This window comes from Mytilus edulis, chromosome 6, assembly GCF_963676685.1.
Source record: "Mytilus edulis chromosome 6, xbMytEdul2.2, whole genome shotgun sequence".
Taxonomy (NCBI): Eukaryota; Metazoa; Mollusca; class Bivalvia; order Mytilida; family Mytilidae; genus Mytilus; species Mytilus edulis.
In genome coordinates this window covers 34,207,295-34,411,251 of record NC_092349.1, presented here as the reverse complement: position 1 = coordinate 34,411,251, position 203,957 = coordinate 34,207,295, and the positions used below count along the sequence as shown (strand labels likewise).

Here is a 203,957-nt window from a genome sequence, read left to right as displayed (position 1 = left end):
TACACTGTGTCAATGTCTGTGATAATATTTGATTCAGCATGAAACCCATTTATCCCAAATGGGAGTGCTCCGATATAAATAGAAAACAGAAGAAAATACCTGTACAGAACAAAACATTGGTTTCCTCCCCCCTTACTTAGATTCCCTATCAAAATATGTTCGTTGTTAGAAATAAACTTCAAAGAATTTCGGAAAGAAATGCCTTCAACTGCAATATGCTGGCGATACAAAACTATCCATACCCCCTGCATGTTTATGCACCTGTCCTGATTGATTCAGGGGCCTGTCGTTCATCAGCAGTTAGATATCGTTCGTTGATGTTCATAAATATTATTTGGTATTTTCCCGTTTGTATATATATATAAATTAGATCGTTGGTTTTCCTGTTCGAATTGTGTACACTTATAATTTTGGGGTCCCTTATAGCTTGCTGTTTGGTCTTGGTCAAAGCTCTGTCGTACGTACTATGACCTGTATTTGCTATTATCCCTCAGAAGGGCACATATGGGGTCATTTTACTGTTTTTAAAAAAGAAACTTGAAGAAATACCAAGGATTTGCATAGTGTTACTATACAAATCCTTTGAAGAACTTAAAAAAATTAACTAAAAGAGAGGAGAAATACATCATATTTAAATAATTTTAAACAACGTTACATTACTATATTCTTAAAGAGAATTATTTATGATATTATTTTTTTGAATAATATTAAAGTAAATGTGTTTTAAACATGGCCTAAGTCCAGGAATATTACAAAATTCTTGGGCATGTTTTGACCATTTAATACCAGATAGATATATAGTTCTTTGGGAAAATAAGAGCTCTTTTAAACTAAAAAGTTTTATTTACAAAAAAATATATTGTAACTTATATTGACCCCTCATAAAAAGGATATTTATAAAATTGAGGGGTTGTTCCCAACCTGATTATGACTTGGATGGGGAATTGTCTCATTAATTGGCACACATACATATACCAAATCTAATTATTCAATTATTTATTGGTGAACAGGGAAAAATACTTCATAAATTAAAGAAATGTCAAAGTACAAGTGATAAATCAAGTTTTAATATTGTCAAAACCTACTATTTTATGTTTACAAAAAAAAAATATAATCGCTCGCCTTTACTTTTCAAGCTTCGCCTCAAAAATTTGCAAAATGAATATTTTTTTATTAAAATTTTCAAATCGCTCGCTCGCCCCAATTTTTGGAGTCCAAAAATCCGTAGAACAAGAAATTAAATTGGTGTGGCCTAAATAATCAATGTAAATTAATATATTTTCTTTCTATTACTGGTGTTGTGAGGAAGGAAATTAAAAAAAAGTAACAAAAATATTGGGATTTATGTAATTCATAAATTTCAAGATCACAGAGTCAAATGTGTTGTTTCTTTGCAAAGCAAGGGCTGTGCAAATTTTGCCTGCTGTTAAAATATTGCAACAGTTAAAGTGTAATGTAGGTACATTAGCAGAAAGCTTAATTCCTGTGTTAAATTTTGAGTTATTGAACTTGCATGCTAAATATCCACTTTTTGTTTGATATGGACGTGCTCTGACGTCCCACAGTCTCAGCTTGTCTGGCAAAACAGCCGTTGGATGTCAGAGCAATCTCGGACAAGAGACACGATTGAGTCCTTCTGTTCTTTCCAACATAGGTTAACGTGTAGGATGAAGTTTCTTATCAATGAAAGAATAATGCTATCAAAATGAAATTTTACATTCATATGCATCGCGGTTTGAACAATTAAAAAAAAAGTCTGAAATTAGACCCCGTACACTAAATTTATCGTTTAAGATCACATAAAAAGAGATTGTTATACAAGGCTCTACGATGGAACACTTCATCTTTTGGACATATATATTCTTAATTAACACTGGAAGTATGCACTGTAAATTTCCTTTAACACAGTTTGTTTTCCCAGTCAAAATTGTTGACGTTGTGATGATGAGGGAAAAAATGGGCTTGGGAATGAATTTATAATGAATTTTTGGGATATTTCAAAATAGTTTTAGGGATATGGGATATTTGTAAAAAATATTTATTGGGATATTAGGGGTAAACATTATAGGGATACGGGATATTGGGATAAAAACTTAATGGGATATGGGATATTGATACCCCCCCCCCCCCCCCTAAACAAGCCTCTTTGATGTTATCTCTTCATAGACAGAAAAAAAATATTACAGTCATTCCTTAAATGCATTCAAAACCTATTAATGTAAAGCACTCTTATATGTAAAAAACTATAAAGATCGATTAAAAACATCCCCCCCCCCTTTCCCGCCTAATCGTTTGAATATTACGCACGTGCATGTCAATTAAACCACAGACGGATCGTTTCCTTTCCTCTACATTGAGGTCTCCTACTGATCTAGACATTTCTGAATGAAGGATTTTTATTAGATTTATAATATTCCTAGTTTATAGGTAATAATTTTACAATGGTTATCCAATATACGTCAGGGGGGTTTACGATGGTTTTTTTTTTTTCTTATATGAGAAGGAAAGCAATATTTTTTTCCATAATGATTAATGTGGAACAGAAATACATTTTATTTTTACAAAACCATAAAATTAACATAAAATTCATTTTAATTATTTAATTGATGTAAAATGTAAAGTGCATGGGTCTCTCTATATCCTGCAGTGGCGGATCCAGAAATTTTCATAAGTGGGGGCCCACTGACTGACCTAAGAGGGGGCCCGCTCCAGTCACGCTTCAGTGATTCCCTATATAAGCAACCAAATTTTTTCCCAAAAAGGGGGGGGCCCGGGCCCCCTGGCCCCCCCCCCCCCCCTAAATCCGCCTCTGTCCTGGTATTGGCTGTTGTCTGTTGTTTTTTTTTAGCCCACTTCCTATATTTAATATTATGATATTCTCAGAGTCAGTCATACAGATACCACAGTCCTTGAATTTTAATACTGCAATTTAATACTACATATGTAATGGCAAGTAGCTCCAAATTATAAACATCCACCGTTTCAAACTATGATAATTGACGAGGGTGGTAAAAAGGGGGGGGGGGTTGCTTGTGTAGGATTTAATGATGTCCTCCATGAAAAAATGTCCACCAGACACATTTTGACAATATTTACTTATTTAAATTTGTCCTGTACACAATTTCCTATGAAAACGTCCTAAGGTATGAAAAAGTGTCCATGAACATTGACATTATTCACTACCATAATATTGTCCAGGTGGACATTTTTTTCGCAGGACATTTTGTCCGCCAGGGCATTTTTTGATATGATTAAAGTATTAAATGATATCCATTGCCTTGTTATTACTTGACACATTTTAACTTTAATTACGAACTTGAATTAATTGTTACTTTGACATACAAATTGTCTCATTGGCACTCATACCATCCTTATCTTCATATCTATATTTTTTAATATAATTATATACATGTTAGATGCTGTTCCATTTTATTTTCCTTTGACATGTTTGAGGACACAATTTAATAACATTTACTACGAAAATTTGTTCTGCAGATGAACCATATTTCAAAACTGTTGCTGTTATAAAATGCTGTCCACTTAGGAGACAATATTTCATGGCAATGGACATTATTTATTTTCTATTGCCTTCTTATCTGACATAATAAATATTATAAAGTTCTTCATATTTGATTTTACACTTCCTTCTTATTGTTATTCTTTCATTGTCATTACCATTTGCTGGGAATTTCTTAGAACTTAAATTTCTCTATATTCACTTCCATCCATTATTTATTTGTTTACATATATTGATCAATTTCTCATTAATCCTTCATATTTTAATTAAAATTCAAGTATAATAAATCTTTGTAATGACCTTTGTATTACTTCCCTTGGAGGACACAATTTAATAGCAACTACTATGAAAATTTGTCCTGTGAGTGGACACTATTTCATATTGTTAGCAGTAAAAATCTGTCCTTTTGAGGGACACCATTCAATGGCAATGGATATTATTAAATACCAAATTTCAATGAAAAAGTGTCCATGTGGACACTTTTTCATAGGACACTATTATGTCTTACACTTGCACGGAAAAAACGTGAAATAAAACATAATTTTACGTTGAAAGTGAAATAATTTCTGTCATGAATGTTGCACGAAAAATAAAGACTTTGATGTGAACCTTTTGTGACTGAGTCACTGTCTTGTATATATAAACTCTCCGTTTTACCTGATATTCCCAGTGGCGGATCCAGAGGGGGCGTAAACTCTTTGCTTGGACTTTTTTTTTTTTTTAGTAAAATGATTAATCAGACTTGACCTCTTGAACTTTGCCATTTACCGTGTATTTAATGCAACAATTCTTTACTTTTCGCTGGTATTCACTGATTGTCAAAGTCATGTGATTCGCTATAGTGGAGTTGACCAGTGCGTCGAAACAACTTCACTCAGCCATTCTGAAATTCAAATTACAGTAAACACATATTGCTTTGGCTGAGGATGAAAATCTATGACACCTTCAAAGCGACACAGGAACGTAAGGACTAATATTTCACTATCTGACAGTATCTGGATTGAAAACAATAATCTTGTCCACTTTTATGCTACAATGTTTTAGGAAAGAAATTTTCCAACAAAACTATTTAGCTTCAAATGAACATGATGAATAAAAACAGGTGATTTTTTGTGGCTGGGGTTTGCATGTCTGACCTGAATGTCTGTTTTGCCGAACTGATATATTAATATATATATATATAGAACACTCTTTTCAAGACCAGACTGCAACCTGCCTGCTGGGTGTGGCCTTTATGTCTCCATTTGTCGACCGTCATTCATAAATTCGTTTTCATTTCAGACTCATTCGTAGCCTTTGGTTGATTTGGAACCAGAGGTGGATTAAGAGGGGTTTCAGGGGGCTCGCACCCCCCTTTTGTGAGAAAAATTTGGTTGCTTATATAGGGAATCACGGAAGCATGACTGGAGTGGGCCCCCTCTAATGCAGTCAGTGTGCCCACTCTTCTGAAAATTTGTGGATCCGCCACTGGGAACTCCTCACTTCCCTTAATTTTGATGAGTGTAACATATATATCAACTATACATTTGGATAAACATTGCTTGTTTGTCTTTTTTAACTCGTGTCGGTCGTATAGTAAATTTCATTTAATAGCCTGGATCTTGTTTACAACAAGAAATCTGTGAGGTTATGATAGACAATTAAAAGGGAGAATACAGCATCAAAAAAGTCCAACCCTTACACTTTACAGCAACTATAAAATATACATTCCCCACGCCAGGAACCGTTTAAAAAGTGCATATTACACTTATTTTATGTTTTTTAGGCCAAAAAAAGTCTCCTAAAAAATTTTTGCCTCGTTTCGTTCACCATTCTCTAAAAACTTCACAATAATACAACAGTACTGCTTGTGTTCACTCACTCATTATCTTTGGGAATCTACTTGGTTTGTTGTCTCCCTTTTCCCGTATAGGTTAAGTTTTATTGTCATGTATTGTAACTTCAAATAATTTAATATTGGATATAACGTGTCTTCTGATTGGCTGGAGTTGTTTTGTTTATCAGCTCATAGACATAATTTTTATACGACAGCAAAAATTGATAATTTTTTGGTCGTTTATTGGTATTACATTGGCGTCATCGTCGTCCGCTGCTTTGTCGGCGTCTAAAGACTTTTGGTTTTGGCACTATAACTTTAGTATAAGTGAATAGAAATCACAAGGTTTATGACAATCAGATTGGTCCACATTGAGGTCTAAAGGGTCCAAAATTGAACTTTATTTGATTTCATCAAAATTGAATTCTTGGGGTTAGACTTCGATGTGCTGAATCTAACCATGTATTTAGATTTTGGATATTGGGACCATAATAGGTAACGTCCAATTTAGAATTTAAAGTTTTTAAGTTTAAGTCTTAGACCACATTCTTTATGTGTCAGAAACCTGTGTTGTGTCAACTATTTAATCACAATCCAAATTCAGAGCTGTATCAAGCTTGAATGTTGTGTCCATACTTGCCCCAATGTTCAGGGTTCGAACTTTGCGGTCATATAAAGCTGCATCCTGCAGAGCATCTGGTTTCATTTGACCGTGACTTGATCAATGTTTTTTCAAGGTTTACTCCTGTTTAAAATGGAATTTAGAATTAAATTATAAGAAATGACAGTAATATTTTCTTCTGTCTATTCGAAATAACATAAAAAATGCAGTCCACACTTTAACATAACCTGCTACACAGGTTATTCAATGTGCACCACATTTTTGAGGTTATTTCTTCAAAGACAGAAAAAATATTAAAGTCATTCCTTAAATAGTTCAATAAAAAAAATCGTTACAATTATTTGTACACTTTAGGGAATGGTCATTATTTATCAGCTGAGGGGGTCGGTTCAAATTTTTAATGTAAAATTTTATGTTGGGAACACCCCCCCCCCCATTATTTTATAAAACCACACTATGACCCCCCCTAAGAACATAATTTCAAAAGTTTGACCCCCCCCCAAAAAAAAAAAAAAGATCCCCAGTTGTGTTAAGGTAATGATTACCAGCTACATAGTAACAGGCTTTGAGAAACTCTGAGTATAACAAACAGCTTTTCTTCTTGTTTCTTGTTTCTCAAAAAGGAATATTGGACACGTGCATGTAGAAAAATAGAAAAAAATATACAGAAAATTGTATGTTCCAATTTATTAACTTATTTTGCTGCAACCTACAACATGTACAAAATGTATAATTCTACAAATTTTATCAGTATATCGCATGTATTGGTAGATAAACTTTCAATACTGACTGTTATTTTAATCCCAATCACAGGCCCTTGTATCTTATTTTTTTTAACCTTTGTGCCTTAAAATATCTAGTTATGAATGGGGGCGGGGAGTTAGGATTCCAATGTACAAATGATTTAGGAAGTGCAAATAAAATAACCTGATTATATGGTTCTTGTCCTTTCTTGATTAAATATGTACATGATTTATTTGAGATAAAGAAATATAAAAACAAGCCAGGAACCTCTGGCCTTTCTTTGTTTTGTACAGATGTATTTTTAAAGAGTTAAGTGTGTTATCAATTTTCTCTGAACAAGTACACGTTTTTGTTTAGGGGCCCAAGCTGAATATATTTGTTCTTTTTTCCAAATCATATAGTGTTTTGTTTAGTGTGTGTGAATGCCATGGTGCCCATCAAGTATTTTTTTTAGTAAGGTCTGAAATTTGGATAGGAAAGAATATTGGAAAATGGGTAAAATTTACAGAAAAATGGACCAACTGGTGTTCAAATATAAAGAAAAGGAGAAAAGAGCAAAGAATAGAGAAATATTACCTTAAAAATTAAAGAATACAGAAGGGAAATACCATATATCAAGATCATCTTTTATTATTATTCAATATCTTTGTAATAATTTCATAAAATAAGTATACCTATTTTTGTAACCACATGACAGACATATAACTAACACCCATTTCATCTCAAGAATCACATCAAAATGATTTAAATACTATCATGATTATAGAAAGTTAATTGTGCATGTCCAGAAACCTTGAAGTTTATAACTCACTATTTCCTGTGGTCAAAACTAGGAAGAAATGTTTCATAGAGTTGTAAATCTATTGATTGTAAATTTACACAACTGTGGTAAGGAGTGATCAGATACACTGCCCTTTAGAAATTAGGCATATCCTGCTGGTGCTTTACAGTTTACACTATCAAAGATTTAATAAACAGACATTATTTCACAGATCACACACTCATTTCAATTTTGTCAACAATTTATATACTAGTCAGACATAAAAACCTTTATTGTGTGACCCCCCCTAGTTAAAATATTTTTTGATGGTAACCCCCCCCCCCCCCCCCCAGTGGTATGACATTTTTGGCAATGACCCCCCGTAAAATGCACTGACCCCCTCAGCTGATAAAAAATGACTGTTCCCTTAATATAAACTGTAAATTTACTGCTCCTCATCAATGCATTATACAAAAATGTTGTTACATTTGTATGCTGGCCTGTAATTATTTTAAATGAGAAATTGAATACCTGGAGACGATTTTCTTGAACATGCTTGAAATATTTGCCACTGCATTTTAAGCAATAATCAATAAATCTTTGTTTAATCATACTGTTACCTTGCACATGTTGCAGTACAATTAATTTGTATAAACAATTTAAGTACTTCAAGTTCAAAGAAAATATATAGTGATAGGGAAAAGCAACTTGTAGACATTTTCTTAGATATGTCTGTGCAATTTTGTACCTGAAAAATCATTTGACATTTAGTAGCCCTTTCTTATTGGTATAAATGAACATGATGACAGTGAAAAACTCATAAATTATTTGTTTGTCAAAATTTATAGAAATTGACAACCACTGAACAGAACTACTGTAATTGCTTTATAAAAATAAGGAGATGTGGTAAGATTGCCATTGAGACAACTACAAAAAATGTAACCACCAAAGTTTAAATGATGTGATTGTAAGAATTTTTCTAACCTTATGGCCATTTCAACAATGAGAAAAACCCATTCGTATAGTCTGCTATAAACATGTTAATAGGCTCCAACATGAAAGATATGAAATGGTTAAATTGAGAAAATTAACGGCATAATTCATTACAAAACAATTTACTATAAACCAATATGACAAACATGAACCCTGACAACCACTGAACTACGGGCACTTAAAGAGTGTGACACCAACATGGTTAAACATATTTGTGAGCACTCAACCCTCCTCTAACCTGAGACAGTGGTGTAACAGCAAAACATAAAAGAAACTGTAAAATCAGTTTGAAAAGGTTTAATTTGATACAATAGTCCAGTCAGTCTAGCATAAATTTGTCCCTAACCTGAAAGTAATTGCAACAGAAGATTTTTAAGTTTTAATCTTTAGCATTATACCCCGAGTATACACAGAAAAAAGTCCCATAAAATCTTATTTGAGGAAGACCAAAAAAAATCACTATTTAAAATTCCTATGGAGATTTGCATTGAAAAGGAAGATATATAACTCTTGCAAAAAAGGCAGAAATTTCAATAAAAATTGATACAAAATTATAACTTTACCACTTCTATTCGTCAGAATGTATTGATTCTTGATCTTTTAGCGGTCTTTAGGATATAACAAACAACTCTTAAGGTGTTTTCATATCTTTTATCAAGCTATAATCTAGATTTCGTAATTCATTAGTTGACCATTTATTGAATTTTTCAACATGTCAAGGTAAAGAATCTCAAATTTAATAAATAATTGAGCATGTATTATTCTTTTTGTGGTTTAAAGTTTCTTTAGACAAGTTAGATGCTGAAAAAATATAATATATAGCTATAAACAATACCAAATTTTCACAATATTTTTTCAAAATGGTCACAAAGCTTCAAATTTGCAATTTATTTAATGAAAAATGCACAAAAAAAAATAAAACTACCCATAACACTTCGGTTGTGTACATTTCATGAGCAGAAGATTATATAATTTTGTCAAATATCAACTTATAACCCCATCAAAGTATCATACTTTACATTTAAATTTCAAGAAAATCAACCAAAAACTGACCAGAAAAGACTCATTTTGGCAGAGTTATCTCCCCTTCCAAAAAAATGCTGATATTGAGTTTTCCTCAAGTTAGATTTTATGGGACTTTTTTCTGTGTATATTAAGGGCATAATGCTATAGATTAGAACTCAAACATTTTTTGTTGCAATTCGTTTGAGGTTAAATCTTAGTTTGACCGGACTACAAAGCAATAAAACATTATGAAATAACATCAAACAAAAACACAGACCAGAAGTGGCAGCATGTCAGATTATGTATCCATCGCTCATTTCTAACAACATGTATACTTCAGCCTCCCGGCCTTAAATTACAATTCTTACCAAAGGTTGTGGTTCTCTCAGGGCATTCTGGCTGCCTCCACCAATAAAATCTTACTACCACAAATAGCACATTAGTGTTGAAAGTGGTTTTAAACACAAATCTATCAATCAAATCACAAAATTGTGCAAGCTGGGTCCTTTCTAACTGTTATTTTTTTATTTTTTTTTTTAAAAATTCTACATTTATATTTTTCAGATATGGCAACTGGAGGACACTTGTTATGTGATATTTGTAATCAACAAGATATAACCACTGATGCTGTGGAATATTGCCCAGAATGTGAGGAAAATCTTTGCCAGAAATGCACAGGTCATCACAAAGTTGCCAAACTAAGTCGAAAACATGAGACTGTAGCACTTGAAAATGTAGCAAAGTTGCCAAAGTTTGTGAATGCAATCTCAAGCAATTGCAACGACCATTACGAAAAAATTGAATATTTCTGTAATACACATAGCACATGTTGCTGTGTAGAATGTCTTCAAGATACACATAAAAAATGTCATAATTTAACACCAATTCAAAAAGTTATCAAAGATGTTAAATCATCACCGATGTTTTGTGACCAAGAGACCATTTTGTCAGACTTGCTACAGAATATAGACGAAATTTTAGAAGATAGGCATAAAAATATTGGAGCGCTACAAGAACAAGAGGCCCAGTTTAAAATAGCTATACAATGTGTAAGAGAGGCTGCAAATGAATATTTAGATAATCTAGAAACTGCCTTGAGGAACACAATGCAACAATCTTTCAACCAGAAGAAAACTGAGATTGAAAATTTAGTAAAGGATTTGAGGAAACGAAAAAAGAAAATAACTGAAATGAAAGAAAATGTTGACTTGATTAAAAGTATTGCATCAGATTTTCAATCTTTTATTGCCATTCGACAAACAGCTGAAGAAGTTCATAAGGAAGAAGTGGAATTAATGCACTTAGTCAAGGATGATAAACTTAAATCGGTAGAGATTAGAATGATTCCAACAGAGTTTGATTTGTTAACAGATCATTTTGATTCAATCGGGAAAGTTCAGATAATATCAAGTCCTTGCAAGATCTCGATGAAGAATAGTAAAATTCAAGAAGCACAGCTTAGTCATGTTAGTGGAGCGTCCCTTGTTCCAATAAATGTTGAAAAAATAAAACTTATAAAGAATGCAGAATTCTCCTTGTATGAAGTCATAAAGGACTTCCATGCCATTAATTTATCTCCACAATCCAGCGATATTCATGCTCTTATAAAACATAGGCGCAGACCATTTTTGGTGACAGATTGCATTTCAGTAAACGGAAATATGCTTATTTTAGATTGCGAAATTCGCATGGTTTTCTGTCTTACAAATGATCCCATCCGTGTTAAACTAGTTAATTTCAGTTATTTAAGTTTTGTCCCTGGAGGAATCATTAGCTTGAGTCCTTCCCTTGCTATTCTATCGGAACAGAAGGGGAAACGCTTTCATTTCATAACCATAAAAAATGCTGAGATTTGGAAGACGGTGGAATGTGAAACGGTTATGTTGTCAGTATATTACAAATCTCCAAATTTGCTTGTTCAGAATGGTTCTGGTGGCTTTTCTCTAGTTAACAAGAAAGGCAAAGTGTTAAAGGAGACTAAAATGCTGTTCATAGATGAAGAAATGCACCAATCAGCATGTTTTCAAGATAGTTTTTGCTTTATTTCATATGATGCTATTCATTGTTGTGAAATGGCGGGAAATCCGATGTGGCAATTTAGGCATGGAAACCTGCTACCCAATGCACTTACAACAGATGGTGAAAGCATAATATTTGCTGTGTCATGTATCGGAAGTATATATGCTATTTCAGTTAATGGCAAATCGTTCAGCATATTGGTTGAGAGTAACAAGAACTTACTTCAAGCCTCTGCAGTTCATTATGACAAAGATGGGAAGAAACTCCTGGTTTCAACTGAGAAGGGGACAGTTTTTCTTTATGATGTTCATTTTAAATAAATTTTAAATTTATAGTAGTCTATTATTTAAAAACTTAATGACCCTTGTATAAGGTGAATTCATTATTCATGCACAGGAGGGAATATGATTTATGTCAAGGAATTTATGATATATCCTTTGTTTTATGTATATATATATAAGAAATGAATCAAGGTTTTTAAAAATATTACCCAGAAGACATTAGATTCTAAAACAGTTATTCATCATGTTGTTAAATGGTAGCAAATGAATATACAATATGGAAAGTGCCAATATCAATGAATAAAAACAGTTGTTGGGTTTACTTCAATAAGACAGCAACCAAACAGAGAAATTCTTCTAATCGAACAGATGTCTCACAAGCTCAAAACAATTATAAAAAAAAGTAAAATCACAAAAATACTGAACTTCAAGTAAATTCAAAAAGGAAAGTCCCTAATCAAATGACAAAATCAAAAGATAAAACACATCAAACGAATTGTCAACAACTGTCATATTCCTGACTTGGAACAGGCATTTTTTTATTTAAAAAGTGGTGTATTGAACATGGTTTTATAACGCTAAACCTCTCACAGTCGCATCAAATACCATAAATATTTGTATGAAGCTTTATATTTCAGAAGATAGAAGACCTAGACCCTTCATACCATCAGCAAATACCTTATGTTATAAAGTTAATGTCTGTCATATGTCCATTGTCCTTGACCCCATTTTCATCGTTAGCAACAGCTTGAACATGTTGAAAAAAATTAGATAGTAATTTGGTCATGTTAGTTTCTCACCCATTATGAGTGATACAGGATAACTATATTTGGTGTATGTGTTCCTTGCAAAATTTACATGTCCATCGGACATGGTTCTTTTGACATCTTTCTCATTTCATAGATCAGTGATCAACATTAAAGTTATTTAGTGAATGGCTATTATCTATTTTGAATTTATTGAAACATAAAACTAATTTTTGACTCTTCACATTGAATAATACGCGAAGCGGATTATGTAAAATGTGAAGAGTCAAAAATTAGTTTTATGGTTCAATAAAATCAAAATAAATTATTGCCATTCATTATAAATAAATTTCTATCAAAACTAAGGCTCAAAGAACTTTTTATATTATTTATATTTACAATAACAACGTACACACATGTTAGCGTATGAATACACAATGTCAAAGTGGGCGTGTCGCCATCAAAATTGACAACATTGAAAATAAAACTAATAATTTTAACCAATCAGAAGACAGTAAGAACACAAAATTTATTTATATTATCATGATAATTAGGTCTGTTTCTCAGATACTAAAAGCAATCTAGGTCAACAATATGTGCTGTATGGAATGTTGTAAGGGGTACATGTCAGTTTGGCAGGTCATACATGTACCTGACCTTGACCTCCTTTTCAGGCAATTGGTTCATTGGTTTATGTTTAGTTTTTGTGTTTTGGTCTGTTAAAGTTCTTAAATATAGCAATAGGTCAGCAATATTTTATGTATGGAATGATTGTTAGGTTACAGGTCTGTTTAACGGGTATCATATGACCTTGTCATCATTTTCATGGTTTACTGGTTGTTTTTTATACAACCGCAAAATTTTTTGGGATCGCCTAATGATATCATGTCGTCGTCGTCTGAAGACACATTGGTTTCCGGACTATAACTTTAGTTTAAGTGAATGGATTTCTATGAAATTTTTTAAGAAGGTTCAATACCACAAAAGGAAAGTTGGGATTAATTTAGGAGATGATGGTCTCAACAGTTTAGGAATTGGAGGTCCAAAAGGGGTCCAAAACAAACTTTTTTTTGTTTCAGGATAATAATTGTGTGTTAGTGTATGGATCTCTCTGACATTGTACCACAAGGTTCCATATAACAAAAGGGAAGGTTGGGATTGAGTTTGGGGTTAATTGCCCCAAACATGTAGGAATTAAGGGCCAAAAACATTTTTCTAGTTTCATGACAATAAAGTGTGTTTAAGTGTATGGATCTTTCTGAAATTGTACTACAAAGGAAAGGCTGGGATTAAGTTTCAGGGTTATTGGTCCAAGGGGGTTTAAGGAATTCATATTTTGTTTTCAAATTTTTGAAAACTTTCAAGAAAAAATCGTCATTTGCACAGAATGGCGCAATTGATTTGAAAGATCTTTGACCACATTTATTTTGTGAAACCTATATTATGTCAAAAATTTGATCACAATCCAAATTCAGACCGTATCAAGCTTGAATATTGTGTCCAAATTTTCCCCAACTGTTCAGGGTTCACCCTCTGCGGTCGTATCAGGCTGCACATTTTATTGTGTGTTTTTTTCTTTTTATCAATTAGGGAAGAGGTCAACTATATTTGATGCATGGAATGATTCACCTAACAAGCTTAATGTCATTTTGGTCTCTGGTAGAGAAGTGACTCATTGGCAGTCATACTAAGCTTCTTTTAAAAGAACCCAAGTTCACAGCAAGATTCTCAATTCTGTAAACCCAATTCAGACCCTCATACCAATGAACACTACAACATGAGGGTAGCAGCATCACAAAGCTTAAGTTAATCAATATGACGCTAAACAAAGGAAAACAATAGTCTCTTTATGCATATTGCATAGTCTTTATATGCATATTGCACAGTCTTTATATGCATATTGCAGTCTTTTTATGCATATTGCATAGTCAATATTTGTTATATTAGATATATAAAGTATGGCTTTGCTCATTGTTGAAGGTTGCACAGTGAACTATAATGGTCAATTTCTATGACATTTGGTTTCTTGTAGGGAGTTGTCTCATTGGCAATCATACCAGAGCTTCTTATTTCTATATCATCACAGATTCCAGGATTTTAATTGTGTACCATAGACATACATTTCATCTTAAAAGAGTCATCAGTGATACTCAAATAAAAATAAGTCACAGCAGCCAAAAAGGAAAGAAAACTGACAGAACTTTCAGCATATCTGAAGTAAATCAGCAAATGAGAAAGATGCAAATGAAACAGTCCTAGTATTAATAAAGCTGACAATAACAATTTATATCTTTTATTATCACAGATCAGATTATCATTATTTCACATTCTTCAAGCACCAACAATGATATATGATGAAACCTGTCTACAGAAAACACTTGCGATAATTGCATGTCCACACTACTAGACAAATGCCTAGTTTACACAGGTAACATTACAAATATTAAAACAGTCTTTGTATGTCAACATACAAGAGATCAGATATACTGAGGATTCACTATTATTCATTGGATACCAATCTTCATGGGTACAGGTTTATAATGATCAACACTAAATATTAAAAATAACGACAAAAAGTTCAGACAGGTTTCACATACAATGCAAAGTATCAAAAATAAATAAATAACGCATCATAATAAACTAATCATATCAATTTCATATAACTAACTTAAAAAGCATACACACTTACTCATGAATATTCTAATAAAAATTCTACCCTTAATGCAAAACTATCACCAATTCTACATTCCACTATATAGTTAACTGTTCCCTCAATTTATTATGACATTGCATATTTAGAAAATTCATATAACCATAAATATTAAATATTGCACCAATCTTTATTTACATTTGATTCAATATTTGTACATATAAAATAACAATTGCAATAAAAATGTAATCCCTCCCCTAAATTCTACTACAGATAAAAATAAATTCTTGAACGTATTGATAACTTCTATTTGAGAATTTTCCAGGTGTATAATATCATCTTTCAAAACACAAAAATCAGACAATACAAAAATGACACCCCAAAAAATCATAAGTTGATTAAAGGAAGAAAATAACATGGTCAAAAAGAAAAATGATGAAATCCTAAATGACAAACAAGCCTTCAAAGCACTACACAGTAAACTACACTGGCTATTTCTTTTAACAATGTTTAATTCCAAGTCGAAATAATGTATCATTTAAAATTGAAATATCAATGCCTAATATAGTTTCTCAATACATGAATAAGAATCTGTTTTATCTTAGGTCTACCCTTATATTAATACATATATAAATAGAATACTTCAGATTATTACTGTAAAGTTGACTAGAATGAACAAACAAAAAAGAAATAAATTATCCATGTGAGTACATGTATGTTAGTTTGCAGTAAATATAGCTGATGTGTTGTTTCAGCTAATTAAGGAGGTAGACCTAGGTTAAGGGAAATAACTCTTAAAATCATCAGTACGTTTGAGTCAGCCATTTTCATAAATATGTTCTAAGCTTCTAGGATACAAAGATTATTTTGAATCTGTTTCAGGTAAATGCTTAAAATTCATTGACAATACTTGACTGTTACAAACGCATAACTGATTTAAAGAGTTATCTCCCTGAACCAAGGTCTACCCCCTTAAATCATTAAGAATAAGTGTTTGTTAAAATATTGAAAAATAAATACTTTTAACTGCTCAAAGTCAGATTGAATATAACTTTTAGAAAACATGAAACAGTTTCCATGCTAAATCACCCTCAAGAAAATGCTACTTTGAAAGGTTTTTAATAGTTAGAACCTCTAAAGACAACATAAATGTCCATAAATTTTGTTTTGATAACAGTCGTGAACCAATTTAATTATTTTCTCTAATTTTAATGCTATTTTCATATTTCCTGACGGGTGTGAGAAAAATATTTCTAATCTCTAGTGAAAAATTTGTTCTCAGCAAATGATTGGTCGAAATTTTATTGTGACGTTAAATTTTCTTTGTTTCTTCTGAATTTTTATATTGTGACGTCATGAAAAAAGGCGACCATGTCTGATGACGTCACATAAAAAGTACACAACTTTCTTCAAATCTTGGGAAAAAGAGGGATAAAAATCATAAGAGAAACAGATTCCACCACTATAACTCGTGTATTATGATATTCCTCCTCTCTCAACAGTTAAATTTTAACTATTTAAAAAGCTCGGCAAAGCCTCACGCTTTAAATATTAAAATTTAACTGTCTCGAGTGGAGAAACATTGTAACACACTTGTTGCAGTTGTGGAATCTATATATCTCCCATTAGAGAAAAATATTTTTTGATAACAGTTGTGAAATTTCAAATTCATATATTATTTCCCATTTATACAGTGTGATATCTAACTTTATACATTATCTCCTCTTAGTGATATTTCACTTCATAAATTATCTCCCCTTAGTGAGATTTCATGGTAATAAATGAGTATTATTTTAACTCGTAAAAGCAAGTTTCACAGAGAATAATGAGTAGATATTGACCTAGCTATAGTAAAAATGTAAACAATCTAATGATATATTTGTCTAAAATGTAAATGTAAAGAAGCATTTTATAATCTCATGTGTACAGCATATATTTGTTCTATTTGCTAACAGTTGCATTATTTTTCCTGTGATTTTCCAAAAAGAGATTTCTTTCTTGGTTTATCTTGCCCTGCCTGAAAAAAAGAAATTAAAAAAGATGAAATATCTACATGTTTAAAATTTCTTTTTAAAACTTCCAAGCATAGCAGCACATTGTATTGCCTGGATACTTGATTTCTTTGTTTTACTCAAGGGTGTGTTTGGATGTACACCTGAGGCGGCCTATGGTTACCCATAGGCCGCCTCAGGCGTATATCCAAACACACCCAAGACTAGAAAATTAGTAATTCATTAAAAATTTAATTTGTGGTTCCCCTGAACTCACTGAATCCACAAAAAATTGATGTTCCAAGATAATACTGAATCCACAGTAGTGTGTTTGACTCTGTTTAGAAGCTCATGGCTTATATTCAAAGTTAAAAAATGAAATAAAAATTGAAAAAAAAGTTCAGTTTAATGATACTAAATAATGAACAATGTCATAAAACTTGAACCTGTAAATATATAACACTTTGCCTCACAAATCAATTGAGCTGTGCTGTAATTTTTTTATATGTCAAATATTCCATATAAATGGAACAAGAGTGCACACACTGAAATGTCTCGCCTTCTTTACTAATCATTGATATTATGTTGATAGTCCTAAGTATAAAGCTTTATTACAACGGTCACATAAACTTAACATTAACCAAGATAGCTAAACAAAGACCAATGAACCATGAAAATGAGGTCAAGTTCAGATGAACCATGCCAGGCAGACATGTACAGCTTACAAAGCTTCCATACAACAAATATAGTTGACCTATTACTTATAGTTTAAGAAAAATAGACCAAAACACAAAAACTTAACACTGTGCAATGAACCGTGTAATTGAGGTCATGGTCAAATAAAACCTGCGGGACTGACATATAGATCATAATATATTTCCATACACCAAATATAGTTGACCTTTGGCATATAATATTAGATAAAAAGACCAAAACTTAAAAACTTAACTTTGACCACTGAACCATGAAAATGAGGTCAAGGTCAGATGACATCTGCCCGCTAGACATGTACACCTTACAATCATTCCATAAAACAAATATAGTAGACCTATTGCATAAAGTATGAGAAAAACAGACCAAAACACAAAAACTTAACTATAACCACTGAACCATGCAAATGAGGTCAAGGTCAGATGACACCTGCCAGTTGGACATGTACACCTTCCAGTCCTCCCATACACCAAATATACTAGCCTTATTGCTTATAGTATCTGAGATATGGACTTGACCACCAAAACTTAACCTTGTTCACTGATCCATGAAATGAGGTCGAGGTCAAGTGAAAACTGTCTGACGGGCATGAGGACCTTGCAAGGTACGCACATACCAAATATAGTTATCCTATTACTTATAATAAGAGAGAATTCAACATTACAAATTTCTGAACTTTTTTTTCAAGTGGTCACTGAACCATGAAAATGAGGTCAAGGACATTGGACATGTGACTGACGGAAACTTTGTAACATGAGGCATCTATATACAAAGTATGAAGCATCCAGGTCTTTCACCTTCTAAAATATAAACCTTTTAAGAAGTTAGCTAACGCCGCCGCCGCCGGATCACTATCCCTATGTCGAGCTTTCTGCAACAAAAGTTGCAGGCTCGACAAAAATATACTGTACTTTATTAAAAATCATCTGTTATATAAACCTACATATGTCAATGTAATAGATGTGCCTTGGTGTGCCTAGGTTAATTCCCCTTAATTTGAACGGATTAATTATTTAGTATTTAAATGTTTATTTAAAGTTAAATTTTCTTCAGTACCTTTTCTGTTAAAGTTTCCCTGTTTAATGACAAGTTTAGGATATCATTTGATATTTAGTCGGAGTCGGCCTTGCACAGACCTCCAAATACTTGCCGGAACTAAAATTAGTACCACTCGAGTTTAGAGTTAGCCACCACTTCGGTGCAGTTCGCCAGAGTTAGTCACCCCTTTTTGGTGCAATTTTACTACTTTAAAACACAACGCGAAGCAAATTTACTTTAGTTTTAAGACTAACTCTGGGAACACTCTATTTTTCATTTTACATTTGAAATTACTTTATTTTTGAACTCCATTTAAGAAAGTTTTCTGACTCCTGTTTTATCCGACTTTGTTTAATGCAATTATTGTACATTTGTGAATAAAATATAGTTTCGTTTGATTCATTGTCTGTTGTTCAGCCATAATCTGATATCAGGTATCCTGAAGGTCGAATAGGGACAAAGTACTGTGGTGCACACTGTTAAATAACCCGCTATACGGGTTATTCAGTGTGCACCTCTTTTATGTTATTTCCTCATTGACAGAAATAATATTACAGTCATTCCTTAATTAATTGTGTCTTACCAACAGTTTTGCCCCTAATAACATTTTCATTTTATCTTCTTCCTGTTGTACATCTGTTAGAGGAGTTTCGTCCCCTACTCTGGACCTCATGTGCAGTTTCTGTTTTATTGCCTATGAAAATATAAAATAAATATAAAGCCTGATTTTTCCTTCAAAGAAACAAGATAGCCATCTTGATTGTTGGTGCTCAATATCCAGTGCAAATATTTCATGCATATTCAGGACAGAAAGTTGTTAACATTTCTGTAATAATTCATTCTGCACAAAAGAAAAACAATAAAGATGTATTAAAACTCAAATAGTTAATAGAATAAGCCAATTGACCTTGGGAACCATGTATTTTGTTAGTTTATTTCAATTATAAAATCCCCTTGAAGAGGATTGATGCTATTGAGCATGTTGAGAGAACATCCCAATGACACAAATAACCAGGGGTCGAAATTTGCGCTGGTCCCGTGGTCCGAGACCAGTAGAATTTGGGACGGACTAGTAGACATTGTCAGGTGGTGGTCCGGTGGACCAGTGGAAAATTGTCGATTTAAATTACTGATTGCACCGCAATCTCAATCTATTTATCAAAAAAAAAAAAATTACACGGTACTGGGGGGTTATTATTTATATATATATCATTTTGTCGAATGAACATAATTTTTTTAGGACCAGTAGATATGGAGCCGGACCAGTAGATTTTTTGTCCACTGGTACGGCTGGCCAGTACAAAATAAAGCTTAAATTTGACCCCTGCAAATAACCAAGACATCTAGATGTCAACTTGCAATCTTTATCAATAGACAGGTTAGGTTCAATACAACAATCAATAAAATGGGCGTAATGCTAAAAGTTGGTCTGGTTTTCTTTCCTGTTTAGGTTTTTACAGATAAACGAACCAGTAATTGACCAGCAAAAAATACTTGACCTAAAAACAAATCATTCGATAAATTACAGATTGTTTACTTACCTGAGATAATATAAGCCTTTTACTGTCATTCTTCAGTGCCATCAGAATATCAAACCATGTCCATATACGATTGTGATACTCAAATGTTGGCAATATGATACTAAAGTCATGGATGTCTTCTATGTTTTTCTCTTTCTCTCCCTAAAACATTGTAATATTAAAATAAAAGGTGCATTCAATGTAAAATGATCTGTGTGGAATAATTGAATCATATCATTTCAATTGTTCCTGACACCTGTTCAACTTTATCAGACATGATGGTGATAAAAAGTTTGGAAAGCCAAATACAAAACTTTCAGGAGCATATATATTGAAGCAGACATTATCAAAAGTCAGAAGACTAAACAGTCTCGGGTCAACTTGGCTTCAGAGTTCTGCAACCTTAGTTTTATGTACAATTTCATTTGGTCCAAGGACACAGTTACTGTCCTTTAGTTTTCGTTGTCTACGAATATAGTCCCTAGTGTGAACAGTGTATAACTTGCATTTTTTATTTGATACACTTTCCCAATTTATTCCTTGATATTTAATGAATGAAATATTAAGTAGGGGGATCTTTATGTTAAGTAGTGATTTGGTCCTGTTAAAAAAGGTCAAATTTTATTGCGACTGGAGCTGTCAAACTGAATTTTAGACCCCCTTAACACAGAATTGTCAATATTTTGAGTTAGAGCTGGTAGAAGTTTCTATAAATTTGATATTATTTGTCCCACTAGTAGTACACTACACTGTAAAAATCTTTTTGAGATAGAGCAGGTGCAATTTTTATAATTTGAATTTAATGTCTAAAAGAAATGCACTCCAAAATAACTTTGTTCTCGGGCAAAATCCAAACTAAGTCATTTTTGGGGCCCTTTATAGATCACTGTTCAATGTGAGGCAAGCTCTGTGTTAAAGACCTTACTTTAACCTATAATAGTTTACTTTTACAAATTGTGACTTGGATGGAGAGTAGTCTCATTGACACTCATACCACATCTTCTGATATCTGTACACAAGCAAAAGTTCCATGTAAGTATTTCATTCCAAATTTAACTTTTTCATTACCAACAAGTACACTAACCTTGTAACTGACACGCATTGAAACCTCTGGTATTTTGACATACACAAAGGTATTATTGTTTGCAGCCCTCTCCTAAAATACAAAAGACAGTATAAAGTTTAATAAATATTCTATTGTGAAACACACATGTAGTGACTGAGCATTCACATCAAGATGATCTGTTTCAGCTTATATGAGATTGATGGTTTGAAAAGATTTCATTTACCAGAAAAATAAATAAAAAAATCACCCAAAAAAGTTCAAATAGCAGTCTGACACAGTTTAGAGTTGTTTAAGGAGAGTCTGAAATGTTTATTTTTGTTTCCAAATGCAACTTAAAATATGGGAGAAAAATATCATTGATTCATTCTATTTCAATTAAAAGGAAAAAAATGTTTTAACATGTATGTTTTATGTTGTTGTTTAGCTTACTCTCATTTTATCAATATCTTCACTATCAACATCAATATAAAATGAAGATTTGGATTTCTTTGCTTCTTTCTTCTTTTTGTCTTTTTCTTTTTTATCCTTCTTTTTATTTTCCACATCATCATCTGTGAAACAAGAGACAAGCATTATATAAATATTGTTTTTATTTCTGGATGATTTTCATATTCAACAAGTCTGACAAATTCCATCATATACCAATATCTTAATTCATAATTTGTTTAACTGTAAATGATGCACAAAGTGGGAGCACTCTATGTTATCCCAAGATTTGTATTTCCTAAATTTCATTTTTGTGTAGCTGTTTTGTAGATGGTTGTTTGTTTGGCCCATTATTTCTTTTGATCATGGTGCTGCCTGTTTTCTCTTTAAGTTTCATGTCATTTTTTTTATCCCCCCTCCCTTAGTATCTTACTTCCCATTTTTAAGAGATAAAACTGTGAATTCAGAAATTATTGTGAGCTTTTTTGATTATGGTGCAGTCCAGTGTATCCTCACACCTAAGACTTATGACTTTACTTCATTCAACTGATAAAACCAATAATTGGATAATATTGTGTGAACACATTCATAACATACTTTTATTTCATAAAATCTTGTTTGTATGGTTTCACTCTCAAGATTTTGTGTAATATGTGTCCAAAATTAGGGAAACCCTGTTCTGAGAGTTCCTCCAATGTCCGGTGATTTCGAGCATGCCTGCCAAAAATAGCTTATTTTGAATAAAGGAAAGAATTTCTACTCCGAAATATAGCTAAATTTGAACCAAACACACTGCCAAGGATGCAGAGCAAAAATTATTTCAATCTGATATAAGTTTGACTTAAATAAAACAAATTTTATCTGATGATGTAATTTTTTTAATGGAAATTGGCCAAATATTGTAGATCACGGGATTGCAGTTATTATCTAACTCTTGAACTTATAAGTTTTATTCTTTTTTATCCCTTCGGAAGGCTGAAACAATAACAAGAACGATTTTATTTGTGTTACTTTGTTTATATGACGAAATCAGCTAATGCGTGGTATCACCGGCCACGCGGACACCAGGGACTCCACTGTAATGTGAATAATGTGAATGGGTGAGTATCCCAATAATAAAAAGTTACATCCTGAAATTTAACACATATGGTCCGAGACCACAATTATTTCGTAGTGCATTTCTTTTAGAAGATAATGAAAATTAAAAAAATCCCACCTGCGCTTTCTGAATGAAATTTTTACAGTGTGCTGTACTACTTTTGGGACAAATTATATCAAAATTATAGAAAACTTCATTGGCTCTAACTCAAAATATGGACAATTTTATGTTTAGGGCGTCTTGAAATCTTTTGACAGCTTCCGAAGTGCTAATTTTCAACCTTTTTCAGCTGGACCAAATCACTACTTTCCTTTAAAATTCTGAACCCAAATTTTTTTACAGTGTAATTTCACCCCCCTTCTTGCAATTTCAGGCATTAAACATGGAGAAATAAATTTGGAAGAGGTATACAAATTAATGGCAAGTAACCCACTGTCAACACTAGGGACTATATTTGTGAACAACAAAAATCAAGGGACGACAATTGTGGTCTCGAACCATATGCATCTGTATGCAGTTTTACTGGAAATCATAATAATTAATCTCACATCTTTTTGTCCATTCTGCAAAAATCATAATAATGCACAAATAATTTATGAATTTACACTTACTGATTTTCAGATCATATAATTATAATGATAATTACAAACTCAATAGTTTTAAAATGATATGGTGAAGATTTTTTTGGGGAGTGCAAAAACAATAATTAATCCCCCCCCCCCTTTTTTATATAATTAAAATCGTCATCATCTCTTTAACAATAATATTTTAATCTAAAATCTTTTGCATTAATACTATCATAAAGAATTTCAAACAATGAAATGAATAAAAAAATTATTTACTACGATTTAATTTTGATTCGTTAAAATTCAACTATATAAGTAGTTCAATATTTTTAAATTCTATTTAATAACATAATTTTATTAGAGAGATATTATTGTAAAACCTGTATTAGTAAATTATTTTGTTAAAAACCATTGAATGCATAATTTCTCCAATGTTAGACTTGCTAGTTGTATTATTGTCCAATTGTTTTAAAATGATAAATATATATATTTTTTAATTATCTCCCTTTAATAACAGAAAATGCTATTTTTGTGGAAAACTAAGTTGTCTAAAGTAAATTTTCAACAGCATAAATTTCTAGAAATAGCAAAATGTGTTCTATGGTATATTTTTCTACTTCTGAACTCAATTAACAAACTCAATTATGAATGGATGTAAATTCTGTTATCCAAATATTTAAATATATGGAACTCAAGAATCGTAACCTTAAAGTTTTATTACCTATATATACCTCAAAATCATGTATTATTCTGGTGTGGTGGTAATGCTTGCTTTAGGGGTAACATACAAGGCACATGTTGCCAGTATTATCCTTGGGAAGGTCTGAGACATAGGTATACAACCCTCTAGAAGGGGGTGCTCCTAATGGAGGAGTGGGTCAACAGAAACCAGGCTAAGCTGGGAGTTACAGCATGTGATGTCTATAGACTGATGCAAAGCTTCCAGTTCTAGTTGAAAGAGACCCATTACCAGCAAAAGTAGTACAATTTGCAAGATGGCCCAAGGGCCATAACTCAATTCAGACTACTCTATCACCATACCCTTCTTTTTTTGTTGAAAAATTTCAGATTGTTTTTTAAAAAGACTGTGCATTCACCACCTAGATATCTCTAAGGCATTTTAAAATACAATCTTTTGGTCTACAGGTTTGCAGTAATATGGATCATAGCAATTGTCATTAAATCAATTTTTCTATCATGCCTTACTCTAATAAGTCTAAACTGGATGGCACAGGTAAAGGAGGGGGGAATTTTAAAATTATTTAATGATTACTGACCCAGTAATCATTAAATAATTTTAAAATGTTTTTTAAATGTAAAATCGTAACTTTTGTTCTTTTCAAAAACAGAAATCATATCTTTGTAACCAAATACTCAATGATCATTTTGAAGCAACGCTATCACTTGCACATAACTGAAGATTGTCATATAATCAAAACCCCAACCCACCCCACTGGATTTATTCAAGATATTTAAAGTGCAATAATGAATGGAATTGTTAAGCAACTCTATCTTGCCCAACCTTTCATGCTTGATATTCTTTGGTTAGTTTTGACATGCTAGCTTATATACTCAATATTATTGAATATTTTGTACATAGGATTCTATCAGTCTCTCCCATGGAAAATAAATTCCCAGACATGTGTTTCATTCTTTATAATACCTTCATCTGTTTCTCCAGGGAAGAAGAATGCTAGCAGTATTTTGTAGAAATGGTATGTGATCTGTATCTGGAGAGGTATTACAACTACTTCAAAGTGTTCCTTCACTGCTATACCACCAACTGAAATAAAGGATAAATATATACTGTGAATTCACTTATTTTTGTGGGTACCAATTTCGTGGATTAAGGAAAACTTAAATCTACGTGCATATTTAATTTCGTCATTTTGTCGAATTTTGCATACATGCCTATAGGAAATTCGTCATTCGTTGAACATAATTTGTGTGGTGCACCTTTACCGTGGGTCTCATTGGGGTCTAAGCGTGACGCGGGATTGCCGATTTTTTGTAAGCGTGACACGTAAAAGTCAAATTATTGTGTCGTGAAAACGGGAAATGAGGTCTATCGAGACACAGGAAATGACAAAAAAATGAGAATTGCTTACATACATAGTGTAAGCGGGATACAGGAATCTGACAAAACAGTAAGCAGGATCCGGGATCGGAACCCCAATGAGACCCCCTTTACCCACGAAATCCATAAAAATTGGTATTCAACGATAAATAATGAACCCACTGTAGAAGTGATTATTGATGAGAAACAGAAAATCATCCATACCTTTATTTCAGTTTAATAATCAATAATATCAAATTTTTATATTGTGAATTAAGATTATAATCAGAAAATATCAGGAAATTCATTTAAATGTTAACTTTTTATATGTATTAGTTTAATATATTCTATAAGTGTACTGCACCTGGTGACCTTTCACTACATAATATTCTCAAGGCCATCTGTCTGTCACTCTCCTTTCCTAATGGATCTCGCGGTACTAATACATCCTGCAAAGTAATTACAAAATAATCAAAATGAAGAAAGGGAAGTTCATTTGTGAATAAAAACAAACAAGTCAGGAGCTTCTAGCCTTTCTTAGTCTTGCATGTTTATTTTTTTTCAGTTTATTTATATATTTTGGAGTTTCCAGGTGACCAAGTACACATTTTTGTGAAAGGGCCAGCTGAATATTGCCTCAGGGTCAGTATTTAATCGCTTTATTGAAGACCCAATTGGCTGCCTTGGGCTGTTATGTACTCTTTTGTTGGGTTGTTGTCTCTTTGACATAAGCCCCATTTCCATTCTCAATTCTAAGTTGTTAACTTCTACACCATTTGATCTTTCTGGAGAGTTGTTTAATTGGCAAACCTACCACATCTTGTTATTTTTATATAATCAATTCAACTGACATTTCTATTTTCCTTTTTTTTTTAACTTCAGAACAGGTTTTCAGTAATAACATCTAGTGAAATGCGTTGACTGTAGCACATTTTTTTGTATGGGGAGCTTATAATTGAGGCATAATAATTTTTGTTAACTAAACTAAAACAGTACCAGTACACATATACTTTGAGATTAGTTTTTTATTAAGGTCTATTCCAGAAAAAAAATGTAAGGGGTTGGGGGTTGGGGGGGTTGGAAGGCAGTTTTTGTCAGCACCCGCCACCTAGACAATTGTAATTGAGAATTATAGTGCATTATAGTGTGAAAAGTTGCTCATCACCCAAGTATTATCAATATAACTAGAACACACCCGCGAAATCGCGGGCATTCAGAGCGTAGTTTAAAGTATGTAAAGTGTTGTTGGAAGAATTTTGTGAAATATTGAATGACTGGAGAATTTCAGCAAAATTATCATAAATCATAGGTTATTGGGGACAGGAAAATGTTTTTTTTAATCCCTCCTCCTTTATTTCCAAAATTCCCAATGTGTGGTTTTCTATCAATTTCAATATGAATATACATTTAGTATGTTATGAACATTTAAGTAAGGAGCCTGTACTTCAGTGGTTGTCGTTTGTTTATGCGTTACATATTTGTTTTTTGTTCATTTTTTGTACATAAATAAGGCCGCTAGTTTTCCCATTTGAATTGTTTTACATTTTTATTTCGGTGCCTTTTAGAGTATGCGGTATGGTCTTTGCTCGTTGTTGAAGGCCGTACGATGACATATAGTTGTTAATTTCTGTGTCATTTTGGTCTCTTGTGGAGAGTTGTCAACATGGCAATCATACCACATCTTCTTTTTTTTGTAATCAATGAATTTTGTAAAAGATTTAATGACTGGAGAATTTCAGAAAAGGTATCAAAAGTGCACATGAATAATTTTAGCGCTTATCTGTATATTATAAACATTCACTATTATATAAATAAAGTGTATTTACTTTCAATTCTAAGTTTTCTAATCGATCCATGGTGGTCATTGATATAGTATACAGACCCTCTCTATTTAATAAACTCTGTGACCACCGTGGATAGTAAACTTGAAAATGATAGCAGATAGAATTCTGAAAATACACTTTATTCGTAGTATATCTATGTTCAAAGTATACAAAAAAACGCAAACCGGAAGTATAATCTGACTTAAAATTTTGTCCAATGACGGGACAATATCCGGATGCCCTTTTTCTCGATTTTCTCCCAAAATAACTCAATCTGAATAATCATATGAATGGATGACAAATGCGACTATGCACTGTACCTATAGGACACAGAGGCGTGTTGATTAATTTATTGTGGAAAGAAGAGAAGCGACACCCAAAATGAGGTCTTCTCGTTTAATAGTATAGATAGATGTGCCTTCCAACCCCCCATACATTTTTTTTCTGGAATAGCCCTAATGAGGAGTAGGAGTTTTTTCTTATTTTAGCTTACAATAGCTTAACTTAACATACCTTGTACATCGTATTTGGTTGTAGATTGGTAACTTTAACCCAGCCAAGTTCTAACTGATGAGTCCAAGTCTCATTGTCTCTGTTTACTTTACTGTACCTGCAAAGGCAATTTATTTGTTAATGAAGGTTCACCACTGGTAGTCAATAGCCTTCTTATCTTAACACTATAAATCAAAGGCCTTTTAATTATCTTTTTTTATTTTTTACCAATTTCAAGAGTTTTTCTTATTATTGTGTAAACTTAGATAGATTATCAAAACATCTACAACTTTCCAATACTACACTTAAAACATTCAATTTATGCTATACGGAAGTTATTGCTCTTAAAAAGATGATTTTCACCAATTTCAGCATCTTAATACTATTAATAATAAAACAGAAACTGCAAAAAGGAAAAAATATAAGCAATACATAATCTACTGTAATACAAATATTACTGAAACCGTTTAAACTTACACAAAGTTCCTCAACACCAGATCAGCTATACCTAACTGTCCATCTTTTTCAGTTAACCTCCAATGGGCAAACTTAAAACACACTTCATTAACCTTCTCAACTTGTGCTTGTTTCTCTGAAGCAAAAGACAGAATTCTATTAAGAATTTGTTTTTTTTTATATGCAGAATGAACACAAATATTACAAACATCTTATTCATAAGAACATTAAAATGTTATGTGAAATGAATATACAGTCTGTTTTACTGACTAGCTGTGTCAGATCTTTAGGTTGCAAGTTCATGATCACAAGGTAACAGTAAAATTCTGAATAAAGTAATGTAGGTTATATTGCTGGTGTTGATGACTGGAATTTCAAGGTGCACCTACATCAATGAAATCCTTTTAAAAAGTGAGTACCGGTACCTACCTCTTGAATAATGGAGAAAAAATATGGTTTTGACTTTTTCAAACTATTTGTTTCATAAAAAAAATGCCTGACAATTTTTATCCATTCTTTTGATGTGTTTGAGCTTTTGAATTTGCCATTTGATACAGGTCTTTCTGTTTTGATTTATCCTTGGAATTCCAATTTTTAAAATATATTTTTTTACTTATTCATGATCCATGTATTTGAATGGTCTATTCTCCTAAGTATTTTACCTTTGGCTGTTTTCATCTGTGCTTTGATTTTTATCAATTGACTTTCTTGGAAACAGCTGTAAATATACAAAGAAATAAAAGGTCAGTTTGTTCATTTTGGTAAAAATACTATTACAATACTAAAGTGGGTCTCATTGGGGTCTAAGCGTGACGCCGAATTGCCGATTTTTTGTAAGCGTGACACGTGAAAGACGAATTATTGTGTCGTGAAAACGGGAAATGAGGTCTAGCGGGACCCGGAAAATGACAAAAAAATGAGAATTGCTTACGTACATAGTGTAAGCGGGATACGGGAATCTGACAAAACAGTAAGGGGATCCGGGATTGGAACCTCCCAATGAGACCCCCACTAAAGTATAAATGATGCTAAAAATTATGCCAGTTCACATTCTCAATACTCATGTATTCACAATAAAATGAGATAGGATGTTCCCATATCCAGTATAACTGGTCATTAAGTTAAAAGCAGATCAAACCTGACTATGCAGTATTGGCTTTGCTCATTGTTGAAGGCTGTACAGTGACCTATAGTTGGTAATTTCTGTGCTTTTTGGTCTCTTGTGACAAGTTGTCTCATTGGTAATCATACCATCTTCTCTGTTAAACAAACATAATATTTTTCTATCAATTAACATTTATCTACCAAGTTGATCTAGATTTGCTTGTTTAATGCATTATCCTATGAATAAAAAATTCCCCTTTAATGTTTTATCATATAAGTTCTACCCAACACATCCTTTACCTAATTCTTATAGATAACTCTTCATTAAGTGTATTGATTTGCTCTTTACATTCATACAAAAGCTTCTCCAGGTGGTCTGCGTTGTTTGTAAGGCTTTCTTCCCTGAAAAACAAAAGAAATATCGATTTGAAAATCATTTATTTTAGTTTCATAATCTAGAAGTCCTTATGTAATGTCATATAAATTTGTGTATATTATATAAAGCATATAGCCGAGCGGGTGATAGAGCAAATTGACTAAAAGTTCTTATTCAATAGACAACTTTCGAGTTCGATGCATTTCTGTCAAAAACTCTGGTTTTAGTGAACGTCATTTGAGCGTTTAGGGGCGTTGTCACTTCCATTCCAATGTTGAGCTAGTGGTTGGAAAACTATAATTCTAAATTGTACGAATTATTCGGCAAATTGAATTCTCAAAAGTGACAATCAACACTGCTGTCATTAGGGAATTGTCAGTAAGTACCTACAGAGCAACCATTATTTCTAGTTTATCCTGCACAATGATGATCTCTAAGACGCTTGATGAACGTAAATAGTGCAGGGATACAGTCGACCCCCTCTATCTGGTAAATGACGTTTTTGCCAGTGACGGATGAACTCGAAAGTGGTCTATTAATGCCATATAAATGTGTCATATGTCATATAAATAATGAATGAATGATAGAGAAAATTGTTACCATGAAAAAAAAAAGGTCAACTGACGTAAAGCTACTGTTGAGCCAAAAAATTTGAGGTGTAACAATCTGCTCTATCATCCTCTCAAATATCTGTTATCAAATTTATTATGCTGAATGTCCTATCATTATTGCTTTTTACTGTCGAATTTTACGTCAAAGGATTTTAATAAGACATCATGTACATTACAACATTACAGATATTAGAAAAATTAACAAAAGTATAGCAAAACTTTTTTTTCTTGTTTTGACTGTCTATGAAAACGTTCTGAGCCAAAACATAGAACTTGATCACTGTCTTAAACTATTTGATGTAATTTCAATTTATAGTCCTTTTTATTGGTCTGCACCAGAGGGTGACATTAAAAAAATTGTCTCCAGCTCAGTCATAGAATAAAGTAAATTGTCTCCCTGCTATTAGCCAATCAAAATCTTGCATTTTAATGTGAAGTATAATAAATCAATTTATAAACTGTCATATCAATACAATAAGAGTTCTGCAACTTTCCAATTTTTCTCAAAAAACATGTTTCATAAATGTCTAAGATATTTAAAACCATTAAGATATTAGTAAGAGCCACCAAATTATTTTTTCCAAAAACTTGAAATTGACATCTGGGTAACAGGAGTCAAGATTCAACGTTTAATTTGAAGTCAATACTGGGGAATCATTATTATTCTTGAATATTAGTTTTCGTAGGTACAGGTTAACCATGAATTCAAATGTTCAAGGAATTATAAATTTCTATCAGGTTGTATACAGAATTTATCAACACAACGAAATCATATATCCATAAAAAAGCAATTTTTTTCACATTCCATGAAAATTGGTCCCTAAGAAAATAATTGTATCCACAATATTCTATAAACAACATGAACACAACCTCTAGTGATCTTTTCAAATCTACTAAATAATAAAATTAATTCACAAATACGAAGTCATAAAAACAACACAATTCTAAAAACACAGTGCATGGTAAGATGCCATAGCTGACATATAAATGTTAACCCTTTCCTCCATAATGACGCCTATTGACGCCTGTGTAGTACCTCAGTTGAAACACTTTGACTACAAAGTGTCTGCAGTTGACTTAATAAAATTTGTATCCAATATGAAAAGGAATATCATAGCAATATCCGACTTAAATTTATTTGATATAACAGTTGTTTTTCGCAATACCTTAACACTTTAAAGCATATGTTCAGTATTTTATTAAAAAAATCCTATGCGAATCAAGTATGCAAAAAAAACCAATTCTATGGAGGAAAGCATAGTACATTGTACTGAGGATTCGTATATTTTTGTAGATACCAATTTTCATGGACTGGAAAGGGGGGGGCTTGAGATGATTTGTATTTTTCTGGATATTTAATTTCATGGTTTTGCCAGTTCGCATATAGAAAATTTGTACTTTGTTGAAAATTTGAATTTGTAGTTTATTTCCACTCATGAACCACGAAATCCTCAAAAATTGGTATCCCATGATAAATAATAAATCCACAGTATGCAATATATCTTAAAACATAGCATTAGTTAGAACACAGCAAATAATAGCAACTAAAAAAGCTAAACAAATCAAATCGTCACAGGAAAATAAACAACATATGCATACACTTTACTGGCATAAGCTGTTATTGGGATCCAATGTCTGTACCATTTTTTTTAATTAGTCAAAAGATGTTTCAATTCGACAATGGTTAGTTAGGCAGCTCATTCCAGATTTGTGCAGCATTATTTAAGCCAAACAATCTTATACCATACCTGGTAGTTCTGACTCTCAGGAGTACTGTTGGGTCATGTGATCTTAAATTATACTTCTGAATTTTGATATCCATAAAATCATGAAGATAGTTTGGACTTATTTTGTGAATTATTTGAGCCAATTCCTTCTTTAATTTTAGGAAACTTAAAATGCCTTGATAATTTTAGATTTATGTTTACAATAATGTTGTCTTATAAAAAACAAATAACTAATATTTGGAGTAGTAGTACTATTTTAGTGTTAGTCAATACCTTCACAATCCTTTGAAATGTAAATGCAATTCGTTTGTAATGACAGTTTTCATTGGACGTTGACAAATATTTGAATGGTTAGATTCCACATTCTACCAGCCGTTACTAAGAAAGCCCCCAATTTGAATTCCTATTTTTAGGAGTATGTAATTTCTCAAATTTGCTACAGTAAAATCTATGTTTTAAGAAGGCCAAGCTTAAAATACAATACAGTTATCTCCAAAATTAAAAAAGCTGTTGCACATAAATTAAATAAAAAATAAACCTACTCATCTGGGTCAGGTTCTATATCTTCATCATTTAATATTTTATGGATCAAATAAATATCTTTCTCTAATCTTCTTTGCTTCTGCACTTCCTCTCTGTAAAATATATGAGTAATTCAAGAGATTTAAGGATGTACTTAGGTGAGGTTATGGAATTTGTGTCAAATGTTCGGACTCCTTAGTAGCTCATGAAAGGTCATTTACCAAAATTTTTGAAGATTCTTGATTTTCTTTCTGTTGTTTTGAGACCCAAGTAATAACAATGCAAATATAAGGTAAAAGTCCAAGACATTCTTTTCCCACCATATTTTAAATCTCAAATATCTCGAAAAGAAGGTCCATGACCTATCAATATCTTTAGCTTATTTTTATTCTTAACGAATGCTCTACCGGCTTAAAGTATAAATTTTTAATTCTTAATTTATCAATGTTCACCTAACCTCACCTAAGTACATCCTTAATTGTTGTAAATGTTTGTTACATATGACACATGAGCGTCGCTGATGCATCTTATGTAGACAAAACATGTGTTTGGCTTATCAAATCATAAGCCTTATACCTTTGATGACTATTTGTATCTTTCAAAAATCTATCCTAAGCCTCTTCAACCATTATCTATTTATACTGGTGATTTACAGCGATGCTATCATAGTACATTAACTTCACTTTAATAAACAAAAGTTACCTAAAAAGTAATTGCATAAATATTTTTGCTTAAAAGACCTGTTCAATATTTTAATTACCTGCAGTAATTATATTGGAGTTTTTCTAATTTCCATCATCATAAAAATGCCTAAAATATTTGCCCCTGGACATATGCAATCATCAGTGAATCAATCATTCAAGTCATATTTATTATAACAATGATTGACAGTCCTTAGTGAACACTCTCCTGTATGTATTATTGTCTGATCTTTTGGTGATGGTAAATTATTGGATAAACATCTTGCCATAACACTGATCTAATTATTCTGTGAACCAATATTTAAGAATTCAATTGCCTTGTTCGTCTTATTTTTTATGGTATTTTTGGCCTACAAAGGATAAATTATATTTAAACCTCTACTTGAGCTGATGTGGTGGTGACTGTATAGGTGTTTTCTGGTCTTCCACTTACCTGACCCTCTCCTGCAGTAACTGTATTAGTGTTTTCTGGTCTTCCACTTTTCTTACCCTCTCCAGCAGTAACTGTATGGGTGTTTTCTGGTCTTCCACTTACCCAACCCTCTCCTGCAGTAACTGTATGGGTGTTTTCTGGTCTTCCACTTACCTAACCCTCTCCTGCAGTAACTGTATGGGTGTTTTCTGGTCTTCCACGTACCTAACCCTCTCCTGCAGTAACTGTATGGGTGTTTTCTGGTCTTCCACTTACCTAACCCTCTCCTGCAGTAACTGTATGGGTGTTTTCTGGTCTTCCACTTACCTGACCCTCTCCTGCAGTTACTGTATGGGTGTTGTCTGGTCTTCCACTTACCTAACCCTCTCCTGAAGTAACTGTATGGGTGTTTTCTGGTCTTCCACTTACCTAACCCTCTCCTGCAGTAACTGTATGGGTGTTTTCTGGTCTTCCACTTACCTGATCCTCTCCTGCAGCAACTGTATGGGTGTTTTCTGGTCTTCCACTTACCTAACCCTCTCCTGCAGTAACTGTATGGGTGTTTTCTGGTCTTCCACTTACCTAACCCTCTCCTGCAGTAACTGTATGGGTGTTTTCTGGCCTTCCACTTACCTGATCCTCTCCTGCAGTAACTGTATGGGTGTTTTCTGGTCTTCCACTTATCTAACCCTCTCCTGCAGTAACTGTATGGGTGTTTTCTGGTCTTCCACTTTCCTGACCCTCTCCTGCAGTAACTGTATGGGTGTTGTCTGGTCTTCTACTTACCTAACCCTCTCCTGCAGTAACTGTATGGGTGTTGTCTGGTCTTCCACTTACCTGACCCTCTCCTGCAGTAACTGTATGGGTGTTTTCTGGTCTTCCACTTACCTAACCCTCTCTGCAGGAACTGTATGGGTGTTTTCTGGTCTTCCACTTACCTAACCCTCTCTGCAGTAACTGTATGGGTGTTTTCTGGTCTTCCACTTTCCTGACCCTCTCCTGCAGTAACTGTATGGGTGTTTTCTGGTCTTCCACTTACCTGACCCTCTCCTGCAGTAACTGTATGAGTGTTTTCTGGTCTTCCACTTACCTAACCCTCTCTGCAGTAACTGTATGGGTGTTTTCTGGTTTTCCACTTACTTAGCCTCTCCTGCAGTAACTGTATGAGTGTTTTCTGGTCTTCCACTTACCTAACCCTCTCTGCAGTAACTGTATGGGTGTTTTCTGGTCTTCCACTTACTTAGCCTCTCCTGCAGTAACTGTATGGGTGTTTTCTGGTCTTCCACTTACCTAACCCTCTCCTGCAGTAACTGTATTAGTGTTTTCTGGTCTTCCACTTACCTGACCCTCTCCTGCAGTAACTTTATGGGTGTTTTCTTGTCTTCCACTTTCCTGACCCTCTCCTGCAGTAACTGTATGGGTGTTTTGTGGTCTTCCACTTACCTAACCCTCTCCTGCAGTAACTGTATGGGTGTTTTCTGGTCTTCCACTTACCTAACCCTCTCCTGCAGTAACTGTATGGGTGTTTTCTGGTCTTCCACTTACCTAACCCTCTCCTGCAGTAGCTGTATGGGTGTTTTCTGGTCTTCCACTTACCTAACCCTCTCCTGCAGTAACTGTATTGGTGTTTTCTGGTCTTCCACTTACCTGACCCTCTCCTGCAGCAACTGTATGGGTGTTTTCTGGTCTTCCACTTACTTACCCTCTCCTGCAGTAACTGTATGAGTGTTTTCTGGTCTTCCACTTACCTAACCCTCTCTGCAGTAACTGTATGGGTGTTTTCTGGTCTTCCACTTTCCTGACCCTCTCCTGCAGTAACTGTATGGGTGTTGTCTGGTCTTCCACTTTCCTGATCCTCTCCTGCAGTAACTGTATGGGTGTTTTCTGGTCTTCCACTTACCTAACCCTCTCCTGCAGTAACTGTATGGGTGTTTTCTGGCCTTCCACTTACCTGACCCTCTCCTGCAGTAACTTTATGGGTGTTTTCTTGTCTTCCACTTTCCTGACCCTCTCCTGCAGTAACTGTATGGGTGTTTTGTGGTCTTCCACTTACCTAACCCTCTCCTGCAGTAACTGTATGGGTGTTTTCTGGTCTTCCACTTACCTAACCCTCTCCTGCAGTAACTGTATGGGTGTTTTCTGGTCTTCCACTTACCTAACCCTCTCCTGCAGTAGCTGTATGGGTGTTTTCTGGTCTTCCACTTACCTAACCCTCTCCTGCAGTAACTGTATTGGTGTTTTCTGGTCTTCCACTTACCTGACTCTCTCCTGCAGCAACTGTATGGGTGTTTTCTGGTCTTCCACTTACTTACCCTCTCCTGCAGTAACTGTATGAGTGTTTTCTGGTCTTCCACTTACCTAACCCTCTCTGCAGTAACTGTATGGGTGTTTTCTGGTCTTCCACTTTCCTGACCCTCTCCTGCAGTAACTGTATGGGTGTTTTCTGGTCTTCCACTTACCTAACCCTCTCCTGCAGTAACTGTATTGGTGTTTTCTGGTCTTCCACTTACCTAACCCTCTCCTGCAGTAACTGTATGGGTGTTTTCTGGCCTTCCACTTACCTTACCCTCTCCTGCAGTAACTGTATTGGTGTTGTCTGGTCTTCCACTTACCTGACCCTCTCCTGCAGTAACTGTATGGGTGTTGTCTGGTCTTCCACTTACCTAACCCTCTCCTGAAGTAACTGTATGGGTGTTTTCTGGTCTTCCACTTACCTTACCCTCTCCTGCAGTAACTGTATGGGTGTTGTCTGGTCTTTCACTTACCTAACCCTTTCCTGCAGTAACTGTATGGGTTTTTGTCTGGTCTTCCACTTACCTAACCCTCTCCTGCAGTAACTGTATGGGTGTTTTCTGGTCTTCAATTGGAGATAACTGTAGTTGGAATCTCATACTCTGTAATTTCTCTGTTGTCTCCTATTAGTATAAACAAACTCAGTGTCATATATTTTTATTTATAGCTATACAGGACTTCTGACATGTCATTATAGCTTATATTCTTTCTTATTTTGTGTGAATAACAAATGATTGAAATTGAATATTGACAGAATACCATTTCATAATTGTTCAAAATTTGCTGCCAATTTTTTCTAAAATCCTCTCTTTTATTCAGACAAAATTTTCCTGCTCTTAATGTAATTTTTGATCACATCGTTTCCCAATTTTTTTTATACATTGCATTTATGCACTTTTATTATTTTCATAATTGTTTTATCTTGACATCACAAAATTGTTATATGTAATGAGCAACACAAGCTGTATCTAACTGAAGCAGATACTACATTCCTTCAAAGGAACCTGAATTGTTTTTTATGGATCATATATCTCAATCTTTAGTTTTCTGTTCTGTACTATTTTTTTTTTTTTTTTTTTCCTTTCGGCCAAAGTGTCATCTGTTTCACGGCAAATTATGGTTTTCAGGGAGATAAATTTATAAAAATCTTTTTTTAACTGGTTTCCAAACCCCATATTTAACTTATTTGTATATTTTTTTCTATTTCGTTATCTCTCTTTAATAATAAATATTGTTAAAACAAACACTTGGTTATTGTTGCCTTCATATCTTCTCATACTTCTTTTAAATTTAAGTAATTTGGTGGTTCTGTTATTCTTGTGTTATATTTTATAAAAATAAGGACATGTGGTATGATTTCCAATGAGACAACTCTGCACCAAAGTTCAAATGAAGTGGATATAAGCAATTATAGGCAATAGTACAGCCTTCAATAATGTTTTTATCTTTTCCTCTTTTCAGAGAGAATGGATGAGATCTTACCTTTTTACTTTGTTCTGTATGTAACAACAAATTATTGACTATATCCAAAATCATTAAATACTGGGACTGCAAATGAAAATAAAACAAAAATTGATGAGACTGTCATACAAGTGAGAGGTTTAGCTAGTTATTACAGTGAGATGCTTGTAGGTGTTACTGTAAAATTTTACCTATAGCTCAACCTGTTTTTAAAATTGTCAACACAATAGGGACATTTAAATTGACCAGTTGGTATTGTTAGATTTAAAATATACCTTGATTCTACCTGTACAGATTTTTATTCACCTAACCCAAAGTTTCAGCATGCTTTTTTCCTGAAGATTTTCTTACCTAGGATTATTCTATTAAAAATTGATAGGGAAGAAAATAATTTGGTTTTCATTGTTTTAAATCCCTGATATATTTGATTTATCTATTTTTTACCTAAAATTCTAAATCAGTAAATGATTAAAATAAATATGTATTACTATGTTTGAAAATTTAAACTGTTTTTACACCAAAATGCTTCTTTAAAATTCGAACCCTTATACATAGTATTGTCCAGCTGCCAGTGAAACAAGAAATAGCTGTTCAGGGTGTTTACAGTTTAAATTTTCAGAGGGATATGTTGTTTTTTTCTTCACATGACCCTTCAAGATTCTCATTTTGGATTATTATTTGCAATGTTTTAAATCTTTTGGTGTCATTGTGCATACAATATTGGATTTATTTTATTTGAATTCACTACTCAGACTTTTTATAGCAATTTTGCTTCTTAAAATGTGATGTGTTTCTTTCAAGATTTTATTGTCATGAAGGACATCAAGGAGGAAATAATTCATTCAAACCATTTTGTGGGGCTTACATATGATGTTGTACATATAAAATTCGAAATAATTTTGGAGTATACCTTGCTGTGTTTTTTCTTTGAAATCTATTATAATATTAGTGGGAGTTTTGTGCATAAAATGCTGTGTTCACTAAAGGAATTCAATTTTTCATACGATGGGATTTAGTTATGTCAAAGATTTAAAAATTTCAAAACTGGAATTCAAGTAGGAGATATAGTGTGAGTTCATCCAACATGTTTCTGTGGCTTTAAATGTGATTTTTGAAATATTCATTATTAATTTTGGGATCTATTACAAATTTAAGATGATTCCCTATTTAAATGGGATCTTGGAAATGAAATAAAATGTTGAAGTAATGCAGTGGATATAGTCTAATCTAGTGATAAAGTGAAAAATGAAAGTAAAATATTCTAAAATATTCCTAACATGAGGAAATGTTTTAAGTGAATGTGAAATTGGAAATAGTCATTATAAAATTCTGAATCAAATATTGTTTGATTTGGAAATTTATTATAGGAAATGAAATAAAATGTTTACTGTGGATATATATTAAAATCAGGTGATATATAGTAAAAATATAAATAAAATATTACAAAATATAAGTGAGGATAACTATTTGGAATATAGTAATGGAAATGATTCTGAATTATGTATAGATTCTGCACCTGTTAAATTAGGATGTATATAATTGGAAGTTAATCAGAATTTATACTATGGATTTAGAAAAAAATCTAGTGAAGTAGTGAAAAATGAATAAAATTGGGAATTAATTAAAATCATTGGAATTCTGGATGAGATGTCAAATATTAGTGTAAATAAATTAATGAAATTGTTTATTCAAATATGATTTTGAGGTTTCATTAAAGTGAGTGAAATATTACGACTGGATTATTTAGGGTATTAAACACTGCTAGTAGTGGCTATGCAAACATTTAGATGAAATGTAGTGCATTTTAGGTCATGCCATTTTAAATTACATGTAACTGCAAGAAAATAAAATATATGATATAGTCATTCTTGTTTGGCTTGATCACTCATAAGATTTTGAATGACAGTAAAATAAAAATCTCTCAATAGAATAATCCTAGGTAACAAAAAGTTCAGGAAAAAAGCATGCTGAAACTTTTGGTTAGGTGAATAAAATTTTTTACAGGTAGCATCAAGGTAGATTTAAATCTAACAATACCAACTGGTCAATTTAAATGTCCCTATTGTGTTGACAATTTTAAAAACAGGTTGAGCTATAGGTAAAATTTTACAGTAACACCTACAAGCATCTCACTGTAAACCAGGTTCAATCCACCATTTTCTTACATAAGAAAATGCCTGTACCAAGTCAGGAATATGACAGTTGTTATCCACTCCTTTGATGTGTTAAAGCTGTTGTTGATTGTCACAACCTTAATGCAAGTGAGCCATTGGCTAATAAATATTATTTATCTTTTTTAGTTTCAAATTTTAAAAAGCACCTAATATATAAAAGATTTCAATGTACACCAATACTCTTACATGAAGGGTGCCACATTAGGAGCATGATCTGCTTGCCCTTCAGAAGAACTCAAGATCACCCCTAATTTTTGATGGGGTTTATATTGCTCAGGGTTTAGTTTTCTATCTATCTTGTGTCTTTACCTGTCAACTTTTCAAAATGCCCATGGGGGTTTTTGCGTGCGAGATGGCTGTCATAGTCCTAAAAAACCTTTAAGGGGCCTTCAAATACATTTTAATGTTGTTTTTTGACTTCTTCATACTTATATAAGCCTAAAGTCATTGTAAAATTAATTGTTTTGTGGACACAATTGCTCTTTCAAAATTTCAATTTGGGAGCCTCCATGGGGGAAATCCCCTGCAAATAGATACAATTGGCAGGTATGCACTGTGTCTTGTGTACTATTGTTTGTCTGTTGGTCTTTTTCTTTCTTAGTTATGGCATTGTCAGTTTAGTTTTTTATTTATGTGTTAGAATGTCCATTTTGTATCTCCCGCCTATCTTTTACATATTTTTAAATATTTCTAAAAAGTATTATTTACAAGAAACTTTGATTTGTTTTACAATATTTCTTACAATGTTTATGTTTACTTGAAAATTATTCTATGGCCTTAAACATATGGACCAATTCCTAAAAAAATGTCTTCTTGAAATATAATCATTTTTTTCCAAAATGACAATATGGTATACAATTCAACATTAAGAAACTATTTTTATTAATACTTACAGAATTTGTACAAATATTGAGATCATGATGTAATAATGTAAAACTATCCGCCCCCTGTTCTCTAGACATCATATCAGAGTCGTCTGAAGGCTGAAAGATAAATTATTATAAAATTTTAATACTATTTTTTCTTTGAAATCTATTTCATGACAAAGCAACACTCTCTCATATTAATTGGAGCTAAAATAATATTCCATGTTGATCAAAAGTTTAAATACCTTGCATTCAAACTTTGTTTGGTTGTTTGCTCAACCATTGTAATAGAGATTTTTTTCAACAATGAACATGGAATATCATAATATTTGTAATGGTTGCAAATTAAATAAGCACTATGGTCTTTATCATGGTAAACTTCAGGGGTCACTAGCTGTCAAATTCTGATATTTGACTAATAACATTCATATATCCAAATAAAAAAGTCTTAATTAATTAATTTATGATGCGTCAGCATTTAATGAGTATTTTATAGATATAGGAAGATTTTAGTCTAGATGCCATCTCATTAACCATAGAGGTGGCCTTCTGAAGACAGCTGAAGGTTACATAACTTGATCTAAACAGAAACATAGATATAAATAGAGAGCCAACTCATGCAATTAAATTTCCCGAGGTCTGTTTGATTTCTTATAATAGGTTAAAACAATGTGTTAATACTTGTTTTTACCTTTTAAGCATGAGTTTTGGTAGATCAAATCAGTCAACCTAATTGTTAACCCTTGTTTTACTTTCAATGTTGACATTCATTTCCTTCAACCTGCCTGCCGAACACACCTAGGTCGTTTGTAACCCATCTCTAGTTCAGAGGTTTAACATGAATACAGATTTAATGAGGTTGAATTCTTCACTTGCAAGTGAATAATTCATAAGTGATGTTTCTTTGCTTGTTTTGACAAAACTAAACTAAGCTGCTAACAAAATTCATATTTCATTTTTTTATATCTTGAAGCTACTTTAAGTTGCATCTGAGTTTTTTTTTATTTAACACTCAGTAAGTCTCCATGATTAAGCTTGCTTGATTTCTTGTTATAAGCATAAACTTACAGGAGGTGGCACTTCTGGCAGTATACTGAGATCCCATTCTCCATAGGAGGCATAAAATATTAACAATAACTTACAGGAGGTGGCACTTCTGGTAGTAAACTGAGATCACATTCTCCATAGGAGGCATAAAATATTAACAATAACTTACAGGAGGTGGCACTTCTGGCAGCAAACTGAGATAAACTGAGATCACATTCTCCATAGGAGGCATAAAATATTAACAATAACTTACAGGAGGTGGCACTTCTGGCAGTAAACTGAGATCACATTCTCCATAGGAGGCATAAAATATTAACAATAACTTACAGGAGGTGGCACTTCTGGTAGTAAACTGAGATCACATTCTCCATAGGAGGCATAAAATATTAACAATAACTTACAGGAGGTGGCACTTCTGGCAGTAAACTGAGATCACATTCTCCATAGGAGGCATAAAATATTTGACATTTACATCGTGATATAATTCTTTGGAGTTGTATACAATCCTTCATCTTCGATTTCTGAAAAAGAAATTGATAAAAGAAAATGTATTTACACTTTTGCAAAAGGAAATGGTAAATGAGTAATAAAAATCGCTACAAGTTTTGAAAATTTTATTGAAAGTCTTAAAATACATGGAAGAACTGTATGATGCTAAAAATAAAATCTGGATTTTTATCAAAAGTTTCTTCAGCTACTTGTATTTTTTAGCATAATCCACAGAAAATACATCCAGTCAGTTCTGGGAAATTTGAACCAACATAATCTTCTATGAACAAGTTCTCGTATAATGAATTTAAATCAAATCAGATTTAACATGAGGAATACTACAAAATGACTTAATTTAAAATTTTTGATTTCATAAGGTGGTACCTAACACTACAGGGAGATAACTCTGTAAAGCCAGCTAAACGTTTTAATTACATTGTGTTGTAGAAAGAATATTAAGCTTCTCAATGATCAAAATTGGTGTTTGTCAAATTGCTTTATAACCAGTGTAATTTTTCTGACAAAATGGTTGGTTCAAGAATTTTTAAATTTTAATATTTTTATTAAAGTCTCAAAGTAAATACTTTGATAAAATTTTATGAAAATTGAACGAGCCAAATTAATTTTAGTGAAAGTGTTGGGTACCACCTTAATTATCAATATTTTCTATAATCATATGGATAGGAAATGATCAGAATACTATTTTGTTTCAATACCTTATTGGAATGTGGAAAGTAACTATAGACAACACCACCCACACTGTGACCACTGGAAACCATTTCTGTCAAACCAGATAAATCTGGTTCAGACCGGTCTTCCACATTTTCAGGAGAAAGCCATGCCATTTTATCATCATCAGACTCTGGTTGAGAATCAACTGTTGCATAATACTAAAAATAATAATAGTGAAATTTAGAGCATAATGGCCTCTCTTTCACATTTACAGGTTCAGTTTACAGACCTGTCAAATGTGGATAAACTTTCTTTGAAAAGTTAACATCATAATAAAGATATGAACTATTAAACAGGGACGAACACATGCAGGCATGTACCATCTCAGGAGCCTTTAATTCAGTGATTGTTGTTTGTTATTGTACATCATATTTGTTATTCGTTCATTGCTTTGTACATTAATCAGGCCGTTAGTTTATTCTTTTGAATTATTTTATATTTGTTTTTCTAGCCTTTTATAGCTGACTATTTGCTCATTGTTAAAAGAAGTTCGATGATCTACAGTTGAAACTTCTATGTCATTTAGTCTCTGATGAGGAGTTGTCTCATTGGCAGTCATACCACATCTTCTTATTTTTATATGTACAAACTGAAAATATAATGTACCTCGTCTATCATAGAAAGAGCGAGCATAAAATAAAAGGGACATAAATATAACATTCTATATATTTTAGAGAAACTCTGGTATACTTTACCTGCATACACTCCACTGAGCAAACCCATGTTGTTTTACTGCGTAGTTGATTATCTTTCCAGACTGGCACATGATTACATGATAACACCTGTGCATGTGCAGCACTGACAATCACATGACCTGGCGTCTCACAACCTTTCACTATCACCTGACTGTTGTGTAACTCAACTGTAATAGAAAATGACATCACATGATTATAGCAAGATTATATAAAAACTATTTGCAAAAGGAATGAATGGAAACTTTTTGTAGACCTTGATGTCAGTCGATTAAAACTGACTGTTGGAACTTAAGTAAAAGTGGATCAGACTATAAGTCAGGTGCCCTGTTAAGCTTCAAAATCAAAGGATTCAGTCTTGACTATTGTATAAGTCGGTCAAATTTGAGTATTTTTTTCAGCAGACAGATACTGACTGCTGCCGGTAAAATCAATGCAAAATCCAGGAATTATATTCATTTTGTGATCCCTTCATGAATGAATGTTTGTTTTGTTTGAATCTTATTACCTACTAGCCTATTACTTGGAAGTCTGGGAGTAAAACTCATAATCCAGAAAGGGGTTTCCTGAGAAATTACGTATCTTTCATGATGACAAAACTAAAGTTCTCAATTTTTTTTTGTAAAATTTGACCTAGTGAGCTACTTTCTTGTTGTATATTGAAACTTACTAAGCCAGTTTTTCTGAGTGACATCGTCTGTCTGACATGCTGCAACACCTTGTAACTGGTCCATGTTGACACTTGATGGCTGAAATAAGTGTTAGATTATGTATTAATTTACAGCACAAATCATATCAATGTTTACAAAATTTTCCTGCAAGTAGTCATTTATTTCAATGATTTTTTTTATAATTCACAGAATCAACTTAATACAATGTATCAAATATATGTATCATAGTTATCCTATAAATATGAATACAATCACGTTTTTTTAAGACACATTCTAATCAAAGTAAGAACATATTTTCATTAAAAGACCGTCAGAAATAGTGATGTTGGATATATAAGCATACCAAAGATTAGAATTGTGTAGGGCACCATTAATAATTTTTTTTGTGCTCCAAGTGGTCTAAGTAGTTAAACACTGGGGTTGTACATTCAACCCCCAAGTGGTATGTGTATTTGACTCCAATCTTAATTTGAAAGAAGGATTGAGGTTTCCTGCAGAAAATTGGTGGTTCACTAAGGACATTCTGGCTTTCTCTACTGATAAAATCTGGCTGCATCCAAACAGCCAATTGTGCGGAATGTGGTACATTGTGTATTTATCACCAACAATAAAATTTCTTTGACTTGAATGTAAGAAAATGATTTTACCTCCTCAGTAAATACAATAGATTTACTATCAGACTCAGCCACAAGTTTCATTAACATAGAGTAAGCTTTCCCACGCTGAGATTTGGCAAATGGATCAGATTTTTCTGCTGTAGGTGAACTAGCTCTATCCTGGAATGAGGACGTCCTGTTTTTCTACAAAAAATAAATTTTATAGCAATTGCATTATATTTTGGTTGTCGAACAAAAACCGCTCATAGCAGCCTATGACCAGGTTAGGGATTATATTACTAGCAGGTCTTATTATATGCAAATTAGCTAAGTTTATGGACCAATATTAATCCTGCATGAACCTCCAACTTTTAAGATATGCAAATTAGGTCAAGTATAGGGAATTCGACCTGTCTATGAGAATCTAAAATAAACTAAATGCATCATTCTTATCAATGGAAATTTGAATGAATTTTGGACCAATATTAATGCTGCATAAACATCCTTCTTTCATTGCTTTTGTTTAAATGGAAGATGATCAAATTCATTCCGAAAATCCTCATATAGGGGAAATTAGCAAAATTCATCTTTAACAATAAATACATATTCATTCTTTTGGAAGCTTCCATAAATAAACTGACATTTAATTTTTGACAAAAGTCACCTCATGATACTTACATATGTATTGCGCCCTTCATCGACCTTGACAACCTTTAATGCATCTGATGACAGGTTTCTACGTAGAGACTGAGCTTTCTGATAGCTGTCATACAGACCAATCAGTACAATATTATTACTCTTGTTCCAGGCTCCTTTCATATCATATACATGAACACAATGGGTAGGTTTGGCCTATAAAAAGACATTTGGAATCTAATGCTTTAACTGAAACTTATGAATTCATTTTTAATTTCTAACACTGTAATAAATGGAGTAATGGATTTTGAGAAGAAAATTTGAATAAAATGTTATACACATGAACACAAATGTATTAAATCAAACTGTGTTTTATTTTTATTTTTAATTTCCAATAGCTACAGTAACTCCAAAATAGTTTAATCTGTCCCACATTTAAAAATATTATGTTGATATGTTCTAATATCTATAAACATTGTGAGTATGATTGAACATGGCAATTCTTTGTTAACTTTTGAAACTCAAAAACTGTTAATAAAGAATGTTTTTGATGTTTTTATTATTTACAAAAATTGACAAAGGAAAGGTTTCTCGGTAATAAATACTTGCATTTCCAGGTTTGATTGGATTATTATATAGAGCACGTTTATTTCACATAAGAAATTTTTGGTTTTTATTTCACTGGGAAATCAATGTAATTCATTGCAACCAATAATAATAGCAATTAATTCAACTTTTTTCTCTCTTTCGGTCGAAAATCTTATTATAAAAAATGTTTGAATTTACAGAATGATCAAATATTTTTTGAATTAAGTTTTGCTGAATAAAGTTTAATAATATTTTTAGAATCAGTCTTACATCTACAATCATCTTATCATTTTAACTTACACCATTTTTAACATCCTCCTCTTCATCAGAAGAATCTGATTCCACAACCTCTCCTCTCAGATAGGTTACCCTGAAACACAAGAAAAGTCAAACGTCAGAAACTTTAATAGTACAAAAAGGTAAGTTTTCCTTATTTTTAATTGTTTGCATCCACATCATTTGAACTTTGGTGGATATTTGTCTCATTGGCTTTAATACCACATCTCCTTATTTCCATAAGGATGACCATTTAGTTGCCAATTATAGGTTACTGCATGACCTTCATCAATAAGCAAAACTTGCATGTTTTTTTTTTATTCGGGTACTATTTTAAAGGTGTAATACATGCAATAACATTATTTATGAGCAAATAAAGTAAGCCTTGCAAAATTTCAGTTTGTGATTTACATTATATGTGTGTTTTGATTCATATCTTTTCTACCCAAGTGTTGTAAATACTGTAGAAACATTAATTTTCGTGGGTTAAAATTTTGTGGTTTTGTTGTCTCTTTATAAGATTTCATTGGGAATTAATTTAGTGTTTTCCAGCAAATTGAAGTGATATTATGTAAAGAATAAATTTTTAGAGGAGATTTTAATTTTGTGGATATATTATCTCCACGAAAATTTCTGCTTTTACAGTAGTCATACCTGCCAATTTTTCAAAACCATGGGGGTTTTGCATGCAAGATGGCTGTCAGAGTCCTAAAAAACCTTCTAGGGGGCCTGCAAATACCTTTTAATGTTGTTTTTTTGGCTTCTTCATACTTTTATAAGCCTTAAGTCATTATAAAATTAATTGTTTTGTTTAAATTGTGGACAAAATTGCTCTTTCAAAATTTCAATTTGGGAGCCTCCATGAGGGAAATCCCCCGCAAATAGTGACAGTTGGCAGGTATGAGTAGTTAACTTTCAATGAGAAATGCACATTTCAACTAGAAGACACACTTAGAGATCTATACCCCAAGACAATATGTGAAGGTAAACCTTTTTATACACACTTCAGATAATACAGGTAATGTATGCAAGATTTTTATGTTAAATTTGTTTCATCCTTATTAATAAAGTAGTCAGTAATACATTTACCTGCTAACACTTATGAAGAAACTTTTATCCACTGGAAATCTAAGGGAATGATTAAGCTGAAAAATAGATATTTTAAAATAATTATTAATTAAGAAAATATCTTGTTTTAATATGCACAAATATAATTTTGAAGTTCTGTAGCATTTATCATTTTCAATTCGTCTTATCAATAGTCCATTTGCCAATTACCGATTTGATTCTGTTATTACACACTTTTTAAACAAATTACTTCCCTTTGTCAATTGTAGACTGGTTCCATACCGGACAAAATTGGCTTTTGCCAATGCAAAGCATGATGAATTGAAAGTGATGTATCGGCGGTTTAACTAATTTTTCATAAAAAAATAATTTCTGATGTCAAAAGTATTTAGATTAACAACAAATTAATGTAATTAAAAGTTTTGAAAACCTTAAAGGTTACTCACATTACGCACAGGTAAATTTGCTCGTTCTTCTAGCTCTCCATTATAAATGAAAATACATGTTCCCTATAAGGGAGACAACTGAAAGAGGGATCTCTAATTACAGGGTCAAATACGGGAATTGGCAAATAGCCTATTGAGCTTCTTGAAACAATATATATAATGTTATTTTTGTTTTTCATTTAATTTTGTGTCCATATATTATTACAAACTTTAAGAGAATACGATTTTTTTTTTTTAAATTACTGTCAATTTATTTATTTTTAGTGGGTACCAATTTTTCGTGGATAGAAGAAAAACTTGCATATTTAGGGATATTTAATTCCGTGGTTTTGCAAAAGTCTGCATATAAGTCAAAACAAATTTGTCATTTGTTACACATTTAGTGTCATGGTTCACCTGTACCAAAGAAATCCACGAAAATTGGTATCCAACGAATAATAATGAATCCACAGTAGTCGTTTATATCACTTTTGATATTCTCACACTCATCTATTTCATGTAAGGCCTTAAATCAGATGTGGAGCTCATCATATATCATTTGCAAGTAAAATAAATATAAAATGACCATTTTTACATAAAATAAACTGTTGAAACTGAAAAATGTCTTACCGGTACATAATTTGGATAGTAAAATGCTGATATTTAAACCTGTAAACTATGCAAAATTAAGGTGAAACAAAAAAAATATTGAAGGTAATAATTACTTGTTCATCTTCTGATTCTTTATGAGCACTACACAACCATGTTTTAGCTCCTAATAATTCACAACTTAAATATCTCACACTCCAGTTTGCAGCTGGACGATGGAACAAGCCATCCTCTATCGGAACTAGAGATAAATCATTACACACATTGAGTACGAATGACTCAGCTAAAAGTTCAGAGCCATGTTGTTTTGAGAAAGACATCCAATAACATATGTTAAATCTGTGAAGGTTTACTGCCATCTTTATACTCCTACAACACAATGTAGATCATGTTAACTTAAGTTTAGAAACAAGGGTAAAGGAAATGTTTGCAGGGTCATTTTCTTACAGTAACGTTCATAGCACAAGTCAACCATTATCAACAGTTTTCCTTGTCAGTGCATGTTATAAAGTATTCTTAATTATATCAAAGGACATTATGTTTTTGTAAAGAGCTACTTTCTTATTGTAAACTTAGAAATTTTCAAGGTTTTTTTATCCATGTGAATGATACGACTGGTTGAGCATTGCAACAATAAGAACTCATATTCTGATATCAGTCACATACATCTGAAATTCTGAATGTAGTTTTTCCTGAAATCACCCTAAATAATCTAACATTTCCATTCTTCTAAAAATGCAATAATTAATGAACCCAGTAATATCTGAATTGTTCGTAGCTCTTATATGAAGACTTCCCAACCACTATCAAAATGAAAAATATTTAGAAAACACTGTCCCTTTGATAGATTAAATTTTTTTATCAAAAATAATCTATTTAAATATCATTATTAACAATAGAAACAAGCATCTATGTGCAACAAACCATAACTTGTTAGTACAAAAAAATGTTCATACTTGTAGTGTCTTGTTAATTGTGGTTTTCTTGATTTAGTGCTGGAAAACAGTGCACCTCTTCTTGTAGGTCTAGTAACACCAGCTAAACATAGCTAAAATAATAAAATTCAAAAATATAATAGACCAATTCTAAAATATTTAGGATCAGAAAAGAATATAAAAAGCATGTAAAGCTGAAGCCAGTAACAGATGTTATTTGAAATAACTTCTATCTTCCTTATTGATATTAAACAGCCTAAAAGCTTTGCTCATTGTTGAAGCCCGTAAGGTGACTTAAAGTTGGTAGTTTCTGTGTCATATGATCTCTTGTGGAGAGTTGTCTCATTGGCAATCATACCACATCTTCTTTTTATAAGTAGGATATTTTGGCTTTGTAACCTTTCCACTTAATTAAGCAACAATTTCAGATAAAAAAAATATCCTCTAAATTGCGATTGGTTCATTTGATTTCTATAATTGCAAGATGAAGGTCACCTTAAAAATATTTGAGGACAAGCAAATTCTATTTATCATTCAATACTTCCAATATGTCTCTTACTTTTGGTTGGTGCCTCCAATTATTGAAAGATACAATTATTTTCCTCTCCTCCCAAGATTAACTTCTGTATTTAATCAAATCTTAAAATTTCTGATAAAATCTGCCTATGGTAACATATGGTCAACTTTCAATTTCTTTTCAATCATATATCATGATGCTGATGATGATATTACAAATGTTATATGCTACAAACCTTAATCTTATCAAGAAATCTCAATGTACTAGCATAAAATATACATTTAGGTACATTCAGTGTGTTGTCATGTTTAGGTTTGGTGTCGAGTGACATAGTCACACTCAAATTCTGTGATCTAAAGGCTCTAAAAGAATCATGGTCCTATAAATAGAAAAATAAATCAGATTAAAATTGGTTTTCTATTTATCAAACTTAAAGGGTTTCAGACCATGTACACAATTTATTATTTAATGTAGGAACGTGAATATATTGTAAACCAACTTATTTTTGCCAGCATTTTGTTTTCACGACTTTTACTAACAGAAATATAATAGAAATATAATTTTTTGCAACATGCACAACTTCAGTTTTTCATTTTCTAAATACTTTCAAGTAAACTTGAGAACATCGAAATGAAATGGCAGTAAAGCTATTAAAAATACATTATATTAAAATTGCTGCAAAAAAAAAAGGTCATAGTTATTAACAACTTAAAACACTCGAAGAGAATTTCAAATAAATAATTGGTGGGTGGTTCTATTCACACAAATTATTTATAATTTCAAATTTTGCTATTAATGATGTCTTACAATCATAACATCACTCTTCGCACAGCATGAATAAACAAAACTGCTTAGATGTTTCATATAACAATTCTATATTCCTATGAAGTATTCACCTCTAAAGAATATTCTGGTACTTTGTCAGGAGCACAGGGCATAACAGCATGGTGGTCATTAGGGTCTCCACGACTTATCCAGTCTAAATGTATACTGAAATAATACAATAAAATGTATGTAATGCAATCAACAAACAGAGTTAGTAAATAAATGGTTAGTTCTTTTGGTACACATTACAGTTTTGTTTATCCAGATATAAAAAAGGCAAAAGAAAACAGGTGTATAATAATATTTAAATAATTAAAAAAAATATATGAATAGCTGCAGAGAAAGATGGAAACATACAAATATTTCTAACATTATGTATGCTGATAGATCAGTAAATAAAGCACTTTTAACATTGCCATGACAGGTAGCAAATCAAGGTACAATATTAAGACAGGAAATACATGATGTTACATAAAAGTTCTAAATATACTTAAATTACATTATACCAATGTTAATACACAAGTATAACATTGTTGTTCTTTAACTCTGTAAAAGAGTTACTATACTGTAAACCCACTTATTTGAAATATAATGAGAATATAAATTGTTGATAATATGTCAAACCTGGATCTTTCTTATCTAACTATAAATAAATTCTAAAATTGTGAAATTAAATCACTGTGAAGTCAGCTTGAAAGGACTAAACGCGAAATTAAATTGGTTTACAGTATATGATTCTGGTGTTTACTTACTTTAAACGTAGGTTAGGCAAATGTAGAAGTTTACAATCATCATATTTGGAAGCTGTGTTTACTGATATGTCAAAATCTCCTTTTAGTAGAAAATTAGCTTAAAAAAAAATCATAAAGTTGTAAATCTTACCTAGCTTATAATTATACAGACTGATAAAATGTAATCTACTATTTGATTTGTCAACCACACGACATACTCCTTTGCCCACAAAACATGAAATTCTAATTACAAGGATCAATGATGAAATTAAGTCATGCAAAATTACCATTCAATCATATATATTTATATATTGAGGATCTTGAACCTACAAATTAATTATTCATAATTCTTGCTTTGATAATTCTATGACAATAACACCGGATTAATGATCAAATTGAGATAAAAAAAAATATTTGCAAAAATACTCTAAACAACAAAAATCAAGAAACTTTATAAAAAAAAAAAAAAAAAAAAAAAAAAAAAAAACCTTCTTCCACTTGTATTTGTACCCATTAATCCTAAAAATGATATTATAATTACCATTTGTCCATTCCATTAATAAATTAGTCCACGTCCAATCCATGAATTCTGTCGTGTTATAGGGATCAAATGAAGCATGGTACAACCAGGTCATTTCCTGTATGGATATGGTCAATCGACCATGAAGGAGTAGTCTAATTTTATCCCAGACTGGCATAGATACACTTGGGTCTATAGAGGGTTTGTTAACATTGTCAAAGCATACGTTATACTGAGCTACACAAGGTTCCCAATTAGCTCCATAGGCTTGGGTCCAGGATACCACATCTGGAAAAGTTCATAACAATACATTATTTAAGATATATAAAGCAAAACTATATCTGTCTTGGGTTTTTAGACCAACCCGAAGTCAGTGCTTTTACCTTTAATTTTTTTTCTCAAGAATTCTTCAACATAAACTGTTTTCCAATATAACAGTTGTTTTAAACATCTACTAACCCTTCCATAATAAATATGACACAGAATTGCACTACCAATAAACAATATTATTTGTGTTCATTGGCAGATTACAAATAGTGGCGTTTCTGTACAAAATGTATAATACTGGAACTTGACTTCTTAAAGACACAATATGTTCTGTTCTAGCTGGTGACAAAATAATCTAACATATCTAGTATCATCGTCTTACAAACATACCCTTTTTGGCCGTACCTATTTTATGACAAATGCATGTTCAAATTTTAGTTACCTTAACCTTTACATCTCTATTAATTGTTACAATTTTTTAATTCCCACCCCTTACTTTCTCATGTATTCATATCCAAAATTGTTTTTTTTATTTTAGTTTACTAAAATTCTATGAAAAAAAATAGGTATAATATAAATGTTTTAAGATACATACCACAGCTAAAATCATGATAAAACTTGAGTGCCGGTAAATTTCTCTCTACTTCCATATTGGTCCATGGAGATGCTACTTCAACTGTACAACTTCTCTTAGCTTCAAATACAACATGTACAATAAAAAAAATACATGAAATACAAGTGAAAATTCTATCTATTTCCAAATTATTTCATTTTTTCTACTTTGGTCTTTCTTGGATTGCTTGGTTTACAATGCATTCAATTTTGCAAAAATTAAAATCACAAAATTACTGAACTATCAGGAAAATTCAAAATGGAAATTCCCTAATCAAATTGCAAAATCAAAAGCTCTTACACATCAAACGAATAGATATTAACTGTCATATTCCTGACTTGGTACAATTGATGTGGCCTTTTTTCGGATAATTTGATCACCTCTGATGAGTCTTATGTAGAAGAAACAAGAATCTGACATATGAAATTAAATTTTGATGACTTTTTTAGAAATAAAAGAAGGGCTGTTTCTGCTCAGCACTGACCTCTTTTAGTTCCATCTTGTTCAGCACCAACCAGTCTTCCCCAAAGATACAGATTTTTAACATCAAACATTGGCTGAGGATAGTCTCGTAACATCACAGTCCAATGATTTATATTAACTGTTACGTAACGACACCATAACGTCAAAAAATCTAGACCTTCTTCTGGATATGGACTGAAAGACAGAAAGTACTGTTAAATATGTTGAGATCAAGTAATACAACTGTGTAAATTCTATTTTAATGAATTAGGTATGTGTTTAATCATATGTTCAGTTTTGTTCATTTTGTTAATCTACTGATAAAAATATAATATGAGGAGGGTTGAGATCTAAAAAGATTAGTGTAAAAAAAATCTACACTATGATGTGCCTGTCCAAAGCCAGGACCCTTGCAAGTAGTAGAAGTATGTCATGATGCTGAGGAACACCTCCCAGTGTGGGATTTTCTTGCTGCGTTGAAGACCCATTGGTGGCCTTCGGCAGTTTTTTGTACTTTAGTTGGGTCGTTGTCTCTTTGACAAATACCCCATTTCCATTCTCAGTTCTATGTTATTTGATTTTGCAATTAGAAATGTATCATTCAGTTCACGGTGCAAAGAATTAAATAGCCTTATATTCACCAACTTCTGGAAAAAACTATAATTTCCTTTGAAAAATAAACAGTTTTCAAATTAATATCCTTCTGTAACCTTACCTATCAGAATCTATTTCCCTCATATGTTTTACAGCATTGTCTTTCCCATGAAATGATAAATCAGCCATGGCTCTGATTTCTAACTCTTTCATTGTCCATGTAAATAACTTTGTTCTCATTGGAGTATTAGCATAAAGTAGTCTGGAACGTTTTACATATATATCACTACTCTTTTTAGTCAACGATGCATATAGTTCCTCAATTGTGTCAGCTGAAAATTTAAATGATTGAATATAGTTAATATGAAAGGCAGACCATGTTTTAGCAGTTTTGCATTCACTTTGTTTTGCAATTCAGTGCAGTTTTGTTTTGGATATTAAGTTTTATTTCAATTAATTATTTTTTATGGAGGTATTGTGCAAAATCTACATATATTTGATTTATATCACAAGAGGTCTTAGAAAAAGTGAAATTTACTGTTCCCTTTGAACTGAAATAAAAACTCAAATTTCCTTCAGGTAAAAAGGAAAATTTATATGGGCATGAATGGAAAACAACAATTAATATATCTTTCTAAAAACTAGTCTTTTGAATGTTGTTATTTGTAACCTTTAATAAAACATAAAACACATGATGAGCATATCTTATTTACTAATTACTATAAAACTGTACTTTATTATTTTAAGGTGGTACCCAACACTTTCACTAAAATTAATTTGGCTCGTTTAATTTTCATAAAATTTGGACAATGTATTTACTTTGACCCTCTAACAAAAATATAAAAATTTCAAAAAATTTGAACCAACCGTTTTGTCAGAAAAATTACACTGGTTATATAGCAGTTTGACAAACACCAATTTTGATCATTGAGAAGCTTAACATTCCCTTTACAACACAATGTAATTAAAACGTTTAGCTGACTTTACATAGTTACCTCCCTGTTGTGTTAGGTACCACCTTAATGACTTGGGGAATGCTTCAAACGCATTACTGTTATTTCTATTCTAATGAAACACTCATAAAATGTTAAAAATAAAGTATGTGTACAATAATATCAAGACAATGTTATCCTCAATCACGAAACCTTGTTATGAATGACTCAAACCATCAACTGAGTAACTGATGGCAGACTTCATTCCACTAAAAGTGGTACAAGCTGTCATGACCTGATTTCTGATATTTTATTATAATTGACAGTTTTAATCTCTTAGATGGGATACTGTGGATTCATTATTATTCATTGGATACCAATTTTGTGGCTTTTGTAGGAAGAGGTCAACCACAAATTTAATGTTCAACGCAGTACAAATTATATGTTCATATTTGAAAAATCACAAAATCAAATATCATAGAAAATTGGTACCCAGGAAAATAAATGAATTCACAGTATAAGTTATATTTAACAAGATTACTTACAAGGGATATAACCATGTTGTTTTCTGAGAGTGTTAATCTTTTGATCCATCACATTTTTCCTGATAATATTCTCCTGGCATTCATCCTTCAGTAATTCATAATTATCACCCAACTTGATTTCAAATGGATCATCCCCAAGTTGTACCATAAACACCTGCAAAAGGAAGTTTGCTAATAACATGTAAGTAAAGAGAACAAACAAGAATGTGTCCAAAGTACAAGGATGCCCCACTCGCACTATCATTTTCCATGTTCAATGGACCGTGAAATTGGGTAAAAAATATAATTAGGCATTAAAATTAGAAAGATAATATCATAGGGAACATGTGTACTAAGTTTCAAGTTGATTGGGCTTCAACTTCATCAAAAACTACCTTGACCAAAAACTTTAACCTGAAACTCGCACTTTCATTTTCTATGTTCAGTGAACCGTGAAATTGGGGTCAAAAGTTTAATTTGGCTTAAAAATTAGAAAGATCATATCATAAGGAACATGTGTACTAAGTTTCAAGTTGATTGGACTTCAACTTCATCAAAAACTACCTTGACCAAAAACTTAAACCTGAAGCGGGACAGACGGACGAACGAACGGACGAACGAATGGACGAACGAACGGACGAACGAACGAACGGACGAACGAACCAACGGACAGACGAACCAACGGACAGACGAACGAACGGACAGACGGACGAACGGACCCACAGACCATAAAACATAATGCCCCTCTACTATCGTAGGTGGGGCATAAAAAAATTATAGAATTATTTCAATTTTCCATTTAAATTATAAATGAATGTTTTTTTGTGTTAGTCCATTATTTTATCTAGGAGTGATTAAATTGAAGCCTATAATATTGGTTAGGCACCTGTCTACTGAAGAGAACTACATTAGAAGCTTTTGTACTTTAAAATTGATAACATTATAAGTAAGGAGTTTGGATTTTTACCTAGTCCAATAATTTAAAGATTCGCTCATTTATTTTTCTTCCCTTGGAATTAAATATATAGATTTAGGCTAAACATACTCACAAAGAAAAACTTATATATTTTCAATAACTTACCTTTGCTTTTATCTGTAGATCTGGTGGTAATTTACTCTCCAGTGTGAACGGTTTACTCTTGTAATTATGAACTAACTTCCACCATTTAAATAAATTGACAAACTATAACAAAAATTTAAAACTACAGTTTGATTAGCAATTAAATATAAAACATATTGACATTTGAGAATGCAATGAACTAAATATTTCATTATTAAAAAGATAAATAACCAGAAAACTGATAATGGTCAATATTTTTAACACTCAATTTTAACATAAATATAAGACTTATTGTTGCAGTATGATTTCCACTTGTAGAAACTTAAGATCAAACATTGTGTAGCAAAGGCTATATTCTTTTTTTTTAATTTTGGCTGTACTATGCAATTGCCTTCCAAACTAAACTTTTAGTAAGGGTTATAATGTTATGAGTGCTACATACCTCTTCAAAACATAAGGCAAAATTATATCCATAGGGGAAGACTATCATAAAACTATCAAAGGAAAAGTTCCTGAAAAAAACAAAAAATCTATGTCAATAGCAGCAAATTTGTGACTAAACTTTGCATACAATTCGCCGTTTCAGAATCTAATGCATCCTGGGTAATATTTTCAAAAGTGTACCCCAAACGTCGTGATTGGTTAGAAATGTCATAAACAATGGAAATTTAACCAACGACGTGACGTTATTTTTATTTTGGGGTACGAACAATGAAATTACCCATAGTCCTTTAGATTCTGAAACGGCCAATCATGGATCATTGTGGATTCATTCAATTTTTTGTGTATACCAGTTTCAGTGGATTAAGGAATAGTTCAGTATTGTGAAAACTTGATTTTGTGATTTTGTCAAAATTCGCAAAGCTACCTGTAGTAAATGTTTACTTCATTGAATATTTTAATTTGTAATTTCTTTACAACAAATAATAATAAATCCACAGTACTGCATAGATGTCATTAGCAGTAAACAAGAATGTGTCCCCAGTACACGGATGCCCCACTCGCACTATCATTTTCTATGTTCAGTGGACCTTGAAATTGGGGTAAGAACTCTAATTTGACATTAAAATTAGAAAGATCATATCATAAGGAACATATATATTAAGTTTCAGGTTGATTGGACTTCAACTTCATCAAAAACTACCTTGACCCAAAACTTTAACCTGAAACTGGACAGACGAACGAACTAACAGACGGACAAATGAAGGGACGCACAGACCAGAAAACATAATGCCCCTCTACTATCGTAGGTGGGGCATAAAAAGTGATTATACTCTTTTCACAATTACTAGAGATATTCTAGAAATGGCTTAAGAATACCACTGACTTATCAAACTTATCTATTAAGGGGATTGAACCTATCCATCCATCAACTATTGTTTTAAATTAAAAATAAATGCAATAAATTTGAGTTTTTCTGTCTTCAGAGCAAAAACAATGTACAAAATTAATTGCAGGATAACGACAATACCGGGGTAACTCTTTGGTGTCTTTAAATATCAGCTGTATTTGTACTTGGCTAGAAACAGGAGTAATAGGTCATTGAAGCTGGCATTACACCTGTTTCTTAGTCTTGTACACAATATTTTACACAGCTGATATCTAAAGACACTTACAGCTGATTGCATACACCTTATCGCTATTTGTCAGCCATTGCTTGAAATCACACAGGTTCCCGTAAAATTTTGATGTCATAAAACAAAATATCTGACGCCACAATGGAAAAGTGATTGTTGTATGCGTCAAAAGTTCAAGCGGCCGGGTCAGCTGGGATTAGCGATAAGGTGTATTGTACATGTAGGCAAAGGTTATATCTATGGTTACCTTGCTTGCTAGCTGAACCATGAAGTCATTATATTAGGTTAGGAAAACTACCCCTGACTAATAACAAATCTATCTGTCTGTAGGACTAGAATACTTCAAAAGGAGGGTACCGTACCTAATCATGAACTTGACGGTTCAGCTAGCAAGAAAGCTAACCAAAGAAATTACCTTTACCTCAATGAAATCGGCTGTAACAGTTATTGTCAATTTACCAACCATAATCTGTTTGTTGGGAGTTCTAGACAACCAGCATCTTCTCTCTCCTGTAGTAAAGTGCATTCTCTTGAGCTTCCATACAGTAATCCCTGCAAGACAAAAAATAAAACACATTAATGGTTAGGAAAAGGGTGGTTGAATTTTGCCTCTTAATATCTCCTTTAGCATTCAAAGAAATTGTTATGTGCTCTTCCTGAATAAATGCATTGGGTCAAATTTTAAGACCCTGACCACTTTAAATAGATATTTCAATTTACTTGTTATTTTTTATATAAATTGGAAGGGCATGAATATTTAATTAATTTGAACGATTCAGGATGAATTTTAAACGGAAAAAAATTTTCTGTGGTGTAACTTCTGTAAATCATGGTAGTACATCTTGTGTACTTATATTGTGGCATTGTTATACACTACATCTGTATTAGTCTAGGATTTTTTTTCTTTCTTACAGAGCAACTGTCCATTCATTATTAGCAAATCCAACACAAATATATCACTAAAATATCTCCATATGAAGTAGCGAAGTCACTCTCCTTCCGATTTAAAAGTTTTGTTACCTCAATGGTGATAATATCATGACCTTCACATCGTATGATAAACTTGTCCATTTGTAGCAGAATTTCTTCAGCAGATATTGTCATAACAACTTTGTTTTCCTTCGTCAAAGATACCCTGCAATAAAACAAAAGTTTTAGTCTTTTGATAATTTAATTTTTTTGTTGCAACAATCCTTATCTTCTTTTCATGTAATTTGGATCCCTAAATGTGTCTTATTACTGCTGCATTTTTGTTTACCATATGTATTTTGATATTTACTTTCTTATCAATACTGTATATTCAAATATAAATGAGTGCAATTATCATTTCAAATCAATGATCACGTGGTAAAATGTGTGATCTAATGGTTGCAATTGCAAAACTCTTGTGAGGGGAAATCATTTCTTATTTAAAATACAATGAACAATTCTTTTTTAAATTCAGGAGATTCAATCATCTTTAAATGGAAGGCAATGGAGCAGACACACTTTTTAAGGTTAATTGGGATAAGTGAATAATATGTTTATACCAGCCCCCAAAAAATCAATGCTTATATGTTCTAGCTACTAAAAATGTCTTAAAAACATTTTACTGAACCAATTTACTGTCATTGTCCTAAGAGGTCTTCTATCTATGTTGTCTGCTCTATTGTCGGGTTGTTGTTGCTTTGACACATTCCCCATTTCCATTCTCAATTTTAACAAAATGTATTTGAGAGGGTAAGAAGGGAAGTTGAATTATTGAATGTGGGTTGTGGGTCTTTTTCAGTATGCATCTATTACCATTATGCAAAATTGTCTTACCAATGGTTCTTGGTTGTAGGGATATTTTGAAAGTCCCTTTCTACCCTCCCACATACATTTTAATGGAATAGCCCTAATATAAAATAGATATGACTAATTCACCTTACCATCTTTGTTTTGAGAGCCTGAGTGTAAGTATGACGTCAGCAGCTACTATAACGCTGTATGTTACTTCCATTCTTTTTGGTGGTGCATTGCTTCTTTTAGGTTTCACTGAAATAAAACAAAGCATTGAAACTGATATAAACAGCATACGAAAACATGAATGTTTGGGATACTTTTTTTACTGTCATAATAGCTTCAAATTTTCTGCACATGACCTGTAATCAGATATATACAAAATATACACAAGATTTCACTTTTGATTTATGGATGACACTCCTGTTGCCTTATGGTCATTTGGGGGAAACAGCTTCATAGGATATTAATTTTATGACACCAAATTTTTACTTGAAAAAGCACCAATTATAAGAATGTGTTTTGCTAATGACGACAAAAAATAATTATTCACAATGAAATATTGATCTTATATAAATGTCTGACCTCTAACGAAAGGAACATTTTGTTTTATTTATCACATATATACAATAATTACACATTTACTGTTTAGAACTTCATGGGCAGTCAAGGTCATCTTACACCCCTGAAGTAGTAGACTTACATAAATACAAAAAAGTTTCATAACTGGCTATTATTTATTACAAATCCCAAAATAAATTTCCCATAGGTACATTTTGCAGATTTTTATAAAGCTAAGGAAAAGTTGAAATTCAAAGGGTTTCTTATTTTAAAACTATAATTTATGGCAATAATTAAAATAATCAAACCTGCTAAAGAGATGACATGTATTAAGCATGTATTAAGCAAAACCTGTGTCATAAGACCATTTATTATAGATCCCTCTGTAGTACATTTCATATAAATTGAATCTGTATTGAAAGACCACCTGTCTTAAGAGACCACTTTTTTGCTCTCCCTTAAGTGATCTCTTAAAACAGGTTTCAGGAGCCTGCAATTCAGTGGTTGTCGTTTGTTTATATGTTACATATTTGTTTTTCGTTCATTTTTTTTTTACATAAATAAGGCCGTTAGTTTTCTCGTTTGAATTGTTTTGCATTGTCTTATCGGAGCCTATTATAGCTGACTATGTGGTATGGGCTTTGTTCATTGTTGAAGGCCGTACAGTGACCTATAGTTGTTAATGTCTGTGTCATTTTGGTCTTTTGTGGATAGTTGTCTCATTGGCAATCATACCACATCTTCTTTTTTATATTCACTGTATTTGTTTGATATTATAAGAACTATGCTAGTCAATACATAAGATTGTATCGCAAACCTGCAATTCTGTTTCAATCAATATCAAATTCTAATGATATTCATTTGTAACAACAATTTTCATTGGTTAATTTCATATACATGTATTTTGAGAGGCTAGATTCTGCAGCAGACTACAACTTACAATTAATTCTGCTGGTCAGTTCAGTGAAATCCTCGATGGCCTGTATGATACACATGTGATGATGCGTACTCCAGTCACATGACACCTCTTTTAATACATGGATCGCCATATTCTGTACAAGATATAATGATGTTTGATAATTTTGTACTTGTATTCAAGTTTTTTTCGCTTTAAAAACAGACCATGTCAACTCTTGTAGGTAATGAATGTGATAAAATTAATGTCAAATAAAGTGTCAAATATAAAGAATGTTAAATTGTTGTAACAATTGATTTGCAAAACCATATTTTTATTCATATATTAACAAATATAGGGATCAATAGGCAATACAAAAATATTAATAGTAAGCAAGGCTTCCAAAACGGTCATATATTCCAGACATTTGTATTATGTCCAGTAAAAGTCCGGCTGGGCAAAGCATGAAACAGTCATCTACTTTTTAGTTTTCAAGGCTTTCTTAAAAGTCTGTCATTTTAACATAATTTACGATCTTTTTGACCTAACCTTTTGCATTCAAACAGCCATACATTTCCAGTCATAAAAGTAACATGATGATTAATTACTATCAAAACAACCCCTCCTTCAATACTTTCTAATTTTAATCTAGGCTAATTAGTTGTTGGACAGCTGAAATCTACCTGTTCCGGTGACAGGTGAACTATTTTCATTACCGGACATCGAATAAATTGATCGATCTATTCAAAGTTATTTTCTTACATTTCAGCGGTTTGTATCTAATTAATTTAGTCCAAAAGATGAAAATTATAATAAATACATTTATAAACATGATGTGATGAAAAATCTAAAAACGTTTTAAATGAAAAATCATTAGAAACATGTCAATCAATAAATTTCTGCAGCAGTCCCTAAAGTGTTGTTGTTATAAGATTCGCTACATTTTATGTTTTTTATCATAACGACCCTGCATACCCTCGGGGTTCCACTTTATGGACTCTACCGTACTACAGACTCACCAGGCGTTGGTTCACTTTCGTTTGTAATTGATTTGAACTACATTGTACTAACTAGAACACGTGTGCGCATGTGCACAGGTGGAAAATTTAATTATGCATCATGCAGTTCTTCAAAAACGCTAAAATTATTATTGATACCTGTATCAAAGGTTTATTTCAAGTATTTTGTTGAAGAAATAACGTGGCAAGAGTTTCTTCACTAAGTCTTGCTTTAAAAACATACACGGATTTTATGTATCCGTTTCTGGTCCATGTTTTACCATTGTCAAGTCAACATCCAGTATAGAAAAATGTGATTTAAAAACGAAAGTAAAAGTCTTTTACAATGTCATTTTGCACAAATAAAGAGTCTTCGGCAGATATGAGCACGCTGATGTGCTACCAATTTAACAGTTTACATCAGAACATCAAATTAATATCAAAGTAAAGTTTAATATCATTTTTTTTTTAATCTAATGTCAATCATTGGGATGGAAGCCCTGATATTAGTAAGGTGATAAAATATTCATGAAACATTGAAACATACCCGCCAACTGTCACTATTTGCGGGGGATTTCCCCCAGTGAAAATTTTGTAAGAGCAATTTTGTCCACTATTTTAAAGAAAACAATTAATTTTACAATGGCTATGAGCTTGTTAAAGCACAAAGAAACCAAAAAAACCACATTAGAATATATTTGAAGGCCCCCTTGAAGGTTTTTGTAGAACTATAAGAACCATCTTTCACGTAAAACCCCCATGGGCATTTTGAAAAGTTGGCAGGTATGTTGAAAAGGTCGTATGGTGACCTATAGTTGTTTATTTCTGTGTCATTTGGTGTCTTGTGGAGAGTTGGATCATTGACAATCATACCACATCTTCCTTTTTATATTTGAAAATATTTTTTTTGGTAGTGATTGAATTTTTTTTTCTTGCCTAAAAGAATTAGGAATAATTCAAACTGCCTAGATTACCTACCTTTTCTGTATGTTTGTACACACATTTAACTTCTTGTATATGGATAATTGGATTCTTTAAGTTTACACCTACCTTTTCTGTATGTTTGTACACACATTTGACTTCTTGTATATGGATAATTGGATCTTTTAAGTTCACAGATTTCACAAGCTTCATCATCTGAAATCATACGTTTTGAAAAATAAACATAGATATCATAGATTTAAACGATGGGAACATTTTTCTTAATATGATCATCTCTGAAACAGTAGGAACGATGACTGTCATAATCTCTTTGCTTGTTGATGAAAGTGGTGCATTGAATTAAGTTCTATGATATTCAAACCCCAACACAAAAAGTCCTCTGCAGTACTATAAAAACTATTTCTTTCTTACTAACAACCAGTTGAAAATTAATTGAACCAACTACTTATAAATGCTCCACCTGTATGATATTAGAAGAGCATTATGTTTTTCTGTCTGTTCGTCTATCTGTCCAGCTTCAGGTTAAGTTTTTGGTCAAGGTAGTTTTTGATAAAGTCCAATTAACTTGAAACTTAGTACATATGATCCCTATAATATAATCTTTCCAATTTAAAGCCAAATTCAGAGTTTTGACCCAAATGTCATGGTCCACTGAACATAAAAAAATGTAGTGTGAGTGGGGCATCAGTATACCTTGAACACATTCTTGCTTAAAATATTAAAATATTTGTGGATAACATAGCAAAATCGAGAGAAATAGCTACAAAACTACTCACCTTATTTTTCTGTTTTTGCTGTTGTATATAAATAACTTTAGTTCCCTCCACAACAAAATAACTCTTTGGTTTTCTGTGGTCCAATATCACAGAATCCACTCTCAACATTAAGGCAACTACAAAATAAAGTCATAATCTGTCTAAAAATTCTTCTTTTTTAATCTTCATTACATAATAGACACAGTCATATCCTAAAATAACTATTTGCTTATATTAAATTTTATAAATTTGTCTTTTTATTTGAAAAGAATAGACCCACAAATTTTATTAAAATAGGAAGGGAACTTTTTGACTGGTCTTTCCTCCCTTCTTTGATAGTTTTACACTTCAGGAAAGTAGGCTGGATAACGTCTCCTTACACATTGTGACATAGTTGATAATTCCTGCTCACACCTCAACGCATGCAGAACGACTGAGCAGAATGATATAGGCTAAAGGAAGAACGATTAAAAATAAAGTCAAAGCTTTGTTCTATTTACAGTGGATTCATTTATTTCCGTGGGTAATAATTTTCATGGATTGATGTGAAAACTTTTTTTGTTGATATTTGATTTCGTGGTTTTACCCATCTCTGCATGCAAAACCTATAGAAAATTTGTAATTTTCTGGACATTGGAATTCCTGGTTCAACTGTACCTACGAAACCCACAAGAATTGGTATTCAACGAACAAAAATGAAGCCACAGTATATTACCACCAATACTGGGAGAAATTTCATTGTCATAACAAAAAAAGCAAGAAGATACCAAGAAGTATTATTGCATAGCAATATAATATTTCCCACAGAAAGTAACCAAAAGTTAGCGTGCAATAAATTCCAATATTGCACTAGTGCAATAAATCTTCAAAATTCGTGACGTCATCAACGACAAAATCTTTAATAAAAACCAATTTTTACTTTCACATATTATATACAATAAAAGGGTTATTACATGAATATTGGGGAACATTGTCCCTCGTAGAACATATATTGCACTCGCAAGCTCGTGCAATAAAAAATTCTACTCGGGACAATATTCCCCAATAAATTATTCATGAATTAACCCTTTAATATACAAGAGTGCACACACTGAAATGTCTCGCCTTCTTTACTAATCATTGATATAATGTTGATACTTCTAAATATAAAGCTTTATTGACTGTCACATAAACTTAACATTAACCAAGAAAACTAAACATTGATCAATGAACCATAAAAATGAGGTGAAGGTCAGATGAACCATATGCCAGGCAGACATGTACAGCTAACAATGCTTTCATACAACAACTATAGTTGACCTATTGCTTATAGTTTAAGAAAATAGACCAAACACAAAAACCTAACACTGAGCAATGAACCGTAAAAACCAGGTCAAGTTCAAATAAAACCTGCACGACTGACATATAGATCATAAAATATTTGCATACACCAAATATAGTTGACCTATGACACATAGTATTAGATAAAAAGACCAAAACTCAAAAACTTAACTTTGACCACTGAACCATGAAAACGAGGTCAAGGTCAGATGACATCTGCCCGCTAGACATGTACACCTTACAATCATTCCATACAACAAATATAGTAAACCTATTGCATAAAGGTATGAGAAAAACAGACCAAAACACAAAAACTTAACTATAACCACTGAACCATGAAAATGAGGTCAAGGTCAGAAGACACCTGCCAGTTTGACATGTACACCTTACAGTCCTTCCATACACCGAATATACTAGACCTATTGCTTATAGTATCTGAGATATGGACTTGACCACCAAAACTTAACCTTGTTCACTGATCCATGAAATGAGGTCGAGGTCAAGTGAAAACTGTCTGACGGGCATGAGGACCTTGCAAGGTACGCACATACTAAATATAGTTATCCTATTACTTATAAAAGAGAGAATTTAACATTACAAAAAAATCAGAAATTTTTTTTCAAGTGGGCACTGAACCATGAAAATGAGGTCAAGGACAATGGACATGTGACTGACGGAAACTTCGTAACACGAGGCATCTATATACAAAATATGAAGCATCCAGGTCTTCCACCTTCTAAAATATATAGGTTTTAAGAAGTGAGCTAACACCGCCGCCGCCGCTGGATCACTATCCCTATGTCGAGCTTTCTGCAACAAAAGTTGCAGGCTCGACAAAAATTATAATAAAAATAAATCAAATCTGTCAATAAAACTTACCATTATTATTATTTCCTATGAATACATTAATATATGACACATCAAGTTTTACATCAATGATAAAATTCTGTAAGATGGAAGGACGAGGGGTAGTCTTTATGCTAGGTTGCTTTTCAGACATCCTCCTTATTCTTGTTATAGCACCAAAGAAATGTAAAAGTGTATTTATTGTATTTGTGGACCACTCTATATGTATATAAGTTGTCATGACATCCAGACTTAAGATTTTATCTTGCTGATTAACCTGGAAAATATAATTAAATATAATCAACATCAATTACATAACTGTTGTAAATATGGTAAACTGACTAATTTCTATGAGTGATTTAATTTTGTGAGTAGAAAAATAATGAGAATATATAAACCTTTGCAAAACTAGGATCTGCAATTTGATGAACTTTCAAATTCATGATTTCATGTACCCAGGAAATTCACAATTAGTATCCCACTCATAATAATGAATCACCTACACACTATGGGGATTTCAAGTTGAACTAAAGGCAATACTATAACTTTAAAAAACACACAACAGCATCCTTATCTTATCTTTCCTTATCATAAAATGAGGTTCATATGAGGGTCTGGATAGGGGGTCTGTTATTCTGTAAACATTTAAGTATCATCCCTTTTTTCTCTAATCTTCAAAAAATTAACCCCTTTTTTCTCTAATCTTCATTTTTTTTGCCCGTTATTCTCTAATCTTCATTTTTTAAGGGCATTATTCTTTAATCATTTAACCCCATCCAAACCCTCTCATATGGGTATGAAAACAGGTAAACAAGACAATACAATACATCACAATGGTTGGAATGTTGAAGTTAAAATGATAGTAATAGTAAAAGTTAATATTAACTGTCAATATTTTTTCTCAAAATGGGCAACACCTCACTGGACATTACGTACCATTTCCACTGGCTTCACTTAAATAAGGATCTGCTTCAAATTGCATCAGGAATTATTTTGGAATGTATGGTAGTTGCACATGTAGGACAATATGGAAATTGCGGTAAATCTGTATATTTACAGTTATGGTACATTTTCAATGTTTCAAGATCAATTTGAAAATAAAACTGTGTGGTTCTGTCAATCAATCCATTTTGCAGAAATTTTCATTAGACCTTGAGTGTGGTAGTTAACTGTTTTCTTTTTAGAATAAATCAGCAATTTTGGAAAGATTGTTCACATAATGTATAAAGTCACAACAGTTATATACCTTTCCCCTGAAGAGCTCCAGATACAGGACATGATTCCAGAAATGTTTACTGCCCTTCAGCTCGTCAGGTGATACATGAGAATTATAATGATGACACCAGACAGTTTGTACTTCAAGGTCACAGGAAATGTTATGTGCAAGATACGGAATGCCAACAGCTGCAAAAAAAAATATTGTAGTAATTCAATCTCACGCTTAACCACTGGCCCAGCAGCACAGGCTTGTAAAATGGCATTTGGGGCTGTAAAAATCATTCCAACAGAATCTAACTAAAATTATCCAAAAATTGAGTTTGGGGCCTATAGATTTAAAAGTTTATCTTCAAGCATTAATATACCCTAAATCAAAACAAGCCTCTGACATATTCATCATTTCATTTTTCTATACTGGCTAATTGACTACTATAAGGGCTATTCCAGAAAAAAATGAATGGGGGGGTTGGAAGGCACATTATATTTATAATACATGGGTGATGGGTATCAGAGCAACTTTTCACACTATAATGCACTATAATTCTCAATTACAATTGTCCTGGTGGCGGGTGCTGACAAAAACTGCCTGCCAACCACCCTCCCCCCCCCCCCCCATACATTTTTTTCTGGAATAGCCCTAAATGTTTTAACTCCAAATACACAAACACACACTTGAGGTACCTCTTCAAAGTTTGTAGCTTATACTCCAGTGGCTCTTATATTCAACATCTACTATTGCAATTGCATAGTGAAAATTTGTTTTAGGGAAGGTTTATTTTTTATGATTTTGAGATTAAGATGAAATCATGAGATACCCTCCCCCTCCCCATTCTTTCAATAAATTCAATCTTTAAAGCAGATCCTCTGCTTAGTCAAGAAAACTTCGACCACATAATAGGTTGGCACTGAAAATTGTGAAATAAAACTCCACAAATAAACAACTTTGCAGTCTCTCTACCTGTATCAGTTGGTTTTAAACTAGTGAAGAATCTAGCAGTCTGAAGTCCCATCAACAAACCACTATTAGACACTGATGATATGGCAGCTGACACTTCTACAACATCTATCTCAGCACTTATCTCCTTTGTCTTAAGGTACTGCACAACCATAGGACTGTTATATATAGAATGTAAATAAATTATCATGGTGATGGACAAAAAATATTCATAGGTGTGAATTTTTCAGTGTGACAAAAATAAAGATTTCTAAATTTTTACCATTTATTTACATCGAAGTAGGTGCAAACAAATTGTTGTTAAATCTTTTAAAACTATTCAAACACTACACAACTTCCTATTGCATGTGTTTTTACTTTCTAAAAATTGGTATTGACATGAGATTTTCTGCTGACAATTATTCACTTCTTTTCTTTACATGGGTAATTTTGATCAATGCAAATGCTTGTCTTTCACTGAAGACCATATGACTTCTGCTACATGTCTGATGTTTTTGTTAACTTCTGCTGTCTAATTTATTTCTCTTCTTTTTTAATCATTTTAAAAATTAAAAAAAAAAATTTACAAACTCATTTAGTGCCAAGCAGTACAAAACAGTTTTGAATATTTGCAGCCAATAACATGAAAAATATTATTAATTTCTTAGAATTGTAAAAAATTTTGCTTACACTGAACAAAGAACTGACACATTAAAACATACCTTGTACCATGGGAGGGCATTCTAAATGGGATAACCATTTAAGAATTTTTTACTAACTAATTTTCACGGTACAATCAATATTTGATAGCACCCAATAGTTGAGATTTTATTGTGCTTTACCTAAATCCCACGTATCAATGGAACATCCCTTACCTGATATTTTTGGACTGTTCTATATTTTCAGGTTCTGCTTTACCTAAATCCCATGTATCAATGGAACATCCCTTACCTGATATGTTTGGACTGTTCTATATTTTCAGGTTCTGCTTTACCTAAATCCCATGTATCAATGGAACATCCCTTACCTGATATGTTTGGACTGTTCTATATTTTCAGGTTCTAGTGATGATTTGTTTTCAGAAGCAGACAACTTTGTAATGACCGATGACCAATACTGTACTTCTTCATGGTGGTAGTTAAAGAATCCTCCATGGATGTTAGAATTAGCTTCTAATGATGTATCACTTATCTGCAATTTAATAATCTTGAAATTAAAAGGCTTTGTTTCCTATTATCAATTTCAAACTTTAAAAGGGATTTCACATGAACTTAACAAAATATATTTAACTATTATAAAGTTCAAGGTCCATGCCATAAAATTGAGATTGGAAATGGGGAATGTGTCAAAGTGACAACAACCTGACCAAAGAACAGACAACAGCCAAAGGCCACCAATGGGCCTTCAATGCATCGAGAAACTCCTGCACCCGGAGGCGTCCTTCAGCTGGCCCCTAAACAAATATGTATTCTAGTTCAGTGATAATGGACGTCATACTAAACTCCGAATTATCAAGCATAGCTAACCATATACAGATTTAGTTGTTTGATTTTAGCCATTTTCAATTTTTATACCCTTAATTTCTTCATGAGAATTTGACTTTTCTGCTTCAATTAAACCTAAAGAAATTTGTAAGTGGAAAAGGGTGTCAAATACATTGATCTTAATGTCCTATGGTTCTCATGAGAGGCAAACATCAATATTTTTTATCTTAAGTAAATTTAACTCTTAAAGTACCCCTCTAAGGAAATAAATTCATACCAATTATTTTAAAGTCACAATGATCTTATTCTTTATCTTACGTAAACATTATTTACCATACTTTAAGAGTCACAATGACCTTATTCTTTATCTTATGTAAACATTATTTACCATACTTTTAGAGTCACAGTGACCTTTAATAATTCTTTAGCATATACATACAGTGACCCTCAATTTAAAACAAATAATTCTTGGGGGGGGGGGGGTAGGAGGTGTCCTGATCCCGAAATCCCGGGGTTAAAAACATGAAATCCCGAAATATTGAAATCCTGAGGTCCCGAAATTCGAAAAAAGAATTCCCGGACCCCGAAAGGATCAATCCCGAAATCCTGAGCTTAAAAACACCCAATCCCGGAGTCCTGATAAAGGTCCTATCCCCCCTCATTCTTACCAATACTTTTAAACTTAGTTTCAGTAATTCTGCAAATTTAACTTGTGGTGATTCTGTATGGAAATCTGTAAAATAAAAATATAAAATTATGCATTAACAAAAACTGGCAACTTTATGACATTGAACTAATACAACAGAATCTTAATGGTTCATGAATTTCTTAAAACAATTTCAGGGAACTTTCATAAAAAAAGTAAATTCATCATTTCTTAATCACATGTTCATTTAGCTATACAAACCTTCTAACAGTAACCCACAGAAACTTTTCTCTTCATCCTGGCAGGCACTATCCTGGTGATACTCTGTATGGAATGTCTTCAATCCAACTGATAGGGTTCTGGAATAAATTGATAAGGGATACTAAGTTAATGTATACAAGATTGATAATCCCACAAAAACTAATAACATTACACTTCACATCATAAAAACAGAACTTTCATTTCTCTTTTTTTTTACTCTGGAAAAGCAACCAGTTTCATATTAAATGATAATCTTAAGGATAAACACCTTACAGAAATGTAAAATTGTGAACCAGTTTGTTTATGTGGCTAAATTTCTAATAACAGAGATATTCGTGTTCACAAGCAAATAACCATTTTTTTTCTCTCAATTCCATGTTTTTAAATATTTTCCTGTCTGAGCGTATGAGTGTTATAAAGTGTTAAATGAATCTTATAACCAAAACTTTTTCTTCTGAATGTTATATCAAGAATAACCGTAATTTCCTTTTCCTACATATAAAATGGTAAAATTATCTAAATGTCTACAAACCTTTGTTTAGTTTCTCTTACAATCTTCACGTCTAATTCTGTCACGTCTATTCCTATTTCCTAAAATAACAAACAAGAATTACAGTTCAAACATAAATATCTATTGTTGTGTTATCCAATCTATTGTCCTCATTCAGAACTATTGTGCTATTACATGACGGTAGCTTTTTATAGGTGGAGGAAGGCAGAGTGGAGGCTTCCGCAGGGTCAAAAACTACCTGCAACCTCTGGGCTTTTTAGAGGTGACTTCTGACCTGAGGGCCTTCTAAAAACGACCTACGACCTGTAAAATTTGGAAAAAAACGACCTCCGACCGACTTCTGTCCTCTGTGTTGGGGAAAAAAGACCTGCGACCTGTACATTTCCCTTAAAAACGACCTCTCAACGAATTTAAAAGCAACCTTGCGACCTGAGGTAGGTACCCTGTGGGAGCCTCAGAGTGCCCAAAGAGAACCACCAACCTTCAGGAGGAAAAGTGACAATCATAACAGAAGAGATGCTTTAAAAAGATAGTTATTCTAAAAGAAGATGGTTCATTATGTTGACTTGAATAACACCAGTATCACTCAGATTACAATTCTACCTTGACAGGTAAGTTTGTATTTAGCCTATAAAATACTTATTTAGCCTTGAGAATTGAAAGGTCAGTTGCCCATTCATACAATAGAAGTTTACCTATAAGGGTCAGAATGGGGTTTACAGAATAGAGAACACGTGTAATAGCAACAAAAAATAGAGAATAGAGAAAATGAACAACAAAATAAAGAATAGAGAATAATGCAGTGCAAAAGTATAAAGAATAAATGGGCAAAATAAAAAGAAAACTTATGTAACTGTAATGCAATACCGATAATATAATGATCAATGTGCATAATTGATAAATAATCTTGTAACAGAAAGACTATATAGTAAAATCATTTTCATGAGAATTTGCTTTACAGAATGAGAATTATTTTTAAGGCTATTAAAAGAAAAATGCCCTAAAAATTTAAAGAATTCAGATATCAAAAAATCCATGCAGGTCCTCATGTCATTTACATTGTCAAAATATAGGACACATCTAGTCAAACTGGTTTTAAACTAGACATCTAGTCAAACTGGTTTGGTATAACTGACTGTTTCTTGCCCTAGATGTCTATTTCACAGTGACCTTATGTGTTTGTGCTAAGAGTACATTGTACTGTCAAATTCATTGATTTTCTGTTGGGACATGACCTACATTGTAAACATGCAAAATAGTGGCTTGAGATTTCAACTGATATTAGTATAATAAATTAAAATTTGGAATATTATATCCTGGTTGATGATGTTTTTTTTTGGGACCAAGATGTTTTCTTCATTCTTGTTCACATTATGATTATTTCAACCTTCAACATTGTTCAATGCACATTTAAAGATGGAAAAAATTTCAGCTCTCATTTAAAGTATTTTGCAACTTAATAATAATCTGTCAGATTTGGTGTAAACAAAAAACAAGACCCTGCAAGCATAGTCTATTTCTATAACAGTCAAGCAGATAGTTTTTTTTATATCTGAAAAAAAATTACCATGTAAAGATATATGCAATTAAAAGGCCTAAAATAACCCCTAAAATTCAACATTAACAGATTTTTAACAATTAAATCAAGATGCACAAAGTTTTAAGTATTGGTCAGAATATAGGGTTCTTTTGTACTTTAACAATATCACAATAACAATAAAGTGACCTTAATTTTGGACAAGGTAAATGGCATGAAGCCAAATTTATCAACTTCTATTGTATGAATGGGATAAACTGACCTTTCAATTCTCAAGGCTAAATAAGTATTTTATAGGCTAAATACAAACTTACCTGTCAAGGTAGAATTGTAATCTGAGTGATACCGGTGTTATTCAAGTCACCATAAAGTACTACTGCAGCTGATGTTTGAATATTTTTCCAAAAGAAAATTATTACCTAAGGTCTATTCAATTAAGATGAATGTATGAGTGTAGAAAAAGAAGGTTTTTTTTTTAAGATAGGTAAGTGGTAATTTATTGCTTCATGTTCATTTTGAATTTTAAGATTTCAGGGCATTTATCTCATATATTTTGGTTGTTCATTTCATGTCTAGAAATATATGAAGTAGACATACCTGGGGTATTAATTTCCAATTAAATGATTTGGCTACACTTTCTTTTGGCACATCTGCAAAATAACATAAGAATCTTGTGAATACATGAAATTCTCTCCAAAATCAATCATTATGTAGGGTTTTTTTTTAAATTTATTAAACATAAAGATTTAAAAAGTTACATAAATATTTACATACATGAATTAAAAATGTTTAATGAGAGGGATTTTTTTTAAAATCTAAAATTCATATTTTAACCAAATAAGGACAAGGTTTTTTTTAGCAATAGGTCATTCTAAATTGTGACTAGTAGACATTAGCTTGATAGACATAATTGCAAACAATTTTAGAACTATAACAAGAATGTGTCCAAAGTACACGGATGCTCCACTTGCACTATCATTTTTCATGTTCAATTGACCGTGAAATCAGGTAAAAATCTAATTTGGCATTAAAATTAGAAGGATTATACTATAGTCAACATGTGTACCAAGTTTCAAGTTGATTGGACTTCAGCTTCATCAAAAACTACCTTGACCAAAAACTTTAACCTGAAACTCCCACTTTCATTTTCTATATTCAGTGGACTGTGAAATTGGGGTCAAAAGTCTAATTTGGCTTTAAAATCAGAAAGATCATATCATAAGCAACAAGTGTACTAAGTTTCAAGTTGATTAGACTTCAGCTTCATCAAAAACTTTGACGAACGAACGAATGGATGAACGAACGGAGCCAAAGACCAGAAAACATAATGCCCCTCTACTATCGTAGGTGGGGCATAAAAATTAGTAGGGTGGATTGGAAGATAACTGTTTAGACAACAAGCAGGCATACTGTTAACCATGTGAAATACAATGTAAACATTGAACACACTTTGTAATATAAGAACGAATTTCCATGTGATGTAATAAAAGGTATCAATTTGCAGGAAGATAACGTTCCCCTCAAGGCATATTTTTCAGATTCATACTCAACCAGTACAATCTTAAGGTGGGGAAGAAACAAATACCAGTTTTTAAGGAGGATTTTGAAGGGGGGGGAAAGAAAAATTGAACACATATTTTACAGAAAACAAATATCATTATAATTTATATTCACAATTCATAAATCTGAATAACAATAACAAAAGTCCACTTGGAATTTGCAGTCATTAGTCGGACCCAGCCTGTGATCAAGCTAACAACTTCCTATTTGTCTGCCATTACTGGACACCACAAAGGTTCATGTAAAATTTTGATATCATAATAAAAAATATCTGACGCCATAGCGGAAAAGTGTGACTTTAATATTTAAAGAGGCGCAGATTCTCAGGTCAACCAGTGATTACCCAAATAGTGATGAGGTGAATTAAATCCTTGTTTACCTTTATCACTAAGAGACTCAGGAAGTTTATTCTTTTTCACTAACTGCAAACTTGATAAAAATCCTGAAAAAACAAATATATAGACAATAATAGTGCATTGACTTGACATATCAACGATATAAGGATGAGGCTTAGAAACGGGGAAATGCGAGGCTCTGCCGAGCTTTTTCCCCATTTCGGGCCGAATCATTATATGGTTGATATGTCAAGTCAATGCACTATTATTTTCTTTAAACTGCAATCTAAAATAGTACGTTTTCAATTGTTGTTTAGTGTGTATGTAATTATTTGATTTAAATATTGGGAAACTTATTCAATGCTTTGTGTTTAATGCCACTTTTAGCACTATTCTGCAGTTTCATGGCAGTCAGTTTTTATTGAAGGAAGCAGAGGTGCCAGGAGAGAACCAGGACCTTTTGAAAAATGGACAATCCTAGTCAATTCAGGTTTGATTCAAGCATATCTGCCATGTGCAGGATTGAAACTCACAATCTCACAGTCTCTGTGATGACTTAAGGTCATTTTGTTTTTGGGATGTATAAGTACCAAGTCATGTCCACATGTTTTTGTTATAAGTATTTTCATTTTGTATCCATCTGATGAGTTAAGCCTTTCTTTTTCAACTGATTTTTATAGTTCGTTCTTATTTTGAACTGTTACACCACTGTCCCAGGTTAGGGTAGGGTTGGGATCCTGCTAACATGTTTAACCCCACCAGATTTGTATATATGTGCATGTCCCAAGTCAGGAGCCTGTAACTCAATGGTTGTCGTTTGTTGCTGTGTTACATATTTGTTTTTCTTTAATTTTTTGTACATTAATTAGGCTGATAGTTTTCTTGTTTGAATTGTTTTACATTTGTGATTTCAGGGCCTTTTATAGCTAACTATGCGGTATGGGCTTCGCTCAATGTTGAAGGGTGTACAGTATTTATAGCTGTTAATTTGTGGGTCATTTGGTCTCTTATGTAGAGTTGTCTCATTGGCAATCATACTACATCTCCTTTTTTGTAGTGATACAACAGTTGAAATGAGGAGGTCCTCAGTGGTTGAGTGCTCTAAGTATTTTTGAATAACCAGCCGTTCAACACTGAGGCCGTCGGTTCTGATCCCTCACAGTGTGGAGGGGAGATAGGACCTTTATCGGGACTCCGGGATCGGGTGTTTTTAAGCTCGGGATTTCGGAATTAACCCTTTCGGGATCTGAGAATTCTTTTTTCGAATTTCGGGACCTCAGGATTTTGTGTTTATAAGCCCGGGATTTCGGGATCTGGTGTTTTTAAGCCTGCGATTTCGGGATCAGGACCCCTTCTACCCCCTCTCAGTGAGGCCCCCAGTTAAAAAAAATAGTTGATCATACAATGAACAAAGAATGAAAATCGATAGTTAAGAAAAGAATCAAATTGAAACCAGGACTTCTTTCTGGTTCACTGGAAGAGGATTTTCAGGGGGGACAATCCACATGGAATCCTGTTTGTAATTAACAGTACTTACCTTCTGTCATATTTGCATGAGGTTTGTCTATAAGTAATCTCAAAGACTGAAAAATATGAATCATAAGTTCTGTAAAAGATTTGAAGAAATCATCAGTCAACAGAAATAAAAAAAAAGGGGGCTTTGGTGAATGTGTAAAAATCTCATACAACAATAGTTTTTTTCTTTTAAATCTGTTTACATTGCACAATCATTATACCGGTATATATATTTAAGTACAATCATTGCAACAAAAACAAAAGTATACAATAACCATAACAGGAAAACACATTTCTTTTTTTTTTTTTTTCAACCATTTTCCCCCATACATGTGAACCTCCTGAGGGGAGTACAATAATCTCCTCCCGTCCTCCCGTTTAGGAGAAAAAAATCCTTTGTATAAAATATTTCATGAATGAAAATTTTCAGCCACCATATCAGGGATGATTCCAGGTGTTTTCAAATGGGTCCCTTGAACATCAAATTGGGAATTTTAATCCCAATTGGGAATCTTTTATGCATAAAATCTAAGACAAAATCATATCATTTTCTTGTAAAAACGGAAAATGTATATTAAGTTTAACCTCTTAGACTACACTGATTTAAGAAGTTGTAACATTTTGAATAATTATGGATGGGCTACTGATTATGATATATATGATTCTGACCTCATAGATATGATCACCAGATTACTTGAAAGTTATTGGATTGGGACCAGGGAAGTGGTATTACATGAATATCACTGCACATGATGCACTAGTCCAAATGATTATTACGTCTTGAAAGGCTATTACATTTTTTTTCTTCAACGCCTTACTTCGAAGTAACCTAAGCATATTACATATACATAAACATAATATACCAGCTAACATAAATCTATGGCAAGCTGTTTTACTATTTAATCAAATGTCAAGATATCTCGTGTAATATATAAGATATCCCATTTAATATATAAGATATCTTCTATAGTTTCATTTACATAAGATGTCTTATATATCATATGAGATATCTTAAATATTATATAAAATATCTCATGTTTATTAGAGATCTCTGAAAGTATATGAAATATCTTATAAATATCTAATTTACAAGATATCTTTTATAATTTACAAGATATCTTATATACATGTATATAGTTGAAAAGACATCTCATATAGTTTCTAAGATATCTTATATAGTTTATTGGATATCTTATAAAGAAAATTATATAAGATATCTTATAAACTTAAATTTTATAAGATATATCATTTACTTTTAAAGATATCTCCTAAAGTTATTAAGATATCTTTCATATAAGATATCTTATAAACAATACATATAGTTTATAAAATATCTTATATGGTTAATAAGATATCTTTCATATAAGATATATCTTAAAAACAATACATATAGTTTATAAAATATCTTATATTATAGTTAATAAGATATCTCATATAGTTTATAAGATATCTTATATAATCTATAAGATATGTTATATCAACTATTAGATATCTCTTATATTTTAAAAATTTCAAATTTTATAAACTTTATAAGATATCTTATTTAATCTGTAAGATATTTCATATAATATATAAACTATACAAGATATCTTGAAATTAAATGAAATAGCAAAATGGCTTGCTATATATAAACCAATGAAAAAATCATCCATTTGGTATTTTTTTTCAACAGGTCATCTTTATAAGTTTACCTTGATTAAAATGGATTTAAAATTTAACTGGTCCATTGTCGTATTCAGTGAGACATGTGAGACAAAGTGCTAAACTTTTTCGAAAATACCGATTTTTATTTTATTTTCATAAATTGGGAATTTATATTCACAAATATTTTTTTGGGGCCGCTAGCCGATTTCAGGGCCGCCAAGCGGCCCTAAACTATATAGTGGAATCATCCCTGCATATTTGATAATTTCTTACTACCATATGGGTGTAATTGATACCTGTATTAAATTTTACCTGTAAATCAAAGAAGATGTATAATAATATGGCTTCGTTTAACAGCTTGGGTGTCAAACATACTGGTAATCAACAATGTTTACCTCTGGCTAACTGCCGTTGTGTAATAAAAACTGTGTGTATTAAATTAATTTTTTGTTACTTTCCTTTGATTTATCATGTTTTAAGTTATTTTGCTTTTAAAAATGTAAATTGTAAAAAGAATATAAATGAATAATATTTTAATCAAATTATCATATAAAGATGGTAATCAAATGAACTTAAATGTTTTTGGACAAATGAAAAAATTTAAATTTATAAATTATTTAGGAATCTAGACTTCTTTTCAAGGATTAAATTGAAATTTATATAATAAATCTGACCTTCAAAATTTCAATTGTAATATACAGTGAAACCTGTCCAATCCGAACACCTACGGGACTTTGCATTTTGTTCGGTTTTCACACGTGTTTGGATTGAAGAGGTAAACGGAAGTCAACACCAAAATTAATTTTGGCACTTACTGACAAGGCACGATAGGTGACACAACAGACGACCATTTATTTTCATGATGATTTAGATGTAGATGAAGATAGACGTATTTTTCCTTTTTTGATATAAATCAAACGCTGCTCCGTCAATCACAATCCTCGTTGTGTAAAGGTATAAATCGTTCAATAATGTCCGACGTGGAGCGAATGTGCTTTTCATAATTATTTTCTAATCTGTTAATTCAGTGAACAATTCAGATTCTCAGCCACTGCCAAAAGACGATTCCGTTGTTGAATCGATATCGTCATTTTCAATAATCTGAACACACGAGTTCTTGGACTAAACTGGTCACCCCCTGATCGATACTTTGCCACAAGATAAGAGCGAAACAACAGCAGGGGTCCAGTTTATTCTCGGACTTTATCGTTGACAAATAGATAACGGAGGAGGAGCATGAATTATATAAATAGGGCCTCAAAAGGGAATCCGGCATCCTGTAAATATAATTCGAAAGTCTTGCACGACTTCTTAATCCAGCGATATTCTTTCATCCTGTGTTTGTTTAATTAAATCATGCAAATAATTAAAAATACTTTATTGTTTTGATTGATATCGATCGATTTTGACAGGTAATTTTTAGATACATACTTACTAACGAGCCTTCAAAAAGCGTTCGGAATTCGGTGTTGACAGGGTTTCGGTTTTTCCAGGTTAGATTAACGTTAATTGATAGGGAAATTTTGTGGTTTAAACTGAAATTCGGTTTTATCAGGGTTCGGTTTACCCAGGTTTCACTGTACAATGTTCTACATTTTAAACTGAAAAAAACCTTGTCAGTGTTACTTCTAACATGTCCTACAGAAATATAGATAGCCGTTGGTTATCTCAACAAGATTGGCTTTCTCACTTGAGCAGGTTACAGCGAAAGGGAGAAAAGCAATCGAGTTGAGATGACCAATGATAATCTGTTAATTGCTATTTTACCTATGACGAGGTTGTCAATTTTATTAGCAACGCCATGTGGTTCCTTAGTTTCTAGCAATAATTTTCCATCTAAAGCGAGTAGCATGATATGAAAATTATCACAAATATAGATCAAAGGAAAAATGCACAAAATAGCGATAATAGATATTATCAGTATCATAGATATTCAATCATTCAGCTAAAAATAGCAAAACATTTTACACTGTTTGAGTGTGAAGTTTTCTAGAAATATGACTTTCATGTTTAAAGAGGCACTTAAGCTGCCAAATTCATGTTCACCGATTTGACATTAATTCTCATAATGTAAAACATTTTCCCAAACTATCAAAAGTATAAAATAAACAATTTACCGGACATGGTCTCAAAAAGATGTAGCTTCGTTTCATGCGAATTTTAGCCAAGACGCCATCTAATTAACTATTGAGTTGACCTTCTATGACCATATAAGCGATGTAAACATAAACATAGATAAACAATAGATTAAGCAACACGTGCAATTGAATTTTTATAAGTCTGTTAAATTTTGTATTATAGATTCAAAATAAATGTTTACCGTCGTTTTTACCTTTATAAGAAAGATTTTTTGTGGATCGAATCAGTTAATCAAATTATTTACCTTTGTTTCACTTTCAATACTGACATTCTTTTCCTTTAAATAACCGTACACGGACAATGCATGCATTATTCTTTCTCTTTCTACAGGGTTTAATTGGAGTTCACATGAATACGGATTTAATAAGGTTGAATTATTCACTTGCAAGTGAATAATTCATTATCAATGTTTATTAGCTCAATTTGACAAAATTGAACCATTTTAGCTGATAAAAGCAAATTATTATTTCACTATTTCACCTTCATTATTGATTGAACAAAAAAAATCATATTTTTGATTTTTTATATATCTCGTAGCTAGTGCCCTTTAAAGACTGTTATTGTTTGTTATTTTTTTAATTAATTTATCATGTTATAAACATACATGTATAGCATATTTCTTTCTTATTTGTCTATACAGTTACCAATGATAAGGAGATGGAAACATGAATACAAATCTATACCCAAAGAAAAGGTCATAATGATTTATTTGCAAGCAGTGAACATAATCAATTATCAAAAACAAAACAAGAAACAGACTCTTCTCAATATTTTTCCTTCAAATAGAAAGGCAACAAGGTTACTATAAACATATTACATTTTGATGGAAATTTGATGAAAAAAACTCTTTAAAACATACCTGCCAACTTTCACGATTTAGGCGTGTACTACACGATTTTGATCCTCTTTCCCGATTACACAATCGTGATCTTGAAAATAGCCAAAAAACACGATTTTAGTAAAATTTACACGAAAAATAATTTTGTTCCCAATTTGGAACTTTTGAAAGTTTTCCAAAGGGAGACAAATCGTGTCTGACAAATTTCATCCAATCAAAATTTAGTGATCATGCATTCACCAGTTGATTAATGTTGGCATAGTAAACAGTCAAAGAATCGAAGATTGTTAGGTATTTTGAGTTGTTTTTTTTAGCTTGGGTGTTAAATTTATAAAAATTGAAATCATGATGGGCGATTTATCACTTGCAAAATGGTTCTGTCACCGCCTAAGAAGAAAAAGCGTGTTGCTTCGTGCAAATACTTAGAGAATTCAAATGGGAGAATGATGTCAAGTACAGGGGCTTGTTGTCTAAATCAACGTTAGGATTGTCACATGCCTTTTGTAGAGTTTGCAACAGAGACTTTAAAGTTGACTGCGGTGGCCTTAATGATGTATCCAAACATTCTAGTACTGCTCTTCACCAGAAGTCATTCAACGCACAGAACATCACTAAGCCTGTCACAAACTTTTTCGTTGTTTTTTTGTTATTAAATTATTAAAATTATAACTTTTATTTCTTGACAATGTATCAGACAAACATAAAGTCATCTTACTGGTGTTTATCTCAACAAAAAGAATACAACAATCAAACAATTTAAAAAAAGATGGGTTATAACAGCATCTTCAACTATCCCCTCCCCCCCTCCCCCCCCAAAAAAAAGAAGTATGTCAGCCACTTTTAGGAGCCAAATTATCACACGAAAAAATGCCGCGAAAAATTCTACCCTCAAAAATGGTGCCGGGCACAAAAACTCCCATGGCCATTTTCAAAAGTTGGCAGGTATGTTAAAAGGCAATTTCTACATCATACGGTTAAATTTACGACAAAATTTATGTCGATAAAAAACCTCCTGATCTGAGTCCTAATCTCCTGACCAAAATTCCCAAATCTCCTGATCTGAGTTTCACAGTCCATCACATGTTTGTTTCTCTATTCTTTATATTTCAGCAATGGACATTGTTAGTGATGTTATTACCAAGGGAAGGATTAAATATATACCTTCAGATGTTTAATATTATCTTGTCTTGCTTGTAGATGTATGAATGTGCTCCAAGACATTTCAGCTAAACAGGGTTGTGACAACTGGTCCTAAAATAGAATTTCATTGAAAAAAATCATGTCAAATTATGTTCCACAAGCAAGTAGTCTTCAATAATACACAATTTTCAGATACAAATTGGCATTCATCCAAACTATTAGGATTAACAAAAATGCAACCATCTTAATAAGGTATTTTCATATTTCTGACCAATCATATCAATGTTGTCTATCGAAAAATAACCAACGTCAAGATCAACTACTGGAAGTCCTCTCGACCAATCATATCAACGTATTCCCTAATATGCAAATCATATAAGAATTATTCTTATTTAACCTCTATAAACAATTCCTCAACATTAATAACAAAATTCATATTTCATAAATTTACTTTAGGAACTAAGGCCAACTAAAATAAATTAGTAGATTTTCATCCAAATTTTTGAAAAAAATGCGGCGGGTGGGAGGATTTAATTTTTTAATTTTTATTTCTTATAAACCCTCTTGTGACGTGTTCTTCAAATATGCAAGAGTAATAATAAGTTTATATTATGTATATACATATAAGGGATGGTACATAATATTTCAAATCTTAACATGAATAAAAATCTCTAATTGGCAACCACTGTTCTACATATAATAGCTGCTTTAGAAGCCTAAACAGCAAAAACATAAAAGAAGAATGCTCCCCTCAGTTAGACTATCTTCACCAAATTTAGTGTCTTTTTAAGCGACCATTTTTTTGTCTCCATAAAATGAAACAAATATGCAACTAAAGAATTACGAGTTCAGAATAAAATGAAACTGTTTTGAAAACGAAAGGGTTGGTGCTTTTATGATTCTTCTTATAGATGCAAATATAATTAATATGTAAAACATGAACTTAACCAAAAAAGAGAAGATGTTTAATGGCTCTTTTAAGGGTATTGGGACAGAAGGTGTTTGTGCTGTTTGTCATTAAAAAAGCCATGGGTAAATCTAAGTGTATGTTTGCCGACTTTTTGAACTCAATTGTACTGTCATAAATCTAACAAGTTCGTGCTTGCATCATTTTATTTATACAGTTATGATTTGTACGAATGTGTTCCACGATTCGAGCTCTTTGGGTATAATTCACAGTCCACAATTCCTGCCACAAAGTCATTTTATCAATAAAAATATCCACGGTATTCTTAATCACAGAAATTTGTGTCATACCGCGATGTGCCATCTTGGACACAGTGTATAACTTGTAACCCGATTATTTCATGCCCTTCTTGAAATCAATCTCTATTCTCGGTAGACGATTTTGTCATCGTAGAGCTGCAGAATCTTTTTTAATTACTCGAAGTAATACGAAACCCGAAATTTGAAACAGGAAGTCTGAAAGGAAACAAAATTTTTGACGGTTACCGGAAACGGAGATGAACAAATCCGGAAATCGTAAATTTTTCAAAATAAAAAAAATCGGGGCGGGACGATTTCAGAGGGGCAGGCGGGGATGAAAATCTATCAATTAATTTTAATTGGCCTAACTGTGCACCTTTTAGAACATTTTTGATTCAGTAAATGAATATTTCTTATAACTTACATCATTAACACTTCTTAATGCTTTACAATTCACACCAACAACATCTAATATCACAGAATAGCTGAAATAGAAACAGAAAAATTATTCAACAATCCACATATGTTTCCTAAATATATTTACAGGATTTTTTAGTAGGGTTAATTCTGTATAAATACAACAAGACTTATTACCTAGGATAATCAGATTAATTTACGCCTTGGAATTTACATCAAATTTTACTTTCTGCTTTAAATAATGACAGCATGAACTTTATCAATAAAAAGAGAATCTGTCCATTAGACACAAATGATACCCCCAATGGCATATACAAAACAAGAGGCTCTCAAGAGCATGAATCGCTCACCTTAATTCTTTTGGTTAAATCTCTCATCAATGATTATTTTGGCTTTTCAATTTATTTAAATGTTTTTTGGATCGTCCTATTTTCTTCAAAAGCCAAAAAAAATAATCATTTTCTCCTATGTTCTATTTTAGCCATAGGAGCTATGTTTCTTGACATACAAGGAAATAAAATATAAAATTTATACTAGATACTCTGAAACTCATTTAGTCTAAGTTTGGCTAAAATTGATACAGCAGTTTCAAAGGAGAAGATTTTTTTAAAGTAAGTCAACATGATGAACAAATTGTGAAAAAAGTCTTTAAAGGGCAATAACTCCTTAAGGGGTCAATTGACAATTTTGGTCAAATTGACTTAATTTAAGATCTTACTTTGCTGAACATTATTGCTGTTTACAGTTTATTTCTATCTATAATTATATTCAAGATAATAAACAAAAACAGCAAAATTTCCTTAAAATTATCAATTCAGGGGCAGCAACCCAACAACAGGTTGTCTGATTCATCTGAAAATTTCAGGGCAGATAGATCTTGACCTGATAAACAATATTACCCAACGTCAGATTTGCTCTAAATGCTTTGGTTTTTGAGTTATAAGCCAAAAACTGCATTTGACCCCTATGTTCTATTTTTAGCAATGGCGACCATGTTTGTTGATAGATCATAACTTCGAATACAATTTACAAACTAGATACCCTAAGGAACATTCAGTTAAAGTTTGGAAGTATTTGGCCCAGTACTGAGTAGTTTCAGAGGAGAAGATTTTTGTAAAAGATTACTAAGATTTACGAAAAATGGTTAAAAATTGACTATAAAGGGCAATAACTCCTAAAGGGGTCAACTGACCATTTCCGTCATGTTGACTTATTTGTAAATCTTACTTTGCTGAACATTATTCCTGTTTACAGTTTATCTCTATCTATAATAATATTCAAGATAATAACCAAAAACAGCAAAATTTCCTTAAAATTACCAATTCAGGGGCAGCAACCCAACAACAGGTTGTCTGATTCATCTGAAAATTTCAGGGCAGATAGATCTTGACCTGATAAACAATATTACCCACGTCAGATTTGCTCTAAATGCTTTGGTTTTTGAGTTATAAGCCAAAAACTGCATTTGACCCCTATGTTTTATTTTTAGCAATGGCGACCATGTTTGTTGATAGATCATAAATTTCGGATACAATTTACAAACTAGATACCCTAAGGAACATTCAATTAAAGTTTGGAAGTATTTGGCCCAGTAGTTTCAGAGGAGAAGATTTTTGTAAAAGATTACTAAGATTTACGAAAAATGGTTAAAAATTGACTATAAAGGGCAATAACTCCTAAAGGGGTCAACTGACCATTTCCGTCATGTTGACTTATTTCTAAATCTTACTTTGCTGAACATTATTCCTGTTTACAGTTTATCTCTATCTATAATAATATTCAAGATAATAACCAAAAACAGCAAAATTTCCTTAAAATTACCAATTCAGGGGCAGCAACCCAACAACAGGTTGTCTGATTCATCTGAAAATTTCAGGGCAGATAGATCTTAACCTGATAAACAATATTACCCCCATGTCAGATTTGCTCTAAATGCTTTGGTTTTTGAGTTATAAGCCAAAAACTGCATTTGACCCCTATGTTCTATTTTTAGCAATGGCGACCATGTTTGTTGATAGATCAAAACTTCGGATACAATTTATAAATTAGATACCCTAAGGAACATTCAGTTAAAGTTTGAAAGTATTTGGCCCAGTAGTTTCAGAGGAGAAGATTCTTGAAATAGTTTACGACGACAGACGCGACGGACGACAGACGACGGACCACGACGGACGCCAAGTAATGGCATAAGCTCACTTGTCCCTTCGGGACAGGTGAGCTAAATATGTACCTTTAAAAGGGAACAACTTAATGGTGAAAGTGATACAATCCGAATTTGAAATAGGTTTGTGTTTTATGGTAATAAGCATTATTTTAAGTTTCATAAAAGTTGGTTGAGGTAAACTTAAATCATCATACAACCTTCAACATAAGTCAAGTGTTAAATATTTCAAGCTTTAAAAGTTTATGGTTAAACATCACTTTTTCACATTAAGAATTTTTTTCATTCTGGTTTTCCAAACTTACCATTTATCTACAATGGCAATGTCTAAGTTTATACTCTGTCCATCTAAGTGTACCAGACAATCAGGAATCATTGTATTAAGTAACATCACAGTCAGATTATTTATCTTCAGTCCTATATACTGTAACAAAAAAATACAATATATATTATGAATCTACAACTAGCACAGTGCAAGATTATTCAAGGTGAACCCTGAATTTGTATGGCAATATATACAAACAAAAGATAAAAAAAACCAACAATGTGTCCCTAGTACACGGATGCCCCATCCACAATATCATTTTCTATGTTCAGTAGACTAAGAAAATGGGGTAAAAACTCTAATTTGTCATTAAAATTAGAAAGATCATATCATGGGGAACATGTGTACTAAGTTTTAAGTTGATTGGACTTCAACTTCATCAAAATCTACCTTGACCAAAAACTTTCACCTGAAGTGGGACAGACAGACGAACGAACAAACGGCAAACCAACGGACGGATGAACAGACCCACAGACCAGTCATCCTAATGCCCATAAATGGGGCATAAAAATAGTATGATGTTTGTCTTCCCTGAGTCAGAAGTTTTTAAAACAATTAGATGTTGTCAGATATTTGGTAACCTCCAGTAGAGGGGTTAAACATTTTGCCATGGACAGGCAATGTCTATTTTATTTTTTGTTTGAATGGTTTTACGTCCTTCTACAAATACAGCGTTCAAATAATAAAACAATTATTACAAAGTTTACAGCTGTTGTTTGGTTGCTATTTCATTGATAAATATCCCTTCATTCATAACTTCATGTTACGTTTGTTTCTGTCAATTTTTTTAAAAAGGTTACAGTTTAATAAAGGTGTGATGGCAACATGATGACAGACGGACATCCCTATTTGTCCCACACTGACACCGAACACTCAATTTCCAGTCAACTTGATGACAAATGACAACACTATAATTTTACAAATACAATGGCGCCAGATCAAATGGACAAGAAACTTGTAATCCTGATATTGGCCTACTATTTTGGTTTTGAACAATTGGATATGAAATACATGTATAAACATCCTCCCTTTACCTACTTTTTTGTTCAACCTTTGAACCCAACTCGATAAATTATTTCATTCTGATTCAACTTTCAATATTTGATTGTTTCGTTACCCCACATATAAAACTATAAATTTCCTGAGTTTTTTTTAAATTGGCTAATAAAGCTTCAGAAAATTTGATTTGATTTATTTTCATCAAAAAGATTTGAACACTCTTAATCATGTTAATACTCAGTTTGAGGTTATGAGTATATATTTTTTAGACAATTACTTTGGCAAGAATAGCAAATTTTGGCAGGGTCACATTCTCTTCAGTCGTTCTTCTTTCTGAAGGCTGATTTGGTCTATTGTTGTCTTGGTGAACATTGGCTTGTATTCTAATATCTGATATGCAAACAACAACTGGCTTCCTGTAAAAAATATGATATGAAATATTATTCAATGCTTCTTAATCAAATCAAAGCAAGCGAAATTTATAATTTATATCTTTATTGCAAAATTATACCCATGAGGGTCAAGCAATACAATGAAACAATAATTTTATACTATACAATGCAATACAATGAAATACAATGTAATACAATGAAATACAATGTAATACAATGAAATACAAAATAATACAATACAATATATGGAATAATAGAACATTAGAGTTCAATTATAAATGTAATTGAACATGATGAATATGAATAAAAGGAGTTGCTTGGTAATGAGGCAGCAATGCTACAAACAAACAAACAAACAAACAAACAAAACAGGATGATGATGACAGTGATGATGGATGTTTAATGTCCAGAGGTTCATAAAAAAGAAATATTTTATAATCAACAAATACAATAATTTCAGTTACTGTCAGCTTTTTAAACTGCATTTATATAAAAGATTTCGGCTGTCGTCTGCTCTTTGGTGGGCACATGTTATCTCTTTGATACATTCCCCATTTCTCCATTCTCAATTGTATTGTTCATTTTAAATCAATTCTGACTGATCCATTAATGAACATAGAAAGCAAAACAGAAGATTGAGATGATGAATAGCTGTATCCTTCTGGGGTAGATTTGAAAAAATAAAAAGGGAATGGGTTCCTCTATTACAGGGTGGTAAGTAAGTATCAAGACTCCATTCAAAATTACTACAAATCTATGATTTTCATTGGGATATGAAAAGTGTCAAAATATCTAGACTTTGCTATTTGTTCTTTGACCAATTTTTGGGTGCATGACTCAAAATGGAATTTGGGGTTCTTCATATGCTTATACAAATTACAACTCAAATTTTAAAATCATTTTTTTTTTTCGGGAATAGTGAGGACGGAAGGCAATTTATCTTTTAAAGAATGCATCTTGCACACAGCATTCAAATTAATTTTTAATCTTATAATCAATCAATTATCAATGTATAAAAAACAACCATCTGGACTTCTATCAACTTTTCGCTGCTTTCTTTTTTTAGCAAAAGTTCACCGACATTTATTTTTTTATTTTTTATCTATACATCTTGTGTAACAACAGGTTGCATGACATGCCTCATAAAAAATCTATCTAGTGATAATTACTATTGATTCAATGTTATTCTGTACAGGTGATGTGTAATTTACACCTGTAGCTCACATATCAACATGTCTTGGTCTGTGTATCATATGTACTTATCGCATGAACTTCTGACACAATTCAATCTAACAGCTGTCATCAAAATGACAGTTTACAGTTACAAGTTAAAATGGCCTAAAATAAAAAAAATAAATCTTCTTCAAATTTCATCATCCTGGTTAAAAAAAAAATTATGCAAATTAATAAATTATCTTAACGGTGGTACCTAACACTACAGGGAGATAACTCTGTAAAATCAGCAGAACGTTTTAATGACGTTGTGTTCTTAGGAGAATATCAAGCTTCTCAATGATCAAAATAAGTGTTTGTCAAACTGCTATATAACCAGTGTAATTTTTCTGACAAAACGGTTGGTTCAAAATTTTTGAAATTTTTATGTTTTTTGTTGAAGGGTCAAAGTAAATACATTGTCAAAATTTTATGAAAATTAAACTAGCGTAATTAATTTTAGTGAAAGTATTGGGTACCACCTTAAACTGGTTCAAATTTTTTGAACTTTTTATTTTGTCAAAGGGTCAAAGTAAATATTTTGTCAAAACTTTAAGAAAATTAAATGAGCCAAATTAATTTTAGTTAAGGCGTTAGGTATCTTATATGACAGTTTTCACTGCATTTACAAGTTAAAAAGGCCTTAATTCATTTTTTTTCAAATTTCATTATTCTGCTAAAAAAAATATAGAGTTATGTAAATCTAAAAATTATCTGTGTTTAATATCAATTACTTTTCTTTGTGTTGACCTTTTTAATTACTATTCTTTGTGTTGACCTTTTTAATTACCATTCTGATCAGTAATATTGGATAATTAATCATTTATAATCACTGATAATAAATATGAAATATGCACCAATATTGATCAAAACTGCAATATCAGTTCATGTCATAATTAATAAATCATTGAACAATAAATAACAAGAGCATTTGATGCCTCAGTGATCACGCGATACAAGGTGATACACACTAGATGGTAACATTCACACTAGACATGTCCTATACTTGTGCACATGGTTTTACATACCAGTAGCCAGGGGGGTTCGGGGGTTTCGGACGAACCCCCCTTGAATCCAAATAAGCACTGTTAAAGTCAACGTTTTGTTCAAATTGTGACTGTTAAAGTCAAGTTCATGAGTCCAAATAACCCCCCTAGGAAATTCCTGGCTACGGGCCTGTTTTATCCACATATTTCATTCAATTTATCACCTTTCTAGCTTTGACAATTAACATCAGTGCATAATGACCCCAAATAACCCTTCCAAAGATGAAGAAAAATGTCCATATTGGTATAATATGCTATTCAAAACAAGGAATTATTTGAATATGGAATAATTTTCAATTCTGGAAAATTGATGAGAAATTTATGATGAAAACTAACCCAACTAAATAGGGTTAGCCATGCACGCATGGCTAAAGTTGATTTTACTTTTACTATTATTTCAGTATGAACTAATTATTAAACCTTGGATAAGGTTTTTTTTTAGTTAGGTCATGCTGAAATGATATTTCTCTTTTAATACACAGAGACTTTAAAACATAATTTATTTTCACCAAGGTTTTTGAAATAGCAATCAAAGAATTTATTTTTAAAATGAAGATGAAAATGCTTTTAATGCCACTCATGACATCATGACCTCTTTATTTAAAATTTGCTCTACTTTACTTATCTGATCTATTCCACTGACATTTAAAATCTTAATGGAAAGCCTTACAGTGATTACCTGAAAATGGTGACAAACGACCTAGATTTTCTATTAAGGTCGCACATAAGTCTAATTTCGGAAAATGAAACTGACTTTGTTTTTTAAAGCTGTATTCTGTCTTAATCAAAATTGTTAAGATATCGTTCAAGACAGACAAGGTATTAAACAAAAAAATGAAACAATCGACAACTGCTTGAACACATTTTTCTCCTATTATTACATATAAGGAAATATCAGAAAGGTGTGATCTTAAATGGAGAAATTGCGAGTATATTTCTGTAACTTCCTATTTTCATAATTAGCACATTCTGTTTTGTAGCAACCAAGTAGTTTTATTTTGTATATATATATAAGCACAGGGTTTTTAATAACATATACTATTATTGAAAATTGGCTGGATCTTGTTTTGATCTAATGACCTAGCTTATATCAATCTCATTTATTCAAAATTGATTTACTTTTTCAGAATTTATATAAAAAATATAAGACAACGTTTTTTTGAACTTTTTATACTCTTTTTGATATTTAGTTTACTGATCAGATGACCACACAGAAAATGAATTGAGAATAATTAAATATTTTCAATTTTTATTAGGGATGTCAACTCGGTGAATTAAAGATTTACTAATGGATTAGATATATCAAGAGATACTCGAGGGAAGAAATAAGATTAGCTAAAAGTATCAGCCTTGAAAAAAAAGCTCCTGTTCAAATACCCTCTGTTTTTTGATGAATTTTAAAAGACAGGTAAAAGCAAGCATTCGAATTGTACCCAATTCGAATTAGAAATACGTTTTTGTTAATACAAATTGAAAGTTAATGCCGTTTGGACAGTAATGATAATTTGACCCGCATTGTAAGTCGAATTAGAATTGACGTTAGGACGTAAAACGTTTCGAATGCGAATTAAACTAATTCAAATTAGTTAATGCGAATCCAATTCGAATTACGTGTGAACTCAGCATTATATTGTTCTTAAATCCGATGGTTGGTTTCTCACTTGAATCATTTCACATTTTGTCACGTTAACTTACATGTATCTATATAGCTTTGAACAGCTATGCAGAATGGTTTTTCTCTGATATATTTGCTAGTATCTATGTCATTTGATCTCTGATGGATAGTTGTATCATTGGCAATTACAGTGAAACCTGGCTAAACCGAATCCTGTATAAACCGAAAACCTGTTTGAACCAAACATTTTCGTGAGAACCGTCATATCAAGTTATGTGCGTTGTGAACCTGATAAAACCGAACATCAGCCAAAACGGAACAAAATCTTAAGTCCTGAAGAGGTTCGGTTTAAACAGGTTTCACTGTATATCACATCACCTAATAGTTGTTTAATCAACTCTAATGGAAATGCTTCTGGATTATGTTTCCTTCAATATGGTTCTTCATTAGTCATTATATCTTTAAAAATTACAAAGTTATAGCTAGCCTTAACTAGTATATAAAAAAACAACATATGAAAACTCAAATGAAATAAAGCAAATAAGTTATAGAGACTACATTGAAAATCTATTAATTCTTTATCAAATGAAAACAATTCTACTTCAATGATATTCCATCTTTGCATAATCAGCCAATATTTTTTGTTCAAAGGATAAAAAACTGCATCAAAAATTATCCAACATAGATAATTAATTTCCATCATTATCAAATCCATCAAATCAGGCTGGATGTCATATTTATTGTAAACATGATAAAGTAATATTTAAGGTAGCACAATACAAAGATTTTTCATCCCAATGAGATATCTTTAAACTGATGTTATTCCACTCATCCTTCTTTAAATTTTATAAATGAGGTACCAAAGAAAGAAGAAGGATTAATCTTTCAAATTGTGATAATTTCATTATGACATAATTATTACATAATTAATGGTTACTTAAAACAATTGAAGATTTGTCTGTTTAGAGACCTCTTTCTGTCAGTTTTGCTCTATTTTACTTTATAATTAAGGAATGGTTTTCTTTCAATTAATACTACTGTGGATTTATTAGTATATTCCTAATTATATAAATATAGGCATGAAATATTTGCCACTGGATGTTATCCAACCAATAACCAATCAATTATTATATTCATGAAAGAGTTATTATTTCAGTCTGTTTAACAAATGTAAGTCATCTACAAAATTACAAATATCACGTCTATAAAGGCTAACAAATATACAATTTGGTAAATCAAGTTTTACCGATTGAAAATTGATAATCAGTTAAAAAATTGAATCCTTGGTAAATGACATCAAAATGTATCAAAGTTTTTCACTACTAGTCTTTTGGTCAAAGAGAACAAGTATTAATAAAGACAAACATAAAACATTATACATATTACATACCAAATACCAATTAACCTTGACCTTATGGTAATATTAATTGTCACTAAGACAAATCTTTAATGTAAACAAACGTATAAGATGTAATGTAACTGTCAGTTAGACCTGTCACAAGATCAAGGGGAAATAAATGTGAACAGCTAATAATCACAACAGAAACTTCCAACAAAATTTTGCAAACACGCAATCTTTTGAAGGATGTCTGGTTTAGCTAATACTTAGGTATTTGTTTTCAAACTTAGATTATATTGGTAATATTTTTCACAAAAGTTGAAAGATATTTAAGACCATTCTATTTGGCTGGAAAAAAAGAATGAAAAAAGTAAAATCACAAAAATACTGAACTCTGAGAAAAATTCAAAATGGAAAGTTCCTAATCAAACGACAAAATCAACAGATAAAACACATCAAACGAATGGACAGCAACTGTCATATTCCTGAACAACAATCAATTTAATGTGTCTGAAGTTATTTTCTCGTTTTATGCTAATCAGGAATACTCTCAGACTCATTTTTGAAAGACAAGGATGTAAAATAACCTAAACAGTTGGAGAGCTATATGACCAAAAAAGTCCTTACAGCTAATTTCCTAATGCATGTAGAACAAAACTTTGGTTAGCTTGCTTGCTTTGTTTGTATATTGTACAATCATTAGAATAACACCCAATTAAATTCAAATATGATATATACAGGTAAAACTATGCCTATATAAATTGTTTAAAGATGTCAATCTTATTTACAAAGCTTGAATAAACAGTTATACAAACAAAGCAAGCAAGCCAACCAAAGTTTTGTTCTACATGCATTAGGAAATTAGCTGTAAAATACTAGCAAAATCCATCTATGGTCAACTTTGCCTGAGAAAATTGAAACTTAAGTTTTCTTAATAATTCATTAATTTATAAATGGACAACTTTAAGAATGAGAACATTCACCATGATAAGAGATACTTTCAGATCATGATGATTGTTAAAACTAATGAAATATTGAACCACTAATGAACAGTTTGCAATATGATAAAAAAAAAAACTTTAATATTTCTATATTTACTACAGAATTCACACAAAATCTTATCTAGTTATGAAATTACTAAATAAAACCCTTTTGCAGTCACTAATATCAATGTTAGACGGTGACGTCTTTCAAAAGATATTATTGGCTTTCATTAAAAGAAAGAAAATTCTTGAATAAAATTACTGTTTGTGTATAGTAAATCATTATACAGAATTGTTTTTTTTTCAGGTCGATGATTAGTTATTTTGGTCCTCTGTAAATTAATATTGAAATTAATCAGGTTATTCTGGACTTTTTTTATTCTACTAAACTTAATCACTCCAAGAGATGTATAGAGTTGAAGAATTTTAAAACCTTTTTTTATTCTACTAACCTTCATGACCTTAATCACTCCAAGAGATGTATGGAATTGAAGAATTTTAGAATCAATTAAAACTTATGAAATGACATAGAAATCAAGCAATAGATATACTCACTTGACCTCTTGATTCACAAAACAGCTGGACAACCATGCTTTATCTATTTCCTAAAATATAAATTATAATAAATACATAACTAATTATGTGTACATTATTAATAATTTTAGTAAATTCAAATAAAAGTACTGATTGTTTGAGTGCAGATTTTGTTTTACTTAAATATGATTAACTTTATTAAATTATGCCCCAACAAAATACTTAAAGGGTGCTCTTTGGTTTATCATTAGAAACCTAAAACGTCTAGCAATTGTCAAGATATAGTCTTGTTCTTTTAACCCTTTTCCTTTTAAAAGGGAAGCAAAAGTTACCAAAGGGATGTTCAAACTCATAGGTTAAAAACAAACTGAAAATGCTATGGCAAAAAATGTATCTTTTGTGAATAATGCCAATCATCTAAAATAATCTTTCAAGTTTAGGAACTTATTAGTACCAGGTTGATTGAATTACTGTAGTAGCTATAGAATATCATGCAATTGTCCTACATGTATTGCAATTAGCAACTTCCATCAGCAAAGTTGACCTCAAATGGTTTAAGCCAGTATGCTTCAGTCCTTTTCAATTTTATGGCCTTCTATATTTTTTTATATTGGCTTCCCAAACATTGTGGTCTCCAGTAGTATTGATTCCAAAACAATAGCCTGCACCAGACCAGGAATCTGATGGAATATGTCTTAAATCTTTTATTATTTTCTTCAAGATAACGCACTAGCAGACTCACTAGCAGACGCACTAGTAGACATGTACCAAATGCTTTCGTAACCAATGATTTATTCAAATGATGACAATCATGACAAAATTCACACCTTTAAAGAGATATATGAACCTTACAATCTGGAAAGCATTTAATGTAGAATAATATAAATACCAATTCAATCACTTATTCATATTGTAAATGATATATGAAATACAATGATTAATAGGTCTCAATTTTCATCCCAGAAATGCAATCAATGGATTCTATACTGAAATCCCGTAGAAGCACTCCACTTCTTTTTATTTTCCATTCAATTAATTTCTAACAAATGGATCTTCGCCGATAAGTAACTAAATCAATATGACATTGTGTCCATGATCAACAAATTTTATTTGTTTTTTTGTTATTCTTATTTGCTACTTGGAAATATTCTAATTTCAAATTTCACATCAACGAAAATTGAAATTAAAAGGCAATTTCAAAACATCCTAAAATCTTATTCCAAATTCATTCTAAAATTTTACTATTTAATAATTGTTTTTTTTACATTTTTTTTTATGACATTAATTTTCAGTCGAAATTTACAAGATTTTTTAAAATTTAAAAGAAAGGTGTCACATGAAACTAATTTGTTTTAAAGTTTTCTTTAACATGTTTAACTTCATTTTTTTTTATTAATTCACAGAGCAAACAAAACAATTATAAATAAATTGAACAAGGTATGTTCCCTTTTTTCATTGGCTCAGTATAAGTTAGTTGCAAGACATATTTAACATGTTTTATTTTGCAGATTAAATATAACATTAACACTGGTATTATTAACTTGAAAGCTTCTGGCAAGATTGTATTTGATTGATTGTAATGAGCCGTACATACATTATTATATAATTAATTTGGGATTATTTCTTTTACGTATGTAAAACATAAAAGATAAATCTGTGCAATATGATATATATACATGTAAGATTTTTAACATATATCTATAGAAAAACATTTGAACATTTACAAACATTTGAGGTCATTCCTTGGTCTGAAACTCTCAAGTCAGTTCACTCAGCTATTCCAAATCTAAAGGACCATTCACAGTATGACCTTCAACAATGAGCAATACCTATACCACATAGAAAGCTATAAAGAGCCCAGAAATGACAAAGGTAAAATAATTTAAACGAGAAAACTAAAGTCAAAACCAGATGTATGTAAAAACAATAAAAATGAAACAAATATGACATACAGTAACAAAAGACAAAGACTGAATTATTCAGGCTCCTGACTTAGGTCAGGCACATACAAAATGTGTAGGGTTGAAATATGCTCATTGTACTTTAAAGGGAAACTTCGCAAAAAAATCAAAAATTGATATTATGTTCATTCTGTATAAAAATGCTCAAATTCATAGATATTAAAGTTTTATTCCGCTAGATAAGCGATCACCATCGATTTTAAATTTAGAGTATCAATTCTCTGCGATCCGCCATTTTGTCTTCTTTCCCGATTAATAAAAACGATATGTCTATAAACCACAAAGAAACAAAACTACAGTAACCGATGTAGTCGTAATTGCGTGTCGATATCTTGTCAATCGTACGGTTGTTTTATCCGACTAACTAACTTGATACGAAAAATATTCTCACTTTTTTTAAATTACCATGGTCTGTTGTTTTTAAACTGTTGATATTGGAATTAGGTGAAAAGTCAAAGTTGAAATCATAAATAAGTGTTCCGTGAAAATTGTTTTCGAAAATCTAATTTGTTCATAATTCTTTAAAGTAATAAACAAATATATTTTGATCTTCCCTCATCTGATCACCAGCATGGCTAAAGGTATTACTTCCAAAGGTATTGTGAGGGGTGTGAGGTGACACGTCCAGGTATTCAAGCGATTTCCTGTCGGGCTTGCAAGTTCATGCATCGTTTCACTTCTGCAGGTATTGATCAGTGTACACGGCTGATAACTTATAACTTATAACTTTCCATTTTGAACTATCAGATGAATAATATACAACTCTGTCTTACTTGTCATTACTAAACTCATACGCTTGTTTATAAATAACATTTCTGGTGTAAAGAATATAATTCATAAACATATAAATAATACCCAAAAAATAAGATTTGATGAAATTAAAATCTATTTAAATATTTTTTCCAAGGGTGAATTTGGGAAAATGTAATATATAGTCATTGTCAATAGTGAAGGACAGATTGGAACAGACCAGAAATATTGATTTAAAAAAATGTACGCACTTGCCGACGATTCGTTTATACGACTGGATAGAAAGTTACGGAACTATAGCGCAATTTAAAATATATACATGTATACATTGAACATAAGAAAAAAACATATATTTTGAATAAATAGGGGTAAAAGTGTTGTAAATAGACTAGTCCACGTATGCCAACAGTATGTAATCATCGAATGTCGATAGACTATTGTATACCAGAAGAAGAAGAGAACCAATTTGATTTAAATACAGGTCGATGTATAACTTTTGCTTTGGTTCATTGAAGCTGTGGACCTAGTAAAATCACAGATTTATATTTCAATAAGATTGTTCTCGAACAAAGGAAGTAATTCGTCATCACAATTGTTATATATGCCACTGGACGAACACTAATTATCCCCAGGGAATGTGAATATTTTGCTGGGAAACTTTTGAGTATCAAAGTTTCAAATTAATTTCGGGATTTATTTTCTTTCTTGGTATTCAATAACAGAAAAAAGAATAAATTACTTGTTCGCTAAATAGGGGTATTCTTGTCAGATAAAAGACTTTTAGTTATATTTAAAAAATAGGGAAATATGACATTAAATTGGTTCTGTCTTTTTTTTAAACATCGTTAAAAAGATGTGTGTCTAAGGTGAACGCCACAAGAACCCTGTAATACTAGTACGAGAGTATAGCATGTAAACATTCCTTCTCAATAATATGGTTGTATTGGAAATCTTTTCATACAGATTGACAACTCATTGTCCGATATGCATGTAATATTTGCCACATGACGCCCATAGTTCTTTCTACCATCATCATCTTATTCTGTGATATTGCTGTAAACATCGATGGTTCACACCCAAACAAAATGGGAGTAATGGACCTTCAGAGCTTCTCCGTGTTATACACTTGTGAAATATATAGACGAAATTTCTGTATTGAAATGAATCTACATCTCACAAACAGGATTTTCAAATAACGATTGTGAGTAATCACCTTACAAACCAATATAAACGTATGGCAAGATATAACCATGAAGGAATTTAGTTTTTGTCAGACGCAAGAACTCATCACTATATATATATCATAAACGTATACGTATATATATGCATACAGTTTCAAATATTAAGAACAAGCGGTCGATGTCGATAGTCTGTTTTCTAACTGTGCAGAGTTAGACATGTCACTTGTTCATTCTTGGAAGCCTTCATATTCCCCGTCTAACGATGGGAACTCTTTCTGATTGTGTTGACTATAAATGCTTGTATGGTAATTCTGTCGTTTATCTGTACAAGCGGTTGCATTTCCTCTCCTTTCCCAACAAACAAACGAACGAAACGCCACTAGTCTGATTTCTCTGGAGCTCATCCTAAATGGCTCTTATACGTCAGGAAACTTACATGTATACTAATAATGATTGTTTCAAGAACAACGATGTATGGACGAACTATTATAAATTCGTCAATATCAGTTATGCATGACTAAAATATAACTTTTATTACAACTACTGTATTACTTATTTGGATTAATGACGGCTATCATGTTCAACATTGCACAAATATTATCATAGAATTTTAAAAAAAAATCCTCAAAAATCCTCAAAAGAAATAATGCCTTAGCTTAGATAATTGATATTCTTTTCACAAAAAGTTCGTGTAAATGATTGTCAAATGAATTTAATTATGTAAGAATAAAATGTTAAAAAGAAACTAAAAAAAAAATCATGCATGTTGTATGTTGTATTTTTTTTGTCAATTAAAAACTTTAAAATTGGAATAGTTTTATTAGCATTTAAACACAGCCAGATTTGAATACAAGTTAAGAAATTCCGGTAAAGTCAATGATATCAAACAGATGTACAATGGTATATCAAATTGGGTAATATTGCATTTAGTTTTTATAAAAGATTAAAACTACTATTTTTTGCTTCATATTTGAATCTTTACGCCAATTGCCGCTAAGAAAGTAATCAAAAATTGTTTCCTTTTATTTTTATACACTTTCGGAATTACGAATCTGAATTTTATTTTCAATTAATTTACACAATTTAATTATTGTATCTTTATTCTCATCGTGTATTAAATCTTAGTGTATTAACATCGTGACAGCATACTCTTTCTAATCCTTTCTGTTTATCCTTTCCAAATAACAACATTTATACCTGTGTACGCTTGAACTCACACCTGCGGCTAAATAGCTACAAGGTAAACGAATTGACCTCAAGCCGAGAAATATACAGTGACCTTTACAAAATAATATACACACTCTGCTCACACATTAGTTGCATTGAAATGATTATCAAAACAATAACGGTAAATAGAAATATTTTCAGTTCAATATCAGTAAAAATGTTCAATAAATATTTTATGAAAAAAATCTCAACAATAATTAATTAAATTTATTCAAAAACATTTACTAGAGATAATTTTATAGGAGTTTAATTCAATCAATACAAAACGGTATATGCATATTCATTTTCGTTCATTCTTATATTGTGGTTCATAACTTCGACCATTCGTCAGCTGTGCGCTTTTAATTACGTATATTGTCGATAAGCTATAAGAGTTAAACAGATTTTATTTTTTCCCAGAATTCAATAAATCGGGCTAATACGTCACGACCCACTCGAGAATTCAACCAAAAAAGTTACAAATACTTGATTTTCTCCGTTATTAGAAGGAATATAAATTTAAAACTTTGCAAATGTGTTTTTTATGTTAAGATGAACATAATTAGATGATAAGTAAAAAATCGCGGAATTTCCCTTTAAAATTAAACTTAAATTGTGACTTTCATATTTTTTTAAAATCCAATTGAAAACAAAACTGTTGGAGGGTCAAAGGTTAGCTGTTCAAAGCAATAAAACAAATGCACTCAGTTTTCACTTTCATCCTCCCCTTATTTTTTACTGACATTCTCATATTAGGTGAGTCTCATAAAATCATATCTAATAACAGTTAAGTCTTAATTATAAAGAAAATCATAGTGCTTTACAAATCACCAATGGACACTTTATTAATAAACGAACAGCTATTGATCAACAATTTCAGGATATAACATACAACCAATATCCCTTAATTCATGTTTGTCATTAAAGTTAACCTAATTACTAACTAGATCAGCATGCTCCAAGTATAGAAATCTATATCTATCATTAATCTAAATTAGAAAGACTATACTGTTAAGAAAAACTTGTAATAAATGCCATTGAACAATGTTGAATATTACCTAATGTTAGGGTTACTAGTATGATTAAGTGCATCACCAATTCTGAAACCTAACCATAACCCACACTACAGCCTTCAACAATGAGCAAAACCCCAAAAGTAAAGCAACCTATAAAAGGCCTAAGCATGGCATATTGTGAAATCATTCAAAAGAGATAATCAAAGGCCCAATTTCAGCTTAAACAATAAACAAATAAATATATTTTATGACAGACAGCAAACTAACAAGATCCACTGAAATTATTTACAGGCTCCTGATTGTAGGGATCAGGGACATGTCATGTCATGTATTTTAATAGTTAACAGGTTGGGCTTGGTAGAGCAAATGATATTTCATTTTATGCCCTGGATACTTCTGAAATAATATTGATACAAATACGATAATTATCGTTTTTCAGGATAAGACTCATTCAATACCTTAATTAATTCTAATGAATAAACTGATTTAATGGGGAAAAAATGAAAATTAAATGACCATGTTGACTAAAAATTTTAAATGCAAAAATTCTATTTGATCTTCCATCAAGACAAACATGACAAAGTGAACAGTGAAGAAAGTTAATATTTCATTCTTGTTGTGATGGTATTGATTTTGTTTAGCAGACTGATCATTGTTATAAAATAAAGTAGGATAGACTTTAACTAAATCTCTAAGGGAAATTGGAAGACAGGAATTAATTAACAAGCAGGTTTCTGGGATACTTTCACAATTTGGAACTATTTTCAGTCAAGAAAAATAAAAGATGGGCTAGACTGGTGCAAATTGGTACCTAGACTAAGGAGTGATGTCTCCTTAAATAAGTGCCCTTTCCTTGTTTTGCAATAACTGAAATGTTGATAAATTAAGCATGTAATCAGTAGAAGAGAAAGTATTATTTGAGGCTGTTTGATTCTTTCACAATTTGAAATTATTTTCAGTCAAGACTAGACTAGACTCGTGTAAACTAGTACCAGTACACTTTAGAGTGTGGTTCTCTTTAAGAAGTGCCTTTTCCTTATTTTTTTCATTACTTAAATGATGATAAAGGAGTATATTCGGTAAGGTCCTAAAATGGCCCCCATTTTTAGCGTCAATTTCAAATTCGGATTCATTGACCAATATCACAATAAATTATAGCTTATACAGTGACTAGATAGGAAATAAGCCATTTTGTTGAAAATTTTACGTTTCTGCGTTTCATTATGACTCATATTGATTTTTCACGAAAAAATCAATGAAAATGGGTAAATTTCCCATAGATTATTAGACAAGAAACATAGAGCACATATGTCGACAACAAAGATCTTTTAAAATAATGCTTGTGAAGACATTTCACATGTTTTATTTGAATATTAAGTTTGTCGAAGCCTGCGCTCTATCTTTCCTGGTCCTTAAATTGGTTGAAATCTAGCTGTTTTTGTCAAATTTCACCAAAGCCCTTTATATTGACCTATTTGGGATGTAAAAATCAACGTGTTAGAATAAAATTTTGACAAAAACAGTTCTGTTAAACTTTCTCACATATCTTTAAGGCAACTTAAAACATTTATTGTCTTGTTACTATGAACTTTATAATTGGGGCCAAATATGGCCCTTACCGAACTTACTCCTTTAGCATGTAATCAATAGAAGAGAAAGTACCATTTGAGGCCAAATCCATATATAAATTGACTCTCTAGTAAGAGATTTATTTATAGGAGTTGTTTCCCTTGGGAGGGACATACATTTTCATTGCCAATTAAGAACTAGTGAAAAGTACTTTAATCATCGGTATTTTTTTTATCAAAGCCTATTAATTACTAGTATATAAAATATTTAATTCAAGACTTTTGGAATAGTTATTTTCATTAAAAGTTGGATAAAAAACCTATTCATATTTTCAATTGATAATGTTTTGCCTGAACACTTAGCAGTGTGGTTTGTCAATTTTAGAAACCATTTCCAACTTGTAAGGGGAAACAACTTGCATTCAAATCAGAAACAAGTCAATTATTGGTATTAAGAGGTTGTTGGTTCTAAAACATTTGCATTTCAAAATGTCTCTTTATAAACATCATAATGAAAAGTTGAATCTTTGTACTTTAAGGGTACATTGCAATTTATGTTTTTAAAAAAAAACTTTCTGTATATGATACAGCCATTAATATGCATTTACAGTGTTACCGGCTCATCTGACCAGAGGCGGATTTAGGGGGGGGCCCCCCTTTTTGGGAAAAAAATTGGTTGCTTATATAGGGAATCACTGAAGCGTGACTGGAGCGGGCCCCCTCTTTGGTCAGTCAGTGGGCCCCCACTTCTGAAATTTCTGGATCCGCCACTGCTGACAGCTGAGTATTCAATTGCACTGACACCTTTTCATGGTCCCAATATATGCTGATCCTTGCAGAAAATACCTGAGTGTTCCAACACCCTGCTTAATCTGACATTTTTTTCAGGTCCCCCAGTGTGTCAGTTTACACAGGTTACACTGTATATGCCAAAGAAAATGAAAAACAATATGCCTATCTGGAGCAAAATCAAAAAATGTTTTTTTGGGTAATGCTGATACCCTATATCAAAAAAGTCAAAATTTCCCTGAAACTTGCTCAACTTTTACTAAATATCTATAAAATCTCCCATCTGAAGTCACTTTACATTGTGCAGTCAAATTGTGTTCATAATTGCCTGTTTAGAAAGCATTTGAATCTTATAATAATTATATCATAAAACTTTTCATTTACAATGAGCCCCAAAAAAGAACCTTCTTCTTTTGTTTAAACTTTAAAATATTTGAAAGGTTTTATCTTTTTTATCTATCTTTTTACTTGGACCAGAAACATAATCTCACGCAAGTCTACCAAAGGCTTACAACTTGTTAAAAGTGATGTATTTTCATGATTTTCATTCAACTTTTCATGTAATTCGTAATCTGTTACAATTTACAAATTGTACAATAATTCGATAAATATTAATTCATAAATCTCGAAGTTAAGTGTTTTCATACTTAAAAATAATTCATAAGACTTTAATACATCCTTTATATAAGGAAGTATTGAAAGACAAATGTTTTTAATCGATGACAAATTGCTCATTCCATATTAATGATGTCATACCGCTAACCTATGTTTGACATTGTATAAATTTTTACATTTATCAACAAACATAACATCATCATTTTTATATAACATGTTATATGTGTACCTTTAGACAACACGGTTTTGAAACTCACTACCTTTTAACATGACAAGTTAATGGTTTGGTCCGACATCACTTAAAAGCTACATGTAAATGTCATGCATTCTAAAATAAAGAAAAGAGAATAGAGAAAAGGGCAAGATTTGTATAGCTAATTATCTTGACTTTGCTTGTAGAAATTATACTATAAAAATTTAATTTCACAGTAGATTTGCAGCTAATATATGCACTATATATTCTATGAAGAAAAATATTGGCAACAAGAATGTGTCCAAAGTACACGGATGCCCCACTCGCACTATCCTTTTCCATGTTCCATGGACCGTGAAATTGGGTAATAATCTAATTTGGCATTAAAATAAGAAAGATTATACTACAAAAAAAATGTATAGGGAACATATGTACTAAGTTTCAAGTTGATTTGACTTCAATTTTATCAAAAACTACCTTGACCAAAAACTTTAACCTGAAATTCCCACTTTCATTTTCTATGTTCAGTGGACCGTGAAATTGGGGTCAAAAGTCTAATTTGGCTTTAAAATTATAAAGATCATATCATAAGCAACAAGTGTATTAAGTTTCAAGTTGATTGGACTTCAGCTTCATCAAAAACTACCTTGACCAAAAACTTTAACCTGAACGGGCGGACGGATGCACAGACGGACAGACGAACGAACGAACGGAGCCACAGACCAGAAAACATAATGCCCCTCTACTATCGTAGGTGGTGCATAAAAATCCAAAAAGCTAAATTGGGACTGTATGAAAAAAATCGGCAAAAATCCAACAAGCTAAATTGGGACTGTATAAAACTAATTTACTGTCATGACTGTAGCCTTGGTGATGTTCAACATGTTCAAATGGGTGTTTTTAATCTTTAATGTGCCTTTTGCAAAATTACCAAAGCAATTACTCCCAGGAGCCTGAACAGCTTAACTGAACAAATGCAGTTTTGAAATATCAAAAACTGCCATTAAGAGACACTTACACTCTGAGGCTATAAGAAGTCAATCCACAAATTCTATTATGTTTACCTAATTATTTTACATAACCAGTGTTAGACTTAATTTCTCAAAATCATTTTTTTTCCCTTGTTCGTCCTTCAAGAAAATCTGTTGGTCCTAACTATTATATTTCTAGTCATTTTACCAAAATTATGTGCAAAAATTTGATGGTCAAAACCTTTTCGACTGCCACAAGGTCTCTGTTCAGACAAACAATTAAGCTTGATAGAAGTTAATATTTAAGTGTAGCTTGTATTTCATTTGGGGCATTACCGTACATTCGCTTGCATTATCATTACATTTGCAGGTAAAAATCAGTACAATTGCACACTTTACACAGGTAAAGACATGTCAATCATTTTTATAAGTACAGAGCTTTCATGACTGCACTCAGCCATAAAGATTTGATATACATGGTATGTGTGGTTGTTTAAAATTTCAAGATTTCGTCCTGAAACCATGGAAACACAATATGACAAAATGTACAATATTCAAAATTTAAACTTTTGAACATGTACATGTCATATAGATATAGGAAGATGTGGTATGAGTGCCAATGAGACAAATCTCCATCCAAATAACAATTATAAAAGTAAACCATTATATATAAATAGGTCAAGGTACGGCCTTCAACATTGAGCCTTGGCTCACACTGAACAGCAAGCTATAAAGGGCCCCAAAAATTAGTAATGTAAAACCATTCAAATAGGAAAACCAACGGTCTAATCTATAATGTATATATTTATAGTATGAAACAATTTCATATTTACTTGTAAAATAAAAATACAAATTTTACTCCTTTTCAATAATCTAGTTAAAAAGTCTTTTTATTTCATTTAGATACAGAAGATGAGTACCGATAGGTATGTTTAAACTACATGAATTCATCTATTTTAGTGGATATCAATTTTCATGGATTGGGGATACCATGATAACATTTATTTTAGTTTAAACTTAATTTCATGGTTTTGTCAAAATCTGCCTACAAGGTGGTTCACCTTATTTCATGAATCCACAGTATACAATTTAACAGAAGTTTGCACCTGCAATGCATACTCTATCTAGAGGAGTATTTCATTAATCTCAAACTTTTAGTTAGAATGATAGCAAATTGTGGAGTTAGTTCCCCTTAATTGACATAGTCAACCAAATTATAACTTGAATTACAAGAACAAGTAAAGGAAACAATTGATATACGTGTGCACCATTATGATTATGCATATTACTGTTGATTCATTTATTTTCGAGGGTATCAATTTTCGTGGATTGATGAGAATTTGCATTTTCGTGCATATTTGATTTCATGGTTTTGAGAATCTCTGTATACAAAGTCTATTGAAAAATGTTTTTTGGTTCACCTGTACCCATGAAACCCACGAAAATTGGTATCCAACAAATAATAATAAATCCACAGTAATCTAAAATGTAAAAGTTTTTGTTTTCATGTGTAATAGGGTAGTTTTTGTATTTAAAGTTTTTATGTCATTTTTGGAAAAGATTTTGTTTTGATATTGTTAAAAGGAAAATTGTAAAATCATTATGTCAGGTAAATTTTGTTCTGTCAGCATGTCACTAATTACTAAAGGCAAAGTAATATAATTAGTTTTATCTTTTAATTATCTTAATTAAATTGACACTATTCTTAGTTTTTACCTTTGGCAGTTTTGTAGTAAATTTCGATTACTCAAATTACATAGATTTAAAGTTAGTAATACTCGTCATAATTTGAACTCATATTAGAAATGCTATAAATTGTACAGTCAACTTTTTGAAATCAATTGATTTGATTGATTGATTGTTGGTTGCTTAACGTCCAGTGGCAAATATTTCATGCATATTCAGGACGAGAACAAGTTCACAATAAATACAATAGGTAGGTTGTTGTAATAGAGGCCATCTGGGATGATGGTCGGGGAAATTTGAACTGCCACTGGAAAATGAGGGTATATTGAATAGGGACAGAAATTTTGCCTTGCAACAGGACACCTACGGACCCCTCAAAGAGTTGTTGCAAGGGTTCTTAACGTGCAAAGGGCGTGGCACTCTCTTTACACAAGGCATCAAATTTTACGTCCCCCTTCTGACCGGACGTGACTGTGAACTTGATACATCCCGCACAGCCAAACGGACGCCCCACTTCGGCATGCGTTTTACTGCCGGTCGGGAGAAGACCAAGTGACCATATTTCTATACCCCAGCCACCCAATTGAAGTCATGATGTAGTCACAATGTACCGGTAGTCCTGATGTACATGTAGTTACCAATGTAGTCTCGTCGGTGTGATCCAGATAGGAGTGCTTCAAAAGCCAACCAGGCTCAGCTACTCAGGAGAAACCCATACTCAAAAGACAGCTCAACACAACTGTAACTATTCAAGCCAGACAACATCAACTTGGAATATTACGAACATTTTGGACTTAACTTTAACTGTGAATTAGTGAAATTAGTGACTTTATTATTTGGAACATTTGACCTTTATTTATTTGTAAATTGTTTCGGCATCATTATTATTATTTGGACCAGTTACTACATGTATATAAAATTGTTACAACTTGCTGCTTGCTTTATAGTTTTGCCTGCCATTGCTTAAGTCTTGCGAAAGACTGACCCCCTGTGCCTTGGGATGTGCATGTTCGATAGTCCCCCTTAAACTCGACATGCATTGGCTCTTGGTGACACATGTCTTGAACACTGCCCAATTCTTAGGCAGATAGGTACTTTAATCTTTCCATTATTCAATTTCTCAAAACATGTACTTACAATTTTTAATCCCTTCTTCACATCCAGGATTACTTTACGGCAACTGAAGAGTCCAACACTGCCAATGTGAACCAAAACACCAGCATATCTGTGGAGTAACCATTGTATCGTCCATGCTAATAACCTAAAACCATACGGATTTAATATGTAACAAAGAGAAAACATAGTACATTTGTTGTACAGTATTACATGTATTAGGGTCACCCATAACCATGATAACATTTGTTGTACAATATAAGGGCCACCCATAACAAATTCTTTGTTTGATGTTGCCTCCCCATGCATTGTAGGGTTAGGTAGGCAGGTACTGATTTTGATTTATTTTTTGGCAGTTTAAATACAAAGTTGTTTAATTTTATCATATCTAGTTGCACAATCATATTAAGTCCTCTTGTCAGAAAAAAAACAATTAAATATCTGGCAATAATAAAAAAAAAAATCAAGAAGGAAAAGACACTTATTATATCAATTAAAGTTCAATCAAAAAAACTACTCTGTTATCATGTTAATCATGTTTATGAAATTTAAGTATTTCTCATTAAAAAGATATATAAATTTAACAGTTTTATTTAAAACAGTTAAGCTTGGACATAATATATTATTTAATGGTAATAGTGATTTTAGTCCCAGAGATGAGCAACCTTAATTCATAAATTGAAACAATGCATATACATGGAAATATATACATTAATCTAGTAGATCTAACCAAACGTATGTTAATGCTTATGGAATACAAAATTTATCCTTTTGGGACCAATTTTCTTATGTCAGCAGTGCCATTCATGCGTCTGTAGTCATTATCGTAAGAATTCAGATTTCGGTCATAGCTGCTTCCGTTTCCGATGAAATCAAGACTTGTATCCGTAGTTGTACAATACTTTGCCAAATAATTTCAATGGTGGACAATGAAAATTTACAAAAATAAACAATGTTATTTGGAAAGGAATACATGGAATATGACCTTTATAATGCAATATTTGGATAACTAATTTACTTCAGGCAAATTTCATCACGTTCAAATGAAGAAAAAAAATATTTGGCCAAAAGTTAGAATGATTTCATGTATGATCTCTAGTAACAAGTACTAGAAGTTGTAAAAGAATTGTTTTATGAAATTTACATGCAACCAACTTAAAAATGAATGCTTTAACCTCTTTTCTTAAGAAAATAAATCGGTTATGTAATTGAATTTCTTTGCTTTTAAATGAAAAATTGCTGTTTCATCGACTTGGTAGATATTGAATATTGCTGATGACGTAAGCAACTAAAAGCAAGTAAACAACAGGGCGACTAGATATCTCTTTTGATGGTTGGTCAAAGCGAAGTGACAGACAGGAATGCCACTTTGTCGCCCCAGAATCACATGCTAGCACGAGCCCCCAGGCTAAAATGTACAATTCAGTTGATGAGTTTGGGGAAAAGCATTCAATCTGCCGTTTTGCATTTCCGCCGATCTGCATTTCAATTGCGCCAATTTTTTCTTTCATTTGCACCGATTTTTTTTTTCATTTGTGCCGATTTTTTTTACAGGTAAATGACAGGTGAATGTTATTTTTTGGTACAAATATGAATTGTCAATAAATTTGGATAGCCATTTACCAATATATTTGTCTTTATACTCTGTGCTCAGCCCAACAGACTGAATTTCCCTCCACCAGTTCTGAGCCAGATGAAAACGACAACAATCTATTCTACATTGTGGGAAAGCCATATGTTATGCATTGCTTGTTCAAAATCAGTATGCATAATCTTGGCCATAAAGGAAAGTTGTTTTTGACAGCATAGATCGCAAATAATTTTCTACATAACTTCCTAACACTGTACATCTTTCACTGGTAAAAGGGCGTAAATTGGAGGAACTTAGTGTCCATTTTTACATCTGTGTAAAGTATATCGACACCAATTAAAAGTTCCATCTATAAATATTGCAGAAATATGATATCATTGCAAAAACATTCAAGATTGAGATGTGTAGACAAATTAAGTAAACCTTTCTCGCGACCATATGCACTGACCTTCCGATATGTATGGCCAGTATTTACTCATCTATATTAAACTGTAAATGCAATCAGGAGGAATTATACAATCGGTGCAAATGATAGAATGAAAATTTAAAAAATCAGCGCAAATGTCATACGCCCATTCAATCTGCACATGCCAAAAAATATGACCAAATGAGTCCAATTGGCATCATGAAAAGGGACAAATGTTGTACAATCACAGGAAATTATGCAAATCAATTAGGGACATTTTGGGTAACTGATAGGAAAAGTTCAATTTTTATAGTATAAAATGCATTTTGTGTTATTTCTGAATCTAGATAAGTTGAAATGAGATCATTTCTTAGCAAAACTTTAACATTAAATTGCTATTTTATTTATCTTTATCTAGTCACAGCTCATACAAATTAACGTCGTGCATATCAATTTCTAAATAATTAAATTCTAAAATTTCTGCCCCACCTCATGATCAATTTAAGTGATATTAATTATCAATACAAGAACAAAATTGTTCTAAATTAACAATATAATTATTTTGTAATAGTATGTTGTGAATTCAGAAATAATTATATGCAGAATTATATTGTTTCTATTTGTTTGGTATTGACAATGATTGAGAAATAATTGTATGGAGAATTATAGTCTACCTGAGTATTTGTTGTGTATTAAGAAATTAATAGTATCAGTATGGATAATTATATTCCTTCTATTTGTTTGTCATATTTTTTCCTTGCATTTTCAATTATATCTTCATAAGGATATGAATTATTTGTTAAACCTAAAAGTTTATTTAACCTTAAAATATCAGGTTAAACCATGATTCTCTTAAAATGATTGAGCTTTAATAATAACTACAATCAAATCTTTCTAAAATCAGTGACAAGAACTAAAAATAGACATCAGTTAATTAATCAGTTAATTATTATTGTAACACCTTATTAAATATGTTTATACAATAATAATCATGAGCAATCAATAGTAATTATAATCCAATTATTTAAACATATTCAACTGTGATTAAATTAAGTTTAATTGAATTAACAACATTGCAATTGACAATAATTTTCGTTGATAGATCTGACCCTTTTAGTCCTATTCAAAAGCACATTATAAGCTGTTAAGTACCTTAATGAGTTCTTGAAAACATTGTGTGGAAAGGCTTATCCTGATTCATCAGAGGTCTCAAATAATTATTGTTACCATTATGGGTAACAATTTAAGTGATTCGTCAAAATCAGTAAATTTTTTTATCTTCTAAAAGAAAGTGTACATTTTAAGGGAGAAGGTTTGGTACCATTAAAACGTTTAATCCCGCTGCAAATGTTTGCACCTGTCCTAAGTCAGGAATCTGATGTACAGTAGTTGTCGTTTGTTTATGTAATTTATACGTGTTTCTCGTTTCTCGTTTTTTATAAAATTTAGACCGTTGGTTTTCCCATTTGAATGGTTTTACACTAGTAATTTTGGGGCCCTTTATAGCTTGTTGTTCGGTGTAAGCCAAGGCTCCGTGTTTAAGGCCGTACATTGAACTATAAATGGTTTACTTTTATAAATTGTTATTTGGATGGAGAGTTGTCTCGTTGGCACTCACACCACATCTTCCTATATATCTATTTTATCTTCATGCACCACAAATTACCGTTAACGTTATTTGGCAAGAGTTTTTACCGTTATTCGTCATTAAGGTACCCCCATTACCGCCCTCATTAATCAGTTATGTATAAATTTGAAGTTCTTTGGTTTTAAATGGAAAATTGCTGTTTCTTCGACTTGGTAAATATTGAATACTGTTGATGACGAAAGCGACTAAAAGCTAGTATCTTGAACAACATGACAACTAAATTTCGGTTTTGATGGTCAGTCAAAGCGAAGTGACAGACAGGAAAGCGACTTTGTCGCCCCAGTCACATGCTAGCAGGAGCCACAAGGCTAAAATGTACAATTCAGTTGATATTGGCATCATGAACATGATGAAAAGGGAATATGTCTTGGAAAAACACAGAAAATTATGTGAATCAATAAGGGACATTTAAGGTAACAGCTGATAGGCAAATGTCTTATGACTGGTTCCAAGTTGAATTCATAAGCAATTTTTACATTATTTGTTGCATTTTGTGTTATTGCTGGATCTGGATATGTTAAAACATGTGAAAAGAGGTAATTTCTTAGCAAAAATTTATCATTAAGTTGTTATTTTAAATATCATTTTCAGTATCTAGTCATACAAATTAACTACATGTATGTATATATATCTAAATAATTACATGTTCAATTTCTGCCCCAGCTCAAATAATTTGATAAAAATTATCAATACCAGCTCAATACTGAGACAAAATTGTTCTAAATTAACATTAATTATTTTGTAATAGTATGTTGTGTATTAAGAAATGAATTTTATGGAGAATCAAATTCTACCATTTTGTTGTGTATTGATAAATTAATAGTATGGGTGTTTATATTCTCTTTGTTTGTCATATTTTTTTACCTTTGTATTTTCAATAAAATAACTTCATACATTATGTAAGGACATTATTCAGTTATAAATCCTAAAAGTATTGTTTATTTGACCTTAAAATATCAGGTTAAACCATTCTCTTTAAATGATTGAACTTTAATAATAACTACATTCAAATCTTTCTAAAATCAGTAACATGCCACAGAATACTTCTTTTCCACCCATATCAAAATTAATAATAAAAACAGAAGGTATACAAAAACTCTTACATAACTTAAATCCAAACAAAGCAGCAGGACCAGATGAAATTAAACCAAGATTTTTAAAAGAACTTTCACATGAAATTGCACCCATACTCACTATTATCTTTGAGAAGTCAATCAAAACAGGCGTTGTTCCAGATGACTGGAAAACTGCCCATGTCTCTCCTGTATACAAAAAAGGCCAAAAATATAACCCTGAAAACTACCGTCCTATATCACTTACATGTATTTGTTGCAAACTTTTAGAACACATCGTAGTAAAACACATAATGAAACATGCAGATAATCACAACATTTTATATCCCCTACAGCATGGATTTCGCAGAGGTCGATCCTGCGAAACACAACTATTAGAATTTATAGACGATGTCTCACTAAACATGGAAAATGGTAAACAAACAGATATTTTGGTCATGGATTTTTCTAAAGCATTCGATAAAGTTTCACATTCTTTTTTAACTAATAAGCTTCATCATTACGGGATACAGGGGGAATTAAATTACTGGATACAAAATTTTCTTAGCAATCGCAAACAGGCAGTAGTTCTAGAGGGGGAAAAATCTGAGTATGTTGCAGTTGAGTCAGGGGTTCCACAGGGGTCAGTTCTTGGACCAAGTCTTTTCCTGTACTATATTAATGACATTCCATCTGGTCTAACATCTACAGTACGTTTATTTGCAGACGACACAATAGTTTATTTGGCAATAAAATCAAACTCCGATGCATTAACACTACAAAAAGATCTCGACAAACTGGCATCGTGGGAAACTACCTGGAAAATGGCATTCCACCCAGATAAGTGTAATGTAATTTCAGTCACCAGAAATAAAAAACCAATCACATTTAACTACACATTACACAATCATTCTTTAGAACATGTAACAACAGCAAAATATCTGGGGGTCACCATCAGTTCAAACCTTAAATGGGATGTGCATATTAACAACATATGCAAGAAAGCTAATAGCACACTAGGCTTTCTAAAGAGGAACCTGAACATAAGTTCAACATCCATTAAAGAGCAAGCATATAAGTCCCTAGTAAGACCATCACTAGAGTATGCTTGCTCTGTTTGGGATCCATACTTACAACAAGACATAGATAGCATTGAAAAAGTTCAAAGGAGGGCTGCGCGTTTTGTTACCAACAAATACAGAAACACCTCAAGCGTTGGTAACATGTTACAACATCTTGAATGGCGCAGTCTCTCTGACAGAAGAAAAGACTCCAGATTGGTAATGCTCTACAAAATTGAACACGAAAAGGTTGCAATCCCTAAACAAAATAAATTAATTCCACAAAAAAGACAAACAAGACATACAAATTCGAACAGCTTCCAAATTCCATCCTGCAAAACACAGTACAGAAAAGAGTCATATTTTCCAAGAACTATCACCGACTGGAACAAACTACCGGACAACATTGTAAATTGCACTTCAGTCGACTCTTTCAAATCTTCAATTTCAAAGCATCAATATTAACTCAATTACAACATCTTACTTTACTATACAAAACATTTTATATTTTTAATTTTTCCTATTTTTTAAAAATTGTACATTTTTCCAATCTATGTCTTGTTGTAAGTTTCCTCCTGTGACATAATCTTCAATTTGTTGAAGGCGGTCACTATATGGTAGAATAAAAAAAAAAAAAAAAAAAAGAACTAAAAATAGACATCAGTTAATTAATCAGTTAATTATTATTGTAACACCTTGTTAAATATGTTTATACAATAATAATTATGAGCAATCAATAGTAATTATAATCCAATTATTTAAACATATTCAACTGTGATTAAATTAAGTTTAATTGAATTAACAACATTGCAATGGACAATAATTTTCGTTGATAGATCTGAGCCTTTTAGTCCTATTCATAAGCACATAAGCTGTTAAGAACATTAATGAGTTCTTGAAAACATTGTGTGGAAACGTTTGGTTTCACTTTCATTTTGCAGACATTTGACATGTCTTAGATCTGGTAAAAAAGTGGTTTGACAGCTGTGTTTCATGAGGACGTGACAGTTGACATTTGTTTGTTTACCATTTTTAAATATTGAATAATAGTTTGAAAACGATGTCTGAAACCAATTAAACAAACTGACAGAAAGGATCAGCTGACTTAAAACATATGACAGGAAGATTTATCAATGTGTACTCTAGTAAAACCTGGTCAAATCATTGATTTGTTTACATTTTGTTTCGGTAAATTTACCTTGTTATAAACCAGATAGCCACAATCAGACTAAGTAGCGTCCAAATATAAGAATACATGTTTACAGTCTTTCCCTTAAATAATTTCAAAACTTCAAATTAACGGTATATTTTGTAAATGAACTCCATGTACCCTGACCTCCCACTCAGACAGAGCCGGTGCTTCCATTTTTCTAAAACTGGGTCAAATATTGCATGTGACCCTTCTTGACCAATCAAATCAAGTGGCCTTGCCGCCTTGTTATTCCCAGCAAGTCGGCCATTATTGTCGCCATATTATGTGAGGAATTTATGAATTACTGAAAATTTTATGGTTTAACAACCATTTGGATGATTTGTCAAACGAATTTATCAGTTTAGTGTCATATAAAATCATGGAGTGACAATGAGTCACCCTAACCCAGCAGGAAACGGCTGCTCACTGGAGGATTGTTACACAAATTTATTTGCATTGGTAAGATAATTGAATCTATTTATTCAAAAACCCATTGTTGTCTTATCGGTTTCCCTGAATTGAAATCATACCAAATATGGCTTCCTATATATTTTATCATCAATTTTATCTGAATTATAGTATTTCACTGTATGTTTGTAATGAAAACGTATAAAATGTCTGAAGAATGTTGACTTGAACGCGACGTGACATTTGACCTTATTTATGTTTCGTACAGTAATGTCACGCATGTTTCAGGTACATATGATCTTTTAAACATAATAAAAGGAAATAATACCCTGAAATGCATTTTGTTTTATGATATATTGTAGACTGATATTTGTGGCATTAAATGGAGAAGGTTAGCCACAAACCCAGATTCCCATGTCCCATTGGGGTTGGATCATCTTGAGGACCCAGTTCTGGTTTCCTACTCAAAATGTATCCAGTCCGACATCCTGTGTGTCTGGAGACGAATTCAAAACAACGCTGGAGAACAGCGTACAGACCATTTATCATTCAATAAAGAATTGTGGATCTTTTGGTATGGAGATGAACCTTCTGTATTAGAATCACATGTCTCTAAGGATCTTATAGGTATGAAACTAATTTACATTAGACATTTAATCTTTTTGTCTTGATTACTAGAGGGGTAGCAGTGCATAGGAACACATGTACTTAAATCAGTGTTAATTATGAAAGAAGGGCACTTGTATTTATTGATTTACACCACTGTTATCCTTGTTTATATTACTAGTTCATTGAAATAATTTTAAAAAATCAAACAAACTGAATGTATATTAGATTAGAAGATAAATTAATTGATTGTTGATGTTGAATGCCACTTTCACTGCTATTACAAATGTCATTGCAACCAGTTTGTATTGGTAGAGAACTGCAAGATCTGTCAGGAAAACTTCTGTCCATTTAAAGTAAGAATTTAAACCACCTGCCATTTGTGATTTTCGAACTCAAAACCAATATTAACCCAGTTTTGATTGAAAAACAGAAGCAAAAAATATGATGAAAGATAACATTGTCCATTTCCACATTTTACAAGAAATATCTCTGTTTTTTTAATTTTTTAACAAGATTGCTTATTTAAATATTGCATTCACAAATATTTATTTGCTTATTTTTTCAGTGAAGGAAACAGGTTCTTGGGACAAAGGTAAAGATCATGGACTATCCTATGAATGCAGAACATTACTATTCAAAGCACTGCATAATCTCATTGAAAGGTGAGTTAACATTATTCACATGATTAAAATGTAACATTACTTGTGTCCCTTCTATGATTGTAGGGGAACTGGTGGTTTTTCAGGATCATCCCATCAATGGTATTAAAGTTGTAAGGATTGAACTGCTTTTAACAGCAACATTGATATGTAGTATTCACTAAAGGGAAGATCCAAAAGGGAAATTTAAAATGACAACATCATGTTAGAAAACGAAAATCAACTAAAAGGACATCCTACAAAAAACAACATAGAAAAATAAAGACTAAGAAACACATGCAGTTTTAACATCTCTTCAACTGAACAATTCTATGTAATACATCTCTTAATATATCTAAAATTATAAATGTTGTACCTGGTGATAGTTGCATAATCTTAATACTCATAACAATTGTTGATCAATAATTGTTTTCCAGGTGTTTGCTGACAAAGGGATTTGCCAGACTGGGAAGGTGGTTTGTTCAACCATATGATTCCCAGACACAGAATACTGACAGACAGTAAGCTTTTTATAAATTTTATTGGTCATTCTTAAAGGATGAAACATGCATAAAAAAAGTTCCAACAATTAAAGCGCTGCAAAAAATACCATAATCCAAGTCAAAATAAATATATTTCACTGACTAAATTATAACACATGAAAACCCATTTACATGTTTTTAAGTGCCCTTCATGGATATCATGCATGTTTTTGGTTTTTTTTTTTAAGTTTAATGTCAATGTGCAGATTTTTATGTCTGGCTTCAATGTCCATCACACACTCAATATTCACCTAACCATAAAGATTCTAACTTTTGTCAACGAAAATGCATTTCTGCATAACATATTTAAATTCTGGTTACAATGAAAAACTTATTATTTGAAACGTATGTCTTTACAGAATTCATTTTTTAAAATGCTCTAACTTTCATTTTCCAGGACACATCTTTCCTTCAGCTTTAATTTCTTTCTTCATGGAGAGAGTTCAGTATGTGCCAGTATTGAAGTAAAACAACACCCACCTGTCTGGAGACTTAGTCAGCACCACTTGACTTTAGCCCAAGAAAATCATACCAACTTCCAAGGTAACATTGATCAGACTTGTCCCACCAGATGAAGAAAAAAACGATGATTTTGGAATTGTACATAAAAAAATAATTAAATCTGATGAAATCAAGATTTAAAGGAAGATGAAGATTAGTTGTTCAAAAAAAAAAATTCACATTTATAAACATTTATCAGAAAGGTTAACAGGGGTTTCATTATCATGTTGACTGGTACTTTCCACATTTCTAGGTGGTACTTTTCAATTTATTCCATGAATATCTTATATAAAAATTCCTACATTTAGGCGGTACTTGTCAATAGCATAGGAGGGTAAAAGTACAGGGTACCGCCTCCTAATGAATGGCCTGGGTTAAGCTGGCAATGTTTTCATTAGTAGTATATAACATAGTAAATACCAAACCTGCATAATAATTTTGACTATCTTCTAATCTTCAATGTACTCATTGTGGCCTGTCATCATTTGGTGTCTAAGCAAGTTGGGATAGAGTGAATTTTTTTAGTTCAATTCTTGAAAAGTCAAATTTTTGTGAATGAAAATGGAAAGCAAAGTTGGGCGGTACACATGAAGTTCCATGTAGTTTATACCTGTTTGATTTAACATTTAAATTTCATTTCCGTGTTCATATTGTTACATGAATTAACAAACAAATTTTCTATTTACAGTCATACTAGCACCATATGGTTTAAATGGTACGTTAACTGGCCAATCTTACAGAGATGCTGACCAACATGCCCACAAAGTATTGGACGAATGGAGTCGATTCTATCCAATTGACAAGTCGGACAAGGAAGGGGATCCGTCTAAAGCACCAGCACTGGTAGAGGTTCTTGTTGGTAAGTTACTTAGTTTTTACATAGCATTAGGTTTAAAAGCATTGTATAAGAAATCAGTAGCAAATAATAGACCATATTCAGCCATGTCGAATGCATTTGTGTATTATACACACCTCGTTTTATATTCCTAAAACCAAAAACAGTTCTGCATAGTTAAAGGAATGCTTTATTTGTGGTATCAGTAGCTCAATATATACTGTATTTATCCATGTATAGTACACATTTCTCTTCTAAATGTGCAGCAACAAAGAATCTATGAATTGCTGGTTTCATACTCATTATTTTTGCAACAAAGTAGGCGATTTGACATTTGTGTTTAATTTCAGCTGGTGTACGTATGAAGTATCCCTCAAGTTTTGTATTACTAAGTGATGTTGAAGAATATCTACACAAGAACATTACAGCACCTGCCCCAGCAACAAATCAGCCACGCCCACAGCCTGTTGTACCACACAGTCATTTAACTCCACCCTCATCGCCAGCAGATATCAGTATTCTGGCTGATCATGGAGCCAAAGCGGGAGGGGGTGTTATGGCCTCTGGAGGGACACATCATCTTGATATCAGTTCTGAGTTGATTGCTAAATCTGAACGAGTTTTCTCTGCTAAAATACAAGAGAAGATGTTGCAGGATAACTGTATAAATCCAGTTGTTAGTAAAAGGTAAGTACAAGTTAAACCTTAAAAACAATCATTTTTAATACTGAATTTAAGCCCGTAAGTACAAGAGAAAGAAAATTGTAAAAGAACAGTATTTGAACAGAAATTGATCAGAAGAGAAAATATTTTTAAGATATTTTGCTTGGTCATAATCAATTAAGAGACAACATCTAGATAAGATGCTTCATTATTTGACACACAGACAATGAATGTTTATATTTAGGCTAATTTATATTTTGGCAGGACATTTGTTTGGTATACAGAACTTCTTATGTTCAAATTATATGGTTATATATATATATCACAGTGTAAAATTGAATTGACAATCAACAATGTCATGATGGTCATGAATTTATGTTTCTTTTAGGCCATCTGAAGCAGTAAATGACGAAACAGCAGCTGGTGTGTGGGATTTCAATGATCCTACCACAAAACTCAACTGTAACTGTTCAAGGTAAATACATAACAATATAACTGTAAAACTCAACTGTAACTGTTCAAGGTAAATACATAACAATATTACTGTAAAACTCAGTTAATATTGTTAAAGGTAAACATATTCCATGTCTGGATGAATCATCATTGCATCTTCTTGCAAGATGACTTGCTCTAATTATATCTGAGTTTAATTGGAATAAAAGTGATTTTTCACTGCTAAATCTATGCTTATTGTTGTAACTTCCAAGATTTAATAACAAAAACTGCAGTTAGAAAAAGGGTATTCCTACTGACACGACAGTAACACATTTAAATACATATAATGCATTTATCAATGTTTATCATGTTCATAGGCTCTGCATACATGATAAAGCTTTTCACTAGTAAAGAAAATTATATGGCGAAAGAAGAATGATGATGCTTGTTAGGATGGGATATCTATAGACGATTGAAATAATATGAATTGTTATTACAGGCATCGGTTATTGAAGAATAAGCCAATCTTGACAGGACAGAACAAAGCACAACAAGGAGCTACAAACAAGCATGGAAAAGGTGATTTTAAAGCAGATAAAAATGAAAGACCACCTTCCAGATTAGGTAGAAGCACAGCCTTCCATCGCCAGTCTACAACTACAGAGGTAGTAGATGTCGACCTGTTGATGCAAAGGGCAACAGTACAGGCTGTTAACTTTGCTCCTCCCCAAGGACCAGGTGGAACATTACCACAGTTGAATAACACGGGTGAAGGTAGCACAGTTCCTGAAGGCCACTCTCCTGCGGCTGTACCTTCACCGCTAGAAGAGCCAAACAGCCATTCTCATGTCAGTCAAAGTGGTGAGCCTACCATGCCCAAATTAAGTCCACACCCACCACCGGAGGTTCCAGAAACTAAGCCAGTGGTCGAAACTAATCCTAGTGCTATGGTCAATGGACATGTAGACTTTGCCAAACCAAATGATGTGTCAACGCCAAAAGCAGCAGAAAATGTAATGTCCCCACCTTGGGTTCCGTCTGAAGCAAAAAATGTTAGTATTAACAATTGGATCAAATCTCATCAGCACCATAAGCATGTAGAGGTTCCTGGGATTAAAAGGCCCTTGTTGCCGACTCTTCAGACGGATGGGGAGAGCTTTGTGACTGAGAATCTCTACAATCTGGACCCTCTTAACACATGGTAAGTCTTATTCTGTGAAATTTTCATCTGACTTCTGGAGGGGAGAATAAGGGTATTTCCATCAATGTCCCTATATTTGTACTAATATAAAGTTTTACTCCGAGGATTGAGGATCCACTTTTTCGTTTATCTAGAAGCCATTTATCAACTTTTTCCAAATTCAGATTTTTTTAGTAATGAGTGAACCGATGCTTGATATTCAAACTAAGGGCTATTCCATTTGAATGTATGTTGGAGGGTGGGAAAGGAAGTTTAATTATTGAATGTGTATTTTCAGTATGGATCTATTACCATTATGCAAAATTAGCTAAAAGTTGGTTCGTGGTTGTAGGGATAAAAGTACCCTCCCACATACATTTTAATGGAATAGCTTTAAGTTACTATACTAGAAACTGATACCTATGGGATGAAGGGTTGTTTTTCTCAAGCAGGGTTCATCTGACATTGACCTCATTTATGTAGGCGATTGTAAGTGACAGTCTTGCATGTCATGGAGAGATTCCTCCTCGTACAGTAATTAAGATGACACTTCATAACCTTGTTTGTGCTATATTTAGAGTTAGAGATGACATATCTTGTTACAAGATTACATTTTTAGCACACAACTTTTTTAATCAGCAGCTGTTATTGGTGTAATTAAGAGAGACGTGTTGATATTGATTCGAGGGGATTAAGTATGTAATGAATACTTATAGTTTTCAGGAATCAGATGTATTAAGTTTCAATTGATGTCTGAATTGGATGTAGTGTATACAATATGTCACACAGACTAACCTTTTGATTGTATCAGGTCAATAACTTCACACGCATTAGTGTGTTTGAACATTGTATTTTGGTCCTTAGTATTTAGTAGGTTTAGACACCTCTTTTCCTACACTTTATATTCTCAAAATCCAAAACCAGAAATACATGCTACTTTTCATTCCTTTTTGTGATTGATTGTTGGTTGCTCAATGTCCAGGGGCGAATATTTCATGCAAGTTCAGGACAATTCTTTTTATGACAATGATATCATGTGTGTGTGTGAATTTACTCGAGGTTTCTACAGTAGTTGTATTAGAAAGGGGTTTTTATCTATGATGAGTTTATTTATAAGTATCAGTGTTCTCCCCAGGCCCTTAAAGGACCGCGGGCCCGCGATGTATAATTTTCTACCGTGGTGGTATCGTTCTTGCCGCGATGTATAATTTTTCACCGTGGTGCTAAAATTTTCGGTAAAAAAAATCATAAATCGATAAACCTTTCCGTGGGGTATTAAATTTCAGATGAAAATTGACCAGTTCAAACAACGAAGATTGTTTACACCACGTGATCGATTTACCTTTTGAGGTTAACCTTGATGATTAGATTTAATTGATGTGCATGATTCTTGTGTTTTAATTAAACCCCGAAGTACACCGCTTTTTGATCAGTTTGATGATGAGGAAAGTCACTGTATGGTTTCTCTTTATCAATGAATTTATGACCATATATTTGACAACGAGAAGCTGATGACTTGCAGATGCCTAGCCTTGTTTTACTTTTGTTACAAATACTTGAAATGTCATTAGGTAAAGAATGTATAATGAAGGTCAAAATATAAAGTGTGTTTACAATTTTTAATGTTTCCATATCTTTTAATGTAATTTCATTTCAATTGATCATGTTGATTTGTAATCTTGACAATGTACTTTTATTCAATACTTCTTTCATATTTGTGTATATTGCTTCATTGAAGAAAGACACATGTGGACACTTTTGCTCAAGAAGTGGACACATTCATCATGCTTTTTGAAAGTTTCATTGGCTTATAGACCATTGTTCTAGGGAAATATAAATAATAAAAAATAAAAATAAATTTTCAGTTTATACAAATAATTTTACTCTGCAATCATTGTGTGAATATTCAATGCATATGTATTTTGATAATAAAAATTCTTTCCTCTAAAACTAAGGTCATTGTCTTTTCTCAGTGAACTGTTATCAGATGTGAAACCACAACCTCAACTGTTTGGCAATTAAATCTGTCACAAATTGATAAAATACTGTAGCTGTTACAGATCATACCAATTCAGTCCGGACTGAAGATTTTCGGGGTTTAACTAAGAGATCATAACTTAATGATCACAGACTTATGAGACTTTTGAGGGACAAGCAGACATTCGTTAATTAACTCTATTACTCCAGCCTTTGGTCATAAATGATTTGCGTATTTTTCAAACGTGAGTTACTTCCCCTGATTTAGCTTAATACAAAAATGTGCTCCTAAAATATTATCCATCATTTAAAATAGAAATAAAGTACAAATTGAATGTAAAATTATATAAGGATGTTACCTCAAGGATAAAAACTTTCTTTGAACATACAAAAAAAAATATTGCAAATTATTTTTGACAATCATACTTTAATTAAAGCACAGAAATATTATATTAAATACGTAGTAAATCCATTTATTAGCCTAACCGACCGTGTGAGGGCTGAAAAGCCAGTCAAGGTCGTTAAACACTTCCATATATTTAGCTGAGTAGTATAAACAAGTCTAAATTTTAAAAGAACAAAAAAAATTCTACAATGACTGGAACTCAGCTAGACATGATAACCTTACACAGTGTCCACATAGATAATATAAGTATACTTTTTGTGTCTATCATGAAATAACACAATAATGATTCTAATAATTTTATTGATATCTAAAAGAATCATGTCTAAAGCTATGGAAAATAGTATTTAATTTATTAAAGGTTCTGCATTAAAATTTAATCTTGTTTAAAGTTAATTGTTATGGTGTAATCAGTAACAAAACAAAAGACAAAAAGGTAATGGCACAAAAACTAACAAGAAGAAAAAATAAGCGCTGCAACGCGACACTACATAATGTACAAATCATTTCGACACGCGTTACCCTGGTGCTATCCAAAAATCCTGGGGAGAACACTGTAAGTATTATACATTTGAAAAAAATAATTGATTTAGTGTTGTAATGTCAAATGGCAAATATTGCTTGTATATTCAATACAAGAACAAAGATGACCCCTTGCAACATTCCACCTGCAAAGAGCTGTTTCAAGGATTCCTGAACATGTAAACAAAGCATTCCATTTAGTCTAAAGCTAGTCATGTGACTAATTATAAATATATACATCCTAACTGACATGTACAAAGGCATGGGTTTTTGAATTGCTGAACATATTTCTATACTTCAGTAAAGTGAGTCAACCTGGGGAGAGGAGATGTTTATTGTCAAGGCAAACATTTAAAATTTTCCTGTTGAAAAGTAAATGTTTGTGAGTAACCAATGATTCTAACTTTGAAGACTTTGTAAAAAGCTTTTACAGAGCTGACATGTTACTTTTAAATTTGACTTTTAGGTTGAGTATCCCAGTACTGAAGAAGCCCCGATATGAAGAACTGTCTCCTGATGGGGATTCAATGATATCACAGAAGCACATGAATTGTAATTCTCCCCAGTCAATGGAAGATGATCCTTATGAGTTTTCCGACGAGGCATCAATCAATCCTGCTACAATCACAAACAGAAAGATGAGAGATAGCAGAGATGAAGGCTTTCACAATCGCAAGTCTCCTTACGGCAGAGGGGTAAGGTTATAGTTAGAGAGAGAATATGTCCCCCTCTGATACATTGGATAGATAGCAAAGTGTTCTTTTCACTTGACAGCATTTATAAGCATGTATTATTAATTCTGAGTGTACCAGTCAACCCATTCGGAATGGTGTCTAGTACAGTTGAATTTAAAGAGTCCAGCTAAAATTAAATGCCAGGCCACAATTAAAATATTTTGGTTTGCCCAAACCCTTCCCAAAGGTTGAGACAGTGGGTAGGTAGGTAGGCATTTTCTGTTTTTTTTTTTCAAAAAGAGAAACTGAAGTATCCAGTGTTTATTAGTCTTCATGCCTATCTGATTAAAAAAAAACTTCTTCAAATCAGGACAATAAAAGAATTTGAGTAGGCAGCTTTTTTTTGGATAGGTAGCGTTTGGGCAAACAAACCTATTATTTTTTATGACCCCATGTAATCTGTTTAAATACTTTTTGTTGTTACCATCTTTATAGAGAATTGGTTCCCATATAAGCACATGAGAAAAGAAAGATGAACTCTGAGCTTTTGACAATGCTTGTGTGAATGCCAGGGAGTCTCAGCATGTTAACACTTACACTTTAAGAATTGTCATGCAAAGACATTTATTGATTAAATAGGAGGCATACTTAAAAGTGAATTTTTATTTGTAGGATGATGAATCTGGTAGATTGGATTCTAACAGAGATGGTACTGGTAAGTAGAGTATGAATCTTTTCTGCAAGCTCAACTTATGAATAAGTCAACGAGACAGCAACCCAACAACATTAAATGTTAAGTCGTCTAGAGATCTACATACAAGTTGAATAAAAAACATTTTTGTAAACAGAAAGATAACAAATTTTTGCACCATTAGTTCCAAAATTGAAAAGATAATAGAGATTTGATTCAGGTCTGTGAAAAATTTGCAAAAGAACTTTGCTTGTGTAGACTGGGGGATATCAAAAGTTTCGTCTTACTATTTTAGAGGCTACTTAAAGCAAAATAAAACTGAATTGTTGGGAAAGAAATCAATTTACAAAAATAAAAATAAGTGCAACTGTTCTTTTTTCATAGACGCTGGCGGCTCCTTGACATCACCACCAGCGACACCTAACCCAGCTTTAAAGCAGGACGGTCTGATGCACTTGAATGATCTTGTTGTCAAACCTTCAGATCTGGACCATATATTTGAGTCAGACTCAGATAATGATGATTCGGTAAGTAAACAATCCATATATTGTTATACAAAAATAAGAAGTTGTGGTATGATTGCCAATGGAATGAGACAACTATTCACTGTAGTTCAATTTAAGTGGATGTAAACAATTATAGACAACTTGACTTGACAACTGTATGTACAACCTTCAACAATGATGAAAACTTATCGGTACATTGTTTTATCAGTGATACACTATTGACCATAGAACAGATTTAAACTAGAAATAATATTTTCAGCAGGCCTTACATGTCTTAGTCATTTAGTGTATGGATTTAGTAAAATGTAAATTTATATAATTGAAGATGTTGAATACAAGTTTTGAAAATGACTGAACATTTCTTATATTGATTTAGTCTTTTGGTAAAAAAAAACCCACACAATAGATAAGATATTTAAAATAGTAGTTGACAATAATCTCTTTATCCTTTATGTTTTTATCAAAATATTGCATTTATACTTAATATGGTACTTTCATTTTCAGTCATTATTGCCAAAAGATACAAATCTTCCTGATGATCTAAAGCATGCTACAAAACTTATCATTCAGCCAACTGAAGGAGTAATAGGTAAGCTAGTAATTGATTATCATAGGGGAAAAGAAATTAACAAGTGTTTAAAAGGAAAAAACAACAAAAAGTACAAGGCACAATTAAAAAAAAATAGAAACATGGAGAGGACAAAAGATTGCAAAAACTCAACGAATATAAAGACGGAATAATAATGCTGTCTTTTGAAAAGTTGCAACTAATGTTGGGATTTGGCTTTCACAACTGTTGTGTTCATGGCGCCAGTAAATAATAATAACGATAATAATCAATTCTTTATTTAGAGAGGCTAAACACAGTTAGTTATTTACTATTTTTGAGGCCCTCATATACAATACAAGTAAAAAAATGATAATAAAACAAAAAAAGCAAAGATATCAAATTCAAACACAATCACATAGTGCATTTGAGACCATTACATTTACATTTGATGGTTTAACCTGACACTATCATTTAAATTATGCTTAAGATGACAAGGTTGCAGGGTAAACAGACAGTGTAAAAAACAACTAATTATTGTGCATTATGGTGTCTTGTGTTCACAAAAAAAATGGGTTGTGTGGGATTTGGATGTTTCTTTATAAGTGCACTAATCATATTTTGTTTTTACCTGAATATATAATTTTTGCATTTACTTCTTTCAGCTGCTTCAGAATTGATTCGAATGTATCCAACACCTCCATCAAATAATTCAGAGATTTCACCTATATCATACCATGAAGCTATTGAAACATATGAAAGACCCATTATCAAGAAAGAAATTAATGTTCCCTCTATTGAAGAGTTCCTCAAGGTAAGTGTTGAGTTTCAAGACTAAACTTTCAATAATTACATCTCATTTCTAATTTTCTTTTCCTCTTTACATAGGATAACTTGCATTATTTTGTAAAATTTTGACGTATTTTGTATAAAAAACAACAACAGTCCAATTTTATTTTTATATGACGAAGAAATCAGACTTGATGTCACTAAATAATTTACTCAGAACTAGATAGTTTTGAACATCTTTTCATTATTTCACAAATTTCATGATTAGTGCAAGGTTGCTATTCAACTTGACCAGATCAAAATGATGCTCTTAAACCTAAACTTCTTGCCACTGATGGTCACAGGCAAGGGTTAATAAAAAAGATACTGAGTTAATGAGATGCTTTTATCAGTGCCTAACCTACTGAGTGCTGAAACATCATAAAATGTACATGACATGACACGGTCTGAACCAAAAACTTTTCCATCTACTAGTCGAGAAAGTAAATATCTGTATTAACGAGATTGGGGCATGATACTAGTAGCTTACAGTGCAGACTGATGCCACCATGAAATTACATGTTAAATTCAGAAAAAAAATGAAAGACAATTGTTGAAATTACTTCTTGAGACGGGTGCAATTTTCACAATGCCACTCATAGTACCATATCTATGGTTATATGAAACAGGACCTTCATCATGTACAAAGAATTTATATATACAAGAGTTGAGTTTTAAGTTTGTGTGTGAAATAACCTGCTTTGTTGTGTAATTAACAGGATGTACCTAGTGTGTTCCAGCCACAAGAACAAGAAGAATTTGTCAGTTCAGAAAAATACTCAACAGTGACCCTACCTAGTAACAAACTGTCTCCTATTCACCACCCACCAGATTATAAAGCTTCTTGGCAGTTCCCTATGCCAATCATGGAGAAACCTCCACCTAACAGGTACTGGAACCTATCATATATATTATCTAATTGATTTCCGCTTTCATGTAGCTGAATAGGCTAACTTATTTATTACTAAAATATGAAAATTGATTACAATTTCTGTAAGTTGCAGTAAATAAAAAAACAATATTTTCACATAAATGACAAAAATTTATTTTCTACCAACTATAAAAAATTACACCAATTTTCAAGGATTGAGGAAAAACGTTGCTTTTTAGATACTTGCAATTTTCACAAATTTGTTCATACAAGCATTTAAAATTGTACTTCATTAAAGACTTAACATTCTTGGTAAGAAATCTACTAAAATATGTATAATTGGAATAATAATTAATCCACTAATCCACTGATGGATTTGTAAAGTCATCATTTGAAAGATAGGTAAATGTCTATCATGTCTATGACACAGGAATATGGAATTGAATGAAGATCACAAACATTTAAAACTATCACACTATTAAATAGTGTTCAGCATAAGAGATACTTTCATACATGTTGTGGGGTGATAATTGGAAATCAAAGCTCTAAACCTGTGAAAATGATACATAAAAACATTTAATAAGTTCTGCTCATTCATATATATCAGTACAAACATCATCATAGTACATGTAATTGAGGATTATAAGTATATTTGTAACTTTTATTTTGACAGCTACATTAACATACCGTCCATAGAGAATATTCCAAGCTTGCCATCACGTATGCCCTCCAGTGCAATAGAATCTTCGCCTGCAATGTTCCAGACCTCAAGTGTGGGACCACAAAGGACTCCGATGAGTTACGAACTGCAGTCCCCAGCATCAAATGCTTCGTCATATCTGAACAAAACCTTGAACTCTGTAGATAACCAGGGCACCAATAATCAAATTGCGGAGGTGCAAAGTTTGATCGTCAATATCTTGTTAATGGATTCTAGACTGAACGTGTTTAAAGATGCTAATTTTGATAGTTGTAATTTTTGTGTGTGTAACGGTAATATAAAAGGTGCTGATAGTGGGATCCTTATTGAGGATCCGTCTGGTGAGGCACAGTACAGTTGTACGTGTGGATTTAGTGCTATTCGCAATAGACGATTTGGAATTCATGCTGGATTATTTTACGAGGATGAGGTAGACATTACTGGTGTGAGAAACGATCGGTTAGACCGACGGAAACCTGGTCTGTTATCGTTAGAATTTAATGGTGAACATAAAGGGGACGATCCTAATAAGTCGGTGCTAGAGTTATTATTAGGACAGTTTACTGTGCCGTATCCTTCCTCATCCTCATCTCAACTCTTAATTAGACTTTCTATGAACACAGATACTTCATATGCAGCTATATCAGTAGATGATTTCCCACTTAGAGGTAAGTCTTCATTCTTATTTGATCTTCTGTACTGTAGATGTTTGAAATCTAAAACTTTTGAAAAAGAAGTAATATAATATTTTAATATACTTGTCCAGTTTTCACGCTTAACCACAAGTCCTACAACATTGGCGTGTTACAAATGTAAATTGCTTTCAGGCTTGTAAAAATCTCTTCAAACCAGCAAAATCCAACTAAAAATTTGTTTGTAATTGAGCTTCTGGCTTGTGATTACAAAAATTCAGCATGAAGTTTGCTTGTCTGATGGAACCAAGGTCTGTTTGACATGTCAGGTGGTTATCCATGTTTTATGAACTCTGTAGTAATACTTGTCTTATACAATAGTTAAGTAATCATTATCTTGTGTATTAATGTTGTTAGCAGTTATGGTTATACAATTATAGCACCTTCAAAGTGAGTCAAGTGACTATTAAAAAAATCCCTGCTTAGCTGAATCACCATGATTGTGTACAATATATATATATATTGTTATATTAAATCCTGTATCATATAAAATAAAATAATACCAACATCATGCAGGAAAATTAATATTTTACAGCCGATTTCATTGAGTGTGTAGAGAAAGGTAGAATCCTTGGTCAGCTTGCTTGTTAGCTGAACTGTGAACTCATTAGGTTAGGCAAACTGCCCTCATTTAAAAGTAGACTAGTCAAACAGATAACCAATCTATCAGTCTGTAGGAATAGACTACTTCAAAAGGAGGGTAGTAACTAGTATACCTTTAAAACCCTAATAATGACTTTACGGTTGAGCTTACAGGCAAGCTAACCAAGTATTTTACCTTTCCCTACACACTCAATGAAATCGGCTGTAACTTGTTCGCAGTCACAAATCTACCCTTTTAGAGTTCATAATAAGTTTGATTTGATTTGACTTCAACTTCATCAAAATTTGCTGGAATGATTCAACCGTTTCTTGATTTTTATATTAATTTATATTTTTGGTCAACATTAAGCATCTTAACAAATTTTACCAGAAGAACAGTATAGAATTGCAAAGTAAAAAAATCTATAAGCTTTTTTCTGCAATGTACAAGTGATGGTTCTGGACCACTGTTTCATCAGTTACCCTTATCTACAGTAGACATACAGTACAGGTAGGGACTTATTTTTATGGATGCCTTAATCCGTCTAGATGTCAGACTGGTCGGACAGTTGTCCCAGTGTAATAAACACCTGCTGTGCAATATCCAAGTGGAAGGTCGTAAATCAATCTGTACCAGCTTGATTAGAATTAAATTTTACCTGTACAGATATATTAGTATTTATGGAGGATAGATAAATGTAAAATATTGTTTTGTATTCAAAGAGAAAGAATTAAAATTAAAATTAAATATAAGAAATAAAATTAAAATTAAATATAAGAATAAAAATTAAAATTAAATATAATTTTATTTTTTTTATAATTTGAAAATGAAATAAAGACGATTTTTAACAATATATTGTGTTGCCAATTATTTCAATAGTTTTGTGCCAATAAACTATTTTGTATTTGTATTTGTAAACCGTAAATATTTCATCTAATTCAAAATAATAAGCCTAATAACAACCAAGACTGTTAAAAGTTAAATCAAATTGTTGAGACTTCAATCCCGTAAATTATACGAGTTTTCGTTGATGGTTATATTATTTCCCGCTTTTAACGTCCTGTTCCTTTATATGTTATTATAAGAAACTCAATTTTAAGTATAAGGCCAACATATCGTATTTATGAAATATATATAGGCATTGTGAATTAAGTTATTTTCCTTTTGATACAACTTTCCCCGTTGGAGCCTCTACATCTATTCACACCTGTCAATCATTTCTCGCAAGTGAAACATTTTGGTCAGACAGATCACTCGTGCTTTCTATTTTGACATATTTCCCGTTAATCTCTTTGAAAGTCAAACAATTGGTTTCCTTTAATACAATATTTATAACGCCGAGATCATATTTCGATTCCTATTTTTTTTATTTTATTTAAAATTGTTGACACTCGAGATAATAAGCCTTTCTATTTTCATGTCTAAAATATTTTATGAAAATCGCGGGTGTTATAAATATATTTTACAAATTGTATCAAATCGATACACGAAAATCAAAGTTTAACATTATATAGTTTATTGACTAAATGCACATTTATACCCCAATGGGGTTGAACGCTAGTCCTACTAGTCATGATCAGCTGTCTTTACTTTTTCGTCGTACTTCTAGTCATTTTAAAGCTCGCGCAGTCAGTTTGATTTTTTAAATCGATGTTGTATTATTTCCGAAGTTTAACAGGAGGTCTCCAAATAGATTATTTAAATGGGAATCCGGGAAATGACTGATAAAAATAAAACAAAAAAATAGTTAAAGAAGACTAAATCGTGTTTTTATTATACATGTATGTAAATCGATTAAATTTCTATTCTGGTAAATCGATCAAGAGCCTCAAAACTAAAACACAATACTGTCAATCATTCCACATCAAATTTAATCATGAATGAATTTTCCCACGGTCGGTCAGTAAGGTCACCTGTGTTTACTGTTACGACATTTCCCGCCATATAAAAATCTCGTGCAGTGGACAAAATCGATCTTTAATATCTTTTATTAGCATTCAATATTATTGTGTGTGGAGTCAAGTTAAAGTTCAACCACGTGCACACGCTGTTGATCACTGATATGTGTATCATGGAATTGTCTTTTCACGGCAATTTTTTCTTTTAGATTGCTATAAAAATATAACATACAAGTTTCCTTTGTTACATGGATTGTGCGTAAATTAATATTATGCAAATAAGTTCGGGATTTCGGGATTAACCCTTTCGGGATCTGGGAATTCTTTTTTCGCGATGTCGGGATTTAAATTTATTTAAATTCGGGACCTTGTGACTTCGTGTTTTTAAGCCCGGGATTTCGAGATCCGGACCCCTTTTACCCCCAACCCCCAAATGCAGATCAATTATATTAATTTAGCATAATGAACAAAGTATTTTAACACGGAAATCTTAAAATAAACTTATGCCCGGGAAGAATCAATATTTTCTTCTAGTGTTATTATTTGCGTTCTATTTTAGTCATACATCTCCAACTTTCGGACAATATTTGTTTACAGTAAAAAGTAAAAACTACAAAGAATCATCAAGCTACTAATAATATACAAGTGTTGCTCACTGTAATTATTTTGATCTCGGAACTGACACAACAGACTGAATATTAAATACAAATTTTAGAAATATTTTGCATGTGACCGCGTCAAACTAAAATGTATGCAGCAGCACTTGAGATAGCATTCTGCTAATCAATGGATTTACGTGCAAAATAAATCAGTAAAATAAAAATAACCGTAAGCTTCAAGAAATAGAATACATGTAAAAATATATATGTTTAAACAATTTATGCAAACAAATAACAAAAAGATACAAAAAAAACCAAAAAACAAACGAAAAGGAACATAAAATAAAAATATTTTTTAGGAACAAAGAAAATAAATATTAACAGTTGAAATATCAAAACCATAATTAACAAAAATAGGCTATTTTTATTAAACAAAGTTTTCTCCAGTACTTCACCTGTAAAGATATTTTAAGTCAAATACGATGTAGAACTAATATAATTAATAAAGTGACTGAGAGGTTAAAATTACAGGTAATCTGATTCTGAAATCAGTGAACCGTAATTTTAGCAACACGGATTAAGATGAAAGGACCATTCACACCTGGATCTGTTGTTTAATGAACATACTACCTACCATAAAAATGTCCGATTATTCATATCCGACTAGACGGATTAAGACATCCATAAAAATAAGTCCCTACCCGTACTGTACATGTATTTGAAAGCCTTGGTCAGCATCGATCTTGTGTATTATAAGGAACAAAAATTGAAGTGTACAGTGATATTGTTGGCTTTTTTCATTTTTATCAAATTGGGAAATTTATAATGAAAGATGAATTTGACTGGAACTTCAATTTGCAGACCCCGTTTTGAGAGGTAAACCCTCATTTGAAATAAGAACCCTTATTGTCAGTGATGATACATAAATAGACCCTCAAATCTGCACATATAGTCATTATAGGCATGAAAATGGTTTAAATGAGTGTTTTTCAGTTTGTATTCATGCACAATTACTACTGAGACTGCACTGTTTGGGAAAAAAGTTGTCAAATTGGGATTTTTCTCCAGGGGAAAAAGCCTTTATTCTCCATTAATTTAAGGCAAACAATATCACTGGTGTAGGACAGAAACAATAGTCAGAACAAAATTATAGGAGTGACTCAGGTCAAACCATAAATATGTTGTAATGATTAACCCATGTTTTAAAAGAAAATATCACAAATATTTCATATGCCTTTGTAGGTATTTCATGAATAAGGTTTATACATATATATATTAAGAAAATATCAAAATTGTATGCAAATTAGTAAATAATGATAAGAAACTTTAACCAAGATGATATATTTGATAAATATTGTATCTCTTCCTGAAACATGAAAATATGAATAAAAAATATAAACAGCATCATTGCATATATGTTATATAATTAATGAATCTATAAAACATTACAGGATATCAGTACTTGAGAATTTTATTGATTGTTTTTTTTTTTTTTTTTACAGATGGAAATGATGTTTCGTATACAGCTTTAGACCAAGGTCGGCAGGCTATGGAACACTGTTTACCAACTAAACTGAACGACGATGTGATGAAAACTACTTGTCTCCATAAATGGCAATTTTTACAAGGTAAAAATTTGTGTCTGAAGGTTGTCTAGTAATAAAATAAGATACATAATTCAAGCTAAGATAATAAAGTAAATGTAAAGTTTTAACATCATGTGTATTTTACTTTGTAACAGTGATGTATTGTAGAAATGCAACTGCGCAAATAAATTTACAAGAACGTAATTCACTTCTTTTTGTTTGTTGTACAAATAAGATGAGAAGTCAAGTGATTGCATAGCAGAATCCTTATGTTGTTTTCAAGTCTTAAGGGAAATCCAATTGATTCTCGTGGTACATTTGAGATGTGATTAGTCAATAGGAAATGGCTTATTAAGTAGTACACTGTTGTGGTATAATACTCAAGTGTTATTTCTGTTGAAATACATAAGTGTCAAACAGGATATAGGTTTTTCACAATAGTTTTGAGGGTGCATAGAAATTCAAATTTTTCTTAATTTGTGTAAGATTTAAGCCAAAATTGATTGATGGAGAATAATACACTTCATGCATTTTACATAAGATTTGATTCAGCTTACATTACTGGAGTGGATTTCACAAAACTTACGACTAAGATTGGTTTTAAGTCATGAACAAATCAGTTTACCTATTATGCCTATGATCAATCTTAGGCGTAAGTTTTTTTTATGAAATCGACTCCTGGTCTTTATTACAGAGATTAAGTCCATTTGATGCAGAATCATAGAAAGCAAATGTGTCCATAATACATAGATGCCCCACACACAATATCATTTTATATATTCAATGGGCCGTAAAATAGAGTTAAAACTAATTTGGCATTAAAATTAGAAAGATCATATCATAGGGAACATGTGTACTAAGTTTCAAGTTGATTTGACTTCAAGGGAAACACAGATCAAAAAACATATTGGGACAAAAAATCCTAATTGACATGCACACAGATTACAAGTTAGAAGTCAGATTAAGGCTATAAACAATTTGACTTTTGCTGTGCAGAAAAGAGCTCCTGAAATAACTTTGCAATTTAAAGTCTTCATGTTTGAAATTTAAACATTGCTATGTCATTCTTTAAAGATGATATTTCCTTTCTAGGTGCTACTAAAATACCTCTCAATTCTCAAGACTCCCAACATCTGTTGAAGTCACTACAACCTATTTTGCAAGATGCAATACAGAACAAACGTGTGACAAGGTTGTGGGAACAGACGTTCAAATTAACAGGTCCTCTCACCTGGAAGGAATTTCACCAGCTGGCTGGTCGAGGTACGTATTTAAGTAATACTGGTTATAAATTGTAGTGAAATGGGTAGAGCATGTGTTTAAGTATGACATTCAAATGTTATTGTAACAAAAGATACAGTACTAGTAATAGAATTTTAAGGTTGAACATTTAAGGGGGTAGACCTTGGTTCAGGGAGATAACTCTTTAAATCAGTTAAGCGTTTGTAAAAGTCAAGTTCATCAATGTATTTTAAGCATTTACCTGAAACAGATTGAAAATAATCTATGTAACCTAGAAGCTTAGAATATATTTTAAAAAAATGGTTGACACAAACGTACTGATGATTTTAAGAGTTACTTCCCTTAACCTAGTTCTACCTCCTTAAACAAGTGTCCAAACAAACCAGAAAAAATGTTCTGTCATATGGAATTATTTTAAATGTAAATCTTTACTGAGTCTTTAATAGAAATACTCATCTTTCATGTCTTTAGAATTAAATGCATGATCATTGTGAATCAGCAATGATTAGTTTTCTTTACAAGTTGTAGTAGTATATCAACAATATTAACAGGTTAATAAAGTTTGTTGTAGTTTTTGAAGTGTTTATAAATCCTGTTGTTTTTTTCACATTAAGATAATGAAGTAAAATTATGCATAATATTATGAATTTACTGTATACATGATATTTTGCCAGTTGAATATAAAAAAAAAAAACATTGAGGAATTATTTGAAATAATAACGAGAGAGATATTGTTCATATTCTTTAAAGATGATGTACATGTGTACTTTCAACATAGAAATTCAAAGATAATTATAAAAGATAAAATCAAAATGTAAACCAAACTAATTTAAAAGTTCGGAATATCTTACTTTGACCTAATACAACAATTTTGGATATTAGCTTTGGTATATTATCAGTAAACGATACCTGAAAGAATATAAATTTACAAAGGGGATAAAATTTACAAATGGGAAAAACAGTTTTAAAAAAATAAAATCAAGCATTGTAATATACATATACATGTTATTAGATTGTGTGAACATTATATTTTATATTTTCAGGTTCCGAAGAGAATTCTTCTCCACAACCTATACCTGCGTTGTTAGTGGGTCACGACAAAGACTGGCTGTCAGTGTCGCCATACTCGCTTAGATTCTGGGTAAGTCAACTGTTTAAGTTAATGATGTTGAAGACTAAGCTTAATGGTTATATTATTGAAGATTTTGGGATTCAAATAAAGCCTGCATCTAAAAACAAAATACGGTTAGCTTCATAATCAATTTATGTATTTATTGAGGATAAAATTCAATATCTGTTGGGTTTTTTTTTTTGCAGGAAAAACAGTTCATGGAACCTTATGGCAAACAAAGAGATATTGCCTATGTTGTTTTAGCTCCAGATAATAATTATGTGATAGACTATGTCAAAATATTCTTTCAAGAACTCAGTAATGTGTATGAACTCTGTCGGTTAGGACGTCATGCTCCATTTGCCAAAAAGCTTCGTGATGGAATCATGAGAATTGGTAAAAAGCAGGCAGCTTCTAAATCTGGTGACGAGGTTGAGGAAGAATTCTTCAAACATATAGGTATGTAGAAGAGAAAAAGTTGGGAACCAAATTTTATTTTATTTTATTTTAACCTCCATCACCCACAGAAATTAAAAAGAATTAGAATAAGGTAGGTATTGGAAGATGTGACATGAGTGCCAATGAGACAACTCTCCATCCAAGTAACAATTTATAAAAGTAAACCATTATAGGTCAAGGTACAGCCTACTACACGGAGCCTTGGCCTTTAGCTATAAAGGGCCCCAAAAATTACAAGTGTAAAACCATTTAAACGGGAAAACAATACTAATTTGCATTTTGATAATTCAAATACAACCACCCATATTAAATTTTAATAAATTGCCATCCCTGACGGTGATATAGTATTTTCTGGAATAGCCTTGAGAGCACACGAAATTAAAGTTTTAAATCTGAAAAAAAATATGATTCTAAAAACCTATGGTGATAACTGAATTTTCTTGATGTAGATGAGAGATAATATAGTTATTAAATACTTCCTGTGGAAATGTCAACTGAATCATGATTTTTGTAGGACATACATGTAAATTTTATAACTTGCTTTTCCAATAGATAAACAAGGAAAGAAGGGTTGTACATGTTGTATGGGAAAAAAATATGATAGTTTATTCTTGCTTTGTTTAACAGTCTGGTCTGTAGTTAAAACAAATAGATGTTGTACTCAAACCAAATCAATAACTTTTATAATTTTTCTATGATAGAAAAAAACCTAGCAAAGCATTTAGTAAAGGAGACAGCTTGTAAAACATTGTACTTTGGTTTACGAGAATAAATATATATAAATTTATGTGTAAAGAAAATTACCTTAATGTTAACCTTGTATTTAATTATAGGTGAATCTCCAATTACAAATAAACTGAGGCTGTATGCTCAAGTGTGTAGTTCCTGGTTAGGTAAGTATCTACACAACATAAGCCAATGTAATATAAATGAAGACATTTATTATCAGGCATTTGAATTGTTGATTTTACATGGGAAATATCAGTTGTTCTTAAATATAAAAAAAGTTCAACATTGATTTAAAATGTATTGAAGCCATACAACTGAATAATTTCAAATAGAGATTAAAAATAACTGTAAAGGGGAGGAGGTCAGAAGGTACTGTTGATTTAACCCTGCCATGCATAAAATTTTAGTTTTAATATCATTATTAAGGCTTTCTGGTCTAAGATAACCACCACTCATCAAATTTTTATAAAATTGCCTTACAACTGTATTTTTATTGTTCAAATATATCAGCTAGTTATATAAAGGCCTTAGTCAATCAGGAAAAATTAAATGTCATAGTCATGAATTGGAACTTGCATACTTGCATTGTACATTGAACACTTTAGTAACAGAAATCCATCCATAACACAAAAAAACAAACAAACATTGCTTTTATTGCTGTTCTTTGCCATGTTTATTTCATGCATACATAATTTTATGTATATACTGAAAATGCCTACTATGCTGTTATTTTATCAAATTTATTTTTGTTTTTCCCAGCTCCACTTCTTGGACAGCAGACGTTGGACAACTCTGTTTTTGAACCCAATACAAACTACAGGGCAGGGTATAAACCATGTGAGCCTATGCCACCAACCAACACTGAGCATGTGTTCACTGTACCTCCACCTACTACGACTAGTGAAGACAATAAAGGTAGGCTAATATCTTGTCAAATATAGGTTTTACATATTAGGGACTGGACTTGTAACATTCATTTTGAAGAAAAAATAGTCCCAAGTTCAGTCATTTCTTAAAAGTTTTTTTGGGTTTTGCACACTGTCAGTCTGGCAAATCAGTTTTCCACTATTTTTCTTCATGTTTTACGATATTGATTTAATATTTGGTATATTGTTTTATGACTAGTTATGGTCCTTTGACTTTGAAAATTTGCTGAAATAATCAGTTTACCACATTTTTTTTTGTGTGTATGTCATATTTGAAGATATTGACTTGATATTTGTCATATTGTTTACACCATGACAAGTTAAAGCTCAAGGTAGCAATTTGTTCTAGTAAAATTTAATTTAAACTGGTTGAGGACTATGTATTGCCATACTATACTCTGAGAATGCTTGTTTCATTTGAAGTTTTTGGAAATAAAAATTTGAGCTTATGTAAGACCTTGACAAAGAGAGCAGCTTGTGCTTTTAGTCTTTCGTTGAACTTGTTCACTTAATTAATGGATGTCCTGCATTCACAGATAAGTAATGGTGTCATGGTTATTGATTTTGAGGTTGGGCTCTTATTATTATTCAATACATATTGAATGTAAAGTAAAAGAAAGAATTTATTATTTTGTAGAAAACACTCAAACTTCTGAAAAAGACAACTTGAGAGACCAAAGTCTACATGAAAATGATAGAGAGAAACCTGTGGAGTGTCCAGCATTGGTTGTGTACATAGTGGATCCTTTCAGCTACGGTCAGAACTGTGAAGGAGAATCTGATATGGACAGAATCATCAAGATTGGGCTTCTCAAGTGTTATCTACAACTTGTCAAATCTCTCCCAGAAAATTTACAGCAAAATATTAATTTACAGGTAAGACTTACTCTCAGTTTGGTATGGAAGATATGTCTTGGGTACTTCCATATAATTTTCTTTTCTATAGTCTGATAGTCTTGCGAATTGTATGAAAACAGGAAAAAATGTTCAAAATGATAATAGAAAAAAGTTCTCAGTGATTTTTAATAAAACTTCACATAAAATATTAAATAATTTGGATAGGTGGATAACTGTCTTTTATTTACTCAAAATATGGCCTCAGTATGTAATTTAACTGGATATTATTTTGATCACATTATCATTTTGCTCAAATAAGTGAGTATGATATAAAATTTAAGTAAATGTTCATAATACTGTGCATTTTGTGTGTTAAAGTAATATTAGTTGAAACCAAATTTTGATGGATCAAGGACAATTGGTTTATTTTCAAATTCTGTTATCAAACCGAGAAGACATTTAATTTTCTTTTGAACACTTAAAAGAAATCATTTTAATATTGACATTATTGAACTTGCAATGTAATTGTATGTCTGCTTTTCATTTTCAGATCATTCCATTACATACTGTGTTAGAGAGTACAGAGGGAGGCAGTAACATGCAACAGTTAAAGGCAATATCATTTTCTGTGTTCACCTCCTGTCGATGGATCTCATCACACAATGTACTGGGTCGGTCATTGACAGGGTTTGGGCCAGCATCAGCTGCTGAGATGTTCCTTAAAAAGAAAGAAGTAAGTGAAGATTTGAGTTGATATGGTTTTATCTCTTTCCCTATCGACGAAAGTATGTTTTCTGGTCTCTGCTTCCATATGTTATCTATCTGATCCAAACTTAGGTTTTAGTTAAGATGGTTAACCTTGTGGTCACAGCAACTTGAAAAAAAGTAGGCTAGTGCATTATGATGTAAACTTTAAAAATGTATACTAAGTTAGGGTTTGACTCTGATTTCAAATCTGACAGTGTGAGAACGGTATGGTTGTCGATGGACACATATTCTTGGTATATGTTGTTTTAATACTTTTAATTATTGTCATATCAGTGTGAGTCCATGTGAACTTAATGTATTGATTATAGTTGTCAGGATTTTCACTAGGCATTTTATATGCATATTAGACATAAATATATAAGTAATTAATTATGTATTTTCCTTTTGATTAGGATAAGAAAATGAAACTGTACAGTCCTCCGTTTGTGATAGCTCCCACCAAAGACAAACAAGCTCTGCTGGCAGAGTGTCATGGGGAGAAGTTGGAGAGGAGCAACGTCCTGTACTTTTCTTACTGTCTGTCTGAGGACCAGCGCTGGTTATTAGTGGCCTGTACAGACGAGAATGGGGAACTGATGGAGACGGCCACTATCAACATTGAAATTCCAAACAGGTATTCATATTTTTATGCCCCACCTACAATAGTAGAGGGGCATTATGTTTTCTGGTCTGTGCTACTGTTCGTTTGTCCGTCTGTCCCGCTTTAGGTTAAAGTTTTTGGTAATCGTCAAGGTAGTTTTTGATGAAGTTGAATTCCAATCAACTTCAATCTTAGTACACATGTTCCTTATGATATGATCTTTCTTATTTTAATGCCAAATTAGAGTTTTTTTCCCCTCATGGTCCACTGAACATAGATAATGGTAGTGCGAGTGGGACATCAATGTACTGGGGACACATTCTTGTTTACATTATGTTTTGAATTAATATTTGGAAAAATTTAGTTTAATATGAAAGCAAATTTACAGGTTACCTGAAATTACAATTTTGATATATATAGAAAAAGAAAAAAGGTGAAGCCTTCAACAATGATAAGCATGCTAATTTGGTTAAGTGTAATTTTAAGTGATTATTGTTTTTAATTATCATAATAAACATGATTGATTTAAGAGAATTCAGGTATTGAGATAAAAAAAATAAAAAATGGTTGCATTATTCTTTATTTGGAAATTGTTGTATACAAAAGTTTGATATAAGTATTCATATATGTGTTTATCTGTTGTTATTTTAGGCTGTTGTAAATAGTGTTTAGAAATTTATTATCTTCTTTTTCTTTCTTATAGAAATCGAAGGAAAAAAGCTTCAGCAAGAAAAATTGGTCTGAAAAAATTGTGGGATTTTATATTGGGTGTAGTTACCATGACAACCATTCCTAGCAGGCTAGTGATTGGAAGATTTGGTAGAATGGGCCATGGTGAATTAAAAGGTAAGCTATTGTAATTATTTCAAGGGAAATTTTAAAAGATGTATATATGTGAAAAAGATTATAAGATTCCAGAACATGTTTAATACATATATATTTCAATATGGATGTGTAAAGTTGTCATTATTATATTTTTGTATTACTATATTTTTGAAGTGTCATATATATGTAAATTGAAAGTGCAATAGCTACCAACATAATTTAAGAAATTGACTGAATTGCCCACCACTGGCAAATTTCAAAATTGTAATGCTTTAAAAAACAAAAACTTGCCACAACCTAGTTTCAGAAAAAAGAACATTCAAGTTATTTTTATATATAAATATATTTTCATTGTGTGGTATTTTGTATATTGTTATTATACCCTTGTTTCTATTTGATTGTGAGTGCAGCTTTCATAAAATATGATAATTTGTTAAATGTTTGACTGCATATCAGTGGTTGTGATTTTCATACAGTGCATACAGTTTACTGCATAATATTAGTAAACACATTTTCATGTAAGCAAGTTATAATAATGTATTTGAAATGTTTTCCAGGTTGGTCAGGACTGTTGAGTAAGAAGAACATTGTAAAATCTATGAGACGTATCAAAGATCTTTGTCCTAACGTGTGTTCCCATTTATCAAACAGTTCTTCAGAAATTCCAGGCATTCTTAGTGTGTGTCTGATATCTCTGGAATCTCATTCATCATTCCAAGTTTTAGCCGATGCCGTTAAGGCGGAGGAGAAGATGAGTAGTAATTGTCCGTTACAAACTCCACAAGATGCGTCCTGTACACATATTCTAGTCTTTCCAATTTCTGCCAATGCGCAGGTAAGTCAGTTAAGAGTATAATGGAGAAATTTTCTAAGATGAATCAGATATATTATTTCATTAAATAAGGAAAAAGTAGTTTGTTCCTATGGGCTGACCTTAAAACAGAACAAATGTAAATTAGTCGTCCATTACTCGTGTGTCCTGTATATATACACTGTATAATTTAGGTAGAGAAAGAACGAAGACAGTTTGTTTTTAGAGAAAAAAATTATTGCATTATGAATGTTAAAGATGCCAATTATTTAAGCAAATGCTTGTTATGAAGATTAAAAGTTTGATACTTTGACCCTCTACAAGTCTTGTACACCAACAGGAAAAAAATAGCATTGAAAAAAAAATGATTCATTTTATGCATATGTATAATTGTATTGAATATTCTGTTCCATCACAAAAATATGACACCTTTCCTAATCAATTTTTTATTTTGCAGGCCAATTCTCAGAGTGTTATGCCAGATACTGGAGTATCGTTAGGCCTAGGGAATATTGAAGATGTCATGGATGATGATAACATTCTGTCAGGTTTACATGATGATTTCAAAATGGACAATGATATAAATGATGGATTTCTGTTTAATGTTTTTGAAGAAATTACAAACTCCCCAAATACTTTGCTTCCAGGAGGGAACAACTCTAATCCAGGGTCACCGACAGATAATGGCAGACATTCATTGTCCGCCATGAATGGTTCTACCTCAGTAAGTTTATAGTACATTATTTGTGTCTTTTTTGACACTTTAAAGAAAAAATAAATATTTGCTATATTTGGATAACACAGCTTTCAAAATACATATTGTGAAAGTTGAAAATGTTGCCGTATGGCTTATACACACATATGGCTTTAAAAATACAAACAAAGAAATGTAAGATTTGGTGCTGTCAGATGGGGATAAATTTTAGATATTCTTATGATTATTGGTATTGATGTAATACAATATTCCTGGTTCTAAGTACTACAGTGCACACAAGTTGTGAAAACAGTGCATTAAATATCTAGCTTTCACTGATATTAGTGTAAATCAAGTAAATGAGACATGTTTTACGCATAAGAAAAAATCAAAATAGGCACATCACAATATGGACAATGGTATTAACATAGTTTTTGAACATCGGTTTACAGCTGTTGCCTTTATTTGGCAGTTTTGTTTCGCACAGCATTCCTGTGGGTTTTTATCAATGATATACTGTAAAAGCAGAAACTTTCATGGAGGATTTAATTTCATTTATTGTGTGGAAAGAATATATCCAAGAAATTAAAACCCCCATGATAATTTAACCTCCATAGAATACCACTTACATTTAAGGAAACCACTAAATTAAATCCCCATAAAATCTTTTAGAGAGACAAAACCACGAAATTTTTAACCCCACGAAAGTCAATGTTTCTACAGTATTTAAATTGGTATTATATGAGAATTGTTGTTTCTTGAGTGAAGAATTTGTTAATGTTAAAATGTTTATAGCAGGAAAATGTAAAAATTCATTAAATCGTCACGTATTCTACAGTTGTTATGTTTGTTTTGTTTTAGAATTCCCAGGAATTAGATCCTCAAGATGAACAGCCAAATTTATTACAGCAGCCTCTTGCAATGGGATATATTGTCTCCACAGCAGATTCTGGACCTCTGCCAAAATGGTTCTGGTCAGCATGTCCAGAAAGCGAGTATCACAAACCATATACATTCAAAGTAAGTTGTTATTCACTTAAACATGAGATTGAAGAATACATAGTTGATGGGCTGCTCTCTCGTTGATATAAAACCCAATTTCCAGTTATTCATATATTTATTTGACATTTATTATTTGAGGGAAAAGTATGAATTAATGGAACATGCTGATAGTATTTTTAGAAAAAAATGAATACAATGTAGAATATTTTACATAGTCTATTGAATAGTGGATAGATGTATTGGTGTCAATAATCAAGTAACAAATATAAAATACATATCAGGACAAAAACTTATAAAGATGCTATGAATACAAAAACTGCTTTGTACTAAATCTACTCAAATGATCTAAATTTGAACCATCTTCACAAGGTTAAAGTTTGCAGGAAGACATCTGATCCTAATATAACACATTATTGACTCTGAGCTTACTAATCAATGCTTCATCAGTCGAGGCTTGGCTTGAAAAACTTTAATACCAATTTTTGGGATATGATTGCTTTCAAGCAATCTGTAGACTTATACCAGTGGCTTAGGACAATGCCCTCACGTCAACCGTTTTATTCAAAACACTAAGGACCATCTCAGATTCTTATGATTGTCTTGGTTTAAAAGGTAAAAACAAACAAAGGGATTGAACTTAAACAACTTTCCTATAATGGTCTTTTCATAATCTTTATGTTTGATATTTCCCTTTACTTATATGCGTGTTTTTAACAACACGGAAAATCAGAATCAACAAGTATTTATATTTAGTGTTTTTATACGACCGCAAAATTTGAAAAATTTTTCGTCGTATATTGCTATCACGTTGGCGTCGGCGTCGTCGTCGTCGTCGTCGTCGTCGTCGTCGTCCGGCGTCCGAATACTTTTAGTTTTCGCACTCTAACTTTAGTAAAAGTGAATGGAAATCTATGAAATTTTAACACAAGGTTTATGACCACAAAAGGAAGGTTGGTATTGATTTTGGGAGTTTTGGTCCCAACATTTTAGGAATTAGGGGCCAAAAAGGGCCCAAATAAGCATTTTCTTGGTTTTCGCACTATAACTTTAGTTTAAGTGAATAGAAATCTATGAAATTTTGACACAAGGTTTATGACCACAAAAGGAAGGTTGGGATTGATTTTGGGGGTTTTGGTTCCAACAGTTTAGGAATTAAGGGCCAAAAAAGGGCCCAAATAAGCATTATTCTTGGTTTTCGCACAATAACTTTAGTATAAGTAAATAGAAATCAATGAAATTTTAGCACAAGGTTTATGACCACAAAAGGAAGGTTGGGATTGATTTTTGGAGTTGAGGTCACAACAGTTTATGAATTAGGGGCCAAAAAGGGGCCCTATTAAGCATTATTTTTGGTTTTTGCACCATAACTTTAGTATAAGTAAATAGAAATCTATGAAATTTAAACACAAGGTTTATGACCATAAAAGGAAGGTTGGGTTTGATTTTGGGAGTTTTGGTCCTAACAGTTTAGGAATAAGGGGCCCAAAGGGTCCAAAATTGAACTTTGTGTGATTTCATCAAAAATTGAATAATTGGGGTTCTTTGATATGCCGAATCTAACTATGTATGTAGATTCTTAATTTTTGGTCCCGTTTTCAAATTGGTCTACATTAAGGTCCAAAGGGTCCAAAATTAAACTTAGTTTGATTTTAACAAAAATTGAATCCTTGGGGTTCTTTGATATGCTGAATTTAAAAATGTACTTAGATTTTTAATTATTGGCCTAGTTTTCAAGTTGGTCCAAATGGGGGTCCAAAATTAAACTTTGTTTGATTTCTTCAAAAATTGAATAAATGGGTTCTTTGATATGCCAAATCTAACTGTGTATGTAGATTCTTAATTTTTGGTCCAGTTTTCAAATTGGTCTACATTAAGGTCCAAAGGGTCCAAATTAAACTAAGTTTGATTTTAACAAAAATTAAATTCTTGGGCTTATTTGATATGCTTTATCTAAATATGTACTTTGATTTTTGATTATGGGCCCAGTTTTCAAGTTGGTCCAAATCAGGATTCCATATCAAGTATTGTGCAATAGCAAGAAATTTTCAATTGCACAGTATTGCACAATAGCAAGAAATATCTAATTGCACAATATTGTGCAATAGCAATTAATTTTCAATTGGAGTTATCTTTCTTTGTATAGAATAGTAGTTGATAATATATGTTGGAAATTTGCCAGACATGACTATGATGTCATTTTCTATTTTTATTTGCCAATAACTTTATGTAAATAACTTCATTGGAAATTTGCCAATATAAAATGTTGCTGATGAAGCTTTTTTTCCTTATCTTATCTAAAATGTTTTAGATAATGTATGTTGGAAATTTGCCAGACATGACTATGATGTCATTTTCTATTTTTATTTGCCAATAACTTTATGTAAATAACTTCATTGGAAATTTGCCAATATAAAATGTTGCTGATGAAGTTTTTTTTTATTGTTTTATACAATAAACAATGTATATTCACTTTTACTACCAACCAATCTTTACCATTCAGTGATAACAAGCACTTTATTTTACATTTTAATATTTTATGATGTATTTAAAAGAGTAGTTATTGTTGCAAACTCCATTAGAAATTTGAATTGATATCAGTTTTGGAAAAAGGGAAACGGGGATGTGAAAAAAGGGGGGGGGGGGGGGTTAAATTTTTCTCATTTCAGATTTCATAAATAAAAAGAAAATTTCTTCAAACATTTTTTTGAGAGGATTAATATTCAACAGCATAGTGAATTGCTCAAAGGCAAAAAAAAAACTTTTAAGTTCATTAGACCACATTCATTCTGTGTCAGAAACCTATGCTGTGTCAACTATTTAATTTTAGATTTAAATAAGAAGAAATCTTTAATTGATTTGTAAAATCTTGACATTTGTTTTGTGTAAAAAAACCCATGTAATGTCAAAAATTTGATCACAATCCAAATTCAGAGCTGTATCACGCTTGAATGTTTTGTCCATACTTGCCCCAACTGTTCAGGGTTCGACCTCTGCGGTCGTATAAAGCTGCGCCCTGCGGAGCACCTGGTTATAAATTTAGAAACACGTCAGAGGGAATTCCCCAGTTGCGATAAAAATGCGAGAGTTCTCTGAATTCCGATAAATCTATTTCTGTCATATAAGAACTGAAGTGGAGTTTTACTTATTAAACTGATATTTGATATTGTACTTCCATAAAAAATAGAGAACCATTTAGGTTTAATATACGTTCTTACTACAGGGTTTGTTTAGGTAATAATGCGCATGCGTATAGTTTTTGTCGAGCCTGCAACTTTTGTTGCAGAAAGCTCGACATAGGGATAGTGATCCAGCGGCTACGGCGGCGGCAGCTACGGCGGCGCCGTTAGCTAACTTCTTAAAAGCTTTATATTTTAGAAAGTGGAAGACCTGGATGCTTCATACTTTGTATATAGATGCCTCATGTTACGAAGTTTCCGTCAGTCACATGTCCAATGTCCTTGACCTCATTTTCATGGTTCAGTGACCACTTGAAAAAAAAGTTCAAATTTTTTGTAATGTTGAATTCTCTCTTATTATAAGTAATAGGATAACTATATTTGATGTGTGCGTACCTTGCAAGGTCCTCATGTCTGTCAGACAGTTTTCACTTGACCTGGACCTCATTTCATGGATCAGTGAACAAGGTTAAGTTTTGGTGGTCAAGTCCATATCTCAGATACTATAAGCAATAGGGCTAGTATATTCGGTGTATGGAAGGACTGTAAGGTGTACATGTCCAACTGGCAGGTGTCATCTGACCTTGACCTCATTTTCATGGTTCAGTGGTTATAGTTAAATTTTTGTGTTTTGGTCTGTTGTTCTCATACTATATGCAATAGGTCTACTATATTTGTTGTATGGAATGATTGTAAGGTGTACATGTCTAGCGGGCAGATGTCATGTGACCTTGACCTCATTTTCATGGTTCAGTGGGCAAAGTTAAGTTTTTGAGTTTTGGTCTTTTTATCTAATACTATATGCCATAGGTCAACTATATTTGGTGTATGGAAATATTTTATGATCTTTATGTCAGTCGCGCAGGTTTTATTTGACCGTGACCTCATTTTCACGGTTCATTGCACAGTGTTAAGTTTTTGTGTTTTGGTCTATTTTTCTTAAACTATAAGTAATAGGTCAACTATATATGTTGTATAGAAGCATTGTTAGCTGTACATGTCTGCCTGGCATGGTTCATCTGACCTTGACCTCATTTTCAAGGTTCATTGGTCTTTGTTTAGTTATCTTGGTTAATGTTAAGTTTATGGTACAGTTGTTATAAAGCTAAGCTTTTTACTTAGGACTATCAACATAATATCAATGATAAGTATAGAAGGCGAGACATTTCAGCGTGTGCACTCTTGTCTTGACTTCAAGGGGTACTAGGTTAAATGGTTGCTCTGGATTCCCCACTCGATTGATTAATTTATAACTCATGGGATCTTTTCTATGTATGTCTGCTATTGAGGGTTATTATTGTTGCATAATTTTAAATCATATGCATCATTTAAATTAAAATAAATTAGTCCACATCGTTAAGGTTTATTTTCAACACCTTTTCAGGTGAAATAGAGTCTTCCATATTACAGTCAGGGGACTTACTTAAATAAGTGATTATCTAAATCACTGATTTAAGTAACATTATTTCCATAAAGGTTGGAAGTTAGAGTTGTCTTTCTTTAATAATCACCTATTTAAGTAGTACAAATTAATCACTGGAAGAAGTGATTTAATTTTATTGTAGCTTTAAATATAGAATACTAATGATCCAGGGACTAATTATGTTTCTAAACTTATCAGAACCAACATCTGTGTTGTCTAGGATGACCAGGTCATTTCAGGTGATGACCTTGTTCTGAATCTAGGATAATGACATAAAAATCACTTGTTTAAGTATCAGACCTCAATTTCCTTCCCAAAAATCACTTCTTTAAGTATCATTCTTTTAATAATCCCTACTAATTTCAACACCCCCGAACAGTGAGATTTTTATCGCGAACAGTAGAATTTTATTACATAATCTGAAAGATGAAACCTTGAACTTCACAGGAAAAATACTCCCACTGCTGGGAAAAATCTTTTAAGAAAGTATCAGTTCATTATGTAAAGCCATTATTATAGCATTTTTTCAACTAAAATAGAATTTTCAGCTAAATGATAGCATCAAGGGCAGAAACCTTTCTACTTAAAAGAAGCAAAAAGTTTTTTTTTTTTTAATTTTACTAATTAAAAGATATTATTTAAACCTATGTGTTTAAAATTTGGAAAAAATACAAAATTCCAATTTGTGACAAAACCACGATTTTGCTACTCAAATAAGTGATTTAAAAATCACCTATTTCAGTAAGTCCCCTGACTGTATTATCGTTTCGAGTTGTCTCCCTTCCGGAAATCACTTCCGTGAATTCTGAATCAAAACATTACGTTGAGAAAAATTAACTCGTTCTGTCGATAAACGTCGTATTATATTAAAAACGATCGCAATTTAAACGGAGGAATGTGTACGGAAAGAAGTCATGATCACTGACCCAAAGAAAATTAAATATTTAAAGAGTTTGGAATGGGGTTCCTCCTAGAATTAACGTAGGAAAATAGGTGATAAGATATGAAGTGAAATACTTCTCTCACTCTGAGTCTCAGTGACTGCTGTGGAAAGTAAACTTGGAATTGATAGTACAAAAATAAAACACAATAGGCCTAAGTACATTGTTCATACACTTTTTACCGGGATTGGCTATTTTGTAACTATTCAGATTACGTAATTTACATTTTACATGTGCAGTTGAATTAGTTTTGAAAATAATATTATCCAGCTACATGTATACATGTGTCAATGAAAACAATATCAATCGTATCTCTCAGAGCAATCTGCTCTTTGATTGTGTCTTTGTTTCAACCTAGTCATTGTAAGAACCAAAGACTTCTCGCACAAGATAGAGTGGGAGCACCTGATTACAAAGGTGGTATTTGAATATTTAATGTACAAACTACATAATGGAATACATGTACATAGCCATAAGCATCAACCGTTTGGATATTTCCTAGTTTTATATTATGTATAAATGTATGGTTTCAAATCTTTCTGGTTAAAAACAGCATGTGTGATTTTATTTTACAGGCTGCATTACACATTCAATCAAATCAGGAGGAGTTCATGCCATCATCTCAAAGAAATTCTCATCCCTTAGACTCAAGTATTACTTGTGATGTACTCAGGTTAGTAAGATTGCATAGGTTTTTGTGTCTGATTGGTTGTTTAAAGTACGTAAATAATAAAATTTATACATAATCAAAAGAAGATTTCGGTGCACCATGCATACAATATCCTAAATTTTCACTAAATTCTTGGAAAACATATTATTAACAGGTTAAATACCTGACATGGGAAAAAAATGAAGATTTCTCTGTCAGACCAATGCCACAATATTATCCAGGAATGTGGTATATTTCTAGAAAATAAACCTTAATCAGGTATGCAGGAGACAACGATTTCTTTTGTCACAGTAAGAAAACTGTATGTCTTGCTTTGCTGACAATACACCGGATTTGCCTATATTTAGAGACAATTTTAAGCCAGGAATTTCCAATATATCCTATTATTGACTTATAATGTGGTTGTCTTTAAACTCTGAAAAGCCAAGGATTTACATATTATCTTTGTATTTACAGGTATGTTTTAGAGAATTACAACGCCCTATCATGGTTGACCTTTGACCCCGTGAAGAATGATCGAGTGTCAAGTTTACCAATACACATCGTAGTTTTGATGCAGATGTACCATGCATTAAATGCATTTCTCTGAATCTGTGATATTTTGACATTTTTTTTCTGTGATGCATTTAATTCATGCTCCATCTGTCATGGTTGATCAAAACGCTGAAAGGATCAGGATCTCAAAAAATCGACATATTTATTGTATTTTTTATACATTTTGTGAATAATTCTGAATCTTTTGTAAATTTTTGTACCTTCCCTTATCGTGAACTAAATTATTTGAAAAAAAAGTCAGTGAAACTTGTGTATTAAATGTATATGTGATTAATTTATTGTGTAGCTCATCATATCTCACACCATACCTCACTACAGTAAAACAAGTCATGTCATTAAGAAATAATGTATATATAGTTTTGGAATAAGCTTCCATTAAGCTCCAAGCACCCTAGTTAGTTGTGGTAGCTGAATTCATTAAATTGTACATGAAATAATATTAAAGAAATTTTCCAAATGATGTTTGGAGCTGGCTTTAAAGAATTTAAATGCTAATCTTCCATTGATGTTACGAAGACGAAAATAGTGCTAATAAGGAAGGGTTGATGCAATGAGGAATTTGTTACTATGCCAGTATTTGTTGTTATCTTTTAAGGACTAGATATGTCCTAAAAGAATTGAGGAAAATTATCATTTATCATGCACATTGTTACTTAACACGATTAGTTCTATTCTCGTCATATCAAAACTGAAGATTGGTGAAAAAAATGAGGGAATTTATATCTCCAGCTTCTGGGTGTACTTACTTGACTTTAACCTTAATTGACTAGAATTGTCAGTTTTCCCTCTGGAGTTTGTGGTTTTCTCTGAGTATGACAGCCATGAAAGAGCACAATAGTTTTGAACATGGCTTTAAACACTTGCAGTCAATCAATCTTGGTTAATAGTTGTTCTTTTCTGGGTAGAAGACTTTCCTCAACTACCCTTTAGAATTTAATAAAAAAAACATTAAATATAAATCACTTTCAATGTTTATAGTATTTTTTTATGTGTTGAAAACGATGTAAAGTGCTTATAACAGGAGGCGTGCTAAATTCGATAATAAACCATGACTCAATATAAGAGGAAACATATTTTTTTATGAAATATATATTTTTCTGTCAGATATTTTAAAAAAAGTGCAAGATTGATTCCTTAAAAACTCCTAGTTATTATAGTTAAGAAAAACTGGAGTACCATAGAAATTAGTATAAAATATCCAGCTAAATTGGTATCAAATTATCATATGGTAATGTTAAAAAATATCCTAAATAACTTAATACTGCCAATCTTTTTAAAAAAAAAAGGGGTTTCCTGACAATTGTTTGATTAAATTTTATGGCAATATAATTTTTGGGAATAACTAATGATATTTATATCTCCTTGTTTAATAAAGGGGTTACTCAATATCAAAATACCTTCAAGTATTTTACGTGAAATGGCATACTTAAAGCAAATGATCAATTTGTTACAGCTAATTTCCTAATGCATGTAGAACAAAACTTTGGTTGGCTTGCTTGCTTTGTTTGTATAACTGTTTATTCAAGCTTTGTAAATAAGATTGACATCTTTAAACAATTTATATAGGCATAGTTTTACCTGTATATATCATAATAACATATTTGAATTTAATTAGGTGTTATTCTACTGATTGTACAATATACAAACAAAGCAAGCAAGCTAACCAAAGTTTTGTTTTACATGCATCAGGAAACTAGCTGTAAAAATAATCTGATTTCATATTTCTTGCCTTTTTTGTAACTATATATTAATTTCTGTGATAGGTTTCTACATATGATTGTTTGGATATTTGGTACAGGAGACTTTCTGTGTATCTTTATTCATCTGTCTGTCAGTATTAGTTCTATTTTAAAATAGGAGCCTGTATGGCCTTTTTTTCAGTCTGAAATATTTCTAAAGGGAGATATTCAATAGTCAACCTTTTTAATTGCTACTTAATATTGATTTGTTGTTTATTCTTGTTTGTCTCTTAAAATTATTGTGCCAAATGTTGGACTACATATAAATTTTAACCAGATTATACCATAATTTTTCAAGAGAAATGTTATAATAAATTATTCCTTTTAAATTGATATCAAATTTTTTACCAAGAAAGTAACTATTTTTCAATCAAATAATGAGATCTATATATAATCTATTAGATTTTTCAAAAGAGTCTATAGTGTAAACATGTTCTCCCTAATTTGAATTGTGTAAACTAAATCAGTATTTTTGCCCTCCAATTCCACTGTTTAAACTCCAGATAGTCCTTATAGGCATTTTATTTATATTTTTGTATTGCATAGTAAGGTCCAAGATGAACTTTCAAAATGAGATAGTTCAGATGTCAATTTTATAAGCACCACAGAAGAAAACATGATTAGTAGTAAATGATTAGAAATATTGCAATTTGTTTTTAAAGTATCTGTGAAGCTTATTTGCCTCATTGTTAAAAACTTTTATTATTTGCATATATCTGTATCAATTAGAGGTCAGGGGTCAATTATGTCAAGTACTTTTCTGAACTCTATACTGAAAACGGAAGAAAACTTTTTGTAAGTTAACATGCATGCAGAAGTCTCATTTTTACAGTCAGGGGTAGACTTAGGGTACAAGTTCAATGGTTGTATCATATTCAAATCATATTTTGTTAGTTTTATCATATTTTCATTCATTTGTCAGTTTTTCTTGTTAATTTTGTACAAATGTATTTATGTAATATAAAAATGTTCTATTTATATATTTTGCAATTTGCAGGGAGATTAATTTCCCTTTACGTTAAACATTTCCAAAATGATATTGTATAAAGACGACACTAATTGTATATTTTGCTATTTTGTAATGAAACCAAAGTTTGTTGTACTTTATTGTTGTAGTAATAAGATTGAAGAGTTTGTAAGATTGGTCATTTTTGTAGAAGTTGTGTAGAGAGGACTATCGTAATTATTCAAATAGGGGAGGATTTCAACTTGAATGGCCCCACTGTGTATACTGATACTAAACCATGGTCTAATGGCATGTACAAGGTTGTTCAGTATTTTGCAATGCAAATTGTGTTTAAAGTTAGAAATATCAGTGCTATTTTCATGGTCAGTGTAAATAGAAAAATTGAATGTTTAAGAACATCAGTCATTTCAAATATACAAGGGAGCCAAATTATATCTGAATCTTTCTTTGCTTCCTCATTGTCAAATATATTGGACATTAGAATTTCCAGAAAAAATTGTGAAAATGAAAAATGACTTATTCCTGCTTTGAATTTTCTAATTTTACTTCAAAAAAAGTGTCGTAAGGTTTACTTTACTGTCCTTCTTGCACTGAGCGCATGGCGAATTTTGCTGATCTTAAAAGAAATGAATGGGCAATTATACGATTATAAGTAAAGATATTTTTGAACCCTAGCGACTTTAATGGATTCGTTTCATTGAATTAATTATGAAGATTGAATTGTACAGTTATACACAGTGGCATTCCAATTAAGGTCATTGTAGCGAACTATCTTCGTTGAACTATCTTCGTTGTATGTTGACAGTATTATAAAGGCATAAAAACAAAATTAAGAAATATGTCAAAAATCTTTAGTCACTTATTTTATTAGCACGTAAGGCCAATTGTCTTGCACTGGTTTTTGGTGCAACTTAAAAGATCATTAGAATATCAAGGCATTTTTTTCTATGTATATTTGTACTCTTGTGATGAATAGGTTTTAATGTCTTTGAGATATTATCTGTAATGATGATTATATTATACATTTAATAATTTATTTCTGTTGAAACAAAACATGAAATATTGACTCATTTCATCAAAATGAAAATAAATAGAATAAAATTATTGTTTAAACTTGTTGCATTATTTTGAATCGATTACCAGTTAGCTGTTGTTAAATTACTGAATGACGAATATTCTAATCTTCAGAATTTATTATGAAAAAGGCAAAGTATATTGGTTATTCAAAAATTCTCGGGAACAGTTTGTGAAAGTTGTCATAGTTCTGATCTGGTACATGCACTTGTGAAGAAAGTGCTTGTTCAAAAGGTTTTGTAGGATGCCTAAAATTTCACGTTCATAGGTTGTTTCAGTTCCAACTAGATGTGTTATGATCAAAGCTTATAAAATAATACAAACATTGTGTGAAGTCCATGATTTACATAAGAAAAACCCCAAAACTAATTTGTATAAAAAAACTGAGAGGTGCACCATATGGTTTAGTTTCTGAGAAAAAATAATTCTAATGAGAGATTAAGGAGGAGCTGCAGATTCAAAATAGATACCCCCAGATTAAGCAATGGCAAAATTCATGATATGCGAAAGTAAAATTACAAAAATACCGAAATTCTGAGGAAAATTCAACAAGGACAGTCCCATATCAAATGGCAATTGCAAAAATGAAACAAGAATACAAAAATGTTGTACAATAGCACAATAACGGGATGTATAAGTACAGAGCCACATCATATGTATCCAAGAAACACTAAGAGGCATATAGACCGAGCGCGAGCAAAAATGAAAAACTAGAATATGAGAATTCTAGGCAGACCTCAAAATTATTTAGATCAAAAACAAATTGGGAGATGAAGACTTATTCCCAGAAGATGGTATTTTTTAGATACAAATGGGTATTTCCAGATGAAGCAGTGGCAAAGTCAATGATCTACTAACCAAAAACCTTATTCTGATGAAGAAAAGAAATGTGTGCTCAATGGTATTATATGGTATAGATTCTTAGACCGTTGCATTATATGCTGATTGGGCTTTATGAGATGCAGTCATTAAATATCAAAGTTAACCATTAAATTCCCATGAAGAAATGAAATATTAATAGGTGCATAAGTACATCCTTTGAGTAAAACGCCATATCTCAGTTTCACAAAATTCTGTAGAGCAGTTAAGGAAAAGTTGCAGACATAAAAGTTAAATTAACTCCAACCTCACTACTACCTGTTCCGTCAAGTAGGGGTATAATTCTAAATATAAAATTCTGTATAATACCAAGTTTGATAATGGTATGCACATCTGCATGATCGTTTTTTCTTCTTCGTCTAGATAGGATGAGGAGAGCAAGACATTATTTTACTATTCATAAAAAAATCAAACAAAGTATAGTTTAGTTAAATAAAATTTTGGAGGATTGCAACACAATTTCATATAGCAGTCCTAAGTATGAAATTGTTCAAATTATTATGGCATATTGTTATTCTAAACTATTTCCCAAAATTGATCGCCCTGAAGATCATAAAAAAACATTTTATTAAAATAAAGTATGTCAATAAAGGTTTTGATTTTGTAAATATTGCCGATATCTTTAACGACCATTCTGTTAAAGAACAAATTCCTGGATATTTTGACAATACTGAGCTACCTCTTATTTGTTATATTTACAAGAAATCTACCCGGAAATTTGTGTTTAATTATAGTCAACTGTGTAAAGATGTTAATATCAGTGAAAATACACCTACTTCATGTAATTGTAGTACCTCCGAATATATTTATGGACCCATTTCCCATGTTATAACAGGAGATCTCAACATCGTTCAAGACCGAGAGTTAAAATCATTCCTCAGTAAAGGACCTAAATATCGTCCCCCGTCAATTATTAATTGGAATGAGTGTCGTAATATCATCCATGACTCACTCCATACTTACTGTATGAAATGGATAAAACGGGGAAAAGCTGACAAAAAATCTTTGGACTCTTTTTTTAATTCAGTAATGAAGATAGTTGATATACGTATTCAACATTTTAAAGAACATTTTACTATTAACAATAACCACAAAAAACCTATTTCTCGTATCAAACATAAAATAAAAGAACTAGCCAAGAAATTTGTTTTTGTCCCGGCCGATAAAGCTGCTAATAATATTATTATTGTTTGACGTAAATTTTACATTGAGGTTCTGAAAAAAGAAATCACCAATTCACCAACATTCCAACTGACTCCATTTTCAGAAAACGACATCTGTAACAAACATAAACTTTTAGCTACCGCTTTACAAGCAGAGCCAAATACAATCAAAGTCCCAACTATGTACTGGCTTCCGAAGCTACACAAAACACCTTACAAATATAGATTTATTCCGTCTTCAAGCCATTGTTCCACTACTAAATTGTCTATTCTTCTTACCAGCACACTTGGTACAATTAAAAACCTGATAATAAATTGTTCAAATAAGGCCTTCGAAAATAGTGGAATTAATTACTTTTGAGTGTCAAGAACTCGTTGGAAGTACTTGATAAATTGCATGCTTATATTGGTGATTTTGAATCTGTTTAAAGTTTTGATTTTTCTACTCTGTATACCACATTGCCTCACATTCTCATTAAGAAAAAATTCACACACCTAATTAAATGGGCATTTAAAAAGTCAGAATTTTTACTAGATAACATTTTTGTTCGCTTTGGGGATTCCGTATATCGTCAGATTATCGGAATTCCAATGGGGACTAACTGTGCACCACTTATTGCGGACCTGTTTTTGTATTGCTATGAGTTACAATTTATGACAAAAATAGGCAAAAAACCCATCGAAACAACATCTGGTAAACAAATTTAATAATACTTTTAGATATTTGGATGATATTTTGGCTTTCAATAATGACGACTTCAGTATGTATATTAAAGAAATTTATCCTGTTGAACTTACTTTAAATAAAGCTAATACTAACAATGACCACTGCCCTTTCCTCGATCTTGATATCTATATCACTAACGGAAAGCTGAATACTAAAATTTTTCATTTCCTATCGTTAATTATCCATTTTTAGATGATGACGTTCCCTTGTTACCATCTTACGGTGTTTATATATCTCAACTTGTACGATTCGCTCGTGTATGTAACACTGTTTTAGATTTTAACGAGAGAAATTTATGTATTACTGAAAAATTATTACACCAGGGTTTTCGATATCACAAACTAGTCAAAACATTTACTAAATTTTATCATCGGTATAAGGACATCATTCGTAAATATAGCTCAACATGCAGACTTCTTATACGTTCAGGTATTTCACATCCAGTTTGTTCTGGAAATATTCTTTATAAAGCACAAAGGTGTCAGTATTCACCTCAAAAACTAAAAAAAAACTTTGAATAGACTTATTAAGAAGGGATATAGTTACGATACTGTTGTCAGGTCATTAAAGATTGCATATTTTGGCGTTAATATTGATTCACTTATAGGGTCTTTGCATCGGAACTAAACACATTTATTCAAAAACCAGTTGTTGGCATCACACGGGTTATGTTCTTCTCATATATGTTATGATGGTATGATACTAAACCCCTAACGGGAAGGATTGTGCCTGATGTTCATATGATGAAATCATAATCTTTCAGTCAGTTTAATTGAAGTCTGGAGCTGGCATGTCAGTTAACTGCTAGTAGTCTGTTGTTATTTATGTATTATTGTCATTTTGTTTATTTTCTTTGGTTACATCTTCTGACATCAGACTCGGACTTCTCTTGAACTGAATTTTAATGTGCGTATTGTTATGCGTTTACTTTTCTGCATTGGCTAGAGGTATAGGGGGAGGGTTGAGATCTCACACACATGTTTAACCCCGCCGCATTTTTGCGCCTGTCCCAAGTCAGGTGCCTCTGGCCTTTGTTAGTCTTGTATTATTTTAATTTTAGTTTCTTGTGTACAATTTGGAAATTAGTATGGCGTTCATTATCACTGAACTAGTATATATTTGTTATGGGGCCAGCTGAAGGACGCCTCCGGGTGCAGGAATTTCTCGCTACATTGAAGACCTGTTGGTGACCTTCTGCTGTTGTTTTTTTCTATGGTTGGGTTGTTGTCTCTTTGGCACATTCCCCATTTCCATTCTCAATTTTATTTAGAATTTGTTATTTAGTATCAATCAATAATATCTTAACAATCGAAGTCAATCATTAAACAGATAATCTTGCAATATAACGATAGGTTAGATGATCTCCACCATCATATAGCCGATCGTTAAACAGAGTATATACTGGTGTGACGATATGAGATGATTGCAACCATCGTTCTATCGATTGTTAATTGTTAAACAGAATATCTAGCAAGGTGAATAAAATAAAGATGATATCAACCCTCACACAGTCGATCGTTTAATGAAATATCGAGGGATGTAACTATTATATCAGATGATACCAACCATCCATCGCAGAGTCAATCGTTATACTGAGTATATAGCAATCTTACGATTATGACAATCGTACATAAGATGATTAAACAGAGTATCCAGTGATGTAACAACCATAATACAGTCAATCGATAAACAGAGCGTCTACCGATGTAACAATTATGTCAGGTTATCTCATCCATTGTACAGCCGATTTTTATACAGAGTAACTACCGATGTGGCGATTACGTAAGTTGATATCAACCATCGTACATCCGATCGTTACACCGATGTAATGCATATGTGAGATGATGTCAACCATCGTACAGCCGATCACAACACAGAGTATCTACCGATGTAGCGATAATGTCAGATGATCTGAACCATCGTACAACCGATCACAATACAGAGTATCTACCGATGTAGCGATAATGTCAGATGATCTCAACCATCGTACAACCGATCACAATACAGAGTATCTACCGATGTAGCGATAATGTAGGATGATCTCATCCATCGTACAGCCGATCGTTATACAGAGTATCAAGTGATGTAACGATTATGTCAGATGATCTCAACTATAGTTCAGTTAATCATAATACAGAGTATATACCGATGAAGCGATACTGTCAGATGATGTCAACCATCGTACAGATTATAATACAGAGTATCATCTACCGATGTAGCCATCATATCAGATGATCTCAATCATCGTACAGCCGATCATAATACAGAGTATATACCGATGTAGCGATACTGTAAGATGATCTCAAACATCGTACAGAGCATAATACAGAGTATCATCTACCGATGTAGCGATCATGTCAGATGATCTCAACCATCGTACAGTCGATCATAATACAGAGTATATACCGATGTAGCGATACTGTAGGATGATCTCAACAATCGTACAAATCATAATACAGAGTATCATCAACCGATGTAGCGATACTGTAAGATGATCTCAACCATCGTACAGTCGATCATAATACAGAGTATATACCGATGTAGCGATACTGTAAGATGATCTCAACAATCGTACAAATCATAATACAGAGTATCATCAACCGATGTAGCGATACTGTAAGATGATCTCAACCATCGTACAGAGCATAATTCAGAGTATCATCTACCGATGTAGCGATCATGTCAGATGATCTCAACCATCGTACAGCCGATAATAATACAGTGTATATACCGATGTAGCGATACTGTAAGATGATCTCAACAATCGTACAAATCATAATACAGAGTATCATCTACCGATGTAGCGATCATGTCAGATGATCTCAATCATCGTACAGTCAATCGATATAATACAGAGTATACGTATTTAGTGATGTAACAATTATTTCAGACGAACATTAACCTATTTTTGAAAGTTGAAATATCTAAAAAAAACTTTATAAAAAAAACTCTTTGTGTTATGAATGTACAGAGATCTCTTTCATGAGAAATGTTAAAAAATCATAAAGTTTAATAAAATAATGGGAGATTATTGCATTTTATAAATCATAATGGACAATCCCTCCTCATTGATGACCATGAGTTCTTTTGTTAAATCGTTATAAGAAAGTCCCATCGGTCCCTTTATGCCATCTTCTTCATCAAGAATAATGTCATGTTTCTCTCCATCTTGGGATATTTTGTAAATAACATTTAAGTCGACAGACGATACATAAACATCATTGTTGTCACTAACAGCAATACCCATAAGACCCTTAAGTTCCGGGCTATCGTAAAACACTCTTTCTTTCCAATTAGATGTTGTTACAAATATTTTGTCATCATTGCTAGCTATATAGTATACTTCGTTAGCTTTGTTTATAGAAAGATGCAACGGGTCAGAGGTTGTTGAGATCTTTCCCAGTTCTACACCATGAATATCTACCATCGATAAGCTACTATTACTATCACGAACACAAATGGTTCCATTTACACTTGTAATAACTGTACATTCTAGTCCGACTCCAATATTACTTCCTGGTTCCAAAGTATCAAGGTCAATGATTTGGAAAAATCTTCTGTGAGAGCTAACAAGAGCTTTGTTGTTGTCATACAGAGCAACTGCACACGGATTGACTTGTAACTCTATTGACTTTACATTTGACCCATCAAGGTCGCACACATATATACTTTCGTAAAAGCTATTGGCTAAAAGTAATCTATTACCGGGAATAAAACATCCGCAGTGAATGTTAACACCACCGTCGATTTCTGATGTCTTGAATGAATTTACAAGACATACACTTTTCTGGTTACTTTGAGGTTTTACAATGGCTTGACCTTGTGTGTCTAATACTGCAGATACTTGTATAGGTTCTTTTTCTATTGTGAGTGTGCCTTGGCAAACGTTCTCCATGTCCTTTTTTCAAGGTCGAAAACAGCAGCCTCACTTGTAGCGTCTTTTCATTCGAAATTATATAGGTCTACCGCAGTTTTAATGTTATTCTAAAATGCAAGAGTCACAAAGGACACGATTTTGGACACTGGTGATGACAGCTAAATAAAACAATCTTTTGGTCTGGATAGCATTACTACAAAATAAATCTAGTTATGTACATACAAAAAGAAGTGTATTTATAAGTAATGGCCAATTTCTCATGTAAACAACAAAAAAATAAACAAACTAGAAAGTAACTATATATATATATATATATATATATCTCACTATATACAAGTCTGAATTGAAAACTATATATCCTGTATACGAATCAGATACAAGCAGCTCTAAGAGATAACGTACCATATGCACGGTCTCGGTAAGGTTCGCTTTTGTTTAACATAGATTTTTTTATTTCATTCGTTTTGATCCACAATCGAACTGTATCGTATAGTTACCCGTTGTGTTTTCAATGGAAACCCGGATATTTAAAACAAGTATCGGATAAGTTTCATTAAATGATCTTAGATCTTGATGCCTTTAAATCCTGATGCATTTACCTGCTCTCAGACCTTGTATATTAGAATCATATTATATACCTCCTCAGGCTGCCTGAATATATAAACTTTCTTAAACCATGTAAACACTCTTCCATTATTGAAATCGGCAACTTTAAATATTAGAAGTCATGGTGTAAACACAATAAACAATTACAGTTAATTTCCTAATGTATGTAAAGCAAAACTTTGGTTGGCTTGCATGCTTTGTTTGTATAATTGTTTATACAAGCTTTGTAAATCAGATTGATATCTTTAAACAATTTATATAGGCATAGTTTAACTTGTATATTTCATATTTGAATTTAATTAAGTGTTATCCTAATGATTGTACAATATACAAACAAAGCAAGAAAGCTAACTAAAGTCTTGCTCTACATGCTTTAGGAAATTAGCTGTAACAATATATACGGGTACATACAATACGAGTACACACACACACAGGGACTTTCTATACTAACATATAGACTATAGTTAGTATAGAAAGTCCCTGACACACATTTGCACATTAAATGGCCGAATAAGATAGGAATACATAAACGAGAAAAGAGATTGTAGCTATAAATAACATATACACCTACCTGATTTCACTGGTTCAATAAAAACAAGTGTCATTATAGTTAAGTAATGTTTCTTAAAATAGACTCAATTTATTTTCTTTGATATTCTAAAAAGGAAAGGGGACGTAAATCAAATGGTCTTTTGTCCGTATTAAATATAATGCAAAAACGAGAAGAAAAGAGATTAAAGCTATACTTCAACACCTACCTGATTTCACTATAATTTCAATAAAAACAAGTATCGTTAAAAATAGACTCCATTTCTTTGTGGTATTCTCAATAGGAAAGGGGACGTAAGTCTAATGGTCTTTTAACCGTATTAAATATAATTTCCGCGAAAATTTAAAATTCAGTTTATGTGAATGTAAACCTCTTTTATTTAAAGATATGTAATTTCTTTTTAATCGTGCATTTAATAACTGTATCTCATTGAGAAAAAAATATCTGAATTATTATTATATTTAACAGCCTGTTTATTAAATGCAATTATCTATTGTATTGTTTATATTTATTCATGCCTTAATCATTAAATGTAAAATATGTTTGTGCAAATAAATATTGTATATGTCGTTTACAAGTTGCAATTTTGTACAGGTTTTAACATGTACAAAAATATTGTATGTTATAATTTGTACAATGCTAAAATACAAGTTATAACGTATACAAAAGTACCTTGTACATGTTATAACATATACAAAAAAATTATAACATGTACAAAATTTTTGTAATGTTATAACCTGTACAAAATCTCAATTTGTACACGACATATATCTAATGTCTATTTCAAAGACATTACTAGTAACCGTTTCAAGATATTCACTGTTACTGGTAAAAATAAATTGTGATTAATTGATTAATTGGTGCTTGATTAACGTCCAGTGACCAACACTTGATGCATATTCAGGATGTTTAATCATGCTTCAGAATTCATCACAAGCTCTGGCGTTGAGATGGAGTAAACTTGGTATTGTCATTTTTTTAGAGGATAATTGAATATCGGATAAGTACATGTCATTTTTCGAGTGCCGAATTATTTTGCTACAAGACTTTCATACGAGCTCGCTAGGCACAATTTTTGGAGAAGTTTTTAAAAAAAATCTAATATCTTCTTAAACAACTACGTTAATTGATGTAATGTTTTAACAGTATTTATCCTTTGAAATTGCAACAGAATGCCGGTATATTTACTTAGACTTCTCAAAATAGACACTTACTATTAATTTAACTCTCAAGACAAACAATTTTCTCGATATCTGACGATTAAAAACTAAATATTTCAAAAACAATTAGGACCAAAGAATTAATTCAACTTTTCTTTTTATTTACTAGTTATTACTATTGATTTCATCTCTCTTTTGAGCATAATTTAAACTATTTATTTTAAACCAAACATGCCCCCACTCTTCGTGTTGTATTTTCGACATTTTCACCTGTCATGTCTGTTTGTTTTGTTAACGCATCGTTATTATAAAAAAAAGAAGAAGTGGTATGATTGCCAATGACACAACTCTCCACAAGAGACCAAATGACACAGAAGTTAACAAATATAGTTCACCATACGGCCTTCAGCAATTAGCAAAGCCCATACCACATAGTCAGCTATAAAAGGTCCCCAAACAGTCAATGTTAAACAATTCAAACGACAAAACTAACGGCCTAATTTATGTACAAAAAACAAATATGTAACACAAAAACCAACCAACCTCTTAATTGCAGGCTACTAACTTGAGACAGGCACATACATACAGAATGTGGCTGGGTTAAAAACATGTTAGCGGAATCCCAACCATCCCCTAATCTGGGACACTGGTATAATAGTACAACATAAGAATGAACTATAAAAATCAGTTGAAAAAGTAGCATCAGATGGATACAAATACGAATACTACACAGAGTGGACGTGGCTGGGTACTTGTACATCCCAAGAACAAAAAGACACTAAGTATAGATCTGAGAGTACTCGCAGTAACTGACAGCTATTTCATAGCAACTAACAACTAATAAAAAAATATCATGCATCAAAAACTAAATTGTCAATATAATGGAATTTGATGCGACTGTCGTACAAATGAAAGGTTTAGCTAGCTATAAAACCAGGTTCAATCCACCATTTTCTTCATTAGAAAAATTCCGTGCAGAATGTGGCTGGGTTAAAAACATGTTAGCGGAATCCCAACCATCCCCTAACCTGGGACACTGGTATAATAGTACAACATAAGAATGAACTATAAAAATCAGTTGAAAAAGTAGCATCAGATGGATACAAATACGAATACTACACAGAGTGGACGTGGCTGGGTACTTGTACATCCCAAGAACAAAAAGACACTAAGTACAGACCTGAGAGTACTCGCAGTTACTGACAGCTATTTCCTAGCAACTAACAACTAATAAAAAAATATCATGCATCAAAAACTAAATTGTCAATATAATGGAATTTGATGCGACTGTCGTACAAATGAAAGGTTTAGCTAGCTATAAAACCAGGTTCAATCCACCATTTTCTTCATTAGAAAAATTCCGTGCAAAGTCAGGACTATGACAGTTGTTATCCTTTCGTGTGATGTGTTTGAGCTTTTGATTTTGCCATTTGATTTAGGATTTTCCGTTTTGAAGTTTTTTCATAGTTCAGTATTTTTGTGATTTTACTTTATCGATGTCTGTTAGTTGTACTAAAAGTTGATTAAGCAGATAAAATATGCAATCTTCAAATTTGAAATGTCAGTTGTGGTATCACAAGGACACAATAAACATGTTGACATTGGCATATATTTAGTTTACCTAAATCGACAATTTGATACTTATTATGTAAATATAACCTCATTGGTTGATATCTTTGGCGGAAGTACATGTGATACATCCTCATTCTTTCAATATCCAAGCTGTGGGAAGGTCGTGCTCCACGTGTTGTCGGCAAAGTAACTATATTCTTTAACTTTTACTTACATTTGCCTTGGTGGATTTAAGACCTTGGTGGTCATTTATATATGCCTTGGTGGCAATAGACCTAGGTGGTCATTTATATATGCCTTGGTGGCAATAGACCTAGGTGGTAATTTATAAATGCCTGGGTGGCAATAGACCTAGGTGGTCATTTATATATGCCTTGGTGGCAAAAGACCTAGGTGGTCATTTTTATGATTTTTTACATTTGCCTTGGTGGCAACATTGAATTAAAAATACTAGCCTTGGGGGCGTCAAGACCTTGGTGGTCATTTATATTCTCCTTGGCGGCTTCATGATAGAACTAGATGGTAATGTTTGACCTTGGTGGCAAAATGTTTTGGGATTTAGACCTTGGGTAGTTATTATCAACCAAGGTGGTCAGATATGTGTTATGCCGTGCGGGGCAAAGTGCTATCGCTATATAAAATATATGTGGAAGTGGGGGCTCTGGCCATTTTGGAAACCTGTAGTTGAAAGGAGAATAATAAAATGTTTATACAGGGTAAATAGTTTCTTTTGTTACTTTTGAGTGTTGTGGACTTTTCATTGATTATTACATTCGTACATACTGATAGAAAACACAGGGACTCGGTTAGCAGATTCAAATTTTGTTAATCAATGTTTTTTTTAATTTTTTTTAGTATTTCCTGTCTATTTGTATTACATCATACACATATTTGACGTTAACAACATTATTTCTTTGTTATATTCATATTTCCCGGCGAAAGCAACGTAACTGGCAAACATGTCGTTTTTCAGACACAAGACGAAATGGGAGATAACTCTTGTCATTCGGAAACTTCCGGGTTGATGCGTTAACTACAACGATAACTCCTCATAGACTGACGAATGCTGTCCCCTTAATACCTACGCTCAATCGATTAGATTTGAGACAGTTTCACGCTAAAGAATCCTTAATAAAATTAAATTTCAAACAAAATTTCTTTGCACAGTCATTGCATGTGTTGTTTCAATATCAGATTATCCTCCTATCCTTCCGGCCATTGAAAGTCCCCTAACTATCGCGTTTATTTTCATAAAGGAATGTGACTTTCTGTCACTGTCAGACATGGTACTGATATTTTTCAAAGGACATTTGTAGTACAACATGCATATAATCAAAGGCGGATTTACGGGGACAAGGGGTCTCCTAATAGAGCTTCAGACATGCATGTGCAATAAATACATAGACTAAGTGACACTTTCTCAAAGTATTAATCCAGAGTGCCTACCAACCTGCCCCCCCCCCCCCCCCCCCCCCCCCCGCCCCCTTTTTTTAATCCTGGTACTGTTTCTGAACCAGGTAAATCCCGTTGAACACGTCTTTATTTTTAGTAACTGCTCATTTTATTGATGAGTCAACCGAAAAGTCAGTGATTTATGTTACCCCGTTTGCAGAAAGATTCTATTCGTTAATAAATTTGCACTCCGCGATGTTTATGTCAGGGGACAGCACTCGTCAGTCTATGAGGAGTTATCCTTGTAGTAAACGCATCAACCCTGAAGTTTCCGAATGACAAGAGTTATCTCCCAATTTCGTCTTGTGTCTGAAAAACGACATATTTGCCAGTTACGTTGCTTTCGCCGGGAAATATGAATATTCTGACCCGAATACAACTATAGCTGCGTAAGGGTTCTGTTGATCCATAAATCCAAATATGCATGTGATAGAAGAATAGTTTAGGAAGAAATTGAGTGCCTTTGTAAGGTATAAAGTAATTTATTAATATATTTTTTTTTTTTATCTAAAGTAGGGAAGGCAATTCAAGATGGCGACTTAGATCCCTTTAGGTTTTTTTCAGTATACGGATATGGATAGTAAACTGCACATTGCTGCAAAACAAAGAAATAATGTTGTTAACGTCAAATACGTGTATAATGTAATAAAAATAGACAGGAAATACTAAAAAAAAAAAAAAAAACATTGATTAACAAAATTTGAATCTGCTAACCGAGTCCCTGTGTTACATGTATGCATTTTGGGTTGATGAGCACGAGACAACATTAGAAAAACATAAGCATTACCATTGGATCATGTTGACAAAACAAACCTTCGCTTTATCGATTTTCAAGGGAAAGGTCAATTAGGGCAAGTGTATTGGTATGTCTGTGTTTGCTTTTTCATTACAATGGTAAAAATAAGATTATATATCTCGGATGACAATAATCATGATTATAATGCTTCATTTTATGAGCTCCATAGTAGTTTTATAACTGAGAAACAACTGTGCACTATATCCAGTGAGCTCTACTGCATTGCATTGTGCATAGAAGTCCACATTTTGGTTTCTGAAACGTTTAGATATTATCTTGTATTCGGTTCTTCCCTCTAGAGTTTTCTATGCCCATAACTTAACATGAACTGGATGCAAGATTATATCAATCCAGGGGCGGATCCAGCCATTTAAAAAAAAGGGGGGGGGGGTCCTAACCCAGGACAAAAGGGGGGGGGGGGGGTTCCAATTACATGTCCCCATTCAAATGCATTGATCGTCCAAAACAAAGGGGGGGGTTCCAACCCCCGGAACCCCCCCCCCCCCCTCTCTGGATCCGCGCCTGCAAACACTGAGGATATGTGTAACACTTAATTTGAAACTCTTGGTTTTTTTTAAAATCCACAGTCTTACCTGTATATTAAATTTTATTAAACATATACCTATATATCCAAAGTGGGAGTGCTCCGATATATAACGGAGGAAAATACCAGCTTCTTTGTTCTAACAGGGTGATCTGAGCCGGATCGCCCCTATGAGATCACCCCAGCTTGAGTTTCTTTGTTTTGCATGCTTTTCTTTGTTCTGTGACATTTTGACGGGAATGTCAAATCCACAATAAAACTTATAATTAATCATACGGAAAATACTATCAAAATTTACGTAGAAAAAAATCCAGTGTCTATGCTGGGATTCGAACGCAAGACCTTTAGCATATCAACCCACGACACATACCACTACAATATGATGACGGGATACCAACTTTCAGTCATTTAACATACTTAAAGGAAGCAAGATTTTTTTATAAGGGGCGAGTTGGCAGACCTTTATTCAGTGAGATTTAAACCCTTTTCGTAAATAAGTGAGTTGTCAGACTGATTGTTCAATTTGATTTTACACTTTTTCAAAAGTGGGGCGAGTCGGTTAACAAGAGTGGGCTATTTTTTTTTTATTAAGTGGCGATCTAGTGTGGGTCGATTGGCCAGTGGGGCGAGTTGAGATGGTTTCATAGCTACTCACCGTGTTCGGGGGTCATAAAGGGTATACATTATATAGTAATATATAAAGTATATTATAATGGTTGTGTGGCGTTCTAAACTATATTTTATGAATTGTAAATGTTTTTTCGTCTTATCTGAAACAGCTGGGATGTAAAATAGTATTCCCATTCGGACTTGTTGACAATCACATTGGCATATATTTAGTTTACCTAAATTGACAATTTGATACTTATAATGTAAATAGCACTTAATTTGAAACACTTACTTTTTTTAAATCAACAGTCTTAAGATAATGTCGAAATTTTTTAAAATAAAATAAACATAAAGAAGGCTACAGAAGCTGATGGTATTCCAGCAAAAATAGTAAACAAATTGTAAATCTTATATTGCACCACAGCTGACAACTCTTGTAAATTTGTTAATTGAAAATAACTGTTTCCCTGATAAACTTAAAGAAGCCCAAGTGACCCCCCTTCATAAAAAGAGTGACCCATTATTAAAAAACAAATTATAGACCAGTTTACTTAGTGTCTTACCCATATTTTCTAAAATCTTTGAAAAGATATATGAAATTCAATTAACTGATTATTTTGATAAAATATTTAATCCATTTTTGTGTGCATTTAGACGTGGACATGGATGTCAGACCACACTTCTCAGAGTGTTAGAAGACTGGCGTGAAGCTCTTGATAAAAACCAGTACATTGCAGCGGTATTAATTGATCTTTCTAAGGCTTTTGACTGCCTGCCTCACAATATTATGCTAGATAAATTATCAGCATATGGTTTAACCCGCAATGCAGTTGCTCTTTTAAAGTCCTATTTATCTAATCGAAAACAGCAAATTAAAGTCAACAATGTTCTGAGTGGTTGGGCTGACATCCATAAAGGCGTACCACAGGGTTCGATACTAGGGCCATTGTTCTTTAATATATTTATAAATGATATTTTTCTTTTTGTTAAAAATGGTAGTTTATATAACTATGCAGATGACAATACTTTGTCTTTCTGTACTCCAGATTTCGATTTATTAATTTCAAATTTGGAATCTGATTAAAAAATACTTATTGAGTGGTTCAGGGTGAATAAAATAAAAAGCAAATCCTGACAAATTTCAAGTTTTGGCTGTTGGCAAAAAGACCTTTGAAAAGAACCCATCTATACATATTCAAAATTAGAACCTTACATGTGAAAAAACAGTAAAATTATTAGGCATAGAAATAGACTACCAGCTAAATTTTGATGTTCATATCAGCTCAATCTGCAGGAAGGCATCACAGCAATTAAATGTTTTAAAACGTTTAGGCTCAGTTTTGGATAGACTTAGTAAACTAACTATATTTCATACTTTTATTCTTAGTAAGTTTAATTTTTGCCCTTTGGCATAGCATTTTTGCACTGAGAAAAATTCCAAAAAACTAGAAAAGGTGCAGGAAAGAGCACTCCGTTTTGTATATGAGGATTTTACCAGCTCCTACGAGGACCTCTTACTTAAAGCTAAGGTGCCCTCCTTGCAGATCAGACGGATAAGAACAAAGACTCTAGAAACTTTTAAAATTATCAACAACATAGCTCCTGCGTGCTTACAACATTTGATGAATGTCAAAAAATCTAAATATTCTTTCAGGTATGTAAATATTCTTGAAATTCCACAGGTAAAGTCAACCCGTTACGGTAAAAAATCGTTCAAATTTGCTGCTGTTACTTTATGGAACAGCCTTCCAAACCATTTCAGGACTGAAAACAGTTTTTCACATTTTAAAAGTCTTGTTCAGTCCTGGAACGGTTTGGAATGTCGCTGTATTGCTTGCAGATAATTCTTGAGCTGTTTATTATTTATGCTGCTTTTGGTTGCTCTGGTCTAGCATGTTTTTACTTCATTCAAAAATTTGTTGCCTATTTTTATTGCATGCTATGTATGTGAGATTTCAACTTTGTATTACAGGTTGTTTTATATGTCTAAATGCACTGTTTTTATGTTATTTAAAATTGAGAATGGAAATGGGGAATGTGTCAAAGAGACAACAACCCGACCAAATAAAAAACAACAGCAGAGGGTCACCAACAGGTCTTCAATGTAGCGAGAAATTCCCGCACCTGGAGGCGTCCTTCAGCTGGCCCCTAAACAAATATATACTAGTCCAGTGATAATGAACGCCATACTAATTTCCAAATTGTACACAAGAAACTAAAATTAAAATAATACAAGACTAACAAAGGCCAGAGGCTCCTGACTTGGGACAGGCGCAAAAATGCGGCGGGGTTAAACATGTTTGTGAGATCTCAACCCTTCCCCTATACCTCTTACCAATGTAGAAAAGTAAACGCATAACAATACGTTTTTATATTCGGTCAAAAGATCCTCAGAGCTTGTGTTGCTTATTTGTACTTATGCCGAATCAAAATAAAGTTTTCTTATCTTATCTTATCTTATCTTGGTGTGTCAGTATCAGATCACCCTCTGACCTCCGGCCATCGGGGTGATCTGACACTGACACACCGCGTCCTCGTGGGATAACTATTAAAATGAACAGAGTAAATTAGTATTAGTTCTTTTGTTACATGTGCTAGTTGTAGCTAAAAGTTGACATACAAGAATTTGAACATACGCTTTCTATTTTTTTTTATTTAATTACGTGTTTGATTTCTTCGTAATGATTTTACGAGGGAAAGTGATTTATAGGGTAGAAACAGGCCTAATTAGAAAAATGTATTAATTGCTCTAGGTTTTTGACTTTTATACCAATTGTACTATTAAGTAAGAATAAACAGTTTATTAGTGGAACAATATATATAGGAAGATGTGGTATGAGTGCCAATGAGAAAACTCTCCATCCAAATCACTATTTATAAAAGTACACCATTATAGGTCAAGGTACGGTCTTCAACACGGAGCTCATGGTTACACCGAACAGCAAGCTATAAAGGGCCCCAAAATTACTAGTGTAAAACCATTCAAACGGGAAAACCAACTGTCTAATCTATATAAAAAACGAGAAACACTTATGAACCACATAAACAAACGACAACCACAAAGGCTTGAAGAGAAAATAAATCTATTTTTGTAAGGTGTTTTGTGCAGCTTCAGACGCCAGTATATAGTTGGAACAATTATTTCTTTTTGGTTCTGCTTATATAGAGATAGCTAAAAATTTGTGTTGGTTAAAGATGCCATCTTTTCGAAACTGTAGTCAATCAAAGCACTGAAATATCGGATGACTTGTGGATGGCCGAGAGCACTTGTCACAGAAATTAATCACACCTCTATACCCGAAACTGAGGTTAATGTACAGAGATTTTTTTCTGAGACAAGTTTGTGCGTGGATGATGAATAGATGTCAAGGAATTCAACCTCACCATAATAACTATTATATTGTAGTTATACAAATCATTATACACAGGTTTGTTGTTATATATTATATTCATATAACAGTTACATGTATATATAATTTTCATCCATTTGTCTATCATTCTATTCCTCTTTAATAATAATAGTCCAATGCAATGGATGGGGTGTTGCTAAACGGCGGAAACGGAATACGGAACGAAACGGAAAACGGAAACAAGGAATTAACTTCTTTTCTTTTTGGTCATTTTATCTACATAGGCATGTTTTGTATAGTATTACACATGTTAACAAGAAGAAAAAAACAGAGGAATGAATTTAAAATAAAAGATTTTAAAGCATAAAGTAATGAAATAATTACCAGGAGATGACGAAGACTATTTTTTTGAAATATTTGATAAGGTCATATGTACGTCGTTCATGCGATTCAGGATAGGCTGTTCGACTTTTCTTTAAAAAAAGTTTGATCAATGTCAATAAGATAGCAACCCAACAACACAACAAAACAATGTTTATAGGCCTAAAAAAGATTGACATCGGCCTGGATTAGGTTGTGAAGTAATAAACTTTTGGGCAAATCCTTTGCATCATTTTTTTCTTTGTTTTTTTTAATTACCTTGATGTGGTGTATCTTGTTGCGATGTTCAGCATTGGTGATTTTTGTTGTATCTTTTCTTGTATAATGGAAATAAAACGTAAAAGAAACCTAATTGGACAACAGTGTTTGGACAAAATCCGATATGGAAACAAGGGAACTAGAATAGAAACTTGTATTAACTTTATTTTTATGAAGAAAAAAAAATACAAAATCTCTCGCTATACAAAGCCTTTCTCACCCTTTTACAATACTCAAGGGTTTGTATATAGTAAATCCTTGCAATACGAAAGTTTGCTATTTGGTATTTACATTATTACATAGGAAAAGCATTATATATCTCATAGAATTCAAATCAATAAATACGAATTGATATGCAAAAAGTGGCGAACAATAAGTAGCCTACATGGATATATACGATTTGCACAGTGACCTGACCAAATAAGTCGTAGTCATGTCCTAAGGTTTTCAAAATCAAATTGTCCACGCTGCTTTAAATATCATGCCGCTTAATTCTTCTCTGAAAATTCAATTCCTCTCAAGCATCCGTAAATTTTGTTTCATAATATTATAATCGCAAATAGTGTAACTCATTCAGTATGCTGTTTTACTATAATAATAGAAAACATTGAAAGATAGGCGAAAAATACCAAAGGATTATTTAAACGTAGAAGTCGAAAACAAACCGTCAACCCCATGACTTTAAAAAAAAGGCCAAAAAGACCAAAAGACAAACAGACAAACAATAATTATTGTACACAAAACACAACATATAAACTAAAGGCTGAGCAACACAAACCCCAACAATAACTTGGGGTGATCTCAGCTGCTCCGGAAGAGTATATAGATCCAGCTTCACATGTGACACCCGTTAACATACCCATGTATTTATATTCATTCACACAAAAGGAATATTGAAATTTGAAAGTTACTTTTATCTATATTAGTAGTCTTAATGATTTTGGTGCTATGTCAAGACATGAGATACGCCAGAATCAACGGACTGTTGGACCTGTTTGATGTTGTTCAATTTATCACGACTATGCAAAAGCATAGGAATGAGTAAATCCAACATTGTGTTTTACCTGGTTCCTTGTAATTTTTTTTATTTTGATTTAATAGTTTTTATTAGGGATGTCAAAAGATCTGAAATTGAATACTCGGATACTCGGTCATACTACTCGAGTACTCGCGAGTAATCGGCTGAATCTTAAACGTCTATTGAACAGTTTAGATTTCAAGTGGGATGCAGTGTTTTTCTTTTTACCTTTCATAAACATATTAGCGAAAGACAAGCATACTACAAACATAGCTTGATCCAACGTTTTTTGTGTCAACTAAACATTGAACTCCCGATTGCCGTTTCTACAAAAAGAACTATTATAATAACAATTATTGTTTGTGTACAAGTGTTCAGCAACCAAATTCCAGTAAAATCAAAAATGTTTGCATATAAAGTCCGACAAAGTAGACAATATATGTATCATATGTTCCTGAGAAGTTCGTATTTTTTTATAATACGACGTGTCTATTAAATTGTTAACAGCAAATTGACAAATCGACTTCAAATTACTTCTGCTTTTTCGTAATTCTCAGTCTTACTTTTTCTGTGTTCTGTTATTTTGCACTATCGTTTGTCTGATGTCTTTTTTTAAACCATGACGTTGTCACTTTAATTTCGACTTTTGTGTTTCAATGTCGCTCTCGTACTTTCGCCTATCTTTCAATTGTAAATTAAACAATTATAGTTAAGTTTTAAACACAGAGTAATTAAATTGAATTAAATGTATATCTCATACCAATCACGTTTACTGAAGTCTTGATTAACAAACAAAGGTACGTTTTTACGGCTTGCAATGAGTAAATTATTATTCAATGAAATTGTTGATCCGTTACAAACACCGTTAAAATTGTCTTGAATCAGTTGCGTATGGATCACAGCAGGTCACTTTGAATGTTTGAATGGTTTTTTTTTTGTTCTTGTTTAGAAATATGATCTGGTCAATAATTTCAGACGAAAGATTGGGTTGACTGTTAATTTTTTGTTACAAGTAGTGCACATGAAAACATTCCCTCGGAATGAAAGGACGTTGCTGGTACTACTATAACAAATAGCTAGTATCGCCAGGATAAACATATTTGTGTTGTTAATTGATTTTAAAAAATGTATTTAGTTATTACGAATGAGATAGTTCAACGAAACGAAAGTGAGTGGAAATGTGAAGAGAAATATCTCAAGACGTATAACAGACAATCGAGTATCCGAGTACTAAAACTGTACTCGACTACTCGGCCTTTCGAGCGAGTACCCGAGTACTAGAGTACTCGTTGCCATCCCTAGTTTATATGGGGCTTTTTCAACATATGAAATAATTATATCTGAAAGGTGTCCAATCCTTGATGACAGCACATAGTTGCAACTGCGACATTTACGTAAATATATAATAAAAGAAGATTTGGTATGATTGCCCATGAGACAACTCTCCACAAGAGACCAAATTGACACAGAAATTAACAACTATAGGTCACTATACCGCCTTCAACAATGAGCAAAGCACATACCGCATAGTCAGCTGTAAAAGGCCCCGAAATGACAATGTAAAACAATTCAAACGAGAAAACTAACGGCCTAATTTATGTACAAAAAAAATATGTAACGCAGAAACAAACGCCAACCACTGAATTACAGGCTCCTGACTTGGGACAGGCATACACACAGAATGTGGCGGGGTTAAACATGTTAGCAGGATCCAAACCCTCCCCTAACCTGGGACAGTGGTATAACAAGACAACATAAGAACGAACTATAAAAATCAGCTGAAAAGGCTTAACTCATCAGATGGACACAAATACAAGTGGACGTGGTCGGGTACTTGTATATCCCAACAACAAAAAGACACTAGGTACAAATCTGAAACTACTGGGCCAAATATTATTGAACATATGTCTTTTAGGGATAGATTTGGTTAAACTTTGCAACAATTATCATTTGTGTTTCTATATAGTTTTTAAAAAACTGTGTTGAATATATATAACCCTGCCTGTCAGCCAAGATAGTCGACATGGCGAAAATTAAAACATAGGAATTAAATGCAAGTGCTGCCTATTCAAAAACGATATGAATAACGAAAACCTGATGTGAAAAAACATGTCTAATCAGATATCGGACTTCTTTTAAAATGAGGTTTACTGTATGTATTGCTTCATATGTGTTTCTTTATTCTACATTGGCTAGAGGTATAGGGAAGGGTTGGGATCTCACAAACCATGTTAAACCCACTTCGCATTTTTGCGCCTATCTAAAGTCAGGAACCTCTTGCCTTTGTTAGTCTTCAACGTATATTTTTTCAATTAAATCTAATTCATATGTTTTGGAGTTTAGTGTGACGCCCATTTTCACTGAACTAGTACACAATTTTATTTAGGGGCTAGCTGATACCATGCAACTCCGGCTGCGGGATTTTCTTGCTGCGTTGACTGAGACCCATTGGTGGCCTTCGGATGTTGTCTGCTCTATGGTCGGGTTGTTGTCTCTTTGACATAATCCCCGTTTTCATTCTCAATTTTATTCGAATGTTGAGCTCTATCTAATGTCCATTCATGTCAAAACGGTCAAATGACTTCTTATAGGAGTTATCGACCTTATATGACGATTTTTCTCACTTACATGTTCGCCTGTTATATTGAAATAAATGATAAATAGATAGAAACTTTTAATAGCAAAAATTACCAGCAAGACAAGATCTATTGATTGCCATAGTTCTTTATCCCCCCTTAAATTCCGTCTAGTATATTAAAATTTCTTTCCTTTTCCGTTCCGTTTTCCGATTCCGCCGTTTAGCAACACCCAAGTGCATGGTGGACACTCTTAGTAAAAATTCGATTGGATATGAGTAGGCGTTCATATTTTCCCGCAAAAAAAAACAATCTTCCATGCAGAGTTATCGGCCCTTGTCGGGAGTGTAGCAAAACGTTCTTTGAGATATTCTTCCGCATGCTTTGACACAATTTTTCGGTACGTGTGCATATATGTTATCAAATTTTTTATATATATAAACAACTCGTCTAAACATCAACCCGACAATGTTAGATCTGTAAATTTGCTTTCGCATATTTTTTGTTCTTCCCTCGCCGGGATTCGAACCCATGCTACTGAGATATCGTGACACCAAATCGCCTGCACTGTAGCCGTCCCGCTAGACCACACGACCACCTGGGCTTCACAAAAATAAAGCTTTCGGTGGTCGTGTGTTACCTTTCCTCGTCAGTTTTAATCTAGCGTCGTACTACAGTACATGATATATAATGCATGGAGATGTTATTGTTACAGATCAGCTCAATTATCTATAGTAAAGGATCCTACAAATTAATGCATTATACAGTCACAGAAAATAATTTTATTTATAAGTACGTCTGAGTCAGTGACAACTCTACAACAGATTTATCCATCGGATCACCAGCAATGATGGTGATACATGGCTGTGTACATTATGTATATACAACTCGTCTAAACATCAACCCAACAATGTTAGATCTGTAAATTTGCTATCGCAATTTTTTTGTTCTTTGTTAAACGAGTCTATATCTAACGACAAAACATTATCATATTATTAATTTATGTTCTAAATAAAAACATTTTTATCAGTATTCATTGAAGAGATGTATTTATAACAAACGATAAGCAATGCTATTTTGCACTCGTTAATATCCGCGTAGTTATCATGTTTATAGATCGGTTAAAAACCAAAACGAATATTACGTAATGAAAATCAAGGCGATATCAATACATCGGAATGCCCGCACAGTCATCCGCTGTAAAAAGAGTGGCGAAAGATACCAGAGGAACAGTCAAACTCATAAATCGAAAAGTAAACTGACAACGACATGGCTTTTAAAAAATGAAAAAAGACAAACAGACAAATAATAGTACACAAGACACGACAAAGAAAAGACTGAGCAACACGAACCCCACCAAAAACTCTATTTAGTGCTATACTTGGAAGAGACTTATGTTACCCAAAATCCCATTTTCACTTCCCTTTGGTGAGCAGCTACGGTCTAGCAATCGGTAGAGGTATATATTAATTAAAACAAGAACATGTTAGAAAAATAGAATGTGATTTATTGAATATAAATTTATAACCAATATGATGATATTTTACATGTAAAACAAATGATAAATATCATATAATTTTACTGTACCTAGGAGAATTTAGTTCAAATATCAGCTTTAAAGTTTAGCCCAAACGTGTATCTTCTTGATAAGAATTTGTGAAATTGACTGAAAATTCGACATACACATCGTGTACATGTAATATATACATATATCTTCATTGCAATGTGAAGTAGATATTTTCCACAGACAAAGCCTATTTCAGAAGACTACATTTCAAAAAGTGTTTATTATGGTTAACAATAAGAAGACTTGAGAGTAATGTAATAGTTGGAGCTAAACACATTTGAATAACAAAAAAAGCCCCCCTCCCTTTTCACATGCATATACCAGAAGCTACCAAAATTTATTAATTCAGATTAAAATTTGTTATGTGGGGCAGGGGAATATCAAAATAACCGCCATTTTACTTTAATCTGAATGAGAATTCGGAATGATGGATCAGCAGAACTTATTCATGCATTGTTAAGTCTCGTGTCTTCTATCCACGTTACGTAGAAGTAAACAAGACATTTTGCCGAATTTCTCCGAGCAAATTTTGTATTTTATATATATTAAGGTAAAAAAAAATCAATTTTTAAATACAAAGGTTTGCCAGAAGAACACAGCATGTTCTCACGAGCCTCGAGTTTACATGATTTTATATTTACATAACAGTTCTTGAAAAACTGGTCATTATCGTGATATATGGACTACCCACAGGACAGTGGTATTGACTAAGATAGTGATAATGACTAAGCCGAAGGCGAGGTTATTATCACTGTCGCAGTCAATACCATTGTCATACGGGCAGTCCATGTATCACGATAATGACCAGTTTTTTCAAAAACTATTATGTTTATTTCATTGAGAAACCATGTTTTTGAAAATTCTCATAAATTCAAAATGCCTACAGCAAACTCGAGTAGTTGTACGATTTCTATGGCAAAGAGTGAAGACCAGTCGAAGTAATACTGCCATTCATTTTAGTGCAATTTTTCAGTATATAAATACTTAATCAAGTTATCTTTAATTTTATAATTAGCGAAAACATATAATAAACAATTCAACAACTTAAATATAATATTAAAAACAGGAACATATTTTATAAAAGGTACATCTCTCTAAACAGAGAAACCACGCCCCACCGGTCATTAACAGAAAAATCACGCCCCATCGGTCATTATCAGACGAAAACCACGCCCTAACGGTCATTATCAGACGGAAACCACGCCCCACCGGTCATTATGATGTAAACGTTCGTTAACGACCGGTTTTCTGGTCCGTTTTTTTTCTGTTAATGACTGATGGAATTTATACATGAAGAATAATGAATGTCATGTGACCCCTTTTAATCCAATAAGATAATCTTATTCTCAACCGATATGAAATAAAAAGTCTTTAATACTATCCTACAATTGATAAATGATTTCAAAATACTGACAAAAGATCTAATACTATAATGGGTATATATCTTTTAAACTATCCTATATCTAAATGTTACGATAGAAAAAACAAATAAATTTATACATGTATTCGTTGTATTCCAAGTGTTAATCAACCTTGGGTTGACATGTATCATCAAATGCATGTATCACAGAATTTGGTCTACACATGTTTTTTGACATCATTGAAACCTTTCCAGGGTTTACCATTCTGATATCCCTTCTGCCAATTTTTCAACTCTTGTTGGACGTCGGCAAGTTGTTTCTCAACGCTTCTCCTTAGAATGAGGATATTACTCCTTTCTTTCTGGATTCTGCTATCCAAATTTTGTTCTGTATATCGGTCCATTTTATCTGCCTTGTTTCCAGTCTGCAAGATATACACACATATATATGCTAAAAAATGATTTTAGGTAAACAAACACCAATCGTTTAGCTTCAATTGCTGAATATCTTCTAAAGAATAAATTTTTTATGTCTTTAAGATTAAAACACAAACCCGTGCTGCCGGTGATGAGATTATTTGAAAATTAAATGAAAATACTTTTCAAATAATCCTCTCTGTTTGATTCTTAGTAAGAAAATCACGTACATTGCATATGGTTTATTTCCTGTAACAAAATAACTAGAAAATTTAAATTTGAAAGTACCGTATGCATGGTTTGTGCATTTCTGAAATCGATTATTTCTTCATTAAGATGGAACTGAGGAGATGCTTTATGGAGTAAGAGCTAAGAGTTTGAAAGTTCGTGGTCCATATGGGTTGATGATGACGATGATGTTGAGGAAAGAGGGATGTACAGTCCGGGAACAGACACTTGTTTTATTCGCATAAAAACAAGGCTTAGAAATGTCTTTGGTCAACAAATGTTGCTTTGAAAATAAGGCAAAATATTTTTAATGGCAATGACCTAACCCTTGACATTAGCATTAATTTTGATACAATTTTGTTTAGCATGTTATATTTTTTAAGTACACCTATCAATGAAGGGGGACCATTAATATAAGATAAACCTTGTTTCCGAATCCGTTTGTAGGATGGAAATTTAAGGTTCTGCATTTTTTTTAGTTATCTCTGTCCTGCCTTTTTATTTTTTACTCTGTCTGGTTCTGTGGTTTTTTTTATTAGTCTATCTTGATTTTTTTGGCCAAGTTACTCATCTTGTGTTTTTGTTTTACTCAAAATACCTGTCCTGCCTAATTTTTCAAACTTCATCCATTTTCGCATGTTGTCCGCGTTTCATCTCAAGGAGTTCTTGTCTGATTGCTTCCAACTTTTCAGATTTTAGGTGCCATAGTTCCTAGAACTGAGCATGGAACCGAACGCTCATTAATATTGCGTATGTGCTTTATATAAATAAAAGGATGATGTGCTATGTTTTCCAATGAGATAACTCTTCACAAGAGACCAAATGACCGCAAATTCACAAATATAGTTCAACGTATGGCCTTCAACATGAGCAAAACATATACCGTATATATATAGTCAGCTATAAAAGGCCCCGACATAACAAATGATAATCAATTCAAACGAGAAAAGTAAAAGCCTAATTTATTTACAAAATAATAAATGAATAATAAATATGTAACACAGCAACAAACGACAACCCCTGAATTACAGGCCCATGACTTGGGATATGCAAATAAAGAATGTAGCGGGGTTAAACATGTAAGCGAACGCCGCCCCCCCCCCCCCCCCCACTTTCTTACCTGGGACAATGGTGTAACAGTACAACATAAAACAATCAACAAAAAATTACTTCTTCTATATTGTATGTGCTGTTATTCGTATGATTATTTTTATTGTAGTAACTTTTCTATGTTTTCTTAGACAAATAGAAACATTTTGCTATTCTGCAATCAATTTTGTAAAAAGTCTTAAGAACATTTAAGTGATGGACATTTCAGCATAGTTTAATATCCATTTTTGTCAGTTTCTGTAGGTTTGGGGGAACCCTGGGTCTCAGGTGGTCATTATCGATAAAGCAAGAGGTTTGAATTACAGAAAACATCAAGAATTAAATGTAAAACTCATTCTCAAAATTCGAATCTAAAATCAAAATAAATATTATCTTTAGATTTTAGAAATGTTGACCTTGTAATGTTGAATTCTCCGGCTGTTGCACGTACAGTATAAAACACTTGAAAATTTATCAATGAAAGGATATACTTCATGATTGACGAATACATTTGTATATGTTAAGTAGCATGCCTACTTAAAAAGAGAAAAATGTCCTGTTTAAGAAAAGTCAAAAAGATTTTTTATATTTTAACTGGAAGAGGGTTTTGTTAATTGGAGAATGGAAAATCTTACACGCACTTCCCTAAAACAAATGTCCTGAGATTGCATTGTTTATATTAAAACAAAGAGATTGGGGTTATTGATAAAAAGTACAAAACACTTGATTTCAATCTATTACGAAGAAATTCAAATCACTTATCTTTTTTTGGTTATCTATTCTTAACCTATTTCGAACGTGCGTCTAGTCTTCAAAAATAAATACCATGGTTGGTTTTATTTATTATTTCATGCCGAATGACATTTTGTCCACAATACATGTGAGTCGTTCAACCACAAATCATTACATGTCTATCATTTTATCAATCAATAAAACTCTCCGGAGATCGTTACCTTAAATTGATCAGAATACAATTTCAGCATAATGCGGGGTTCACACATTGCCGATTATTGCTCACGTTTGAGATCAGACAGCGATACGACACGAAAAGTGAAAAAGTCGGATTAGTGTCCTCAATTATCTGGAATGTCCTATTATTGTCTGAACGCAGTCGTTTTAGTTCGTAACAGATTCCTACTGGTCGGGAAGGGTCCTAGTAGTTCGGCAAAGCACCCCGACAGTTAGGTGCGTCCCGTAACATTCGGGGAAACTCAGCCGATTTTGTCTAATCGGATTACAATCGTGCCTATGTCGTGACAGATTCTGCTGTATCGGATCGAATTCCTAACAATGTTCTGTGTATTCGGGACGGTGTCCTGTGGAACGGGAATGATCTGGAGAAGTCCCGACAATAACAGAATACAATACGACTGAGACCAGACAAAGCCGTTTGCAATGCGATAGAGCGGACCGTGATAGGATTACGTTCCGACAGTACCTGATCATCCCGAGTATGCCGACAGTTTTCGAACGGATAACTTCCGTCAGCGTCGGTTCACTGTCTTGTCACTATCTGATCTCTGTCGGATTACATTCGGTAGAATCGGGACGCAGTCGTGACAGACTCGGTCGAATTTTACCTGGCGAAAGATACAAATCGGATTTCCATCTACGATTCACAGGATCTTGATCAGACTTTTGACAAATGTTAATCGGGAATGGTCCTGTCAAGGACGGCAGTAAAAATCGTGAATGTGTGACCCCAGCTTAAGGCTATTTTCCCTTTCTTATTTGAAAATTAGAATCTAGAAATAAAAGCATAGTACATTAAATCATACTTCTTGTATTGTCTTCCGTATCATCAACTGAGACGTTCACGCTACTTTGAGGGTGTAATTACAAATTTGCATGTTTTGCATGATCGGTTACAAACATTCAAAATAGATGCAAAAACAATGGTTACCAGGAAGATTTCTGTCTGATAATGACCAAAATGAAATATGTACTCTCAAACATTTATTCGTTTCTATCCAATTATATTCTACTTCTATACATAAAAGCATACCAAAGGAGTGTGTTCAACTCTGTTAAATGAAAAATAATTAATGTATCTGCAAATATCTATGATTTCAATTAATGGAAGCTGCACATGTACTTTGATCATTATGGTCTCTCATATCTTTAACTCCCATGCTATTTCACTGAAATATTGCAAAAATGAAAAATCTGATTGGATTGAGTCACCAAAAAAACACATTTGAACGAAAATTGCCTTTAAATAGAGCTCTACCATGAATATATATCATATAAAGAAGCAGAGACGGCCATACCAACTGTATTGGGAGCCTGTTCTTACTTTATTGTCCGTACTTTCATTTAAGTTCTTTATCTTTTTTTCCAATAGATAATTGAAAAAGACATTGCGATTTAATTTGCTTGTTTATATTATTTAATGCTGTACCTGTACTTTGTACAGTTTTTATTATTTCTGTACTAATATCTGTTAAAAAATATCAGATTTTCCCAATCTGAGGCAATTATCTACTGTCTTTTTTATTCTTTGCAAAAATCTATCTCGGTCTCCGTGGATTCTAATCATTTTGCTTCTAATGCCAAAAGATGGAATTAACACAGACTCTCATTGGATCATACTTATTCGCGTATAATTGCGATAGTTTTCATAAAATGAAGAAATAACGCGCGTTAGTTTAAGAAAGTAACGCGATAGTTTTACAAAATAACACGTTAATACTTGAATAAATAATATCGCGTTAATTATGAAAATTAACGCGTTAGTTTGATAATTTTTTTAATTAATAGCAAAATGAAAATATCGCGATAGTTTTGTGTAATAACGCGTTAGTTTTGGAAACTAACGCGTTAAAATGGAGAAATAACGCGTTATTGTTGTAAAGTAACGCGATAGTTTAGTAAAATATCCCGCAAATGACACGAACGGCCACTCATAGTGAATGCCTGACAAATAATGCAAATTGTTTTTCACACCCTATCACGACTTTTATGCTCGTACGATGACCTATATGTGCTAAATTCACGTCAACTTGGACTTGGATAGATGGATCATGGTTCACTTTTTATTATACATAACATCATCATTTAATATCCGAAAATTTAAGTCTCTTTTTTACTTGACATGAATATAACGAATAACTAACCTGTTTTTCATATTTTTAAACTTTTCTTTTATTATTGCAGAATATTAAATCTGACAAAAATGTTAACAAACAGTTTAATACTGTTTAACCAATTCATATTTTGTCTATGAAGAGAAAGTTTCTTATGATAAACAATCTAAACTTAATTTTTTTTCACATTACCAATTAGAAATGCTTACAAAGCATTTTCATATAATAAAATTTCAGCAGTGAGTCAAGACTGTATTCATATTATAATATTAGTTACATAGTGTTCTAGTGACCTAATACGGTATATATGGGGTGAGAGCAAAGCTCGAATCCCCATATGGAATTTACTGACCCCATATATACCGTATTACGTCACTAGCACACTATGTAACGAATTAATCTTACCGACTATCTTTACGTGTAAAATTTAGACCAGTGACCTATCAAAATGAGCAAGTCTTCGATACAGTTAGCATTAACATGATTAAGAAACTACTCCATTGATCCTACAAAAACAGATGGCAACAATGACAACTTGTTAGATTTAAATGTGTTTTATGAATTTATTTCAATCTTAATCATCAATTTCTTCGTCTGTTGAAACCTTTAAGATTGTTTCTAAAGGGACGTAACAGCACTACTAAGCGTGTATGAAATAAGCCCCCTCTCCTTACTACCGTATATGGAATATAAAGGGACGTAACTCCACTACTAACCGTGTATGAAATAAGCCCCGCCTCCCTACTAACCTAATATCAAATATACACGGTTTCGTCGAGGTCGCTTTTAACCAATCACATTCCTAGAAATGTATAGGAGGTAAGATAATATCATGTCATTTTGTAAGAAAAGGTAAGATAATTTTATTAACCAATCATGGTGCTAAAATTTGAGCTATACAATCAAATGAATTATAAAATAAAGCACAGAAAATGATTAGAATTATTAGAATGATGAAAGTACGTGTAAACTAAAAACACCATGAATACACATTTTTTACATTAGGTTACCTGATTATAAACCATGCTATTGACAAAACAAAGTGATTTCGGGTGCCACTGTGACTTACAAATGGAAGTTTTTAACGACCTTGACTGCCCAGACAAAAATATATTTTTATTTTCTGTAAATTATTATTTATTGCCAGACTGTATATTGGTACCGGTACACTTCCCAGAATTGCTTTCTAAACTAGCTAACCAATTTTCTTTAGATTTAATTGTTAGAGAAATTTTTTACTTTATGGTTTTATATGTACCAATGTTCACATTTGGATTCCATAACCATGTCACAGTTTCATTAATTTGTTATGAATGATTTCCCTTTCATAAATGTGACCTACCGAATTAGACTATTTACCGGATTTGTTATCTCATAAGCAACACGACGGGTGCCACATGTGGAGCAGGATCTGCTTACTCTTCCGGAGCACCTTAGATCACCTCTAGTTTTTGGTGGGGTTCGTGTTGTTTATTCTTTAGTTTTCTATGTTGTGTCATGTGTACTATTGTTTGTATGTTTGTCCTTTTCATTTTTAGCCATGGTGTTGTCAGTTTATTTTCGATTTATGAGTTTGACTGTCCCTCTGGTATCTTTCGTCCTTCTTTTATGGAGAATGGCATTATATTGCCAAGATCTTGAGAATTTTCAAAGGGTTCAAAAATTTATAATTTTTGGTTGTAAAGGTGTTAATGATATATAAAAAAATAGCCCTGATAGCATCATAAAAATGATGCAAACAAAACCACTATACTGTAGCAATGGCATTCATGATATGTTGAAGATTATGAGAAATCCTCATTTAATTTCTAACTGAAAATGGTGTCAAAGATTATCATGTGACTACGATTCTGTGAAATAAATACAACATGTAATTTAAAATAAAAACACAAAATAGACAGACTACGAATACTAGGTCGTTAGTTTAGCTTCTGATTAATTATTCGTGACTTATTAGAATGAGTTGGTATTACTTTGTTTTATTAAAAAGAATGGCGAACGTAGATAAAAGTATCTTGTCTTGGGAAGGGATAAACCATTCTTTATCATTATCAAGATACTTGATTTCATGATTGACAACATATTTGTAACGTTTGGAGGACGTTTTTTTCAACAGACAGTCGGAATTCCAATGGGAACCAATTGTGCCCCTCTTCTTGCCGACTTGTTTCTTTATTATTATGAGGCTGCCTTCATACAGGAACTTCTTAGGAAGAAGGATAAGAAGTTGTCATTATCCTTTAACTTTACTTTCCGCTATATAGATGATGTTCTCTAAATAATTCAAAATTTGGTGACTATGTTGAACGAATCTATCCCATCGAACTAGAGATAAAGAATACTACAAATACAATCAAGTCTGCCTCATATCTCTAAAATTGACACCGAGGGTCGGTTGGAATTAAAACTTTACGACAAAAGAGATGATTTCAGCTTCCAAAATGCGCCTGTATACGGATTATATATCTCCTAATTGATACGATATTCCCGGGTTTGTATTTCCTATCAAGATTTCCTTGACCGATTATTGCTGCTCACAAGGAAGCTATTAAAGCAAGAGTTCCAAATGGTGAAGTTGAAATCATCCCTTCGTAAATTTTACAGACGCCATCACGATTTGGTTGACCGTTATGGAATAACCGTTTCACAGATGATATGTCGTAACTACAATTCCCTTCCCTTTTCACGAATGTGATTTACCGAATAAGACTATTCGCCGGATTTGTAATAACATAGCAACATGCCACATGTGGAGCAGAATATGCTTACCCTTCTGGAGCATCTGAGATCACACCCAGTTTTTGGTGGGGTTCGTGTTGCTTAGTCTTTAGTTTTCTATGTTGTGTCTTCGGTACTAATACTGTCTGTTTGTCTTTTTTATTTTTTAGTCATGGCGTTGTCAGTTTATTTTCTATCTATGACCTTGACTGTCCTTCTTGTATCTTTCGCTCCTCTTTTATTCCTTACCTTCTTTTTCGTTACCTGTTCGTACTTGTTCCTTATTCCTTATGCGTTGCCTATTCGTTACTTATTCCTTATTCGTTACCTATTCGATACATACTCCAAATTCCTTACTCGTTACTTTTTTGATTTTCAATAACTTTCCCCTTTTTAGCTCACCTAGCCCACAGGGCCAAGTGAGCCTTTTTCATCACTTGGCGTCCGTCGTCGTCCGTCGTCCGTTAAATTTTTCAAAAATCTTCCCCTCTGAAACTGTTTTGCCAAATTAACAAAACTTGGCTACAATCATCACTAGAGTAACTAATTAAAAAAAATCTGTCCGATGATCCCGCTCGCAAACCAAGATGGCCGACATGGCTAAAAATAGAACAGGGGTAAAATTTAGTTTTTTTCTTATATCGCTGAAACCAAAGCATTAAGATCAATCTGACATGGAGTAAAAATATTCTTCAAGTTAAGATCTATCTGCCCTGAAATTTTCAGATGAACCAGACAACCTTTTTAGGTTGCTGCCCCTGAATTGGTAATTTTAAGGAAATTTTGCAGTTTTGGGTTATTATCTTGAATATCATTATATATAAAGATAAACTATAAACAGCAATAATGTTCAGCAAAGTAAGATCTACAAATAGGTCAACATGTCCAAAATTGTCAATTGACCCCTTAAGGAGTTATTGACCTTTATATTCAATTTTTAACAATTTTTCGTAAATGTCTGTAATCTTTTACAAAAATCTTCTCCTCTGAAACTACTGAGACAAATCTAATTAAACATGGTTACAATTATCATTAGGGTATTTAGTTTAAAAATAATACATAATGCTCATCGGTAACGCTCAGATCAAAATAGTAGAAAAGCCAAATAAGTACAAAGTTGAAGAGCATTAAGGACCCGAAATTCAAAAAAATTGTAACAAATACGGCTAAGGTGTACGCAATCTTTTCCTGTCAACAGGAAATTTATTAAAATGACCATATAATTGATATTTATGTCAATACCGAAGTGCTGACTACTGGGCTGGTGATACCCTCGGGGACGAAACGTCCACAAGCAGTGGCGTCGACCCAGTGGTGTAAATAGTTATCAACGGTATCAGGATTATAATTTAATACGCCAGTCGCGCGTTTCGTCTACCTAAGACTTATCGGTGACGCTCAAATCAAAATAGTAAAAAATATAAAAATATGTCGAATGACCCCGCCCGATAACCAAGATAGTAGACCTGTCTAAATATAGAACATAGGCATAAAATTAGTTTGTGGCTCATATCTCTGAAACCAAAGTATTTAGAGCAAATCAAACAAGATTAAATTGTTCATTATGTCCAGATCTATCGACCCCTAAATTTTCAGACACATCAGGCAATCCATTGTTGGGTTGCTACCCCTGAATTTGTAATTTTAAGAAATATTTGCAGTTTTTGGTTATTATCTTCAATATTATTATAGAGAGAGATAAACTGTAAACAGCAATAATGCACAGTTAAGTAAGATCTACAAATAAGTCACATGACCAACATTGATAATTGACTCCTTAAGGAGTTATTGCCCTTTATATTCAATTCTTAACCATTTTCGTAAATTTTGTAAATTTTTACAAAATATTTTCTTTTGGAACTACTGAATCAAGTTCATTATAGATAGAGATAATTGTAAGCAGCAAGATTGTTCAGTAAAGTAAGATCTGCAAACATCACCATCACCAATCACAATTTTGTCATGAATTTCTGTGTGTCCTTTGTTTGATATGCACATAGACCAAGATGAGCGACACAGGCTCTTCAGAGCCTCTAGTTAATGTTTTATTTTCTTATCTGTGGTAATAGTTCTTGGTCTGTCGAGTTGAAATAACCCTTTTAGCGCGTATGTATCCGTTTTTGTGCTCATCTGATCCCCTGAGACTTTATATTTGATACTCATTTGTTGCTAATAAGGAAGAACGAACTTGACGACCTTGACAAATCCTATATTACTATAATGACCTTTTTACATTGTAAGTATTGCATCAGATGTACATGCATTTACTGTAAAGAGGAGACATTGAATAACTAGACAAATTAGAAGTATAAGCAGTTAAACGATGTTAAAATCTCATAAATTCATAAATCAATTTAGAAATTACAAATCAAATTCAAAACTGATTTAAAAAATTAGCAGCTGTTGGTGTATCGATAGGATAACAAACAATATGAATTCTAACTAAAAAATGAATCAATCGCCATATGTACAGTATAAACTTTTCTTGTATCAAAGAAATCTCTAAGTTATTAAAATTGTTGATAAACCAATTAATGATAGCGACAGTAGAACTGAAGTAGTGTTGATTTCAGCAGTTTCTCGCTCTAACTCTGTTACAGCAATGTTTTTGTCAGGAATACACGTTATGTTTTTATAAACTGAATATGCAATAGCGTAACGTATTAATGTAGATACAGGACTGCCATACCATGGAGTAAAGCAAGCGCATATATGCCAATGACCCCATAACCACTAAACCCTAGAAACAACATGTAGAGGGCGACACACATATATCATCATTAAACAAATCTCTGTTCTGTTTTTCTCCTTCGTTTTTTAAAACTATATGGAGAGAGTTTTACACGCACTGTTCATCATTCAAACACTTATAATTTTAATCATTCTTCAGAATATCTCAACATTGCTTCTAAGTAAGTGCCTGCAAGGTTGTAAGTGTTCGTACACGATCTTGTATTGCAGCATAGGGCTAGCTCTGGATCAATGATATTTGTTTCCTCTTCAAACAGAATCAATACTGAACGTGCATAAAGATTTCAGCATATACAGATGTTAAATAAGGAAATACTTAATTGTAATTTTTTATTACATAACAAATGTTTTTTTATTAAATATTCCAGAACAAAATGACGCATAACAAATGTCTGTGGCGTAAATATGTTATTCAAATGTTAGTTTATATTTGTCAAGACACTAATGAGTTGCTTGATGGTTAAGGTCAAGTTGCAGATATAAGAGTGAAAAGAAAGGAACAAAGAAAATTATTTTTTAAAGGATTTAAATAAAATTTACTATTTAACAATATGATGTGAACATTTTTTTAGGTATGTCATTAAGTGATGAAAATGTCGTCTAAATTTTTAGAAAAAGTTGAAAATATCAATGAAAAATGAAACTAGCTTTTTAATTTAGTACGTTAGACTAGTGAATTGTCTAAAACAAGAATCGTCAATGGCGCTCAAATGAAAACAGTTTAAGGATTATGTACCCTTCTGTTGATTCAATGCTAAACATATGGAAATTTTATAGAAAATCCACAGCAAAATCACCTGTTTCTGTTTTTTTTATTATATCTGTAGTTTTGATACAATCGATATTTGAAAAAATTGTACAAAAATGGGACAGAAGGGTTCATAAACCTTAAAGGCAAAATCCCCAATGAAGCTAAAGAGAAATAGGAAACAGTAGACTTACTTGTACGATCATGCTTTCCTTAGTCTTACAAGTCTGTACTATACCATCTAAAATACAACAGAAAGATTCTTGTCTACCATTTTCAAACATTATTATTTGTCTTCCATTATTAATTAATTTAATACAAACCAGCATAAGAGCGTGACGTATTTCAATGGAACTTGGAGCAGTGTTTTTAATTAAATCATTAAAATCTTACAGAACTGTAAAACGTTCCTATATATAAAAGATTTAACCATCAATAGTTATTCTTCATATTTTATTAATGTGATACACGGGTATATTTACATTTGACTTTACTCTCGCATTTTTATCCTTGAAGGCAAATCAAAAGTATCTATATCTAAGGAAAGAGCAATTCTTTAAGAATTTGGAATTGAATTCCAAAAATTATCTTTTCATGTTTTCATATCCATATTTTGTGGGTTAACAAATATGTCTGTTTTTTCATCTGGTGATCTCTGGTGATATCCCAATCTAGGAAATTAGGACGGGGTCGTGTTTACGAAAATTAATCATGTTGTGCCACAAATATTTAGTGATGTCGAGTTGTGCGAATCTGGACCACTTGAAGCCTACCACAGTTTATTTGGCAAAACCATTTGTAATTTATTGGTCCTCAAAGCTCTGGCATTAATCGAATGAACTCTGGCGTACAGAATATTGCTGATGGTATATATGATGAGTTTTTCACTGGGTCGATGTCAATGTTGATGAAGAATTTTAATTTTAAACAATTAATCAACTTTAGTTTCAGGAAATATTCGAACGTCAAAATGCTTTCTCAAAGTTACAAAACATGAAATTAATATATGTCTACTATTCGCAAAGTTTCAGATTGGTAAACATCAAATTGTCACCAGTCCAATTTTAGTCAATCAATGTCAATGTACGCAACTTTGTAGTTCCTACAAAATTAGTAGTTGAGTTTTCCATTTACCATTATTTAGTCGTAAATCAAATGTGTGTGAGTTAGCAGCCGGTTCGTTATTCGATATTCGATATCCAACTGACTGCTAGCAGTCGGTTCGATATTCAAAATTAAGTTGAAAATAATAATAAAAAATTAAATACATGGTAACATTCAAAGTATGATTTTCATAGTTAAGAGGACGGATAACATACGATGGCAATCTTTTAATGACATCTTCAAGCGGTCATAAATTCTCGTTGTGCTCGATTATGAACCCTTTTCTAAGTTGCATATTTGTCTTTATGTAATATAAATTTTTATCAATAAAACGACTTCAAATATGTACTTTAATATATGGAATTTCTTATAACAAAAAGAAAACCTATAACTCTAGAAACATTTAGAAATATTAATTCTAATATTTATGGAAAGCCCAAAAAAGAAAATATATAGCGAAATAAAATTGAGAATGGAAAACCTATTTGAGACCGCTTAAACATGTCGAATGAGGATGAGATCCCTCTGGTCTTTCAATGTCCATAAAATTCAATTGAACCATAGACACTGTATATATAAAGGTTATATTAGAAGGATTTCCTAGAATGATGTCATCTTCGATATCTACAGAGGGCTTAGATTGGCACTTTTCCGCTACAAATTGTCAAAATTTAGGACTAAGGGCACAGGGCAATGGTGAGAGCCCCTGATCTCGCAGTCTTGCTTAAATTATGCAGACATTTAGTTAACAGGAAGATACAAACGTGATCAAAAGGAAGTTGGGTATACTTATTGTCTTCATGTTTACGGAGCGCCCAAAGTGCCAGTTGGATATTCAAAATATATAGCGAAAAACCTATCTGAGACCGCTGAAATAAATGTGAGACCCCTTGGTCTTTCAATGTCCATAAAATTCAATAAAATCATAGACACTGTATATATAAAGGTTATATAAGAAGGATTTCCTAGAATAATGTCATCTTCAATATCTACGGAGGGCTTAGATTGTCACTTTTCCGCTAAATATTGTCCAATTTTTAGGACAAAGGGCACAGGGCAATGGTGAGAATCCCCTGATCCCTCAATATTTCTAATATATAATCCTTCTGATACAATCTTTATATACAGAGTCTATGAATTGGTCCAATTTTATGTATATTGAGAGAAAGAGGGGGGGGGGGGGGGCGGGATGCTGACCGTCATTTAAGCGTTCTCAGGTAGGTTTCGCTATATATTTTGAATTTCTAACTGGCACTTTGGGCCCTCCGTAAACATAGAAGACAGAACGTGTACCCGAATTCCTTTTAGTGTCGTTTGTATTCACATATTAACTAACTGTCTGCTTAATATTAGGCAGATTGAGAGATCAGGGGGCTCTGACCATTGCCCTGTGCCTTTTGTCCTGAAATTTGGATGTTTTTAACTGAAAAATGACAATCTAAGCCCTCCGTAGATATCGAAGATGACATTATTCTCGGAAATCCTTCTTATACAATCTTTATATATACAGAGTCTATGAATTCGTCCAACTTTATGTATATTGAGAGAACAGGGAGGTCTGACCGTCATTTAAGCGGTCTCATGTTGGTTTTGCTATATATTTTGAATATCCAACTAGCACTTTGGGTCCTCCGTAAACATAGAAGACAGGACGTGTACCCAAATTTCTTTTAGTCTCGTTTGTATCTACATATTAACTCTATCTGTCTGCTAAATATTATGCAGACTGGGAGATCAGGGGGCTCTAACCATTGCCCTGTGCCCTTTGTCCTGAAATTTGGACAAATTGTAAACGAAAAGTGACAATTTAAGCCCTCCGTATATATCGAAGATGATATTTTTCTCGGGAATCTTTAAGAAAAAATCTTTTTATATACAGAGTCTATGAATTCGTCCAATGTACATTGAATAAACAGAGAGGTCTGATCGTCATTTAAGCGGTCTCAGGTAGTTTTTCGCTATATATTTTGAATATCCAACTAGCACTTTGGGCCCTCTGTAAACATAGAAGACAGAACGTGTACCCAAATTTCCTTCAGTTTCGTTTGTATTCACATATTAACTACCTGTCTGCTTAATATTAGGCAGATTGAGAGATCAGGGGCTCTGACCTTTGTCCTGAAATTTGGACAATTTTTAACTGAAAAGTGAGAATCTAAGCCCTCCGTTTATATCGAAGATGACATTATTCTCGGAAATCCTTTTGATACAATTTTTATATATACAGAGTCTATGAATTCGTCCAATTTCATGTACATTGAAAGAACATGGAGGTCTGACCGATATTTAAGCGATCTCCGGTAGGTTTACACTATATATTTCTGTTTTTTGGCTTTCCATATTTATTTCTAGTTATATTTCACAAGAGTGATCGGATTTTGTTTCTGTGTTAAGAAATATTAGATATATATAAAACATTTTTGATGCCGTTTTATTGATTAAAACCTATGTTCGTTTCTGTGTGTGTTGCATTTTAACGTTGAGTCGTTTGTGTTTTCTCTTATTTTTGAGATAAGACGGGGCACGGTACTTGTCTATCCCAGATTCATGTATTTGGTTTTGATGTTATATTTGTTATTCTCGTGGTGTTTTGTCTGTTGCTTGGTCCGTTTCTGTGTGTGTTGCGTTTCGGTGTTGTGTCGTTGTTCTCCTCTTATATTTAATGCGTTTCCCTCGGTTTTAGTTTGTTACCCCGATTTCGTTTTTTGTCCATGGATTTATGAGTTTTGAACAGCGGTATACTACTGTTGCCTTTATATATGTCATAAAGACAAAACTGCAATTTATATTCGAGGACAACAAGACAACATGATGGGGTTATAAAACGATTTCCTTCGTATCTTGTTGCTCCTTTCAACTATGAAAATCATGCTTTTAACGTTATCAAAACTATATTTTTTAAATAAATTTAAATATCCAACCGACTGCTTGCAGCCAGTTGGATATTGCATATCGAATAACGAACCGGTTGCTAACATCACATCAATGTAAATCAAGTGGACTCGAATACATCGGCGCTGAAGCCCTTGTTGGAGAGGCGTGGTGTAGTAGATAGCGCATCGGGATACTAATATCAAGGTTTCTTGTTCGATAGCCATTCCGAGGAGAAAATTTCAGGAACTGACTTTTCGGCTTTCCCTTGACAGCATTTGCGAGTATGGTATTGAAAAAAAAAGATGGAAGGGGACGATAAATGGCTGACCTGTGTTTAAAAGAGAAAGCCACAACTCTTGCACGTAAAAGACACCCTTGCAGATTTAGAAAAAAGAGCAGACTAATGCCTTTTAAAGGTAGCAATCGCACCTGCTAAGTAGAAAGGGATTAACATAAGTTGCAATAACTTGTTTCCCAATCCACTATAAAAATAGTTTAATTGGTGGTTGTCAGTTATATCTGTCGGACATGACGATACTTATTTAATTTTCCTCAGTGTGATTGGAAAATGCATTATGTCTTTTAACATAATTCTATTCAACGCTTGTCTATTTCAAAAACTTGCTTATTGTTCGATACGAAATCGTTATCTAACCTGTCTAATTCTCTGTGGAGCATATAGAAAGGATACTGCCAATCTTTTGATTTTTGTTAAGTTACCATCCCATTTCGATGGATTGTCGTTTTTGCTAGTTTGCTTTGTCTATTTGCCCTTTGTTTGTCTTTGTAGACATATAATTTTGTTTTATAGTGATTAAGATTATGTCTTTGTTAAAGACGAACACAACGTTGACTCCTGCAACCGTATTTTGAAATTTTTCCGATTGTGCCCATTTATTTTGTTCACTAATCGTTTTCAATATAATTGAAATTCATGCGACTGTCATATAAGTTAAGTTAGCTAGCTAAACCAGGTTTAATCCACCCTTTTATACATCAGATCATCCACTCGTTTGCAGTGGTTTAGGTTTTGATTAAATAAACTCATCATATATACCAGGATTGAGATTTTGTATATGCGACAGACGCGCGTGTCGTCTACAAAAGACTCATTAGCGACGATCGAATATTTTTGTTTTTTAAAAGGCCAAATAAATTACGAAGTAGAAGAGCATTGATGACCAATAATTCCGAAAAGTGTTGCTAAATACAACTAAGGTAACATATTCCTCAGGTAGAAAAGCCTAAAGAAATAGAAGTTTTGTAACAGTTAATTAATAAATATAACCATATCAAATGATAATTCATGTCAACACAGAAGTGCTGATTACTAAACTGGTGATACTCTCGAATGTGGAAAGATAAGATTTTAATCGTATTGGACTGAAATGAGGTTGCTGGGCGAATGAATCGTTAATAGCTACAGTTCATCTCTCTCAAGCTACTGATAAAAAATGAAGTCTTCTGACGATGTATGACGAAATATCAAGTGTGTAGAACAAGGTAAAACCAGATCTGTCAAAGTATGAAGAGAGAATAGATTAATAAAATGAAGTCCCCAAAAAGTTGAGGTACAATGAACAATATTTTACTCACGACTTTCAAGTTTATCTAACAATTGACACGCAAATGGAGACTGCAAATATTCTTTACTTGGAATGAGTACACCATCTGCTCCACTCTGTTTTTGTCCATATTCATCTGTTTCAGTTTCCTGGTTATATTCTGTATAAAACAAGAAATGATTAAAGGTAATACGCTAATTGACATTATACCATTTAAATGCGGAAACTTTAAAGTTTTTCAAACAGATTTGTTTATTTGTTAGCTGATATAATTGTAATGAAAATAACACTATTGACTTTTGTTTATATCAAAATATTGTGCTCCGAGTTTGAATGTTTGTGACTTGTAAAATTGAAAGCCAACACTAGAAGACATAATTAATTAAATGTAAAATCACAAAGAATACTAATTTCCGAGGAAAATTCAAAACGGAAAGCCTCTAATCAAATGGCAAAATCAAACGCTCTAAAACATTAAACGGACGGATAACAACTTTCATATTCCTAACTTGGTACAGGCATTATAGATATTGGTGAATTGAACTTGGTTTTAGCTAGCTGAATTTTTCACTTGTATGATAGTCGCATCAAATTTCATTATATTGACAACGATGTGTGAACAAAACGAGCACAAATAAAAGGTAAAAAGTCAAAAATAGGGATACAGCAGTCAACATTGTTTTATAATCTTAATCACTATAAAAAATACGTAACAGGGATCACAAAAATGCATATAGACAAACATTTTCATTAGCACATTATCATGTTGACGGGATGTATAAGTACAGAGCCTCTTCATATGTTTCAAAGAAACTAAAAAAGCACATAAGCAAAAATGATATACAAAAATAATATTTCGACTATTATAAGCTTTTAGTTTAGATGCGTCGAACTAATTGAGAATTGGAATGAGGAATGTGTCAATGAGACAACAAAACGACCGAAGAGCAGAAATCGTAAAAGGCCATCAATGGCTTCATCAGGCCCCCCAACAAAAATGTGTACTACAATGTACTAGTTCAGTAAAATGTACGTCACACTTAACATTTCTTAACTCCGAAACAAATAAAAGAAAAGCATACAAGACTAACAAAGGTCAGAGGCTCTTGATTTTGGACAGACTTAACAATGTCTCGGGGTTAAACATGTTTTGTGAGATCTCAATCCTCCCCGTATACATCGAGCCAATGAAGAGCACAAAAACACACAGCAATACGCACAGTAAAAAGTCATTTCTAATTCAATCTTATTCCAAAGTTAGAATAAGTTACAGAAGAAACTATGGCAATGATACTTAATCAACAAAAGAGAACTAGCAGTTACTGACATGCCAGCTCAAGAGACTTCATTTAAACTAAAGGAAAAGTTATGTACTCATCATATTCATATCTAGCGCAATTCCTCCCGTTTGGAGTTAAGTATCATACCATCATAACATGTATAGGAAGAACATAGCCCATATTATGCCTGCAACTTGTTTGAGAATACACGTGTTTATATCCAATGCAAAGACCCTATATGTGAATCAATATAAATAACCTGACAACAGTATCTAAATTTATCCCTTCTAAATAATTCTGTGAAAGGTTTGCGTAGCGTTTGAGATGGAGACAACATTTAAAAGAGACCATATGTTATTAATCATAATTAGGATTTGTAAATTATTTGTCACATTGTGTTTTGGGCTCCAGAGCGTTAGAAATTAACACAATCAGTTCATAAGTATAATACTCATTTTGAAGAAATGCTATGATTGCTTTGGCATAACAGGAAACGCTTAGCCTAATGACCAATCGATTGCTCAGTACGGAATACATAATATTCCCTCAATATGTGTTTAATGATTTGTATTCTCGGTTGAATAATGAGATGTAAACATCGATAAATTACTCTTGCATTACTTTGATGTATTTGCATACAGTAACAGGTCATAGGTTTGGGAAAACGATAATTATTATATTTTATCGTATCTGTCACAGGACCGTGTCTTATAAACGTTCGTACGTGTGTATTTATAGAAACCACAAACTCAAAGATCTATGGAATTGATCATCCATCAAAAATACACTCTTTTATAACCATAAGCAAGAGAGGAAGTAATGTTTAACGCACTGAGGACTACGACTAGTAGAACATAAGGAAGTAGCTTAATCATTTGGTGAAAAAAACACGTAAGCAGTCAAATAACGAATACTAATTAATGATTTGATCTAAAACTTAATCATGAAGATTTCTTTAACTGTTTTAAGAAACGGTCTGTTATAGCCTGCAAGTTGAAAAGCATCAATTGAAAATAGTAAATTGTCATTTATAGCAAATCAATTATGCTTTTGGCCAAGGATGACCTATTGGTTGATGATCATGTTTATTTTTTCGAGTTTTTCTCTAGTTATAATAATTTGCAGAATTATTTCAAAAACGATAAAGTTGCAATGAAATGTCATCGAATTAATTCTTAGAAGGCTGGAGATGATTCCATGTGTTGATTTCTATCTTATCATTTGAGTAATTTGTCTTCAGTTTCTGACTATCTATGATATTTTGAAATAAAATTGAGAATGGAAATGGGGAATGTGTCAAAGAGACAACAACCCGACCAAATAAAAAACAACAGCAGAGGGTCACCAACAGGTCTTCAATGTAGCGAGAAATTCCCGCACCCGGTGTCGTCCCTCAGCTGGCCCCTAAACAAATATATACTAGTCCAGTGATAATGAACGCCATACTAATTTCCAAATTGTACACAAGAAACTAAAATAAAAATAATACAAGACTAACAAAGGCCAGAGGCTCCTCACTTGGGACAGCCGCAAAAATGCGGTGGGGTTAAACATGTTTGTGAGATCTCAACCCTCCCCCTATACCTCTAACCAATGTAGAAAAGTAAACGCATAACAATACGCACATTAAAATTCAGTTCAAGAGAAGTCCGAGTCTGATGTCAGAAGATGTAACCAAAGAAAATAAACAAAATGACAATAATACATAAATAACAACAGACTACTAGCAGTTAACTGACATGCCAGCTCCAGACTTCAATTAAACTGACTGAAAGATTATGATTTCATCATATGAACCTCAGGCACAATCCTTCCCGTTAGGGGTTTAGTATCATACCATCATAACATATATGAGAAGAACATAACCCGTGCCATGCCAACAACTGTTTTTAGAATAAATGTGTTTAGTTCCAATGCAAAGACCTTATCAGTGACTCAATATTAACGCCAAAATATGCAATCTTTAATGACTTGACAACAGTATCGTAATTATATCCCTTCTTAATAAGTCTATTCAAAGGTTTTGTAAGTTTCTGAGGTGCATACTGACACCTTTGTGCTTTATAAAGAATATTTCCATAAAAAATTGGATGTGAAATACCTAAACGTATTAGAAGTCTGCATGTTGAGCTATATTTACGAATGATGTCTTTATACCGATGATAAAATTTAGTAAATGTTTTGACTAGTTTGTGATATCGAAAACCCTGGTGTAATAATTTTTCAGTAATACATAAATTTCTCTCGTTAAAATCTAAAACATTGTTACATACACGAGCGAATCGTACAAGTTGAGATATATAAACACCGTAAGATGGTGACAAGGGAACGTCACCATCTAAAAACAGATAATTAACGATAGGAAATGAAAAATCATCCCTTTTATCATAAATTTTAGTATTCAGCTTTCCATTAGTGACATAGATATCAAGATCGAGAAAAGGGCAGTGGTCATTGTTAGTATTAGCTTTATTTAAAGTAATTTCAACAGGATAAATTTCATTAATATACATACATAAATTTCAAAAAAGAAAAAAAAAAGTGTTTTATGGACTGTTGGTATTGCAAGTAGTCGATTGACATTTCGGCAAATAAATGGTTGATCGTGGCGTGTTGATTTTGAGATACTCGTGACGTTTTATTCTGTGTAATTTTCGATAATTGAGTATTATTGCGTAGAATAGAACAGAGTGTTCTAGACTAACGAAAGCATAGAAGAAGACGTTTCTTAATTGAAAGAATAAATGTAAATTATGTTCTTAGTGAGGATTTGTTATATTATTTAGGCCTATTTAGTGTTAAAACCAAAGTATTTCTATAAATTAGTTTCAACTGTCCAAAGTACATTTTTCGGATTGACAGGATTATTGATCAAAAACTGTATTTTGACACAAATCAAAATACGTTCAAAGTCTACTTGTGCATTACAATTGGTACCATTTTGTGTTATCATATGTATAAATAGAACTTCAAATCAACAAAAATATAAGCAATATAATAGCAATGCGGAAGAGGAGACAGCAAAAATCTTCAAACATGTAGCATAACCTCAATCCATAGCTAACTCGCTAATTAAAATTCAAATTACTGTAGTATTCATTGCAAATTTACCGGTTCATACAGGAAATTGAATTTAGTTTTTACTTTCTAATAAAAAGCATTGTTTATGACATTAAAATGTTGTAAATAAAGAGTTAGTTATATATAAAGTGATGAATACTAGTGGTTGTGGAATACAATTTAATTGTAACTTTGATTTTGATTTATTAAATTGAACAGACAAAAACCCGACTATTCCTCACTAAAACTTTACCTAGTATTTAGTTTACGCCTATACTCACTATAAGGAAACTTAAACAATTTCATAGTACCGATTTTTAAATAAAACTAACCAAGAGCTCACTACAAAATTATCATTCTCTTGCAAATACTAATTTAAATATAACTACTACTACTACTACTACTTTCGAGTTGTGTCTGCTTTTGTTGCATAATATGTTACTTTCAATTTGATAACATCATAACAGAAATATTTTAAATGCTAGATTGCACAATTTATGTGTTAATCATATAGAGATCCAAAGCAATCAGTATTATTTTAAATTCGTGTAATGTTTCATAGGCTGCTGATTGTTTTCTGCTAACTTTAAACTTAATGATTTTATTGTCTTCCTCAATTTCTATAAATTTTTCATACCAAATGAAAAGGCAATTTTCCTTGCTACCATTGGTACCAATAGAATACACACGATACCTGAAACACAAATTGAAATATTTCAAATGCAGTTTTGATAAAACAATACCGTTCAGAAAGCTACTTATATTTTTTTTAAAGATAAAACTATTATAAGGCTGTAGCATAAGTTCATTCATTATATAGGTTTTAAATTACTTTTCACTAGTATTTAGACTCAATAGCCATTAAACATGTTAAACACTTTTTTCTTTGCTTTTTTTTTCTAAATTCGAGGGAAATTGATGTTATTTTTATCGGAAAATTAAAACTACAAATGGATGAGATTTTGTTTAGTGAAAATAGGAAGTAAGGAGAAACGCCAATGAGATCTAACATGTAGGTCTATTAAAAGGTGGTTAAGGTCAAATTTGGCTTTTCAATAGCGAAAAAGTATGATGACTTGTGTATAGACAAAGGGCTAAGGGAGTGAAAACTGGTGGCAAGTCATTGTATTTTTCTGTCCTCAGCAAAGAAATTATTAAAAAGTGAGTGTTAAAATCGTAAATTTTTATGCCAGTTTACACTTCTAAAATGTGTGCTTTTCACACCATCCATATTTACAGATATAAAGCATTGACACTTATACCATATTTTCTTATATTTATTATAAAGGAAGAGATGTTTATAGGATATTTGGATTTCTTATTTTTGCTTGCATACAAACCAGTTGCATATGCTAAAACGTATCTGATCAATAACTAAGACTTTCGTAAACATTTATTTATATTTTCCGACGTTATGTTAATGGCGCCATAATGTTAATTGACTAACAAAAAGAACGATAAGTGGAAGGTTTTGATATTTTACAGGGAACACTAAAGTAGCTTTCTGTAATATATATGTCAAATGTCTTATAAAATAATCTGCTAATGTAAGTGATTGTTCTCCTTATTAATCTTAAAGATTATTGAAGTTCTCAAGAATTCGTCAAAAACACAATATCAAAGTATGCACAAAAGTTAATAAAATCCACCAAAAAAATAGAACCCGTCAATCAAATAATAGAGCATTAATTGTCCGGTAAGCGATTTACTTACCAACTATTGTGATGACAGATAAAAATGTTGAAAGAGGTGTTGCAATCCACTTGTCTAAAAGATATATCATATCAATTATTATCACCCAAAGCTAAACAACAAGAGTAAACGTAGTATGAATAAATTAAGCTACAATAATAACTTTGTTTACACGCCGTTGATAGTTTTTGTTACTTACCAAAACCCTTGACGAAATGCTGACTTTTGAAAGAAAGTTAAGCATCTGATTTGTTTAGTTGATTTCATATTGGATGTAGAATAATAACCTTTAGAGGAACATTTATGCTTTTGTAAGTTGTTTTTTCTTACAAAATATCATGCATGTTGATTAGGTGGATTTTTAGGGATTAAAGATATTAAGTTTGATTGGTTGATTGTTGTTTGCTTTACGCCGCATTAAGTTTGAAGCCATTATACACTATCAAAAAGCGACAGGTAAATATAAAAGAAATTAATTCTTTGAATTGCTTCATATTTTATTGATAATAAGGTGAAATTATAAAACTCTGGCTATAACAATGATAAATGCTTCTTGTCGGAATATTTGGTTCCAATATAAAAATTCGATCAGTCTATTAAGCATTTTTTTTTTAAATTTCTATACAAAAATAAATAGTCTACAGTTTCATTAATAAAACAATAATATTATATCATCCGAGGTCGATTGTGTCGTCATAAATTTGGAATGAATGACATTCGATATGAAAAATGCGTAAATTATATACTTTGAACAGTGTTCCTTTTTGCTCTCGATATGACACTTGATTGTTTATCGGTCCATGTTTGGCCATAATAATTAAACACACAAGTATAGAAAAAATCGTTCACAAATAAAATCATTCTTCTACATAAATATTTACAAAAGGCAATTACTATAAATCATGAAATAACTCGCGGAACAAAATACGGTCTGAACTATCTTTGATGTGGTTCTCTACTTCACATGAAATATTATTTATCTATTATGATTGTCTTGATCCTTTTATTAATTGTAATCAATGAGTTTTAATTTAAACGATTCATTCAATATTGGCGTGGGCCATTTAAGTTTCTTTTGTTTATATGTTCAACACACTAACGTTTTGTTAATATGTTCAACACACTAACGTTTTGTTAATATGTTCAACACACTAACGTTCCGCTTGAACGATCAACAAAGGCGTTTATTTTTTCATCAACACCCAATCATGTTCATATTTGAAAACATCAAAACGTGTAAATCTGAAAGAATGAATGTTTCGCTATAACTACCAAATCCAGTCGAGATTACATGTATTACAATGTCTTATCACTAAATACACATAGAAAAACATTTTTGGCGGTCAAAAAACAGACATATTGAAAAGTAGCTCCTTAAGGGTTCCGAGTTTTAAACCAAAATGAATGTTCTAGGTGCAAGTGCTGCCCAATTTAAATTTGATTTTTTCATCTGATCTCTCTGAACCAATGCTTGTATATATCATAAACTTCGTCTTCTGTGCACGATTTTATCATTTTTTACGCAAATATATCGTATGATCGTCAATTTGTTTTCCTCTCTGTCTGTTATGATTTAACAAATATGGCAGCTCATTAAATGCCGTGTTTTGATTCCGAAGTTTACCGATTGTCACCTTATTGTCACAATCAACAAAAAAATGGATATTGAGCACGTGTTTAACATGTACAATCAGATAATAGTTTACTTTAATGACAGATCATGCGTATTGCGAGCACCGGATATTTACGAAGAGGTTCACGCTAAGGTCACTTTGCATACGGAAAATATGTCGGCGAATTGCTTCCTGGAAGCAAGCAATTAAAAATAAAGTAAACTTCTTCTAAATGTGGACAAATTAAAAAAAAATCTTCAGAAATAAGTATGTGTACATTATTTAATAAGGAAAACTATCCATTTTGATATAGAAAACATATGTTTGTTTTTAAATTGAGGTTTCATATGACTTTAAATCAAAATTAGAGAAGATAAACAATGGAAATTAAATAAAACTAGACACATGTAGCAAATCAAATCCCTAGATATGTTAAAGAGCAAATGACACCACTATGAATGTTTATACATTGTTCCGAGGACACCAAAGTTGGGTTACAGATGGTTAATACACATGGCAATTTTTCTAAAAGTATAATGAACGAATATGGATCGGCAAACTCAATTGCAAGTACGACAACGAAAATTAATATAATTTTTACTGTTGCAAAATTGCAATTAATAGTCAATTGTAGGCAGTAGAAATCAGAATGTCAAAATCTTCATATTGAAAAAGAGATATTAAAACGTGGAAATTTTAGCAACTCGAGAAAAAATAATACTAAGTATAATAGGAAGAATTTTGGTAACTGAACCTTAAATTCTACCAAACTTATTTAGTATCAATAACAGTCATACCAAAAGATTTACTACAAAGTTAAAAAAACCTCATATACACTATTATAAGAATAGTAAAACAGATGAAGTTAAAAGAAAGAATATAAAAGAAGAGGCTAAAGATGATATCGATATGTCCATCAAATTCATAAACATGTGTTGTATAAGAAAATAATTTGATAATGAAAAAGACAACTAGATAATTATCCCAATATTAGACTTAAATAAAACGGGAAATAATTCAAACAATCTAAAATTAATCTGAAAAGTATAATGTTAAAACTGAATTTAACAGAATTTTACATTAAACCAATAAAATGTTGAGTTTGTTAAGGTGCATCAACATATCAACATATTAACAAGACTTGAGAAAGATGTGGAGTCGAATTCGGTTGGTCATATCAGGGGAAAAGCGACCAAAATAGTAGTTATGACGATTGTTTATGTCACAAGTATAATGTTACTTATATGACAAATAAAGATTATTATATTAAAACATATTTAAGCTGTTGACAAGAGTAATAATCACCTTTCAATTCATTGTTTTTGTAATCTTGTCTGTAGATATTTTTATATATTATATACATACATGTCATATTATAAAATTTAGTAAACTGATTTTTGTTTTTGTATTATGTACCTGATCGTTTTTGTGTCCTCTCGTCTTCATTTGTTTTTTTGTTCTGATCATATGTATTATCTGTGGGTTCGTTTCTGCAATAATTATAATTATAAAGAATTAAAAAGTCACAATGTGTCCGCTCTATATGTAACTTTTTTAAAGGTCTTTCTATCTTTAATTCAGATTTATTGCAACACAATTTCATATAACAGACCTAAGTATGAAATAGTTCAAATTATTATGGCATATTGTTATTCTAAACTATTTCCAAAAATGATCGCCTTGAAGATCATAAAAAACATTTTATTAAAATAAAGTATGTCAATAAAGGTTTTGATTTTGTAAATATTGCCGGTATATTTAACGACCATTCTG

General features: G+C 32.3%; 3 protein-coding genes across 4 annotated transcripts; 2 read left to right on the top strand and 1 right to left on the bottom strand.

Moving 5' to 3' along the window:
* Positions 1-2,326: 2,326 nt before the first annotated feature.
* LOC139527558 (uncharacterized) lies at positions 2,327-11,806 on the top strand. Its single transcript, XM_071323065.1, has 2 exons — positions 2,327-2,427; positions 10,022-11,806. The coding sequence occupies exon 2, from the start codon at positions 10,024-10,026 to the stop codon at positions 11,794-11,796; it is 1,773 nt and encodes a 590-aa protein (XP_071179166.1). The 5' UTR covers positions 2,327-2,427; positions 10,022-10,023; the 3' UTR covers positions 11,797-11,806.
* Positions 11,807-14,780: 2,974 nt separating this feature from the next.
* On the bottom strand, positions 14,781-114,297 carry LOC139527559 (protein hobbit-like). The gene is made up of 60 exons (XM_071323066.1): positions 114,104-114,297; positions 107,172-107,295; positions 94,120-94,169; positions 87,255-87,393; positions 85,959-86,077; positions 83,500-83,560; positions 81,891-81,980; positions 76,131-76,176; positions 74,638-74,700; positions 73,296-73,348; positions 71,183-71,241; positions 70,651-70,748; positions 70,412-70,476; positions 69,287-69,450; positions 68,284-68,438; positions 67,354-67,511; positions 66,141-66,384; positions 63,963-64,078; positions 63,295-63,381; positions 61,292-61,403; positions 59,940-60,045; positions 59,050-59,164; positions 58,493-58,581; positions 56,895-56,964; positions 56,474-56,575; positions 55,414-55,567; positions 54,058-54,268; positions 53,365-53,537; positions 52,863-52,961; positions 52,022-52,288; positions 51,502-51,598; positions 50,821-50,914; positions 50,160-50,303; positions 49,429-49,520; positions 48,589-48,841; positions 47,460-47,515; positions 46,395-46,464; positions 45,549-45,722; positions 44,922-45,074; positions 44,274-44,352; positions 43,607-43,773; positions 42,896-43,069; positions 42,092-42,211; positions 40,671-40,760; positions 37,625-37,690; positions 36,668-36,765; positions 32,758-32,850; positions 32,237-32,278; positions 29,802-29,903; positions 29,060-29,115; positions 28,419-28,533; positions 27,963-28,059; positions 25,991-26,075; positions 25,234-25,353; positions 21,909-22,030; positions 21,498-21,569; positions 20,435-20,575; positions 19,477-19,587; positions 16,122-17,170; positions 14,781-15,908 (listed from the first exon to the last, which is right to left on the bottom strand). Exons 1-59 carry the CDS (start codon positions 114,160-114,162, stop codon positions 17,114-17,116), a joined length of 6,588 nt encoding a protein of 2,195 aa, XP_071179167.1. The 5' UTR covers positions 114,163-114,297; the 3' UTR covers positions 14,781-15,908; positions 16,122-17,113.
* Positions 114,298-114,324: 27 nt separating this feature from the next.
* On the top strand, positions 114,325-153,557 carry LOC139527560 (mediator of RNA polymerase II transcription subunit 13-like). Of its 2 annotated transcripts, XR_011665382.1 has the most exons (32): positions 114,325-114,556; positions 114,868-115,132; positions 115,680-115,776; positions 116,190-116,273; positions 116,692-116,837; positions 117,484-117,654; positions 117,981-118,317; positions 118,682-118,768; positions 119,228-119,929; positions 123,277-123,505; positions 124,157-124,199; positions 124,560-124,702; positions 125,186-125,270; positions 125,894-126,042; positions 126,776-126,945; positions 127,601-128,295; positions 132,902-133,027; positions 134,078-134,248; positions 135,271-135,368; positions 135,545-135,797; positions 136,631-136,690; positions 137,286-137,441; positions 138,090-138,328; positions 138,840-139,022; positions 139,450-139,670; positions 140,341-140,483; positions 141,020-141,297; positions 141,731-141,997; positions 142,829-142,987; positions 149,085-149,182; positions 149,636-151,180; positions 151,432-153,557. XR_011665382.1 is itself a non-coding variant. In XM_071323067.1 (31 exons), exons 1-31 carry the CDS (start codon positions 114,488-114,490, stop codon positions 149,766-149,768), a joined length of 6,057 nt encoding a protein of 2,018 aa, XP_071179168.1. In that variant the 5' UTR covers positions 114,325-114,487; the 3' UTR covers positions 149,769-153,557. The 2 variants fall into 2 exon arrangements, 1 of the variants encoding a protein (XP_071179168.1); XM_071323067.1 differs by having other exon boundaries at positions 149,636-153,557.
* The last annotated feature ends 50,400 nt before the right edge of the window (positions 153,558-203,957 follow it).

Bases quoted from the DNA above. Each gene is read 5' to 3' on its own strand.
- LOC139527558 (XM_071323065.1), top strand. From the start codon at position 10,024: ATGGCAACTGGAGGACACTTGTTATGTGATATTTGTAATCAACAAGAT.
- LOC139527560 (XM_071323067.1), top strand. From the start codon at position 114,488: ATGAGTCACCCTAACCCAGCAGGAAACGGCTGCTCACTGGAGGATTGT. The intron at 133,028-134,077 runs GTAAAAATTTGT...TTTCCTTTCTAG, and splicing joins TAAATGGCAATTTTTACAAG to GTGCTACTAAAATACCTCTC. The intron at 140,484-141,019 runs GTAAGCTATTGT...AATGTTTTCCAG, and splicing joins GGGCCATGGTGAATTAAAAG to GTTGGTCAGGACTGTTGAGT.
- LOC139527559 (XM_071323066.1), bottom strand. From the start codon at position 114,162: ATGTATTCTTATATTTGGACGCTACTTAGTCTGATTGTGGCTATCTGG. The intron at 54,269-55,413 runs GTAAGTAATCTT...TTAAATTTTCAG, and splicing joins ACAACATGGTTATATCCCTT to CTGACACAATTGAGGAACTA. The intron at 19,588-20,434 runs GTAAGTAAACAA...ATATTTTCATAG, and splicing joins AAAGGCTTATATTATCTCAG to GCAATAAAACAGAAACTGCA.